This window comes from Chamaea fasciata, unplaced genomic scaffold (assembly GCF_029207755.1).
Source record: "Chamaea fasciata isolate MVZ Bird 193981 ecotype frontalis unplaced genomic scaffold, bChaFas1.0.hap1 SCAF_3, whole genome shotgun sequence".
NCBI classification, from domain to species: Eukaryota; Metazoa; Chordata; class Aves; order Passeriformes; family Sylviidae; genus Chamaea; species Chamaea fasciata.
In genome coordinates, this window is record NW_027094088.1 from 52,490,828 (window position 1) to 52,716,504 (window position 225,677).

The 225,677-nt window shown below is 41.3% G+C and overlaps 5 protein-coding genes across 8 annotated transcripts; 3 read left to right on the plus strand and 2 right to left on the minus strand.

Annotated features, from left to right (window-relative positions):
• Positions 1–30,410: 30,410 nt before the first annotated feature.
• Positions 30,411–39,729, minus strand: ADAT2 (adenosine deaminase tRNA specific 2). Its single transcript, XM_066179004.1, has 6 exons — positions 39,623–39,729; positions 39,363–39,467; positions 33,769–33,919; positions 33,119–33,225; positions 31,389–31,461; positions 30,411–31,273 (listed from the first exon to the last, which is right to left on the minus strand). Exons 1-6 carry the CDS (start codon positions 39,677–39,679, stop codon positions 31,233–31,235), a joined length of 534 nt encoding a protein of 177 aa, XP_066035101.1. The 5' UTR covers positions 39,680–39,729; the 3' UTR covers positions 30,411–31,232.
• On the plus strand, positions 39,729–60,847 carry PEX3 (peroxisomal biogenesis factor 3). The gene is made up of 12 exons (XM_066179003.1): positions 39,729–39,868; positions 48,112–48,243; positions 49,582–49,663; positions 53,210–53,253; positions 54,387–54,511; positions 55,841–55,907; positions 56,005–56,059; positions 56,326–56,482; positions 57,399–57,469; positions 58,267–58,389; positions 59,539–59,635; positions 60,012–60,847. The coding sequence occupies exons 1-12, from the start codon at positions 39,796–39,798 to the stop codon at positions 60,093–60,095; spliced, it is 1,110 nt and encodes a 369-aa protein (XP_066035100.1). The 5' UTR covers positions 39,729–39,795; the 3' UTR covers positions 60,096–60,847.
• Positions 60,848–61,901: 1,054 nt separating this feature from the next.
• On the minus strand, positions 61,902–71,123 carry FUCA2 (alpha-L-fucosidase 2). Its single transcript, XM_066179001.1, has 7 exons — positions 70,874–71,123; positions 69,115–69,302; positions 67,102–67,441; positions 66,273–66,483; positions 64,774–64,964; positions 63,510–63,618; positions 61,902–62,156 (listed from the first exon to the last, which is right to left on the minus strand). The coding sequence occupies exons 1-7, from the start codon at positions 71,086–71,088 to the stop codon at positions 62,016–62,018; spliced, it is 1,395 nt and encodes a 464-aa protein (XP_066035098.1). The 5' UTR covers positions 71,089–71,123; the 3' UTR covers positions 61,902–62,015.
• A 3,160-nt stretch (positions 71,124–74,283) lies between these two features.
• On the plus strand, positions 74,284–203,621 carry PHACTR2 (phosphatase and actin regulator 2). 4 transcript variants are annotated; one of them, XM_066179000.1, is made up of 13 exons: positions 74,284–74,443; positions 158,099–158,266; positions 165,154–165,234; positions 168,054–168,212; positions 178,752–178,985; positions 182,635–183,163; positions 184,355–184,554; positions 186,416–186,572; positions 188,668–188,723; positions 194,890–194,951; positions 195,955–196,092; positions 198,376–198,452; positions 202,053–203,621. In XM_066179000.1, the coding sequence occupies exons 1-13, from the start codon at positions 74,299–74,301 to the stop codon at positions 202,066–202,068; spliced, it is 2,022 nt and encodes a 673-aa protein (XP_066035097.1). In that variant the 5' UTR covers positions 74,284–74,298; the 3' UTR covers positions 202,069–203,621. The 4 variants fall into 4 exon arrangements, with proteins under 4 accessions (XP_066035097.1, XP_066035094.1, XP_066035095.1 ...); XM_066178997.1 differs by lacking the exon at positions 74,284–74,443 and adding an exon at positions 130,102–130,311; XM_066178998.1 differs by lacking the exons at positions 74,284–74,443; positions 178,752–178,985 and adding an exon at positions 130,102–130,311.
• An 8,560-nt stretch (positions 203,622–212,181) lies between these two features.
• LTV1 (LTV1 ribosome biogenesis factor) lies at positions 212,182–221,241 on the plus strand. Its single transcript, XM_066179005.1, has 11 exons — positions 212,182–212,339; positions 213,028–213,159; positions 213,668–213,856; positions 214,946–215,033; positions 215,908–216,028; positions 216,693–216,942; positions 217,627–217,754; positions 218,226–218,365; positions 218,564–218,616; positions 219,324–219,524; positions 220,130–221,241. The coding sequence occupies exons 1-11, from the start codon at positions 212,337–212,339 to the stop codon at positions 220,241–220,243; spliced, it is 1,419 nt and encodes a 472-aa protein (XP_066035102.1). The 5' UTR covers positions 212,182–212,336; the 3' UTR covers positions 220,244–221,241.
• Positions 221,242–225,677: the final 4,436 nt, after the last annotated feature.

Consider the following 225,677-nt stretch of genomic DNA (forward strand, 5'->3'; position numbering starts at 1 on the left):
AACGGCACAAGTTCAGCAATGTGCTTTTTGGTTTGTTTCCTTCAAAAGTAAGTCTCAGTAATGATATTGTCTTTGTCCATCTGCTAGATTATTTTTAACTTGCTGATCAAGAGTTGCAAAGATTTTGAAGCTAAGCAAATTACTAGAAATTTCATGGAAATAAGTGGCTGGCTAAAGAAGGAGCTCCTCTAATGATCCTACAGAGGGAGAGGACAGGACGCACAAAACCAGTAGAATTTGGAAGCAAGTAGCCATAGCCATGTGGCTTTGCATTAGGGATATTATATTCTGCTGTTCCTGAAGTCCCCATTAAATGTGCCCAATGTCATTTGCAACAGGCTTTTAAAACTCAGGAAGGAAAGAAGGCATGGATTCAGTCATGCTTAGTGAGCTAGGAACTGTTAAAGTCACTGCTTCTGAAAGCTGTAGTAGCACATGAAAGTAGTGGTGGACAATGAACATTCTGGGGGATCTGGCTGGATTTTCCAACAGCAGCACCTGTGGCTTAGGGCAGGAAGCCTGAAGCACAAATCCTGTTGACTTTTTGTCGTATGAAGAATTTGCAGAACCTATGCTCTGCTAAGTCGAGGACATTTTTTTTTTTAATTGTATTTCATGGGTATTGTTTCCTTCACAGAATTCAGTAACTCATTCTGATGGGAAGAATGTGTTAAATAAAAATAAGAAGTGCCAAAATGCCATATAGCTGTACCCATTCTGCTAGAGCACACTCAAATCATGTCTGCTGTATATATGGTACCACTGAGTACTGAATGTCTGTGATCTCAAAAATTGACATTAATGAAAAGACTCCTCCTTCTTGGCAAGTTTTGCACCTGCTCAAGACAGGTTTTTCTTCTAATACCATGTCATTATATGCAGTATAGGAAATGTAGTAAGAATAGAAAGAGAACAGAAATGTCAGATATCAAAATTGCACAGATGAATCCATAGGTAGGTGTCCAAGTGAAAGAAGGCTCCCTTTCAGAGGTATAGCATAGGCATACTTAAAGTTGTCATCCCTCTTATCTGTGAATTTGTGAATATTCAGCACCTCAAAAAAATAGACACCAAGCTTAGATCTCAGTTAAGCCCCTGAGGTTGGCAATGTTAGCCAAAGGCAATATATGTGATACAAAATGTGGTGGGTTCCTTTTGGTTTAAGAAAATTTATAGTATTTCAAGAAGGTTTGAACTCAATTTGTCTTCTCACATTTCAAAAAGTTCTCCACCTCCTGTGAGCTTTGAATCATCGTACTTAAAGTCAAAAACATTTTAGGGCATTAAATCCAGCCTCTGATGTATGAACCATGATATAAATAACTTGGGGGCCAGTGTACCCAGAGAGCACTCTCCTAGACTGTTCATTCCCTTTAGGATTACACAATCCATCATTCTTAAGAAAGATGATGGATGAATGATGACTAAAATAAAAGTCACTTGTAAACTTGCCAAATTTCAACCATCTTGGCTGAAATTGTCCCTGAAAGGTATTTCTCTTGGGGGAACTATTTTTTTGGTGGAAAGCTTTTGTCAGAACAAGTCATTTATTTCCAAGTGCAAGGCTATGAAAAAAAAGAAAAAAAAAAGTCTGGAAAACTTTCCTCTGCTTTTGCTGTGGAACTCAGTCTGAGGACAACATTTATGTTTGTAGCATTTCTGAGGAATTTATGGGGAATATCTATTTGTCTTTGTCCAAATTTTAGGGAAAAAATGAGCCTGCATTTCCTATATTTCCCTGTAGTGCACACATTATTCTCCAGGGTGTTTATCAACTTTGGGAATAATCCATCTTGTGGCTGAATAGGATTTTCCCTGCCATCCCTGATCTGTTGATCCTCTCCATGCCTTGGCTACCTACCCAAGACACAGACCAGAATGGGGAAACCACTTTGCTTCCTTGTATTGTCAATACCTCCCCAGTGCTGATGCAAATAAAGCTCCATAAAAGTTTGAGGGAAGCAAAGCTTTGATGACAACCTGAGCAATAAGAATGGGTTCTAGATGGATGAACTAAGTGAAAAAAACTCTAGCTCTTCCCTCGAGGACTGCAATAAAATGAAATTAGTAGTGTTTGTTATGTTGTAGCTGTAATGATAAACCACATAGAAAACTCTGCAAAGGAATCATTAGTTTTGTCGGAGAAGAGCACAGTGTGCAGTAAATAAGGCAGGCTGCCACACCTTGAGCCACGAGGAAAAAACAAAATACAGTTTCATCATTCAGTGAACATCATCCATCAAGTGTTACGAATGCGGCACAGGAAAAAATATTTTGTGATCATCTAATTAAAGGCAATGTCATAATTCATACTCACAAGGGCCAAATTAAGGTTGAACAGCCTAAATGCTGACATTACCTCACTATTCAATACTCAACTTTTCAAACTTTGTCATCTCTTTTTTTAGTAATAGAACACAAAAAAAGGGGGTTAGAAAAAAAGGCTGGTTAGAAAGTCTAGCCACCACATTGTCATGAATTTCATTGTGACTATGCCCCCTATTTGGGTTTAGAAAGCTCATCCTTACTTTCTGGCTGCATGTAACTTCCCCAAAACATGTATTCATAGCTCCCGTACCACTCTGTTAGAAAGGCTTTGCCATAATTTGCAAACTTTTGCTACAATTTCAACATTAAATTATTTCAGTCTATGATTCGGCTTGTGTGGGATAAAACTGTAATTTGCTGTCTTTGTGTAGCAACCGTTGCCTTATTTTAAAGGAAAATGACAAATATTTCCCCTAATTTTCTGTAGTCTTTGCTTCTCTGCCCATGGGAGTAATATTAGCAAAATTACCATCAGTGCACGTCAAAGCCACTTGGACACTGAGTAGACTGACAAATGGCTCACCATTCTGCAGGCTCCAGGGGGCAGTTTGTAATGGCAGTGTATAAGCCAGGCACTTCTCAGTTTATTTTTCCTATTGAACTTGCTTTCAAAGACTACTTCAGATCCTAACAACAATTTATTCTTTGCCTTTTGTTTTCTATAAGTATTGGTCAGTCTGCTGTGATTCACCCTTCAGTAGCCTTTGAAGATTCAGATACCATTAGACTTAACACTGAAAAGATTCATCATCTAAAAGGAGAGCTGATGTATAGTCCTGAAGAGACCATCAACCTGAGGCTAGCATCACCAAGGCAGGTTTGGTGTTCTTGCCCTGGGAGTAAAGGAGTGTGCAATAGGAGAGGTGTAGGTGAGGTCACCTCCGAATGCAGACTTGGAGAAGTGCTACTGATCCTATCTTTTAATGCTCCCTGTTGTCATGTGAGTAGGGTCAAACGTTGATGACAGGTGTCTTCTGTGTGCAGCAGTTTAAGAAAGCTCCCAATCAAAACTTGATGCATTCTAGTAGAGGAGGTCATCTCCACTAGGGCATCCCAGCTGCTCTGCTCCTGTAGTTCACCTGCTGCTGTGGCAGCTGGTTAAACGGGTCACAGGTGGTGCTGGAAAGGACAGAAGCCTGGGAGTTTGACTACGGCCAAAGTCAGAGGGAAGAAAAGAACAACTGGAGGTTTGGCTGGTCAGTTCTCAACAGTGGCAATGATCTCTCTCTCCTCTTTAAAGCAAGAACAAAGGGAGAATGAAACTAAACTGGAAAGTAAAAGGATGTAGCTGTTGAGATCTGTTTAGAAAAGTTCTTGGGTGCATTGTGAGCTCACAGCACACACTCAGGTCCTTTTGTTTGCAGGGGCCTTGCTGAATGAGGGGACAAGCGGGCTGGCAGGTGGGGCATTTTGTGTAGTGCTTCTAATGATGTAATGACAGGGGTTTGGGCTTAGAGTGAAAATGTGCATTTTGAGCATAGCTACTTCCTCTTGCTATTATTATTTAAGTAACTAGGAAGAACAGAACTGCCCGATTTGCAGACCTCAAACATGAAATATATTTAGCGTACATTCTCCAAAATGAGCAACTTTATTTTTATCAAAAATGCACTCCGTTTTGTTCAAGTAACAGATGGAAATCAATGGGTTTTAATGTAACCCAGAAGAGCAAGTTGTAGTCTTATTCCCTTAAGTGCCCCTTTGTTGTTCAGACCACAGCTGTAAAGGGATTTGAATCTCATCACAGTAAATGCCAGTACAGAAATTTGAAAGGTAGGCCACAGACTTTGTGGCCCACTGGAGAAGGTATCTTGCTGTTCCTTAGAGTTGTGTAAAATGAGACAGAAATGAAATAGCATCCTTTTCATGTTATTAATGTTGTAACTAGCCATGGTGTTCAAGTTCAGCATTTAATATATAGCTTGTGTATTAAAAAATAAGCATCTACCATTAGGCTGGAGAAGTATCTCCACAGTGTGCATTCTAAATGTAGAGATTACTGTAGTGCAGTCAGTTCTAGGACAGACTATCTCTTTGCTTTCTATTATGCAGATAGTCCCCTCTGTATGTGTGTTGTGTAGACAGAGGTTAAACACACACCTGGACACGTGTGTATACACACAGGATCTTGTGCAGAAGCCAATGATGACAGTTGGATGTTAAATGGCAGTTACTTACTTAGCATGGAAGGAAATCAGGCACTGTGGAAGGCATCATTCTTGACAGGGGCAGTAATGCTGCCGTAGCTCCAAACTGACAACCCCTTGTCCTCCTACTTTTCTCCTGGGAATAAGGCTGGTCAGCTGCTAGCCATCCTGCCTGTAACAACAGAGACAGTCTGCAGCTGCAGGACTCTGCAGTTCCTGCATTTCTGCAGGCAGAACAGTGCCTGGCTAGCTGTCTACATATAATTGTCTTAGCTTATGTACTATGTAAAATAAAATAAGTTGTTCCTGTACAATAATTGTTCTCAGTTTGGCTCTGAAGTTTACACCCGATAGATGTAATGGGATAAAAGAGAGGGAGATCACCCCTCTTCTGTGACTGGTATTAAGCTGCAAAACCATTCTCTCTAGAGGTGGTTTAACAGGACTGCTATTACTCATAGAGTAGGAAGAGGCAATTAGTCACACAGTACTTAGTGAGTCAGCAAAAATTACGATAATGGAGGACCTCAACTACCTGTGCATGTTCTGGCCAGAGTTACCGTGGAACAAGTTACGAAGAGGGAATTTCTTGAATCTTCATTTCTTGGAATGGGCAGGTGTGGAGTACACCAAGGCAAGGGAGGGCTTTCAAACATGGGTGAAGTTCAGGAGATGGTTCGTTGGAGATGTAATCCTAGCTGTACCACTAAGCAATACTGACAGCAACAAAATTACATTTACCCTGCCCGGGGTGTGATGAGGTCCTGATTTTCTTTGGTACCAGGTAAGGCACCAAAGCTTTGTACAGTAACATTGGAGAGGAGTGGTGGAGAGGACAGGAATGTGGGTGAGGGAAATGTAGAAGAAGCTGTTAGCATCCAAAGGTTGCCGGCCTCCAGCAGACAGTTGTACAAAGGAGCCTCCTTGGCACAAACAGTAGGAGCTTTTGCCATCCAATGGGAATATTTTACAGTCAATGCTTATTAGGCAGCTCTGGGGAGTTGTGCAAGAAGGCAGCCAAGAGAGGATAAAACAATTTGGTTATAAAAATTACCTCACTCAGGTGTAGCCCCCAGCTAGGTGCATACAGTCCAGAGAGAGCACTCAGTCAAAGTGGGTTTTGGTCTCTTTCTGCTGAGACCTTAGGGTTATGCAGGATTTTGAGCCCATTCCTTGGAGAAGGGGATTACTGAGGCCAACTTGTATGCAGAAATGGTGCAATAGGCCTCCTGCCATGGAGGGCACAGTGTGTAAAATCCCAGGTCTGAGAAGAAAGTATGTAGGCATGTGACAGTTTACTGTGGTACTTTTAATGTCAGAACCACTGGTGAGATAGCTGTAGTTAGAGACACATAAATACAGTGGTATAGTTATATTCCAACTCTATCTAACATTACAGAGATTTTGAAAGGAGACACAATACTGACTAGGCAGTAAGCTAAGAAAGAGGTCCACTGGGTGGACCTATCATACAATTAAACCAAGAGCACTCGTAACGTCAAGTACCTGGCTGTTGCTGCTGTCAGGGTTACAGACATGGGTGTCACTGCACAGTGTGGCAGCATCCCATTTGTAGTGGCCCACAGCTTAGCCCTCTGTGATGTGTAGTGCTTTTCCTACTGTGGGAAGTCCACACAGCCAAAGCCATCCCACAGATTAGCCAGACCCTGCCTGCAAAGAAGTATTCTGCTCTCCTTGTGAACTCAGCTCCCACACAGGGTAGCATATCTACTGGCATGTGCCATAGGAATGGATGATGTGTGTGTCTGGAGATTTCAGGCTAACTCAAAGCAAAAAATATAAAAATAAAAACCCCAAAGAAAAGAGATGTAAGGCTTTGCTTAATAGAGCATTAATTATGCAGGTACTGAAAGATTTCCAGTTCCTTTCAGCACTCAGAATTTAGATTCTGCTGGATATACTTAATTTTTTAAAGCCCTCTACATTTTGCAGTTTACACATTTGCATAGCGTAGGACTACTGTCAGGAACATATATCTAAGATCTGGGGCAGGAGCTGTTCTCATCATTTCAGTGGGATGGAAAAGAGAAAACAGTTCAAAGGATGAGGATGGGGGAAGGGAAGCATTTCCATATATTTTTTAAGGAATCATAAAGATACACAGGCAAGTGTGTCAATCATGAGACACAGTTCTCTCTTTAATATTGTCAGGAACACAAAAGTTCACAGAGCACATGTGTGAGAGGGTGCTGCGCTGCCTTGACTACATGATCTGCATGATACATGTCAGAAGATGGGAATGTTGCTATGGCAATTCTTCCCTCTCCTGAATACTAAGTTGTCGAAGAAGCCAGTTCACAGTCAGGAAGGCTCACTTCTGAACTTGCCTGCTTGAGGATGCTAAATACTATTTATAGCTTCTCTTGCAACGAGGCAACATTGTTTTCTGCCCTGGCCTCTTAAGGCCCTGTGCCCCAGCCCTCCAATATTCCTGATGTTTATGTGATTTGGAAGCTGCTGAGGGCAGAGATTTAATTGGATTTTGTGCTGGAGAGTATTGGGGTTTTCCCTCGGCTTATACAGTGTCCTTCAATTTTCATCTTGCTAAGAAGGCAACAGACGGATGGGTTTTTCTGCATTTCCAAAAGCCATCTTGCTGTTTTTATAAAGTTCTCAACTGAGTAATTCATTTATCTTTACTTTCAGTCTGCAGAGGAGTAGCCTGTTCTTGCTAATGCTTCCCCCTGGCAGGATAGCAGGAGAGGGACTGGCAGCCTGTTGGTGCCCCCTGCCAATTTTTTCCTTTAGACTCTTAAAGGTCCCCAATTTTGGACCCTTAAAGTCCATCCTGTCCTTGCTTCTGCTGTCGAGCCATTCCCACTGTGCTGTGATGGGAAAGGGATGCCTTTACTGACAGCTCTGCTATTGCTCTCCTATTGAGGTAATGCTCTGTTTTGCTTCCTTCCCTAAAAACCTGCACTGCTTTGTGGAAGCAAAGCAGCTTTGTTGTAGAGGTGGCAGGCTTCAGCAGATGCAGGGATTCCTGTATTACAGTGTCTAACAATGTCCACGTTGTATCATATTTTTTGGTAGCAGTCTCTGTTTTCAGCTATTTAACCTAGTTTTCATTTTGTAATAGGAATATTCCTCACTGAGAAATTCTACATGTCTGATTCAGGCTAAATTTTCTAAGATGGCTCAGGCACTCCAAAACCAAAAATGAGCAAAAGCAGACTGTATTCCCCGTATTTAAAAAAAAAAAAAAAAAAAGTTCCTTCAAATTAGTTGGTCATGCTGGTTTATACTTGGGCTTTTTTTTTTTTCCCCCATCAGGATGGATACTGCTGTAGGAAACTCAGCAGATAGGCAGAATGTAAAAGCCTGATCTGATGTGCTGTAAATTAATCAGGACAACATAGGAAGAGAAAAACAGTTGCTCTGCTTACCTGTGTGATGCTGGGTCTTTTACTTAACTTTACCACCCCACAGTTGGCCAGTAACTTTTTTTTATAGTTTGAAGTGTTTATTTAGAGCACATGGGCTCTAAAAGTACTAAAACAAATGAGTTCTGCAAGAGCAAATGAGCAAGGCAAAAGGTGCCATTGAAAACAATGACAGTCTGTATACCAAAGTCCTCCAGAGCCCTCCTCAAACAGAGAATGTATCCAGCATCTGGATTTGATCCTTCAGTGATCAATTAAAAAATATCAAAGCCAACAGGAAATACAATAATCTGTAACAGAGAGAAACGTGACCAAAAGAACAAAAAAAGGTAATTTTAATGTCCAATTCCAATAAGGCAACAAAACTCTCAGAAAAGTCACAGGTTCATGTACAAGAAGAGATATTCGCAAATACAGGACATCTTTGTAAACTTCAGGAGTATTTCTCTGCTCTCCAGAGAAATGTGTCTTCCTGATGTAGCATTCATTTGCACCTGTAAGAACAAAAAAGAAGTGGAAGAATTTTAAAATCAAGCCTTGACTCTGTAACGCATATGCAGGCGCAATTTAAATCCCCCCAAAATGTCATGACTTAATGATTTATTTTATGTCTTGTTTCTGCTGTGCTCATCAAGACAGCATTACTTAGTCCAGCTGGTCTGAGGATTTTGATACCCATGTGACTCAGAGGCAGGGATTCAAACCACACTGGCCAGTACAGAGATGTCAAAAAGTTTCCACAGTGCAAGGGACACAGAAGTAAAAAGTATTTGCTGGTTTGGAGGAATTAACACAGAGAGGTCGATTAGCAGCTTGCAGCCACTCAGACCTAGGATTCTTAAATTACACTTTTTCTTCTTTTCTTTCCATCTGAGCTCATTTTGTTTCCAGAGATTTAAGGGAAGAACTTGAGAAGCCACCCCTGCTGCAGGTACTTTCCGTGTTTCTGAGAGAGCAGGCCAAGAAAAACAGCAGACCGAGATAATTTTCCTACAGTGTTCCACACCAGCTAGAGAAGGATGATGAAGTGCGGAAGATTCGCTGACAGCGCAGCTCTCCCTGTTGAAGGGGATCAGCATATGCTGCTTTCTTACGGGCAGGATTGCCCTGCCCCCAGGCCACAGTCTTGTGCTGCTGCAGCTTACCCAGAGCAGCTGTAGATGTCATGTCTGAAAGACTGGAAAGCTTAAAATTCCCTGCTCAAAGAGCATCTTTTACTTTGTGCTGTCAGAAGCTGTCCATGACCACAAAGCCTCATCTGGGATGTGACCATGAGAGCCTCCTCCAACAGCCGTGCTGTTTGCAGGCTGCCTGCCTCTAGTGACCACAGTGTGATCCCTTTGCTTTCCTCACTGAAGCCGAGAATCACTTGCCCATCCCTGGTACAGCTCCACGGCACTCACAGCCATGAAAAACCACAGGAGCTGGAGTAAGCTGAGATTTATTCAGAAGGAGGGTCTGAATCCAATTAGAGCAAAATAAACAGTCAACATGACACATTTCCTTCTCACCTCTGCAGAAGCTAATCTAGCTGATCCCTTTGTGTTGTAACAGGAAAATCCCTGATACCTTACAGCTCCGCAGCCAGTACTGGAGGACACGGCACAGGCAGCAAACACCAGCTGGGCCTCCAGCCCACCCAGCTCTGCCTTTGGTACTGGAGCCAGCAGCTGCCTCTGGTGCCTCCTCAAACTTTCTGCTACGGAGCCTACAGGAAAGCGCTGACTTGGGGCCACATCTCATTTTCTTATTCCCAAATAAGCATTCTGCTTTGCTGCTGTGATGCAAGTTTCCTAAATAAGATATTCTGGGAAAGAGATCTTCCTGTGTGCTCTTGAGAGGAGACAGTCCTTTCTTTCAGGAGGCATGGCGTTCCCACAGGCTGCACTGACATCCTGTGGCACGACTTCCGCGCCCGGAAAGAGCAGGAAGGGACAGATTTGGGAAGAGACGGCTTTGTCCCTCCGCGTCACCTCTCTGCTCACTTGCAAGTCACTCCTGCCTCATCCAAACCCTTTAGGAGGGGAAGGGGTACCTGGCCCTTGCTGGATCCAGCACCAGCTCCTGCCCACTGTGGCTGGCAGGCACAGCTCCTGATGTCACCTCAGCTGCCACTCATCCAGCCACCACCAGCCTGGGAGTGAGGGACCAGCCGCCGCCCCTTTTTGGCGTCGTCTCAATCACTGCCCACAACATCGGGGCTGTGCGGGGATGAGCTGTAGTGACCCAGCACTGGGTGGGGTGTTGCTGGAAGGGTGGGAGCTTTTTTACGGGAAAAAAAATGCTGAAAATCCCTCACCCCCCCCCCCCCCACCCCCTACCTCTGCCCACAGGGCATTGAGCCCTGCCGTGGGGTGGCCAGGGTCTGCAGCCAGCTGCATCCCTCAGCCCAGGCTGAGGCACTGTGCAAAATAGCACCCAGCCCCTCAGAAGTTGAGTTTAATTTTACTTCCCCTTAGGGAATAGCGTTAATCCGTAACTTTTTAGGCATCACTCGATCAGCTGAATTACAGCTATTAGCTTTGGACTCTAGGCATTTTTATGAGATATTAGTTCCAGGGCTTGTGGTTTGGCGTAGAAAGCATATTATTCACACACAAAACAACTGCATTAAAATAACATTAGGAATCTGGCTTAAACTGACAAAACCTAGGAAACTCAGAATTAAGGCTGGAAGTATGTCCTTAACTCACCCACTGCGTGCCCCGTGTGGCCAGTGTGTTGGCCCCGCTGCCTCCAGCTGAGCCATGCTCCCCTTGCTGTTCCATGGAGGAAACAGGCTGCACCTCGACTGAGGTCCCACCACCCCTGGGAGCAACAACCCCTCTTTGTGCCTTGGAGTCCTTGTCCGGTCAGACAACTTTTAGGACTTATGTGTAATGCAACAATTTTTCTGTGCATCTCTACCTAGAGACAGATTTCCTCCCCTGTCACCAGCATCACTGTGGTCAGAGCAAGAGCTGCATGCAGCTGTGGAGGCTGGATGGAGGCAGCACCAGCCCTGAGGGAAGCAGATGGGCCTTTCTGCAACCTGCCGGGGTAAAGCCCTTGGCTCAGAAAATGCCCTCTAAAATGCCTTCACTTTGTGGATCACCTTACTGTGAGGGAGCTGAGGCCAAGAAGTAGTGTGAGGACACAGGTTGCTGTCACTGGAGCTGGGGAGGGGTGGGGGCAAACTTGTGCAGGAGTTGTCCCAAATGGCTCCTCTTTTGCAGGGCTTTTGGTCATGGGGAGCAACACTATACATACGGAAATTTGTGTCATAGCATCCAGTAGCTGAAAAACAAAGGTGTCCCTAAAAGGGTCACACAGTGGGTAAAAAAGGAGCAGTGTGGTGTTCGTTCCTGGTCTGAACATCTGCTGTGCTCCAGTTTTTCTCCCAAAGCCCTGCCCTTCATCTCGGGACACAAATATCAAAATACTCACCTGGGCCCTGAAGGTGCTTCTGAGCTTTGGGAAAGGTGATTTCATCTGCAGCATTTTCACTGCAAAAGAAAACAAACGAAAGCAGCAGCCTCAGTGGAATCACAGCTTACATCGTCCAAGAAATGAATTACCACAGGCTTCTAGGAAGGACTGATCTGCTCACTCCTGGAGCACAACTCATTTTAAGATGTTCTTCCTCCATGGCCAAATATTTGCCTCCCTCCACATGGCAGCAAAATCAGCTCTTCTAAAGCTATGTTTGAAATAAGCTTTACTTCTGCCCTACCCATTCCTTTTATTTAAGAGCTCTGCTGTGTTGTAGGAAACAATCCAAGATGCTCATGCATGAGACATCTCTCAATAATAAACCACATTAAAGAGAAAAAATCCAAAAGGCAGCAGCTGAAGAAAAAAAATTGTGTTCAAGTTGCAAGGTTGTCACATTGCTCTGTAAAAGGGGGTGCACCTTAACCATATTGGGTGTTATTTTTTTTTCCTCTCGGTGAGGTGAGAACTGCATTTACTATTCCCATCTTGGAAGCAAAATAAATAGAATAATTATTTCCTTTCCCAGCAAAGGAAAATGAAGCTGAACTTTTAAAAGCTGTGCTTTTTACTTGTGTTCCTTAAACCAACACATTCCCTTGCTGGCTGGCATTTGCAACAGACCACAAACACATTGCTACACGTGGCACCAAATTTGTGTTTCAGGTCAGAATTGAGATGTTCTGGTGATAAATGAGGGATGCTTGTTCCATGGACACCTTGTCCCAGAAACACTGTAGCTAAATTTACCATAGAGCACTACCAGTTTAATTCTTCCTTAGGAGGCCTTTTAATGAAAAAAAAAAATAAATGTTTTGACTGCTCTGGAACCATTCTCTGAACATAATTTGTGACCTCAGTATCAGGCCTCCTTGGTCTTCTTTTAAAGTTGCTGAGTGCCTCTGTGTCTCTCAGAGCACAGACAGTGCCAGGGATATTCATCACTTCTGAAAGATGTGTCTGAAATGAGCAGGTGTTGCACGACATAGGGGTTGTGTCACCCTCATCCTTTGGATCTCATGGGAGACACACTCAGAGCCAGTGTTTATATATGCAGAGCATTTCCAGAAAATGATGGAATATAGGCCAGGATGGGTTTTCCATTGTCACAGGGAAGGGTCTCTTATCTTGCCCATGCACATCTGCAATCCCCAGAAAAAAAATTTTACCAGAAAATAAAAAGAAGTTGATACTGCAGGTGTGTGCATTTTATTAAGCCTACTGTGTCCCTTGCAAAAAATGGTTGAAATGGCAGGTGATTGTTTCCATTTTAAGGAAGGCTTAGGAATGACTGACAAGATCTGCTTTTGCAGTTCTTATTTCTGCCAATCAAATCACTGAGGACAACAGTGAATAGTGCATATTTAGAAAATGTATTTTTAAAGTTGGGCTTTGACTGAACAGTCTCTACTTCGTGAGAAACTGAAGCCTTCCCTTCCCAACAAGCTGTGACTTAAATGCAGCAAGTGAGAGAGGAGAAAAAACCCCAAAGGTATAAGGAAGAAACAAAACTATTAAAAAGAAAGTAGTCTTGCCAAATGGACACCAGCACCCTACACCTTCTTCTCAGGCTTGGGAGCAAACTGGACTCTCATATATGAGGACACAGATCAGAATGAATAGGCAAGGAAGAAGAGACAGTGGGGTACCCCTGTATGTTACGGAGCGTTTTGATTTTCTGAAGCTACTGATGGTGACAATAAGGTTGACTGTTTATGGATAAAAATCAGTGTAAAGGCCAACAAGGCACTGGGTTTTTTGACAGGCAGACTTTGACCTGTCTAGGAGACTGGTTGATAGAGTCCCATGGTAGTTAGTCCTGAAGGGCAAAGGGGTCCAGGAAGGCTGGGCATTCTTCAAGAAGGGAATCCTAAAGGCATGGGGGTAGGCTGTCCCAACATGCTGAAAGATGAGTTGATGGAGAAGACCAGCTTGGCTGAACAGAGAGCTTTGGATAGAATTTGCGGATGAACAGAGCATTTATGACCTTTGGAAGAAGAGGCAGACAACTCAGGAGGACTGCAAAGATGTTGTGAGATTATGCAGGGAGAAAATTAGAAAGACCAAAGCCCAACTAGAATTTAATCTAGCTATTGCAGTAAAAGATAATAAAAAATGTTTTTATAAATACCTCATCAGCAACAGGAGAGCTAAGGAGTATCTCCATCCTTTATTAGATGTGGGGGAAGTGACAAAGGATGAGGAGAAGACTGAGGTACTTAATGCCTTCTTTGCCTTAGTCTTTAATACAACCAGTGGTTGTTGGGGTACCCAGTGCCTTGACCTGGAAGACAAGGATGGGGACAGATGGAAGCTCCCATGATCTAAGAGGAATTGGTCAGTGACCTGCGACACAATTTGGGTACACACAGGTTTATAGGGCTGGATGGGATCCACCCAAGGACACTGAGGGAGCTGGTAGAAGTGCTCACCAATCCACTTCCCATCATTCACCAGCATTCCTGGCTAACTTAGGAGGTCCCTGTTACCAAATGTGAAACCCTTGAACAAGAATGGAAGGAAGGAAGATCCGGGGAGCTACAGGCCTGAAAGTCTGAACTTGGTCCTAGAGAAGGTTATAGGGCAGATCACCATGAGTGCCATCACAGGGTACATACAGGACAACTGGGAAATCAGGCCCAGCCAGGATGGCTTTATGAAAGGTGGGTCCTGCTTGGCCAACCTGAATTAAGTTTACAGTAAGGTGACCCCACTTAGTGGATGAGGGGAAAGCTGTGAATATAGTCTACCCAGACTTTAGTAAATCTTTAGACACCATTTCCCACAGCATTCTCCTGGAGAAACTGGCTGCTCATGCCTTGAACTGGTCCACTGTTCACTGGATAAGAAGCTGGCTGGGTGGCAGGGCCCAGGCAGTGGTGGTGAATGGTGCTGCACCCAGCTGGCAACCTGTCACTTGTGGTGTTCTCCAGGGATCAGGGTTGGGGACAGTTTAGTGTGTACATTGATGATCTGGATAAGGGGATTGAGACATCAGGTTGGGTGGGACTGTTGATCTTCTGGAGGGCAGGAAGCCTCTGCAGAGGAATGCGGACAGGCTGAAACGGTGGGCCAAGGCCGGTGGTTTGGGGTTCAATAAGGCCAGGGGCCGGGTCCTGCCCTTGGGTCACAACAACCCCAGGCAGTGCCACAGGCTGGGGAACAGTTGCTGGGAAGTGGCCTGGCAGAAAAGGACCTGTGGTTGCTGGTCAGCAGCAGCTGAACATGAGCCAGCTGTGCCCAAGTGGCCAAGAAGGCCGATGGCATCCTGGCCTGGATCAGCAATGGTGTGGCCAGCAGAAGCAGGGCAGGGATTGTCCCCCTGTACTCGGCACTGGTGAGGCTGCACCTCGAGGGCTATGTCCAGTTCTGGGCCCCTCACTACAGGAAGGACATTGAGGGCCTGAAGCATGTCCAGGAAAGGGCAACAGGGCTGGTGAAGCACAAGTCCTATGAGGAGTTCCTGAGGGAGCTGGGAGTGTTTAGTCTGGAGAAAAGGAGGCTCAGGGGAGACCTTATCACTCCCTACAACTATGTGAGAGGAGGTTGCAGCCAGGCAGGGGTCAATCTCTTCTCCCATGTAACAAGAGATATGATGAGGGGAAATGGCTTCAAATAGCACTAGGAGAGGTTTAGATTAGATATTAGGGGAAAAAAAATCTTCACTAAAAGGTTTGTTAAGCATTGAAACAGGCTGTTCAGGGAAGAGATTGAGTCCCCATCTCTAGAGGTATTTAAAAGACATGTAGATGTGACACTTGGGGACCTGGTTAAGTGGTGGACTTGGCAGTGGACAGCTGAACTTGGTAATTTCAGACATCCTTTCTGATAAACAATTCTCTTATTCCAACCCTTTCCTCCAACCTGGCTACCACCCACATCTCAGCTTCATCAGTCCCCTCCCTTTTCATCTGCTCTTGCTGCCAGGTGGTCTGGCATTCCCTTATCACAGCCTCAAAGGACTCTGCAGTGCGGGGGATTGGAAAGACAAACCAGATTCTTCTCCTGAGAGAGGCAGGTAGGTCCCCAGGTGCCTGTCCTCATTACAGATTGTGCTTTGGGAGCTGGATCCAGCTGGCAGAAGTTTCTCATTAAGATGGCAAGGCTGAAAATGTGAACCTGGAGGGAAACTTTTAGTTGTGGAGCAGAGGTGGCCTTGAGGTTAGGGCTAAAGAGGAGGTGATAAGACTATTCTATTTTTAATTTAGCTTAGTATTGTGGGATTCTGCCAGTTATGGAAGTGGCAGCATGTTTTGGGTGTGTTCAGGCTTATTTGGATTTCCCACCCTTACGTCCTCTGCTCTAAAAATGTTACGCTCTTGCAAGTGTTAAATTTTGACTAGTTCTAGCATAGGCTTGGGACAGGAAAAAGCTTGTTTTAGGACTGCTAGAGTCTGGATCTTGAACAGTGTGTGGGAGTTGTGCTCCAGCTATTTTTCTGGTGCGTATTTGAGGAAAAGCAGGGAGAGTAGGCAGAGCTCAGGCTCTGCTTATTTTTGTGCTAGCAAACAGCATAGCTCTGGCAGAGGAAAAAGGATTTAAAGTGTTGATCTGACATCCTAAAGCCATGGGCAGCTCCTGACAGCATCTTCAGACATATGAGGTGGTCAAGGGCATGGTCTGCTACTGTCCTTTTTTTTTTTTTTTTTTACTGGAAAGAGTAAATGCCAACAGAATAGAAACAGGAGAAAAAAATCAGATGCATGGCAATTGTGGAAACTTTAAAAGTCTCAGGTCTCTGAGGTCTGCCAGCCCTGCAGACTCTCTGTCTCTTTTAGCCAGTCCCCTACATGACAACCCACCTGTGTGGCTTCTAAGGAGCTTTTCCAAAAAGCACTTTACGTGGCCAGCTCTAAGCTCTGCAGTGCTCTTCCAGCAGTGCAGCCTTTGCTGGCTGGAAGTGTTGGGCAGCAGGACCATGGGGTGTACAGCCACACACCTTCCCAGGAGTGGGTGAGGCGTGTGTTTGCACGTCCAAGGAAGCTTTACTTGGAGCACAACTCTGCTGTGATTACGTCAGTGGCTTTTCTCCCCCTTGATTTTGTGTACAGAAGGAGAGGTGTTCTAAATAACTGCCAAAATTCACCAAACTCTGCTCCACATATGTTTCAAAGGATCAGTGGGTCTAACAGCTGCACTTATTTAGTGATAAATGGTGATAAACACTAGCTGAGGTAGCTATCCTCTGTTAAGAAAGCATCCCTGTGTCTGTTGACTCCTGTTTTCTCTTCTGCTCTCTGCACTGATGGTATCTGCCACATGCAGTGTTGTCTGGGTGCCAGCTGACCGCACGATCCAGCCATCCGATTGCTTTTCAGTGATGAATGGCTACAGCTGCTGCTGGCTGCATGTGGCAGTTCAGTAGCACTGCCTGGTTACATGTGGTGAATCTGCCTTGCAGCTACTGCTTGCTGAAGAGTGTACCTGAGGAGAGTTAAGAAAAAAAGAGAGGGAGCACTGAAAAGCACATGAAATAACATTGGGGAAATCTAGAGAAGCCTTTCAGTCCTTAGCTCTGTAGCCTAGTTCAGTTGAGGGCATAGGAAAGCTGGGCAAACACAAATGAACTGCTAAACTTCAAAATTAGCCCGCCTCATCTGTCCCTATTTCCTTCCATTGCAAGGAGGTTCAAAATCTCCATGAAGAAAAATTACAATCATTGAGTCGCTCCAATAGCAGTGATCTGGCTGCCTGCCCCTGCCAGCCTGCTACACAACTTGTGTGCTAATGTTTGGATTTTAGTGGTGGGAAACTAATGTCAGGCTATACTCCCTTCATGCACTATTGGGCTGTGCTTATGGCCGCTCTTGGCAGCACCAAATGATTAAACAGATAAAACCATCAGTCTTGTTATTTCCAAACATTAACCTAAGTGCTAATAAAGCACAACCCATGTCTTCCTTATGGACTCTGCAGAGCTGAGTCACACTAAAAACAGGATCTGAATGCTGGAAAAAGCCTCATCCTTCTTTCCTGTGCCGAGAGGCAATACCTCTCTGTGAGCAGAGCTTTCCTTGGAGAGCTTTGCTGGAAGAAAGGTGGCAGAGCTGGGCTGCCAAGGAAAGCGAGGAGGCTGTGACCCCCACCCTTCAATGTGAGGACAGGGGTGTGCTGTGCTGGAGGGATGGACGGATGGATGGCCATGTCCCTGCCCCTTCTCCTCCTTTCCAATGCTTAATAATGATCTCTTCTCAGCCCCCAGGCTGGGTGGAGAATGTTTCTCAGGCCCCAAGGCAGAGGAAATGAAGTGATGCTCCCTCTCAGTGGACTTTGCCCTCGGTGGCTGAAGATATTTTTTTTCCCAAAACTTCCCCAGCAAAACCAGAGGGCTTTGTAAATTCATTATGTCACTGAGGAATCTGTTTAATCAGCTGCCTTTCCCTGGAGGGACTTTACACTTAATGAGAGACATGATGGATGGAATCAAAACTGGTTTACAAGAGTTTAGCCTCAAACCCCTCAGATGATGTGTCACTGACTGTGCTGTAATTTAGAGGAGCAAATGAAGACACTGAGTATCTCTCACCCTGTCTGAGAGGGATGGTGGCAGAGGCAACGCATGAAATCCTCAAGCTCTGTATTACATCATTCCTTTCTTAGGTGTCATCACAATGAATAGCCAAAGTCTCCGTGTTGCCAGGAGCCTGATCCATGCTCCTGGTACTACTTGGCAAGCATGCTTATTCTCCAGTTCACTGTGCCAGCTACATGATAAGGCATATCCTAATTTAGCTTATTTATATATGAAGATACTAATTCAAAATGCAGCCAAACGAGAAACATTGCAAATATGTGAGAAGGAGCTTTGTAAACTAGACAAACAGTGGGACCACAGAGATGGAATATGTAATAGTTTCAACTTCAGGTTCAAAATTCATTTTGCATGTAATCTTAACATGGAAACAAGAGGCACTTATTTGTTTTCTCTGCTTGTCTGCTTCCCCCAGATGCAGATGCTGTGTCTTGTCCTTTCTATTAACTTGTACCCTGCCTTCTTATTGTGATGGGATGCAATGATGGACCAGTATCTTCCTCACTATAAAGTTATGTGAACACATAGAAGGTCCTCAGGAAATTTTGCTGTGAAGGACTCTCTGTGGACCTGTGTATGATATTGTGCCCTTAGAAACATGGCAAGTATTTTATTCCTGTAAAATAATTCCCATACCAGTATTTCATTAGCCTTTATCTTCTAGCTTTTTAATTTTTTCTTCTGAGGAAATAAAGACTAAATTATTTGGAACAGGATTTTCCTGCAGTGCAATTGTGCTAGCAGGAGCCGAGCATATTCCATAGATAAAGGGAGCAACACTCTCTGCCAGGAGAGAACAGTGATTTCATAGGATTATAGAATGGTTTGGGTTGCAAGGCACCTTTAAAGATATTCTAGTTCTGACCTCCTGCCATGGGCAGGGACACCTTTCACTAGACCAGGTTGCTCAGAGGCCCATCCAGCCTGGGGTGGGATGTCCACAATTTCTCTGGACAACATGTTCCAGTACTTCACCAAACTCATAGTACAGAATTTCTTCCTAATATCTGACCTAAACCTACCCTGAGCTATTCTCTGTTGTCTTGTCACTACATGCCCTTGCAAAAAGTCACTCTCCAGCTGTTGTGTACCTCCCTTTAGATACTGGAAAGCTGCTGTAAACTCTCCCCAGAGCCTTTCTTTCTTCTCTAGGCTGAACAATTTCAGCTTCTCATCCTGTTTTCACAGGAGAGATGCCCAGCTCTCTGATGGCTCTCCTCTTTGTGACTCTCCTCGGGACTTGCTCCAAAAGGTGGCATGTCCTTCTTATGCTGGGAGGCCCAGGTGTCGTCTCACCAGAGCAGAGGGGCAGAATCCCTTCCCTCACCTTGCTGACCACGCTGGTTTTGGTGCAGCTCAGCTCAAGGCTGGCTTTCTGGGCTGCAAGTTCACACTGCTGGGTCATGTTGAACACCTCCAGCAACACCCCCAAGTCCTTCTCCTCAGGGCACCTCTCAATCCATTCTCTGCCCAATCTGTGTCTGTTGGGATTGCCCTGACCCAGGTGCAGGACCTTTCACTTGGCCTTGTTGAATTTCATGAGGTTCACGCAGTCCCACCTCTCAAGCCTGCCCAGGTCCCTGTGGATGCCATCCCTTCCCTCCATGTGTCAAGTGCACTGCAGAGCTTTGTGTCATTGGCAAACTCGCTGGGGGTGCACTCAACCTGTGTCACCCACAAAATGTCACACAGATGTTTGCTTGGTTCCATCAAGCAGTGGCTGCCAGAGCCAGTGCTTGCTGCAGAGTTGGGCTCCTTGTGGTGCCACCCTGGGAAGGACCAGCACCGTTTGACCCTCATGCACTTACTGAAAAGAGAGCCAAAAGTGAGAACCTTTGAACTGTCTGATTGTTTTTTACCCACTCTGGGTTCCAGTGGTCTTAATGTTGAGTTGCCCTAGATTATAAACATACCATCCAAAATCACACCCCAGAGACTCATTTTTATTGAAAGAAGTGCAATTTTGTGTGGAGGAATCTATTAATTTACTTGCCAAAACACAATAAATAGAATTACACTGAGAAAAGACCTAAAACAAATGGTTTTCATTAATTTATATATAGTTTATAGTACACTTTTTTGTAATTGTGCATGTTTTGGATGTAGGTATTTAGATTTTGATATTGCTGAAGTGTACAGTTTGTTTGTGATAACTTTATGAGGTATAGAGCATGGAATAACAATGCCATTTTCTCAAGATAAGATGTAATGCATAGTAAAGTAGATGTACAGTCATGACATTTATTTTACTTGCAGCTGTGAAAATTGATAGCCTCTATAATGTACACATATGAGGTTTTTTAATATGAATATGAGTTTGTGAGAGTGCCACTTACCATCAGTCTGTAACAAATTATTTAGAGGTTGTCTATGGGCTGTTGGTATCTTTCCCACTTTTTAAAATTTTTGTTCTAAGTTTAAAAGGACTGAAGGTGTAGGTAACTTCCCCTCCATTTTTTTCATTAGTTTAAAAGGATCAAAGAGGAAAACAAAATTTGGAATTGATTTTTGCATCAGCCAGTTTTGCATCAAATAATAATACAGTATTAAAAAATTGCATTGTCATCTCCTCCTGTGAAGTTGTATTATGTTCTGTACCCTTGGCTCACTTATTAATCCTTCAGTAGCACTCACTTAATTGTTCAGCAAATGACAGAACATGTGAAGAAATAATACCAACAATGTGATTTATATCTCTCCAGGCAAAACCACTGAGGACTGGATCATCTGCCTTCGCTTATTATACTGCAACACAGGAACAGCCTGATCTGAAAACTGTGGCCAGGTAGGACACACTGAAAATATGAACACTGGAAACAAAAGGTATGTGTGCTACATCAGACAAGCACAAGTCTGAATTGCTCTTTAAACACGTGTGTGGTGGTCAGAATCTTTGAGGCTCTGAGCCAGTGTGTGCAGAGCAGAGCAAACACAGTGGGACCACCAAAGCCCAGCCTGGCTGCTGGACACTCACTGGAGGGAGCTGGGGGATGCAACCAAAGAAATATGCCTAACTCCAGTGGGATACATTGACCCAGCAGGACTTCTAGGGAGAGAGAGAAGGGAAAGGTGGGTAGAGAGATTTTTATAGCTGGTGGGGTTTGCCACTATGCGTCCACCTGGAGTAGTGAAGCCACTTTCCCAACACAGGCATCAGCTCACCAGTTTCTAGATAGTGGCTGGAAGTGGTGGAGAGCAGAGCTTACTGGACAGTTTTGAACAGCTAGTTCTGCCACAGCAGAAATATTGCCTCCAGTCCAATCCCAAGCTTTGGCAAGCCAGGCTTCAAATCTTCCAAATGCAGCATGTTTTAAAGATCAAGTAAAAACCTTGGCACATGTAGATTGTGTGGATCATTATGTTTACATCTCCTTGTGTCTTGCTCTGTACTTTATAGGATAAAGGGTACAGATCTTCCGATGCAACCAGTTTGAAAGGGAAGAACCAGTTTAGCCCATTTATTCTCCTTCAGCCTGCAGAAAAATCCAAAGAGCAGAAACCATGGTATCCACCATGTTTCTGTAGGTGCACAGTTCATTTTTTCCAAATGGAATTAATTTTTCCTCCAAATCCACTGCTCCCATTTCTCTTGCCTTTTCCCAATGTAATTAATTAAAAAATATTACATTTTCAGCAAAAGGAAGTTAGAAAATCAATGTATTGAAAATAGAACTGTTTTCTTTCCTTGCGAGTAAAGCAGGCTCCCATGTGTGTCCTACACATTTCACAGGAACAAGGCTTCAGTGATGTTGCATATTAGCATTTTGCATTGTGGCACTCTGACTTGCCCTATCTCTTGCATTTATTTGAATTTTTCCATTCTGTCATTTTTTCCTATTCACTTCTATTTCTGATCTTTTTGTTTTGCCAGACAGAAGACAAATACACTCTACAGGCCAAAAAGAAGCATCAATTTGATATTTTGTGGGTTGCATGAAACTGAAGAGCAGTAACTAAAAAGGGTTTAGGCAGTGGTAGCCCAGTTCAGGCACGTTGCTGAGTCCTCATACACAGGTGTCTGTAGGGGGGGTCTGGAGTTGATTCCTATTCAAACTCCGTGTGCCACCTGCACTGCACTGCACAGCTGCAGGCAGTGCCCTGGAGAGCTTTGGAGGGAGAAGCCCAGGCACACCTTCCAGTTCAGCTCAGTGTGTCTGGGATTGTCTGGATCAGCCAGGCATGGTCAGAACATATCTCAGGAGAACATATCCCCCCCACCAAGAGGGGCAGCAAGGCCTGCTCTTCATCTGTAGAGTGTGGATGGCCCAAAGCACCCAGAAGATGCAGAGTGGAGTTGGAAGATGATGGTATAGAAGGAAGGTTGGAGGGGTGGGTCACAGAACTTGCTGTGCTTACCACCTCATGGTGCTTTTGGACTTAATAGCACTTCAAAACCTTTCCAGGCTTCTTATTTCAGATTGGGAGAGTATCTGAACCCTACTGAGAATCCCTTTAACTGCTGATTTTTTTTTTGTTTGTTATTAGGGTTTGTTTTGGTTTGGTTTGGGTTTTTTGGAGGTTTTTTTGTTGTTTTTTGTTTAATCTGCTCAGGTCCTAAATGTTTCTGTTCTAAATTTTCAAGCTACAAGGTTATGAAGAAGCAATAGAGTGAGGGTCTCTTGCTTATTTGGGCTCAGATCATAGTTCCAATTCTATAGGAATTAAAAGTGGTGAATCCTTTGCTGAGAGAATAGTGGAAAAACAGAAAATAAGAGCCATGAGGAAGGTCTGTGAACTGCTGGCTGTACAATTCAGGAAGGAAAGCAAGCACAGGTTGTTATATGATTGCTGTGATGGTCATCTGTTCTACAAGCTACAAACACTGTGGACCTTAAAGACATCTCTCTTGAGTTCTAAAATTCCTTAACAAGTCTGAGTCATTTGTACAGCTGAACAGACTCAAGGTCTCTGAAGTAAATTGGACATACCTGTAATTCTGCAGAAAATTAGGGAAGAGTTTTATAGTCCCAAAGCAGAGAAAGAAATAAAAAGGAGTCATAAAACCTCTGGTCTCTGGGAAAGCTCTAGGTGAAGAGGACTTTCTAATAGAATTTTCTGTACTCTCCCAGTCTCACTTGGCTTTTGTCATATGGAAAAATTTTTGAAAGGCCAAAAAAAAAGGGTTCCATTTCAGCATTAATTACAGTGTTGGGTTTTTTAACTCTCTCTCCTAGGAAATAACTCACCAATGCACCATTTGCAATAATTAAATAACCAATTCTTCTGACTAATATGACTCAGAAGACATAGGTTAAAACAGCATCTAGAAAATGTCTGAGCAGCATACCTTACGGACAAGAATTCAGCATATAACTTGAGGTTGACATTAATCAGAAAGCTGCTAGAGAGTCTTATAGGCCTGTTATTATAATTTGCTATTTTTAAAATTCTCTGAAGTAATCAGAAAATCAACCAGCTCAACACCCCTAAAGAGAGCTCTTTCCCACCCACCAGCAGTGGCTGACTTCACTGTTGACATAAAAACCATGAAGATCTCAGTCTAGTATTCTGCCATGTAATTGTATCCTTAATTTTGGCCTCGTTGAAAGTCTGCTGGAAAACTGATCTTGTGTGTCCTCATTAGAAGCAATTCATATGTAAATCATTTAAGATTTTTTTTTAACTTAAAGAAAGAAAACATTCCTGTGACTCAAATATTCTGCAGGCTCTGGCTCCTCTTGTGGCTCCTGTGTGGCTGTGACTCCTGGGAAATCTGTGCCTCCTGGCAAATCAGAGTGAGAAGGTTGCTGGCTAGGCTCTCATCTTCTCTTGCCTTAGCTGCTGGAGAAAGCACCTGTCAAGAGACTTTACCTTTACCCAGCCATGGGTCAGTTATTGGAAGTACGTGAGGTGAAGCTCTGCTATCTTCTACACTCTTCCGCCTGGCATACGCCCACGGAAGGTGCTTCGCTCCCTTCAGCCAACAGTAGCCACCTAATTACCAGCTTTTCTGCATATTGGAAGGCTTAATTTTTGCTCTTTTATGTGCAAAAATAAGTTGAAGTGGTAGTAGTGGAATGATATCCTTGTGTTAAAATGGAACGACATTGAAAAGACATTAAATAAGAAAGTCAGATGACTTCTCTGGGCCTTTATCAATAAAACTGATGAAGCAGCATATGAGGTAACAGCCAAGATCTTGTCTAAAAGTACAACTTTGATGAAGTTTGGGCACCTATTTCTTCTGAGTATTTCTGGAGTTGGAAATGGAAGTCATCATGAAAGTGTTGACAGCAATTTGAAGGTGTAAAGGAATACTGCATCTTTACCATGATTTCTATGTTTTTGAATTGGATGAGCTGAGTCCTTCACACTCTTTACTGTTCCTAAAATAAAATGTCTGAGGTATTTGTCTCTAAGAAAGCTGAGGTTTTGTTGCTTAAGAATAAATTTTGAACTACTGCTGAAGGTGTTTGGAACTTCTCTTTGGCACCTTGTTATAATAGGCACATAAAAATGTAGACGAGTGGGACTAGGTAGCAGATGATGAAATTTTAGTTGATAAAAATCTGTTTCTCAAAACCCTGTTTTTTCCCCTTGTATAAGGGATTCTACATGAAAAGGTAGGAAGGGAAAAATAAAGGTAGAGCTCGAGGTAATTTGGGGTATCCTGTTCATGAATTGTCCAGTTCAATGCAAAAAAAAATCTTACAGCGGCTAGGAATCTGACCTGGTGCCCAGAAATGTGTAAAAGCACAGCTGGCCCTGTCTGGGCTGCAAATCAGGTTTAACACTAATGGCAATGACTTTACTTCAAGAGAGTATTTAGCTTCAAAAAATGAATAGGGGCTGCATGTTCCAAATGTCATCTGTCAATTTAACAAATGGCAACTATATACACATCTTAATGCCAGATTGCTGTTTCATTAGGCTCCTTGTGGGTTATTCCTTCTTGGTAGCTGGCATTGTTCTAGCTGGAGCAGCAGAAAGGCAGGAGGGAAGAAGCTCCTCACCACTGCGATGCAGAGCAGCTCCTGGCTGCTTTTCAGGGGGCAGCAGGAGAGAGACATGGGCACAAAATGAAAATATACCAGAGGAGAACAACAGGGACACCTTCTCCGCGGTACAGCCGAGTTAAGCTCCTCACAGGACCAGGCACAGAGGTATCTTGGAGTTAGGTCTGGAACTGCAGCCTCGGCACACAGGCAAGTGCTGATGGCTGCTGAGCAGCACTGCCCGAGGGTGGTCTGAAAGCTGAAATGAGCAGGCAGGTGGCTCCAAATGGGAGCACTCTGTAGCTCTGTCGCAGAGTATAAAGGCAGATCAAAGGCTCGCAGGAACGAGCAGATAAACTCCCAGTACAATGTGCTGAAGTGAGTGAGTGCTGAGGAAACAGCCACGGCACAGGGTGAAGGTAAAGATGGGCGAGAGTCTGAGCGGTCCCACTTTGCCCAGCTCCATCCAACCCACTGCAATGTCATTTCCTACCTGTCCTCTGTGGCACAGCAGCACTGCAAGGACTCTCTGCATCTATAGGTCAATCCATAGGTTGACTCTCCCTGAGCTGCAGTTGCCCACACCAAAGTTGTCAGATTTCCCGTGCAGTGGAAATGCTTCCGAAGTGTTCTACTTTGTAAGTAATCAAGTTTTTGTGGCTACCATGGCTGAGAGCCTTCAGCCCTCCCCCTTATCACTGGTAGCTCAAGCATCCTTATGGACTACCCTGACACTGAAATATTTAAAAGTGCACTAAACAGGTACAGTTTTGTATGATTCATTCAGGCTGCTGCCAGTGCAAGGACTGCACAGAATGACTGGAAAGAGGTTGCAGAGGGCAAGAAAATCAGTTTCTTTAGAAAGGACTTATTTTCTGTCTGCAGGGCCAGGTAATAACAGGCTGGTCAATACAGGAACAGTGGGCTCGCTTGCCAAACAGCTCTGAATACACAGGTGAGGCAGATCACAGAAGGGCAGCCAGGTAACTTTGTTCACCGGATAAACTGAATTCATTTGCTTGTACCACAGCATCCAGGACAGTTAATACTGGGATTCATAAACCACAGGTAATGTGAACCACTCTCCCCCTGTCCCACAGCATTCCTGCTAGGAACTTGCTTCTCCTCAGAAGAGTCTGGCTCAGTGAATGAGCTGCTGCATTCAGCACCTTGCTGAATGAGAAAGGAAAAAATTTGAGAAGGGAAAATTGTGTTGGATCCTCACAGAGTGCTGGCACAAGTGCTGACACATCTGTGCAGAGGCAGTGGAGGGTTCTGCTGGAGAGTTAGAAATAGAGTTTACCATGAATCCAGTCTCCTAACAAAACTTTCCTGCTCAAACTAGCTAATAATCAAATTGTCCTATTTTTTTCTTTCAAGAAAAGCAGGTTTTGCAGGGAGATTGAACATAGTTACTTGTTTTCATTTTACTTAAAGTGTGTGGAAAAAGCTGGTAAGCTTTTGAACTCTGTGTCCCTATGGCTGGATGTTAAAAATCTTGCCTGTTTTCTTCTGACTGTCATTTGGCCTAATAAAATATGCTGCCCCTCCCTACAAACCTTGGTTCTCTTGTGTAATGTGGCTGCACAGATAATGGCTGTTTATATCCTCCCAAACTAATGCAGCTGTGATGGCTTCCTCTAAGGCTTGACAGGAGAAAGTAGGAATCAAAGTCACGGGAAGTGTTAATTCTTATTGAAGTGCCTCCTTGCATGCAGAGAAAGAGAAGTGGTTACAGAAGTGCCATGGCAAACCTTCCCCCACAGGTGGAATGTGAAATCCTGACACCAGTAAAATCTGTGTCCCTCCAGACCCCTACAATCTCAGTCATAATTTCAGAAGCTGTCCCTGCTTTATCCAGCAGGACAGCACACATCAGCACCACAGCAACTGAGCCTTGTGTGTGCCACTGCCGCTGAGGACAGTGCATCACTGCTCAGGCACAAATCAGAGATGAGCCCAAGTCTCTGCCCTGGCAGAGCCCTTCATTTTATTTTATCCCCCACCCCCCTCTACCTCCACGCCCCCTGTTTCTTTTTTTTAAAATCACTTAGATTTTTAAAAGACAAAAGGAAGGCACCATGTGAAAACATCACTATGGAAACATCACAGGCTCACTTGTACTTGCCTGCCAAGCAACTACCTAACTGAAGTTTTACATCCTATTGGATCACTGTTGGCCATCTGCTCTCCTTCAAACTTCTCTGAATTCCATGTTTTCCTGAAAAGTTCATTTTTAGAAAGGAGTGAGGAGGAGGCAAAGGGAGAATCCAGTATTCTTGGCTAGTGCAGAGCTATTGTGAAAAAGGAAGATAAACTCACTTCGGAGCAGCCTCTTAAAAAGACAAAGATCCATGTTTTGTGAAGTAGTTTCATAGAAAATACCTCATTTCTTGATGCACTTTAATGATAAGAGTATCTATAGGGAGCCACAAGGCAAAACACACAACCAGCTGCTTCTAGTACTCTTGCACTAATTGTCGTCCTCTCCCTTTCTCTCATTTAGCCTCAAATGTATTTTCTTCTAAAATGTAACAGTTACTGCCTACACTGGAGTTGTTGGCTGCAGGCTCCACAGCCTTGCTCCAAATAAAACACAGAAATAGATTTCCTGCCAAGCACCGAGGAAGTTTGAAGACTTTAGTTTTAAAAAATATAATCTCTTTATCAGTGCCCTAAGCCTGCCAAAGGTAATTATGGGCCATGGCGCATTTACATTAATGCATAGGACCTACAGACATTACAAATGCTTAATGGAGAAACTCCATAAATGCATGTATCAAAAAACAAATTAATTAAATTAAACTGTCATGTAAAGATATCACTTAATTTTGCAGAGCGGAAGGCGCTCTTAATGGGAATGGAATGGATCAGTGAGCATTTCAAAACCCAAAGCTATAATTTAAATTCAGGCTCTCCTCTAGTGTGCAAGTCACAAGACATATTTATTATAGCCTTGGATTGTCAATTGTAATCGGTTTAGCAGAGACAAAGCTGTGTTGTTTTGCTTCCTGCCCTCCTAGCTGGTTCAATATATTTTGATGTCAGACTATTGACAAGGAAACCAAAGGCTGAAATAAAATCATGTTTACCTGTGATGAACTGGCAAAAATGCAGTCCAAGGTAAATGTAACCCTGAAGCCCAAACGTTTATTTATCAAGCAGCAAGGGGAAAATGATGAAGCATTTAAACTTCTTTAAATAAACCAGCTGAATATATTTACTGCTGCCCTTGAGGCCTGCTATGTGGCAACCTAGAAACAAATAGATGAAAATAAGTAAAAGCACTGTGAAAATGAAAAGCACTATTTATAAGCTGCTGCTCGAGTTTTCCAGATGTCAGTAACAATTAAAGTTGCTGCTCTTGACACTCCTCCAAAGCTAGAGCCAAAGCCTGACACCAGGTCCCCAGCAAACAGACAGCAATATTTTTCCAGGATGTGCAACTCAGTTTGCTGCAGGATTTCACCTGGCAGCAGCAGTTACAAACCAAACCTATGGTTCTGTAGCCATGAGCAAGCATCTTCTCATTGAATAAGCTTCCAAGAACGCTTCAATTCTTTTCCTAACATTCTTTCTGCATTCTCTAATTCTCTTTCTTCCTAAGCTCGTTTTTTGAAGTAGAGCACTCAAACCAGCCAGCTCATCAGATTATAATTGTCATGGCTTCCTCTTGCCTTTTTCCAGCCCCTGCATTGAGCTTACTCATGGAGAGGTTTCTTTGAGTCTGAACTTGGAACCTTCTACCCAGGATCTCTGTAATTTCTTGTGGATATCTCAAGTTTGCAAACCTGACTCTAAAACATGCTGACAAGCTCAAAAGTCATGGTTAGGAAGAGCTGTGGCACAGCAGACTGGGACACCTGCTTGAGGCACACGTCTGAGGGCAATGGCACAGGACCAGCCTTCCGGGCTCATGCATGGTGGGATGGCCATTTGCAGGGAGGGAGGAGAGCACTGCCTGTGGGGGAGCAAGAAGTCAGCTGCATGGCTCTGAGGAGTGGCTTGTGTTCACATAGGAGTTGATTTGTATAATTTATAAAAATACCTGCATATCTGCATTTGTTCTTACTTGGGTACGCAGCAGGATTTTCAGGTGAATAGGTTGCATTTTTGCTTCCAGTGTAATCTTTCAGCAGTTTGTTCCCCAAGTGAATTATGCTAAAAAACCCCAACCCCAACCAACCAACCACGAGCCAAAACAAACCCCTCCCCCCATTGAAATTCGCCTGAATACGAGACCACTGTTCTTTTGCTTATACATTACAGTCAACTGAAGTATCTTTTATAACCTTTCCATAAAATGACAGTTTTTATCTTGCTACACTATTTTTCTTCCATGCCTCTGTTCCAAGATGCACCTTATTAGCCTTGATCACTCTCAACATAAATTTTTATTTTTCTCATCCACTTCAGTCTCTTTTGGTTTTGCACAAGATTTGAACTGTTTATTAAGTGACAGGTCACCACTGACAAAAAAATTCTGTTCCAATTTAAGGGTTGAAAAATTGGACAAAGCTTTTAAAATGTGTTTTGTCCTACTACCAGTAATCTTTCTACTTATTTACATGGCTCCTTCCATCACACGTGTTCCAATAACAACATCCTTCTTTAAAAGAAGGCAATGGGAAAGGAAATTGTTCATAGCTCCTCTGAAAAAGAAAAGATGTAGAAAGATTTAGGTCCTGGTTCAAAATAGTACGAAGGCCCAAATTTCTACTGCCACTGATATCAGTGACAAGCCAGATGTCTGATGTTTTTAATTTGGACTTCAGTGATTTCTTCAAGGTATAAGAAAATTATGGTCCATCTGAGATGTGAATGTATCTGCAGCGATAAATTGCCATCTTCTATCACCAGCCAAACACCATAACCACAGGCATGCCTGTTTCTTTCCAATAAAGCCATCCCAGTCATTAAAAATGGTCTTTTCCTAAACAGCTTTTCCAGCTTAGCTGTCTGGTTCACAAGCCCTTGGAGCTCTGAAGCAGATTAAATCTAATAACACAGTCATAACTTTTGTTTATGGAATAGGAAAAACTCAAAGAGGGCTTTAAGTAATGGTCAGGAGAGTAGGATAGGATAGGTTACTGACATCAGTTAAAGGGCTTAAGTCAAAGAAATATTATTTCTGAACTCTGAAAATAGCTATTATGGTAAGAATGCTTCTTTCCCATGTCACTTTGTAAACATTAAGTAAATACATAAAATACAAATTCTAAGTTATTAAGAGCAATGGTGACAAAGTAATGCTTTTAATGTTCTTTTTAAAAACATTTTTGAAAGTATTTTTTGAAATATCTAAAAAGTTTAATTTTATCCAGTTTTTTATAGTTATAAAATTCTGAACACTCTTCTGCATAAAACAAAAAAAGCTATGGCATTTCTCAAATCTCTGAACAACAGCCAAATAAACTACAAACAATTTCACCCTTCATGTAAGTATCCACTAAGAGGTATACAATCAAGATTGAACCATATTTGTATTCTTAATTCATTAGTGGAACTTGAAGGCCCTCTTCTGGATTATAAATTACTGCATGGCCAAGCAAAGTACATGGAAATGACAAAGCCAACCAACACTACGAAAAGATAAATATCTTAAATATATTTTATTCATGTTATTACCAACTTCACTTTCGAGTTTTCACTTGTATCTGCCCATCTTGGTTATTATAATTTAACTTCTTAGTGGATTATTAAAAATAAAGTATTTCTTACATTGATATTCACAAGAGGAGTAGACAGTCTAGAGTCATGGAGAGTTTCTCCACGACTTTTTAGGAAGGTGCTGTGCAACAAAGTGATATTTGCTTATCATCATTAAGCAACAGCACACACAAACAGACACATGATTGTGGGTAGGTCCCTGTCTACACAGGCATGTGACTTTCAGAAATTACCTCTGAAAATCTGGCTTGTGCTAAGGTAGAAAAAAAATGAGAAAACATTTGCAATGCTCCCAAGACTTCAAGGACTGTAAAATTCTTTTATATGCCTTTTGAATAAATATACACACACAGACTGTAAAGGACTTCCAAGAGTTACTTGCTTGCCTAAGCAAATATTTGCTATTGAAAAGCAAGATGCTTCTCCACACACAGAAGGAAAAAAAAATAATCTAGAATGTGCTGTACAAAAGCACCATTTTAATGGATCTGTCTGTAAACAAGTGGACTTGAAACACCAATTTTCCTCTTTCTAAAAACAGCCATTTATTCTTTTGCTTAGTCATGATAACAAGAAATCATAAATATAGAAACGCAGGAGCAGGTCCTAAGTATCCTATTAGTAAAAACTCTGTAGAGAAAATGAAACATAGTTTGATTGAACTGCACATTTTAAAAAAGCAGCATGCTGGAGAAACTTTCACATATCATTTTTCAGTAAGTTTCTGTGTCCCACCAGTGTAGGGCTACCGACGACGATCCTTTTTCCGCACTTTTGATTTTGGCGCTGCCAAGAAACAGGAAAGGAGAATCATCATCAGAAATGAATTACAGTAATTCTAGTGCCAACATTCTTTTAAATTAGGTTGGGATCAAAATGGATGCATTAATGTAAAACCTACCATTGGGATTTTCTTGTCTGTAGAAAGCTTTTAGCAATTCCACTGCTTCTTCAGCACGATAGCCAGAAGAGCACTGTCCAAATCAGAATGATGTTAGTGAGAACATCTGAGAATAACGTATTCCGTGCTTCACAATAATGCCTTGAGAATAACTTTAAACAACTGTACTGTCAACTTAGGGGTCAAAAAATCTCCTTTTCAGGTTTAATACCTAATACATTTGAAAAATACTATGTTGAGGCTTAGTAGAGTAAGTAACTTTCCTAATAATTTAATATTAGGCAGAACAAACCTTCTTAGTAAATTATGTAAAATTTTTATGCAAACTAGAATTTATTTCTTATTAACGTGTTTCCAACCTCCCATACTCCTCAAACACTTAGAAACATAACAGACATACACCTAAGTACTTGCAGATAAGATTCCTGACAGAAAACACTCATCCACATATCTATCCTTCATTCCTAACAGTCACCTTTCAGATCTTTTTGGTCCTTCCAAAATACTTTTCCAGGCCATGAATACTAGTAACAAAGCATCTAAATGTCACTCACACTAAATAACTCTCCACCCATGTTAGAAAGTAAGTAGCTACTCCTATATATTCCACCGCAGTTGCCTACAGAAACAAAGGATTCATATCAAGAATCTTCTCCTGTCTTCTCAGTGTATAAAAATAATAAATACCACATGCCAATGTTAGCAAATGAACATTCTTACAGTACTGACTACACCAATTAATTCAGGTGTTAGTCTCACTGACACACTGACAGAAAGATGCCTAATATGTTTACACTGGAGTGCCAAACAACATTGTCTTGCTGACTGAAATTCTTTGAGCCCTGAGCCTTTAGTGCTTATTTACTTATTTTTTACATCCATTAAATCATTAATGTGAAATGTGGGAAAGAACTCCAGGAATCAGTAACACTGTATAAGGCAAGACCACGTACAACTGTGAATAATGTAATAAATAAAATGTTATAAATACTCTCTACATGTATGTGTAGGTACATAGGTAGTATCATTCTGTAAAGCACCTAGATTTATCCCCTGTCTCCACTGAATGCTTGTCCAGCCTTTCTCACATGACAAAGATGCCTAAATTACCCCAGACACTGTTCAGTCTTTCAGAATCCCTACTGTCCAGAAAGTGTCTTGACAGCTAAACTGAATTTCCTCTGCTACTGTTGCAGTTCAGATTTATTTTGGGATTTGAACTACATGAAGTCAGTCTAAGCTAATACATTTTACCTCATAAACACACAGACTGAAAACAAAAATACAGTAATTTCCAGTGGCTCAACTAAAACCCAGTGATTTTGTAGGTTGCTGTTATTTGATCTTTATTGATTATGTGTTTGTACATTCTGCAGCTTAAAATAATTTTCCCTCAACTCTTCCTGCAGCATATACTTACCGTTCTAAGTATTACACATATTATAGATACATTTAATTCTTACCTTGTTCCACAAGCATAGTTCTTTCCCTTACCCTTTGATACATCCTTTTAAATAATTTAAGACTGTCATCAGGGTTTTCCTCAGTTTTCTTTTCTTTAAGGATCTAATTTTTTTTTACATTATTTTCTTATTAAGTCAAGTTTACTTGACTTTGATCATCTTTCATCTATGTCCTCCTAAAGTGATGTGTAACATTCACAAAGCTTGGTAATGATGCCAGGCACAGTACTCTAGCTGGAAAGCAAAGGGAAACATTTTACAGCCTACTTCAAATGGGTCTCCTGAGTCCACCATATCATCAGACGAGATGCTCAAAACGGAGCCACAGCCTCCAAATCGCTCATTTCGACAGCCATACACGACCCGTGGAATTTATGGGAGTGAGTCAAGGTATTAAGTGAAAAACAAGCAGGAAGTACAGAAGCCTGATGTAGGAAGTCAACAAATTTCCTAAAATGTGCTTGTACTCTTCAAACTAAATTAGTTTGAGCTACAATTCCTCCCTCATAAAATTGGAACTTACTTTTGAATGATGTGAGATATATTGCTGAAGATGCACATCCAGCCTTTCTCAGAAAAGGGAAAGCATGAATCCCCAAAGCAGGGGCATATAAAGATATGGTTTACTGATTGATACAAAATTCAAAACTGAACACCGAACTACACTTAGCTCATTTTACATGCTAACAGACATCTCTAAAATGTATTTTTAATCTCTAAGAGCATTTGTTTGTCATAACTGCACCACCTCTCTTTGACTCGAGTCTCTTGCTATTCATCCTGGAGGTGGGTGCAGACCCTCACACCACCCCTCATGGCTTTCTCTGACACTGTCAAGCCTTTGTTTGTGGGCTCATTGCCAAAGGAGTAATGGTTTGACACAGAGTTTCCCAGTGTGAGATGGCCTGAAAGGATACTCATCAAGCGCACAGCAGCTGCACACATGATACAGGGCTCTACAGTTACGTACAACACCAGCTGTGGAAACACTTCCCTGTAATCCCTCTTGTGTTGCTTGCACCAGTCAAGGACCTGGTCGATGGCCACCATTTCTGCATGTCGAGTAGCCTAGAAGATAAAAGTAAGTATTTTCTTAAAAGTTTGCATTTATTCACTTTTTTGAATAGAAGCAATGTAATGCTCTTTGCTGGTTCAAGTTGCAAAAGAAATTTCATACCATCCAGACTGCAGAAAAAAATATTCAACCCAAGATAGGAAATATTCAACCCCAACCTCTGGTGTGTAGCACACAAGATCTACAAGTGCCAGGTTTTTCTTCTCCTTTTCCTAGGCAGAGGAGCATGCTCAGAACTTCTCTCTCAGTCATGTCAGCACAGTGAGGCAAGACATGAAAACTCTGCTTGAGGCTTAAGGGACACACAAAGCCCACTGGCAAAATTGATGTAGCCCATAGCCCACTCTACTTCCAAACGCAAGAATACAAGCTGGATTACTCACTCTGGAAATGTTAACAAAGTGCTCCTTGCTGGTACCTTTTCCTCCCTCTGACAATATTATTGTGCTCACAAGGAATGAATACACTGTGAGACATGCTACAATTTCAGAATGTTCTGCAACTGCCTGGTGTGCTCTGTACAGACATTTTCAGTCTGCCTCAGGTTTAATGCTGCCTGGGGATACCTACATGTACAGTAAGTCCCTCAAGTAATAGGCAGGGATTTCAACATATGACTGATTACAAACAGACAAAGGAATATTAAGTTGTCTTTCTTCATCCAAGAAAACTGAGTGATTAGTAATCTCAATAGCTATGGCACCAAAACCTGAACAGAAGTGTTGACTTTAACTGCAGAGAGACCAAAACAATCAGCAATGTCCCAGTACCACTCTGAAATGTCTGCAGCACTGTGTTACGCCAATGAAATGTCACAGAAAAAAAATCACCTAGTACTAGTTTTGAAAGGACTCTTCAGTTAGAGCCTGATGCTTATTTAAATTAAGACCATTAATATTCTCCTTCTTTTTCTATCTATTTTGGAAAAAAAAAAAGATGTTTTTGACACAAGCATTAGAGTAAGACTTACTCTATCCAAATTATACTTGTACTTCTGTTTCGTATGTCCCTATATGACCCTTGATAGCTTCCTCTGAAAACATGAATTTGGGTTAATATTTTAGCACTGTGAAGAACAGTGGTGAAACCACTGAGATGCTCTACAATACATGGCAAAAGACTCATAACTTACTGCTATGTTTAATACTGTTCAAAAACATTTTAAAACTCATAGAAAGGCCATGCAGCTGCTGCAGGTCCTGCCAGCTTCTGCAGTAATGGAAGACAGCTACACAAATGAGATTACACTAATATAGAACATGACTACACACCAGTGTACCCAGATCTTTACAGTTTTGGTCATCTCACGTCTTGAAGACACAGGAACATCAGAACAAAGTCACCTCAGGGTGAGAAAGGATTATCCAAGTTACAGAACAGTCTCCATTTAGAGACTGATTAGACTGGCTCTTAAAAGATACAGTCATTAGTTTTCCAAGTAAAGAGGACTACAGTAGAGGTTTTTAAAATAAGAAAAATGTGGAAAAATCACAGTTATAACTATGATTTATTATTTCTCATAACAAGTGAGCACCCAATGAAATTATCAGGCAGCAGATATAAAACAAACGAAAGGAAGTACTCTTTCACAGATCACCTAATTATATTGTGAAACTCACTGCCACAGGATGCTATGGAAGCCAAAAACATAAATGAGTTCAAAAAAGGTTTAGACAAATCCATGGAGGATACATGCACCAAGAGCTATGAGAAACAATGATCCAGATATAGTCTTGGACTCTGGAGGCCCTTTAAGGTATTCCCTTTCAGAAGTGGACAGGATGTGCAAGGGGAAGGTTTATGCTACTCCTTTCTTGTTTCTTGAGCTCTTTCCTTACACACCTATTAAAGGTCCCTCTTAAAGACAAGATATAAGGGAAAAATTGACCTTCTGGGCCTGTCTTAAGATTTTGTTTTGTATTAAGCTATGACTAGATAGCCTTTTTTTGACTTGATGCGTATAAAATAACACAGAAGAGGGATTATTTTAATTTTGAATCACTGACTCAATTCATAAGCTTAATTTACCAAATATTACACACTATTTTAAAGTCAAGAAAGCAAAAGCAGATTCAGAGTAGCAGGGGAAAATGAGAATTGTTTACAGAGTGGCAAATGGTGTATGAAGAAAAAAAAGCTGACTCAGTGGGGTAAAAGCCTTGGCGGTGCCCAAAACTGTGGCAAATGTTTCACAGACAAATAAAGATATCACCACTGCCCTAAAAAGCTAACTTTTTAAATTTTAGACCATAATTAACAAGTGAAGGTAAAGGGGACCAAAGCTCAAAGTTCTGTGTTATCTTGTTGCTTCACTACACAAACAATACTTCATTTTCAATTATCCCATACTGTGCCTGCCAGACACTTGCACCAATGACCCAACAGGACAGAACAAAGAGGAGAGGTCTGTGTGTATCAACAAAGGACCTAAGGCAGAGAGCTTTTTACTGGGAAGTGAATGGCTGCATCACCTGTGGGAATAAAGATGTCATTTCTAGCTGGGAAAGGTCACATGCTGTAAGGGAGATATTTTCAGGTTGGTCTGAGGCAAGACTGTGAACAAGCAAGTGTGGGAGCTGCCAGAGGGAATACAGCACTTGCACAAGCTTGTGAATGAATCTCCAGGCTGTCTAAACCCCATATCTTACACAGATATTTGCTGCACTGTTGCCCAATGAAGACAAGTAGTGTCATGTCTAACAATTTTGAAATGCTGATGCTATAGCCATGCTCCTAAAAAAACTAAAATAAACCAAACACAGCTGTATACAAACTCCCTTCTCCCAAAAGCAACCTTTCCCAGAAGAATGCAATGATAAGTAATTTTGCAAATAACTTCCATGGAGTAAGCAGCAGTACTTCTGACATTAATGTGTTCTGCTGTGGACATGGCAGGCAAAAAAAAAAAAAAAAAAGGATGCAGGGTGACAGGACACAGCATGAAAACACTGGAGTTTTTGGCAACTAAATCTTTTTGCCAAAATGAGCAGTTTAGGAACATAATGAAAGAGGGCATGAAGAAGACACTACCTGCTCCTAACTTCAGCCCATTACATCAGAGGATGCAGGGACCTGCTGAAGGAGAAGGCAGAATTTATTTGACACAATGCTTGGAGGCAAGCTGATTCCTGACCAAAGGCAGAATTGCAGGGAAGGACTGACGTTCTAACTGGATAAATGATCACTTTTTCAAAGTAGGAACAAAATTTTCATGAAGTTAAAAAAGTCAGTATGTTAGAAAGCTGCATTTTGGAGGCCAGAAAGCTGCCAGTCTCACAGCAATGTTTTGATGCCTCAAGGCAGAGTACTGCATGAGTGAAACCTTCAGAGCAAACAGAGTCACTGTAATAAAACCCAGGAAGGACAGGTGTCATACAAGCCTGACACCTATTTGTCCAGGAGGGTCTCCATGGTAAAACAGGCAAGATTACAAACCTTTGAAAGTAGTGCTATAAAAACCAGTCCATATAAAACGTAAATTAAACATAAAACCAGTAAGATAGCTGGCACTAAATTAAACTAGTAACTGTCTTTGACAAACGTTTTTTCTAGGCAAGAGAAACATCAGTCTCTCTGGACATCTCCAGTGCATCTGGCACAGCACAATCTGTGAAATTATTGTGTGGGGAAAACAGCCTAATGCAAGAAATGTAAGGTGAGCAAGGAAAGAAGTGGCATTTCATTGTCGGGGGAAATCTTTGCCCAGAGGGAACTCATTACCATAGACACTCAAAAGATCCTTTGGCTTAAATGTTCTCAGTTGTATCATTGGCATTAACTGGAAAAACCCCCACAGAAAACTGCTGGTGATGTGATGTCTTCTGTATGATGAAAGACATCATGAAAAGTGACAGGGTGAGAGTGTCATTCAGGAGGTGGATGCCCTTCTACATGGTAGCAAAAAAAAAATCAAAATAATAAATGAAGAATAACAAAACAGCATAAAAGACCAAGGAAGCTCCAGAAAAGATGGGTGGGCTTTTTTTCCAGGGAGAATGCGAAGTATCATTGTTATCAAACAAAGCACAAGTCCATCTGGAATAAAATACAGAGTTCTGGTTAAGCGAATTCAAGAAAAAATGAATCAAAGCTGAAATGGCTATGTAAAAGAATTATTATAATGAACACAGACAGCAAGCTTGTCTTCTGAGAGGAAATTAAACAGTTGGCTTGGGAAAAACAAAAGCTGAAAAGGAATAAGACTATAAATACATCCAAGCTATGTAAAATAATGGATGATGCTGGCACAAGAAAAGGGAGATATAAACTGAACACAAAAAGTTTGAAACTGGAAATCAGACATTTTTTAGCCATCTGAGGAAGGATATTCTGGAGAAGTCAATATAATGCGAGACAAGAAAGTAGTTTGAAAATAGACCTTGACATTTATGATGTCTGCAACTGTCTCAATGGTTCAAGAGGATTGTTTTTTTACCCCAGGATGGTCCCTAAATAATGCCAGAAATCATTAGGAGAAAACTGAAAACAATTTCCTACATTCACATTTCATAATGAGTACTTCTTTCAAGCTTACATATTTTTTTAGACTACATGGAGCAATTATGTATCTGATAAAAAATTTAGAAGCACTAAGTACCCAGCATTTCCTATCACTATAATATTAACATTTATGAAAACTGAGCCACAAAAAAGAACTGAAACTTGAGCTAGGCAGCAATTCAAAAAAAGCTTGGCTTTCAGATATATTATCAGATTACTGTTTCCAAAATCCAGCTGATTTTTTTTTTATCAGGCTACTTGCATTTTAGTATGTACGTTCAGACAGCCCTGACATCAAAAAATGCCTGAAAGCTTCCCTGATATTTTTGATTTTGTTCTCAGTCTTTTCAGTTATGTTCTGTGTATTAACATGCGATTTTTACACAATATTAATATCTCTGGCATGATTTTCCCAAGTGTCTGCTTCCCCACAGTGTTTACAACGGTGTAACATGAGATACCTAACTTTTCTGTCATGTCTTTCTCAAAGCTATGTTAGAATCCTCTTAATACATTACAGATTGTCCTGCAGAATAAATTACTATAATGATTCATCTTAACTGTTACATTTTTGAGCTTAAAATACTCATTTTAACTTTTAACTATGTTTGCAGATTTGAGACATCTAATATAAACTACAGCCAGATCCTGCAGTCAGATTAAGTTATACAAAACTTCCAGTTGTACAAAATCCCTGTTGGCATTAATGGATCTCTCAGCGCCAGATCTTATAGCTAATTTGATGGTAAAGTTGCAACAGGTCTAAAATCGACAGGAAATGGCTTTTTGTTCTGGCCTGTGGACAGAACTTCATCAGGAAAGGCTGCACAGTCATTTCTCACTCTTAACCCCCGGGTGACTGTAGGAGAGCACGTTTGAGACCCAGCAACGGGACAAGCGCAGGGCAGGGGTGTCCCCGGGCCCACCTCAACTCACGTTCTTCGTCTCGTTGACCTCGTTCCTGCCCCTGCCTATGACCTCGCCCTCGTAGACTAGCAGGCAGCCCACGGGAACCTCTCCTTTCTCCAGCGCCTCTTTAGCCTGCGGGACAGACAGACAGACAGGCAGACAGACAGACTCGCGAGAGGCCCAGGACAGCGTTACAGCAGCGGGCCCCCCATCTGCCGCTGCCGTGAGGGGCCCTGGGGCTCCCCGAGGTTTCCCCCGCGGGACAGCGGAGCCCAGGCCGCACTGACCACGTCGAGCGCCTGGTCCATCCAGGCCAACACAGCCGCGTCCCCCGCTTCCGCCATGCCGGGCCCGGCCGCTGTTTCCGGGGCACCGCGGGCGGTGTCGCCGCCGCCTCCGCCCCTTCCGCCGTCGCGGGGACGCGAGGGGCGGCCGGGCCGGGCCGCGCCAGGCTCGCAGGATGCTCCGGTCGCTCTGGAGTTTCCTTAAGCGGCACAAGAAGAAATGCCTCGCCCTTGGCACCTTCCTTGGCGGTGAGTGCCCGGTCGAGGGGCGAGGGCGATGATACGGGGGGAAGGCGGCGCCGGCCGTGGGGCCTCCCGCGGAGCGCTCCCGGCTCCCTCCTCCGCCGGGGAGGCCCCCGAGGAGCTGGAGCCGGGCCCGAGGAGCCCCCGCGGCCGGGCGGGTCCTGCGCTGGCTGGAGAGGCTCCGTGCCCCCGGGCCGCGGGCCCTGTGCCCGCCCGGGGACACCGGAGGGTCCCGCCGTCCGCCGCCGGGAGAGCGCGGGTGCCAGCAGGAGTTTCCCCCGAGGCAGGGGGGAATCTGCGCGCCGTCCCTTAAACCCCAAAGGACAGGAATTTGGGTTGCCGGGTGCTCTTACGGCAGTTGGTCGCGTTACTTTGAAACAACGTTGAAGCGCGCAAAGTGTGGGTGACACGTGTGTTGTTTTGGGGATGGAGGCTGAAAACCTCCACTTTCATATGTGACTTGTGCGTTGAGGTGAATTGTCAAATACACAGAATCGATTATGTTGGAAAAAAGATCATGGAGTCCAGCCTATGACTGAACACCACCTTGTCAACTAGACCATGGCACTAAGTGCCACATCCAGGATTTCCTCAAACACCTCCAGGCGTGGCGACTCCACCACCTCCCTGGGCAGCCCATTCCAATGTCTAATCACCCGTTTTGTGGAGAAACTCCTCCTAATGTCATACCTGAAACCTCTCCTGGTGCACGTTAAGACTATGTACACTTTTTCTGTCACTTGTTACCTGGGAGAAGAGACCGACCCCACTTGGCTACAATCTCCTTTCAGGTATTTGTAAAGTGATAAGGCTCCCCCTGAGCCTCCTTTTCCCTAGGCTAAACACCCCCAGTTCCCTCAGCCAGCCACTCTTTATAGGACGTGTGCTCCAGACACTTCAGCAGCTTTGTTGCCCTTCTCTGGACAGATATAGATTAGTTGCAGACATAAAACTTTCACAGAGAGGATTTGCATTAATTATTCAAGCACTTTCTCCCTTAAGGCTCTTGTTGAACCTGTCGGGTTGTTATGGTCTAGTAAGCTCCACCTTCCCTTGAAGTTTTTGTTGGGTTTTTAGTTGGAAATGGATATAAAAGAGCCCATTGGTTCTGTCTCTCTGTTAATGATGAAATGCATAGCTGTGCAGCTGGAGATTAGATACTCCACAAAACAACCATGTCTTTGTGCACTCAGTCATCAAATGTACTTATATCCAATGTAAATGACACAGAACTGGAACTGGCCTGAGCATGTACTGAGGGCTGCAGGGCGTTTGTGGTATATTTTGTCTTATATTCAGGCAAAGTCCCGTGTGAAGGTGAATTGTATTTACTTCAGGCTTGCCTTGGTTCTCGTGTCGTCTGCATTCTTTCATCATTAATTCCTTCCGCGGTTTTCCAAAGGGTGCCAATTAATCCATGATAATAGGCTGGCTGATGGCTACTGCAGTACTGGTCAGACTGCTCCTCCAGTTCTCCCCCTCACCTGCAGGTTTTGTGGCTCTGCGAGTGCAGCACTGCCATGTTTACCACCACACTTTCAGCCCACCATGTTATTATTTGAGCAGAGGCACGGATCCACATCTTTTCCGGGTTGAGTGAAGGTGGCCCGTCCACCTAAGTCACAGAGGGTAATCTTGCACCACGTAAGATGGAGCTAAGACTCAGTCGTGAACATGCCACGCGTCATACCCCCGTGGGTATAGGGACTGGTGGCCCATGGCACATGACCCTGGCCCACAGTCACACGGGATTTGACACAAGCTTTTGCATCAGAAAGGTACTAGCGAGTGGGTGATGAAACCACTCGATTGGGCGGGAGTGCCACATGCTCCCCACACCCTGGGGCAGAGGTCGGCTCGGTCACCCTACACAGGGCACCCGGCGGGACCGCGGGGAGGCACTGAGCTCTGCAGCTGAGCCCAGGCAGCAACACATCATCCAGTCTTAGGAGAGTCATAGTTACTTTCACACACCAGACTGTCACCAGGAAGATGTTCTCTCTCCCCTTCAACTGTCTGTGTGAGAGTGGTGGGTGGACAAATAGGAACAGTAAAAAATCACTTCTCCCAGCTTCAATGCGTAAACATGGATCAATTCCCGAGCTGGGAAGCGGATATCTGGGAATCTGTGGCTCTCATAGCGTGAAATATTAAAATCCTCATCTATAAACAGCCTTCTGCCAGCCTGCAGACCAACCTAACATAACTGAGTTTGCAGTTTTTTCCTTGTGATTGGTGTTGTTTATATACAGCTCAGTGTCACTTTCACTAAAATGCAACTGACTGGATGAAGTGCGCTTAAAATAATAATTATAAATTAAAATAATGTCATTTAAAGAATTACAAAAAAACCCCAAAAAACCTAAAAACCAAGGCAACCCAAGATGCTCTTTTTCTAATAACCATTTCAACTTCTGACTGAAAATATTAAACTATGCTATCATTTTCTGCAGCATGGATCAATCATTCATTTCTTCAGGCCATGTAGTAATCGAGGACTGTAGAGAATTGCTTTTTATGTATTTGAGACTGAAGTAAACCTGGGCTTCCACAAGCAGGTGAACATCATTAGCTGCCACCAGCAGCAACTTTGCACCGTGGTGTTTTAAGGGGGGCAGGGAGATGGAATGAGTTACTGCAGAGTGCTGCTTTATAGCTGTTCAGCAGCTGAATCTTGAGTGCTTTGGCCATCTGTATAGTTATGGATCAGACCTTAAAAAAACTCCATGAGCTATGGTAATGCCACCACCAGTGAATCAGAGCTCTGAGATCCATGGTGGACTCTCCAGAAAATACTGCCAAATCTTGAAAGATGGAATGCAACTTTACACAGTGCTTTTAAATGAAGACAGAATATTTGGAAGTGGCTGAATGATTTAAGGAAAGCATCCAAATCTGCTGATCTACATTTCTGTGGTGTTTTTTTTTAAGAGCTGCAGGTGCATTTTCTGGGAAGGAGGGTATAACAGGGAAAATGGGACATCACAAGATTTAATGATTTTAAGTCCTTAACTGGCACATGGTCAGAGATTAATGTGAATATGTAATGATTCATTAGACAGTACAGAAGAGTTTCTACATTATTACTGGTACAGTATTGTATCAGTGTTGTGTTACTGAATTACTGCACCAAAATCAGGGTTGATTGGTAACTTTTCCTCTCTTTACTGAAGTGGATTTCATGTGTGTTATCAGTGGCTGTCATTCTTGGTGCAATTTCTCTCAATCCCAACACTACAACAGATTTTACTGCTTATGAAGATGCAAATATCACAAAATAAGAGCTCAAATTGAGGGAAAAAGCAACTGAAAAATATGTGTAACTTCCCCTTAACCACAGAGCGGGGTTGAGAAGGCCTCACCTTAGCAAAGACCCTGTACAAACCCTTTCTTTGGAAGTTGTTTCTTTAGCAATATAAAATACTCTGCATAACTAAAAGACTTAAATCTCTTCTAGCAAGCAAAATCTAGTGGTCTAGGATCAAACCCACTAGGAATATGGAAAGTAAAGAGGAGAGCATGATGGAGCTGCAGGGACACATCAGGCTCACATGTTTATTGGATAGTTTGATTAAAGTAGTTTTTATCTCGGTGCTCAGCATTCAAGGTAGATTTCAGTAGATATTACAGAATGATTCACCATTGAAATTCTGTTGCTGCAGTGGAGGAACAAGCCCAGGGTGTGTCTGCAAGGTATGGTTCTGATTTCAGTGGAGCATTAATTATGGCTGAATTTCATCTGTTGCAACCTTTGGCTTGCAGAAAAAGCATTTCAGTTCAGAAATCTCTCTGCTTAGCAGAGAAAGTTGGCCTGGCTTGTGAGTAAGCACAGAAGCATTAAATATGTTCTGGTGGGACTCAGTGTTACCAAGAGAGTAAGGCTTTAGTGCCTGCGTGTTTTAAAGACGGTTTTCAACCATAACAGGACAATTTTATGTCCCTTGATGCATGGCTTGCTTGAACATAAGCACAAACCACAACTTGTGGAGCTGTTTGTGTCCTGGAAGGATGCGGGCTTCTGTGTGTCAGTACAATTTCTACATAATAAAATTCTTAAAAATGAATTTTTCCCCTTTTTTTTTTCTGAGGTAAGTATGGCAATGAGGGCAAAGGTTACTGAGGGTTGTAAAAGAAGTTTCCTGAAAACTTGATGCCTCCTAATTACCGATCCCATTCTTCTGCTCAGCCCTCCATTCCACCTGTAGAGAAAGAAAAAGGGCTGAGGGAGAGGAAAGCCATAATTTATGTGATGTGAGAAATGCCCTACCTCTGAACATGTAAGTGAACATGTAAGAGTCTGCAGACTTAGTAAACTTCCTGATTACTTACATTTAGGTAGGAAGAGACTGTACAGTGCTACAGCAAAAGAAGGATATGGAGACAAATTAGAGCATATTTATCTCAAATCAAAGGGTTGCTTCCACAGGATATAGGTGCTGTAGACCCCAGGGTGCTTCCCTGCTGGCAACTAAAGCACCACAGAGCCGCTCACACACATACACACACACATACTCCTTCTCTCGTGGGATGAGGGAGAGAATCAGGCCTGGCCAGTGCCTGGCAGCCCTTGAACAGTGCTCCCTCCTCCCCCTGTATTCCCCCTTAATTTTACTGCTGTGATGACATCCTGTGATGTGGCATGTCCCTTTGATCTTCTGGGATCAGCTGTCCTGGCTGTGTGTCCTCCCAGCTCCTTGTGAGCCCCAGCCTCCTTGCTGGTGGGGTGGTGTGATAGGCAGAAAAGGCCTTGACTTTGTGTAAGCCCTGCTCAGCAATTACAAAAACACTTCTCTGTTACAACACTGTAATTCCCAGCTACTGTGAAGAAAATAAACTCTATCCCAGCCAAATCCAGCACAGACAGCCAGTACATATGTAAATATGTTTCACTTTCTAGACCAGTTGTAAAACAGTATGAGTTGTAGTTTGAGATCCTTACTGAGGTTCCTGTTCTTGAAGGATCTGACAACAGGTGATGTTGTTTTTATCACTCACCTGTTTCTCAACCCTCCAAATCAGATGTGTTGGGACTAAAGTATTTTGGATAGTTCACATTTTGATGAAGATAGAAAAAAAGGAATTATCTCCTTAGTTCTTGATTGTGTGAAACATATGGGAAGATTCAGCATGAAGTTCCATCTGTATAACAGTTTAGCTAATTAGGTGTGAGTAAATCTTGCTGCTGCAGCTTTTTGCAGACCTCCTATCCCACACTGAGCGGTAAAACTAAGTTATATTACTTATTATAAAAAGCTGATATTGGCTTTGCATGTTTATAACAGGAGACTTTCAAAATGTCAGCTTAGTTTTTTACAGGTTTGTTAGCTGACTTGACATCATGGCAGTTTTTGCATGTGGCTTTCTCTGGCCCGGCTTCCAACTCCACGTGATGATTTTGTGTGATGCATTCATTCTGGACTTCTAAGAAGTCTTATTGTCAAGTCCTCTGAATTAATGCAACATATCAATATAGATACACATGGTTGTGCTGAAGAAAAATGCAGACACCCCTGCAAGCCAAACCCCCCGCTGGCAGCTCCTTGGAATGTCTCATAAGCCAGACTTGCAGAGACTCCACTGCTGTTCTCAGGAAGGAGTGCAGTAGGCAGAAGTTCACTGTCACAGCTGAGACTTGAGTTTCACAAGTGAACTGCTGTGTCCTCCAGGCGACTTAGAGGCGCTTGCAAGCCCTGCAGTTGGTAACAGAGAGAGTCTGCTGCTGGCAACCAAACCTCAAGTTTACTGTTGTTTGCTGGATTTGCTTAAGGTGGGCAGGTGGGTGGTTCATCTTTTACTTTGGTTAGCTTCTAATGCATCGCATTCTAAAGAGGATAATCACGGATTAAGCAACATCTGTTAACAGTGGGTCAAAGTTACATCTTAGTTCAGGGAAGGGAGGGGGAAACTTAGTAGCTGGTGTTGCATTGTTTTAAACGAGTGTTTTTATCTGGAAACTCTTTGTTAAACCTGGATGACTGCTGCTGCAACTTTGTACCCTCAGAGGCCACAGCAGCTCTTAGTACAGGGTGGGCACACGGCTTTAACAAGCTGGTGTTAAGCAATTAGCTGTCTGAGTCTCAAAGCTGCTGCTCCTGTACATCACCCCAGGGCATGCACATGATTCTTCTTGAGCTGTTTGCATGTCTGCTAGGACCTGTCTACATTCAAGAAGGGTCTTTTTTTATACTTACGACTTTTCTGCTACAAAACCTGGAGTTAACAGGATTTATTTTGGGGTGCAGGGAAAGTAAACAAAAGTAGTAATTCGGACAAATGACTATATGTTAATGTAATATGAAAAAATGTAGTGGGTTAAAATGATTGGAAGAATCTTGTGTTCAGGAATTGCTCGCTAGTGCCAAATAATTGTTTCTGTTTCAGTATGTTAGCTGAAGAAAAATCAGTAACCTGACAGTTGTATTCTAAATAGATATTATTGGCAGGAATTGGTAACATTGTAGATTAACATTATCTTGATTGTGAAGTCTCATTTTTGTTAACAGTTTAATGGTGGAATCACATTTTTTGTGTATGGACCCGTAATACTAAAGTTTGCATCTAATGAAGTGAATATTCCACGTGGCAAATGGTAGTCTGCCTAAAGGCTGAAGTGAAATAGAAATAAAATAGAAATAAAATTTCTATTTTATGATGCTTTTGGGAAATGGAAGTGACTCTGGTTGTTCCAGACTGGTCTGGCTTGTAGTTGCCTATGAGCAAACATAACGCTGGTATGAATAGCCAGATTTTTTTTTGCAACTATAGACATTGGAGCACAAAGTTGACAAGGCTTTTCAAACACTTTTTTGGGGAATATTTTGAAGGTTTTAATAACCTAAAAATGTAGCTGAAGTCAAAATCTTGGGAAGTTTGTGTTTGTTCATGGGCTTTGTGTGTTTTTTTGGTTTTGGTTGGGTTTTTTTTGTTTGTTTGGGTGGGTTTTGTTGTTTTTGTGGATTTGGTTTATAAAATTAGTTTTGAAACTTTCAGCTTTCAGCAAATGTTGAATGCCTCATTTGCTCCAGTATTGACTTCTAAATATGAAAACTGAACTTTGAAGAAAACTTTGTGTTTACAACTTTAGAAAGTACTTTGAGGAAAAAAAATTAAAATACTTGATTTGTTATTCAGATTTCTTCTGTGTACTGTTATTGACCTGACAGATTTGGAGCTGGCTCTCTGTAGAGAAGCTTCAGTAATTATAATATTAGTCCACACAGACAGAAGATGATTAACTTGTACAATAGTCTTTTCTTGCATGGGTTTATTCCTCCCTAATCCCTGTTCCCCCTCCAAATATCTCATGAGAGAACACAGGAAGCCTGGTTGCACACCTGAGAAGGAAACTGCTGCTGCCACTGCATACAGAAGGCAGCAGATGAACCTGACACACTGGAGGTGCTATAAGAAGGCCTGGGTGGAGGGGGAGAAATTCATGGGAAGAGGGCTGTGGGCAGCCTGGATAAATTTCTGAACCTCTGGTGATGTGGGACAAGCAGCTGGGGGAAACTTCAGAGGGATATATGTTGGAAGAGGTGAAAATGCAAAGCAAAGATTTTTGGTGTGTCTTTATGGAGATGAAGATTCATAGTGAGAGTGATGGGGGATGGTCAGACCCTCAAGAGAGGAGTGTGGCTGTAAAGTAGGAACCAGGTGTGGTAAAAAAAGAAGAGCCCCATTGAAACTAAGTCAAGCCCCATTGAAACTAAGGTTCTTCCTACAGAAGTTGCAGGACCAAATGAAGGAAGTGTTGATCTATAACATTTTTTCTCATATGTGATCTTTAGTACTTGACTTCTGCTAATTTTAGAAATATATCTTTTAAAAAATTTAAATTTTCATCCATCTCTGGACCTATGCATTTCTCTATTTGTGTTCTCTGTTATTTATTTTTCTTATCCTGCATTGCTTCTCTTTTTTGTTTCAGTCTCTTCAGTACTAGTTGTTCACATTGCAGTATTACCAAAATTGTCTTCTGTGAATACCTCTTCTCAGGAAAGTTTCTTCTACTGTTTCAAGTCATAAACCTTGACATTTTAATTAATTTTGAAAACATTCTTTCCGAGTATTCCTTTGCCAGTAATTTTTAAAATACTCAAGACCCTCATATCAAAAAAAAAAAAAAAACAACAAAACCAACAACAACAAACACAACACTATGCCCCTTTATGCTTTAAAACCAAATATAGGGGTTAAGAGACCTTTCTCACTTTTTAAAAGCCCCTTCTAATATGGATATTTCTCTGTAGGAGTCTATTTACTGGGAAAATATGGGCAGAAGAAAATCAGAGAAATCCAGGAACGAGAGGCTGCTGAGTACATTGCCCAAGCACGAAGGCAGTACCATTTTGAGAGTAATCAGAGGACATGCAATATGACAGGTAAGATATGGAAATAGCTACTGTTTTAGATAAAGGGTAGGTATTTGGAGGTTTATGCTACATATTTTCAGGATTGGAAGAGGAATAAGAAATGTAGGTAAATTCAAAATCTTAATTAAATACTGGTGCATAAATAGAGTTGTTTTGCAAATAAAGAGGGTGTGAACAGTGGAGGATTAAAGGGATGTAGGGGACATCTGAACCCTTACCATCAATAAACATACAAGTATACATGCAGGTTACAATTTTTTGTCACTTCAGGACCCTTTTGCCTTAAACTGCATGTGGTATTGAGGTGTGAAACAGCATTTAGATCCAAACAATACTGAATTTACAGGAGGATTATTTTATTCATTATAGCACATTGTTAGTAAGGTGCATGGAGAGCTTGGTGGGTAATTTTTGATAAGAAGCACATCAGTCCATCAGTTTCCTACACAGTTAGAAGGTACCTGACTAGCTGGAGAGCAAAAAGTGAAAGTACTTTTTCTTACAGCACCAGTCTTAGGATTTTTGGAAAGGAGATGACAGAGAAGAATTTTAACAAATTCCTTGCCATTGTAAATACAGGCCATTCTAAACTATTTTTATTAAACAAATTGGGCAGTATTTTCTTTTTCTGTTAAAATTTGTAATGGCTTATTGTGTGGCTGTAAGTCCATCCTGTTTACCCTGACCAATTGGTATTTAATTTTCATCTTTTCCATTTTATACTGCTGGGAGTGGTCTTGCTGCAAGGACTAGGTTTTTCTTTGTCCTTCCTTGTACAAAGTATCTTATGTTTGGCAGCATGCATTGCTGACAAGATTTTTCATACTTTGTTCCTAGTATTTATCAAGTTTTCTATTTCTTGTTCCTGTCATATAGCAGCACATCAGACATTGTTCTGAGAGTGAAGGATTTTTTCCCGACTAGCTTTCTCTCATTTATAACATACCTTTCTCCAGTTCTCTTGCTGGAAAAAACAAACCCCAGATCTTTTTCTTCTCACTGAGAGAAAGGCAACAGTGTAGGTTTTTGCCAGGTTTTCTTCTGGGGAGTTGGAGGCATGTGATGTGAATACACATCTGCAGCTGGAGTCAGTAAAACCACACGGTCACATAAGGGCAGCATTGTGCCCCAGCTCCTGAGAGGCACACAGGTTACTGCCCTTCTGAGTGCCCCCTGGGCTTCCTATTTAGCTTATATTCCCAACTTTGCCTGTTGAGCAATGGGGTGTACATCCTATAGCAGCTATTGGATGTGAGCTGAGGATGGGTTTGTAATGGGGTTTGGTGTTTTTTTGTTGATGTTGACAGGATTTGTTTTTTGTTTTTTTTTTTTTTCTTTTAATAACAGTATTGTCAATGCTTCCAACATTGAGGGATGCCTTAATGCATCAGTTAAACTCTGAGAGTCTCACATCTCTTCTTAAAAATAGGTAAGACTGTCTTAAATGTGTTGAACTCCACTTGTTTTGATGACAGGTTTTTTTCAAATTATACAATGTAGCGAGAATGCAGAATTTTGGTTTAGAGTCCCATTGAATCATTAGTCTTAAGGTATTTTGAAATCATTATGTAAATATTTTGTCATGTTAGATGTATTTTGGTAGGCATGGCTGGCATTTTCCAAAAATTACAGGAAATAATACTTCCTTTAAAGTGCTGCAGTGAGAGCCATGTTTTTTGTTGAAATGGTTTATAAGATGGGTAGATAAAAGTACTTGGAGAATCTAGTCCTCTCTTAAACAGAACAGAATATTTTGACTGAGTTATTGATGTTGTGTTTGTAAGAGTGTTTATGTAATCTTACCAAGTTCAGACATGAGTAGTAGTGGAAAGTATCCAAGATGAGATTGCAAATGCATGTAAGTGATGAAAAATAATTTTTAAAATTTTATTTTTGAAGTAGAATGAATAGGGACATGTCATACATTAACAGAAATGCTTCCCTGTCAGAAAACACCTTGGAATTCCTTAAAACTGCAGGAACAAATAGCCTGGTTTTGAATGCATAAAGTGCATAATAGCATACCTCAAACGTAAATTGCTTGGCATATGGCACAGAGTAAAAATGCTATGTAGGCAATTAACATGGGATTTCTGACTCACTCTAGACTGTCTTTCTAGTTTACCTCCCACTGGTTTATTTATACAGCTATAAGTTCAGCTATCCAGCATTTAATAGGTTACCTATTCAGTCCACTGCTTTTTTCAGTCCAAAAACTTCCACAACAGAGCAGCCTGATTTAAAGGGGGAATTGCAGCCTGAATGATGTTTTTATAATAAACTCTCTGAGTATTTGCAACTGTTGTTGAATATTATTTACCCCAAACAATAAGAAATTGAGAAAGGTTAATTTTAATGGAATAAATTCATTTATCATAATAGAAGTCTTATACAATGAAAAAATTAAACTGAATGAATAAAGGAGCTTGTGAATCACCAGGTATGTCATCTGAGCTGTGCAGAAGATAGTCTGCAAGAGTATGTGATCCTTTGTTCAGTGGTGAAGACGTATAATACCTTAGTCTGTTCTCTGTAGCAAGCATTCTTTTATCAAGGTACACCTGCTGTCCCTAAATTGTTTGACCAGTTGATACACTGTAGGGGTACCTTGATGCACCTCTGAGTTCCAACAATCCTAGTGAAAATGGAGATGAGGCTTTTTTGTTGTTATTGGTATACACTTATGAAAACAAATTTTTTTTAGTGCTTGCTACATGCAACATTCTGTAAGCATAGATAGCCATTTAGGGTTTATCTTACGGTGGAATTTGTGTCTTAATTCTTCTTATTTTTCTTACACTGAGGAAGTTTTAACTGGATGCTTGAAAGTTTTGAACTGAAATGTAGGGAAGGGGTTGTGAAGGCACAGATAATGGAATCAGCCATCAAAGCTCGCTCCACTTTGAAGTGGTTCTTTGAAGAACCTCTGCTATGCATGGACATATAGATTTCTTTGCTTTCCACTTCCATTTGAGAAGATCAATCAAACGGCTTCAGACCTCTGAGTTGTTGTTGAATATACGAAAGAGCAGATGTGGAGATTTACCTTACTTTATGTCCCTGAAGATGTATTCTTTTTCTCGCATAATCTGTGTTGTGGCTTAACATGTTATGGATCTATGTTATCATATGTTACAGATCATATTGTGCCTTGGGTAATCTCCTTTAACTTAAAATCCACTCACTTCCTTAAATTTGGGGTGGCCAGTAGTACACTGGGGGTGTAAGGAGTCTGAAGTCTTCAGACCTCCAGAGAAATTTTTGAAAAGAGAACAGCACCCAAGACCACAGATGTTCTTGCTCAATCTGTCCTCCTCTTTTCAAAGCCTAGTGATTGGATAAGGTGAAGTCCCTGCTTCTGCAGCCTTGCAGATGTTGCACATCTCCCACCTCTTCAGCACTTAGCTTTATTCCAAGCCTCTGCTTTCTGTTTGCATTGCCCTTTGCTTCCAAAGCGAGAACAGCCTTCCAAATAAATAAATGTGAAGTAAAAGCTGAGTTCTGAGTAGCAGCTGAGTCTCAGTTAGTTGCAGGAGATGAAGACTGAAAAATTAATTTCCACTGTTAGGCTTAATACTTGCTGACTTTAATGTAATCTGGCTGCTGCCTTGCACTGTAAGGAGAAGCTCTGTAGGAATGAGCTCTAGAAAATGTTTTGCTGTAGTAGGTGCAAGTGTAGTTGGCCAATGATGTATTGGCTTCTCTCTCTCTTAATTCTGCATGAAGAACTTTCCCCTGATAAGTAATAACTATAACTTTGAGTCCCGTTATATGTTTTATGTAGATTTACTACAGTAGTTTTTTTACAAAGTCCTTCCTTTGTTTTGTTTTAGCAAAGCTTTAAAAACTTGCATACAGTAGCTTGCAAAAGGTGTGTGAATTGGTTATATGTTTGCCACGGTTCCATGTATCTCTTTCAGCTATTGTTAATCTATCTCATTAGTTTTCAGAGTTGTAGACTTAATAGTTTATTGTATCAGTTTTTTAGCATTATTCAATAGTGGTGAAAATAAAAATTCTTGTTTATGTAAGTGGTGCGATGTTCAAATTAATGCCAAAGTGCACATGTTGTGCCTGGCTCTAAATATGTAAGTGTTAATTCTGATCCTAAGAATTTGCCAAATGTTTCCCTAAGTGACGTTTACAATATCTGTCTTCCAAAGTAGACATACAGTAGCCATTCTTTACTGACACTGCTTAACAGGAGAGAATGGCTGCTGAAAATTTTGGATGGTTAGCTTGCTCATAGTCTTGCTGCTGCTCCTGTATTGCTAAGATTACCTCTGGATAGTAGTTATAAATATGCAATGTACTTCAGGCAGGTCAGGTGTATCTATGCTATGTACAGTCTTGCTTTGTTGACTGCAGAATATAAACTTCCAGGAATTGGTCAGGTCAAAAGAGTGAACACACCTCAACAAAAGAAAAAGGGTCAACATATATTGGTATGGATGGTGCAAGACTTCCTTTCCACAGATGGTTGTGATCTCTTTGGGTTTTGATGATAAAATATGAACTTTAAACACATCAGGCAATGGTAAATCCTACAAGAAAGTAGGACAATGAAAATCCCATCCTGCAATTATTACACACAAGAGGTCCTGCTGAACTGAGTCGACATTAAATATATAGAGAGTCAAGGCCCCAGAAACGACCGCTTTATACCATCAGAGGCTTTTTCTGACTGCATACTGTAGTAACTCAAAACTGATCATGTAAGTGTGTAATTGACATCACTAAATGCTACATTTATACATTAAAGTTTGAATATCTTTTCTATGCCTTTTTAGTGTGTTGTTTATATACTGCTTTCTTGAACAAGGCCTTTTTTGAATGAGATATAGACCTGGGTATGATTTGAATAATTATGGTAGCTAAATAAATTTGCCTTAGAGCACTGCTATGTCATTTAAAGTACTTGTTAATTTCCATTTAAAACTTAATTCTTAATATTGCCATTTATTTTTTCCCACAGGCCAGCAAACAAGTTAGAAATATGGGAGGATTTAAAGATTATAAGTAAGTGGAAATGAAAGATTACATCTGCATAATTAGTGTAGATTTAAAATGTCTTTCACGCCATTTAAAATGAACTTTACACTGGGTTGCTTCAGTAGATATGAAGACAGGGTAACACACATGGCAAACCTCCTCCCTGCCCCTGCACCCCCAAAACTTTTCATAAAGGAACTTCTCTTAGCCCCATGGGAAGTTGGAAGCTCGGAGACCAAGCTGAAGAATTTTATTTGCCTTCCTGCTACTCCACTCAATAAAATTTTGTGAGACCTTTCTGTGCCATCGCAATAAAATGAAACTAGTTTCAGAAATTCTATGCTGGATGTAATGGAAATTCAATCAGAAATGTAGGTCAGCCCCTTACATGGCCAGCAGTTCCCTCTTTTTGAGCCTGTTGGAAAGGATTACTGTAGCAGTGGTCATGAAGCCTTTGGATCATTTTATTATTTTGGCTGGAAGACAAAAAATTATTTTTTGATGGAAGTAGTGGAAGGGAAGAAAAAAGTAAACTCAGATAATTACACAGTGAAATTCTACCATTATGTCTTTGCTTCCTTTTGGTTTTTCCTCCCTTTCATAACACCTTTACAGATCCTACTTTTGATCTGACTCCTTTTTTCCCTTCTGTGTCTGTTAATGATGCTTCTTCTACACACCGTTGTTGCCTTGTTGCCTACTGGCTGGTAGCTGATGCTCATTTTAATTTTCCTTCTTTAGATCTTAGCTGCTTCTGTCTTAGGTAGCATTTTTAACGAGCTGCAGTTGTGTCTGAATTGGATGATGAGAGCTAACGTAGACTGTATTTCCTGGCATGATGAAGAAAGATGATATGACACTAAACATTTTCCTTCTGGAACAATTTGTATGATTTTTGTTTTCTCGAAATAACTTGTGTAATGTGTAAAATGTTATTAATATAGGACTTTACATGGGACACTTTAGATGTAGATCCAGCACATGACCATCTTGGGTATGTGTTGTGAAAACATGTTATGACAACCAGCAAGAGAAATGTGACTGCATATTTATTTAAAAGTAATCAGCACTTCTGAGTCTTGGAGAGCACTTCCCCCCCCCCCCCCTTGACTCCTCCTTATTCCCCTGATGTTGCAGTCACTGTGTTTTGTGTTCCCAAGGTTTCACACGCAGCATTGTCGCTGTGTACAGCACCTGTATGCTGGTGGTTCTCCTGCGCGTGCAGCTGAACATCATCGGTGGTTACATCTACCTGGACAACGCCGCGCTCAGCAAGAACGGCACGGTAAGGGTCTTGCTTTGTGCCAAAGGTAGGGCTTGGACTTCCTCGGAAGGGAAAGGATGGTTTGGTGAGATGAAAAGGGCATGGCTTAGGATTATTGGAATGAAACCAAGGGTCCTTGACAGAGTGGGGTACGTGAAAGCATTATATATTGATACATAGCACGATGCATTGATGTCCTTTATTGGCATCTTAATTTGGACTATGTGGTGATACTGTTGCTTACCTGAATACCAGCAATATTGGAGAATGCCTTTTGGCTGCATTTGTCTTGCTTAAAGGAGGCTGCTTTCTATCTAAACACCAACATGAAATTATTTCTTTGCTTTGATTTTTTGTGAAATGGTAATATCATGTGAATGATTCAAGATATGTAAGCAAAGGTATATATATTATTAGGTCTTCCTACTACATACATTAATTCCTCCAGTTAAATTTTTCTGAGATTAAAGAAGAAAAATGTTGTCTTTGAAATTTTGACTATTTGGTTTAACTCCAAAAAGCCATCTACCTAAATGTCTATTGGTGGGGACAAGGAAGGTAGAAGAGCTGTTTTTTGTTGAGTATCACTGCTCAATAAAAAGAGATCACTCTCACAGTAAGCAAGTACCCTTTGTAGAGAGTGAGACCAGCAAATTGCTGGATGGCTCATCTGAAAAAAATGGATACAAGCTGATTGGTTCTCATCTGCCCCCCTGTGATAGCTCCTGCTGAGAGTCAAAGAACAGCATGTCAAGGCAGGATGGAGAAAAGCTTTCAATAGGAAGGCCAGAGTTGACTGAGGTAGTAATTCATTTTGTAAAACCCAAGAAAGCTGTTTTAGAAGGGCAAGATGAGTTTGAACTAGAAACATGTTTCCTTTCTGTTAGTTTTGCAATAGAGAAGTGGGTTGACAGGGCCAACTGTGAGGCATTCCCTTGGGACAAACTGGAATCCTGTCTTGGTTTCTGAAAGCTTCATTTCTGTCAGATGAGCTTTTATTAGGTTTCAGCATAAATAACTTACTCCACTAGATTTAATTTCTGGGGTGGTGGGGGGGTCTAGTTTCACCTGCAGTGCATGTTTTTAAGAGATTTTCCTTTAAGTGAATGAAAAGTGAAAGATTTTTCTGTGCCACTGAAGACGTAAGAGAGATCTGTATAGGTTTGAAGAAGACTTATGACAGATCCAGGGGTTGTTGGACAGGAAGAGCTAGTACAAAGTTGAAAAGAGTGTGGTAATCTGTTCACTGAAGAGTATTACAGAGATTAAGGAAATGATTTTTGAAATTATTTTTGCATTGTTCTCTACTGTTGACATGTTACAGAACTGTTGGGTTTTTTCCCCCCACAGACACCACTAGCTCCCCCTGAAGTCCAGCAGCAATATTTATCAAGCATTCAGCACCTTTTAGGAGATGGTATGGTCGTTATTATGAGCTAATTACACTTATAAAATTCTACTGGTTTTGGGACTTGTACAATTCATTAGAATAATTTTTACTTTCTTCCTTTTAGGACTGACTGAGTTAATAACTATTGTTAAACAAGCTGTGCATAAAGTTTTTGGAAGGTAAGAGCCTGTATTTCTCTGTGGTTAGCTTTTAAGTTTTATTGGGATGGCTGTTCCCAAAATAAAGAGTTTTATAAGAATTGGGGGGGGAAAAAGCAGGCATATTGACTTTTTCAAAATGATGGTTTTATTATAGCAGGCTGTGTCTGCCAGTGCAAACCCACATAGCTGATTGGAGTCTTGTTACTTGTAAATATGTTATTGGTAGAAAGAGAAAGCAGCATTACTCATTTTGCAAACAACACTGTAGTCTTTTTCCTTTCTAGTATTTCCCTTAAGCAGACCCTGTCTCTTCTGGAGCTGGAACAGAAACTTAAAGATATCAGGGAAGTAGTGGAACATAAAGATTCAGATCAGATTGCATCTTACTCTCCACTATGTCACTATCTGATGCCAGATGAAGAAAACCCCTTGGCTAGCCAGGTACTTGATTCAGTTCCTTTCACCTACCTTTTTTCACTCTGCTTTTTTTGGGGGAGGTGGGGTTTGGAGAAGGAAGGGTGCATAACAGGCCTCTAGTGTACCGTGGTATCTGTGTCTTTAATAAGTGGTGAAGCCTCTTCAATCATAAAACAAGTGTCCTTATCCCTTCAATCCCTTCACAGTTGTATTTTCTTCAGATTTGATAGTATCACCCTCAGAATGTCAGCTTTGTGCTCAGAAATGCAGCTCAGTTACTGCCTTTAGTCTGTGAAAGAAGCTGTGACACAACACAGCTTAACTCAGCCCTACAATAAATTGTGTTGTCTGCACTTGTGTACTGGCAATGTTCATGGAATGCTGGAGCATCTTGGCTCATGCACAAGAGAATGGTGTGCTGAAGTCCTTTGATGCTTTGGGCTGAAAAATGAACAGGAGTCAAGAGAAATTAGATACAATTTATACAATTAGATACAATAATGTTGCAAATAATGTTGCAACATTAATTTCTCAATTTTTGTGAAGATGTTTGTCTCCATCCACACCACAGGCTGGAGAAAACTCATTCTTCACTTGGTGTTACACTGGTGTAATGAGGAAACCCGGGCTTCAGCATGTGGCTTCATGCTTATTGCTTTATCTGATACGCTGGGTTGATTTCAGTACTGAAGGTCAGACTTGGAAAAATGACTTCCTCAAATAGTCTGGTATTTCCTGCTAGTATTGTGTTTAGTTAAAAATCCTACAGTGACCATTTAAAACACAAATTATAAAGAATCTGTTTTACAACAATATTTTCTGTTATATTAGACTTGTACATCTTGACTTAATTCCATGATACTCAGCTTTTTTATTTCTGCTCTTACTCTTATGGTTGCTGATGGCACTTACTAATAGTGTGTGTCTTTGGTTTTTCTAGGCCTGTGGACTCACAGAAAGAGACATTGCTACAATTAAATTATTGAATGAAACTAGAGATATGCTAGAAAGGTATAGAGAAATATCCTGTATTCACATTAAACTCCTCCTCAAAACTATTGTTTATGTAGGACAATTACTTTCATATAAAAAGCTGACAACTTTTCATTTGAGAAATGTGACCATTCTGCATTAAATTTTTATATTTATCAAGTGTAGGCTGGGATTTTCAAAATTTGTAAGCCCTGAAGCTTTTAAAGAAATAATGCTGCCTTAACGAAATACCCAGGATGTCCTTGGCAATCAGACCTATTATCTCTTCCTCACCCATTCTGTAGTTATGTAGGAACAGAGGAGTACTTCTGCTAAAGCAGGGTAAATTGAGAATCATTTTATTGGATTTACTTGCTTTGATAAGGTGAACACCAGTTTTGGCTTATTGAAATTTATTTTTAATGCATGGTTGTGAGGGTGGTTGTATGTGTCCTTTAACCAGAAAGCTGGTTAAAATGAGGCTGCTATAATAAACATAGGATATGAGGGAATTGAGACAAATGTCAAACTATTCTTAGAGTTTAGCTGCTAGGAGTGTGGGGCACTTAAAGTCCCTTCAATGTTATTACTTATTAAGAAAGAGAAGTGAGGAATGCTTCAGGTTTATCTGGGTTTTAGTAATCTTAGGGTAGAGTTCAGGTTGTTGAGGGAGCTGGTGTTCCATGAGGTGGCAATGCTAGTGGCATTTGTCTGGCTCGCCCATCCCCCATGAGGGGAGGCACACCTGTAGCACTGAATATTTGCAGGGCTTTTTAGTTTGAAAAAAATTAAACCCAGGAATAAAAACTTTTTTTTTTTCTATTCTTTCTTTCCAGTCCAGACTTCAGTACAGTTTTGAGCACGTGTTTAAATAGGGGGTTCAGTCGACTGCTGGACAATATGGCAGAATTTTTTAGACCTACTGAAAAGGACCTTTCTCAAAACAGCTCTGTAAATAGGTAAATGTTTTCTTTTGTTGTGGTTCTCATGTCAGTAATGCTTTGGGTTCATAGTGAATTCCAAAAAGGCTCTTGATTTTCCTGCCTTCTTGGAGTTCTTGTGCTGGTAATATTATTCTGCTTCTTGCTCTTCAAGGATCACTGCGTCTTCCTCACTTTGGCCAAGTAGGCAGCAAGGAGGATTCATGTGTCCTCCCAACCATAAAAACACTAGAATTAGGTGAGGTTCTTTTCCACCGTGACTTGCAGACCCAGAAGCAGAGATCAGATGACCTGTACCTTCCACTCGCCTGGGTGCAGGCAGAGTGCCTTTTGGGCTGGGGAGGGTTTACCCTCTGCTGGTGACTCCTGGCAGAGGTGCTCAGTGAGGCTGGGAGAAGGTGAGCCCTCCCCTGCAGCCCATGAGCCCCAGCCTCCATCAGTTACTGTGCCTCTCAAGGAAGGGGGGTGGGCATTGCCCTGGTCCTCCAGTGACAGGGAGCCAAAGCAGCCCTTGGAGCTTTAGGTTTCACTGGTATGCAGATAAAATGCAGTAATATTCAGGATTTTCTACATCCTCCTAGAAGAATGTTTAAAAATAGCTTTTATTTTGAAGTTAACTTTGGTTTTAAGCAGTGTGAGAGCATTACAAATCCAATAGCCGGGTTCAAATCCATGAAGTATTATTTCTCAAATAATAAAATTAAAACCTGGAATGATAACTGGGTTTATGTATATTTTAGTAACTATTGGTTTTCAGAGAGTTATGTTTTAATTTAAATATGTACTATTTGCATCACTTAAAGTACTCCAAAGTCTGTAGTTTGGCTATCTGCCTAAGCCTTGTTTAGTTTGAAATAGCATGAAGCTGTAGACAGGCACTTCTATGACCTGTCTACTTATATACACATGTAAAGACTCTGACCAAATCATAATTCTCTTGCATGAGGAACAAGTGTGAAACTGTGCAGTAGGAACATGAACTGAAATTGAATTGGTACTTCTCTGTCTTAAAGGAAAGCCCTGATATGGAGAAAAAACCATCCATACATTTTAGTTTGCAGTCTTTAAATTCTTACTTTTTAAGTGGTAATTACTTAGAATTCTATAATCACAGTTTAGTGACTTCATCTGTGTCAGAACAGATCAATATTTTTTGTTCTTTCCTAGTCTTTCCAGTGTCAGTCTTCCTTTAGCCAAGATAATTCCAATAATAAATGGACAGATCCATTCAGTATGCAGTGAAACACCCAGTCACTTTGTTCAGGTAAGAATCTGCCTTATTTACAATATCCCAAGTAAAATCTTGAAATTAATGTTGTATATTTCTAATAATATAATTGTTTAATTTCAGTGGTTTAAATAATATTTTGAAAATAATTGCCATAGCAAACTTTTTATCAATTTGTATCTTCCAAAAATACAGTTTTTCCAGATCCTCTTTCTTCTGCTGAACCATGGAGAAGCACAAACTTCTTGTCTTGCCTTGGTTCTACTTGCAGGTCTGCTCCTAAACCTTTCTAAAGCAAGAAGTTTGAGTTGTGCCTGTGCCAGGTGCTTTTCTTAGGAATTCCATACTACAGCAGAGGCTGTATTGGGGAATGTGTTTGATTAAGGAAGTTTATTTTATACATTTCTTCCAGGACCTGCTGATGATGGAACAAGTGAAAGATTTTGCTGCTAATGTTTATGAAGCTTTTAGTACCCCTCAGCAACTAGAGAAATGACCTGCACATTTTTACAAATGGATGGTGTATTTATAACAAATCCCTGGTGACTACTGATGAGACTTGGGTTAATTTTATAATGGTGTAGGAGTGGCAGAGCAGCAGAAAGAGCACTCTGAGGAAAGTGGGAGTGAGCCCATATTTTCTTCTAACTGAATTATGTTTCACCCATTAAAAATATTCTTGCTGAAAGAAACATTCTAAGTGAAGACTTTTCTGTTAAAAAAGTGGTTAAACTCTCCTATAATTCCTTGGGTTGTTTTTATTGCATCTAAAAGGCATCTGGTGGCAGTATTACAGCACATTACCAAAACCCCCCCCCTTTTTTTTTTTGCCTGGGGTGTGTAAGTTCTTCTTTTGGGAAGAAGACCAAAAGTTCTTCTGTTGGGAAGACTAATGATAGTGATCTAAGAATAGCACAGAGCAGCAGAATGAAGTAATGCTTTTTTCTTCTTCTTCTTCCCCCAGATTTTTATTTCTATAAAGTAAATCTTTTTCCCCTTAACTTTGAAAATCTTGTTCCAAAGTCTCTCATTCTTCAGAAAGCCTTTGCCAATGGATGCATGTTCCCCTTGAACAAGCTGGGGTCTGCTCTCTGTTACTTAATGCTAAAGGAATGTGGTTTTTTAGACATTCTCTTGTTTATGCTGTTCAAGCAGCTACACTGTACACATTACCTTGTAAATATTTTATCTTAATTTGTATTAATTTTGAGCCCAATTGTCTGTATTGTAATAAAATAATTTAATGTACCATTTGTGTGTGTATTAACATTACAAGCAGGGAAGAGAATAGCCTGACCCTGGCCAATCACTCAAAATCCTGATGGAGTTGAAAGAACAGATTTAACTTATACAGTGCTAATTTTGCATTAACCAACACTACTCAGGAAAAATAAACCTTCAGTCTCCACACTAAAACAGAAATAATTCGTGCTTTTTGTTGTCCTATATCTCCCCTTCTTTGCAAGTTCCACCTCGTGTGTCTATCCCTACAAGTTATGACACATGATGAGTTTGGAAATTTTTCAAGTTGGCTGCAGTCTACTCTCTGCTTAAAATGTTGTCTCTTTGCCAAAGCTGAAGAATCCTAGCAACTCCTGATTATTCCTCTTTTTTCAATAGTTAGTCACTGAAGTATGTGTTTTGTTCAATAGTCCACAGAAGGCACCCTGGTAACTGTGCATAAACAAAGGCTATAAACAAGTGGTGAGTTTTACCCATGTAAAATTATAGAAAAAATATAAAAACCCAACCCTCTCCCAGTTTACCTGTGTCCCAGTAATGGATGGAGTTACTCAAGAATAGGAATGTAAATGTAAACTGAATTACTTCCATGAAGAGAAATTATGATGTACATATGCATTGCCTGTATGCATTTGTGATGAATTCCTAACTCCTACAGGCCTGTTCTTGCAGGCATTACCGTACTCAGCTGAAACTGCCAGCTGCCACTAGTTAAGCACACCTGGAAAAAGTATATTCTTCTCTCTAAAACTGACAGTTTTTACAGTGCAGTTTTGTGGAAGGTAAATTTCTTGCATTAAAGAGGGTGTAACTGACTTATATGCATTTGAACACAACCTTGAGCTTTATTCTTTTGTCTCTAAAATTCTAGTGCCTGTTTTTCCCCCACCTCACTCTTTACATAATTTGGCCAGAAACTGACTAAACCAAGCGTAGGGGTCAAGGTAGCTGCTCAATGTTTCACACAAGTTCAAAGAAACAAACTGTGCAGAGGATCACTTACCAAGTGCTAGACTTTGTGAGGTTTGTTCCATTCCATCCTTTTATAACAGCCCACCTCTCATAGAAAAAGTGAATTTATTGGTCATTTTCAGTCAAACAAGTAAGTTTAAAACAATAAGAAAGAGCAAAACATCAGCATTCCTTGCTAGCCAGGGCTCCAGCAGAGTATTCCTCAGTTTACATCAGTCAGTTGTAAAGTCCAGCCCCACTGACATGGCAATTGCTGAGGAGTCAGTTGAGGTAGAGCAATAACCATTCCCTTCTCTCCCAGGGCAACCCACTTCAGCAGTTCCTTGTACCCAGCCAGCTTCACCTAAAGTAGAAACACACACTATAGTTACAACAGCACCTTTTCAAACTACACACAAGTGCAATATTGACAAAATAAATACTAATCCATAGCTACCTTACTCACCAAGTATCCTTAAATGCCACTTACCAGCCAAATGAGTGATAATTATTAAAGGTAATGGGAAAACATTTTCAAGTAGGTATGCAAGTAAAAAAGCTACTCATGTTGGGTCTTGAGAAGTACTTAGGGCTGTAGAAGGTACATAAACACCTTTTGGAAGCATTTGGGGTGGGATTTAGGTCTAAGCAGGGATCTAGGAGTCACAGTACAGTGCTTTGCATCCCCTGTTTCCAAACTGTCTGCTTCCCTTGGTGAAGCTTGTAGTTTTGAATGAGCATGACTGTTTCTTACAGAGTGCAGCCAGGTATCTCAGAGAAAGCTGATCTGAAGAACTAAAAACCACAAACAGGTTGATGTTGTCACTTACACCAGCTGGTGACCTGCTGGAGCAGCTGCAGACCAGTCTCTGCTGCTGAGGAGCAGTACTATTCTGATGCACAAAGAGTCTAGCTGTGCCCCCAAAATTCCAGAGGCATCTTCATCATTGCTGAAATGACTGACTTTCTCCCCTATTATGGAGCTGTCTTAGCACCAGTCAGACTACTTTCATATGGAACTAGACCAGAAGGGGCAGTCCAGAAACACTCCTAATGCATTTCAGCAGCTGATGAACATGCAGTGCATGAGACCAGAGCAGGGCTAAGCCAAAGTGAATCTTCCCTTAAATGCACAGAGTTGACACTGACTTCTGCTTCTGTCAGGTTATTTGTTACTTGCCAGCATAGGTGTGGCATCATTGTCCCCAACTTCTGACCTCCACTTGGTTTAACATGCACATCTAGGGTCACACTGATTGCTCTTCAGCCTCTCTGGGCAACAAAAACCTCTGTGTACCTTCCCCTCCTGCAAGGCTTTGACTTCAAACAACTGCACCACTACAGCAATTCCAGTATCAAAGTCATGAGGACAGCTATTTCTAAAGAAAAGTCATGCTGAGTTAGGAGTCTACACAGGAAACAGGAGGGGTGGCACAGTTTTTTCCCCCTGCTCCTTGGCCTCTTTATGATTCTCAGTTTGCAAGCTAAAACATATCCCAGCAACATCTCAGCCTAACTTTGTTGGAGAAGAAACATCCCACTGGGAGCACTATGACCAGGGGGTCCCAGAAAGAAAACAAACATTTTGCTGGGTTTCTTCCAGAGTACTCTGTCCTAAGAGCTATCATTCCCAAAGATGCCAGAAACTTAAAACAAGATGGAACATGACACGTCCTAGAAGGAGGGGAAGGGTGGGTGTGTGTTCACTATCTTTTACCTGTGTTTCTCCAAGCTTAGCCTGTGGCTCACCAAGTTCCAGAATCCCAGAGACTGGCCAGTTGAGGAAGATAGCGTTGACTTTTCCTTCTTTAGGGCTGAAAGTGTACCTGGTTGGAAATGGAGACCAAAAAGGCATGTTAGCTTTTCCTTGTAAATTTTTAGAAGTGATACATAAGAGTGCTTTCAAGACTGGAAAAATAGGTTAGAAAAATCAGGATTAATTACATTTTCACACACATAACCATCTTGTCAGATGAATTATGCCTTTTAATAATGTACTGTGCCTTGAAAATTTGTTTCAACAAACTAGAGGTAATGAAAACTATTAACTAAATTTAGAGGTAAACATCTGTAGTAACTTTAGCACAATGTAACAAGTCAGCCCTATAGAAAGGAAATACTTGCAGGACAAGGAATCATTAACAGGTAAGTGTAGGTTATTTTCAGAAAAACATGGTAATTTCCATCTATACACTAACATGCAGACTAAAAGAATTTAAAAATAGTATGAGTGACAGAGTTTCCACCTTGCATAGCTAGTTTTAAAAAATACTATTTTTATCACTATGCCATTGGAAATCTTGTGGCATATACCTGAAACATTTCTCCCTCCTTCCTTCATCTTGTTACACTTTTTTATTGCTCTTGAAAGGGATTTTACCAAACGGTCTACAGTTCAGCCTTGCCAGGCTAAAGCCAGATGGCCTTACTGGGAATGGGAGTAAAAACATCCACTGAGACAAGCAGGTCAAGACCAAAACCCTGATGGAACAGGAATGTGTTAGAGAAGCTACAAGTAACAAGGACAGAAGGAAGGCCAGAGACTGGCTGTATTTAGCAACCAAATAATTGCTGTTATCTGCCCACTTTCTTTCTAAACATCAGGTGACGTTGAGTATTCCTTTGTTCAGATAAACACTTCATAGCAATCTTGTATTTCCAGATTTTCTTTTTCATTTCTGTTGCCCACTAGAAGCAAAGAGTATTACCTAACAGATTAGCCTACACCAAAAAGCAAAATATCACCAGAAAAATGCTTGCAGCTTTCCTTTTGGCCTCAGCATCATCCCAAAACTGGTCTCTACCTACAGTTTTATACACATTTTAGATACAGTTACTTACACTAACAAAGGCATTAATTCCTTCACCACATAACAAACTAAGATGAGGATTTCTGTAGCATGAAGTCATTAGGGATTTCAAAGCTTCACATACCATTGGTGCTGCTTTCCAGAGCCTGCATTTTGGTTCAGTAGACTTACCAGAGTGCAGGTGTGACCGTGTCATTCTGGGCTCTCCATGGCTTTGTTCCATAGATGGCCTCTCCATTGACCTTCAGCCAGGCGCCCACCTGCCTCAGGCGCTCCTCGAACACCACCGCGATGCGCCCATCGTGGGTGGGCCCAATGTTCATCAGGAGATTTCCTCCACAAGACACCGTTTCTGCAAGTTGCTGAAGTGGTTTTAAACACACAGAGCATACAGTTATGAGTCATGAAATCACATATTTGAAATACTAAAGTCTGCTGTACTGCTTCAGAATGATGAACCAAATGAGTTATGCTACTGCTACAGGCTGAGACTTTGGGGTTCCTCCCAAAAGTTAATACAAAATTTAAGCTCCCATAAAACAAAGATCTGCTGTCAATTTTTACATATAAAACCATCCTCAAATACCTTCTTTCACCAATATGTCTGCCTGAATCTACATTAGAATCAGATCCTCCAACTCTTTATCATTTCAACTTCTGCAAGAATGTCATGAGGGTTTTACCAGTAGGACAGATTATTTCTTTGCACCAGGGTAGAATAAGGCAAATAGTTGCTACTTCATCTTTACTGAATCTTAGAAAAGGAAATTCCTCCTGTTTGATGCTTTTCCTATTTTACAGAAACATCTGTAAAACACAAGGAAGCCTCCTATAAAGCCTATAAAATTTGTGTTCACATCCACACTGCCCTCCAGAGATCATGGACTGAGATGCATAACTCTGAGAAACAGACAGGTAGAGATCAGCTGAATTTGAATTAATTCAAACCTTCTGGCTCTGAAAAGAGGTTACTTCAATTTGAAATTGTCTTTTGCAAGGACAGCACTAGAAACAGATTTGGAATAAGCAACAATAACAATCAATCTTTCCCTCACTAAGTGAATTTTGCAATTAAAAGCATTATTCTGAAAGAGTGATCAGTCTTCCTTTCATTCAGGTTTCCTAAGCTTCAAATCTTTTTTAATACCTCAGACTAGCAATGGAATCAATGTTCTAACAACACCAGCTGTCTGCTTCTGGTAGCATTTACCTGTATGTCTGTAAGGAAAGTTTCTCACTACAAAGTAAAACTACTGCTGAGTCATAAACTGTTTCCATCTGTAAAGGGGAAAAGAGGTAGCCATCCAGCAGGAGTTCCTAAACAGGAATTGTTTGCTTCTCATCAGCTTGCACATGCAGTTACCAGAGAAACTTAGTCCAAAAGGTAATGACAAGACTTGCCAGATCAGTCCTTGGTCAGTTACTCACACGGAAAATGACTTCTAAGAAACTGACTAGAAATTCACTCTATAGAAACGACTAAGAGAAAGATTAGGAATTGCCAGCGTTAAGCTGGAAATTAACAAAATTATTTATTATTTCACGGGTTCACTATTGAATTAAAACGATCTTATTCATAAAAACAGATACATAATCCAACTGTTAAACAGAAGAGTATAACAATCAGGGGAGAGAACGGGGAGCGGCAGCAGCCCCTGTGGCCACGGTACCTTCACCAGGTCTTCGATGGCGAGGTAGTCGCGGAGCAGCGCATCCCTGCGGTAGCCCCAGGAGCGGCGGTCAATGGTCATGCAGTTCTCCCACTTGTGCGGCAGGAGGTGCCCGGGGTTGTAGCGGTCACTGCACGTGTAGAAGCCGCCGTGGGCGCAGATGCTGCCGGCTCCCCAGCGGTCATTGGTCACTACGGTGTCCCGGACTGGGCTGGGAACACAGGAGTTTTATTCAGTTTACTCTATAGAATGCAGTCACAGCCAGCATAATCCCTTCCCACACTTACCATTCCCAGGAACTAACATTTTGCATGACTTCTGTACTATTAATTTATTACAATAAGATTAAGTACAATGTCAGGAATTCTACTCTCATGCTTGGCTAATAAAAGGTCCAGATCAGAATTTCTTAGGGAAATAAGCTCCAGACTTTTACAGGAGCTCGGCCAAAAATCACTCCGCACTTCATAGCCACTGCCAGATGTTCAGTCTGCAATGACAACAACATATCCATATTCTCAAATTGTCCTGCTATCCTGTGTTTCTGTGCAACAGCAAATACTTAGGGAAGACTATGATTAGGCAGAATAGCCTATACCATTTTAAATTATTAACGTGCAAATGTGTTTAAAAAATACAAAACGGTCTTTTTCTAAAGCCAGCTTTGATAGTTCTAGGAAAGATCTGGATTCTGTGCTTCAGGAGAATTAATATTTTGTTAAGTCCTCTTAAGCAGAAGTAGCAGGTTCCACAAAACAAACAGAAAATGAAACAAATTAGACACAGAGCAGAATTTCAGATAAGGAGGTAAACCAGCATCATTATGTACCTGTCATTATACAGCCAAGCCAGGAAACCAGTGCTGTTCCAGTAAGTATCTGGAGCATTTCCATCCCCATCAGACCAAATTATTTCTGGCTGGTACTTGGTCACAATTTCATAGAGCTCTGGTAATGATTTGCTGGTTGGAAACTTCCTTGTTTTAAAGGCATTAGTGGCATCCTCAAGGAAGAGGGGATTGAACCATTCAAACAGGGAATGGTATAACCCAAAATGCAAGTCAGTCCTGTTCCTAACAGATGTTGCTAGTTCAGCAACAAGATCTCGTTTTGGTCCCACATCAACAGCATTCCAGTTCCAAGAGTATTTGGACCCCCACAAAGTAAAGCCTAAAAAGAGAAAAATCAGAGGATAAGAAGGAGAAGAGAGGAAGTTACAGTTCTTTCTGGAAAGTGGTTGGAAGTGTTGCAAAAAATAAAATCCTATAAATTATATATGCAATTACATTGTTGTCATGGTATAAAGTGTGCCTATAACCTGTTAAATGCACAATGATAGTAGTTTTAACATCAGATCACCATGTATTTTTTTATACATACACATTTATATTTTCCAGTTCTGTACTGCTTAGGATAATTATTCCTTCTCTTTAATTATTCAGTCTATTCATATGTCCCAATTAAATTAACTAGATTACTTTTCAGGCCCCTTCCAACACAAGGCATTCTCTAACTCTGTGACTCTGAAATTAACCAAAAATACAGCAGATTTTGAGGCATCTACATCAAATGTGAACTGTAAATACACAATCAGCAACTGAAAGATAGAATCCTTTCACAGCTGCAGAAAGCCCAAGCTATCATTTGCATTCAAAGACTGTTCTCCTCTCTTCTGTTTCCATCTCATGCAAATGTTCGCTTTTGTTTGCCTTGATATTTATAACAGCTCAACCAACTACTTTGTACATGTATAAGGAGAGGGCAAAACCTCCTGAAACAGCTTTTAAAACATCAGGATTAAATATCAGGAGGGATGTGACCTCTCAGACACCCACCAGTCCAGCACAAGCACTTACAAATACTACTGCACTGCGGACTCAAACCACTGCCAGAAGAGCTCCACTGTCACCTTCTAACCCCTTTATACTCACTGCCTAATAAATCTTGTGCTATTTTTATGAACCGGATACATGCTAATGTACTGACTGAACAACCTAAAAATTCATGCACAAGGCTATTGGACAAAGGCTAAATGAATCCTGGTTCTTTTGAAGTCACTGGGAATTTCACCACAAGCATCATCAACATCAAGATTTGTGTGTCAGAGCTGAGACTAAAATTGAAACATCACAAGCTGCCAGCCTTGAACCCACATCTCACAAAGACTAACAACATTCATTAGATGTATTGTAGTATATCTTAATATTTTATACTTTCTTTGCTACTGTATTTCCTTCCAGAAGCTTTTTCCTTACTTTTGTCCTGCAAAGCATCTTACAATTACAGTGCTAAAAAAAACCAATTGTGCCTGTAAAGCTACAGGTCTGATTCAAGGTTTTGGCTTCTGTGTACTACATCAGAAAGAGTTATACCTTCCTAAATCTGAAGCTGACTCCTAGAACATGCTCCTAAACTCCCTGGAGAAACCAAGGGATTTGGTTAACTGCCTGCACACAGCAGCTCTCCAAATGTTAAACAGTGCAGAATTCACTTTTATGGTTCCTTCAGCAATAAACTGCACAGAAATAAAAAATAAACTATGGCCACTGCAGGAAGCTCAGCTGCCGCCACCACCACTTCAGGCTGTCTTACCTATGGCAAGAGAACAGTGGCACAATCTATTGCTCCTCTATGCAAACCCCATGGCCACAGCTTTTGTGTAAGAGTCAGGAAAACACCTGCACACATTTCTTGGGTGGTTTTTGTTTTCTCTTTGGCTGTGGTGGGCCAGGTAAGCTTGCCTGGCTTTCTCTATGACTCTTAGAAGGCATGAAAGTCACCTGCTTTTTTCATCTGTTGACAGAAATACAACAATTACTAACATTCACAAAACTTCCACTTACCTTCATGATGTTTTGAAGTTAAGACAACATATTTTGCACCTGAAGCCTTCAGAATATCTGCCCACTGGTTGGCATCAAAGAATTCTGCTGTAAACAGAGGAGCAAAATCTTCATAGCTGAAGCCAGGTGGGTAATTTGTGTCCATAAATTTCACATAGGGCTCTCTCTTTTCCTTCTGCCAGTACCACCTACAAAGCACAGAACAAAACAAGTCTGCTGATGTACTTTCAGACAAAGAAAAGATAATTCAAATCATCAGCTCCTATGTGACACAGAGAGGTAGGGACATTGGAGGTATATGACACTGGCAGTAAGACAAAATTGCTCCAGAAGAGTATTGATTATCAAAGATTTCCTTTTCTCTGTCTTATGTTCTACATCTTTGAAGCACTCCACTTTGGAAAGGTCTCAGGATTTCATTTGAAGCAATGAAAAAAGCAGCTACGCTTTGGGAATGGAGAAGTGGCAGTCTTGGTCAATACCCAAATCTCAAAACTGTACTAGAGACCATAGATAGTCTGTGTAAGCAGCTCAGGTGGCATGAGAAATACTTTTTCCCTGGAGTTGCATGACTCACCTCTTCAAGTCTCACACCTCAGCATCTCTGCTCTGCCCCCCACATTGCAATCCCTGCGACCCACAAACATGGGGACCAGCAGCTTTACCTCCCTGACAGTCTTGAGTCCTCTATACCCAACTGCAGCTGAGTGACCCAATGTCCACAGCCCCAGGGCCCAGAGAGAGCTGTGACCAGGTCACTGCAGACTCTGCACACCTGAGGCTGGCAAGTAAAGGCCCCCTGCTAGAAGGCATGTCCTCTAACCAAAACCTGCCCCTGCAAGAACACCACACACTTCAGTTACCGTTCTATGAATGAAACCAAGCAGCAAAAATCCTTACGCCACAAAGCTACCCCTTTACTGTAAATAATAACGTGTCTCACTTGAAATCTCACAGGAAGCACTTGGTAGAGCACAGGAAGCTGACAGCAAAAACACGCTTACAGCCAAAGGGCCTGAACCAATGAACACTCACAGAACAAAGATTTCATTGAGCCTCTAAACTAAAATTATGTGAAGGATGCGAGCTTTAGGTTCTCTTAAGTGCAAAGCACTCTTGAACAATAGTAATAATGTTAAAAAAAAAAAAAAAAAAGATGAAAACTAACAGCAGCACAAAACGTGCACAAGTAAAGAGCAAGGCTGCTTGCCAACTAAGTGTAGTGACGAGCTCCTGCACTCCCCACAGTGCTCCAGCAGCTGTACAAGGCAGCTCCAGAGGCTGGGAGATGCCAAACGGCTGTTCCCAAAAAGAAGCCCTGCATCCATCTCTTCACGGTGGTCCTGGGGGCGTGTCTTTTGGCCACTCCACCAGCTACCTCTCTCACCAACACTGTTGTGCTCCAAAGCACTTCTCTCAGCTCTGCCAGCTCTCGGCGTAAATTAGTCACTCAGGAGTTTTGGGGCCGGGCAGACAGGTGCTCAGACACACCAGAAGTACTTTAAACTGCGCTTCCTCTGCAAACGGCGCCATGGAGTCCGCGGGTTCGGGTGGACACAGAGCTCTTCCCACACACCTGAGCTCCATGGCCAGCCTGCAGAGGGGCTCCACCCCAAACCAGCGCTGTTCGGGGGGACACCACGCCATCCCCGCCCGCCCCGAGAGCTGCTTTCCAAGCGGAGCCCTCGGGCCGCCGGCACGGCCCGCCCGCCGCAGCTGTTCCTGTGCGACCAGAACGCTCCGGCTGCAGCTCACCCACCAGAACCACTCGCTGCCGAAGCTGGGCACCGAGAACACGCCCCAGTGGATGAAGACGCCGAACTTGGCCTCGTCAAACCAGGCGGGCAGCGGCCGGGCGTCCAGCGAGCCCCAGGTGGGCAGGTAGCGGCGGCGGGCCTGCAGCAGCAGCAGCCCGGGCGGCCCCGGCAGCAGCAGCAGCAGCGCCAGGGCAGCGCGGCCGGCCGCGCCCGACATGGCGGCGGCGGCGGCGGGCCCGGACGCGGCTCCGCGGGCCGGGGCTGGCGGCACCGCTCGGCCGGGCCGGGCCGAGCTGGACCGCGAAAAGGAGAAGAACAGGGGCACGAGCGGGGCGGGCTCGGGCTGTCCCCGCCCCGCCGAGCCCGCCGCCAGCAGGCGGGCGCCGGGCTCCGGCCCAGCTCTCGGCAGCACTCAGCCGGCATCGCTGCCCCATTGCACCTCCCGCCACCCGGGGGCACATCCGCATCGCTGCCGCTCCATCTGGCTGCTTGACCACTAACTGCCCCCTGGCTTTTAAGGATTTTAAGATAATGAGGAAATTGGTTGATTGATGCCTCGGCCGACACCCCGCCCCGGGCCCCGCCGGCTCCTCCCTCGGACTCCCCGTCAGCCTCGCCCCAGTGCGGCCTGGCGGTGTCTGCTGGATGTGGCCGGGTCTGAGCCTTGGATCTGCTGGCGCTCCGCTCCTCGGCCGCCTGCTGGGTTTGCCCTTCCCGCCTGCTTCCGAGCGCAGGCTCAGCTTCCCTCGCCCTCGCAAGAAGGACAGGATATAACATCGCTCTGCAGCTCCTTCCAGCCGGCTTGTACCTTGCGGAGGCTTCCCGGGCAGAGAGGTGGCCCAAAGCCTGTCAAGGAAACATTTCTCTCTTCGAGCCTTAGAACGGCCTGTGCGGCAGCTGCCTCAATTCAGTAGATGGCACTTGGCGTTTGTGCTGCGGATCACGGGTGGCAGGCACATACTTTAAAAGATGTATCTTCCAGCTATTTGCTGCCCGAGTTGGTGCTTCTCCATTCTTTCCTGATGCCCGAATTTTGTGGTTTTGCTTCAGGCCCCAGCCGCCATGGGACAGCCTTTGTGACCCAAATTATAATTTTGTTTAACCAGCAAATACTAACTTTTCATAATCATCACCACAAGGGGAAATTTCTTTGGCAATCTCACCAGTTCAAAATGAATGAGCAGGCAACTGAATTAATCTCTCCAGCTGGGAAGGATGTATACTTTACTGCTGTTCTATGGAAATAGAGCTTCAGTTTCCAGAGCTATTAACCGCAGCTGTTACATCTAATCCAAAAGATATTTAAAGGGCTGTGAAAACAAGATGTACATGATTTTGTAATATTTTCATTTATATACCTCGATTTATATAATAAATTACAGGCAGATAAAAACATTGTGATTTCCAGTATATTATTCTTTCTGACTGACTGTTCACATTACTCTGATTTACCAAAGCACTTCAGTATTACAACAGGAGCCTCTTCATATCTCTTTTACATTCACCATTGACCTACTTTATGTCTTCTTTTTCCTTCACCCCTTTAGGTGTCACTTGGCTTCTCAAAAGGAATCTTTAGATGCCTTTGACCTCTTGCTATGGTATCCTTTCTAGTTTGTCTTTCGATTTCTTCATGTTCTTCTTTTTGATCACACCAAAGGATTGCAGACACTGTGTCCTTAATGTGGGAATTTTGAAGCATACATTCTGTACAGCACAGCAAAGTTACAATTGCTCTGTAGCTCAAAATGTTTGGAAGAAAAAATTGTTTTAAAAAAAGTCAGGATCTGACCCACAGCTTGCTGACCTGCCATAAACTTTGGTGAGGTTTGGAGCAGTGACTGAGTATTTCAATAACGAACTTGATCACACCTCTTCAATAAAATAAAATAAAATGGAAAGGAAAAGAAAAGAAAAGAAAAGTGGCAAACATTTCAGTAAATAGCAGTGATGAGTATACACTTCTGATTAAGGCATAAATAGGTCCAGAAAAATGTCACCAGCCCCCACTCACCCAGGTAGTGAAATCCCTGGTGGGTAAAAAGGCCCTTGGTGTACAATCACATTTGTAATGATGCAAGCTACAAAGGGTAAATAATAAAAATAGCACATTGTCAGATTTTGTGAATAACTCAGGACTGCTGTGTGCAGCTGCAAAAAGCTCTCTAAGCGTGGGTACAACGTTCCTGCCTGTGTGACCACGGAGCCTCTGGGCCCCGTGAGAAGGGCTGTAAGCATGGAGCTCGCTGCCGTGCCCTGCGGGAATCCCCTGCCTCTCCCTCACAGCACAGTCCCGCCGGGTGGGAGAGCTCTGCGGCTGGGGAAGGAGCAGACTGGTCTGTCAGCAGAGGAAAGAGGGAAGCTGAACAGAAAAGACCTTTTGACCTGGCTAATGGCTGACATACGAGGCTCCTGTACTGGATCAATCGCTTGGACAAATGGGGAGAGTGACTGCTGGGAAGATCACAAAACCCCTGCGCCTGGGGAGCTGCGCGGGCTGGGCATTGAGACGAAGGCACTTGCTTGCCTGGCTGGAAACAGAAACCAGAAACTGAATTTCGCATGGACAGATTTCAGAATTGATAAGTTTTGATTCCGACCTGGAGAGTGGCAGCTGTTAAAATGCAGCCTGAATGCAACTTTCACATTGGATAACTAGATAACGCAACTCCGGATGCATTAAAAATATATGGTGCAGTCTTTTCTGTCTTTGTCATTGTGGCTGCATAACAGAGAGGATTTTATTCATGGTAGAACGTAATATGACGTGCCTGTAAGAAGCAGAGTGAACTTTAAATTTCCTTTTAAAGGTGTGTCTTGTTGTAAAAGGGTTTCTTTAAAACACCAGGAAACGAAACCATGAAGTTTGATTTTGCTTCTGCCTAGGTCTGTGTGACTGATCTGAAAGGCAGGAGAGTACCTTCCTGCCCAAGTTAGTTACGTCTCTTACATGCAACCCAATCCTTAAGAAAGATGGGAGGGAGGTGATGGCGGGGGGAGGATATTTGACCCGTCTCCTTCGCAGGGATGCGGTGCCTTGTGCAACCTTCCGGCTTCGGCTTCGTGAGGGAGAGGACACCCTGTTACACAAAGCAGAAGTGGTGGTGTGGGTTGCTCGGCTCTTTTTAACTGATTCTCTTTTCTTTTTCTTTTTTCTTTTTCTCTGCTCCCCGAGAGATGGCAATGGCGGGAGCATGAAGACACCCCGGGGGATGGGTGCATCTGCGCACCCAAATCCCCACTTTGCTTTGCTCCTGTGCAAACACGAAATTTATGTTCCCAGGGACTCAAAATCGCCGCCGGCGTCCCGGCGGGGCGGTCGGAGGAGAGGGGCGGCTCTTCCTCTGCAAACTTTCCCTGTCCCCTCCCTCGCCGCCTCTCTCCCTCCTCTTCTCTCCTCCCTGCCCTTCTCGGCTCCCCGACGACGATGGCTGAGAGGCCGGGGAGCAGCGGGACAGCACCGCTGCCCGTCTGGTCCCTGCCCGGTCCCCGCGGCCGCTCCCAAAGTGACATCTCCTCCTTCTCCTCCTCCCGGAGGACCTGCCTGCTGCGGTCCAACGTGGGCGGCTCAGGTAAGAGGGAGGGAGGGAAGGGTCCTTGGGTCCGAGACCTAGGAGCCGAGCTGAATTTGGGAAAAGACATCCTCGCCGATACCCTGTCCTGCGTAGGACTTGTCTCGGTGGCCAGTGGTGTGAATTTCTGGGGTACGTGGTACTTGATCTCCTCCTTGATAAGCTGTTTGGAGAGTTCCAGGCTTTTTATACCCATGTTCACACAAATGAATGAATGAATCCTGGTAGCATCATGGCTACACACCCATTTGCCAAAGCATCTCTGACTGCAAGGGCAGAAAAGTCCCAGGAAAGCTTCAGGATGTATTGCCAGGACATCAAAACTCCTCATCTTGCTGGTTCACACATGACACTTCAACTGCATGTCAGAATTTTACCTCGTGCCCATGTTTCTGCTTCAGGATTTTAATAGGTGAAAAAAACCAATGTGTAAGTCAGAATCCCACCATCTTCCTTCAGGAGTCAATCCCTGGAAGTGCACACAGGATGATTGGGGGTGGAAGCTGGCCCTTTGGGACAGAGTAGGCTTCCTGCAGGATTTGGAGAAGATTTGCTGTATAAAATGAGAGTACATGAGGGTGCTAAATTACAGTGCAGATTCTTGAAAGTCACCAAAGTGGCTGGGCTGTGCTTTATTCAGTCTGTTTCCTGAGGTAGGGCACTAAGGAAAATGGAATTCTGGTCTCTGTAGGGCTGAGCACATTTTGAAAATGTGTGCTGCCCAGATGCAAATCAGCCCTGCTCTGTTTACTAGGAGTCTGTAGGCACATACACCCTGGCTGTGTCAGTATTTTGGATATACTCACACACCACTGCACAGAGGTACCCTTGAAACACCATCAGGGAAACTCCAGAGTGCACCGAGGGACCTCCTCTGCTGCAGCACCAGAGTGCAGTGCGTGGTTAGATCTGCAATGGACCACAATGTTCTCTTATGTTTGTTCCTCAGGGAATCTTAAGATGAAGCAAAACATTTGCTTGGGGAAGATACAGTATACAGCTACGCCTGCCTGATGAGGAGAGAGGGAATGAAAACTTGCTTAGTCACATAGGAGCAAGTAGATTCAGCTTATGGGGCCAGAGGCTGCTAGCTAAAACAAATATCATTTTCTGTTCTACCCTTTTCTGTGTCTACTTAAAAGTTATATTGAAGGACATTTGGGAAAGGGAGGAGGGAAGAGATTCTAGGGTTTCAGAAAGGACTACTTTTAGGTGCAAGGTGTATTTAAGCACCACCTGGGGAGCGCTGCATGAACAATGCCTTATGACTGGATGTGCACACCCCTGGATCCAGAGGGATCCCCACAGATGCTGACAAGATTGAGACCATGTCAATGTGTTGGTTGGTGGCTTAGGTACAAAGACTACTGATAATGAGCTGTGTTCATTATGAGAGACTGACAAATCTAGTGGAGGTAAAATGACATTTTTTTCAAAGATGTGTTGTTATTTGTAGTTTCTTACACACAACATTTTAACATCCCTGTTGCCTGACTTGATTACTTATTTTCATTTTGAGGCTATGCTTCCTGCCAGTAAGGAACAAGTGTCACTTTCTTTGTTGTTTTGGGGGGGGTTTTTGGTGTTTGTTTTTTTTTTTTTTTGGGGGGGGGGTGTCATATTTTCTTTAATTCTGTATGTTCTCCCTTGCCGCTTCCTGTATCTTTTTTCCAGCTGCGCATTGGTCACAACAAAAACACATATTGCCACATAACTGTTGATTCCATCTTCAAAAAGGAGAGTATGCATTAAAGATGCAAAGCTGTTTAATTTTTAATATGGTGGCTAGAGAATTGGTTTTATACTGAGGTGCCATTAAAATAACCTGCTTTTTCATTCCCCTACTAAACTGGAGAACAACTGTTATGGGGACAGAAATGTGAAGAAACAATATGAGTCATTATTTTTGCTTCTACCTTTTCTCTAGCCATACCATTTGATTAAAGTAGGTGACTCAATTACATCAGATGTTACCTGCGCTCCAACAGATGCGTGTACAGAAGAACAATTTGCATTTTAAATAACCTGCAAATGTTTGCTTTATGCCTGTTCAGAGACTGAGTCATTTGCAACTGTTGGCAGTTTCTGTTGCATGTTTGTTTCCATTTTCTAGAACCTGACATGAGTTGTGCTGAGATCTTGTCTCCTCACACTCCTTCAGTGATGGGTTGGTATCCTGTAGAGGTTCACACTGTCATTTATTTTACCACCTCCTGATCCACCATTCTCAATGCAGGATCTATTAAAAGGCAATATTTTTAGGGACCCTTCTAGCTAGGGGAAATATAATAGCTTTTTTAAAAGTAGCTTTGGCAGTGGTTCATAAAATGCATCTTTTTGTTATTCTAGGTCAGTACTGTATGTATCTTGATAGTGCAGTGGGGCTGGTCGGGTGGTCCCCATGTTTGTACTTGTGCTTTCTTACCCCCACTCCTGCTGTTCTTACACACTGACAGAAGCAACTTCCTGGTATCACTTTACAGCATCTCACTTCATTAGCTGCCATCCACTACGTGAGGATAATATATTTTTAGGATTTTCTTCTTAAAGCTGACCTTTTCTTTTAGTGCTAGTGGTAGAAGATAACTTCATTTCTCTTTCTGGGCTATCACCTCATCTGCTGTTCTGTCAGGCCTTTTTATTTGTGGTAAGCCCCTAGGAGGAATAAAGTGATACTCATCACGAGTATGGGTGGCATGATCTAGAATTTTGATTTAGACCCTGAAAACGTGTAATATTAGCAAAGTTCAAAGCCTCTGTGGCAGGCACAGCTCATGCCCCAGCTGTAAACTGGCAGGTTTGTCAGAGCATCTGAAGGAGATGGGTGAAGAAAAACATACTCTTCTAAAATTTCAGGCCAACACCAGAGCCACTTGCAGAAAGCTACTTGAATTACATACCTTTAAGCAGTCTTCCATGTTTAGTGACTAGATTTAAACTCACCTTAAAGGTGGATCAAGTTAGTCAAGTTTCTTAATGTGTCCAACAAAGATGGGGACTGCAATTGAAAAAAAAAGACCCTGTTCAAATGCTTTCCCAGAACTCATCCAAAACCTAGATTTGGTAGTTGTGGGGCTGAAGGTAGCTCTCAGCATGAGCTGTGGGTCCTGGGTTGCAGGGTGGAAGAGGTGCTGTTTCACATCACATCTGATGGTGAAGCAGTGGCTCTGTGTAAAGAGCAGGCACCAATCTCCGCCGCTGCGGTGCTCGCTCTTTATCTGCATGTCCGTGCAGACAGTTTTCAGTTCACTCTCTTTGTAGTGTTGTGGGTTTTGTTGTGCAGCCTTGCACTTTGTTCCGAAGGTGATGAGGTCTGTGGTGAGGTACATCTTGGTGAAAAGGGAACCTTACTGCTCAGATCAGAAGTCAGAAAACCACCCATCTCTCTGCTCTGGGATTGAAGCTCTCGTATTGTTGCCGTTCCTCTTGAGGTCTCGCTCTTTGGCAGCAAGAAGTTTCAGATAATTTGTTCCATTAGTAAGAAATGCACCTTTCAAGTGGATAGGTGAGCTTCTCACACATCTTTCCATTCCTTTCATTCTTTGAGCCCTTCTGACGACAGACAAAAAAACCCCTACCTAAGAAAACAGACAGCAATTCATCAGTATCTCAGACTATAGCCCAGATGTTGGGTTGCAGAGGAAAATGAAAGCCTGAGTGCAAATGGCAGTCCTGTCTCAAAACTTGCACATCCCAGGATGATTTTGGGTATTTTTGTGGGTTAATTTATTCAAAATGATAATGAGTGACATCTCTGATGCCATCTGCTGCTGACTCCAAGGTAGGGTGGGTGAAAAGATTGCTTAAAACCCCCCAGTTAAGTGAAGAGCTGGGAAAGCTTTCTTGTAGTGATCAGAGCATCAAAGTGGCTGATGCTATATGAAAAGAAAATGGATAATTTTTGGACTTATTTAAGCTTTTTATGATTAGAGTACCCCACTTTGCAAACTTAACAAATGTCAGATTCTCTTTTTATTGTACGAATTCTCTGGTTGATGCAAAGGACACATTTTTGACAGCTGAAGGTACTGGAGAATCTAGAAAGGGTGAAACCCCGAATATGCTCTAGACATTGACCTGATTGTCTGGGAGTGTGGAATCTAGAGGAAAAGGCAAATTTTGGGTGGGTAGATAGGTAGCTGCTAACATGTGCCTGTATTTCCTTCTGCACTTGTATTTCCCCAAATATTCCAGATTGCAGTTTCCATATACACAAAGCAAGAGTCCTACAAGGCTTTCTGGGAGTTAGAAAAATGTTGGTTTTCAGTCCTAAGATAGGGTTGATGAGGGAGAATATTCATGCTGTGGGGGAACACCATAAATAAAGCAGCCGGTTTTGGTACATATTATGAAAATATGGGAGTTATGGGAAAACATGATTCTCCATCATACTAAGCAGGACTTGTTTACAACATAAATTGAAGTATGGAATTTTGCAATAAGCCCAAGGCAGACAATTTTTGGTAGAAATCTATAGTAGAAGTTAAGACAAATAATAATTTGGGGGGGATTTAGAAACTCAACTCAGCATGACTAGGTAATTTCCAAGAGTTAGTGCATCCTCTCCCAAGCTCACATTAATATTTTCGCATCAGTTTTAAAATTTAACCTATCAGGAAGAGGCAGCGAGCATAATCAAATGAAATTTGACGTATGCTTATAGAATTGAAGCAGCTACTTTGTAATAATCTATTTAGGTCATCATCATCTCATAATGTTTAAGCCCATCCTGGTCAACCTTACATGTAACTTGTAGTTTCAAAATGATGCTGAGGAAAACTTTAGGAGTCATTTGTACTGCATACACTGACAATGTTTAAGTCTGCCTCAAAAACAGTTCAGTTTATAAAATAGATGAGTATATAGAGAAGAAGCATGTGCCAGAATATAGTTAGCCATTTCTAATGTGAGTTTATACCAAAATATACACAAAATAAGAACCTGCTTGTTTAATACTGGACTAAAATACATTATTCCCCACCAACTCTTGTAGAAAAACTGGAGTAGGTTCTTGTTATTAGCCCAGGTTGATTAAACATGAAAGAGCAATCCCTGGGAATACCATGGGTTACAGATATAAACCATATGTTCTACATGTCATTTACACATGACATAATTTCTGAGACAAAAGCTTTACAATAATATATTCAGACTTGGACTCAGGCTTAAAGAAAATTTACAAGTGATGGTAATCTTGGTGGTTGGCTAAGTAGAAATTTAACTCCAAACAACTGCAGCATAGTATTTGATGCATGTTTTGCAGCAGCTAGACCAGTAGCTGATGGTGAGATCTGCTCAGTGGTTTGCTGCTGAGTGTATTTTAGTTTCTCAAGGCCCTTTGGCATTCAGCACTTCCTGCTGCTCTGTGGCTCCCAGCAAGTAACCATTTAATATCAGACCACATATCAAGTATGAGGGCTGAAGAAGTGATTCAAAGAGTAGCTGAAGAAAAAATTTTCTTCTCTTACTGAATGTAAGCAATTTGTTCAAAAGAAGCTTTTGTTTTTGTTCTAAAACCCAAATGTCTCATTAGCCAAATCCATCATTAGCATAAATAATTTATCTTTCTTCCCCACCCCAATCCTGCATGTCCTTCTCCTTTTGCCATTGTTTCCTGAAAAAGCAGACACAACTTATGGTCAAACGGCTGGGGAAAATTAGCAGGTTTTTTTAAAGTTTCATGAAGAATTTACATTTATTTATTTATTTATTTAGGCTTTTAGAAATCAGGATCTTTTCAGTGCCAGAAATCCTGTAAGATTTCAGCTTTCAATAACACCAGTTTTAGTTATATTTCTGAATTTTTACTCTCATTGAATATGCTTTTTTATAAAGCAAATGTACTTTTAGTGATAATCTTTTCTTTTTCTTCCTTTTCCCCTAGCATTTTACCTAGCATGTTGGTACTTTTAACAAGTGCAGAAATTAGTTTTTCTCAGGTACAAACAGAGTGGCACAAAAGGAACAATATCCAGAAGAAAATAGAAAATACTGACTTCGGTGTTCTGAGTTCATTCACTTCTCACTTTATTTTTGAAAATGTCAGTCAAACCAACTCCACCACAAAAAGGGGTACCCTTGCTCTTCATTCATGTGGAAAGCACTGTGATTTTCCTGAAATGCAAGCAGAATTTGTAGGCAGTCAATACTCCCCTTGCTGGGGAGCTGAGAAAACTTGCTCCCCCTCATGAGGTTTTGATGCAGAACTGGACTTCTAAGATGGTGTGTTGTATAAATTATCTTAGTGCCTTTGATGTTGTCATGATTTTTGAGTTTTGAAACAGTGAAATATTAGTAAATTTTATGAGTATCAAGTATTTAGTACAGTGGGCACGGAAGTGTTTGCCCTGCTTTAACACAGCCTGAAGCTGCAGAGCCGCTGTGCTTTGCGTGTTGGCAGCGCTCTCAGGTGGAGGGAGCGCTCCAAAGAGGAGCTAAAGAGCAGCTTAAACCACTGCATCCTTTGGTGTTGAGACACTTTTCTACCCTCTCCCCTTTCTCTCAAGTTTCTTACATGTTTCTGACACATCCTACATTGCCTTTCACACTTTTCATGCTTGGCTCTATTCAGAGAAATACAGAACCTAACGGTGCGGGGCTGGGAGGGAAATGTGGAAGAGGAAGCGTTCAACCACAGGTGGCATTTTTTTTAAATCTTTTATCTGGTGTGACACTTCACACCAGATAAAAGATTTTAAAAAAATATTTTTTGAAATAATGATAATATTTTTACTATTTTTTTTTCGGGCAATGTAGCACTTAACAGTTATTTTGAATTCAATATGCGCTTTGTAGCTTGGCCCACATTTTCTAATGTTTGCACAATTTACAGTATCTAGAAGAAAATTTGTTTAGACAGAATGGACTCCCATTAAAAGCAGTTGTTTTAGTTTCCCTTCAATTTCAGGCATGGCTTCAGTCTCACACACAAATAGTGGTGGCTTCCACTTGGGGAATTTGCCCAGTTGCACAGCACCACACACTGTTTCCTCTAGATGGATGCATCAATCAGTAGGTCTGTTTTGGCACCTTTATCAGGTTGCTCCTATCCAAACTATGCTGGAAATAAGAGTCTTTCTTCCTTTCTTTCTTTTATCTTTCTTCCTTTCCCCTCTTTCTTCCTTTCACCTTCTGCCCATCTTTCACTCCCCTTCTCCTTACTAACTTCTTTTCTGCATTCTCCATAGCTTCCAGTTAATGTAATTTATATTGTGTTGATAGCCTACACAACACTTTTGGTGATCCTCTCTCGAGATCTCGTTAGGTGCATGTGAGGCTGTTATATCCTGTCCATTTTAGTTTAATGCACTGAGATGTGAAGGGACTAGGAACCTCCAATTAATGACATTAAATTTATAAAATAATAATGCAATCGTCTGCAATTAATAACATCAAGTAAATAAACAGTAAGTTTATTTTCTGTCTTTCAAAGAGAGATAAAGGTGAAAATTTGTACAGACCAAGCAGAGATTCCTTCAGTGTTAAGAATTCATTGGGAAATGGTAAAAGATTTCCTAAAAATTCTAACAGAGAGGGTTGCTGAGTATTAGGAATGAAGGAAAAGTGCTTCAGAGCCGTTCTAAGATAAAGCTTGGCACGGTGGCAAGGATCAGGAAACATGAACTCTGGCATCACACTTACTTTATTTAAAGTTATTAAGGTAGCTGAAGTTTCTTTGAATACATTTTTTCCTGATAAAATAAGAGTTTTGTGAAAATCAACTTTCTTTTTTTTCTGTAGAAATTATCCTGATCTCAGGCACATTTCTTAATTTTCAGGAGAAATAGCTGACAAAAACTTGAAAATGGTAAATTGTGACTTCAAAAAATTAACTGAGGTTTCTATAACTTCTCATCATACAGATATTTGGTGTAGGGCTTTTTTTTTTTTTTTTCCTTCTGGTTTGGGGATCAAGAAGAGGGACATAAAGCAGCAGAGAAGTGCCAGAATTTCTACAGAAATGTGATTATCCTTAGGGATCCTGTCCATCAAATGTTCACCCTTCCAAGGCAAGGGTAACCACATTCCTTTACAAATTATTGGATATCAAAAGGTGCAAATGCCTTCTTGACAGAATAAGGATGTTGAATGTATCATAGAACCAGACCGTAAAGAGCATGTTGAGCAAAGCTCTCCCTCTAGAGCATGTGTGTTTGCTTTAATTGTTTTTGGGGTAGAATTACAGCTTTTAAGATGTATCTGTGACTAATACACACATTACTGAAGAAAATTACAACCACTAAGTAGAATTGGTATTGAGGTATTGTTTTCCACCATCTACAAGCACAGTAAAGAAGGGTTGTGGTGCATTTGCAATTGAATGTGCCCTAATTGCAGGCTTTCTTTGTGTTCAAACACAGACAGCTATATTTGAACTTTATGAGTGAAAGGATAATTAGCAGTCATCTGCTTGCCACTTTTTAAATTTAATGCCTCTCTTGCCCAGTGTCAGGGCTGCCAGTAAATGTTAGTGGTTTAAACCACCAATGAAACTGTGACTTTTTTATCTGAAAAAAGGTGAGTCATACCAAGGCGTAGCACAAAAAGCAGAGTCTGCAAGACATAATTCTGATTTTTATTCTGATTTAAAGAAGTTTTGGCAAGCTCAGAAGGGTTGGATGTGAAATACGTTCTTGTGTTTCACAGCCAGAGCCAGGGTGATTGATCAGGGACAAGTGGACATCCCAAATCATGATAAGAACTGCTCCAGGCCCAAGTATGAACGTGGTAAAGCTGCCTTTGTTACTTAGGTTTATAGTAACCCCTCTGCCTGTGTTTCTGAGTAGACTCTCGACTCTATGTCCTTAGGAGGGAGCCAAGAGAGAAAATTACATCTCCCCAGAGGCATGGCATCTTTCTTCCAGCTGCCTGACTTTTGAGCCCTTAACATTTTTTATAAAACCATGGTGCCTTCCTGTTATGCCTTCCTGCAAACAAAACTGAATGGCAAATTCCACATGATGTTTATTTTAGTGAATAGCAAATAAAAAAAATGTCTGCCACCCAGCTATTTAAGTATTTGGAGACACATCTGCTATGAATTTTGCCTCTCTTTGGAAGTTGAGATAAACAATGGCTTTTGATCTACAAATAGCAAAAATCATTTTGGGGAAAGATTTCCAAAAAATTGATGCAGTAATTTTCAGAGCTTTCTCATATTTAGCTGATCATCTTGGGATTTGTCTAATGGGATCTTTCTAAGGCAAACTGGTGAATTGTGTGTAATTTTGTAGGCAATTTCAGCTCGCAAGCCATGACCTGCTCTGTCGTGCAGATATTTATCACTGGACACATGGTAAATGAGAGCATTGTACACAGCCTTGCATTTAGTGGTCTACCTGAAAGAAGCTCTGAAAGTTACACCCTTGCAGTGCAGGAGTTGCCAGACCTGGAGGGAATGAGCAGAGTGAATGACTTCCTTTCAGCTACAGGGGCGAAAGATTTCAGGACTTCAGATGTCCTGCCTGCCCCTTTTTTGGCTCTGTATCAAATAGGTGTCCTGATGATCACCAGGCCCTGGAAAAAATTTCCCTCCTTGCAATTTCCATGGAGAATTTTTTTTTTTTTTTTTTTTTGCCTTTCACTCAGCGTCTGCTGTGGAGGCAGTGCCAGGCAGCTCCACAGGTTTGCCTATCCTTGGGTGAGGGAAGATGGCACACTGTCTCAAACAGCAAGGTAATTGCCTTGCAGCTAAGGCATTACTTTGCAATCACTTTTAATTCAAGCTGGGTTAAGTAAAATGCAACCAAAGCACTTCTCTTTATAATTTTGAAAATAATTCAGTTGCTGGTCTCTTAAAAAGAGAAAGAAAACATCACAGAGTGAGTGCTGGCAAGATATCTGTAACCAGTCTACTGAGTTCAGGGGGAGAACAACCCACCAGACTTTACCTTTGTGTCAGAAGTTTAAAGATTTTCCATGCTTCTTTTCCTACGCCTTCTATGAAGTCTGTGATAATGTTGTCTGTTTCAGATGGCTTTGCATTTCAGTTGAAATCTTGTAATTTATTGATATTTGAAATTATGTCTTGCTGGCAACACTTGAAGTTGTTATCCCATAAATTTCTGCTGAGTGGAAATGACTAACTGGAGCACACAGCTTTTGCAGCTTTATTGCATTATTATATAAACTCTGTGGGGAAAAAGATATTTGTTCCACTCATGATAGGCCAAGATTGGAAAAGTGATGTAAGCACAGGAGGGGATGTGTAAAAGAGATTTCTTGGGAGTGAGATTTATTGGGCTGGGGAATGGCCTCCCAGGAGGAACAGTGAAAGTTGCTCTCCTTTAAGTGCTGGAATACTTAAAACCAGAGCTGGAAACACACTAAAAAGTAATTGAAAAGAGACTTTTTTCAGCAACAATGAGCAGGGTCTTTTGCAGTTGCGAGTGTTTTGTTTGGGGTTTTTTTGGTTTGGTTTTTTATTGCTGTGTTTAGGCCAAATCAGGAATGACAGCAGAGGGACAGAGGACTGAGTATACAAGTCATCCATCTGCCAGACTCACTGGGAAGGAAAAAAAGATGGATCTTGCTTTGTTAGTGGATGGAAGAGCCACATCCATGACCCACCCTCAGTGGCAGGGTGTCCTCCCTGCCCCCTTTAAAAGCCAACAGAAGCAAAAGAGATGGAAAGGGATTCTCCCAAGCAGCAAATAAATAACTGACAATTAGTTAAGAAAAATAAAACAGCAAAGCCAAGTTTGACCTTAGTATTTTGATGAGTTTTGTTACACACATTTTAATCCTAAACTTAAGATAAATATGTATTTAGATGATTTGGTGTGAATATTTAGAATATTTAAATGAATTTTAGGCAATGGGGTTTTGACAGTGAGAAGTACTTTAAATAGACAAGCTCAGTCTGCTTTCTAAGACAATCACCTTCTCTAAAGAAATGATATCAAAGAGATTTTAATTCAGGCATTAATTAATGAAGTGAATTCTAACATTTGTTAGAACTCCATACTTCTGCTTCAATGAACTCGTCTCAGTTATATATGCCTCATAGAGAAAATAAATCCCAGAAAACTAAACTTCATGCATATCATGTATAAAGTAAATTATATTTGATCCAAAATATTTTTACACAAATATTGATTATCGTAATAGGAGAGAGGGGGAAAAAATCCAGAAAGAACTCTGCAAATGGCAATATGCATCTCTCTCAAACCTGGAATGAGATGCTTATCAGAAGGACTGGATTTTTAAAAATACATTACAATTATTTCTGATTCTAATCATTTTACATGTCAATAAAAGATACCAAAATATGTGCTCTTAGCAGTAGTCCTAAACTCCATTTGTTAATGTGAGCTTAATCTATAGAAGCAGACTTGTGAGAGTGACTTTTTTGTGGCAATTTGGGATTCCTGTGAAAGTAATTTGGCCAGTCTAAAAATTATACCAAGGAAAAATCAGAAGCCAAGTTCAATGGCATTTGGTAGATGCCACATATCTGTGGGATTAAGATACCAACACTCTGATGTTGAAGACTTCTGTAGGATGAAGGCTGGTATGGTTCAAGGAACCAAATTCCTTGTCTGTCTTTTAATGAAATACTTCCCTCTGTGCTGGTCTGAGGGATGTAATGTCCCTAAGTGGATTTTTCTGAGCCCTGGAATTTCTATAATAGCACTGAACATTGGCTGAGTCATGTGAATAGCAGGCACTGAAATAAATGCTGCCACAGAACTGCAGGACAGTTTTTATTAGGGTTGCATTTTTTTTTTTTCTGTAAAATTGCAGTACAAATTCTTCTGCTGGGAATTCATGGCACATGAAGAAGAAGAGCATGTCAAGGGTGCCCTGTACATAAGCATTGAAGGGCTCTTGGGTATTGTAATGTGTGTATATATAAAAAATAGCTACCCAGCTTCAGTTCAGTCCAGTTCATTTACGTGACATTTTTCTAAACCACTGAAATATAAACATCAGACTGGTGGGGGCTTACTTTCTCTGCTAGAAAATACAGGTACACAGCCACAGGGAAGGAAGGAACTGCCTGGTAGCTATCGAGTGTCTCCAAGAGAAATGCTGAAGACTGGGCACATGGACCCTTGCTCTGAGCAGGGAAACAGGCTTCAGTCACTGCACTTGGAGATTTCCATGGAAGGAGAAGGGGCTGGGCACCCCTTTCCTTTCCCTCTCAAGTCTGCGCTGTCATTTTCTCCTCCCATTTCTATGATCTGAGGTAGTGTAAGTAGATAATACAGACATTGTGATCTCTCAGCAAATGCATTGGCTTTGAGAACAGGGAGAAGATGCAGCAATTCCAGCAGACCAAGCATCCTTCAGTGGAGGATGCCACTCGGGCTAAGCCAGAGAGGTCCAGCCAAGCTATCACTCTGACTGCATCCCTCTCAAGCTTCAACATCAGGGGCTGTGCAACTCCTTTGAAATGCAGGAGGGCACTGCCAGTGAAGGCTACTGCCATGCCTCTGGCTTTGTGACTTCATTGTGACTTTCCAGTGCTTAACATTGTTTTGGTTTGGCTCTTAGAGTCACGTTCTCAGTTGTGGGGTTTTTTTCCCTTCAGTGTCTGCTGGACTTCTTTGGTGTTGAAAATTTCTGAAAACACAATTCTCCCATGCCCAGGCATTCTGAGGTTAGGAGAAAGAGGCAGAAAAACTACTGTTCTTTTTTTTTTATTCCCAAAGAAGTTATAATATGCTTTCTATGGCATCCACATGTTCCTGGAGGCTTAATTCATGATATTGGAGCACTTGTGGTTGGAAGTGCTGCTATTGACTTCAAAGAGTCAAAGCAAAGGCTTGGGCTGGGATAGATTGCTGCAGCTTTTATCCCAGGAAGGATTCTTTACAACACTTTACAAAGATAAGGTGACCTGAAGTTAAATATCACAGTCTTATAAAAGACAAAAATCCCTTTGGGAGAAAATTGGCTTTTTTCAGTTCCAGTCTCTTAAGAAAGTCCTGATGTAAGCAGGGATGAAATGCATTAACAGGGATGAGATGCATTAACAGGTTTTGTGATTGGCCAGGGTCAATAAGGATCAAAATAAATGTGAGATTGTTTTCCAAAGGAAATGAAACAAAGAGCAAATACAATGCATCTACAGCAATTCCATAGTAGGTAAAAACACACAACTTCTACCTCTATTCTGTGAAAGCCCTATGAAGGTCCCCTTGATGATGTGGGAATCTGCAGGCAGCCAAGCTTCAGAGAGAGGATCTCCTCATGGGAGGAGAACCCTGCTTCAGCTCCTTGTTACACAGGTAAGGACAGAAAGAGGATGGGATTGTCCATGATTATCTGTGACTCACTTCCTCTGCTGCATGTGAGTGGGAGAGAGGAGTGTGCTAGCTCTTCTTCTCTGATGTGAGCAGTGTTATCTCCCTCCACACAGCTAGGCATTTTATTATAGTACCAAGAGGAGTAGGAAGGGCCAGGAGAAAAGACAAAAAAGTTCTGACTCAGATAGCAAAGGAAAATTGAAATGGCTTAAAATGTAAAAGATCCCCATCAGAAAAAAAAAAAATTACTTCATTGAAATTTTGATACCTTTTTTTTTATGTTAGTCTGCCATTCCACAAACAGAGCAAATGATTTCTTTAGAAAAATCCATTGAATCTGCTCTGCTTCTTTCACTTTATCTCCAACAAACTACCTTTTGGCTCAGCATCTCTGATTCCTGTTCAGTGGAAAATCTTTATTCTCCAAGTCTTTTGTACTGTGATGCCCACCAAGTGTGGGAAAAGTAGGGATGCTCTCCATCTAGCAAAAATTACTGTAGGACTCCCATCTGCCTGTAGTGGCCCGCAGAGACGACATGCTGGACCCTTACCAGCTCCAGCTCCAGCTCTGCTCTGCTCTAGATACGAGGAGAATTGTCCATTGACTGAAATTTTCCAACAGGTCTGTGGAGGAGTCTGAAAATATTGACAGAAAGCAGCAAATGACTAGGTTGGTGGCTTTAAACAATTTGTTTACATTATAGTAATTGCCTGAAGAAAGCCTCACTTACGTGAGCAAGTTTTTTCATTTTTTTCCCTGTGTCATGAAGGTGTAAGGTAATGGGGCTTTCTCCTGCTATTGTTTGTGTTACTCCTGTCCTATAAGGCCCAACAGCTTCAGTGACCTTCCTGCAGGAGGAGGGAAATGGGAAAAATTTGGAAAAGCCAGGCTTTTTGGGTTTTATGACTATGCTTATGTTCATCAATATATGGTGAAAACAGAATATATTGCCCAGAAATAAGGTAGAATTAACCCCCTTTATGCCTCCTGTTCTGTTACATCTTCCTTACTCTAGTTATTTTTGATAGGACTTCAGGGCTAAGAGCATCCTTCATGTAATTATTGCAGCATCTTGCCTTGTCACCACCCAAAGAGCTTCCCCTGAGCCCAGCCACACACGCTGAATGTCTCACACTGTGTGCTCCCAAATTCCCCCTCTGCCTTCAGACCCATGTGCTGTGCCTCCCATCATATCTCATCTCCACAGCTCGGTTAGGTGCCTTAACCTGGCTGCCCAGCTGGCTGCCAGGGGCTGCTGGGGAAAACTCTCCCGGGAAGAGGTTCTGGGTCTCAGGGAGATGCTGCTGTGTGAGGTTGATACACTAGATGGAGTGGTTGTGATGCTGATCTGCAAAACCCGCCTCTCTGCGCTGGACTTTTGCCTAGATCAGGCACCTGCCCACAGACAGGCTCTGAAATATAGGCTTGTTTACACGGAGTGATCAGCAGCAGATTGTCCTGAGCTGGTTTCGCCTGGTTTCTGCTCCTTCCCAAAGGAAGTCACAGCAGGGTTTTCGTTAGTTTCAGTGCCTTAAGTGTCTTCAAATGCACAAAGCTGGAGTGGGGTGGGATAGGACAGAGATGGTGTGTCAGCATTTTAAATTTCTTAATGCTCCCTTCTCCCCCTCTTTTTTTCTTTCTTTTTAATCCATAAAATGTATATTTAAACAACACAAAATGTTATTGTCAGCCATTGCTCTTCCCTCAGCTGAGATAAAGCTGCAAGCTTGGCATTACCAGTTGTGCTGGAGAAATTGGATCTCCTTGTTGTATTGATTCTGATGTACTTTGGTCAGGGCTTGTGGGTTCTGCATTGATCTGTCAAAGAAACTGCTGAGGAGTGAGGGGAAAAGGTCTGTTTGTCTGTGTTGTTTGGGAACTAACAGAAGCTCTTATTCTTTGCCAGCAGCCTGTTGCACACTTGGATATTGATCCATTATGAGGGAATCTGGCTTTAATCAGTACCAGGTTTTCCAGTATTTGTGCGGAGTGCTTTGACCCTAGTCCACAGGAAGTTTGCAAAGGTAGACTCTCAGGCTGAGTTGCACCTTTACTATGTAGTCTACTGAGAAATAAATCATTAAAATAATTGGACTAAAATTTTTGTGTGTGCTGGACCTGAAGTACTATTTTCTAAATCAAAATTCAGCTGTATCTATATAAAATATATTCAGAAATACATTTAGACCTTGATTAGCATTGTGCACTTAGGTACCCTGATGTCTTCTGTCCTGGTAGACATTTAGATTTAGTTTATGCAGCTCTAAGGGCAGATGCAGAAACCCTTGACTAGACTGAATGAGACTGAAAATAGTAACTCCTTCTCCCAGCCTGAAAACTCCAGCATCGGAAAGACTTTCCCCAGAAGCCTAAAAGAGAGACATCATTCATTCTTTCCAACCTCAAAATAGTTCTATGGAATGGAAAATCTTTTGTTTTCCTTTTTTTAAAAAATTTCTTTTAATTTATTATTGGAGGAGAAAGCCTGGTAGATTTTTGCTTTTAGACTGTATTTCATGAAAAATAACACCACAGTAATATTAAATGAGTCACATACAATTAATAAGTATCAAAGATATCATCAAAGTTTTCATGTATACCAGTCCATCTGCAACAGAATCTTTTTCTACATGAAATAATAAAAACTATAGATAGTAGATACATGACTAAAAGGGAGCTAAAGCAGTTTTCCCCTGACATATCACCAAATGAAACATGAAAAAGACACTCTTACTAACTTACCAAAAAATTTCTCAGTTATTTATTCAATACTGCCTGAAATGATCATAAAAAGTGACTCAGTGAAAAATGACTGTGTCATTTTATGGAATATAATCCATGTTGAGAAAATTACATCTGTAAGTCCTGGCCATCTCTCACATGTATGTGAGGATGAATAAGGAGAGAAAGGGAGAAACTTAAAAAACAAAACAAAACAAAACAAAACAAAACAAAACAAAACAAAACAAAACAAAACAAACCACCAAAAAACCCCCAAAAACCAAACCCAAACACCACAAGCCTTTAAATAGCTCTTCTTAGCCAGGTCCCAGGTGAGTAAAAGCCTTGAGCTGACACACTTTTCATGCCACACCTGAGTAACCATTGCAGCACCTGCAAGACTAAGGAGCCAAAGCTCCTTCACTCCTCAGCATCCACAAGAAATGCTTGGAGTGTTTCAGGCCCAGTGGCTCAAGAATATCTGGGATTGCTGCAGGTTTTCTGAAAGCTTTGGGGCAGGCTCTGTTGCTAGAGAAAGGTAGTAGAAATTCTTCATTCCTGGACTCGGGGGGATATAGCATGGTGTAATTCCATCCAGGTCTTGAACTGTGTAATTGATAGTATTCTGATGTCAGGATGAAAAACACAGTTGATGGGGTTCGTTTGTTTGTTTAGGTTTTTTCATTGGTTGGTTGTTTGGTCTGGGATTTTTTATGAATTTTAAAATTATGCACTAATCTGGTTTGGATTCTGATAAAACATTGACCTGAAGATACAATTAATAGGGTGGTCTACTACATCGCTTGTTGCAACCTTAGAACAACATGGTATCTGAATTCTTCCTTTTAGGTTAACTGTTTGGCCAACTTCCAAAGGGATTTCATTCCTTATTTGGACTTAAAAACCTGTGGGAGATATATAGCAGAGAATCTTTAGGTTCTGGCTCAGCACATTAAGGTTTATCTATTTCAATTGACTTTTCCTTTATAAAGTAGAAGTGTAATTGTTAAACTTGCCCTGTCTTTGCGGACAGGTCTAGTTCAGAAATCAATGTCATGGAAAGATGGCCTGGATGTTATCTTCATGAAGTGTACAACGGTTTGATAAATTGCTCTCAAAAATATGTATCTGTAGTTTTCTGTTAGTCTAAAAGTGCATCTCCTGCAGGATCTTTCATGGGGCAGTCCCTGGCCCAGCTTTTATTCAGTGCTTCAGTTCTGAGTTAAATGTAGGATTACAGAATATCCTTTCAAATTTTGCAGCTATGGCCAAGCTAGGAAAGTTGCAAGTACTGGAGAGGATAGCACTGGGAGTCAAAATACTCTTGACAAATTCAAGCAAGGAGGTAATACAGCTTTCTGTCAATTGACATACTCCTCCTTTGGTTTGGTTTTCATATAACTAGGGTGCACAAAGAAAGCATTATCAAAATCCAGGTGAAATTCCAAGCCACTTGAGAGGTTAATCACTGTCAAGTAATTTATGTCCAACACTAAGGTTTTGCAAGGATTTGAAGATATTTGAAAAACTACTTTAGAAAAATGCTGAACATACCACAAGAAATGTACCTTTTCAAGGCTTCATCAAAATACTTGTAGTTTGGGGGGCTTGACAGACTTGAAGGCTGCAGCCTGAGAAAACAAGTAGAGAACAGAAGAGTTGTGAGATTAAGGCTGCATATGATTGTGCCATTTACCCACACTGCTAAATTGAATGCAAATTGGAGGAAGGAAATTGTTGAAAGACAGCACACCTGTGCTTTAAAACCACAATGGAAAATGGGGAATCAAAGAGGAAACAATCTTCATTGTAATCCCATTGTCCAGGCTGACCTCAGTAACAAAAGAAAAATATAGCCCTAGTAAAATAATTAGCTACTTCATATTCATTATGTTTTAATAATCAAACCACTATAAATGATGCAAATAAAAATATTTCAAATACTTTTCTGTCAGCATCCTTCTGTAGCATTCTCTTTTTTATTGGAAGAAAGAAGCTTATACTTCTCACCACCCTACAATGCAAAGAGAAGGGCAACATACCTCTGAAATACCCAACCACCTTTTATAACAGCTTTAGTGAGCTTTTTCTTCTTGTTCTCCAGAGGGCACCTTTCCCTGCCTTATCTAAATATGGTCTCTAGGCAAATTCAAGCATCATGTTCTTGATGAAATGTTGTTATTTTTAGAAATAAATGAAGCAGGATACATAATTTCTCCTCCTACTCCTTTGTTGATGCTTTTACGGAAAGACCTGTGCTCAGAAGTTAATTGCAGCATCCCAGATTGTGCACAAAATAGGCACTGCAACGGCTAGTGGGTGCTATTGTAAGGGGAAAAGAAAAGGAACAATGCCATACAAATGTCACTTTGGAGTTTCTTTTTACATCTTATTACCACCCCAGGAAAAGAGCGCTGATTTGTTTGCCACAAAAGGGATTAAATGGCCTTGCATGACACCCTGGGAAGGGATGCCTGGGTGAAAAGCATGTTACAATAAACAGGGTGTTTTGGGTAACAGCTAAGGAAGGACAGAAATTGCAAAAACCAATTTGTCATGTGGATTTGACTCCTTTTTGAACTTTCACACAACTTTATGTGCTGTTTCACTTAGGATGACAAACTGATAATAGAAACAGAAATGTCTTCAATTTCTTCATCTGTCAATACATCAAGTCTGTTTCCAAAAAACAGCAGGAGTCAAACAGAAGAGCATCATTTCACTGTTAGCAGCACAGTCTTTTTCAGCTGGTATTTGGTCATAGGTTTTCCTTGGGGTCTATCTCCAGGGTTCCACGGGCTTTCTTGTTGCCTCTTTGGTCAAATTCTCTGGACTTTATGCCTTTCTTCCCCAGATACGCACACTTCTGTGCAAAGCAACCAAGCAGTCTGAACCAGATTTACAACATGTTGTTGATTTCACCTCTCAGCACTGGAAGTTTTTATGTTGTTGTATAAACAGTAGTTTATCCTCTGGCTCCATGCTACAGTGGAGTAGAGTTGGAGTTTTGACTAGGAATAAAAATGTTTGGGATGCTGCATTATCAGCATTATTACCTGAAATGACTCCAGGCTTTCACTTCTGCTATACTGGCTAGCTGTGGCCTAACAAAAGTACAGTCTATGGTGACACAGTAACATCCTGAAATGGAAAATATTTACCTTGTCTGTTCATTCAGCAGAAGCAAACTCTTTCTAATGCATGTTTTCCCAACACCTGCATGTGGCACATCTCCAGCTTGCCAATATTCCTGATGTACTTGGCTGATATCAGCTAGGCTCTGTGTTTGTCACACACATTTTACAGTAAGTTCTGGCTACCAAATAAGATTAAAATAACTGATGTTGTTAATGAGCTTCTGCTGGTAAAATATGTGGTTTATAATAATTGAAATATACCCATCCTTTCAGTACCTTTGAGGTGCGTTTGAACATCTGTTTTGTTACTGGTATTAGAATATCATCAAGCTGCACAAGTTAAAGTGATCCTCTATGTGGCACCTAAAGCAGTTCAGGACAGGAGCTTAGCAGAAGTCAAACTGATCAGACATTCCTGTAACTGACCAGGGTGCTGGGAGTTAAATTACACATACACCAGCAATCAATTCACCCCACTTTCTGCACTTGAATAGGTGGAGTCAATCTCTGACTATTAGTCATTAAAGAGAAAAATCCTTTGGTGTGAGTGTGAGGCATATTGTACAATATCTGGAGCTGTGATTCTAGTCCAGCTGGATGCCTTGAGCAGGTTGATCATGCAGACAAAGTTCTCAATCATAAATCTCTCCCTTCGAGTCAGGAAAGCGCAGAAGAAATAGATATGGGAAAAACCGTTTTGTGTCAGGGATCTCCACTGGCAGAACACAGACAGACTCCATCTAGGCATGCTGGCTACTCTTCACAGTTACACAGCCCATTCAGCTTGAGCTCCTGCCAATGAAAGAGGAAAGCACTCATTTCAACTCCATGGAAACCCAAGGACTGAAGTAAGAGTAACCCTGAGCTTGAAGAGATGAGACGTAATTCCATCAGACCTTGTGCAGATACCAATTGCTCATGTGGGTAACATAGCTTGGACTATGTGTATGTAAAGCAAGTCCCTTCTATGTGGAACAGAAGTTGTGATTAATTAAGTGAGAATGGAGTCCCAATATGGTAAAATACAGGGTAAATTAATAGATAAATATAGATAAATAGATATTTTTTAAAGTAATTTAGGAAAACATGCTCAAGCAGTGTTTTTCACTCTGCTTTAGTTTAGGCTCTCCTGCCATTCTCCCTTCCAACTATAGCAGAATATCTGGCAGCACCTAAGAGTGGTCACTCCTGGATGATGGATTTTACTTTAATAATGTGCACTATGGAGTTCAAAACCAATACAGGTTAGTGGCAAGATCTATATGATAACTAGCAGTACCAGGAGGGAAGAGAGAGCAAGGTAACAAGCTGAAGTTATACCTCTCTGTAGTGCATCCTGTCAGGTGTCTCCTCTGTTTTCAGTTATGTCTGCTCAGATTTGTGTCTCACAAATCAAGTCACAAAACAAAAACCTCCAAGAGAGGCAGTCAGGTTTGTCTGGCTGAATGTACAGTGCATCATGTACAGCACATGACTGCACACTAGCAGTGTTTTGTCAGCCTTTGGAGTTTGAAAAGCTTTTTCTTTCTTGGTATTTATTTGTCCATTTTCCTAAGAGTGGCATTTGACATTTAAGTGATCAATATCTAGCTCTTCCTTGCCTAAATTTTACTTCAGCTGGGAGACAGGGTTAAGACAAATGCTAGTAAATATCTTAAATGCAGTCTTGTATTCTATTGCCTAAGACCTTATTGATCTATTTTCACTCACACAACTTAAAACAAACTGAAACAACCAGAATTCCCCCTATCCTTAACATAAATATGGCCACATATTTTATGTCCAGACACAAAGTTCTGGCCTGACTGAAGGGAAGTTTTGCTGTTGGCTTTACTGTAAGTTGGTATCACTTCAGATCCTCAGACCAGGATATATTCTTTTCTTGTTTTTTCTTTACTGGATTATCTGTTAGCACATTTTATGGGGAAATAGAAATAGAGCTATATTTATGCCTCTCAGTGAGGTTAAATTTCCTCTCTTTTTATTGTACATAAGATAGCAGGAGAAAAATCTGCAGAAGACAAGAGGAAAAGTCGGGGGCAGAAGGTAAGATTAAGGTCCCGAGATAAGGAGTAGGGTAAAATGTTCTGTAAATCTATTGTATGCAGTCATTAATGCATGATAAAAGTCTGACATTTCACTTCAGCAAGGATAATGCCTTTTTACATAGATTCGTGGCACTAATGCCAGAGGGGTTATTAGGTCTGGCTTGTGTGATCCAAGCCCTTAAATTATGCCCATTAACACTTTTGCTGACCTCAATAACTTGTGCTTTACTGTTGTCATCCAGAAAGACATCTAGTTCTGATGTAATGACCTCCAGAGACAGAAAATCCACTGATAGCCTTGGTAGCTTAATCACATTAGCTGTTGCAACAGATACATGTTTTTATTTGAACATGCTTAGCCTCAGTTTCTCAACCATTGTTTTTTATTGTAACTTTCACTGACAGAGCAAAAGGCATTTTGTTTCTTCTTAGTGCCCTGGCCCCTATGACTCATAAAGTGTGTTCACTTTTCACATTGCAGTAGAACGCTGAAGTATTTTTGCTCATTTTACCATCCAGATGAAGTCAAATGCTGAGATGGAGGTGTTGCTGCACCAGCCTCAGTACAACTGAGACAGAGACAAACTGGGATCCAAAACTGGCTGTCCCTGTATTGCAGAGCTTCAGTTTGGCCTCTCTGTAGGAAATCTGTTCTAAGAAAAATACTCAATCTGGACAAATATTATAATGGCTTTAGAACATTTAAAGATGTTATCAGATTTCCAAAGTCAGAACATTTTGTAACAGGCTCTGTAACACTCTGGCTCAGGTGTGAAAAGCCCACAGCCCATAAAATGGAGTTTGAGTTTGGAACTTTATTTCAGTGGACATGTGGAAGCAAATTTTTTATTCCTTGTTATAATCATATAATACTGAGGATTATGGCAGCCTTATACCCTAAAATTACACTTTAAAAGTCTTATTTTGAACTGATTTTCCCTATTTTCTATACCTGATAGCACTCTGGGTAGCAAAGACCATGCCATGAGGTAAGGTTTTGGTTGGAGCTCATCTCTGTTTCCATAGGAATAGTAACTTGTTTCAAAGCATTTGTTTGTGATATTTAAAGAGAAAGGGAGAGAGGTTATTTCAGTTTGCTTGACAGAATTCATCTATGTGAGCAATATGTTGTATTAATGCACGAACACCCACGCCAGGCATTGTAAATGGCTGCCCAGGTCTTGTAGCCTTTCACCTGGAACACTTACCCAGTTTTCTGTGGCAGAGAGGAAAATACATCTTCTGGACCTTCCCAAATCATAGTCCTAATCCCTTTGGTAGCCATTTGCTTTTCGAAGTAATTTCCAATTTTGGGAGACTGTAAAAAGCAAACAGAAGGGCATGTTTTGATTCTGACAGCAAATGCTTGGCAGTTCAGTGGAAGACGTGTGGCAGTTTCAGATCTGTAGAACTTCCCTCTGTAGCAGCCACCCTTGGCTTTGTACAAGCTGGTGCATGGCACAGTCTGAGAGTCTGACTTACAGTAAGGACAGAACACAGAGGAATAACCACAGCCTAGGTTCTGTGTGAATGTGTGCTCATGAGAGGGCAAGACGGGGGCAGAAGGGCAAGTGGCTAAGAGAGAGGATGAAGCACAGACAAGTCTGTGACTTGAGGCATTTTTACCAGCATGTCAATTAGACCTGACTCTGAGTATATTTAACTGTTTTCTGAAGGCAGACAGCCTGCCAATGGTTCTAAGCTGGTTTAATAGTAGTAAAAATGCTTGAAGCCATTAGACATCTTGTTTGTGAGGCCTCCATCACCAGTCGTGCAGCTGTGATCATGGTGACACCAGCACATGGTTAATATATATTTACTTTTGGCCATGCCAGGCACAATTCATTCAAGCATATCCAAATCCAAGAAGTCCTCTTAAGATTTCCAGGTCTGGGAGGCAATTAGGCACATGCCGAGCCTCCATAAAGGAACTGGTGAGAAAGCTAAAGAGGAAAACCTTGTGTTTGTTTTTCCAGGTATTTCAAACTGAACACATACCATGCTGCTTTGCAGATATGAATTCACTAAAACCCAGGATCCAGAAAAAAAAAAGTTACTATTTTCGTAAATAGTCAAGTATTTAGAGATGTTTTTCTTGTCGATGCTTTTATCTCCTGCTGAGGTCTCCTCTTTACGATAAGCTGAAACCTCGTTCTTGACCTGTCTCCGTATCCCTGCTTTCCCCTCCCACTTCCTCTCTCCCTTCTCTCACTCAGCCCTGCCACCCTCTCTGCGCCGAGCTCAGCATACGCCCAGCCCCTTCCTGCTCCCTCTGAAAACCCATCTGTGCTGTGAAACTCGCCACCTACAACGACCCCGTATCGCTGTCTGGATCCCACTCTCTCCTTGCTTTCTCAGTTTAAATCTGTTGATTTCAGAGGTGTTGCTTTTCCCCTTGCAGCTTTCAGCAAGAGTCAGAACCACTGCATCTGCCCGGGCTGTTCAAGGATAAAGTCTTCCTGGGGAACAAGAGATTCCTGCTGTTTTCTCAGCAAAACGAAGCACTCTTTGCACTTACTGCTGTGTGTTAACAGTATTTCCAGGCTGAAATGGAGCTTCTTCCAAAGAAAAGAGCATCCTTGTAACTGTCCTGCTCTCAAACTCTTCTGCCCCTGTGAGGCGGGGGAAAGGCATTTGGCAAAATCTTTTCCCAACAATGCTGAGAATTGTTAGTGAGGCTTAGGGAGGGTTTCTGCTAGAGGTTGCTTCTGCCCTTTGCCAGATCCTCAGCCCTTACCCAGGGAAGCCTATTCCACGCATACTGCCCTGCACATCCTCAAAAGGTTTTCCCTTTTGCCTAGCAATTTTCAAGAATGTGCCAGAGACGATTTTCACGTACATAAAGCCTGAAGGATGTGTATCCAGCAACTTTGTATTTATAGATGTTACTAATTCTAGATTTTGGTGCAGTTCATGAGCACTTTGTACGACGCAGCAATCTTTGTAACTGACTGAAATACTGGGATATGTCTGTAGCAGAGTGCAGATCTTTTGCTGTCATTCCCATACCTTCTCACCTTCTCACCAATCCTTCCTTCCCTCCCAGTGAAACCATCTCACCATTGGTGGATGGAAAGGCACTTCAGAGGAGGAAATAGCTTCAGTAGGGCTACAGATCCCTTGTACTCAGCACAGGCATTGCCCTGGGAGTTGATGGATACTTACAAGAATTGCATGAAGTTGTCTATTTAGGGTATTGATGATGACTATTCAAACCCACAGCATCTAAAAACAAGTATAGCTTTCCCAGAGACACCTGCCTGATGATTTCTGTGTGGGAAGAAACAGACACAGTGAAAGGGAAGTGAAACATTTTGCCCGAAATGGCATCTTACAGAATCAGATCTTTGCAGTGACAAATGTGCTCTGAACAGAGCCAGATTTCACATTTTCTAAATGTGTTCTTAGGCATCTTTCTCATGATTGGAAACACCACAGCTGAAGCTGTCCATCGATTCTGCAGGTTTGTCAGCTCTAAGTGTTTTTGATGGCTGGGCCCTGAGGTTTCTGTTTACCCTGATTTCTCTATTTGCTGCTTACCTGGGCAGATTTCTGTGCCTCTGTGAATCCTCATTGATTTTCCTGGGAGTGAAATGTCATTGCTGCAGCAGGCTGTGTACATCAGGTATATTGGAGAGCAGGATCATTAGGGTTCTGTGTAATTAGCAGTGCTACTAATGTACCCTGTAATATTTTCTTCTCCAGGGCTTGGCCCTGATTATCTGGGTTAGTGACTTCATTGGCTCCTGGCTCTGCACTGGGGTCTCACACAACCTCCAGTGTGTTTATCCTCACACAACTGAGGTGTGGGAAGCGAGCATGGTACAAGCCATTCCTAAGTCAGATGTTGGAGGAGCCTGCAGAAAATCAGGATGAAGAAGGAACTGAGCCCAGGTCTTAAGTGCTACGGCTAAAATGGATTGTTAGACAGGACCACCTCGTCGGTGAAGAAAACCAGGATACAGTCTGAGGGAGTATGAGATTTTTGAAAGATGAACAGAGAGCTTTGCACCTGTGCAGATCTGACATTCTTAGCCCTTACCTAAAATTGTCCTTAAAAACACTGAGTTATTTTGGTGTCATGCAACTGTGTATTGTGATGGAGTTGCTCTATACTCACAAATTAAGTAAATGTATACCTGGAATATGTGTATATTTTACTTCTAAATAGCAATCACAGTCTCCTTGTTAAATTTCTATTACCTGTATCTTTCTTTTCCCCCATGTTCAGTCAGGCCAACGTTGCTTTAATCCTGTATCTGATCATACATGTCTCTTGATTTCTATGCAATAGTCTAATTACCTATAATTTTTAAAAATCCACCCTAATTTATGTATTTTGTAAAGCTTTCTCTTTTTTGAAGTTTCCTGGTGAGATACTTTCTGATCAAATGGAGGAGATTCACACCACATGTCATATGAAATTTCCATTTGTAGTCAGCTTTCAAGAGTTAATAAATTCCAATAACAGTTAATTTCACTAACAGTTCCTGTCACATGATGGAGCACCCAAACTCAATGCTTATCAAGCTGTTCCAACTGGGACTTCCCACACTCTAGTTAGCACCTTACAGGCCTGATCTTTAGCTGACTCGAAGCTGTGAATCTAAATTACATGTCAGGCAGGAACCTGGGTACACATTAGCCTCTTCCAGGCCATCCTTGGAAGGAAACCTGTGCATGTGGGCAGGCAGAGTTTGCTCCTGTAGGTCTTCTCATCTGTGTGACTGGGGACCAGCATCCTGAAGGACACCATGAAGCCCACCTGCCCTGCAGTTGAGGTTCAGCCATGAACCAGCACACACACCAGGACTGCTCTGCACATAGAAATAATCTCTGTCTGGAGCTCTTCACTTCCCTGAGGTCTGTGTAGGTGCAGTTTTGCACCTTCCCTTGGGGTCTCTGGCAGGGGGAGTTGCCTACCTGTATTCCCCAGCCACAAGGGTCAGGACTAGTTTCCTATAGCTGCACCATTGCCTGGTGCCTTCTCAAGTGCAGAGCTCCCCATTTCCAGCTTCCAGTGAAACTCAAAGCAAACAAGTTGGATTCAAAACCAATCTCTCTTAGTTTTAGTCAGCACAAGACATTTGCATACTTAGTGGGATTTAAGACATCTGTCCTTCTGCCCCGCAGCAGCTTTGTCACCATCCCACAGTGCTGTTTGAGCTTAGACACCTGTAGGATTTGCAGTTCTGCTGAGCCCCATCTCAAAACCAAGCCATCTCTTCTTTTCACACAGGCAGCCTGCTTTTCCCTTGGTTGGCTTCGTAGTAGAGCAGAAGCATCCTTGCACAAAGGCGCAATCCTCTGCCCTTCTCTCCTGAGCAGTCTGCCAGTGCTACAGCACATCCCCCAGCTCTGTCCAGGACATGTGGGGCTTTAAAGACACATCAAGAGCCTGAGTTTTTTCTCTTTTCTGCAGGAACTCAGCACTCTCCAGGCAGCTCTCTCCCACAGAGGAGCTGGAGAAAAGTGATTGCCTTTATCAGATGGTCATCGCACAGCCTCCAGTTTAGTGCTCCTCTGCAACTAGATTTCACCAAATGCACTTTAACCAATTACCTAAACTGGCACATTAATCAATTGTCATTAACGGATACAGGATCTAGCAAATGAATAAGCTCCTTATTGGTCATCTTTAACCCTTTATTATTATAGGTATTAGTGTGGTTGTAGCTATCTCTGACATGCACTAATGCAACATGCTTATGCTAACTTCTATTTTTTATAGGCTTTTCATAAGCCACTTATAAATAGAAGCTTAATATGAAGTGTGACAGATCTCTAATCTTTAGTCTCTCCTTAGCCCTCCAAGCGCTTCCTTTCTGGAAATACAAAATATATCCAAGTCTGCCCTAGATATTTTCCATTCTTGCTGATGACTTTAGCTCTCAGCCATTGATTCTTTCCACTTCTTAATCAGTGCAAATAGATCAGTGCTGCAACCATCTTTTTATTCAAAATTTCAAAAAGACAAATAAGATCAAAGGGACATTGAAGGAGTGATAAATTGAAAATATATTTTGTTGCTCATGTGATGCTGTGAGGCAGAGGGTCAATATAGTGGAGACATAAAAAACCCTGTATTCCTTCTCCATTGCAATAAAGAGGATTGGAGTGAATTATCTAATGGAAGGTACAAATACTGAGAAAATACTGTGCAGCATTTATGTAGTGTCATTCTGTGACATTCTCTTTCACCAAAGGCCACGTGTGTAATGGTCCCATTGAGCAAACACTGTGACACAAAATGCCTGGTTTAGGATTACATAGCAAATCAGTGCCAAAATGGGGGATGGAACCCTAATATCCTGGTACAAGGAAATTTTTATGAGTCTATATTGTGTTTGTTTTCTTACTTCTGTGGGGGAAATGCCTGCATCTCAGAGTCTCAGGTGATACAGAAAATTTAGAATTAATGCCTCTTGATTTCAGCATGTCATTCAGATTTTGTTGATCCCAATCCCTCCAGCATCCAGTGTTTTTTACTTTGACTTAAAAAGAAGTAAAGCCCCGTAGTTACTTTTCAACCTTTCCTTACATTCAGCTATGATCACTATAATGTATGCTTTCAGGCAATTAATATATTGACATGCCTTCACAGATAAGTACATCTACTGTGTTTCTCACAAAAAGGAGAACACCTGATGTAGAGAACATCAGGTGCAGAACTTGCAGGATTTAAAGCACAGCCAAAGCTAATGGCTGCAAAATGTACTCTAACCTAACACTTTCTCAGCCACAGATTCCTCCCCCTTTTTTTCCCCCCTAAAACTTTTGCTGTTGCGTCACTGATAAATAATAGCCCTTTGCTTGGTAATATATCCTTTTTGTATTTAAGGTGTTGCCTTCCTACCCATTAAACCTCTCCTCATCAGCACTACTTTTACTTTTCAGAAAGAAATACTCAGTATTATCGGCTAGGAGTTCTTTTGTTTTCCCCCCATAGATGTAAAACCCTGGGGGATTTAAGTATCTACTTGATAGGCTCACACAATCTTAATCAGCCTATAATGGAGCTAATGGCTGTTTGTCATCCTTGGAGATATAAATTTCCTGGTGATGTCTACTGCAGTCAGTACATGAAGTATGCTCTGACTGCCAGCAAGGTCTAATAACCAGGAGAAGGGCATCCAGCTTCATTAGCGAGCCTGAGACCGTTCCGGCTGCTTTTCTGGGGAACTGTGCTTTTTGAATACCGAGGGGGAATAATGGATAATTCCGGTAAGTGAAATAAAACAGATCTTCATTCTTAGTGGAGCTACGGGGTTCGTTTGTATCCTCTCTCACTTGCTGCAGGAGATGTGTTTCTTTAGCCTCTGTGGCTTCTTGCTTTTAAATGTCCTTTATTAAAGCAAATTTTTATGTCTAAAATGTGACACACTTAAGTTGTTAACCCCTTAACTGTCTGGTTTTTTCTGCTGTAAGTCTGTTTCCTGGAAATGTGAACCTCAACTGTAATGTAAGATCTGTCTTTTTAAGGTATTCAGTATTATTTTGGAAGCTATATGCAGGAAATGTGGCAGAAAGGGAAAATGCCTGTACTTCAGAGAGAAATACCTCTCACAGTTTGAAATAGGTGTAGATAGGTAACTAATAAAGCTAAAAAAGTAGATAATTGTTAGCTCCCATCTTATTTTAAGCTGGCTCTGTTTCCTCTGTATAATGCCTTAATCTCCTTCATATTTAGTACATAAAATACTGAATATATTTGCACTTTTTATTTTCTTTGATGTTCCAACTTTAGATCATGCATTTTCATCCCAAATAATGCACTTCACGGTTTCTAAGGAGGTGCACACATCATTACATCGGTGATGAAATGCATTATTTGCATTTCCCTTTTGCATTACCTTCTATCACAAGGCAGAGGAAAAAGAGAGCTTTTTGGGATAGGTATTTTGCATGCAGCTTTGACTGCTGTGAAACTTTAACATGTGAAGATCTGACAGATTTATTTGGACTAGTACAATACATCTTAGGAGACACAATCTGTAGCAGATTAAGTGCCCTTTGAAACCTTCTCAGATCATCAGATTTGTCTAATGTTGACCTTAAAAGTGACAATCACCTCGACAGTGTGTGGCAAAGATTATTCTATGGTAGGTTTCAATGATTTTCAGGGGGTTGTGGGTGTTTTCGTTTGATTTTTTTTTTAATAGTAGAAGCAAAACTCTTGCTTATGTCTGCTAAGTTGTCCAGGTCATTCTCATCTCACATGTGTCATTATCAACCTCTGTGACTAACAGATATAAAGGCCTTGCTGCCTTTATTTCTATAAAGTCCAAGACCCCCCTAGAAAAAAAAGTTTTTCTAGAATTTAAAATGTAATATAATGGAAAATTACATTGCCAGCATCTAAAAAACCTGACATGGTCCTAGTAAAATGTTCATTTTTGGAAATAAATAAGACTAGCAGTGCTCTTTGAACTTGGTGCTTTGGCTAGCTTTTAAGTAGCCTAAACATACTAAATGATAATGACTTGTGTTTGATATTGCATGACGAGGCAGAATTTTCTGCTGGAGAAGGATTCCTGCTCTCTGACACAGAATGCCTGTGGGCAAGAGATACCCTGGCAGGCAGAGCTGCTAATTCCTCCAGGTTTTTACACTCTTCAGCATCAACAACTAATACTATTGCAGACTTGATGGAGATACACTTTAATCCCGCTATAAGAATCTGTTCTGGAATGAGTCACATTTATTTTAAAGGCCAGTTTGGGGGAATGAAGAGGGAAGCTAGTGTCTGAAAACCATAGAAACAGATTTTCCTCTGTATGGTTTTTGTTTGTTTGTTTGTTTGTTTGGGGTTTGGTTTTGGTTTGCCTTTTTTTTTTTTTTTTTTTTTTTTTTTTTTGGCCTAAGGAAGAATCCAGTTTGGTTACTATCTGCAAAAAGTTAAAATAAGTAAGGCTTGATGTCTGCACAACTTACCAGCTATTCTCAAAGCTTCTTATAATATTAGTTTGCTGAATAACTCCAGATATTTTTTTTTTCTCATGTGGAAACAGTGACTGGTGCTTTCCATTTTTAGAAAACAACCTATATACCATTGAAATTGGTTAAAATAATAGCAAATAATAATTGGTTTCAAACAATAACTAAAATCTAGTTGTAAAAAAAAAAAATAAATAAAAGCCCCAAACCAACCCAAGAACAGATGAAACTAAGCCATGTTGAAGACATCATAGCAGAGGGTAAGGCTGTGATCCAGTTTCTTCCATGGTTACCGGTGATCTTCCTGCTGCCTGTGGTCAGCTTGCTCCAAACCCCCAGCAGGCTTCAGCCCCACGTGGGGTATGGACATGCTCCCTTCTCCAGGCAGCTGTTCTAACAGTCCAGCCACTGCCATACTTTGGTGGTTTAGGGAATACATCCATTTCCAAAGAGCCCACAGGGTGCTCAGGAAACACAGCCAGGTCTGTAGAGGAAGGTTTAGGGCTCATGATCCCTAATTGGGATGCCAGTGTGGGGACTGTGCAGCTGAATACCTCTGCCTATCTAGCCTATCCCTCTGATGTCTGTCCCTCCGATGTCTACGGGGATGGGAGAGCTCCTCCAAAAACTCTTGTGGTGTCATCTGGGCACTTATGAGATCAGAGAGCAGCAGGATTATTTGCATCCCTAAGCCAAACTGCCTGATTAATTTGTTCTTCAGCAGTCTGCCAACTAAAATGTAAACACATTGATGTATATAAACTGGATACCTGCCCAAATTCTTCCTGGAGAGATGCTATTTCTGGCAATACAGAACTGCAGAATATTTGCAAAGCTGCGTGTTTTAGCTACTGAGTGTTAGAAATAACAATTTGGTATCAGTGTCAGTGAATCAGGCCTCTGTTATTAAACTCATCATGCTGCTGAAGAGACTTTCAAAGTCAGACCATGGATAATTGCTGGGCAAAACTCCATCTTCTGCTCCGCATAACAGAAATATCTCTGTAATTCATCACTCTTCTCCTCTGCCATCATTAAAATTATTTTCTGGCCAAAACTGTCATTTAAAAGGATCAGTGTCGCTAATAAGTCACCTATGTACACTTTTAGCTGTTATGGTTGATGCCATTTTGTGGGGTTTAGAAACAATGTTTTCATTTAAAAATCCTTTCCTTTAGGTGTTAGATTGCTCTTATTTTTATTCCGTGTACCGAGACAGCTCCACATAATTGTTGTCTCGTGTGTTCCTTTAAAAGCCTTTCCTGGAATAACAATAAAATACTCATCCATCTGTGTAGGGCACAACAGGACAGTTCTAGTTGTATTTTTTGCCTATTTTGGCATCAGCTGTTTGTGACAGGCTGTCTGCAGGTACTCAGCTGCAAGGCTGCCTGCTGCTCTGGGCAGAGGAGGGCAGCCAGCAGCTTCCACTGGCACGTCCTGGGCTCCAGCTTTGTTGCACACATCTACTTTGGACCAAACACATCAAGCCTGGAAACAGCAGTGATGTAACAAAACTCATTTTTAAAAAATAGGAAGGCTTGGAAAGATCTTTTTTTTTTTTTTTTTTGTGGGGTGGAGGGGAAGCAAATATAAAAGCAGCAAGAAACTTGCAGTAGCAGGAAGAAAGAAGCTGTTGAAACAGAAATACTCCCAAGTGATGCATTTCCTTTAAGGGGTGAGATAAGCAACATCCCTTCCCTCAGAGCTCCTAGTCAGCTGTGTCCTTCTTGGACAGGCATCTCACCTTAAAACAGACAAGTCTTACACACCCATTCTTACCAAGAATAATAGCGATGTGATGTGCCAAGGGCTTGGAGGAAGAATCTCATGGGGGTGAATGGCACCATAGTGAGGTCCTGTGTCATGCCTTCCATACCAGTAGTGAACAGAACCAGGAGGCCTTATTTCATGTTTCTTGGGGATTTATATGACTTCTTTGCACTTGGAATATTTTTTTAGCAGTAATGAGGTAGCTGTGGTTAATTGTTACCCTGAATTATGTAGGTTCTGCAGCTGTGGCTGCAGGTTATGCCTTCAAGTAGAAAATGTGTTTTAAAGGGACTGGAGGGCTTGTCTGTTGTATAGCCCATCTCTGAGGAATACCCAGCAGCAACATCTATATTTGACCTATTGTGAAACTTAGAGCTTTCCACTGAGGTGAGACTTGAACCTGAAGCTTTAAATGCTGTGGGATGAGGAGGATAGCAAGTGGTCAATTTAGCCTTCCGCATGACATCATGTGTTCACAGGAAGGGTAAGAGACACAGGAAACTGTTTGCAGATGGAAATTCCCTTGCTTTTGAAGTAACTGGTCATTTTTGTCTTTCCCTAAGTCAATAGGACTTACTTAGCGTTCTTTAAATACAAGACGGCTGGGATTGAATGCTGGTTGAGGATTTGACATTACAGATACTTTGTTATGTCTTACCTGATTGCATCTTTCTTAAACACGGAGGAGAAAACAAAAGAACAAAAAAAAACAACAGGCAGAAGAACAAAACTGGGAGGAGGATTTCAGTTTATGATCCTGATTTCTCAGAAATTCCTAAGTTTTCAAAAACCTCTAATGTAGCTGAGCTGATCCGTGTGCAGAACTAGGCTAGATAACAATCTCAGCGAATTGTAAGGTTCATTTGTTGCCCATAAAGGGCTCTGAAATTCTTTGGCCGTCTAAGGCTTAAGCTCATCTGAATTGTCCCTATGAATTTGGAAACCCATTAACACAAAACCACTTGCAAGGGAGATGGTGGCAGTTGTCACCACAGGTTTGTGAGCCCTTGAGACAATTCCAACTCCAGCAGCAAAATCAGTCACATCTTTTGGCAGCTTCTGTTTGGATCTTTGATGGTACTTTGTCCATGTTCTCCCCAAGTGTGAAGGTGAAGGTGTTTTCAGAGGGGAAAACAGCACCTCCTTTCTCTGTCCCACTCTTATGTAAATGATGCCCCATGATGTTTCTTTTATTGGGTCCATTTGCCATGTTCTATAGATCACAAAATGGCTTGCTCATGAGCAATAAAATAAAAAGCAATAGCAACTCGTTTATACTACATTGTGTGTTCCAATTTGCCTCCTATTTTCACCCATTCCCCCAGCTGAAGTGAACACTCTAGTGTATCACAGGTCACTGTCTGCTAAAAAGTTGAATTTCTTCTTGCTGTAATTTTAGAATAATATTCATGGCTTATGCCCCTTTACCCAGAAGTTGGAACAGTCTGTTTATAAATCCATGACCTTGGAAAACATTTCTGTGAGGGTTAAACTTCCTTGTGATGCTGCTGCTCCCCCTGTTATTTTCGAGTCTCTATATACATAGCACATGGAATGACTATATAGGATCTTGCACTAGAGGTAGCCAAATACCATGTAGTACTAAAATGATGGAGCATCTCCTTATGTGGAGATAGTCCACCCACCCTGCTTCAAATGGCTTTCTTTCACCAGAAGTGCTGTGGTTCCACTGTGCTGACACACACTCATATTTTAAGCAATAATTCCAATTGCTGCAGTTGTTCTTATGGAGAAGCAGCATGAACTGCTGGCTGGTTTGGATAGATGGTGTAACACTGATTTTACCTATTAATAATTTCTGATTCTTTTTTCTGGTAAAAGCTGGCAAGCATCAAACCATCAGGTTCTGAGTTCATGCCTTATGTTTACATCTGCTGGTTGTGTGGTAATTTTGGCCAGCTGCCTTCAGACCCCTGTTCTGCACTTTGGATCATCACTGCCACCTATGGTGAAGAAGCAAGTGTTGTGTACAGAAGTGGTAATCCGAGTTTGAGAGGCAGCACTTCCCCATATGCTTCTAACAAGGATGAAAACAAAATTGCAGGAGCCAGTTATTTTGACAGTACAAGAAATCAGTCCAGAGAAGAAAAGGCTGTGTTAAGAGGCACTGGCACAAATCGTTCCAAGAAAACCAGCCTGTGTTCCAGGGGCTTCAAACACCCCAAACTGAGAGAGCTGGAAGTGAGGGGCAGGGGGGAAAACAAGAAAGCATGACCAAAGAGCTGGTGGCTGATAATAGGGATTTAGTCTGCTGCTGTTTCATCATCATTCATTGTCTCTAACAGTGAGTATTTTATGAAATGTGATGCTTAATTGTGGGGTGACTTGCAGGGGTATTTCTTTGGGCTCAAAAAGTATACTGGATGGAATTTTACCAAAATAATTCTCACTTTCCCTATTTTTCCCCTTCATCTCACTATTTAAGCATTTTTTATATTCTCACAGAAAACATTTACGAGATTTCTTCCCGAAGTATAATTGGAAAATATAAGTAGCTTAGGACTATAAGAATACCTAGCAACCTTCTCCCAGCAGACAGGAGTAAATCCTGAATAAAACTGCTGAGTATGTCTCTAATCACTCTTGCTGGCAGGTGGGAGCCGGCAGTCTCTGGGTGAATGGGAAGGCTCCAAGGCCAAAGTGAGTGTCCCCAGCCAGTGCCCTGTGGAGAGGCAGGGTGTTGGGGAAGACTGAGCAGCTGGATTTGTTCTCCTACACCCACAGAGCTCTGTGTGCCTGACCCTGGGCACAGCTCAACACCAGAAGGGATGTCCCATTCGCTGCTGGAGATGCAAGAAGGAGGAAATAGCTGTATCCATTTGAACAGATCTATCACCTTTACTGAAGATACTGGGAGACTGAGCCACCTGTGGTTTGTATTGATACCTGTACACAAGCATCCTCCCCAAGCACCCCGTGGGGGCAGTGGTACCAGCACAAGTTCTTTCTGCAAAGATGACAAGAAGGGGTGATTTGTCTGCTTTCCTCCCAGAGGAGAGAAACTTAACCCAGACTTGTCAGCTATGAGGTATTCAGTTATATATTGAGGAAATATATGGCTCAAATAGTGGACTTGAGTGAAGAATTAGGTCCCTCTTAACATCCAACTTTCAAATAACGCAGAAGGCTAGGAGAAAATTAATTGGTCGGGGCCAAATATTTGCTCAATCTTAGTTTTCTCTGCAGCACCTTTCCCATAATGTAACTATCAGAAATGGCTTATTTTACAACTTATTGTATGGGAAATTCCTTTTAAATGTACTTTTGAAATGCGACAGAATATTTCATTACAATGATAAAGGCAACCCTATGTCTCTGTAGAGAGTCAGGCACAGTGGGAGACAATCCCAGAAACAATTTTTTCACCCATGGCTTGACAATTGCTAGAAGGTATGCACAATGTAGTTCCAATACAAATATGACAGCAGGTGGTATTTCCACAGGAGACAAAGTTGTGATCAATTCATCCTAGCACCAGCTCCTGCTGACTCACAAGTCCCTTCTGTCTTTCTCACTGGGACTCGAGTCAGTCCAAAAAACAAGGGGTGTTTCATTATGGTGGTTTGCCTGGAAACCATGTGGAGAGATAAACTGAAAATATGGTGATCTCAGGCATAAAATTTGTGCTGCTGGGAGCTGTTTATTGACATTTAAATCATAGATCAGCAAGACTTTGCTATGGCCTTGCTCTCAGGGAAAATGGTTTGTTGATGGAAGAAGCCTGTGGAGTTCATGACTGTGATTTTATCACAGAAACAGGCTATATATTTTAGATGGGTTTTTTGTAGCTGCAGTTGTTGTAAGTCTCATTTTTCTTCTCTTTTCTGTTTCTGTTTTTATTGTTTAATATTATTAAAATAACTAACATGACACATTATTCTGGTTTAATTGCAAATGAAATTTGGCAACTTCTGCTGGTGAGATAAGGTTTAATTGCTCTTGGCGTTTTAAAAAGAAATGCAAACTACCAAGATATTAAACTGACAAATTATGACAGCTCACATAACACTTTTTACAATGGATTTTTTCCATGCATTTTTAATACCCAGAATAGTCAGCCTTAATACTACCATATTTACAATAAATCATTGTTCTAATGGAGACATTTTGCTTTGTCAGGCAATACACAATCAGCAGTTTTCAATAAAGAATCTGAAAACTGTTTGACATTAATTCTGTGACACAAACTCATAAAAGCCAGACAATTTATAAATGGGGCCAATATGCTGCCCTTAAATTGGGATATTAAGGAATAATTAGAGCACAGTAAGGGCAGGTTGCCAAACGTAACTTTTAAATTCCCCAGTTTGTATCACTTAGCATAGTGATTGTAAAATATTATATGCCTTCTGTAAGGCATAAACATGCATTTCCTACAAAACAGCTTCAGGCACCCGCAAGAGGTTGAAGTAGCTGTTTACTTTGGCATGAGTGGCTTCAAGAGTCATAAAGCACCACAGAATTTAGGAACAACGATGGCTTTGGGGTCAGAAAGGGAAATGGGAAGCCATGGTAGAGTCAGCTTTTCTCAGTTTTTCTACAAAACTCAGCAATGGGGTTTTTTGTTTGTTTGCCCTCTCCCTTGGTACTCCATGAAGGCCATGTTTGCTCTGGGTGACAGGAGATCCTTGAGGCAGCTCTGAGCACATTGATATGGTGTGGTGCCTTTTGCCCAGCAGACATTGATCTGAGCCCCTAAACAGCACAGTCACACCAGCACTGGGGCCTGGGCCAGTGGTGAACCAGCTGGGGTTAGACGGGATGCAGGCTCTTACACCTGCGCAGCATCCAGCTCAGGACACAACTGTTCTAGTTTGAGCTGATGGCTCTTTCAGCACTGTGCTGTTAATTGATGCAAACAGGCCTCATCTACCCTGATGAATTACCTGGCTTATTTAGAAGCTGGAGGTTAGACAGTGCCATGTGAGGGCATCTTGGCAGTTCCCAAGGTTAGGTAGTCTAGGTAGTGGGGAAAAAAAATGCTTCCTTTTTTTTTTTTTTTTGCCTACATGCAGGAGGTTTTAGGGCAAAAGTAAACATGATGAAAACTTGAGCAAGATTTTGAGGCCCCTGAAGATGAATTTTTGCAACATCTAAGGGTGACAAGCAGTGTATTATATTATTTTATTGTCCTCAAAATAATGTACTATCTATCAATGTTCCTTGTTTTAGCTGTGGGTGTTGTCACCCCAAGACAATTCTTTAACTCAAATACTAGAGGAGATGAAGTAGCTCTACACAAAGCTCTTCATTTTCACACAAGTTTCTGTCACGTTTGCAAACCCTCAAGTTCTCTAAGTCTTCTGTATATTCTCTTATACTGTATCTCAGGAAGCCTGACTGCAAAGAGCAGAAAGGCATAAAACTGCTGCTCAGCACCATTAGAGTCTTATTTTGAGCTGGAGGAGAAAGAGTAGAGCCAGTGTTATTTCCCAAGATGTTATCTTCTCCCAAGGAGGAATAAGAAGGATGATTATGGGGTCCCCTTCCTCTCTCAGGTAGTAGCCTGCATAGTGCTTTACTCTGCACTGCAGGTGAAGAAGCCAGTGATATGCCACTTAAGCCAAGGGGGCAGTTTCTGCAGCTATAGTTTAAGAACACTTTTCTGAGGGTAGTGTTTTTCCACTGCACTAGTAATGCTGTGTGCATCAGTGAAGTCTTGAAGTCTGCTTCTCCTTACAGTCCCACTGCCTGTTGTGACAGAGAAAGCTGTTAGCTGCTTTGTGGAATGGCTTGCAGATTTGGGGAAGAGATTACCTTAAGTTCCCTCATTGCTGCTTGCAATCACAGCTAGACTTCTTTGGGGTGCTTTTCAAGCAAAATTTGAATTTCTGAGAGCAATTTTAGCTTTTTTCCTCTTGTAGAGCAGATGGGCTCCCAAGTGTTTAAGTTTGTGTACATTTTTCAGATGCAGAGCGGTTGTGCATCCATTTCAAAGGAGTGCCCTCAGGATGAGCAAGGTGAGGGCAGGGGTCAAAATCCTTCCCAGATCAGCATTCAGCTACACTTTTGTGTCATTGTTGTCTCTCACTGTGATCTCCTTTTCCTCTGCTCTGCCTTTAAGCTTTCTCCCCAGGGCAATAAGTGCAACCTCATGCAGTTGATCAGACTGCTAATAGAGAAGAGGGTTGGCACCATGACAGCTGATATGTGCGTGCCTGAAAAGCACCACAAATAAACTTCTCAGCACATGGTAGATGGAGTTTTGTGACCTCAGGCTTTCCTCTTCTCTGCTTCTGGCATGCCACACTAGTCTTTTACACCTGTGCCTTTTGCAGCTTCTCAGGAAAGCACCTAAGTATCCACAGGATTCAAAAGTGGTGCTTCCCACAGCAAAATATCTATTTCCTGCTACCATGTTGGATTGCTACCATAGCTCCTGTGGTCCCCTTCACTTTCACATTCTCATGCTGATCTGCATGCTCTGTGTGAATCTGCATGACTGGGGTTTATTTTATTTTAATTTTTTTTAAAATTTTTAAAACTTTTTTTTCCTTCTGCCCATTTTCACAGTCACAGTGTATTATGGGCAGAATGAAAAAGGGAGAAAAGTATTTTGACGATATTAGTAGCTTGGCAACCATAAAGCTTTCCCGTGGCTTTGCAGAGGAATTTGGAGTGCTTACGTTCTGTACTTGCCTTTATCTCACCATGCACTGCACACCAGACCTCCAGTTCTGCAACTGATGCCATGAAAGTAGGTTGCCGTGCTCAAATCCAGGGTTTGTCAGAGTCTTCTGAGTCAGTTCAGTGTATGCACTGCTGATTTATATTGCTTCCAACAGCGATCACCCATTTCCTGTCTCATACTATTTGGAAGGGGGAGTAGGGGAGATATTAACAGTAGCTTGGTTTCTAGGAACAGAAACAAAATTGTAAGAAAATGCTTACCTGTATCAAACTTGGCTTCTTCTCGGCTAAGGGAAAAAGCAAAGAGAATTTTCACATGCTCCATGATTTGCCTGCTTGCCAACTCCCTGGTCACATCACCTGGACCCAAATGTGAGAAATTAGAGATTCTTTACACAGGTATGAAAGGATTTCCTATAGCTGGGAAGTGACCCCTAACCTATTTCAGCTTTTGCTCTGTCAAAGGTGACTAGTCCAAGATATTTACCATCCTTAAGCATATCAACATTTCCACTTTGCTCCCAATATTTTCCTCCTATTTCATTATACTAAATCAAATTCCATTATGTGTTTATTTATAGAACAAGCTGTGTTCTCATGATATTTATGGATGGCTGCATCACATGCTTTATGCAGGTCAAGAGATACTGCAAACACAAAGGAAAAAAGATGATTCCTAATACACTTCTCAGCATGTGGAGGGCTGACTTGCATGGGTGGTATTCAGCTGCTGCGTGGACCCTATAGAGAGTTTGCAGTGCTTAGAGACTCTCAGAGATGGAGTGCTGGGCTGGGTACATCTTTCCTGTATGTATAGGAGGGATTCAAGTATGGTAGGGAGGCAGGGAGGTCCTAGCCTGCTGCAATATGTATTAGTCTGTAGTAGTGGTGAGTAGGGAGAATACTGTAAAAGAGCTGCAAACAGTTGGCCACATGAAGGCACAGAGCTGACGTTTGTTTTGTAGCCCAGAGATGGAGCTGGCACAGCGTTCTGGCCTTCTGTTTGTGGTCTGGGAAGGCAGTGAGTTGCCTGGGCTCAGGAACATTCTGAAGTTAACCAGGTTAAGGTTCACATTGTATCCCCTTGGTCTCCCTTATGAGAGAACTGCATGCTCTTGGAGAAATTATTATTAATCTGCCTTGCAACAATTTTTAAAGTGAGTAAATGAGGTGGGCTCATAAGCTTTAGCTAGTGAGTTTGACACCAGTCCCAGGCAAAAATGTGAAACAGATGATACAGACACCGAGCCAGAAAGAATTAAGAGATTGAATACAAATAATTCCAATTAACATGTGTTGGAGGAAAAACAGGTTTTGGGGAAATATTTCATACATCTCTGATGCTTGGCTTGGTTCTGATTTGTAGAACCTAAAATGATGCAAAACCTATATGCTATGTATCAGATGCGTTCTTCTGTGCCCAGATGCCATGTTTCAAAATACAAGTGTATTTTGGGAATTGTTGTCACTCAGGTGTGATTCAGGAGGTATCCAGCAAGAACTGGTCCTCTGCTCCAGCTGTATGCTGCTACTGGCACTGACTAGCAAGAAAATACAAAATTATATTTAGGAAAGAAACAAATGCTTTCAGTATGGACAAAGGAAAGGCCATATAACTAGGGACAAGACTAATTGGATCATAGTTACATATTGGGAGGCTCTGTGTTGAGAGGCAGTGATTTTCAAAAATACTTGCATAATAGCATTATGCTGAAAGAACATGTGCAACTGATGAGCTCTGTCTCAGAGAGCTGAGACACTCCTTACATATATTTGCAACATTGGAAGGTGCTGTCTTGCTCTAGTTGGAGCACTGGAGTGACTGCTTCTGGGATGCTAAGTGATCTTTGGTGTCCCATGTCTTCCTTGAAACACAAAAATCTGAGGAGGGTTCAGGAAGCCTTGCAACAATGCAATCTGAGCTACTGTAAAAGAAAATTCTGTAATTCTGAATCTCCTTTGCACGTAACCCTAAAATCCCTTTGCAGTTTTCTAACGATAATAATCCTACATATTGTTTCATTGTTTCTTACTGGAAAACACTAATTTGGACCTCCTCATTCCCATTCATGAATAAATATCACCAAGGTCTCTCTGTAGAGGTATATTGTTGGCAACAACAATACAATACATGTCTACATTAACATCTCTGTGTGTATCTATATTAGATGAAAATATTGGCCGTTGGTGATGCTGAATCACTTTCAAATTTGAAAAAGGAAGGTGACTATTAAGTAGCACAAGTGAAAAACTATACTGCGCAACTTACATCAGACAAACTGCTAAGAAGGCTGGAAATGAGGGATCCCGGGTGTCAGAAAGCCTCCAGCAGGTTGCTTTCTAATCAACACTCAGAATTTCTCCTTCCAGTTTTAATAAAGGCTTTGTTTCCACTGGATGTTGCTGCTTCTGCCTTAATTGCCACCTGTTGGATGCAACAGAATGGCATCGCTGGCACACACAAGCCTTGGCTATCCTGCCTTCTCAGCACCAGAAAAGCTTGTTGAAATGATGCTCATTATACTGCTTTTCAGTGCACAGGTAGTTAAATGAAAGATGTTTAATTCTTTCTCATCACCCCAAGAGTTAGCACCAGCCAGAGATCCTGTACAAAGCATTAACTCATGTTCATTTCAGTGCTAAGTACTAGTCAGAGGGGCAGGTGGGGGTAAGCTAGAACCAATTAGATCATTTATATCCACTCACACCAATGGAGGGGCAGATTCTGGCATTATTCCAGCAGCTCTGAAATCGGGCACCATCCTCATTTCTCAGTGATGCTGTCAGCCTGGCAGTGTAGCTGGAACTCTTACACAGCTGTAGAGAAGACCATGATTAAACATTGCCTGGGTGTTATAACTAGCAGGAAGGTTTCACTGGCTAAACCTGACTTTTGGGTTACTGGTGCTGCTCTTCAAACTCCAAGGCAACACTTTTCAGTCTTACTACTATTGCTTAGTGCAGATGCTGTGGCTTTCTCCTATGTACTCCAGACAGACAGTTTCCTTTTTTTCTTTTTTCTTTTTTTTTTTTTTTTTTTTGTCATCAAGTCATTTAAATCATGCCCTTCAGTTTTTCGTGTCATTCTTTGTGTGGCAGCTAAAAATCCTACACCACAGGGCACCCCTGCCAGAAGAGACCTTCTGGGACAAAAGAGCTGGAAGCAGCAGAGTGGGTTGTGGTGAGGGTGAATGCTGTCGTTGGAGCACGCAGACACTGTCTGCAAACTCCACAGTGCCTAAAATAACAAGCAGTTCATTAGGCCTTAAATAGACTGTGTATATGATAATACAGCCTGCTGCTGAGGTCCCTCATCTGTCCTCTGCACCTACTTAAAATGCAGAAGTTGGTTGGGTTGTGTTTTTTGGGGGTTTTTTTAGTGGGGTTTTTTTTGTGTGTATGGTTAGGTTTGGTTTGTTTGTTTTGTTTGTGTTGGGTGTTTCTGTGTGGGTTTTTTTTTAATTGTTATTTTGGTTTTTGAGGGTTTTTTTGGAAGGAGAACTAGAAACAAGAGCCTAGCCCTATGCCACTATGCTAACAGTGCTTTGTTTTCCATGCAAAAACATGACCAGTATTTCCCCGTAATCCCAGCTGGCAGGATAAAAGTCCTCAAATACTGGTACTATACCAGCAAAAAGATCAGGTTATTTCTGTCACTGGAAAGTCAGAGAAGCAGGAATTAATTCCTTCAAGCAGAAAACAATATTGAGTCAAGGACCACCCCCTAAACTGTTCTGTGTCCTGCCCAAACTATTTCATGGATGGAAAGAAAGGGTCTTTCCATCTAAATGCTGGTGTGTGGGATTTAGTGTGGAAAAGGAGCCCCTGTGACCCAGATGACAGCCTCACTACCCAGCACTGTGATATCTAAGCTCATCTCTTAGGAATGGGGACCCTAGGAGAGAGGATAAGCTTTTTCCCCAAACTTGTCTTCTTTGGATAACCCCATGTTGCTTGAAAAGCACAGTCACCTGAACAATCACAGTCTTCAGGATTCTCTGGGACTCTTCAAAAGGGACTGGGCACAATTCCTCCACCAGTGTGAGTGCTAGCAGGGCATTGCTGTGATGCTAACAGCTGTGATGGTACTCCCAGGGGGACGTTTAGTTACCAAGGAGGAAAGCTCCAGTGTACAGGCCATTCTGGTACCTGTGTGGCTGGGCAGCAATGAAGGAGGGGGTTGAGGACTGTGGAACTGAGAGTTTGTGGATTCAAGCAAATTTCAGGTAAAGGAAATGATTTCTCACAAATCTATTACTATATTATGCCTGTTGCGGATCTGTTTGCTGGGTACTGTGGGGTACTCAAATACTGCAGTGAGGAGGAGCCTGAGCTTTGCTTTATGCCACAGCTGGTCACCTCCAGCTGAGCACACTGTTCCAGCTATTCTGTGTTTTCAGGATAAATGTACACTTACTGTACCTTCTTCTCTCCTGGGATGCAGAAGAAACTGACCATGATGGGAATAGCCACCACACACAACATGTGCATTCTTCATAGCAAAGGGAATGGCAGCCAAGGAGTCAGCTCTGGGTGCAGGACTCCTTTTAACCTTTTGCTTACATTCACAAACAATGGCCCATTGTGATGTTGTTTCCTGCAGATTATTCTAATAGCCACTGAGCAGTGAAGGATGAGAACGTGTTCAGGTTTCTTACATTGAATTCTAATGTGATAAAGCATGCCAGCTTTCTAAGGGTCAATAAAAACGCACAAGAAAGAGAATTGGATAAGATGGAGCACAAGGAACTTCGTTGTAACTCTCAAAACTTGGAAGCTTCCTGGAAGAAATGGATTTTATACCTAAGGACACACAATGTTTGCTTTCTTTTCTGCTGTTTTATAACTTGTCAATTATACTGACAAATCTCTGTAAGTGCATAGCCTGATGTAGGTAGTAGAGCTTTCATAAAGGCTTGATTGCAATTATAATGGGGGTAGGGTTTTTCAGGGGTGTGAAAAATACACGGCCCAGGTCCTTGCATGGTATTTGAGCCAGTACAGATGCTGATCAAGTGCCTTGCCAGGGGAAACCAGGAGCCCCAGAGCTCCTATGTGGCTGCTTCATTGCACATATGCTTGAGCATTAGAGGTCTTCACTGCACCAGCAAATTTGTAGTATATTAGGTGTAAAGCTTATTGTCAGTGAAATACATTATAGTGACCTGAGTGAAACAGCACCAAAGAGAAGCAGAATGATGACTCTTTTTGGCAGTTCAGCACCAGGCTGTTGGCAGCAGACTCGTGATGTGGGCACGGAAATGTTTTCTGTGGAGAAGGTCACCCTCCCTCCCACATATTCTGGGTTGTCTTTTGTCCTTTAGACTGACTCAGCTTTTTTGCAAGCAATGACCTGAGAGCTACCTACGAACTACGTCATATCATTTGGAACAGTTTGCAGTCTGACAAATTACTTCCAGTGTAAAAATTAACGCACAAGCCTAAGAAAACTTCAGAAAATAAATGGATTTTTCTTACTAAAATGTTATGGTCCATTAGTTAACCAATGTTGTTAGACAATTTATACAAACAAAAAATGCCTTGCATGAATTGTGGATCCTGTTGTCTTGTATTATTTAATTTGATGGGCCAAATTATTTATAAAACCACGTAATATTTATCATAGCATAAGGAAATGCCAGATTTGAATGGGTTACTAGCACCATACTAGTTTACTAACACTACTAGTTTTATTAAAGTGTTTCATCTCCAGTTTAATGATGAAATACCTTAAAAAGCAGATTTTCTTCTATTAGGCTGGTAAATAGACATCTTTAATATGTCTTCCTTTCTATACCTCTTCCAGTCCATAGATTTGAACCACAGGAAGTCTCACTGCTGGAACTCCTATTCAGACTTCTAACAATCTTGTAGGATTAATAGGATGGTTTAACACAAATGTCTGTGCACTGAGAAGGTTTTCAGTGATGCTGGCCACACAGGAAAATTTGTGGGTTTTTACCTGGGACAGCATGCAACTGTCTTGCATCTGTTTCGCATATCTATATATGGATGTATGCATAACTGTAAGTACACTCCCTTTACAAATTATTTTACTTAAACAAAACCTGCCTTGTGAGGCCAGGAGTTAGTACTGAGTGCTGAGCAAGGGTTAAGTCTCCAAACTTTTAAAAAAATTGACTTTTATTAGCTTGAGCTGCAAGGATCCAACCCCTGAAAATGTAATGTTATTTTAACCACACTTCGTCTGGAATTGAATGGAAGCCTGCCTGGATCCAGATGTCCCATGCTGAGACATTGAGCTTCTGTGAAATTCAGCTGCACAAAATGAAGGTGGCCCCATTTTGTCCCTTAACCAAAAGGTGATCTCTCTTAAGGGCTACTCTAGAAAGGAAGAGGGTTTTTTCTCTGCATGCATTATTAAAAAACCTAAAAAGTGCTCTGTGCTTTCCTCAAACGTTAATCTGCATACTCCACTCTGATTTATGTTCAGCACATCAGGATAATGGGGATGGAAAGCACAGGACAGACTTCTTGGTTGCATAAATACATTGTAAAATATTCTGAAAGGTCTGTCTCCAGCAATGGACCATTAAATAAGAGGAATAAACATAGAAAGGACCATTGACCTGACCTCTGCATAATTTACTTTATGACTGCCAGCTACATTCACAGATTTACAGGCACTGGGTTTTATCACCATGTGTGAGTCAAGGTTGTGGTTCATAATTACTGTGCAGTTCATGGGAAAACTGTAAAGACATCTTGTGTTGTATTTTGAGTGTAGTTTGAGTGAGTGGGATTTGTGCTTGAGAATACTTTGGAGTTCTCCTCATCCTGCTCCCTCACCTGTTTAGGTGAGACTTTATATAGACTTCTGCTTACTGATTTTGGGGGAAACAACTATTTACTGTGGCACACAGCTAACATACAAGGAAATGTCTCTGGTATTCTGGAAAGGGTAACTGTCTAAAAAGAGAAATGGAGTAGGTGTGGGTGTCTTCTGTAGGGTACCTTTTTTTTTTTTTTAATCACCCTCTAGCACAGTTCCCCAAGGGACTTTACAGAAAATAATGCCAAGCCAGATTTTGTGGGTCATACCCCACAACCAAAGGCATTTGTCTTCCATCCAGCACAGGCTATTTGCAGTGCACATGAAGGCACTGCTGCATGGCATGGGGCTGTGCCTTGCACCCACATGAGGCTTTAGAGGGAGTTTGGCATTGCCTCCTGGCTCCCAGAGCTAGCAGGGATGCTGGAAGGGGCCACGAGGGCTCCCCAAGTAGGTCGTGTTTTCAGAAACGTGTATTTTCTTCCTTTCTCAAGGGGTCTTCTTGGGTTAATGTTTTCTACTGTCAAAGACTTGCAAAATGCACTGTGAGATTAAGTCTTTTTTCTCCCTGTAGGTGACATACCAGTAAAGGTCTTATTGCTGGCTCTCGCACATCAGCTTTTCTCTTTCTATACTGGAATGTAATTCAGTGAGCCACAGAACCATGAAAACATCTGATGTACTATTTCTTTTAAATGGATTTTCCTCACGGAGAAGCTATCTTCCTGGCCATTTCTTCTGTCAGCCCAATTTAATTGGATTGTAGTTGAAAACAATAATATTACATTTACATTAGCTTCAAAAGTCTCTGCATTTTTGCCCCTATAGCCCATCTGGCTCTAATGCTGGTGAATTTTAATTTAATGATTTTTTTTTTTTATCTGAACTGACTAAATGTGCTCCATTAACAATCTGCTGCATTAAAAAAGCAGATTGAAAAAAATGTGTAATATTGATGTTTAGTCTTGGTAAAAGCACTTTTCCCAAGAACCACTCCTGCCTTATTTAATATAGTTGTTTTAGTTTCCTTATGTGTGGGTTTGCAACTGAATGAACTTGAAATAAATCAGGACAAAAAAGACCCCCAGGAGTAGCATGGTTAGAGCATGCTAGTTCCCCTGGCCACCAGCAAGTCAATGAATGACACATGAGAATTTAAATAGCAAAATGAGACTCACGGATTGACACTTGATTTATGCAATCACCATGTAAAGACCAAATGCCAGGCATACAGGAGGAGCTGGAGGCCAAGGTCACCAGGCTTTCTGCCTTGCTACAAGCAGCCCTCACCAGAGAGATGCTAGCAGGTTACCAGATCAGAATTCTGCTACAGCACACTGGCAAGGGTGCAAAACCCGACCCTTTTCAGCCCTCCCTATGCACAGCCATGCACACCTGGTCATATGGAAGTTAGAAAGGGATGATAGGTTTCCCAGCATCAAGGATGGCTTTAGAAATAAGTGGTGTGTAAAATCTACTGCAAAGACAGCTACCTCCAATTAGGAGAATGAAAGCCACTGGTTCTGAAGGTTCAAAACAAACCCCCAAATAAGTGCTTGGGAGGGGAGAGAGGTACATGCTGTGCATGTTAGCATGAAATTGGATCTTATGGTATCTTTGAACCAGTCACACCTTTCTGACATTGCCACTCAAAGCACAGGACCCAGCCACCAAGGCCAATGCCCACAGAACATATTCCCATTCCAGAGGAGTTATGAATCCCTGGAAGAGCAGGCTGTGAGCTTTGCCAGCCCCTCTTGCTTGCCTCTGGCTGCTCTTTGTGAACCCTGCGGATCCTCTTTGTGAGAGACTTGTGAGGAGCTGGGGCCAGACAAGCAGAGAAGAAGCAGCCTCAGTCAGTACTCTGCTAGTGCTGGTGTTTCTGCAGCCATCCAGACCATGACAGAGCCAGCAGGGAGGGAACATTGCTTTCCTGTTAAACCTCTGGGGAATACAGGTGGAAAGGGGGATGCTGCACCAGCCTTACTCCTGGGAAAAATGTCAGTTAGTGTTTGCATTTCATTGAGAGGCAAGAACTGCAAGCAAAAGCCTCAAATCTGCAGGAAAGACAGGAGATTCCTTTTATGCCTTTGTTTTGGACACTTGTAACTGGTTGTGGGCTTTCCTACAGATCAGCAAAGATGTAGGCCAAGCACTACAGCTGTAATCATGGCAGGTGCAAAAATAATCATGAAATACTTGGAATGGAAGGGACCTCTGAAAGGTTTTCTAGTCCAACCTCCCTGCAATGAGCAGGGACATCTTCAGCTACATCAGGTGGCTCAGAGCTCTGTCCAGCCTTAAATATTTCCAGGGATGGGACAAGTACCAGCTCTCCGGGCTACCTGTTCCAGTGTCTCACCACCCTTACAATGAAGGATTTTTTCCTGATATGGAATCGAAACCTACGTCCTTTCAGATTCAAGCCATTGTCCCCTTGTCCCATCTCCACATACTCCTGTGAAAAGTTCCCTCTCAGCTCTTTTGTAGGCCCCTTTTAAAATACTGGAAGGTGCTATAAGGTGTCCCTGAGCCTTCTCTTTTCCGGGTTGAACAACCCCAGCTCTCAGCCTGTATTCACAGGGACAGGGGCTCCATGCCTCCAATCATCTACATGGCCCTGCTCTGGACTTGTTCAAACAGGCCCATGTCATTCATGTGCTGAGTGAGTCATAGTAATCCAGTTGGGGTCTCACCAGAGCAGACAAAGGGGATTTTCCATGATAGAAAACTGTCCAGGGCCAGGACAACTGCTTTGTAGCATCTGAAAGAAGCAGACAAAAGATAGGAGAAAGAGTCTGCCAACAAGGAGTGCAGCTGAGCAGGATGCCCTCACACCTTTTGTAGCACGCTCCCTCCTCCCATCAGCCCAAATGAAATGTGGAAATGGTACCTTGGGGAAAACAACACTCCCCTAGGACCAGCAAGAGGTGCTCACATGCTATAATAATAGATGCTGTGTAAGTGCTGCAGATGGAAAGTGGATATTGGCTCAGTATTTGCAAAATGGGAATAATAAGCCTGGGTCTTCCAGAAGACTGTTCAGCCAGTGTGATGCAGGAAAGAACATCCACCAGCAGCTCTTTATTCTGTTACTCTGCAGCCACTGATGAATTAAGTGTACGGTGTCTTGCTGTGAAGAATAAGTGGAACAGACACGGGGAGATGTCTGACATATATTTTGAGGTGTATTTAATATTGTAATGTTTCCGGATTCCACTAGCATGCTAGGGGTTTTGGCTTCAAACCAATGTTTGCATCAGTACCATGTGTCTTTGGAACAGCAGTGCTTACTTTAGAGCTGGCTATGAAATAGTTTCCATTATTACCCCTTGTTTTCACATGCTTCTTTTATTTTATTTTGAAAATCCTCTTTTGAGTCAAAAATTTCCATCCGTATCTTTGCCAAAAGGTGAAGTTCTTCCCCCTTCTTTTTCTTCAGCTTGGAGGGAGAATCTTTCAGATGTTTTTGAGTCATGGGAGAGTGGAAAAAATGCATTTTCTCAGTAGGATAAAAAAGTCCACATTTTCACAGTAGTAGAAACATACGGTGAAAGGAAGCTGAAGGCTGAAACTTGCATTTTGGTCCAGATATTTCTGTAGTAAACCAGCTTCATAGGGGAGGACTTTGATTTGCCAAAGGCAGAGATGATTCTGATTTTTGGCAGTTAATCAGGCACGGGTCCAGGTTTGAAACTTTGGTGGCATTCAGGATATTGTTCAAGGTAGTGTCTTTACACCTGGCCATTTAAAGAGAATAGAGCCAGTCCCCAGTGGCCTTCTGTCCTTCAGAGCTAATTATAGTCCAGCAATACATTTGAATTCATTCTAAAATCTAATTGAATGGAGAGCAACTAGAAGAACACTGGTGCCAAACATTTTCGAAATCTTTTCTCAATTCTCACTCAAGTCAGCAAGAGCAAATGGATGTTGTTGAAGTCATGGGTAGGCTGATGCACTTCAAAAGGGCCAAAGTGCATGACAAGGTATGCACACACCACTGGCTTGGGCAGATGAGAAATTTCATTCAGTACGCCTGCCAAATTTTTTGTTGGATGTCTTTTCCCCTTTGCATAGGCTAGGAAGTACCAGTGCAAAACTCTGCTGTGCTATGTGTAGTTACACTGAATCGGTTAATGAGCAGAAACGAAAAATGGAAAGGGGAAGGGAAAAATGGAAAGAGGTAGGCATCTAACCATCATGCTGATGAGTGATCCTGCACCCTAGTGCTGCTTTCTATTACTGTTTTCTCCTGTTGAGGGCTGTAGTGGATACATTACTGGTAAGTCCCCTCCATGTGTTCCAGAAAATACACAAGATCTGAACCATTTGGGGGCTGTTGATACTGTTGTGACCCTCAGTTTCATATTTTCTGGCTCTTCTGAAACTTTTAACTCGGCAGCCTGCACATTTCATTAAACCTTTTGCTTTCTACTATTCAAAACCTGCTCCAAGTGTACATACATTTGGCAAAGGCATCCGAAATGATGTGTTTATTTTGCTTCAGTGCCAAAAAGCAATGATTCATTAAGGAGCTTGGAAACATAGAGGAAAAGCCACAGCCAGGAACCACCACACGTGCCCTGACTAGCAGAAAGCTGTGTTTTTCTAAGGGAAATGGTTAGTGCAGCTGGATCAGTATCATGGTTGCCTTCTCTGGACAGGCTGGGGAGCACAGAAGTTCTCCTGGATAGGTGGGCTTTGCTGCTGCAGCAGCAGCCAGAAGGCAGACAGAGGCTGCTATTAGGCCCAGATGGGAGAGAGAAAAAATGCCCGAGGGGAATTGGTCCAGCTGGTAGGTGCCTTTCCTTGAAATGATGAATTAGGGACCTCCAGTACCATGCCACTGCCATGGTGAACACAATGCAAGGTGCAACAGGCCTTGAGAGAAGAGGAGGAAGAGGAAAGGTGGTGATCTGCAACAATCTGTAAGAATAGGCCTCCAGCTGCCTTTAGCAGCACTACTTGATTTTCTCTGCTGGGGACATGCCAGCTTGTATCAGTAAAGGGGCCTGTTCATTCTGTTTATTGTAGCTACTGATACAAACTTTAGCAGCAGCTAAAGCCTTTGAAAACCTGGCAGAAACCCGACTATTGAGGAACTCTACACTCCAACGTGTCATTGTTACGCCACTGTTTTCTCCTTCCCCAGTGGCTTGAACTAGGACAGGCAGAATGCTATTTATAGTTTCTAATGTAGTCCTTTTTTTGTCTTTCATCATAAATCTGGAACCCTGGACAAAATTGAAATCTGGTGACAAACACGCTGTTGATTGGAAAATGTCTGATGGTTATTTTCTGCCTGGAAAGGAAATTCTTTCCTGGGTTTTCACTGTGCTGCCACACAACAGGAGGTGCTGGGATCCAGGAGTCATTGTGAGGCACAAAGGAAATGGTTATGTGTGAAGTATGTTAATATCAAGAGTTCTTGAAATGAACAGTCATAAACGTGCAGAAGAATTTTTGAAAATTCAGGGTTTAAAATTTAAACCAGGACTGTGATATTTACATAATTAAGCATTATGGTGTGACCTTAGTGGAGACTTTGGATAATATACCATGTCACCTCCTGGGGGGTTCTTCACCTGTTTGTCAGGAATATCTGATTTAGGCTTGGGGACATAATGTAATCCAGTATGCCAGCTCTCCTTGGTGCTTTAAACAAAAACAGAAAGAGCTTTTGCCAGCATCAAATGATCACTACTTAGACCTTCTTAAAAGAAGGCAAGAGTCTTATCCTGAAGAGCACACATTTCTTATAACATATTATCTTTAAATAAATTCAAATTTAAAAACTCCAACATTTGTGTAAGATAGGTCTGATTAATCTCTCATTTAACTTTCATAATATTACACAAGTAGGTCTCCAAAATCTGCACTACATCACTTCTACTACTTACATCAGAAGTTTTTAGGCAGCTGAAAAATTTGAAAACAATAGATGTGAAGGAAATAGTACTCCAAATAATTAGTGAAATACTCTTGAGTCTGTGAGAAAATGAAGGTTCCTGCATAGGCCAGACTTGATGAAGTGAAACAAGGGAACTGACCCCAGATCATCACAAGCAAAGTAAACAAACATTAGCAACAAGTGTGGGATGGAGAGAAAGGTCTAAAATCTCAGGGGGATTTAAAGTTTTAGAATTGGCCTTTAAGGAACATTAGGGAAAGAAAACACCTTTAAAAGATATTGTGGAACAGAACTGGCTGGGGATGAAGCACATAGAAATTGAAATGTAGGAAGAAAGCACAGTGGGGGTGTAGGGCAGTTTCTGAAGCTGAGGAATATGCACAGGAGAGGAGTAGATCTGCCCTTCATGACTCACTAATATTTGTGTTGGGACCATTTTCTATTTTCTGCCTTTCAACCACACACAGTATGGAAATTACTTTAAAAGTCCAATGTGTACAGTATCACAGAAACTGCAATCTGTTATTAAAACGACAATGGAGATTTTTCAACATACTTGCAAATGTTCAAGTCTGTAGAAGTAATTCCCAGAACAACTTTCTAAGAGTTACTTAATATAGGAAAGAACAATGTTAAGTTAAAGGGTATAACAAAAGAAAGCTACAGATCAGATGATAAAACCACACAAATAGATCCATAAGCATCCATTAATAACCATTTAAAACCATACTGATGTGTTTTTATGCAGTTTTCCTCCAGGCACAGGTAAAACCCCCAAGTCAGAGAGCACAAAGAGAGGCCCACAGCTGAGGGCACCTAGCACACAGCCTGGGTAATAAATTATTGAACTCCTGTTGCCATGAATTGTTTACCTGCTTTCCAGTGTTCAAAACTGGCTTGCAAACCGTTATGGTGAATAATTTAGAGTAGCAAACAGGTTTGCAAGTGCAGAATCTATTTGGAGATAATTTGTGAGCAGAAAGAAAACCTGTCTGTGCCGAATCACCAGGAACGGGTTTGCCCAGCAGTGCTGTTTTTCCTGCTTCTAATGGCAAAGATTTAGTAAGGATAAATAAGAATAGACATTGAAACAGGAATCAAGATCACCTGAATACTAAACAAGTCTGAGCCCTGGATAAAATGGTCATGAAACTTTTAATCCTGAAATTCTTACTTTAATCTTCCCCTACCTGTTTTTGCTTTGCTTGGAATTGTGGATTTCCAGAAACCCCAGAAGACTACAATACTGCAAAATGCTTGGAAGTCCATTTGTGTGTCTTATCCCCTTAGTTGTTTAGATGCAAAGTGGAATATACAGCCTAAGCTATCATAAGATCATCTACACCCTAAAAACAAGTATACCAAATAAAAGTGTTTTATCTACATAATTGTAATCTCAAATCTCTTCTAGAATCATTTGTTATATCCTTAAACTTTCAACTGTTCTACATGCCAACTATCAACATGGCAAGAAACTTAATGCACAGATGAGAGCACCTCTATTATACTGCAGAATAAAAGTCAACAGACAACCAAACATTAAATGTGTATACTTTGTGTGCATGCTCACATGTGAATGTCAGCAGGATGTTGAATCCCTTCTGTGTGGAGGCAATTACATATATATAGCTCTACATATGAGAAATGTAGTATCTCTTTCAACAGCCCTGTTTCCCTTACCATTCATGGAAAAGAAAGTTGCCACCATCAGTTAACTTAGGAAGAAAAGGACAGAAACAAACACAACAACTAAACAAAAAAAAAATTGGTAGCTACTTCAATTACATGAAGGATGTTGTAACTAAATTTCATTTATTTAGCTCACGAATTGACTTTGAGGACTTTATTACTTCACGTGAATCATTGCAGACAGATGGTATACACTTTTGCATTGTAAACTGGGCTTTTACGCGGGAGGGGAACACAATTTCCTTTGATAAAATTAATGAGATTCACCAGAGCAGACAGGAACACTTTTATGTTCCTGTTTACAAGTGACTCCAAAGAGGTAACTCGAGTTTCTCAAAACAAACCCTTCAGAAATAATTTCTCAAGGTAAGAAAAACGAATGTGCCAAATTGCATGCAAAAAAAGTCCTGAGAAAATAATGACAGAAGTTGTCTATACAACAAGACACCCTTCTGGAAGCCTTTCCTTGGGTTGACAAAGGGACCATTAGGTCATCTACCTTGCCCTTGCCTCCCACTGCACAATTCAGCCTGGTTCTCTGCATAAGCCCCACTTGGCTGTCTTCAACACCGTGCTTTGTATGGAACCTGGATTTGGGGGTGTCAGACAAAGAGTCTTTCCTTCAGTGCTTGAACATCCAGGAGTGTTGCAGTGCTGTTGTTTCCTTGCAAGGGCGCTGTTAAGTTAAAATGCAACATGTCTGTCTTTCCCAAGTGCAGTGGCTTTTTACACACCTTTTATTGGAGACTGGTTTCTGCGATTTCCATCTTATCGTGTGGATCTCTTTCCAGCTCTTTCACATCACACAGCATCTTTTTAAGGGACAGACAACACTGGATATGGGCAGCACTTTTTGTCTGATAAAAAAGCACAACAATGTAATGGAATTTCTGCCTACCCTTTTCTACTTGCACAGCTGTATGTACATATCAATCCCTTTTCTACCAGCACTAGCTCACTAGGAGCTCATGTTGAATTTCTCCAAGCTCCCAAATGGAGTGACTTTCAAAGATGCATTCCTTGGCCGTGTAGGTTCTGTTGTTCCATCCTGCAAGTCTGACTTTTTTTCTCTTTTTGATCCTATTAAAACTTACTTGTTTGAAGGACCAGAGTTTATTAAATAATCCAGATAACTCTGTGACTGCCTTGTTCTCATTATCACTCTGTTAAAATTTACTCTGTCTAAAATTGCTGCCAGTGGTGATTTATTTAGTCTTTTTAAAGCTGTTTGAAATAATACTTCTCTAGATTCCTGATGAAAACTCTGAAGAGCCTCTCTGCAGCTCACCAACAGAAACATCCTCATTAAATGCTAGTGCTGCTTGACAATTGATCTGCTTTTCATTTAGTTCTTCATCTGCTTGTGCTTTATTAATTTTGTGCTGTAGTCACTTTTTTTTCTCTTACTAAATCAAGTACCTAGCAGAAGTTTATTACACTCAAGCCTCTGGCAATTTAATGCATAATCATATAAAATGGGGAAATAAAAGAGCTATTGACTACAACATAATTTCTATTAAAAAACATGAAGACTAGCATTAGTTGTATTTTCCGTGTATTAGCCGACAATCACAGTTGTTCTGCCTACCATGCAGGCAGCAGCTACTTCTTGTGCTTTTTTTGTGTCCTTTGTATGGGCCCCACATTAACACACTTCTTCATCTCTTGAAACACCACCACAGTGCCAACACATACAAAGATCAGCTGGCCAGACATCACTTCAACCCCTCAAGGATTTTCCTCTGGGATTTCCAGACCACTGGGAAATTGTAATTTCACCATGTCTTGCTAATAGATGTTCTTTAGGTGAGCCTAAAGTGTCCAAGTGTCCTCCTGTGATATACATGCATCTCCCTGCTCATTTCTAGATACTGCATAGTAATAGCTATTAGATGCTCAAATTTGGGGGGGATTTTTTTTTTTACTTCTTTTTTTTTTTTTTTTTCCTCTCTGTTTTTTCACCAGTGGTAACAGTTACTTTGCTCTAGCATTAAGCTTGTATCACTGCTTGGATGATGCTTATGCTTTAAGGAAGACAAATTAATCTTTGGTTCGTTTTGCCCTAGTGCTGCATGCACAATATCTGTTTTCCCCCATCTCCCCCACAAGTTTGGATAATTGATTCTGTGCCTTCCTGTCACCTGTTAGGCAGAGTGCTGTCTGGATACCACTGTCTCTGACTATCTTCCTTCTTTCAAAACTAAAAGTAGTCTTATCTTCGATTATGTACCTGTGTCTGTGGCGAGGGTCGGGCACTTTTCCAGACCTCAGCCACAGCCAAACGAGCCTGGTCAGGATCCCGTGCCCTGCCCGGGCACTCCATTTCCACTCGTGAAAACTGCTCCCAACAGCAAAGCACCTCAAGCAGGGCGATGGGATCGCTCCCAAAGGCTGCCTCAAGTTTCCCCCGTACCTTCAGAGGGGATGAGAAGGGGTGGGAATAACTCCGTGTCTGGACTAACGCTTTGGAGCAGGGCGGGAGTAGGCAGGGACCGGGATGCCAGCAGGGCGGGAAGCCCCGCCAGCTGCGTACCGTCCTTCCCAAACTCCGTGTGGCTAAAGCGGGGGATTTCTTTCTTTGATTTTTTTTTTTTTTTAAATAAATCAAAGACCTCTGCGATCCCGGCGCTGCCCCGCGCGGAGCCGGTGCGGGAGCGGCGCGCAGCCCCGGCCGGGCGGGGCCGGGGCGGGGCCGGGGCGGAGCGGGGCGGGGGTGAGGGGCCGGGGCCCGGCGGTGTCCCGGCAGCTCGGCGGGATGACAGGCAGCAGCCGCCGGCCCGCAGCCGGAGCAGCCGCCCCCCGCCAGCCGGCGGGGAGCGCGGGCCCGGCCAGCACCGGGATGTCCCCTGGGGAGCAGCCGCGGCGGAGGCTGCGCGCCCCGCGGGCGGCGTGAGCGCCTCCCGGCCAAGCCATGGGCCAGACCTCGGTCTCCACGCTGCCCGAGCCGGCCGGCGGTGAGTACCGGGGGTGGCGCGGCCGGGGCGGCGCGGGGGAGCCGCGGTCCCGGGGCTGGCGGAGCGGTGCCCGCGGTGCCGGGTCCTTCGGAGCGCGGCGGAGCGGGAGGGGCGGCCGCTCTCCGCTCTCCGCTCTCCGCGCTGAACTGCCCGGCTCGGCGGGCCCCGGGGGGCGAGAGGCTCCGCCGTGCCTCCCACCTCCTCCGCGGCTCGGGGCTCCTTCTTTCCCCGTTATTAAAGAAAGAAGTACGAAGGCTTCCCCTTCGTACGGAAAGGAAAGGAGCTCTGGCACCCCGCCCAGGAGCGCGGCTAAGTAACCCGCCCAGCTGGTCGCTTTTAGCTCCAGGACATTTTATGTGTAAGCAGACTGTTGAAAATAAATAAATAGCGTGTGAGTGGAATTGTTTCGGATTCTCCTTCTCCCCCCCGCCCCCCAAATAAAGCAGTCCTGGCTGTTGGCAACTTTTTGAAGATAGTACGAGCTTCTTGGGAAAGTTGTTTGGAGACATGTTAGGATAACCCGGTGTGTTTTAGTTACTGAAAAACAGAGTGGGTCTCTTCTCACAATAATAGGATGTAGAATCTAAATTAACTTCAGCGAGGTTTGAAGTTTCCTGCGAAATTCCTGCGTGCCTGTTTTTCCTCAACGCCTGTTTCCTTTACATCCAAAAGGAAACCAAAAAAAACAAAACAAACAAACAACAACAACAACAAAACCCCCCAAAATCCTGTTGTGGACTTTATTGCTGAAGGCTGAACTTTATCCTTAATTTGCTTATTGCTGTTAATATGGGAATGTTTTGTCAAATAGGAGACAGTGCAACAAACTTTCTCTTTTCCGCTTTTATTTTTCTTTCATGGCCATTTCAGAGAAGAGTTTTAGTATTAACACACAATTTTCAGACAACTCTGTTATATTCCTAGTCACACCATCCCAGTCAAAACCTTGGAGCATTTTCTCACCTGTCAAACATTGCATGAAAGAGAAATTGGACTATTTCCAATGAATGTTACCATCCTGTTGAAGGTTTCACCCGGCAGCCAGTGTGTTAGGATTGTTTCAAGGTAGTCATCGGGAAGCAGATATAAGGAAACAGATGGACTGGTTAAAATTTTTTGTTAAACTTCCTGTACAAAAGAAGTGACCAAACTCTTAAGTGCAAAAGCCTGTTATGAGAGCATTTTGCCTTGCGGGGGGCTGTATCTTGACTAAGGATAACTGTGGTGCCTGTGTTCATTGGGCTGGATGATAATGGACAATAATTGGGCTGAATTTCTAGCTTTACCTCAAAGAAAAAAAGTCATTGTTGAATTCCTTCCTGATTGAAACCAAAATTTTCAATCAGGAGCAATAAGAGACAGGTATCTGAAGATGTAAGTTACAATGATGCTGCCTCAATATTGCCAAGTAAATTTTAGTTATCTTCATTTTAAGAGCACTGCAGTTTGTGATGGGACAGTGGTAGTGCCTCTGGGAGGTTTCATGGAAGAGTAATTCCACTCCGTTTTCATCGCGGTTGAAATTGTTGGGAGGGTATAGTCTCAACAAGAAATGGTAGGGGCAAGTGAGTTTCTGCGTGGCATGGATTCTTGGGGGTGCACTCATTTGTTTTTTCTAGTCTGTTTTACTGACATGGTCTGGACAGTTATCCATTGTGAAGTTTGGGAGGCCCTGTCCATCTGTGATCAGGGCAGGAGAATTCCTTCCACTGGTTCCTGTTCCATGGGTTGCCCTTTAGGCAAGCAGGCCTAAAATCTTCGTTGATTTTGGCGTGCCAGGCAGCTCCAAGCCATTTAAGTCTTTGACAGCTGCTAGAGATTAGAGTTGAAGGAGATATCTGTCTTGAACACGCAGGGGCTACAAATCTGTTTTAGCGCTACGGAATCAATAGTGCATTCAGATCCCCAGTGAGCCACACAAAAGCAGCTGTGAGGAGTTGCTTGCCTGTTTGCTTCCTTTTCCCCAGCCATGCCAGCCTGGAGGGCTCGGACCCTGCCCTGTGGGCCCTGCTGTGCCCCTGCAGGGCTCAGAGGGGCTGTTTGCTCTGTGCAGGGGAAGGCACCACTAGTAAAGCACCGTGGGGCCTTTGGGTAGGCTGGTAAAGTGAACATGGTTTGATGTAGCAAACTGAAGTAAAAGATTCTTCCTGAAAGTCACAGAGTGAGTTAGAAGAGATTAAATATATGCATAATGCAATACTCAGGATGGACCTCAGCCAGTGTCCTGAAGGGTTGAGTTCTTAAGATTTCCTTTAAATTAAACTCTTTTACTCTCGGAAATGTAAATATATGTTGAAGTACTTAAACAGATCAAGGTCCTAGTGTCACTTTCCCATTGGGTTAAGGGCAGGACTGAGGCCTAATTATAAAATTCAGAAGGCCTTCTTGACTCATACCAGATGGATTAGTGTGCCTATAAAGAGAGGAAGAATTTCAGATTTTCATACTCCATTGGAACTTTCTTTAGCAATACCGTTGTGCTAGAGTTTGCCATCAGCTGCATGTGAATGGGTGTTGAAGTGTTTTGGACAGGAGGATCTGGGCTTTAGTCATCTCTCATAACTATGAGTGGTAGATGGCAAAGGAGGTCTTGGATTGCCCGGTTGGTGTCCGTAGGCAGCTTTTGCTCTTTCTCCTAGGTTACAGCTTTCCAGTCATTTAGATAGTTTTTTTTTAAAAGCTTGTTATTTGCCATGGTTAGAAAATGTGAACAAACATCAATAACAACAGCAGCTTGGGAGGACAGTATAGACAGTATAGATACGTGCATAAGGAAAAGCGCATATTGTCCTTGTTCATTTTCCTTCCTCTTCTCTGATTTTCCCACGCCTGGCAGGACTTGATTAACGTGCTCTCTCCCAATTTACTGGCTGGAGTTGAGTGCTTTTGGGGGTTATCAGCCATTGTGTGCAACAGTTATCACTTCTACTTTCTGATCTACAGCTTATCAAAGGGCAGCAGAGCTGTGCACTTTTTTCAGTTTGTTTTTGTTTTTTTTTCCTTTTGGATTTGTTCTTTGGTAGTTCGGTACCAGCCATAGCACAGAGAAACAAACAGTGGAGACCTGATCAGCATATCAGGAAGGTAGCATTTCAAAGCAGAACTAGTTAGGTGGCAGAAGATTTTTGTTGTTTCTTGAGTAGTGATGCCTCATCAAGAGTGAAATTTCCAGTAAAAACAGACCTTGTTAGTGTTCCTAGTAGGAATAGGTCAGGCAGCTCAGCGTGGAGTGTGGAGCACGAGCAGACGATATGGGAAGGGGTAGGACAAGTTGCAAAGGGAAGGTCCTGGGAAACTCTTGCCCCGCTGCTCAGGGTGCTCAATGGGGCCAGCTGAAGATCGGGGTCAGACCCGTGCTCCGCTCCTGTGCCAGGGATGTGATCTGCAGGGCTGTTTACTCTCAGGTGGGGGGAGTTCCTCTCCTTGCATACGTTTTGCATAAACAGAGCACAAACTGTCTGGCTTGCATTTCATCCTTTTACAGACACACTTTTTTTTTTTCAAGGCCATGAAAAATGTACTTCAACAGCACAGGAAAACCATTTCCCACCCAGCTCCCCCTATGAGATAAAAGCAGTCACTGGTAGGATCTTGTTGTTTGTTGACCTTGGCACTCGGTGAAATGATTCTCATAGGTCAGAAGTGAACATGTTTCTCAGACTGCTGCTTTTCATCTCTCTTGGCTTTATGGGATTTCCTGTTCATGGACGAGGAAACAGCAGCTTCACCTGTGTCTGTGCAGAGGAATTGTAATTGTGTTAACTGGGCAAGCTCGTCATAATCCTGAAATGAAATGGAAACCTAATATTTGCTTCAGCACTTCTAGGTGTTGGTAAAAAAAACCTAAATGGTTATCCATGGAGAAATTCCAAGACTTGTCTAGTAGAAGAAGTTATTCCAGTAGTACTCTGCGTTAGTAGCTACTTGTGAGCCTTACTGAGGGCACTGTTGTGGAGCAAGCCCTCCTGTTCCTGAGGAGTTGGACATGGAGATACTTAGCCATAGACCTAAATTCTCATCCTGACTCAGTCCAGTATGACTCTGAATGTGCAGAAAAGCCCTCAGAGTAATAATTCTTAAAGGGTTAAAAAAGGAAATTGGTTTTCCTCCTCTGGCTGTTTTTCCTTTCTAAAGTGGAAGAACTTTGAAATTCTTTGCACTTTACAGGAAGGCATTTCAAAGCACTTACAGGTGCAGTGAACTACTCCCAACACACCTGTCAGCTGGGAATTTCATGTTTTGCTGCACTTGAAAGAGAGGAAAGCAGAGCTTTGAGATGAAATAGTAACTTCCATTTGGCATGAAGGTCCAAATGACTTGTCCACAGCCATGAAGGACATTCTTAGCAGAGAGCCTCATCTTCCTTATTTTATTTCCTGAGATTTAAATCGGCTGGGGACTTTGAGGCTGAACCCTCATAAGACTATGCTGGGAATCCTATTCATTTTTCCCTGCTTTTTTATGCTTCTGTAAGTTATGCAAGAGTTTTAAGTACAATGTAAAGGTGTATTGTTTTCATTTGCTGCTGAATTTCTATCCAAAGATTTTCAGCTTTTGGGGAAACTCTTTCTTCACCCTACCAGTGTTGTCAGATGGGACTACAGTTGTGACAGCTCTAGAATTTGGGTTAATTGAGTATGTAATCTGCCTTAGACTTCAGGCTGATTGAGTGGATATTTTGGGTGCCAAGTCAAAGGTATAAACCCCCATGTTTTCAGACAGAATGGTTAGCCATGAAGTTGTCTACTACTAATGCAAGAGCTCTTTTTAAAAGTTGGTGCTTGTGTTTCTTGAGCTGAAATAAGAAGAGCAATGGCAACTGCTGGAAGCGTAGGTCTCATCATGCTCCCAACACCATGGTTCTGATTTGTGCTGTCGGTGAGGGTCTGAATGTAAGCGTGTGGAATGAATCACTATTTATAGAGAAAAAATTGTGCACCCTTTTAAGTATAGCATGTTTATGGAATAGAAAGTGTACGTGCTGCCTCATGCTCTGTGATCCTGCAGAGCAGAGCGGTGCCCCCGCAGCCGCGGCTCCTCAGCTGCAGCAGTTCCTCGCTGCAGAGGAGGCTGCAACCTGAGCCTGCAGCCTGGGGCATGGCCGAGAACACGGGTCTCATAAGGACACAGGGCACAGCCGCACCAGAGGGACCACGAGTGTGTGAAAACAAAGGTGTAATGCTGAACAGGTTGGTGTCTCACCTCTTCTTCCTCCGAGGCTGCTTCACGGATGACCAGAAGTTCTCCTCGTTTAGCTGCCAGGGTACGTGACCTTTCATGTCCGGCATGCTGGCTGGGATATCTCCATGTGCCGATGTTGGGTGGCTGCTAATCACCTGTTCGCAGCGTTAATCATCAGCTTCCTCGTCGGCCACGAGGAGACCGAGCGCTCCCGGGCAGGGGGCAGAGCCCTGCTGGCTGCCTGTGTTTCTGTGGGGGTTGTCTTCTCAGATGACCGCCCCGATACTTCCCCCAGATGAAAAGCTCCTGGAGGATCTTGTTTCCTGCTGAGCCACTGTGCTAAGCCCCACTGACAACTGATCCCATGCCGCCGGATCCCAGCCACCCCTTGGATCAGTTGTCCTTCCTTCCTGGATCCTCTTCCTTGGCTTTCTTACTGCTCCTGAGTAATATGGCCTCGTCCTTAGGTGGTGCTTTCTGTTACAGACTTCAAAATGCTTTCCAGTCCTTTTTATTTCATTCCTTGGTTTAAACGGGAAAACTCACCACAAGGAAGCAGGACAGCACCTAAAATAGCCGGGAGGAAACCGAAGAGCTCTCAAATCCTCCTCAGTGTTTGCACCATATCACAGTCCAGCCTATTAAAAACAGAAACAAGTTACACATTTATATCTTTCTTTATATGTTTTTCCTTAAAGTTTTCCTTTATTCATTTTGGACACTGATTCTTTTTGAGATTTAAAAAAATGTAACATTGCAGAAAAATACTTCTGAATGGATGCTAGTATGAATTTGTTTTTCACTGAATTAATTGTTTTAAAACACAATGCTGGGTGCTCTTAATGCCTTGGGTCAATCACTGATGGATTTTTTTTTTAAATACTTCAGCAAACAGCCTGCTCCCAGAACTTATTTCTATCCTTTGTATTAAAATTGTAACAGCAGCTAGAAAAATATTTCTGATATGTGCAAATAACCCAACTAGCTACCATTCAGTCCCATATGGAGAAGTAATTTTTGAACTGCCCATGTGTTGTCTTCTCTAGCTGGCACAAGGCAGATTCCTGATCCTGGTTTTTTTCTGATACGAAAGGATTGATTTTTGAGTAGGGCCAGTGCTAGGCATAGGAATAAAGAAAGGAGGTGGTTAGCTGGTGATGATAAAATTACTCTAATAACAGGCAGTGGTAGCTCTGGTCTGTTTTGTGCCCAGCAGATCCCAGAGAGTGAGAGAGGGGCTGCTGGTACCCCTCCTGAGCTAGAAGAAATTGTGACTACAAACCATGGGCAGGGAAAGTAGGCAGATAAGGAGGGGCAGTTTTTGTTAATTTTTTTTGTGCTTTAAAGCAAAATCAGAGTGACACTGAGTAATTTATATCCCCCTCCCCCCAAATGTGAACTCTACAAGCCCTACACTGTCAAGTGTATATGAGGGCAAATGTAAAATTATGGTGGGGTCTGGAGTGTGCCATTTCCTGTGGAGTCTTATGAAATGGTTCAGTAGGAACTAGGTAGGAAGATCACCATGGATATCCAGCTGATGCAGGGTATGGAGATGGACTGTTTTTTCTTCTCACTGTGTTTGACCAGAATCACATCAGTAACAGGGCTGGGTGTTCTCTCTTCTGGGTTTGGAGGTTTTTCTCTGGGTTTAAATATTACTATATGTGAATCGATTTAACCTTGCCTTTTTGTAGTCCACACAGTGGTTTGGACTAGCAATCAGCAGAGACCATGAAATCACCTCTGTTAATCATCTGGCAACTCATTATTAGGAAATTTAAGCCTTGAGTTTCTTGCCAGGCTAGACACAAGGTCACTGAGAAGGAATATGAATTTCTTCTGTCCCTGACTTGGTTTATGGACACTGGGGAATAAAGTCTGTCCAAAGAGAATGTTTTATTTACCTTTTTGTTCTCTCACTGCTTTGTAAAACTGTGATAATCAGTGTAAGTGGGAAAAAGCTAGGGGGAAATGAAGATCTGTGGCTGCTCCATCACTGTATGGAAGTATAGGGTATGCTGTCAGGTTGCATGTAAGTAGAATGAGAATGACAGAGCATCAAGAGAGTTAATGCCAAATCTGTGTCAATGATAGCTTTGTGAAAATGAAGTTTCATATGAAAAGATGAGGGCTGTGTTGCCTTTTTCTTCTCTGATTACTGCATTGGTTTCATATGAATTAGAATGATGTTTTGCCTAGCAGAGTTAGGCTGTGATACAGCTGTCCTAACATTTGAAACCATATGAGCAAAGCCAGTACTATTCCCAAAGATCAGCCTGCATTCCTCACCCCTGAGAATGGTCTTTTTTTTTTCATGTTCTAAGATGTCTTCACTTTGGCCATCTGCCTAAACTGTCAGCAAATCCTCATCAGGTAGATGCACCATTGTCGTTTCAGTGTTATTTAATCCTTTTTGTATTTTGTGAATCTGAACATTTTAAGGTGTTGGCCAGTAAAAGCCCAAGAATGGTGCAGAGGCCTTGGATGCTGGCTGGGCTTTATTTAAAACCTAGGCTATTTCATGATCTGTGCAAACAGGTCGTGTAGTTTATGATCTAGAGATAATACACAAAAAATACAGACAGTCTCTGATATTTATTGATTTTAGCTAACTTAGTGATTTGCACAATTAGAATAACTGTGATATATGATGAAAGTTGAGGTTTTCACTGCTGTGTTAATTTACACTTTCAGCTTAAAACATTGCTGACAAGACTTAGAGACACACTGGGACTCTTTTTCAAGCTTAATACGGTTTTCTTTATCGCCGGAAGCTTCAACTCAGAAAGTGAACTCTTGACTGGGGATTTGTCACCCCTGGTTTTATTTCTGGGGTTTGCAACATTGTTGATGCACACTTAAATGATTGTTGTTTCACTGGACCCTTCCTGCTGAGGAGGAGGACAGGGCTGGCTCTTCATGCCTTCTGCCTGCATGGCTGTAGAGCAAGTGCAGGTAACAGAAGGAAAGTGATGTGGATCCCAACTTCTGTTTGGTAGTCAGATCAGGTGAGTAAAATAGCGTTTGTTATGAGTGAAATTTGGTCTGGATGCCCAGGAAACCTCATGGGAGGGCAGCCTGTCAGGGAAGAGAATGGTGTATTGAAGAAACATACTACTGGCAATGGGAGTCTGGAAGCCAGAATGTGGAAGATTCCCTGCCTGTGACAGAGGGGTTTGGACTAGGTAATCTCTAAAGTCTCTTCCAACCCCAAACATTCTGTGATTCTTAGAGCCAGGCTTTGCATTCAGCTCAGCCTGCTGCAGTCAGGTGCACCGGTGATCCTCCCTCTGAAACCAGGAGCTGGGAAGACAGCTATATGTGCCAGTGTCCACGTCTGCATCCTCAGCAGACTGCAGTCTCTGCTGCCGTATCCCAGTGTAAGTATTGTTGAGTGGATATCTGGAGCAATAGGAGTTCATGGAAGAGCCCCAGCTGTGGTTCCTGTAGGGAGTGAGATGCCCAGGATACATGTTCCTAGCCGGTGTTTGCCCCCGTGGCCATGGAAAGCCTCAGTGTGGCTTGTACATCTCTCACCTCTACTGTTGAAGGGATTTTAGTGCATGGGCACCTAACAAGTGAATTTTAGTCAGCAGCAGTTTCCTGAGTTAAAAACACGGTGTGATGTGAGTAGTAAGGGAGGGTGCAGTTTGTGACTCTTTTTGCAATTGCCCTCCTTGCTTATAAGCCCCAGAGATCAACTTACCTGAAGCATGTATGTCATAACATGCAATATAAAGTCACCCAGGCTGGAAGCTAATCTCTGTGGTTTGTTTTTTTTTTTTTTTTCCCTCGCTTTTTTTCCCCCCAAGATCCTGGATGAATCAACAAAGAAATGACACTTTCATTGTGTGCTTATGAAAGAGATTTAATGGGATACAGTCGAGTAATTTGAGTCACGTTACAACTTAAAGTCCCTCTTAGCTGGTGGGAAATGATTTTTAGATACTGGCTGTCTTTATGAAGAGAAAAAAACCCAAACAGTTAATTGCCAAGAAATTAGATGTGTTTAAATTATGCATTTATAATGTGTTATATTTTATTTCATTGTTAATAATTCAGAACTGGCTGTGCATTTCCTCCCCTGTAAATTCATTCAATGTGTCTGAAGGTTACTGGTTTGTTTCTTGGAGTTTTATAGATTTATTGCATTTCTGAGGGGAAGGAAGTGTTGGTTTTGGCACAGATACTAAGAATATTCTTGTTCTGAAAATGTGAAACAGTGTTCTAGTGCACTGAAAATCTGGCCTCTTTTATGTTGATACAGAGGAGGGTGTAGTGGTTTTCCAGCCTTACACATTTTACCACCATGCATGATTCTCCTACTCTCATGAATTTTTCAAGTGTTTGATAAAAAAGGGAGGATATTTGTATTAATAATTAGTACAAAAAATCCATATGAAGTTTAAAACAACTGCAGTAATTGCAGGGTAGTTCCTGTGCTTAAATTCTTGAAAGAAAGTTTTGGAAGGCTGGTCTGACTCTTTTGAGAGGATAGTAGTTTTGATTTCTTGGAAAAACCATGCTGTTGTTTCTTCTTGCTTGAATATTGCTGCTTTTGACACATGGAAATAGGGTATGGAAGAAATAAGTGAGACATAATAGAGACTCTGTCTGTGCAAGAGAATGAACAGTAAAGTAGACAACTAAGACTGTGGATAAAGCCAGTTTCTTTAGAGCTGGACAAAGACCAAGCAGAAATAGTATATACTTTAGTTGGAGGAGAAAGTAATAAGACTGTAGCAAAACAAGAGCCAGCAAGAAAGTGATATTAACTACAAAGCATTGCAGAAATTACCTGACTGTCACTCTGCTTGAAAAGCTTTTTGTTGGGCAGTACTGTCATGTAACTGTGTCATGTTTCAGAGAGAACATGATTCTGAAAAGAGGAAGAAAGTGTGTGTTGGAAAAGCCTAGGGGAATTCTCAGAAACCTGAGAAAAACAAGAATCTTGGACACTGACAGCAATACCTCTCTCTTAACTCCCCCCTGCACTTCTCCTCCTGCTGATTTAATTTTCCCATTTGCTATCAGGGGCAAGCAGGGGCGAAGAGGAGGAGAGCAGATTTTAGCCAGATCCAGAAAGATGAACAGTGTGTTTTGGAAATGATTAATGCACCTGGAAACTCTGTAGCTTAGTTTGAAGTGCATAGTAAAAAATGTGTTGAAGGAAAAAAAAAAGTATTTAATGTCACTATTGGATCTCTAGGATTAAGTATTTTTGAAGGAGAAAAAGAGGAAAAAAAGAATGTACTTTTCTAGCTGACATTCATGAATGATGAAAAAACATTGAGAAAACAGGTTTAGGCCACTAGAAAGTATACAAAAGCTAAGAATTATTTTCAATACATTTTAAACTTTAACAAAAGCTTGGGGCTTTGCAGGTTTCCCTAGTTAGTAGGAGAAGCTGGACACAAAATTTGATGCCTATCATTGCACGCTGTATCTATTGCATAGACCAGTTTTTAGTTTGGCAGTGGCTGCAGCTCAGCCCTGTTAAGGGGCAAGCCTTTCCCAGCTACTTCAGTGCAAAATCAGCGAAATCTGATAGCATGTAAGAAAAAAGGCCACAGATAATCACCTTGGTGTGGTCTGAAAGGGTTTGTGTTGCCCAGCTCTGAAGTCTTCCGTGAGTATTAATCAGTCCTGAAGATGGGTCTTGTGTGAAAATTAAATATTGTTTCCCTCCCCAATCCTTGCTACAGATGGAGCATGTCAGGCCTGAAAGTCATAGAGCATGGATGTAAGTGAGCACAAATGATTGAAGTCATGCCATGGATCTTTGTGGTTTTACCTTTCCACCAGCTGTCCTTAGGGATCTGTTTGTAGAGAAAACATCTCTCTCTCTCTTTCTGTAGCTCATCCTACATTGCATTCAGGGTTTCCTCAACCACAGAAGAGAAATATTGCAAGAAACATCACCGGAAAGTTGAGATGAACCAAAAAACCAAAATAGCACTGCTATATCGTATCCTTTATTAGGTGAGTTCACTGAGATGAAGGAATCAGCTGAAGACAGCTAGTGACTGCTGTGGTTAATTCTTTTTTTAGCTTTTGCTGGGGAGCAGGCTCCTCAGCCCCTTCCTGCCTGTGGTTTAGCAGATAATATCATTACACCCTTACAGTCCCTGGATGGGAATCCCACTGGTTAGCATTTTTGGCAATCTGTTTTTTATCCTGAGGGCCTGTATAGAGCAGCAGGGCAGAACTGAGACCAGTGTCCTTATGTCAGCAGGGAGGTGTCTGGTGTCACAGATGAGTTTTTCTTAACCCCCTAAGAATTGATACATCCTCTGTATATATGGGCCCAAAGGTTTCTTTCAGTTTAGATTTTTTCTTGTTTGTGCGCTAAATTCCACCTAAGACTGAGTGGAGGGAAAAGGAAGAACAAATGCAGAGCCGCTAATTAAATTAGCCATTTCCTAAAAGCAAATAGCAGGCACTTCAATCTCATTAAAAAATACCAGTATGGAGCCCATTCTTCCTGGTTTAAGTGATTACTTACATGTCCAGATGTCAATGCAGGGAAAACTTGCAAATGTAGAGAGGTTTATTTTGTCTTTCTGTGTATATTTCCTTATAATTCAGTCTTTGCACCTACCATTTTTGGTGCCCTTTTTTTTAAGAAAAATATTTTTTAACAAAAGGAGATGTTGTGGTTGAAAAAATTTTGAGACAAAAAATGTCTTTCTTTTGGGCTGAAAAAAAGACTGTGTTTGAGGTGAGAGAGAAGGGAGGGAAACTGGGATAGTGCTGATATGGTGGAAGAGGTGACGCTTCAAGGAGATGGGTAGTAAAATAGGAAGTCTTTTATGAGGACTTCCAGTAGTTCTCTTTAGTCTGGCATGTTACTGTAAGGTTAGGTGAGAAAGGCAACCATTGGTTTATCTCAATGCATTTATTGTTGATATCATATTGATAGCTCTTCTTCTGACACATTGACAGGAACATTTTTCTTCTAACCCAGGAATTAGGAGTGAAGTCCCACTGAGTGATGCACATTTTTGTGGTGTCACATATACTCACCGAAGTTTTTAGCATCAGACTAGGATTGATGTTATGTTTTGATGCAAATGTCCTTAGCACAATTTTCAAGATAACTGACAAGTTTTCAAAATATTTTTCATGTCCATTGAAACAGAGAAGCCAGAAGTCTGGTAGTAGCAATCATTTGCGGTTGTAGGAAGAGTGCATGGGAGAAGGTGAGAGATAGAGCAATGCTCCTCAGAGCTACCCAGTGGTAGAATAAAGCAGGTTTAGGACCTGTGGTAGGTTAAGAGTCCCTTCAATAGCAGGGATTTGCTCTGAGCCTCCCCAGTTCTGAGTAGGTACCATAAGAAGTAAATTGGATCCTTCCATTTTGTGGATATGCAAATATCCCTGCATCTCCTCCACTGTTTCTGTATTTGCCTGAAAAAAGAGCCCCTCACATTAAACTGCATGTCAGTGAAATTAGTGATGAGAACTTTTCCTTGCACAAGAACCTACATAATGGTTTTTAGTTATAGTCCTTGCAGTATTTTCACCGTTTACTCACCTGTTTCTACCAGCAGAGTTTCGTACTTATAAAAAGAACATCCAGAGAGACAAGTACTATGACTTCATATAAAATTTAAATTACATTATTTTCAACAGCTTGACCAAAGCACACCAAGGGCAGTATTCTGACACTGTACATTTAGCCCTGGCTTTATGCCCTGGCTTGTTTTAGTCATGAAATTGGTGGGTTTATTAAAATACTATATGGAGTCAAAGGTCCTTTCTAAAAGCCAGCATCCAGGGCCGTGGATTCCAGTGTGTTTAGTAAGGAGGCATTTCCCTCTACATGAATAACAAGAGCCACTTCATGTTTTGTGTTTGTGTTTTTCCTTGCTCAGTTGCCTCCCTGGTGGGCAGGTGCTGAGCCCAGAGTGCTGCCACTGCTGGGGAAGGGAACTGTATATCCCCATGAGCTCCACACTCCAGCCAGGGGGCATTCCCAGCCTGTATGCTGGCCCTTTTACTGCATAAAAGTGTGCAATATTAGTGATAAACCATGGTATTCCTAGCATATGAGCAAATTAGGCAAATACAGGGTTTTGAGTGTGAAGAAAATGTGTGTGCCATAGTAATCCTTCCTTTTTTCCCTCTTGTTATTCATTACTTTTTTCTCCTCAACTCTTCTCAAAGCTAAACTTCCCACAAAATTCAATTATACTCTAAAACTCTGTGTTGGCATGAAAGATAATTAAAAGTCCACTCAAACCTTTGATTCCCACATGGTTTAAAAGACAGAAGTTTAGAGTTAGCAGAGAGGCTGACTGAAGTAGGAAGGCGGTGTTGGTGATGGAGCAGTTTGGATTGGAAGCTTTGAGGACACATCTGAAGGATTTTCATCCTCCTCAGAACAGGCGTTACCTGAAATAGGATCCTGTTTTCCCTGGTACCTTGACACAATCTATGTACCCTTTCCTTTAGTTGGCTGCTCCACCATTGCTGAGCTGATTTGGCGAGGGCTGATTTACTGTGGGTCACCGGCTGAATGCTTGCCCAGGCTGCTCCTCCTCGTGCTGATATCTGTCCAAAAACTAATGGCAGCCTTTCAAGTGCAAGGCTGCTTACAAGCCCTCTTGTATGGGCCATGTCCATGTTCACAAATATGAAACTAAAGTGTTCTGGTTTAAGTGAAAATACTTATGGAACTGGTTCTCAGTGACCACTATTCATAAATGCATGAAATATCATAATGTTTGTCAAAAAGCTTCTGAGTGGGATACATCTTGCATGTCTGTACTTTTCAGTTTAGTATGTTATTCATGATCCTATAAAGGAATTAAAAAAAAATATATATATATATATAAAGCGCCAGTTAACACTTGATTTAGTTTTGTTTCCTTCTAGAACAAGAGAATATTCAGTGAAGGTTAGTGCTGCTTTTCTAGCACTTTTTAAAACTGAGTCAGACTGTGCTGCTGTGCTTACCTGTATTCCTTGCATTCTTCATTTGTATTGATATACAGAAAATTTCCTACTAAGTACAGAAATCTTCTGTTTTGCTTCTTGTGGCTTTTATATGTTTCATCACAATTCCAGGTTTTTCTGATCTACCATAGCTCTTGTGAGCACAGCATGTGAAAGACAATGCTTGCCCACGACAAGGAGTTGCGCTGTGTAATGCACCAGTCCCTTTTTGGGTCTCTCCTGGTGTTAAAATTACCACTCTTTCCCAAAGTTCAGCATCCAGCTAGGGTGAAAAGTGAGTACAGGGTCTAAAAATGTTGAATATGTGTGCCAAGTACTTGAATGTTAGCAAGAGTGGGAGGGAGGTTTAAGGGAAATTGTAAACCTTTTTCAAGGCAAGCAAAATGACTGAACTCTTTATCATTTCTTTTCATTTCCAGAATGTCACTGCTTCTTTCTAAGCTCAAAAATGTTGCCATCATTTATTTGTAAGCTGCTTGAAGGTGCTCTTTTAAAGAATAATTATTAACCTTTCTATTTCAAAACCTGTTCCTATACAAAGCATTTCTCACTGGAGGTGGAGTTACAAGGCAGTTTTTTTTAGTATGGCATAGAACTTTTCAGGAGGTGTTTTCTGAGGGAGGTAAATTGCCAGGGACTGCAGGAAGGCCCTCTGTTCCTTTAGTTGAGATTGGAGCTCAACAGGTTTCAAACCACACAGTCAAAGCACTGGGGAGTGGCTGTGAAGACATTGTGACTTGCAGAGGTGCTCAGGGGCTGTGTTTGACTCCTGCTTGCCTTTCCAGGGCTGCAGTGTTCCCTCTGTGCCCTTTGGGCATGGGGAAAAGATCATCCATCACCTGTAGGATCTCTGCTTTCCTTTCCCTCCTTGGATCCCTGCAGTGATGTTATTTTGGGGGCTGCTGGGTGGGAAGAGCAGAGGTCCAAGCGTGTCCTGCCTGCAGGATGGACTGCTCACCTCTGGGCAAGCCCTCAGAGAGAGACCCTGTGGAAGTACCACTAGTGGAAACAATGATTGCGCGTTCCTTTGTGGGACATTTTGTCCATGTATTAACTAGGTGTCCATTGTTAACTAAACAGATAAATAGCCCTTTCTCTCCCTTGTTTGGTGCATCAGCTGCTGGGTGAGTTGCAGAAAGCCCAGGATGAGAAACAGTCGGTTCAGGCAGAAATTGCAAGCAGGAATTTCTGATGTATTCCTGTGGGCTTTCCTAAGAAATGGCTCACTTTCCCAGGGACCGATGGAAACAGGCGAGCACTCTGTCACATAATGTTCCCTCTCTAGGAAAACATTTGGTAGTAGTTTAAAAAAGAAAGCTTTATAGAGCTTAAATAATGCCAATGATGAATTTGGTGAAGACTGATGCTGTACATACTTTATTTGCGAGGATTTGGAATTTCCAGTGCTGCTTGGAGTTGCTAGCAGTAGGTCCAGGGCTTGCCAGTCATATTCAGGTTTTTTTGCACCACATCTTTTATTTTAATCAAGTTCTTATTATGGCACTCTTAAGCATGGCTAAATAGTAAAGCTTTTGTGCTCAATTCATCTGCATCAACAAGGTCATGGCACTTGTAATCATTAAACTAAATCATAAAACTAAAGAAACCTGATAATTGCAAGAACAGCTTCTTTTTCACTCGTTTTTTAAAGTAATTCATGTCAGTGTTTCGTATTCTGGCTTGTAATTACTCAAGGGTCACGTAACCTGGTTTGTGTCTAAATAAATATGGAATAATAAAAATATTTTTTAATGAAAGCTGCATTTTTTAAAGGTTTAAAGACAGTCTTAAAGAAAATACAAAATACAGTGAAGCATGTCATTCCATACAGTTGGCGTGACCTCTGACCACATTAATCTGGCTAAAATGTCCTTTGTGTCTGTACTGGGTTTTGTACAAAGCAAATAAATCAAGATATTACCTGATTTACAATCAGCCTGAATGCATCTTAATGGTAATTGGAAGACTTAAAATGTTTCATTGGGCTATGGTGACTGCTAACTCCTAATTCCACTTAGAAAAATGAATGGTTTTCCTGCACTGCAATGTATTGATGTGTGCTGGAGTAACTGGGTGGGCTCAGGTGCCCCTGACAGGCAAACAGATATTTCCTCTGGTGCCCTTTGAAACTCTGTGTGCTGAAGCTAAGTACTGAATGAATATTGTTAGGCTATGTGGTAGTATAGTGCTGGAATGCACTGGTGGGGAGGAGATGGGATCTGGTATTTTTTTCTGCTGGTCCTTGAGCTTTCCAGCTCAAGGGATGCTCATCCAACTCCAGCTAAAGCAATTCAATTTAAACTGTCACATAAAATTTGAAGTTGGCATTTTGTTCTAGCCTACAGACAGCAAAGCTAATGTTTTATGATTGCTTAAAATGCCAGTGTCTGAATGAGAAAGTTAGAAAGGGACATGCTGCAAACAGACTCATAGGGGCTTGTGGATGGCTAATTTTATTTTTTTTTTAAATACAGTAACTGAACAGGAGTCAGTAAAACCAGAAATCTGGTGTTCAAGCTATTGTCTTTCATTTTGTACTTGGAGCTGAAACAAGAATGGTCTTTCTGGTGTTTGTCCATACCACTCTTTAGACAAAGAGGTTCTGATCTATGGCCAGCCCTCCTCAAGCACTGCGATAATGCTGTCATTCATTATTAACAGAGAGCAGAGGAGAAGTGGAGGCCTCAAATACATCAGGAACAAGAGAATGGGGAAATGAAGGTATCAATTATGTATCTGCCATGTTGATGATGCTCTTACAGAGTAGATGTTTTCCCCTAAGGGAAGGACCTGCTGGATGAGCAAAGCATATTCTCAGTGCCTTCTCTGACAGCAAGATGACGTCTCCCCAGCTGAAGCTTCAGCAAGCCCCTTTCTTTAGCCCTTTTACGTCCCAGGAGTGCTTGATGCTCTGGTTAGTCCTGGGCTGGTGCCTGGATCTGAAAGGAGAGTGCTGCTGGCTCTCCCACAGGGAAGTGTGATCCTGGTTTCCAGCCCTACCTCCACAAGGGCCAAACGCCTGCATGCGCTGTGAACAGGGCAGGCTCCAGCTCAGCATCCCAGTGCAATGAGCTGAAGGGCAGCAGCTTTCTCATCTGTAATTTGTTCCAACTGAAGGTTGTTTTGGTTTTTTTTTATTGCCAGCACCTCATTTCCCCAAACACTGATTCCATGGAAAGACTGAAGTAAAAAAAATATGTATGAATACAGCCTCAAACCTTCATGAAGATGATACTACAATTCCACTGGGTTTACAGTGATTTACAGTGCCATCACCTTGCTTGATGGAATTACTGTTTGTTAATAGTGTAGGAAAGGGACCATATTGATTTTTAAAGTAAAACTGAATCCCATCACAGTTGCACAGACTTTTCCTTTGACATGAACATGCCCCTGAGTGTCCAAGTTTAAGCTGCCAAAAGAAGGGCAGCTAGACTCACAAATACGTCAGCTTGTGCCTGATTTTCCCCACCTTGGTCCTAGTAAAGAACAAGTTACAGGGAATAAAACAGCTGTTTGCTGTGTGGCTGGGGATGAAGAGGGTAAGGAAACATGATGGAGAATAAAAGTCAGCTGCAACTTGGCAACTCTCTTTTCCTCATAGCAAAGAAGATGACTTAGACTGTATTAAGAATTATGATATTATACGTACAGAATATGAATGATTTTTACAGGCTGTGGTTTTAGAGTTGGCAAATTAGTATTTTGACTAAGGAGACTGTGTTTAATCATTATATAGGTTGTTCTGAGTATTTTGGAGTTTTACTATTACTGTTTATTCAAGCTGGTATCTAGCAACAAAGACAGGAATTCTAAGGGCGGCTGAAAACTAAACTTAAAAATAAACACAGTTCTCTCTACAAAGACGGCAGAGCTAAAAGCCTGTACAAATATTTGCAACGACAGCAACAATCAGAAATTTGCTGGTTGGGTTTAAAAGTGTTCTTGACCTCCCTGGCAGGGTTCTGAGGCCAGCAAGGTCACAGAAAGAGACTCTTTGCTTTGAGGTTGATTTGCACACATTTGGACAAGTGCAATATGCTGTTTCCTGTTCTAGAAAAAAAAGGTGTTGAAGTGGTGCCAGTATAAAAGAAATTGTTGCTCTTTAAAGGCAGCACAATGAGCTCTGGGCTGTCCTGTCCCAGGCATTTAATGACATGACTGATCCAATGGCTCCTAAGGTTTTAGGTATGTAAATGTTCTGTTATTCATAGATGAGGAACTCCTTGTCATAGTACTTAGGAGTGGGGAAGCATTGGGGTGGGAGCCCACAAAACCAAACCTGCTTTCAGATTATATAAACGTGTTAATTGTGAAAGATTTGGTTAAAGATAGTAACAATAAAGGTAAAAACATGTAATATTCTTACAGAATATGCCAGTGTGTTTGGCAAGGGCAGTGGCTGGTCTGGAATGAGTTGGAGTGGGTTCGCCACCTTTTTCATGCTGGAGAGGAAAACAGATGATGATGATGTTAGCACTTCAGAGGGTCAGTGCTTCAGCACTGGATGTGTTGAAGGCATCAGAGCCCCTCTCACACCTGTTGGCAGTGAGCTCAGGTGATCCCTTCCTGGCAGAAGTCTTCCCTCTCTTCACGGACTTCTCTCCCCTTCACTCCTGTTCTGTTCCTGCCCCAGCTCAATGTTACACTCTTCAGCTCAGTAGTAGGAGATGACTCAGTCTTAGAAGCCCAAGCAAAAGGCTATTTTTCTTTTGTCTCAGTGCAGTGATAACATGCAGCCTTACAAATGGTCACCAGCATGGCTGCTGGTTCATCTAAGGTTTCTGTTGTGGTGGTGCAAAAACACAGGCTGAGATGACTGGAAGCCCACTTGTGTGGGCAGCATCTCTGTAAAGCTCTACCTGCGTGCTGCCTTCGCCTGCAGTGGTGATGCTCTCTGGGGGCACAGCCAGAGATCTTCAGGGAAATGCCTCTGTCTTTCCAGGTTTGTCAGAGGCATGGCTGAAAGGCAGTGGAGAGGGATAGCAGCTGAGTCCTTTAGCCAGTGATGCAGAGTAGGTGAGTTAGGAGAATAATCTCCTGACATCCTACAGCATCTCCTTTGGGATGATGTCCTCCTCCAGAGGAGCCAGCCAGTTGAGTCCTGTGACAGCCTCAAGCTTGCTTAGGGATGGAGAGGAGAGGAGCTATAAACAGCCCAGAGGAACTTCAGCCATGCTTTTACTGTTTTGCTAGGTGGAGAGGATAGTGAGTAGCTATGATCACCTAAGGGTGTGGCATACCTACTGCCTCATCTTTCCTCTCAGTCAGCTGGCGCTGGGGATCCTTTCCCACCTTCCCTTGCCTCAGCAGGTGCTGCTGCTGCTAAAACCAGCCGTCCAGGGACTCCTGACCTGTTGGGGGCAGATGGAGAGTGAATTGCTGCTAGCTGGGGAAGTGGAAACCAGGGCCAAAAGCTTCCCAGTGACTTTCCTCACCCAGTTTTATCTCAGTGTTGGTATAACACACCTATTAACTACTGCAAAGGTGGTTGCTTTTAATTCCTCTTTATCACCACACAGGAGAAGGGCCACAGGTGCTTCAGTTTATTTTCACACTTCTAGCCAATATCTGCTGGGGAGAATTACCACTTGCCTGCAGCTAAAATGATTCATTGTAAATTTATTACAGGTATTTTTCTCCCTCATATTAAGGCTATGCCAAGAAAAGTCAGTAAAGAAGTATTTCCAGTTTTGCAGTTCTGGTTTTCAGATGTGATGTTTTAAAATATCAATACAGAATTTAATAAGATGTGTACATACAGCTTACTTTTGGGTGAAATTACAAAATCATCCAAAAAAAATGTAAACTGTAAATAGAAATATATACCACTGTACTCTAAGGAGATTTATCCCTTAATATTCAGACACAAGAAGCATTAATTTTCAATTAGCAGCTCAGTTGCTCAAAGTAGTTTGGTTGCTCTTTTATGTACACTGCTTTTAGTTGTTGTTTTTTCTGTCCTCCCACATCTGTTATTGTGCCTGGATTTTTTTTCCCCGTTTTTGTGGAGGAGTTGCTTTGACCTTTGCTATGATGTTTCATATATCTGGAAAATGTAACTGTCTGGAAACTTTCCTTTTGCTGATTTTTTCTGAAGTATTGGGGTTGAGGATAAAAGAATAAGCAGCCTGCATTAAACCTATGATCCCTTTCCTTCTGGTTGGAGCTGGCTGTGTCCAGGGTGAGAGAGGAGGTAGGCAAGAAGATTTTCTGCTAGATTGCTTTCAAACCTGTTTAAGAGGATGGCGGAGCATTTGCTTGTTCCTTCTTCAGGAAGCTGGAAGTGTGGAAGTTAAACATTTTATTGAAGAGGAGGAAGAAATTGTGTAGCTGTTCCAATAAGGACTGCATGTTGCCAAAATGTAAATAATGAATTTACAAACACATGTTTATGGGCATATTGCAAGCATAGGTCAGATCTTTATTTTTTTTTTCAGACCTCAAGAGAATCCCTGATGTGTTTTGACATAAGAAACAGTTGAGAAGTGGTGTGATTGTGGAGGTCTGACAGCAGTTCTCAATGTGCTGTAGAACACACCCAGCTCAGCTGCCAGTGTAGATGGAGCAGATGTGCTCTGAACCATGAGGTTCCTGTATGAGAAGTGTAATTTAGTGAGGCTGGGGAGCCCTGGCTTGGCTGTGTTGCCTCTGGTATTTCTAGTGTCTCTACAGAGTGTCCTACTGTCATAACTTTGCTCTTTTTTTCTGTAGAGTTAGCCCGTGGGAGTGAAAACTAAATTGTGAAGTAATGCTGAAGCTGGATGTTACAAGTGTGTTATCTGCATTTGGGATGCACTAGCAAGAGATAGTTTGTGGTAATGATGGCCTGTAACCTAACAAACCAACCAACAGCACTTAAGTTGAGGTGGTTATTGTGACCAGGAAAAGAAAAAAAGCAACATTATTGACGCTTTACCCCGGTGATGCAGCAAGCACATGTCAAGGCCTAAAGTTAGCCCTGCTTTTTGTCCTGTTTCTTTTGTAATTAGTAGGAAGCCCAGGTCAGGTCCCCTGCTTGCTTGCTGGGGATCAGTGTCTTGTAGGACTAGAGCATTCTACCTAAGAGACAGTGAGCTAAATAAGCTTTTCTAGGCCTTCAGCCAGTTAATCCCAGGTGTACAGCTAAGAAAGTGAGAAATAGAATAAATACATAATTGTTTGTAACTTTGGTCATATTCCTTTTCTGCATGCTGCAGAAGAGAACAGTGTGGCTGAGCATCCCTCTGAGTCACACGGTTCTTTGAAACGTGGAGCCCTTAGCATCCATGCCATCACTTTCAGGGAAGCACAGGCTTCCCTCTTTTCCTTTGAAGTACCTGTGCAGCAGTACCTGTGCTTTTTACAGAGCTTAGGTAGGGGCTCATCACTGGCAGAACAGGATGTGGTCTTTTGAGCTGAATTTTCCACTCTTGCCATGTTTGACTTTCTGCAGCAAGGTAACATTTTCTTGTGAAAGCAGTGGAAGTTGCAGGATTCAGACTGGAAGCCCTTTCTGGACTTTGGCACTGGATCCAAGTGTGATTCCAACAACCCCAAAAGCATTTGTGTGTATATCCTTGTAGAAACCTGGAGGTATTCGGGCTGTCATCTCCATCCCTGGTGTGGTTGTCCTAGGAGGACTCCCTCTGGCTCTTCCAGGGCAGCAGTCAGCATCTCTATAAAGTTGCCACTACCCAGCCTGTTTAGCTCATTGCCAGCGGGAGGTCCAATTAACATTTGGCAATATCGGCGGTTCCATATGGAAACTACCACTCTGCCGCCCACATTTGAACTTCAGTTTTTTCCTTTCACTTAATTAAAACACAATCAAGTCAATTAGCTCATGACAGTTTCTCCAAAGTTAAACTCCAGATGTATGGCAAGGCAAAAGCGTGCAGATGCCAATTCATTGTGCTGCCTGGAGGAAGATTATATCCCTCCCATTTACCGGTTTATCCACCATGGATTAGCTGTATTTTTTTCACTTCCATGTAGATTAAAGAAAATCCAACATAAACAAAAAGCTAAACTCAAACAAGAACACCCACAAAACAAAAACGTGAGAAAGAAAAAAAAAATTCCATCTGATTTGGGTCAGGAAAAGTAATAATTTGAGATACATCTTGAAAATTACATTTATAGGGTTCAGAATGACTTCTGATTTTTAATGACTACGTCAAACCTTTTATCATGCAGTGCATTGAAGTGTGCCAGTAAGCTCAAGGAATAAGCAGCTTATACTCTATAGCAACTTGATGACTTGCTGCTAATTGGGAATAATAGGCAGCTGCAAAAACTTGTTCATTTTGCTGGCATAAAAACCATGATTTCCAACTCTGTACCCTCTGGCAAGGCAGTATAGAAAATCGTATTGTTGTCAGAAGAGGTTTTGAGGTCTCAATAAACCAAGATGACTTTTGCAGCACATCCCTTCGAGGCAACAGGGTACAGTGAGAGGAAGAGAAAAAAATAACTGTACTAGGTAACTGGTAGTTAATAAACACAGAAATTGTATCCAAATCCACATGTAAAGTAACTCTGAACTGGGGCCAAGGCACCTTGTGCTGCATTTCTCAATTCTTTCATGGTTAGGCAATACCCTGAGTCTTCTGTATTCTGACAGGATGAAAAGGTTTTCCTCACATGCTTTAAGAGTGATGTGGTGATACCATGGTGTAGTAGTTTGAAGGCAAAACAAATGAGAGGCTCCAAGTCAGAGATACAATTTAATAGGAAAAAAGAAAAAAGGAAAGAAAGTAAAATAAAATCGATGCAATAATACAAAAGACCACTGACAGAGTCAGAATACAACTTGAGCGTAGTGATGGAAGCAGTCCAGATGAGGTGGTCTTCCTGAAGCAGTGATCCTGTAGAAAGGTCTGGTAGCTCGGGTCCTCTGGGAATCCAGTGGGTAAGCGCCCCTCTGGTGTTCAGAGTCTCAGCTTATATCTAGGCTGGAATGCTTGGTTTCTCCCTCTGGGCGGAGCATCCCACAATGGGATGGTGAGTCATGTGATAAGGCCTGATGGGCCCATTAACAGGAGGTAGTCCAGGAGGGGGTTATCTGTGAGCTGTGTAGCAAAGGTGCTGATGGCCCATTAACAGAAGATAAGCCAGAGTGGAGGAGGCAGGGAGCACTGCCTCACCTGGTTTCAACAGTTCATGAAGATGGTGATAGAATATACTTCAACCCAGGACACATGGCAATACTGCAAGAGAACTATTTCTTGTGCAAGTATTAGGCACCAGTGCTACCTTAGTGCCTTGATATCAGTGGGGCACTTGATTGTGTGCCTTTTTCCCTCTTGGTTATGTTGTCCAGCAATAGGCGGAGGACTTTTCCTTCATCTTGCCACTCTTAACCTTGCTGTATGACAAGGATCCAGAGCAGAGTTGCAGCACAGGTGGGTGAGCCTTGGTTGATGTGGGTGAGAGAAAGGATTGCAGCATGAAAGGTGCAGCATGCTGGGGAAAGAAGAGATCTTGATGTTCTGCTAGTACCATCTTGTACTTAACAGCCCTGAAGTGAGAAAGAATCCCTTAAAAATATACCAGTAGTCGAGCAGGATTGGATTAGATTAGTTGTGTAGAAAGGTGCTGGTGAGGCGAGTGCAGGTTAGGTTCGTCTGCTGACTTTTTGTTTTCACTGCTAAGAGAAAAAATACACAGAACTTTAAAAAAAAATGCAGAATATCTAATGTCATAAATACAGTGCTCTTTTCTTTTGGTCATGAATTTCTTTAAGTCAAAGCTTTTAAAAAATGGTCTTGCTGCATACCAGATCACAAGGCCTGGAACCAGCAGAAACACACTGTTTACTTCACAGGAATTGATATTAGACTTGCTTGAAATAATCTGGTGGATTGTTCTTCTGTTGCATTCTGCTCTTATAAAGTTAGTTGTAAGTTCTTATCTGAAGAAAGTCTTAGCATGTGCCAGTGCTGATGTCTTAGTATTGAAGTGTACCATGCCCTGGGACAACTGTGATGATTTCACATGCCTGCCTCAGCCACACAGCATCTCTGGAGATCCTTCACAGCAGTAAAGTGTTTCCTCAGCAGCGACAGAGATCAGTGCTGCTTATTTCAAGTAGCCTTCCTGGGCTAAGGAGAGTCAGGGTCATCCACAGACTGATCTAATCTTCTCTGGCTGCCCACAAGCTTGAAGAGAGACTGTCCTTTTTGTACATTTCATCTAATTGACAGTCCGTGTGACACGATTTGGCTTTGCAGTGTCTACTAGCTTTGTTGTTGGCCTCTTGCAGCAAGACCTCCTTGCTGTGTGACATCCACATGCAGCATTCATGTCCTCACTTCTTGTCCTTCTTATGCACCCAGCTGATCCTGCAGCTGGAAAATCTTTGCCCAGGGCAAAGGACTGGAATATGGTCATGTAAGCTATGCAGGTACTATAGCCAGAGGTCCTAGTGTCAAACTTATTAATAATGTTTATTGAAGGTAATGGAGTGACTCACTGGCTTTTTGAAGATGGTGGGAAGAAGGCAGGACTTCGAGACACTATACATACAAGGAAAACAGTCCTACAAGTCAGCAAGCTCCTCTAAACCTTGGAAAGCTAAGCTATATCTTTTCCCCTCAGTGAATATGTATGTTAATAATGATTAATAGAAGGTAGATACGTTCTCTGAGGTGAAAAACACACCGCTTTATTCTGAAGAAGTGTGCATCTGAAGCATCAGTTTCCTGTGGAGTGTTTCAAACAAGAGGATTAATAACTTTTGTAAAGATCTTTCCATAAATGCTTTAAAATGTCATTGCTGAAATTGTGGGTTTTTTTCTAAATAGTTTATAAATTGATTAAATGTGCTAGCTTTTGAATATATGTGTATACACATAATATATGTGCCTTTGAATATAAATAAGTTCTTTTTTTCTAGACATATTGCTTTATCTTAGATTATTTCTAAAGTTAGTTTGAGATATCTGGCTATGCTTATTCTTTCTTTTCAAATATGTATTTCAAATGAGGGGATTGGTACAAGGTCCATAGATTAGTAAATTCCCAATTTTGAACACTTGTTGAATTCACTAGATAAATCAACTCCTTGCCTTCTGTTGTCAGAAGGAATTAATGTTGACATCTGTTTTCAAAAGTTTCTATCTTCCTGAATAGAATTATTTGCCATGAATTTCATGTATTTGCTCAGTTTGAAGCAGACAGATTTCTGTAGCTAAGAGGAATATCATTGTTTTGGAGTTACCAGTTTTCAGCAAAGGGCAGAACAGGGATGATGCAAGTTTGTATTTCTCTGTGGGGAGCTATTGGAGCCCTAATCCTCCTCCATTTCTGCTGGTAGGCACAGGGTGAAAAAATCTAGATGAGGTTTTTGTGAAAGTGGTCTCCAGCAATAGGCTGTACTTCATGACTCAGGAGGATTTGGAAGGATCAGCATTCTAGTGCTTATAAGACCATGCTGTCTATCACCAGGATGTAGACTCTTCACATCAGTAGCCCAGCCTTTCTGAGCCACTGGAGAGAAGAGTGTAGGTTTTGCCCTGCTGCCTCAAGGGTGGGCAGCCTCTCACTCCACTGAGCTGGTATCTCACTGCTTCTGCCAGTGAGATAATGCCTGGCTCCTATCCCAGGACAAAACACCGCAGCCAACAGATCCCGGTCTCTTTTCTTCATGACTTCACTTCTGAGTATTTGGATTTACAGAGAAACCGTGTGTTTCCACAGCCCTTAGCACCATGGGAATCTTGACTGGGAGAGACTCAGAAGGTTACTTGGAGCAGGATGGTTCCTGACAGTTGGTGAGGTCAGCCCCAGAAGGAGCTTTTTCTGCCTGAGCCTTCAAATCCTCCCAGGATGTGTTCCAGTGCTGCATTACCCCACTCCTGGTGATGTTTTCCTTACCTCTTACCTGGCTTTTCCTGGCTGCAAACTGTGGCCCTCATCCCTTCTTATGTTAGCTGGAATTGCAAAGATAAATTTTGCTCTTGTCTTTGTACATACACTCCAAATAACTGTAATTTTCCCTTAGATCCACAGCTTCCATCAGGGGCTTCTGTATTCCATAAGGGACTGCATTCCATAGGCAGTGCCTGTAAGCCTGGAAAAGTGCAATCCCTAATTTCAGGCAAGGCACCCCTGCCGGGCTCCTTGTGCTGTCCTGTCCCTTTCTGCAGAGCTGCTCACTGCCTTTGGTGATTTTCACATCTTCCACCTCTCACCTGGCTTCTCAGAGTGTGTTGGGGGGGTAGCTGCTTCATTTTAAGGCAGTCTTATTTTAAATCTCTGTAGGCTTCACCTTGTTCTTCAGGGCACGCAGGTGAGGAAGTTCATCACTTGTTTTAACTTCATAGACTTCAGTAAAGTTATACAATGAATCTTTCTTCCCAGTACTTTATTTCAAAACATTGGAAATAAAGTTTCTTGGACTCTGTTTGCATTACATGAGCTTTCTTACAGAAAAGATTTCTTTTTTTAGCATCCTGGATCAATCTAAAGCCTAGGACAAATATAGGAGTCATTAAACATCATTTGTCTGAGAAACAGAATAATAAGATTGCACCATGATGTTATGTAGCTGAATATGTATCTTTTTAGCAGCTAGGATGCAGGACCAGGATTCAGGAAGCTATTTGGCAAACATAAAATTAAGCACTTAACAATTCTGTTCTTCATATTTTCCATCTGTAAAATGGGGACATTGATATTTCTTTCTTTGAATAGCATTTCTGATTCAATGATCTATGATTATCATTACTACTGTTCAGAGTGGCATCAGCTCTGTTCCGCATTGGTTATAATTAGAATGTTTAGATGAATGAAAGCAGTTACAGAGTCTATATGCCACAAACAGTTAAGCCCATGATTAATTCTGTGTCTCTAAGTAATGGCAGTTACTTCATTGCTCATAGGAGTAAAATTCAGCACATTGGAAGTGTTTGCAGGACAACAAATGAAAGGCTTTAAGAAATCTATTCTTAAATAGAATAAATAGTTGTAGGTTTCTCAGGGTAGTTTATTTTAACTGTACGCCACAGCATGTTGTGGGATGAGTCTTAATTTGGTTCACAAAACTCAAAGTGTGGCCATTGATGCTAAGTATTGGCTTTCATATCATTCAGTATGTTTTTGCAGTAAAGAAGTTCTTTAAGTTTTGGCTCCAGTTCAAAACCTTATTGTTAAATATGCTTTGTTAATAAGAAGCCTGACTCATGGCAGAGTGTGCTAGGAGGGACTGATTACCGGGGATATCAAACAGGCCTATTCCCATTCCACTGCCAGAACAGTTATCTTCAGAATTTAAGAAAGGATTCATTTTACCCAAAAGAAACAGTTTACGTTTTCACATTGCAAGGGTTTTGTTTTCTATATGATGATAGCTAGTTATTCAACTTTACCAAGGACTGGGAAAAAGTCACCCAAACATATGTTGAAAGAAATTCTCCTCTAGTGATAGAAAACCACAGGCCTGTGCAAATATGCCAGATGAGCATCATAAGAAGCAAGATCTGGACAGCTGCATTTGAGGTACTGAGAAGCAGTGAAGCCCAGGGCTGCCTTCTGGAGCAGGAAAAATCCATGCTGATGCACGCACAGCCTGTTGCAATCTGGTAGTGGAGGAGTTTAGCTGTTGGGTACTATTTTGTTTTCCATCCTTCAGTTATTTTTATTTCTTTTCTTTATACAGTTGATGGTTTGGACAAGGCTTCAATCACTAACTCAGATGGACCAGCCCCAGGATCCCAAACTCCCCCCTTCAAGAGGAAGGGCAAGCTCTCCAACATTGGCAAAATCTTTAAACCTTGGAAATGGCGGAAGAAGAAGACCAGTGAAAAATTCAGAGAAACATCAGCAGGTATGTCTGTGACCCTTTGGTGGCAAATAGTAGAAAACACTGTGATGGTTTTGTAGGGTAACATTGGAAAAGCTCTTTGAACTTGTTAGATGCCAGGGGTTATTTAAGCGTTGTTGACATACAGAAAAACAGTATGATCCTTGGCAAGGAAAAACCGAACCTTGTTCAGCTTCGGTCTTGAACCTAAAATACACAACTGATTTCTTTACTATACATACCCTCCGATATATTGGAAAATCTCCCTGTCCTCCTGGTAGTCAGTGACTTGAATTATGAAACAAACCTGGCCTTCTTGGGGCCAGAAGTTTGGGGGAGAAGCAGCTGTGGCCATGCCCAGCAGAAGAACGAGGATCAGTTCTGCAACCCCTGCCTTCATAGATGCTGCCCTGCCCCTTCACTTCCCCACTGACAAGGCTGGAAGGATGGTCTGAAATCAAATGCTGTGATTGAATTGTATTCTGTTTGAAAAAGGGGAATATTGAAGGCTGGGATTTAGTTAGCCAAACATAGTTGTTTGGGGCCACCTGAGATGCTCTGGGATGTCCTGGCTGCTCTCCCAGAAGGTTTCATATCATATTTGTCATCCTGTGCTGATGACAGCTCAAAACCCTGGGGCATCTGAAACGGCTGTAGACATCCATGTTTAGAAAACTGAATGCCACCCTGCATATGTGTGTGTGTGTCTTTGTGTCACTGCTCTAGCCAAACTTTCTCTACAAAAATCCCAAACTTCTGGTTTGGGATTCAAACATTTGATGTTGTGGTTTCCTAAACTTGAGTCAAATTAGAGTCCAGTGAGCTTCTGTAAACTCTTTAGATTCATTGCCACAGTGCAAACTCTCTGTCTACTGTCTTCCAAGGCTGTAGGCAACAAAACCAACTTAGTATCCTAAAGTGTTTTCCGTAGGCTCCCCTGAACTCTTGGAAGTACACTGCATGGCATTTTAAACCCATACCAACCCCTGACAGTTATAGCAAGGAGCTTCATGGCAGTGAAACTTCTAAAATAAACTTTATTTACACAAAAAGGAAAACGAAGCCATTTTCTCTGGTGTCTTCATCACTCCAGATGCCAGCTGAAGTTTTGAACAGATTTCTGAGATTTTCAAATCCTTCTTTCTCTCCCTTTTTTCCTTTACTTTTCTTTCATTTTCCCACATACCCTGTAACAACCCTCCACAATTTCTTCCACTACTGCAATAAAAAAAAAAAATCCCCTCAATCTGAAATCTCCTTTATTGATTCCCATTTCCTTCAGCTTTCCCAGTACTTTTATCATATTGCTAAAACAAAGCTAGCTAGTTAATGACTCCTGAATGTTCTGCAGCTTCTCCTGGACAGCTTTGTGATTTTATATGCAACGAGTTCTTCAGAGTAATGACCATTCATAAGCTGTGTATACAGAAATTCCCTAAACTTTCTCTATCTATTAGCATGTGTTAAATTGTTATGCCATTAAAAATAATGCATGTATCATTTTTCAACTATTTTTTAAAAAATGAATATCTGGTAAATGTGTGTTAATGATAGTATTTCTTATGTTATACTGTCTTCTTCCGAGGGCCTGAATCGAGTCTTGCCAGCATGACACATCAATTCTTATAGTACCAAGGCAAAGCATGTGCTCGTACCTTTTGCAAAAGCAGGAAATGAAGCACAAAGAAATTAAGGTCAACATTTTCAAAAGTGCCTCCTTAGATACTCACTTCTACTTAATTTGCTGGTCTTGTTCATGATGTTGTGGTCCCTCAAGACACTAATATGCTTTTAAACCGTGCATGGGATCACTTATGTTTGTGTATGTGCTTCATGTGAGGCTGGAACTTGAACTGAGAAGTAGTTTGAACTGCATTCATCCTGCCTTAGATGGTAATTTCAGGGATGAATAAAAATAGTATACCCCGTATTTCTTGAGGAAATAGACTCAGGACCAATGGAGACTGAAAAGATGCATTTACGTGGCAAGTTGCCCCTTGTTGGTTGCTTGGTGACATGGCAGAAGAAACTTGCTTCTCTAACTTGAGAAGGAAATGGGAAGACATCCATTCAAAATAAAAATCCTACAGGATATCCTCTTCCTCACACTACTCAATCAGAGGTGTATTTACATTACCAAGTGGGGGCTGTGTGTGTGCCTGCCTCTTACATGCAGGAAGCCCATTTCCTGGCCTGGGACCATGGGAGAGACCACGATGACCCTCATTTGCTGCCAGTTCTCTTAACAAGGCTTCAGCGTGGTAAATCCACATGCAGCTGAATAAAGGGTTTTTCTAAGACAGAATGCGGGCTATTGGAAGGAACTCGCACTACTTTCTCAGGGTTTTCAATAGGCTTTTTGAGATAGGTTCTTGCTATGGCCTTGCCAGGACATGTACCATGGAGCGCTTTTTGTCTTAGGAGCAACTGGAAGATGTTTATAAACGGCAAATACCACAAATATCAAAAAAGGAGGGATGTTTAGATGTTAGATGTTAATATCTGTGCCAATGTGGGAATGATGGTTGGAATTTTTCCCTTTAGCAACGTATTTTCCACGCTCTATCTCAGAAAGTCTGTTCTTTGGGCACTGGCTGTATGGTTTTTGCCTAGAGGGCTTTCAAAATCAAGTAAAAATAAACATAAAAAGTCATCATCTCAAGGGTTTCTCTCCTCTGCAATGTTTTGCTGCAAAGGAAAAGGCAGCAGTTTGTGTCTTGGCACAAAGTAGATGCCACTTCAAAGCTTCGCTGCAAAAGTATATACAGAGAGGGATCAGAAGGCAATTTTAGCTCTTACTAGGTCAGAGAAAAATTAATAATCTGAATTCTCTCAAGCTTCTCTTGGAAGAACAAAACTAAATACTGGAGAATATCCAGAATCTCACAGCACTTTGAGTCAAAGAATGGGTTTTAAGACTGCCTGAGATTTGCAGCTGCTGACCATCAGTAAGCAGTCTTTTCTGAGGGGATGAGGAAAGGGGGAGAGAGAGAAGCTTCTTTTTGAGGTAAACTCTTCCCAGTTGTGTTGTTACTATTATTTGCATTGGGCAAAAAGACCCCAAGTATTTTTGAGAGGGAGTAAGATGTACTGGAGTAAATGAGGGCTTCGTACAATACAATAAAATTGCATCCTTTTTGATGGTTACACCTGAAGTCAGGGCAAGCTCTGCTTCTGACTGCAGCAGGGGAAGGATTTTGACCTGGGGTTTTCTGATTCTTCTGGAACATGAGACTGGAGACTGCCTGCCTGCCTCACCTCAGCCTTCTCTAAGTAGGCAAGGACTCATAACCAGTTAACCTCACAGTAAGGACTGATCTCTTTGTAATCAATCTCAATACATACATGTATACACAGATAGAGAAATTGTTCTTTCCATTTTATTATTGCTTAAAGTTATAAACAGTATGTTGGTGTTCATGTTGAAATTTTACATATATTCTCACACCTTTGTATATACACTTATACATCTACGTATCATATATATGACAGAAATGTTGATATATATTCACGTAGATAGGTATATATACGTTCTTATGTACACATATTGCAAAAAGTATTTGTACTGTTAGCATCAGCTGGTCACTCAGCCTATTTGTACAGAGTTTTAAGAGTCTCAAATCAGTCTGCTGAGCTAATTACTTTTGACTACTGTTATGTTTCAGTAAGCTCTCCTAAAATGATGGAATTACAAAGTCAAGCATTCAGAAGTCAGGAAATGTTTGAATGATGGTGCTGGGTGACGAGATGGTACAAAATACTTGACTGTGCAAATGTGAAATATATTGCATAATCTAAAGTCTGCAATAAACCATAAATTATTATGATGAGTGCACATTGACTAAATAACACTCAGAATAAGTTCCTAGGTTGACAAGCTACTCATTCCTCTTTTACAAGGGGACATATTTTTGCCACTTTGATTCAAATTAAGATTCTGCCTTTTTCTTTGTAGGAATTAAAATTATGATACTAGCTTGATTTTTTAATGTTCTTTCCATGAGGCAAGTAATGTTTAAAATAAGTTACCTTTCAAGCTGAATTAATTGAGCTTAATCAGTTTAAATAAAAGCACCAATCATTTTAGAAGATGGAGGACTGGGACTTAAGCTTCTTATCTGTTCACAAATTTTCTAGTATGCGAAATCGAGATAGTTGTGTCTCAGGGTTGTTATGAAACCTGTGTAATTTATGAAATGCTTTGAGGTTTTTTAGATGAAGTGTAAGGGCTTCATGCCTTTTAATGAAAATTGGCATTTTCTATAATAATTCAGTGCAATTGTTAATTCAGTGTTGTAGAACTGAAAAAAATACATCATCCTGAAAAGTGGAGAAAGGCATTGATGGAGGAAGGTCTGATGCAATGGTCTTAAACTTAATGGAAAAAGCATTAATGTTTTCAAGTGGCATTGAATTGTCCCACAGATAAGTAAGAGATCATCTCATTTCACTGTCCCCAAGAAAACAGATGTAAAAAGGAAGCAGAGAGAAGAAAAAAAGGGTGGGAATTAATTAATATTTGTAATGCTGAAATAATGATAAAACAACATTTATAGTGCCAGCAACAAAACAAGTATAAAGTGCGTGCATAAGGGCTGTGTCAAAAGAGATTTCACCCTGACTGTGAATGCATCTGCCCTCTAGAAAGACCAAGACACTGTATCCATGCCTGCGCACGTAGTTCTCTGTCTTCACGACCCCCTATCACTTTTAAAACAGTCTTTGTGGGACTGCTTCCCTACATGAAAAACTCTTTGCAAGCCTAGGGTATGCTCCTGTGGCAGTGTGTGACACACAGTTGCAGGGCTCATGCTTTAAAAAATACAGGGGAGAAACTGGAAGAGCTTGTGAGTAATTTAGGTGTGGGACCTAAGGCAGCCTAACTTAACCAGAGTTTAGGCTACCACATTCTCCCCAGGAAGGCTGGCTGGTATTGAGAGTCTGCAGCCACACTCATGGGCTCCTTTGTGCTGTCAAATGTGACTTGAATGCTGCAGAGCTTTGACCTTTAATGGACAGATCCCTCAAAGTACCTGAGTATATAAACACAGACTTGATGCCAGCTTACCTGTTCTTGAGCCAATAATGCTCGATTTGTGACTCTTGATCTCACAGGCATGAGTAGCTGGAACTGAACTGGTCAAAACACTTACTCCCTCCAGCTCTTCTGCCAGGAGTTGGTGCTATTTTTATGGGGAAATGTATCCTGTGTTGAGGAGTTGCTGAATCCCTGCACTTTGCAGTGTGAGAAATAAAACTGGACTGTAAATTCGGGAAGCGCAGAATCTGAGGGACTTTTAACAAGAGCATGTAACAATAGAACAGGGGGGAATGGCTTTAAACTGGAAGAGTGCTGCTTTGGATAAGATGTTAGGAAGAAATTCTTTACTTTAAGAGTGGTAAGGCACTGAACAGGTGGCCCAGAGTTGTTGTGGATACCCCATTGCTGTAGGCGTTCAAGACCAGGTTGGATGGGTGTTTGAGAAACCTGGATTAGTAGGTGTCCCTGGCTTTGGCAGAGGGGTTGGAATGAGATGGTTTAAGGTTCCTTCCAGCTGAACCCCAAATTCTGTCATTCTGTTCAACCATCCCCTTCCCTGATGGAGAAGGGGAGTGGGAAGCTGTAAGCAGTGATGCCTTCAGGCACCTGAGATCAGCCGGTCTGGTTATGTCAGCAGCTGAGTACCTGCTGCTGGGAAAGGTGTTTTGCTCTGCATGAAGGGTGCCTTTCTCAGAAGAATCAAACTGCCTCTCTCCTGCCTTCACAGGACCCTGTCACTTCACTGTATGGCTGAGTCACTCCAACTGGGCTGGCATAAGTAAGATTGAACACTGCAAGAGGCATTATCACTCTGCATATAGCAATTAGACTGACCCTAGGGAGTGTTTGAATTAGTTGATAAGACAAGTAGCCCTATCCCATAGCATTAGTAGGATGAAGTCCAGCACAGCTGAAGCTTCACCACATGCCCTCATCTTGAGGTCCAAACGTCATGTGGATTTTGGTGTCTGTATGTAAACAGAATCAGGGTGGGAGACTGCCTTTTCCTAAAAGGGGAGACAGGATTTTACAAGTGATGCTCACATTTTGTGAACATTATGCATCATGGTCCCATGGACCATTACAATAGTCTTCCAGATCACTGCATTGGTTTGGGGATGGGATGCAGTGTGGAGCTATTCTATTTTGACATCTGTAAATGCTTTTTCCTATAAAATGAGTCCCATTTTTCCCATGAGAAATAATAATTAGAATCCTTCATGCCACAGTCATGGTGTTTTTGTGTATGCTACTTTTTTTTAAACCTAAAAACATGATGCTGCATTTTTTTTCCATGAAAGTCAACCAGCATTGATCATTGAGGATGATAGTTCCTTTTAGAACACAACTTTCTGACTTCTGTTAAAGATTTTTGTTGTTGTTGTTGTTGTTTTTCAGGTTTTTTTCTTCTTCCTTTAAACAGTTTGCATGTCACAAGGGCTACTCTGTGAGTTACTCTGAACAGCATTTGTGTCTTGCTACACAAAACCTGTACGAAGCAGATGGAGGTATCTCCAGCTGAGCTACTCAATCTAGTCAGTGGGAAAAAGGTATTTTTACATGTTAAATGCCCATGCTAGGATGAGTTCAATTTCACCCTGAAAGTACCTTTTTCCATTTCCCATAAAAGAAGCCTCAAGGAGACTTGCTGAGCTGAAGATACTGGATCATATGAGTCCCCACTTTTTGTGCCTGAAATTGCAGGGCAATATTTTCAGAGACTGTCCATGAAAAACCCAGACCACTTCTCCTGCAGAATCAGAGGAAACAAGAGTTCTCTTTCTATAAAATAAAAATAGTTCTCTACATTTTGTTCACAAGCATCAGCAGTATGAGAATAAATCTATTTTTAACTGTGCTTTTTCTTTAGTGTTGGAAAGGAAGATTTCGACAAGACAAAGCAGAGAGGAGCTGATAAGAAGGGGAGTGCTGAAGGAAATGCCTGAGCAAGGTGATAACGCATTAACCAGAATTTAGCTACTGAGCACTAAATATGTATGATAAAGCCACTGATGCATTGTTTCCATGTAGTATAAATAGGTGTGAGGAGACAAACTGAGAAGTGTGAGAGGTAATTTGGGCCAGCTGACAACTGAAGTTAAGTCAAGGGATTTGTGCTCTGAAACTGCTTCTGCCATAAGTGCCCCAGCTGACTTCTGGTCATATCCTGAAGTATTTTCATGCTCCCTGTAAATAAAGTGGCTTCTGTGGCTTCTGCTTATTGTTTGCCAGAATTTTTTTCTAATTAGTGGTAAATCTATTTTCGAGTCAAGGTCTGCTGTCTAAAGCCACTAAAGTTTAAAATGAGAAATTTTGGCTGAAAAATTAGGGGCTTTGGAACCCAGAAAAAATTAATATAATGCATTTCAGGTATCAAAAGTACCAGTGCTGGAATCATATGGATCCCACTCCTATCACACAGACCACAATCACAAATGGCACCAGCATAAAACTCTGGGGAAGAAATCACTTGTTTCAAAATGCTCTAAGGTTTAGTAAATGGCATTAGCCAGAATTTGCATTTTGAAAAGCATGAGTAAGCCAAGGAAGATAGCTCTATGCTACATCCAGTTATGTTTCTAGTAGTATTCTCTCTAATATTCTTCATCTTTTATAAATCTAGATCAATTAAACTGTCAAGTGATTAAAATAATTTTCTGTAGCTTAAAATTAAACCGTTTTGTCATTTTATCAAGGAGTCTTAGAACTCTGCATTTTCCAAAAATAATTTTCTCCTAGAAATTGTATTTTTCTGTGCAATCTGAAAAATCAGTAGAGTATCAGTGTGTATGGGTTGTATCATACCCATAGATATTTAGAAGAAAAGGGCTTGTTTGTTGATGTGTGACATCACTTGTCCATACAGAGTTTGGCTAATTATCAGACTGTGACATTCAGCATAGCTGGCTTCTGCACTTGTCTCTGCCACTGTCATTGTCCTAAAACAAGACTTGCAAACTCTCCGTACCTCAGTTTGTCCATCTGTGAATTTGTTGTGGGTTTTGCCACATGCATTACTGGGGACCTGTGTGACTTTGTCCTTTGAAGGTTGTAAATTGTATTTACAGTTGGGGCAGTGGTAACTTCTCTGGTTGGTTACAGTCTGAACATAAATACTATAATTTGTGATAAAAGTATGAATACTTTGGTCATCAGTGTCCTTGACCCTCTCTTCCATCCTTAAAAGAGGATGGGACTTCGGATTCCTTACAGGGATTGAGCAAAGTAAGAGAAAATTATATAAATATGAATGATTTTCTTCCTCCCATATCAATCAGGTCTGTGTTATTGTCATCCCACTGTGCTTCATGTTTGATGAAAATTGTAATTTTTAAGGACATTTTGAAAGAATGTGGGGTTGGTTTGAAGGTGCTAAAAATGGAGAGGTCAAAAGACAGTTGAGGAGCGTGAAGGTAGTTAGAAGGAATGACTATGGGGATGAAAGCTAAAAGAGGAAATTACACAGAGATTTGAAATGTGAGAGGTAAGAAATGAGAAGAAGTAACAGCGTTTCACATGGAGTGAAGAAGAATGAAGTGGAAAGTGGCAAGTGCCACTTGGAGACAGGAGGTGTTTGCAGAAGCAAGATGTGAAGAAGAGGTGGCAGTGTCATATGTGGAGGCGGAGAGGAGAGAGTGGATTTACAAAGCCCTGGAAGAGAGAAGCTGAAGAAACTGAATGTTGCAGTTAAGGTAAGTGCAAGTGTCAGCTGTAGTAAATTAGACAAAATTAGGAAGGCAGAACTCATTTTTTAGAAATCTAGTTGATGTTAGTGTGCGGAAGATAATAAAACAGTCCCCTTAGTGGGAGCACCCAAGGTGATAGGACAGAGGCTGCATAATTGTGTTGAAACCAGGGAAGTGCCAAACATCCAGGTTGGATAATGCACAGCAAAGAAGAGAAGTGGAATTGCCACAGTTAGTGAAGAAACAATGGGAGAAATCAGAAGAGATGCCATGTAGATTTGCTTATTTTTTGGATCGACAGCAAGAGAATCCTGCAGCAAGAAATTACCAGAGGAGAAAATCAGCAGCAACTTTAAAGTGCATGGAACAGAAAAAGCTGTAAGCCAGCAAGAGTAGCACTTTTCAGCAATATAGAGACAAATAGGGAAAGAAAGAAGTTTTTTTCAGGATCAAAAAAACTCTCAAGCTGAGCTAGTCTGGGTAAGTGAGTAAAGTCCTGAGACCTGAGAAGGAATTTGACTTGCAGAATTTATTTATTGTATGATATGTGACACAGGAAGACTTCACATTGGTTATTAAGACTGGATGATGTCTTTGTGACGTTATTTTTATTAAGTAAATGGGCACATACATTTGAGAACTTCTGTCAGAATTCCTGGCTCACTTACGTGCTGGGAGTGCACCACAGTAGTTCTGCAACTCTGCCCCCACGATGTCCATTTTTGGAGAATGCTGGAACATGTTACAGCTTTGTTGTAGTCCATGCACACATTTCTTTGCCTGTGTAGACCAGGATACAGGGATAAGAGGACAGGATGCTGATGAACAGACATGAAGAAGGAAACCAGCATGGACTTTCAAGCCTACTACTGCAGAGGTGTCCACCCAAAGGACATGAAAGCCTATAGAGTTTCTTTCCAGAGTTCCTTTCCAGAGCAGATCTACATCCTGATGTTTCACATTTCAGTAAGTCTTTCTGCTTTTCTTCCACAGAAGCTTGAAAGCAGAGGAGGAATGCTGTGTGTTGTGAGTAGGTGCTAATAAGTCGTTAAACTAGGCAATAACTTTTAAATTTTCATTTCAGATGGTGATGTAACAGTAAATTTTGAAACTTCAAATGGACACACCGTAGCCATTGGTGAAGAAACCATACAGGAAGAAAATGTGGTAAAAGCCAGTGGAAATAATGGCACTTTATCAGAGAAAGCATCAGAATCAGAAGGAAAAAAAGATGATCAGAAAGGTACATCAACATATTCTTCACAGATTTTTTTTTTGCCTATTTTAAATATTAACGAATTCTTCCACTAGCACCTATACATGCTGTGAGTTCTGTTCTGCCACAAGGATGCCAGCAGAACCTGCTGAGAAGATAAGACTTGTGAAACACCAGTATTCCATTGCTGGTATGCACATATTCCTGTGCATATGGTAAGGTCGTAAAGAGAAGCGTGATCTGAACATCACAACGTAGCATTGGGCAACAAAGCAACACGGATCCCCTTATGCATCCAAAGGAGATACCTTTATTGTAGAAATCTCACCCTTTATATACCTTTCTTCTCTACCTGACATAACTGAAACCAAACTGAGACCTAACAGAACTCAACAGAAGGAAGGCACCCATTGGCTGGCCCAGCTGCAGTGCTGCTGTCCACGTGTTCTACCATCCAATCACCTTTCTGCTCATATGCTGTCCATGGGTCCCTTCACCCAGTCACCTTTCTGCTCATACGCTGTCCATGGGTCCCTTCACCCAGTCACCTTTCTGCTCATACGCTGTCCATGGGTCCCTCCAGCCAATCACCTTTCTGCTCATACGCTGTCCACGCATCCCTCCAGCCTCACTCCCAGCTGACTCTCTTCTCACTCCTAACTGCCTCTCACCCCTCAACCAACTTCCGACCCTCCGGCCTGCAGCTGTGCCTTTCCCATAGGGCCTCCCGGTGAGAACAAACCTTAAACACATTTACAATTATAAACCAAACCCTACATCACAATGTGTGCAGGGAAGCTCAGTTTCTAAATTCACTGTGAGCCTTTCCTCATAGCCATGGCCAAGCTTTGGTGTCAGGTTTTCCTTTCATGAAAGAACACACTGAGTACATATGTATCATCTTGCGGTATCATTGTAGAAGTGGCTCATGGGTTGAATGTTCAAAAGTGTTTAAGTTGCCTGAAAACCATCCATCATTTTGAAAGTAACGTCAGCAACTCATTCTAATTGGTTTTCATGGAATTTTAAACACTTGCAGTCCGGCTCTCCACAAACATTCAGGGGGCTGTGTCACTACTGCAAACAGAAGCTAGGTCGTTTATGGAAAATGTACTTTATGAGTGTAGGGTTTTCTATAGGTTAATTGTAGTAAATACTGGTAAATATTTAGCAGTCCCAGGGTCCATCTTAATTTTGTAGCCTTTACTGAGATCTACTCGAGTTTGATTCATAAAGGAAATGTAAAGATCAGTGTGGAATCACAGAATTTTAACCAATTTTATTTTCTTTCTCTACCGTCTTGAATAATGCACCACTTTTTTCCCCTGTCTAAAAGTGTTCTTAAATGCTATTTCATTTATTGGATTTTCCAAGCAGAAAGAGCAAAGATACAAAAGGACTTTCATGGCTGGCTGAAGCCATGGAGGCAGGACTGAACAGCCTTTCGAATGTCTCCTATTAAATTCTACCTAGTGATGAATGAGCCTCTGGAGGTTGAGAGGGTCAGTTCAGCTAAAACAAAAATTTGAATTCTTCTCAGAGCTACGTAAACCACTTGACTATGTAAAAAGTGGATAGATGTCCAAGGAGAATCTTACAAGATTTCTAGTACTTCCTGTCTCCCAACAAGGCAGAAATACAAGATTAGCCTTTGTCATGACATTTAAATATGTCTATCTTTTGGTGCCAACTAGAACCAGATGTGTATTGGGTCAGGGGAAAAGAGTTATAAAAGCCATGGAAAACTGCTTTAAAATCGTTCACTTTAACTCTGGGGTTAGATCAGACCACTTATTATTTTGCGCATCACTAAATACACCGTTTTGGAACTGTCAGGCCTTGGAAGTTTTCCTAAGGTGGAGTTTATTATTTTAGAAATACACATTTCAAACCATGTTGAAATCCCCTCTAGCTGACTTTGCAGAATGTAGAATTCCAGGGAAGCTGGAGAGGTTCAATATCTATTTCAAACATTTTATAGACTCTGCACTCCCTATATATTGTTTTGACCTTATAGGGAGAAATTAAAAATGATTGCTATACAGGAGTAGACTCAATACAGAAGAAAGTATAGTTATCACTCCAGTCCCTCTCAGAAAATTAATAATATATGGAGGAAGGAGAAGAAAAACAAAAAATGAGCAGAACTGGTGTTCTAGGCTTCATTGAATCTCAATATGAGCATCCAGAAGATGCAAACCCATTAAAGTATGCTTTCCTCTTGCACATAAACATGAAGTTCTCCTATGAGTTAACATCTTGAGTCCCCTGAAACAAAAGGAGATAGATTTATTTGCAAAGAATATTCTCCCCACAAAAAGTGATAAGGATCGATTCCACACATCAGAAACAGTGTTACACTGTGTAAACCCAGTACGAGCAACCCCACAATCATTGTGAATACACTTCAGTTATTCTTTATTTGTAGCACACTAAGCAAGAAGGTGAGCCAGCCTGTTGAACTCAGTGGCAGAATAAGGCCCACAGCATCTCACCTGACAGATTAATCCTGGGTGAGTTCTTTTTGACAGATACAGCAGGTTTGCATTACACTCACACCCACTGGCAGAGCGAGGAATCCACAGCAAGCATCAAAATCAGAGCTGAAGCAGGAATACTTAGCTCACTGTCTTCTGCTAAGACCATAAAATGTGCTGGTGCTTCAGATCACAACCCTCCGTCACGAGAACTGAGACAAGTGGATTGAATACCAGCTGACAGTCAGGAGTAATGGCTGCAAGAAGCTCATCTTTAGTGAGGCTAATGAGAGGCTTCTAAAATCATGAACTCTTAGGTGTAAATCTTGAAGGAAGATGTATACACCTTCTGTGTTTGTAAGACCCAAAGACAGGATTAATTCCTGCTGCTTAGTAGCACAGTGTGCTGCATTTCCAATTTCACTGAATCAAAATTGGCCAAAAAATGCACCTCAGCCCCGTGGAGTTATAAGGTAAAGTACTCTAATGAAATGGTCTTCATTTGCCCTCTTGTTCAACTAAGTCTTGAAAATGGCCTTCTCCTATAAATGTGACGACTGCAGGAGCCAGAAGGTTAAAAAGAGCACATGATACAGGCCCGTTGTGATAGAATGGTGAGAGTCAGCAGCAACAGGTTGTAGAATGTGGAATATATTAGGAGTTAAAACAAGTTAAAGGAAAAAAAAAAATTTCAGCAGTAGAGAGTTATGGAAATAGAGTATCCACAGGGCAAACAAGAGGCTCAGCCATGTGTATAAAAATGAGTAAAGCAGGAGCAAGTGAAGAAGACAACCCCTGAAAGCTGTTCCCCTTGCTGTCAGGCAGTTCCATAAGCTGTGTACCCATCTGCTGCCTATCAGCTCACAGGTGCCTTTTATATGTGGTGAAAAATTCTCTTGGGCAATTTAATAGTATAACTGTTACTATTTGTAGTAGTGATGACAGTCATACAAGCAGGGTGTTTAAAAGAAAATTTCTCATTTATGGCAGGATGATAAGAAACGAGTGACAGTTTAACGTAAAGCAAGTAATTGATGGATAAAACCTTACTGTTGAAAAATCAGATAAATCTTTTTCTGAGATCACTTATTCATGATGTGTTTGTGCTGGGTTGACTTCTGAATTCTTTTGTTTTGACTAAGGAAAGTCACTAGCATCTTTTGCAGAAAATAAAGAGCTAAACTGTAGCTGTTTTATCAGTGAGCCTTGCAAGGGATACAGAGCAGCAAGTAGAACAAGCAGCAATATCAAAGAACACCGTGGGTGTCTGGGCAGCAGACTGAAATCTCCTTCTCTGCCTGGTCTCCTGAGCCATGGCATTGCTCTGCAGGATCCCCAGCAGTGCCCAGAGCTCCAGGCTCCAGGTGGGGTGTGAGCATTGCAAAGGGGATCCAAGGAATCTCTTTGCCTCCTGTCCCCTATAGCAGTGTTGGACAAGATCAAAAGCCACATCTATAGAAGAGATGTCAAAATTGTCTCTGTTTGCCTCCCTGGATATCAGGACATAGCATAGTGATGCAGCATGCATGCTGCACATGGTAAAGCCTCCAGGTACTGTGTCAAATGCTTTTCTCCTTTCAAGCCTCCCAAGATGTCCCTGGAACACAGATGCATGAGAGAACCCCTTATTTGTATCTGAGTTCCGTTTGTAAACTTCTGTCTTACTAATTTTTGTCAAAGCAAACGAAATCTTCTAGTGATTCTTGCAGATGGTTCCAGATTTCATAGTTAGCTTGGTCTTGAAGAAGTGAAAGGCTCAGTAACCATCAGCAAGATATTTCTTGGAAAAAAACAGTAAGAAGTTCTGTTTTGCATACCATTAGTCAGGTGTGTTAGGTGCTGCTTTGCTGAATAATTGGATTGCAGAAAGCCAGAGCTCTGTTACAGGTGCTGTGGGTGATATGGAGCATAAGCTTCTGGAATGTTCCTGGGCCATTTATAGGAGCTTGATCTTCTCAGGTTTCCTCATGTCTGAAGTTAGCATGAGTATAAGGAAACTGTTTTTAGTCCTGTTTCCAAATGAATTGTTGGGCTACATGTGCGTATTTTCTTCCCCAAGAGGCTAGCCGTCATATGAGAGCTGGAAAAGGTTCCAGGCCTTAGTATGTTGGGTTTATGGGTTCTTTCTTCTGTATTTTGTCTGCTCTCCTCAAATCTGCCATTAAATTTAATCTTTCCTTTTGCATATGGGTAACCAAAGAAAAGAAGGTTGGAGGCACAAACTCCAGTCTTATGCCCATGCATCATTGCTCTCTAATGCTTTAGTTTGTCTCCCAAGGAATGTGCCTCAAAGTATAATTTTCTGGGTTCCTTTTCTCAGAGGTCTTTTCTTTATTTCCCCAAAGCAGAACAAAACGTGTTTGAATATAAGGTAGTAACCCTCACCTTCCAGGGTTTCAGACAAGAGACTGCTTTGTCTCAGAAGATTAAACCTGCAAACCAGTCGCAGTGAGAAACCAGGTAGACTTTCGTCCCTCTTGTGTGCTTAGCTGGCTCCCTACACTCCTGAGCTCTGTAGATCATTGATATGAGCAGCATACATAAAAGGTTGTGGGCTTTTTTGCCTGACTCCCTAAGAATCTCTCACTCCAGCTGAGTTATTTGCTGACTAAAACCAGTTCTTCTAAGAATAGAATATCTTTGATTCATCACCTGAACTATGTAAATGAGGCTGAATCCAAGTATTCTTAAAAGGAAAGCTACTCAATAAAGCTGTATTTGGCCAGAGCCTGTCCACTCAGTCAGCAGGGCTGGCTCATGCTGGTAGGGTGACGTGAGAGGCACAGGCTTTCACCCACAAAAACTGAGTACCTGAAAAAAGCTCCTGACTTGTAAAGCTGATTTTGGTTTTTTCTTTTATAGGAAAGATATCCTAATGTGGCTCCAGAATTAATATTGTGTACATTATTTTCGCGAACTAACTATTCAATTATTTGAGTATATCTTTACAGAAAGTATGAGAATGTAGAAGCCTACATGCCTTCCACCTTCCAAGATTCTCAAAGATCAGCTGACAGTGAATATGTCTTGAGCATTTTCTTTTTTTAGCAGTTTATTTCTTACCCAAAGATTGAGCAGTTACAAATGTAAAATGAGAGTCAGGGTATTTTTACCTTTTTAATCTTGAAACTAATGCAAAATACCTGAATGTGGTTGCTTTAGTTGAGATGTTACACCTGTTCCTTTCTCCCCTCTCCTATTTTCTACACTGTCTCTGTTATAAGGCCTCTTGCATTTGGTGCTGTTGAAATTACAGTCAGTAAGATCTAGAAGTCTGCAGACGTGCAGATCTGCTTTTCCATCTTCAAGAAAGATGACTTCAAAACTGCAGAGAGAGCTGCAGACAGCATTGTGAGACAGCTGTCCTGGTTCAGTGTGGCAAAACAGAGCCCAAAAGAGCCTGAGTGCATTAGATGAATGTTGCAAGTTGGTAAACAGCCAGGAGAGAGCATGGCTAAAAGACAATGCTGGCACAAGTAGAAAGGAATAAACAGTGGCTTGAAATACAGTTAGAGTGGAAATTAAAGGATGCTTTCTGGCAATTAGAATGGGTCTTTTCTTGAACAGAATTGTATTAGCAATAGCAGGAACAAAAAATGGAGCTGGTGAATCTGAAGTTTATGAAAAGGATTTGTCTGAGTTGACCACCTGCATCAGCACAATTAATGAGTCCAAAAAAGTGACAAAAGACACCTTGTCTTGTCCTATGTCCCATATTCCTGACTGACAGCTTCCTGGATTTTGATTAATCAAAACACAGCTCTCTGCATAGTCTGCAAAGGAAACTCATGATCTGCAAAGCTCTTACAGGGTTTCATTGTGCAGAGCAGTCATCCTGCAGAAAACAACAAACATACATTATTTCCAACTTTCATTTTACATAATGTTTCTCCAGTGTGTTGTGTTCACCCGCTGGCAGGAGAGTGCTTTGCAGTTGATGGAGATCATACACTTGTGCTACAGCACTGCTGGTTTTCTGTCAGGTAGCTCCATGACCCTGCTCGAGCTGTACAAACGGAAGTACGAGTGCTGTAGGACAAAATCCTTGGGTAGAAAAGCTCTGGCCTTCTGTTCCTTAGAAGTTCACAGAAGTAAAGAAGAAATCATTGTATTTTACAGCTTATCTTCTGAAAGTATGCCCAGGATTTTCATAGGTCCATTTGCTTCAGAATTTGCCAGAGGTCCCACTTTTATTTGAAAATAAGTAATCTGATTTTCTAGTGCATGTGGCACACTGGCATCTCTCTGAAAGTCTTTCAGATTTGATTATTCCCCCCACCCCTCCAAGAGCTGTTGTATACAGAATACTTCGTAAATATGACCATCGTTTAGGTGTTTACATGAGAACAGTTTTGTTTAGAGTCTGGCCCCAATCATAATTTCTGGAAACAAGAAAATCTGGTTTGAAAGTGAGATTTCTTGAAAATCTGACCTTTGGAAATTTTATTCTAAACATAAACATATTATTGATCCAAATGCTTAATGAGATGTTAACATTTGCTTTCCTGTTGAAGAAGTAATTTATAGGCAAGTTGCATTTACAGCAGATATTTCTATTAAGGCAGCAGTGGATAAAAGATATTCCTATCTATGTGTTTTGGAGATCTTTTGTTAAAAGGTCAGTTCATGATGAACAGATGTTTAATTTAAGAAAAACAGCAGCAATAAAAGTGTGCTGCAGCTGCTCCTGAGGTACCTGCGGGATTGATTTGATCAAATAGATGGGTCTGAACTGATTCAGATGCCTCCTTTTTTGGTAAAAGAAAGAGCAGGAATTAAGACCAAGGGTCCATATTCAAGCAGAATCATGTTAGAGAGGTACAATTACAACATAATTGTCTCTGTGGCCATTTACAGACACCAGACCATCTCTGTCACTGTTCAAGATCAAGCCCCTGTTGCAGTTACTAGTTATTTGTATTGTAACGGTGTTACTGTATGTTCCAGGCATTTATTATGGCATCTTACATAGAGGCAGAAAACCACAAAAATTTTCCAATGGACTTGCAGTGAAAGAAAGGACATTATGATTAGGCACTAGAAAACAAGAGGACACCAGACCAGGATAAAAAACACAGTACTGGAAGCCTAAATATTGTCAGTTTTGGCATCACAGCAGAGGGGAGCTTGAGGGAGGACAGTCAGTGAATGTTCACAAAGCCAGATGGTCAACAGAGGAAAAACAACGAAAAGCATCTGCTTCAAACTTGGCTTGTCACTGTCAAAAGCTGATATAATGGACTGGCCAGGAAGGAACTGGAAATCTCTGTCTCAGGTAAATAAGAAACCATACTATGGGCAAAATTAGACTGGCAGTGAGATAAAGAAATGAAGCTAACAAAGGTAAAAGCAACAAAGCTGATAAGATGCCAGGAGGAACAATATGGTCAAAGACAATAATCTTCACCACGGATTTCCTCCTGGCCGTCAGTAAAAAGGAGGTTCCCTGGCAATCAAGGGGCAGTCAAAACTGGATGAGAGGTGTAATTATCTGAGCAAGTAGGATGCAGCTGTGCAGGAGTCTACCAGTCTTTGGAATGAGGTACATAACAGTATGAAAAGAAATGTCTTAGAAAAATATAGTATTCCAGCAATTTCTATTAAGCAGGGCATTTCTATTAAAATAAATGCTAAATAAATTGCTATTGCTAGTTTTAGTAACAGTTGAAGTCTGTAAGAAAGAACTTTGATGTGAATGAACTGCTCCAGTTTTGGTTTTCATTTATAGTTTTTAGTTATTTGTCTATAAAAATATTAAAAATTATCGGTTGTCACTAGGATGCATTTATTTGCAACTAAATAAAGCTTTAGCCTTATCTTTTGTACCTTTTTTCCTGATTCAGAAGATAAATTCTGATATATATTATTTAATCAGTTGTATAGTTTAGTGTAGATTGACTGTATTACTTTAGAATATGGTGAATGGTGTATTACTTTTTCTAGGTTGTCATTCTGTTTCTAACATTTTCTCTACTAATGACCTGAAACAAAACACTGTAATCGTATACAAGTAAACAAGTTTTAAATTCTTTCTTAGTAATAAATAAAATTTTAGCATTATGGATCTTTAGTTAATACATGTAACAAAGAATTGTTTGCACTTATTTCTGATCATCATGTCCTTCAGGATCTTCAAAATACAAAATCATATCTTCTCTTGCCATGTTTGTTATTAATGGACTTCAAATTTTAAAATGTCCTGCTTTTTCAGAATTATATCAGCATTTCAACTTTGAATGAAGGTAGGTAGAATTTCACAAGGAGACCCTTTTGCTGTAAAAGAGGAGGTCAAAATGTAACAAATAATCATGTTTCTTTCTCCATCCAAAGTCTTTCTATGGAAAACAGAGGCATGGTACAAGAATCTGTTCTCAAAATAATCTGTTTGAAAGTTGTAAAAGGTTTCTATGAGATGGTTCTTTCAAAGCCTTAGCAAAAGCATATTAGTCTATAATAGGCTGGACATAAAGGAGGAAGATGCTGGACAGTTAACATTGATTCCTTAAGTTTGTGAAGACACACGTGTGCATGTTGCTTTTAATAACTGCAGGTGATGCATTAGGTTCATGTTAACAAGCCTTAAGCTAGAAGTTGGAAAGGCTTTGTTTCTGAGAGGAAGAATGTCTTCATTGTCTAGCATATTATTTGTTTTTCATCTACTAATCTTAAAATTGAAATGTCTTGCTTATCTCTTGGGAATCTTTAACATGGGAAAGAAGAGAGATGAGAATGTCCATTTAATGTGTGTTAAGAGTGAGGCTCTAATAGGAACATACTGCAAGAAGTGAAATGGTTTTCTCTTGAGTGATAGAAGAGACTGTTAAAAGTCTTCACAGTATTAGCTTGTCTTCTTTCTTCCTGGTCACTGTTTTCAGTAACATGCAAACAAAGCCTATATGATTCTGATGGAATGCTCTTGCTTCTATAATATCCTTCTTCAGAAAGGTTTTGGAAGGCTATCTTGAGACAAAATGGGCATAGAATTGGTTTAATTGAATAGATAAAGATTCCCATCTGGGAACTTTAGCTCTTCCTACCTGGGAACACCAAGTTTTACAGCTGTAGTGATTATGTTGCAAAATTGTATGTTGACTGTAAATGGCTCACCTACACTAACATTACAGCTGTCATAAGAGCACTTTTGAAATTAATTTTCTCATCATCCCCACTTGCTCTTCTTTGATTTGCGGGCTGCAAAAAACCCCCAGATTTCTTTTGGATAAAACTAAGCCAAAAGATACACTCAGGAACTTGTACTCCTTCCATCAATCTACAGAACTAGCCTGAAGAAAGTCCAAAGTCGTCTTCTGAAATTCAGATTGTGGATATTGGGTCCTCAGTGCTACCTCTTTCACTCTGGAGAGCCATTCTTATTGCACAGCACAATGTAGATAATGACCAAATTCCTGCTCACTAATGAACTCTAGACTCTTGAAAGTCCAGTTGTGTAAGAGTACCCAAAGAACCTGCAGGAGGGGAGGGCATTTCCATGCCAAATGATAACCTATCTTATTTAGCTTCATTTGTTTCTGAAGAGTAGAAATACCCTGAGGAAGTTACCCAAAATTAAGCTGCTAAGAATAAGCAATGTGCAGCTCAGAAGAACGGATTGCTTCAGGGGAAAATTGGGAAAATTTCCACCACATAGCCGTGTTTGAGCATGTGGCTGGGAGAATGACCCTGTTCACATTCAGGTTCACATGAATCTTGAGTTTTACAGCCTGTTGATCTTAGGGTGGGTAGGGTTGAAAAGAAGCTGAGATTTGTTAGAGAAGTAAGTTGCATTCCCTTGTTTAGTTTGAAGCCAGCACTCTAGTTTGGGATACTGAATGTAAAGGCTGATCCTTGGGGGTCTAAAATAGATGTGTCTGAGAGAAGTTCCAGGTAAATACTTTCCATGAGAAAATCCTCAGTTGAGGTGAACAGTAGTTTTCTTCTGAGGTAATACTTCATTAAGGGGCAGAAGGTGAAGTCTCTCCTGATTCCCAAGAGCTCAAGCAGCAGAAGTAGTCACTGTTGTGAGCTTGCTGTTGAATTTACGTGGTGTATGTCTGTGTCAGTTGGCTTCTGTTCACTTTCTTATCCATAGAGAGCACTGGTCACTGCCCAGAAATACCGACATCCCATGCTCCACCACTACCTAAGCCTAAGCCTAAACCTAAAAAAGCTCCGCTACCACCAAAAAATGCCATTCCTGCTTCCACCACCACCAGCCATAAGGGTAACGAAGCACCTCATGCTAAAAAAAAGGGAAAGGCTCCTGCTAAGCAGCCTCCTCTCCCGCCGCCCAAGCCAACAGGTGCCAGTGCAAACCGGGAAGCTGGTGAGTACTGCCCATGCAGTGCAGCTGCAGTGGGTGCATGTGCATGGGGCTGCTTGGCTTGGTTCTGTGGTAACTTGTGCCTTGGTGCGTAGCAGTGTCAGTGAAGAGCATGCCGTGGATGTTTGTAGAGAGCTTCCTGCCGGGCTCTGGTTCTGCTGGCCACAAACACCCCAGACAACACACAGACACCCCTCACTGTTTGATGAACCTGTATACAACACCGAGCACATCAGAGACAACACTGAATTCCCAATTTCAAGTGTGAAAGCTGGCAAAAAAATGACCCAGAGAATCAGCAATCAAGAGTCAGCAGGGAAGAAGGTGACTTCTGAAACCAAGCAGGAGTTACCCCTAATTAAAAGTAATTTGGTATTACTGTAACTTTCTACTCGAAATATCAGCTATTCCAATTAATTTGACAATATTACAAGATCACAAAGAAGTTAAGAATAAAACCATGAAGACATCTTCAAAGACTGTTGAACAGCAGTTTGTTTAACTGACAAAAAAAAAAAAAAAAAAAAAAATTGCAACCATTAGAAATGGCCAGGCTGCCCTCAGGTGCTGTGATTCTAAGTACATACTGGAAATGGAAAATATCAGTCATCAGGCACATAGCACATGTGCTTATCGCCACACTATTAAACCAAAATTCAGCAGCAATGCAAGATTAAAGATTATAGATGAATGCTCTTAAGTTACTGATCATGAGTTTGAATGGTTGCAGTGTAGACAATGACCAAATTAAAACATCCACACATAATTTTAATACAAGCAGTATTGTGATAAATGGGCTCCATATATGTTTTGGCACGTTTATACAAGCCTTGTGTTTTCAATCTCTATCTGTCTTTGAAAGTCCTCCAGTCCCTCCAGTTTTCTCTGCAAGTATTTCTCTTCACAGCTTGTACATTTTGGCACGTCTTATATTTGAAGCATACAGAAGAAGACTGTTTAAAAACATTGCAAGACTTCTAGAGTTACCATAATAACTTTGCCATAAAATATCCATTAACTTGGTATTAACTGTCCTACTACATCAGAAGACTACAAGAAAAAACATTTTGAAAATCCAGAATTTGCTGCTTGCATTTCACATGCAGCTGAAAAACTCAGCTCTTCCTAGGTGAAGCAGCCTTGTAACAGCAGACCTTTCAGAAATAAAACAATCCATTGCATAAAGAAGTGTTTATCCCAGTGGTTGGTAACAAGCTGTCAGGTATCTGACTTTTTAGAATAAAATATTTTCAGGTTTCAGATTTGTCTTCTATTAGCTTTGCTGAAATGTCAGGCAATGCTTGGAGACCATACGGATGTAAAATATATCCACGTATATCCCTAATTCTACTGGTAATTTCTTCCAACATTAAAAATACATTGTGTTCACCCAAAGTGGGGCAGTACTTAATAAGTAGAGTGGGTTTGGAACAGTATTAATACAAGAAGCTTGTCAGATCCCCATGAAAGTGAACACATGGTGCAGCCAATGATCAAATCCCATGGAGGAGGAGAGGAATGTGAGTAACAATTGAGCCATGGCTCTCCTGAGGGCAGCACAGCAGGTTTTCATACTGAACTAGTGGAACTGGGAGAATGGGACTGAAATGTAGGCATGGATGTACGCCAGAAGGCAAACAGCAGTCATTAAATTTTTCATTTAATCAGAATTCAAATCTCCTACTGGAAAAGAGGCATGATAGAAAATTGTCAGCCAGCCCAGTCAAAAACAACAACAGAAATAGCACTTTTGACCTATGTGGACGCGTAGGGGGTTTTCTGTGGGATAAGTCTATTTAGTTTCTCTAATTGCAGGTCTTAGAACAATGTAAGGATTTTTACAATGGAAAGATGTTTTGACATTTTCCTAGCCACAATTGTGTGGCCATATATTTGTATTATGCTGTAGTTCCTAACTGTAAGCATGTAACTGGTTCTGTTGACCTCCAGCCTGCACTGAAGTGGATCAGAACCAGAGCCTTTTCTTTCTACCATCCACCTACTCAGTGAGATTTCTGTTAAATAATATGCAGGTTGGAACCACCAACTTCTACTGTAGTTATGAACTTCTGCCCATGCCATTTTTTCTGCTTCATTTTGTTTTGCATGTAAATTGAGTGATTTGTACCTGATGTGGGAAGATGAGTGCAGTATCAGTAGATTCAAGACAGTGCCCTTTAGAGTCACCTGTGAGCACAGAGAGGAACAGTGATTTGCCTGAAGTTTCTATGAATCTTTTCAGATGTACTGAAAGCTTTCACAGCACACTAAATGTTTATAAACCATAGCAGCTACAGAAGAGAACAGTAGAATGTGTCTTTTGAATTAGTTTCCATCTCCTTTGAGAACAGTCTCACTGTGAAAACTGTTTCTATATCTTGAACTTATTATGGCCAGTATCTGCACTTTGATTCTTTGCCAGTCTGCTGGGGGGTTGTTTTTATTTAAATGCTTGTAAGTAAAGTAGGCCTTTCAGCAGATTTCTATTACAGCTTTCTGTTTTACTCAGTAAGCTTAGCCAGAAGGCTGCTATGTAACTTTATAATGCTTTCATTTGTTCTGTGGAAGTTAATGAATTTTTCCTCCGTCAGAAGTGTTTGAGTCAGGTGTATTTTGATGAAAAGGACTAAACTATTAGATGGTTGTCATTTTTATTGCTTTTTAAATGAAAGTAGTTTGAAAATCCCATCTCAGGTGATGGGTGCATTACCACAGCAGTCAGAAATGTGGCTGGAATGCACATGGAAATGCAGGCTAGCTGACATCTCTAGTGAGATTCATTATACATATATGCTTCAGGATGGTGAGTATCACAGGATTAAACAGCCAGCTTGTACAGCTGCTGTCAAAACTTTGCTTCACTACATTTTCAAGCCTGCCCACATTGGCCACTGGTAAGATGAAGACCTCCAGTACATACAGGAGGCCTCCTCCCTTCTGAACGTCATTTTTGCAGAGTGACAGCAGTGGTTTCTGCCTCTCTTTTATGGACAGACTCAACTGGACTTGAAAGTACACCTTATTTTGTTGCTCCTCTGCTATTTGTCATTAAGTAGGAGGGCACCAGTTGCAATAACATTGTGAAAAGTAATTGACTGATTAACAGTAATTGACTCAATAACAGTCCTCAAATGTTCATTGGAAAATGTAAGGAAAATCACAGGGTTTTCCCAGTGATCAGACCGAAAATTTGTGTAGTAGGAAAGGTCAGGCAGTTGGTTTTTTGTTTGTTTTTTTGGTTTTTGTTTTGGTTTTTTTTGTTTTGGTTTGGGTTTTTTTGGTTTTTTTCCCAGCTGGTACTCTACATATATTTTTTTAGAATAAGTAGTGGACTTTTTAGATTATGTCTAGGCCAGGTGTAATGGGCCAATGCAGAATGCTCAAAACAAATTCTTACCCATTTGTAATGTTGGTCCTCTCTGCTGTTCTTGGGCAAGTATTCATCATTTCAGTATGTCCCACACAAAGGTGAAATTGGAACTGCAACATTTAATCATCTCAAGCATTTACATGAAGTATTGTAGAAGTATTAAGTTGGTTGGGTTTTTTTTGGTTTTTTTAAAGACCAGCACAAGTCGATCCATGCAAGAAATACAGTGCAAAAATCATATAATTGCAAGACTGTAAAATGCCTTTTCTTTTCTTGTTTTAGCTGGTTCCTCTCATGCAAAAAAACTGCCAGTCTCCAAGTCTTCTTCATCACCATCTCCTTCATCCACATCATCTCATCCCAAAGCCTCTAAAGAGACTTCGAGCAAATCTGGCACATCAGGGACTCCCAGGGGCAAGAAAAAAACTGGGAAACAGTCAGCCCCACGAACAGCACCAGATGGGGCTGATTTTTCCCCCTCAGCTGACAGTTTGGAAGCGAAGGCAGAAAAACCCAAACCTGAGCAAACTTCCATAGTAATTTTTGAAATGGAGAATGCAGACCAGTCGAGCAAGCTTGTTGTGCCCCCTCCTCCCACCGCTGCTCCTCCTCCACCTCCACTTCCACCTCCTTTTCCTGCTGCAGCTAGTCACCCTGCTGGCTCCTCGGATGCCCAAAATGTGTCAGACAGCTGTGTGGCAGGGCCACGCAGCCCTGGGTCAGACACAAAGCCTCTTCTCCAGACTGACAGGAGTCTGAGCAGTGCAGCCCTAGGCAGTGCTCCAGAGGCCGGAGGAGAAGACATGGAAAGGTGAGACAGTATGGATGTCCTGGGGGAGCGGTAAGACCACAGCTGAGACCACCACATTTCTTTTCACTGTAGGCACGTGGGGATCTCTTCTGTTTCTTTTGCTGACTGGGAACAGTTTGTGTTGCAGCCCGGCACAGCTGGTTCCTTCCCAGTGCCTTTGAACCTTTCACCTGCAGTACCTCATGTGTCCCCAGGTCATTGCTCATGACCTGTCTCTTACTTCATTCTGTGCCTGGCACTGGGGTCAGCAGTTCAGCTCAAAGCTGATTGCACTTGCATTTGTCTCTCATAAAGGTAAACAAAAAATGATGCTGAATTATCAGGGAATTCTTTTCTGTAGATGTCTTTTTTTTTTCTATAGATGTCAATAAATATCTCATTGCTGAATTTCTCAACTCAATAGCTGAATTTACTTGAACACTTAGTAGGTGTTTGTTTTTTTACTGCCAAATAACTTGTCTAAATCTCAGGTACTGTAAAAACTGGCCAAGAGAAAAGTCATAATTATGTTTTTTTAGGCAAAATAGTTGGCAGAGAAATGAGACTGGCTTATTAATTTGTCTTTTCCCTGCCACAAAAATCAGCATGTTTTATATAAAACCAAGAGGGTTTAGTCTAGATGCCAGTAGCCTAGAGACCTTTTAAATTCTTGCGGGTACATCTACTGCCAGCTCTACATTCCAGTGCTGCATCTCCCACGTGCTTTACCCTTCCTGTACGTAAAGGTTTTCCCAAGGCCTGTTGGTCCCCATGTTCATCAGTGATGAGCATGAACATTTTGAACTCAACTGCAGTGAAACTGTATTTACAATTATTAGAGTTAGGCTTCCAGAATAGGAATATTTGCATTTCCATCTGTTCTCCAACTTGCTCCTCTTATCCCCAGCTTTATGAACTGTTTTCTTTCTTGGTCCCACCCCACAAGAAATAAAAAACAATTAGGATTTGTCTTAATACAGTCTTTACAGCACATCATTCCAGATTGTTGGTGTCCTTTTTCTTAACACACATACACAGATACTTATACCTATTTGCGTATGTTAAAAATGTCTTGTATATGTATGCTTTTTAGAAAGGAATTACTTTGTTTAACAGAACTTTTATTTTCATCCTTGCTTATTCAATTGCTTCTCATTTGTGTTTTGTTCTGCTTGCATTAATGTGTCACCCCGTCTGCTCATGAATAAACAGCTTGGCTACCAAAGAAGACCAAGAAGGGGAGGCTCCAGATCAAGCATTGTCTGAACTAGTAGAGGAGACTTCTGATGCTGCTGCTCCTCCTGAGAGTGAAAGTAGCAGAGAGAGCCATGGCAGTGACTCAGACTCGGACGGGCCAATCCTGTACACAGATGACGACGATGATGATGATGATGAGAATGCAAGTACTGAGAGTAAGCATCCTGCCCAGAAGCTGCAGGCTGCCTTTTGCAAATTGCACTTTCTCAGCATGCCTGACCCATGCTAGTGGGAGGCAGAGAGAGTAATGGCTGCAGGAAATGCTGTTAGGGGATTTAGTATTTTGTCACTACTAGGAAATGAGTGTCCTGCTTCTCCCAGGCAGTCACAATCAGAAACCTGCAGGGGCCTGTGCATGGGTGAGAGCAGATCAATCATTGCATGGAGGAGAGTGGAGGAGGGAGGAACAGGCTCAGCAGGACACGAGGGTGGAGCAAGGCCTCCACCTTAGGGCATTGCAAGCCATTCATTTGGCATGCCCACATTATGAGTTCCTTGTGGGAGTTACAGGTGTGGTGGATGACAGCAGAAGCCCATCAGTCAGCAGCTTCACTGTCTGAAAGTCACTTGTTCCTCTTTGATCAGGATGTTTTAAGCATTGGAGCAACCTTAGCAGACACAGCAGGTCACAGTAGATTACATCTAAGTTTTTACAGCTTCGAAATTTCATCTGGGGTCATGACTCCATCATCACCCTAACTGGGCAGAAGCCCTGCTGTGCTGAAGGGGTTGTCCTGCCCTCATTCTGCCTAAGCCCTGCTCCCAGCTGTTCTTTCCTTAGGCTAGAGTTCATGTTTATTTTCACAGGAGCAGCTGTTGTTAAGCTGATTTTAAATAGAATCTGTGGTTCCCTGATCCAGCTCACCTAAAGGCTTCTCCTTTGCTTGGGCAAAGAAGGTGGCAGCAGCAGGCTGTCAGGAGCAGGAAGGAGGGCAACCCTCCCTCTACGTCCTCCAGGGTGGCCTCATGTCAGTATGAAATCACCATCAAACCGTGGTTTGAGAGCTCACAGCTTTTTTGGAGGAGATGCTTTGCTGTGCTTAGCAAAGAAAGCCTGAACAACAAGGTCCAATGTACCAAAGTGGCAAGAGGCATAATGAACTTTTTTTTAATCTTTACCACTGGTGCAGGAGAAGGTGAAGTGCCCGGTAGCTTGAGAGGCTGAAGTCTCCCGCAGTTCTGTGTTGGGTTTGAATACAACCCAAAGTGATAGAAACCAAAAGTTCATGTGTTCACACAGCAGCACAGTGTCTTATGAGAAGTGAGCTGGGAGCCTGTGGTCTTACCAAACTGCCTTACACAGTGAAAATCTGCCAACCTGGGACACATGTAGCCCATCTCAGTCAGAATGTCAGGACATAAGGGAAATACTATAAAGGCTGTGAAAAATTCCCTTCCTTTCACAGGTGGCTGAAGCTAATGCTGGCCAAGCTGCAAAGCCCTTGTCCCAACAGTATCCGTTTTATGGAGAACAGATTGCTTCAGTGTCTGGGGGTTCCTGCCTAGGTTACTTTACAAGCACTCAGAGATGTTTTCAAAGCTGTATTTTTTGTTTTAATTTACAAGTAACTTATAAACACCATAAAAGAACTAAGTGGTAATTGATTGAAAAAAAATTGAAAGAATGAGGGAAATTATGATAGAATGAGACTAAACCATTTAGGGCTGAAGAAAAAGAGCAGCAGGTTGCTAAGTATACTAAGTAGATAAATAAGCCAACCTGTAAGGTATTAGACTTCAAAGACATTTTAGTGTAGATTGGTCATTTTTATCCTATCACTTCACAGATGACAAGTGATGTTTGTATCAATTTAGCTGGTAGCTTTTTCCTCCAAGCCTTTTAGCTTTTTATTTTCAGGAACTGAGCTAAATTTTTTCTTTTGAAGTTAATTAAAATTCTTCTCCTGCATGTGGGAACAAGGTTGCTTTGGGGAGGTATTAAAGTTCTTACTCAGAGTTTGTGTCTGTAACCTGAGCATGAATGAACTAAATCTACCCTACTCCTCCTTTCCTCAGGCTCTTTGGCAAGTAAAATTCGTCGCAGGGATACTCTTGCTATCAAACTTGGCAACAGACCATCTAAGAAAGAGTTAGAAGACAAAAACATCTTGCAGCGAACATCCGAAGAGGAGAGGCAGGAAATCAGACATCAGATTGGAACGAAGCTAGTGAGGTATCAGTCGCAGGGTAAATGTGGTTTCACTGGGTGGAAGTGGAGGAAGAGAATTGAGAACACTGGGTTCATGTTTTAAATGCAGCCCAGTGTGCACTGCAGGATCTTTGTGGTACAACTATCTGGAAAATGGGGGGTTTATTTCTCACAAAACTTGAAACTGTTAATAATAGATTTGTTTTTTGTCCTGCAAGAAACAAAATCTGAATGCTTTTGGGGTTTTGAGTACTTTGGTTAAAAAGGGAAAGAAGAAGAAGAGGGTAAGAATGAGTCCACAGTAATCAATGCCATGGTTCAGGTTCTTTCTCAAATTTGTTAATAGAACTTCACTTGTATACCCATCTCAGACAAAGTAGAAGTTCCTGACACATAGAGCATGCCTGTGCATACTGTCCTTTCTGACCCTACCCCTCCTCCACTGGCTCTCCAGTTCCTTCATTCCTTCATATCATATGCTGATTCCAGCAAAAGAAGTTGAGACAGTCAGTGTTTAGTGTTTTACTATGCCCACCTCTGATGTATGTCTTTCTCAAGCTGTTTAACTGCTTTGGGATGTATGTTACTTTCTCCTTCTGGACTTGAGAACATTGCATTAAAAATTTCACTTGCTTTTTAGAGACTTTTTTAAAAACAATCTTCACGCTTATTTTGGCTTTATTTTGGTCTCTGAGAATAGACTATAGCACGCCTATATTTTGCTAGACCTGTCCTTGTTTCTGTTTGGCTCAGGAATGTTGTCCAGATTTGGTGGATGTCTTGTGTTTGTTGGAGATTCCCAGAAATGAGGGTACTACACTCGGTACAGCTCCGGTACAGAGTACACAGCCCTGCATCAACACCCAGAAGATGAGCTGTGTTGCCCTGTGAACTGGGTGTCTGGCCAAGGCAGCTATCTCATTACTGAACTGTAAGAGTGATACATCTACTGTGTAGAGCCCAAGGGTCGTTTTTCTTCTGCTGATAAAGAGGCGTGGTTGTTATCACCGCTTTCCGGAAGAAATGCCAGCGCTGGTGATCACATCCTGCTTGTCAGTCCTCCCTTGGGGGCTGGAACTGCAGAAGCTGCTTTGTGGGTTCTGCTGGAGAGCTGAAAGGCACTGCACACAGCTCTGCTTTGATGGCAGGATACAGTATCTGTGTTCATTCAGGGCTGTGCTCATACCCAAAATCACATCCAAGTTTGATGCCAGTTTCTTAAAAATTCCTGACATGGTCGTCAGCACCTGGCAGCATCGAGGTCTGGTGGAAAATCTGTTCCCACAGCTCAGTCTGGATTGAGTCAGATCCCCACCTGGGACTTCCTACAGCTGGGACTGGTCAGCTGTGGTAAACCTGCCAGTTCTCTGGGACAAATCTTTAAGTCCAAAAGTGATTTGAATTGGATAAGTGTGAACTTTGTGAGTGTTGATAAACAGAGAGACATCCATCTTGAACACACCTGCAAAATAAGTTTTACTGCTGAAGTTTCTCTTGCTCCTTTCCTCAAGTGAACAAGTAGACTTGTTTAGTAAACACAGAGACAATATCAACCATGTTCTCCCCATTACAAATCAGAAAATTATTATCTCATTTTGGGTTTTTTTTGTAATGGCAGTTGTTATATATAAGTAGCTAAATAAAATTAGGTTTCAGGTAAAGCTCCCAATTGTATTGTACATACAAATTAACGAGGAATGAACAGCTTATGGGTTTTGTTGTTTTTGGCTTTTTAAAAAAAACTTTAGTAAGACTTCAAAATATCAAAATATTAAAGTTCATTGAAAATATCTGACAGTAATCTAACAATTGCACAACTCATTATAATGATGGGGCTTGGGAACAAAAAAGGTTTATGAATTCGTTCATGAAATTATACCTGTGAGTACTTTAAATTTGCTGATACAAATGCTGTAATATTATTCAAGTGTCAGTTATTCATGTGTTCAAATGGCAACACTACATCTTTTAAAACAAATAGCCACTCTGGTTACATGAGTAGTTATTGTAACTGCCTGGAAATTACTCCCAGAAATGACATCTTTTAAACTGTATTACAAATCCAAAGCTGTGTCATTTAGATCTGGTTTTAAATCAGTCACTTACTTTGTTCTCACAGGAGACTCAGTCAGAGGCCCACAACTGAAGAGCTGGAGCAAAGAAATATCCTGAAGCGTAAGTATTTCATTCAGGTTTCATACAGTGTTTACTTAGAAAGGGAGCATATGTTGGATTCATACGGAAGTCCATCATTGTTGTTCTGGTATTAGAGCCATAGCTAGAGAGAAATTATGTTCTAGAAGATAATGTGTCAACACTTGATTTATACACTAACCTGTAACTGTAGCTTTGAAAATTCCATATATCCAATATGTCAAATTTTGCTTGTCACAATCTCACTTCTTGAAGCTGGTCCCAAAGACCAGAAATGACTTGGATACCCATTAGAAATAGTTTTAGGCTGGTTAACTTTCCACCTGATTTTTATGAGGAGGAGGAGGAGAAAGGAATATCAGTTGGAGGTGAGGGTGGCAGGTAAGGGCAGAGGTTGGAAGGAGGAGTAGAAAAAGGAAAGGCAAAGTGTTCAGCAGAAAGTTAACAGGTATATGCCAACTACTTCAGCATGCTGGCTTTCATATTCATTTCTGACATAAATGTCTTCTGTACTGAAACCTGCATGAGATTCTCACTGAATATCTTCCCATTGATTAAATCCTCATATTCCTGCTGAAAAAGAAGTCTCTAATTCAAACAGTCAGGGGCAGAGGAAGTACACTGGATGTTTACCCTTCATATCTATTCTGCCATTTACTTATGTTGCTTCTGTTCTTCGGCTGGCAAACTCTTCAGAACAAGCATTGTTTTGTCTTCCTTTACGAACTTTTACATAATAAAGATGTTACCTAAACATACAGTGCAACAGTTGCTATGCCCAGCTCCACCTAGTCCTGTGTTCATCTTGCAGAGGTAGCTAGAACTTGATGGTTAAGTAGAAGAAATAAATGAAGAAAAGGCACTTTATAGCAAATCAAAAATCAGAGAAATAACAAACAAAAAAAACCTCTTAAGGTGTGAGAACTTCTCACACCTGATCAAAGAGTTGGTATAATGCTGTTATTTCCAGCAATTGTTCAGTAAAGTTGGAGCTCATCTGTGCAACCCTGGTGTCAGCCCTGATGTGTAGCATGCTGATGGGAAGGGAAGAAAAGAAAATGGGATGTTTATCTGACAGCATCCATGGACTGATGACTCTATCACTTGCTCAGGCTAGCAAATCAGGGAGAGGGCAATTATTGGCTTTCAGGCAAACCATCCTGATAGTAAAATGCTAATAAAACCTTACTGCTGTTGTCTGAGCTCTCAGATGCCAAATAGTGCCATGTCGTACTGAAAAGGGAAGCTACAGTTCAGGCTTGCACAGGAGAGGAATCAGGGGACTCCTGTCCGGCACGTAATGTGAATAGACTTTCAAAAACTGTAATTTCCAAACCTATAAATTTCATAGATAAATAAAGATAAAATTGGAAATTAGAACTTTTTTTCTATATGACAAAGTGCTCATGCTGGACTGTGTGAGAAAGGTAAATCCAAAACATCTTTGATGGGCCAGGATATGGCCACTGAGCTGGGAGCACCAGCTGGGCTCCCTTATTGCCCTTTCTTGCTTATCTCGAGGTAACCAACCCAGCAGTGAACCTGTGATGTATTTCATATCCCTTTTGTCAGTGTTTATTCCATTCACTGGTTTTGCAATAAGTAGCTCAAGACTGGAAAGCAGTTAATAGATTTCCTTTCCTGTTTCAGCTTGTTTACTTTAAGCTTTTGGCAGCGCACCAGGCTTTGCACTCAGTGCCTCCTGCCATCCTCCCCTGCTGCTGCTGGGGGGTGTCTTAAAGAGGCCAGGGAGAGCGAAAAATAAAGGCTGAGAAGCAGAACTGTAAATCCCAGAAAAATCACAGAGACCCTGGCGAGGACATGGAGTAACTGCTTTTTGCTCATCACTGAGATATAAAATATTTCAAGTTGAAAGTGAAATGTAAAAACCAAAGCAAACCAAAAGCAAGACAGGGTTTGTGATGACAGTCTGACTGAGTCAGTCCTTTCAGGGTGCAAGTTCTCTCTAAGCCATAAGGCTCCTGTATTTTACATCAAAACTATTGCAGTTCCTTCCTGTGGATCATTTGAAAGTGTGTACACATCTTAAATGCCTTTGTTGGTGTAGTCAACTTTTGTTAGTTGGAATTCCTTTCATAAAGTTTCCTTCCTCATATTTTTTAAGCAGTGGATGGGGAGAAGGAGTTATATTATTGTGTGTGTGTAAACTGCAGCTAAGGGGCTGTATTGTTTTGAGTAATACTTTGAGGTTACATTAAGTGGTAAAGGTCCAAATGTTTATTTCAGGATAAAGTTCAGCCCAAATCTTCTGAGAGGTTCAGAAAAAAATCCCTATTTTTTTTTCTTTTTTTTGTATTTCCAGTTAGTGAGGAAGTCTGTTTTGCAAGAAACTTTGTTTTGATAATATTTCCAGATAAACCAGTTACTGAAAATCCTGTATCCAAGTACGATAGCAAGACATTGCAGGCGGATTTGTATAAAAACTGTTTGGATAAAACTATCCAGATTTCTGAGACTTCCCACACTAAAACAAAGTTACGATAACTCAAGAGTCCACTTGAAGGAATACATAAAGCCCTGTGTTTTTTATAAAGGCAGGCTTCTTGTGTACTGGCTTTGAACCAACAGTATTTATAGTATTGCATTATTGCAAAGAAACTTTTTAGTCTTTTTCAAATTAAGATAACTATTTTTTCCCTGTATTTGTAAGGGACAGTGAACTTCTTGTACAGTGCACCTGCATGCCTGCCAGTAATGGCTTTGTAAAAAATGGGGTTTAGCTCTCGATGCTTGTTAAGGAATATTAATGCTTATCTTTGCCTGTAAAACCAGGAAAGAGAAACCGCTTTGTGCATTTCAGAGCACTGCAAGAAGCAAGTGCTTTGTTTGTCTTTTCTTTCTCTTTCCTTAGCAAGCCCGCAGAGAAGTCTAAACATAGCTAATCCCACAGGGACACAATGGAAAGTTTGGTTTTATGCTCCAGGAGTACTCTTTGGTAAAAAGCAGAGCAGTCCTCGGGCAGGACTATTTGTTTCTTCTCTTTTCCCCTTCTGCTACAAAACAAATGTCCCACAGAACAGAAGATGACAAGATTTACTGTGGTAAAAGTTACAGGAGCAATAATATATGGATGACAGGGAAGCCGCTTATTTGGCTTTGACTGGTGGATTATTTAACTTGATGGCCACAATAACTGATGCTAAACAAAATTGTTTCAATTAGGAGTCAAATCCCAGGTTTACCCCCTAGGAATTGCAGGCAGGGAAGGAGGGAAGCCAGTTTTGCTGGGAATCTAATCTGAGACTTCTGCAAGCAAAAGGCGCTCGCTGGGCTGGGTCTTTGCCAGTAGGGCAGCAGCAGGACATCTGAGGAGGGGACTTGCAGCTGAAAATGCTGTGTTTATTTTTTCTCTCTCCACATCACACAGATTAGATCTGCTTTTAAGGTGGAAAGCAGTCATAAGTGTGTTCCTGTGCATTGTGTTCCTGTTTGGCCAAGTGAGTCAGTTCATACCTGCAGCCAAATCTTGGCCCTCTGGCTGGAATTTTCCACAACACCTACAGGAACCAGGAGCACCCATTATTTTTAGCACCACACATCTTAACTCCCCAAAGCAACTTTCAAAAATTTTACCTTAAAAGACCAAAAAGACTGTATAGACTATGACAAAATAGACTGTAGTTTTTACTGTTCCTAGGAATTTATATCCAGGCAGTGTTTCTGTAGCACCAGGCTTAAAGCAAGACTGCCCTGCAGGCTGGAGGTGGGAAATTGGTGCTTTAGGTACAAGTCAGTTTGGCCCATGTGCCAAACAGAGATTTCAATCCATTTCCTTTAGCTCTTGAGTTTTATTCCTAGAAGTAAACCAACTTGAATGTATAAAACACATCCTGTCCTGACCTCTCATGCAGGAGACTGTGTGTTCCCCATGGGTTTGATCCCCTCCTGCTTTGCCCAGGATTTAAGGAAGCTCCTGGTGCCTCCTGTTGGTATTCTCCTCCAGAAGATGGCCTGCTCCAAGGGGTGCCCAGATCCTCTGCCCAGTCACTAAGGTGCTTGCCCTTTTTGAGGGGTTTTCCCTTGTCCAGCCATCCCAGTGTGCAGCCATCTGCTCTCCACAGGGATGTGGCTTCACAGCTCGTGATAGGCACCTAACCTTCAACCTTCCTAAATGTCTAGAGCAAGTTTTTTAAGGTATTTTATCCTCCACCAAAATACAGAGAAACAGTATTTCAGGTGGCCATGCTGTTAGTAGTTTCTCCTTGAGGTATGCATTAAGCAGCATGAGCCTCTGTGTCTCACATGAAGCATCTTATTGCTGCTTCTTCGGAGACACTGTGGTTTAGATAGCAAAGAAATGCCAAGTTATGCATAATGGACAGCATATTTTACAAACTAAAGTTAGAAGAGGGTAGTACAGTGGTGTGTACATTCAGTTGCATTTTTTCCTGCTATGGCTGCTACTGGAGATTGTCTGAGGTAGGACTTAAGTAATTCCATTCTGAGGGGACAAAATTTTTATGTCAGATGATTCCCAAGTGAATGGAACCCCAAAGTAATAGTTTGTGTTTAATTACCTCAGCCGCTGTGTCTATTGATTGCAAAGACAGGATGTTTAAGCAAAAGCCTACAGATAATTTGTCTGTCCTAAAACAGCTAGAGACCTTTTGATTTTTTTACGTGAGGCTATTATGAGTTATCCTTTAAAGTTATAAGTTTTTAAATTAAAATGTAGATAAATCTGTAACTCTCCAGTTATAGTTATTCTTCAGTTTGAGTCCATTTACAGTTCCTCTATGGAAACAGGCTCTCCATTTCTTTTCCATTTAAGAGAAAAGCAATTAATAAACCATAAATTACATCTGTATTTCAGTATCTCAGTAACTTCACCATCAACCTGAGATCCAGCCTAATCCTGGCAGCAAGCCTGTGCTATTGCACCTTGCTCTTGGAAACCTAATGTTGGTGTTGGAGTCTTCTCACAGAGCAGATTTTGGGCAGGCATTGCCTTTTTCCTACTTTCTCATTTTTATAATTTGTCGTCTCCTCCTTTCCCTGATATTCTTACATGAAAGCATTTGAGTAAGCAAAGGATACCTGCAAGTACCATGAAGTGTCCTGTGGTAGTGTTTTCTCCAGTGTAAAAGTCATTACACAAATTCTTCTGTGGGCAGGTCACCTCTACTAACACAGCAGGCTGGCTGTAGAAAACAGGGCAAATACAACTATACCAGGATTTAAAACTCCCTTTTCATCTATACAAGTTGGCTGTATCGAGAACAAATGAATTTCTTTAAATTTATAGTTAGCCTTGAACTGTAATGTGGAGTCTGTAATCCCCCAACCATAAATTAAACAGGATCAGAATTTTATGTATTTTTCTAGGTGGGATATTTCAGCCACAGAACCTTGCATATAACCATCAGAGTTGGACTGAAAGGGCAAATACTATCCTTCAAACCATACATCAATTTACAAACATGCTGAGCCCAGATGAAAATGTCTTTCTAAGTGTGCTTTTCACTGGCAGTCAAGAAATCAAATTTGGTTAGAACAGAAATTTGTTAAAAGGAAATTGTTTCATTCATATGCCAAATACATTCTTAAAATGGACATCATTTTCTGCTGTACTGGTTCTTTTGTTCCAGTCAGTGCCCCTTAACAAAGAGGGCTTGAGTGTTGGATCATATGTCCAGATACTATAAAACCAGAAAAAAATTTAAATAATAAAACAAACTTGCTAACAAATGACAGTGAAACAAAAGTCATTGATTCATATCCTGTAGCAGTAGAAGAAACTTGGATAATTCAAATACTCAGAGCAAACTTTTCACTTGGCATTTATAAATTAGACTCATTTTAAAATCAATGTTGGAAGTAAAAGCAACAGTGATTGCAATGTTAGAATAAGTAATTGAAACATCAGGCAACTCTTTCAGGGTACTTGCTTGCTGGTACATGGAAAGAAAATAACAGGCACCTTCTCTTTGCTGTGCTCATGACCCACAGTTGACTTGAGATGTCTACAGAATCAGGGGAATTGCGGATAGGGAAAAGAATGAGAGCATACAAAAGCCAAAAAGCAGACAACACATGCGGCATCATCCAGAAATATGAGGAAACATGAGTCAGGACTTGGAGTTCTGAAGCTTTCAACCAAGAGAAATACAGTATGTGCAGTTATAATACTTAAATATTCACTCCTTTTTATCTCTTCTGAAAACAGAGAAGAATGAAGAAGAGGAACAGGAAGCCAAAAGAGAAATAAAACGTAGACTCAGTAGAAAGGTGATGATGTGCTTTTTTTGTATTGTGTATTTCTGTACATAGAAGTATGTTTCATAGAATCTAAAAATCAGTGTATAGACATTGCTGCAAATGTCCATCAGTCATTTTCCCAGATCAGAAATCTGCTTAAAAGTCAGTACAAGCTAAGTCCGTGCTGGGGGAACCCCACGCTGTCCAGTTCCCCACACCTGGAGAAGCATACTGAGTCTGGCCATATTGATGTTTCTAAGCAGGGGACATAAGTGACATATTTACTCTGTAGCATGACCACCTCTGTCATGTATGATCAAGAGCAGCCACACGTGTAGATCCACTCTTCCCTAGAGCAGTGGAGAGGGCAGCAAAACAATGTGATCCCTGTGAAATCTCTTTAGTGCTCTTCTAACCACATCTGTGTGGTCTTAGCTTCTGCAGATGGGATCATGCTCATTGTCCCTGGAAATGGCGCAGTTACAGATCTGTTCTGGGAGAAGATGGGAGTTTTCATAAGTATCCCTGGTCTGCCCATCTCTGCAAAAATCCAGTTTCCTTAATATGATCGTCCTTAGTTAACTAAAGTGAATATTGTTTAAGGTGACTGAAACAATTTGGCATCATATGACATCATCAATGACCCCTAGATGGTCAAAACCAGGGTTTTTGTTAGGCGGATACTTCCATATCTCACGTATTTTTGGTATTACAGTTTTAACACAGTATAAGCGTTAATGCAAATGGCCTAGCGGGGTAGTGATGGTTGCAAAGTCACAATTAATATTCCAGGGATAACTGTCATGATTCTCTGTGACCTGCCCGACAAAAGAGTATTTTTATAATTGAAGAAATCAGGTTAGACTGCCTCCCCATTCCTGCACAGCACTCCCAGGATGGTGCCTTTTTTTAGACACCTGAAAGTGACCCTATTTAGAAATACCATTAAAGTTCTCTTGAGATTACATCATACCCTCCTCTTTTATTTTATTTCATCTTATTAAGCATACTATTTTCTTCCTCCTGCTTACAGCTCAGTCTGAGGCCTACAGTGGCTGAACTTCAAGCAAGAAGAATCCTTCGATTTAATGAGTATGTGGAGGTCACGGAATCTCCGGATTACGACCGTCGTGCTGACAAGCCTTGGGCCAGGTTAACTCCTGCAGACAAGGCAAGGGACAAATGTAGATTATGAGAAAATGCTTTCATCTGTCACTTTTGGGGAGCTTTCCTGTGGTTTACATTCTCTTGATGCCAGCATCACAAATGACATCTGCTGGTGACAGCAAGATTGTCATGGTACTACTGCGCATCTACTGCTTGCAGCTAAGAAAACCCACTCAGGTGCCTATTAAGAGCATATTTTCCACCTCCATTATGACAGTTCAGGCCAGAATTTCTAGATTTTTTTCTAAATTTGAAATCCTTGCTAAGACAGATAAATGCTTACCATGGGTGGCCCTGATCTGTGGGAATTCAGGCAGGGGTTTGCAGGCAGAAGTCTGTGTCGCTGCTACCAAGAGTTGCTTCTGCCGCTCAGTTGAGTTAAAGAAGGTGGAAGCTGCTCAATCCTCCTCAAGGTTCTTGGCCACAAACCCGAGTGCAGGAACTGACCACATGCATGCAGCACACCTTCTTGGGAAGTTTGCCCCTAACACCCTACAGTTAATATAACTCTGCTGTCTGACTTCAAAGGATGAGACAAATGATCCTGTGATTCTCATTTTAAAAAAATATCAGTCAAGGATTACCATAAGTACTCTTCCATTTCACTCCCATACTAGTTAATGAAAGGAGAGCTGTAAGATTCAGGTAGCCAGAAGTGCTGGCACTTAAAGCACTGGGTCTGAACCAAGACCTGTGGACTTTTTGCAACTCCTGTGAGATGTGCTTGACGTGAAAAGTGATGTGTGCAAGAACCCACTCTCTTTTAGCTAAGAGTAGTGAAGCACTGATTTTATTTCAGATTTTATTTTAATATAAATATTAAAAAATTGCCAGCTCATCTGACAATCATATCAGGTCAAGGTGAAGTAGTTAAAAATGTAGTCAGAAGTGCTTGTAGATGTTGGTTATGGGGGATGCTGAGCGCTGTCTAGTCCTCCCATAGTCTGTGAGAAGGTAGAGGACCCAGCCCCTCCACTTTGACAGAGATCCAACCAGGGTAAACTGCACTAGAAAAAACAGTGGATTCCTACCTACTTCAGGATAGCAGTTTTTAGTCTCAATTCCTTTTGTAATTAACAGGTACCCAAGGCTGATTCCTGTGAGCCCCAAGTTTGTTTGCCTTAGCAGAAAGGCAGACTTGCGGTTGCCTGGAAACTTCCTTGTCCTTTTATTTCCCAGAGAAATCATTCTTCTAATTCCAGTGGGAGCAGAAAATTGTGCTGCAACTATATTACAGAGCTGGAGCTCTGCTGTCTTTGTTGCTGATTTGGTGCTCAGAAATCACTTACTCTTTACTAGCAGCCTCATGTAATCATGCTGCTGTGGCTAAACACACCTGCTTAAAACAGTTTCTCCCTTATAAGACTGCAGCCTGGTGATGCTATAATTTTATCATGCTGCTTGTCTGTTCTGCACTGAAAGGTACACACACCAGATGACATTTCTTTAGGGATTAATGAAATGATACTGTCTTTATTTACAATGGTGAAAGAAAAGAATGAGTAAGAATAAACGGTCATTTCCTTTAACAGTGAAGGTAGGAAGTTGTGTGGCATAGAAACAAAACTCTTTGTAGTATATATTAGAATATTTCAGAAATTGTATTTATGACTTGATGAAGTAAATTGCTTATCAATCTCTTCATGTAAGCAACAAGGCATTTACAAACTGTACTGAATTTTTGCTGTTCTTTAGTATCTGCCATCTGAAAACCCAAGCCTGAAATGTCAAAATAATTAATGTCATTTTACATATAACTAATCAAACCAGGTGACTAATTCCAATAAAAAAAAAAAATGCTGTTCGTCCTGCATTCCTGAAGTCCTGTCTCCCGAGGGGAGATATAAGGGCCCTGCTGTGTGCACAGTGCCTGTGCAGGCAGACTGACTCACCAGCTCCTCAGGGCTGTGCCTGGAGATAGAATCCCCTGCTGTCTGCCTATTCAGCAAGTGCTTGTCACGGTAATCCAACCCCTTGCCCATTTTTGTTGGTCAGAGTGCTCTGTTTCAGAGTGGGCTTTGTTCACCCATTGCAGTTGATTTGGTGTTTCTTGGTTTACTTTTGGGGCTTGATGCTTTGCATTTCTTTGTAGTGGATGAGTGCTTTGAACAGCTGTAGTTGAAAAGTCATTCTTGCTAATGATCAGAAGTATGTGAGAGCTGTGGATTACAGTAAGAGAGAATGAAAATGTAAGGCACCTGCAAGAGTAGGGACACATTTCTTGCAGACTCTGTTTTCCTGAAAATTCATATTTCTTATGGTTGCATATATCATTATTGTTTATTAGGCAGCAATACGGAAAGAACTGAATGAATTTAAAAGCACAGAAATGGAAGTACATGAGGAAAGTCGGCAGTTTACCAGGTGGGTGAATCCCTCTTCTTGTGTAAGTGTGAGAAATTAGTATGACAGCAACCCTCTGCTTTTCTGCAAGTTCTCTGCAGTTGTGTCACAATTTGTGTGGACTCCTATCATGAGTCCACTTGAATCCCACCACTGATTCTGTTGGAATTCCCAGTATTGCTGATGCCATCTCTAGCTGATACAGCAGTGCAGGTGACTGCAATGGACTGGTCACTATGTATGAGGAATCTAAAAAATAATCCTTTGAAAGAACCTGTCAGTTCTTACAGCTCAAGTTAGTAATCCTCAAGCACACAAAACAAAAAGGATTTCTTTCTCTGGCAGTACTCCCTTGCTCATGAAAGTATACATTTGTGTAGATGCATTTCCTAAGTGAAAACTAGATGATGTTTTGAACTTCAGAAAAGCTCGCCAGTGTCTTGGCAAGCTTTCTAAGGGTCACTTAGGCTCCTAGCAGCAGTTTCTGGGGGACAAGATAGATTCCCTTGTTGCCACTTCTAATGTGTTAATGTGGATTTGTTTTGTGCTCTGCTTTGGATAACACCAAGATGTTGTCTGAAGCATTATTATTTTAAGGAGGTCAGAAGTGTCCACAGTTTTTTAGCAGGCTTTCAAATTTGGCAGAATTATTTCTAGGGGGAGGGACACACTGTCTATAATCTCCTTGGCATGTGTTCATTTTTCTTGGGAGGTATAAAGGCTGAAAATTGCCACCAGCAATCAAAATTTGATATTAGGGTTGGCCAACATTGTGTACATAGTGTTAATGTCTTTGCTTCCGCAGAAAATTAAGTCAAATAAAAACAGTTGTCTAAGACTGGGTCCCTTCTGTTTCCTGCTACTGCTTCAACCAAACTCAGGATCTGAGATAGTGAGTGTGAATCACCTAATTAAAAAATGCGTCACGGGGAAAATTCATAATGGGCGATGGGTGTTTCATGTATCTGCTACTTCACTGCTTGACTTCACAACTTCAGTGATTTCTTTCTCACCAAAACATGGAGTTTTTAAAAATAATACATTTAAATCACTTCTGTGTAGATACAACATAAACAAATTCATTTTTAAAAATTCAAACCAGTTTCACAGACAGCAAACCTAAACCAGAAGATGAACCGGGATGCAGGGTTTTAATTGAGTGTTGCATTCTGACCAGTAGAAAATGTCCTTTTCAAACATGGAGATGTATCTTTTCATTTGGCTTCTGATGTCATTTTCTCTTTACGTAGCAGGTAGTATATCTTTTTCAGATTATATAATAATACTGTTTTTAAAAAAAGAGCATCCCAAGGGAGAGAATAAAAATAGCAGGTACAGAAACCAACCCCCTGCTTATATTGTTGTGTTTCTTGAGTTGCATTGCAATATTGAAGCCTAAGTACAGACAGGCATGATTCATACAAAAGGAACTGGATATTTTTTCATGAGCTTTGAGAACAGTTGAGACTGATTACAACTGGATTCTTGAAAGCTGAACCAGGGATCTAGTGGAGTGACAAACCAGTAAAAAAGTGAATTGTTTTTTTCAAGGAAGGCCTTTCAAAATTGAGTAAAAAATAGGCACAGCCAAATTTTGATAAATATAGGCAATGATTCTATAGGGTCCTGGAAGAATTTCAGCCTGAAAGAAATCAGGTATTTTTTTATTCCTTCCCCATGCTCTTTTGTTTCACTGGTCATGTTGTGAAGTTACTACACAGAAGTCAGAAGAGTTACACCAGAAAAACCTAATTAAGAGCAGAATAACATGCAGATGTTTTAAGTCAATTGCAATTTTGAAAATAAAAAGAGATCCCATTTTCTCTGGGAAATCTCATTAAAAATTATGTACTTTCTGCTATGTAATATTGGATTGATACAACAAATGTGATTTAAGAAAACCATATCCAGAAGTCTCTAGCCAGAGAATTAATTTCTCATACTTTAATTATTTTCAAGATCATTGAGATAATGCAAACCAAAAGGCACTTGCATTGGCCTGATTAGCGAAGGCTATTCAGTGATACGCTGAGATAACAAGGAAGCTGCTTACTAAACATAAATAGTTTATAGTGTATAGTTTCCTATATTATTGCAGATTAAATATAGATGATTTAATGTTATAATCAGTACTTACAATATATTTGAAATGTTAAAATTTTATATTAAACTTGGAAAAGAAAGAATAATGGGTTTCATTGTTCATCATTTACTGTAATGACTGTCAATTGACTGGTTTTATATTCCTAGTAATTTAGACTGATTCTTTCTGTTATTTCATAACAAAATCCAAGAAAATTAGTTTCTAAAAATAGAGAAATCAATACAAGTTTGGGAGGAGCATATTAGCAGGTGTTCATGAAACGTTTTTAATGAAAATGCTATATTTAGACCAGTGTATTGTTTTTCTACAAAAACACAAAACCCCTGTGTCTTTTTAGCAATCCTCTGTGCCCTCATTTAGCAGATGAGCTGCATAGTTGTGAATGTCAGGCTCTGTACACACCTCCTTCATTTGAGAAATGCAACCCTGTATTGTCCTGAATTAACTTACAGGGACAATGTGTGGAGCTGTTAAGAGAAAATGTGTCAAACAAAAACTTAGGTAAATCTATTGTATAGATGCATCATTATCTATGCCTTTTTCAAGCTGCTGCATCTATTACTACTTCATGGACAGATACATTTTTAAAGCCATTTAAATAGAGATTTATGTCTGATGATAGAGAACCTGATACTGGTACCCTCCTTACCCTTTTGCTTGGATTCATTACATTTAACATGATTTAGAATTTCAATTGCTGTAGGTTCCCAACTTATTATAGAAAGGGTTAGTGACACCTTTTGGAGCAACCCACTTCTCTAGCCATCATACAGGCAATCTGGAGTGATGTACATGCCCTACCTAAAAGCCTAAAAAAAGTGAGGTATATTTGGGCCTTCACATACCTCAGTTCACTGCTGTTAATAAGAAGAAAGCATCTGAAGTGCCATAAAATTTGTTGCTTACTTAAAAGGAAATACAGAATTTTTGTTAACCTCATTTTGCACAAGGATTAAAACCCTAGAAATTTATTTTTTATGGTTTAGCAAAGCTTTTCTGATAACAGTTACTAACAGCATCTGCAAATAATGGATGCAATTATGGCTAAATCTGTATTGGCAAACAAAACAAACTGGAGACTGTTCTCTGGTCCTGAGGCCAGCAGGCTTGGCACAGCTTGAATCCTTGCAGTTAACCTCTTCCTCTCACCTCAAAAGAGGGTGATGTCCCACCCTACCCAGCCTGCCTGCTGTCCTGTGCTAACCCCAACCGTACCCAGGCGATACCTGAAAACACTGGCTGAGCCAAGCAAAACTATGCCAGGGACCACACTGGCAGGTTAATGGCATGAACAGACAGTGACACACCAGTGCTTGAGCCACACCAAGTCTCTGTTTGGTTTTCTGAGTAGAGAGAGATGAACAGTGGGAAATAACAGGTCTGACTCTAAAGCAACACATGAGGAAAATCAGGAATAATTGGCCCACAAAAGGAAACAGCTATGAGAGCAGGATAAGGATTGGTGTCATTGTCAGTTGAAATAAGATAATTCTAAGTTTTTTAATTTATCTTTTCAGGTTTCATCGTCCATAACTGTGTGACCACATCCCATAATTCAAGTAACAATTTTCTTTGGGGAAATCATTATGTCCTGAAGACCTGAAATTGCACTGGAACTTGATTATGAGTGTGTGCTACAGCTTACCCTGAGGCTAATGAAGAAAGTGGCCCTCGTCTTTGTCAATGGACAAATGATTAGTCTAGGAGGAGAACCCACAAGAAGCGTTTGTCCATGTCCAGACAGACCACGGTTCTGTGGCCAGCCCACACAGACAAGCCAGTGGAATCGTCAGAGCTCAACAAGTCAGGAAGTGCTGAAGACAATCGCTGGAGAGCCTGCTGCCAGGATCTCATCGGGCTTCATGGGGTTGGGACTGAGGGTAACAAAGAGGGGGGGAGGTGACGAACTGAGAGCTGGGAGAAAAGAGACTGACTTTGTCAGTCCACAGAGAAAAGTGGAATGGATGGGACTGCTCAACAACGCACTTGGCCAGTGGGAAGAATTATTTTTTAAAAAAAACAGAGTGTAAGCCACTGTGCATGTAGGTTTTTTTAGTGGCTGCAGCCTGTCTTGAAAAGATAGCAAGCCATAAGTCCTCGTGTCATCAGTACTTAAGAAGAACTATCATTTTCTTTGGTGCCAGTAAATACAGTTGCCAGAAATTAGTCCTAGTATAACTCAACTGTCTTTTTTTTTAAATCCCAGTGCGCATGCTTCAGGAAAACACATGGAACATTCATACAGAACAAGTAATATATTTTTTTGGTTTTTAATGTTGACATACTCTGGATCCTCAGAAATACATAAACAGGATTTGAAGGACAAATAATGTGACACTATGAATGCAATGAAATGCTTTGTGTTTAGAAACACCCCTTGCTGTCTGTCGCTTGCCATTCAAACCAGAGGGATCATTATCTTTGTCATCCACGGCAGGCAGTGGTGACACCTTTGACATCATGCTAGTGTGAATCCAAAGTCAGAATTGAAATTAAGCACAGAAGTCTTTATTAATAGGCCTGAGCAGTGATTACTGATGTAACTTTTTACATTTAAGGACTCTTGCACTGCTTTGAGGAAGAACTTCCAGATGAATCAATATGTCTTCAGCTAGTGGTTCTTCAAAAGTGAAACAAAAATCCTCGGAGTGTCTCCAGTCTGTTTTTGTTGAGAGTGAAGAATGCTTCTTAGATTCGTAATTTTTTATACTATCTTGAAATTGTACATGTGAATGCAGTACTATTAAAATTAAGTGGTATGAAGTGTGAAAGGCAATACATGGTTTTTCTAAGTTGGCCCAAAGGCCTATTAAAAAGCCTGTGGCATTGTTTACACTAAGAAATTCTCTGTCTTATATTAGCACTTATTTATCCTTTGAATTAGTGTACACGACATTGAGGGGGGCGGGGTCTGGAATTCACATATGCATACATTTAATGCAGTATTACAATATATTTGCTATTTATCCTTTCTAACGTGTGTACATATTACAATTTATTTTTGTCTTTTATGTGTCCTGTTCAGTTTTTAATTATGAAGTGTAAGTATTTCTTTTTCTGGCAATAAAAGATCTGTGTAGATGTGATTTTTACCTCAGAACCTGTGATAGATTGTTGTGGAATGTGTTTAGTATATAAAATTGAAGGTGGTTGTTAAAGATGTCAGCCTAAAGGCAGGAAGGCAATGGCAATTTGGTGGCTAAAATTAGATATCCCTCTTTAGAGCTATTTAAAACAGGACCAGGTTTGCATAAATGAGGTGGATTATTTTAATGAAGAGCACTTCTAGTAACAGGAGAGTGCTTTCCAACAGCTGTCACTCTTCACCACTCCATGATTTTTAAAGACATTGGCAAACTTTTTTTAAGAAAGGTAAGACTTAAATGACCGTAAGGATCCATTACACTTTGGTAAAAATCCAATGATGCACAAGCTACAAAATATCAATAACTGAATAAAAAAAGCCATCTACATGCTTGTAGCAAAGAATAGGAAGCAGCACCTTCCTTTTTTAATGGAATCAATAAGAGCCATTACGATTCCATTTGCAGAAAATAAGCTTCTGGAAAGCCCATCACTTTATAAATATAGAAATGCCACTTTGACATCAAGGAAGCAGTGAAAATGTATTCTTTGGCACTAAATCATACAGGAATTAGCAGGGCACTAGAGCTAAGATTTGTCAGCAATTCTGGTAGAATGCTAATTTTTATTTTTAGAATTTGAAGAGTAAACTTAAAAGTTACACTAGAATAGTTCTGCTTAAACTTTTTGCTGATGTTGATGTTGCCATATTTAGGAATGTGTGTCCAAAGTCATATAAAGGTCAACTATGTTGACTTTGAAGTATAAAACAGTATTTCACTTCAAAGGAAATGAGTGGAGCAATTAAAAAGATCTCAGTGTTGCCTTAATCTCATTGAAACATTTGAAAGAAGCCAAAATACTAAAGGCACAAAGACAGCTGTTGCACAAGCAGAATAACTCGGACAAAGGTAAGGTCAGACCTTATCAATATTTTATATAAGACTGTAGCCCCACCACCATGCCAAGGTACACACAGGTTCCACAAGCAAACCAAAACTTGTTGAACTCTTAGGATGAAGTGAAAAAATTGTCTTTGCAAGAAGACATTCCTCTATACTAGGCCTGGACCATGGATGGGAAGTCATGTGCCAACCTTTTTGTTTTAAGAGTAGTAACACAAAGATGAGGATACAACTTCTGGCTCAGACTTGTTCAAGCTGAAGTTATGTCATAAGAAATAAGGATGCATAGGTGACGTATCACTTAGGCTTTCCCTATCCTCCTTCTGGGGTTGGAGGGGTTTTTGTGAAGTATTCCCTCCAAGCCATTGCAAGATGCCGGACACTAGTCTTGGTAGAGATGCGGAGTTAATTTTTAATTTCTTACTATTCTGTTAATCAGATGCATTGTTTGGCCCAGAGTTCAATGAACTAATTAAGCACATTTATGTAACTGGACAAAAAGAATTGCCTTTATTGGAACTTATGTAAAATATTATGTAGTATACTTGCAGAATTAGAACTACAAACTATCCATAGTGTATTGTATGCAGAGACAAACAGAGAATTGTATATACTATTTTTATATTCTAAATATCACCTGGCAGAAAAACAACATGTAAAGTGTTGTCCATGCAAGAAAAAAATAATGAGAATTTGGTATGTCACCATGTGCAGTGAAGCAAGTTTGCTTTGAGAAGCCTGAAGTCAATTTCTGCTATCTCTCCTCTGTATTGATAATTTCAAATGTTTTCCAGTTGCATCAACAACCCTTTGGAAATACTACACCATATACCTGTTACGGTGCTACATGCCTGCTAGAAGGGAAAAATCGGGATAAGGCCTGAGTGAATAATCCTAGAGTTAAAAATAAAAATATGTTAAACAGGCAAAGAAAAAATAGCACTTTTCATGCAAAGTATAGTACAGTCCAGTTGGCTAAGAGGGATCAGTATGATAATTTTTATCAAGCTGGACAAAGAATTTAAATGTCATCCACAGTATATGACAAACCTTACACATATGATACCTATGTTCCACAGAGTCAAGTATGTCTATATCCACAGAGAAAAAAAATGAGCTTGGACTAGTGATTTCTGAAATTATCTCATATTTATTACTGATTATATTTATCAGTATAATCACACATCACAGTATGTTGCTGTGGGTGCAAAAGAATGGATTCTTAATCAAATACGAATTTTTTCTTCACATAAAAAATCGAAATGCTTCTAGAGTGTCTCATCTCTCTCTTCTTTCAGGTAATATATATTAGTCTTTTTAACTCAAATACAGTCTATCTGATTTTTTTTTTGAATTGTGCTATATATCTTGACTCAATAATTTCAAAAAAAAAAAAAAATTAAACTAAATGCTAATGATTATTTAAGCTAAATACCATTTTGGCTGGTGATTTGAAACATGGTAGGACCAGAAGCAACATCTCTTCAAAATTATCGTAAGTATTCATGGCCATTTATAGTCCTACAAGACTGCATTTATTTGTTGGGTTTATCATTTACCTACAGTTGTGCGTGTCCCTTGTTGTGATGGACTTTACCAACCTCTGATGTAGTGTGGGGCAGGACAGCCCCACCATCTGCTTTGGCCACCCTGAGCATCTCTTAGAGAGGCAACACAGCCTCCGTGTTGACATGGAAAAACCACATCAGATGAGCACACATTTTTTAACTTGAAAGCCAAATGAAAGCTGTGAAACAAAGGGATGAAGTATCCCTGATATTATAGAAATTAGACCCCTCCTTCCAGGTGAAATTAGTGCTTGGTTTCCTGCAGAGATGCTTCAAACTCAGATCTGTACCTAATAATGCTACAGCTACATAAGAGAATTTGTTTCAAATTAACAGTCGCTTAACCTGACTATAAACTCCAACTGAGCCCAAATTTTGTATCATCATAAAGTGCAAGAAGATCCAGCCAGCAACAGACTAAAAATATCTCATCCAGTCTGGCAGCCTGGGAATCAACCAAAACTCCCTGACTGTCTGCAGCTGGCAAGGCTTTGAGTCCAGGCAGGGAGAGGCACACTATCACCTGGGTACCTGGCAGGACAGGCCTGTGTGAGCACTGCTGATATCCTAAGCAGAGACCAGAATACTGACCCATGTCTTAATTAATGTCTGTTAATGCTTTCATAATAAAGAAAACCAAGCTAAAAGCTTACATTTGCATGAGACTGTCAGGTACACATGAACCGTGTGTTTAACACTTTCACATCCTCTGGTTTTTAATGATCTTCAGGAGTTAAGACCTGTCCCATTGCCACAAACAAAACTGAAAACATACTCAGGGTGAAAAAAAAAAGTATGGATAAACCTGCCTCCTGCCTTTAGGATCTTCCACATTTAGTTCCATTATTGTTGCTATCTGTATTCTTATTATACCAAGATCAGTGCAATGCTAACTGATGGGACATGGATTCTGATGAAAAGAAAAAATATATATTCTGAAAGATTTTATAAGGTTGATACAAAAATACAAAATTTGAAGGTCAAATTTAAAAAAAAAAAAAAAACAACAAAAAAAGTCCCCAGAATAGCGTAAAACTGTTATTTAACAGAAATCTGAAAAAAAACCCACCAAAACTTATGAAACTGTATCTATAGAGAGAAAAGGAGAAATGAAGTGAAATTAACATATATTTGCTGAAATGTTTGAGCAAGTTTCTATTTATTAACTTTAATAATTAATAAGGTCTTGTTTCACTTTGTGTTCCCATTTCGTTTAGGGATTTTAAGGGAAATAAAGCTCATATGAACAAGATACAGCATTTCACCAGTATTTTCTAGAAGCTGCATATTGCATTGGATAGAAACAAAGAAAGCAATGGTATTGTCAGTATCTTCTTGTTCAAGCATAAATTCTTCATACTAAAAAAAAAAAAAATCTTGCAAGACTATGTCAAATTTAACAATATTTGAACATTGTTATGATATAGTAAAACATTAAAACCTTGCTAAATATATCTTCTCTTCCTTTCACTACTTTGTGTGGTGGTATATTGATTTGTAAGCTTGTATAAATTTTGGAATTAAAGAAATACTGTGTTTTGGATTATTATTATTTTAGCTGGTGTGATTTGAAACAAAAATACCAATGGCTTGTTTGAACGGGCATCGACAGTATCAGCAGTGGGGCAAGGGTGTGGAGATGGCACATGCTTAATTGCCTGCAACTGTTTAAATGGCTCTTAAGTTTTGTGGGGGAGGAAGGTTTCTTTAAAAAAAAATAGAATTCCATTTACAACTGAACTGCAAATCTGCAAAAAGGCACAAGCAGACTGCAGAGCACAGACACTGTTGTACACACAGGAGGTGATAAAGCTGATAAGTTTGTGTCCCTTCCTGGCCTTCTGCAGCACAATAGCTCAAACCAGTAAATCATGGCAACGTTTGTGTGCTGTGCTTCGGACCCAGCTGTACCTTAAACCCTCGAGATCACGAGCCTGTATTTCTTTGGCAGAGCTGCTGTACACCAGGACAGGTTCAGCAGTAGGAATCATTGCACACCTGCCTCTTGCAAGCAAGTCCGCAGGGACACTGCAGAGCGATGACTCCAGTAAGGGACACTGCAGAGCGATGACTCCAGTAAGGAGGGCTTAGCGATGACTCCAGTAAGGAGGGCTTGATCACACGTCCACACCAGTGCGGGTCGCTAAGCTCCATCCACTAGGGAATCCCAAGGGTCCAGGACAGCCAGAAGATTCTTACTTCCTGAGTAGACTCTAAGGCAGCCACAATCACCAGAAATGGAATTTTCACATGAATTCATTGGAATTATAATTTTGCATACAGAGTGTCACCTATTCATACACACTGGGCCAGTTCTTAGACTATATTATTTCTATTAATTTGACGAAATATAGTGGGAAATTACCCTCTGAGGAACTTCCTTTGATTTCATTAAATGTTCCCATTTACAAGTCAAGTAAGGCAAACAAAACTAAAGCCTTGGTTCCCCACTGCCCGTCATGCTAAATAGTTCCTGGTAACTACAAAAAATTTATCAGAAGCATTATTAGCTTAGAATGGCTGTCTCTTTAAAATGTACTTTCCACATGTTTCCTTACTTTCAAAAGATGGAAGGCTGTGGAGAATCAATACTGATAACTTTTCAGCTTACACAGGGTGGATTTTATGTAACAATTATAAAATGAATGCATCTGCTTGGCTCAGTGTGATTGAATATGGTAACTAAAGAAGTGGCAGATCTGATACTGCATTTACACAGGTGTGTGGTATCTGTGAATGCAAGTAACTGTAATTGTTACAAAGTAATGATACTGCTTCTTGAGGTTTTATCTGAAATGTAGTATATATATATATATATATATATACACACACACACATATGCACACGAATATAGTCCAGTATCATCACCTGAAAAACATAAATAATGTACTGGGGGGGTTATACAGTACATATCTTATGCTTGTTTTACGGTGTTTTTATTAAACAAGGAAACTGAAATTGTGGTGCCTAGTTGTACAGGACTGTTGGATACTCTGCTGTGCACAGTTCCAAGTGCCTTAGAAGATTGTTTAGCTCTTTGAATTATAGAGATTTACGAATGAATATATTTAAATGACCTCAATAAAACTGTTCAGAAAATCTTTATTGAAAATATTTTGTTCTTGAATCCCTAGCATGTACGTGGGCACACACAGTAAATTTGGAGAGCCTCCAGAGGCCAAATTAAACCCCCTCCTCATGAAAATGAGATGAAAAAAAGATTCCTGAAACCTTCCTTTGAATTCTGGCAGTCCTTCAAACACATCTAGTGAATTCCCTGTGTGTGGTGTATTCATGCAGAGGTGTGTTCAAAGAGGTGATACTCAATTTAAAAACACAAAATTAGGGTTGTAGCTCAATGGTTTGGAGACCTAAATTATGCTACCAGTTTCCCCTTTCTTTATCAGCAAGAAGTGTATTTTTACCTGTTTCATTGACAGCAGATTTGCAGTGGAAATACGTCCTCTGCACATGAACAAACTTGATCTGCACAGCTGAGGGTTCAGCCTAGTCAGCAGTGTATCTGCCAATCTTTTAACTTTCAAAGTGACTGACAATAACCTTTGTTTTCAATTACTTTGCAATAATTTCCTCTTTGGAAGAACTAAGAGAAAAAAATGAGCACAAATTTCCTCACACAGAAGGCAAGTTGATGATTATGTTAAGGACATGCTTCCAGCATATCATCTTTTAAGTGGTTGCCTTGAAAGTGGGACTGTTTCAATACTGACCATTTTTCTTCTGCAAGAATAAAAGAAGTGCTTAGTGACCTGAGCACTTACTCCCTCAGTCTCTGTAGATGCTCTTTGCTGCGTTCTGTTAGTAGTCCCTGCAAAGAACCCAGTGAGAGAGTACACTGGGATGCATGGTCTTGTAAGGCTTGGATGAAATGAGAAGCTTAAGCAGAGTCTCCAAGACACTCTCTCACACACAGTTCACGTACAAGTAATCATAAATACTGAATATTGACATGAATCAGGAGATGACTCACCCTCAGGTGTCAGCCAAGGAGGAAATGTGGCGCCTATTGTTGCTAATCCTCTATTCAAACTCATCCCCAGATGTATTACTGTTAGTATACATCAGCAGTCTTCCCTGATATGGGAAGGAACCTGTTTTAATCTCTGTGTGAACATATAATACATATCCTTCCACCTAAATACTTAGAATCTAACCAGGAAATTCTGGGAAAGGATGTAAATTAAGGAAAGACAGAAAACACAGCGACTTAACTGAATAGGTAAACTTATCTTACACTTAGGAAATAGCTGAGTTACAACAGAGCTGAGAGTAAAAGTTAAATTTTTCCCACATCCAAAGTGATACAATGCTTCTAGACTAGATTTGAGGCATGCGGAATGACAGTACTGCCACCACCAGACACGGAGGTCACCAGGTTTAGGGGTTTGTGAAGTGTAATCCTATCACCAAGTCTATGTACATGCATTTCTGTGGGTGCCAGAGAGGCATGTCAGGAACTTGGACGCAACAAGGAGTAATCTAATCTACATCACTGCACCACAAATAAATGTTAAGTACTGTGTTTTCAACAGCTGGGTGATTCTGCTCTTCATTACCTTGTGAAAATCCAGCTCTGCTACTCCAGCTGTCGCTGGGTTGGCAGCAGACACATACTGTAGGGAAGGAGTTGTTGCTATTGGGCGCAGCCATGAAAACTCCATTCGGAGCCTGCGGTCCCGGAGGGGTCGTTGCTGATCTCCTTGTGCCGCGGGCTGTGTATCACACCCGCACACGGCTGACAGCGACAAGACACTCACCGGGCACCTTTTGCAAGAAAGAGGGAAGTCCAGCCTCTGCACAGATATATGCAGAGATAATCTGAATCCTCTGAGTACAGGAGTTATTTCAGCTGATAGAGTGGATCGGATTAGATTGTGCATTTCTGAAAGAGTGGTGTGATGAAACTTGGTAAAGATTCAAGACTTCAGAAAACAGCCAGAAGAGTGAAAATCTGGGTTCGTTTGGAGCTTTAGTGACACCTACTGAAAACCAATGAAATCCACCCAAATACGACTAAAGCTAATACCTTAAGGTATATCCATGCATATATATTTAGCTGCATCCATACACACATAATGCGGATAACCTTTCTGAATGTTCAGTGAAAACCTCTTCTTAGTTGTTACTGTTTTATTTGCCTGAAAGCACATGGAAAAACAAACCCAAACTGCGCCCCTCCGTGTTCTACACTTTCACTTGAAAAGTAACAAAGCAGGTTTTAAAATACCAAGCATACTTCTCTTTTCCTTAGCAAGGAGACTGCACGTGACTGCCTGTTTGTGCACAGCCCCGCTACATGATGTAGGTAAAATCTGTACAACTACAGTGTAATACTGCAGAATGGTTTAGGTTGGAAAGGACCACAGCGTGGTACCACATGTGGTACAACCCCCCTGCTCAAGCAGGGCTGTCCTAATGCACATGGCACTCGATTGTGTCCAGATGGTTCTTGAATTCACCTCGAGCGAGGGAAACTCCACCGCCTCTCTGGACAATCTATTCCACTGCGTGATCAGCCGCACAGTAAAGAGATTCGTCCTCACACTAAGGTGGAACTTCCCGCGCATCACTGTCTGTTGCCTCTTGTCCTATTGCTGGGCACCAAGAAGCAGAGCCTGGATCCAAACCTAGACACCCTCCCTGCAGATATTCATAGCTATTGATGAGGTCCCCCCTTAGTCGTCTGTCCTCTGAACAGGCCCAGTTCCCCCAGCCATTCCTTGTCAGAAATAAGAGCTCAAACATGGCAAAACACTGTTGAGAGCCAAGCCTGTTATTTACTCCCAGCCCTTCAGGCTCAGCCCCACAAGCCGCCCGCCCCCTCAGCGAGCCCGGCCCGGCTGCTGCGCACGCGCGCTGCCCCTTGGCCGCCTGCGCCGCGTTCTGCCATTGGGAGCGCTGGCGGCCTGAACCATTCCTCACGATTTTGAGGGGAGAAGGGGGAAAATGTGTCTCCGACGAGCATCCTTCTTGCGCCCACTGAGCCTCTCTTTTATCAAAATACTATTTCAGTTTGAGAAAAGATAATTGTTTGGTGGTTTGTTGGTTTTTTTAACTGGGAAACGAAAACTTACAAACCGGTCCGGACTGGCCACTTATTTCCTTTCCCTCGTTGGTTTCTGGTCTATCCCAAGATGGAGGGCAGAGCGCGGGGGCGCTGACGCCTGGCCCGCGTGGGAGCGAGTGGGGATCGGGGCACCGGGAGCGGCCGGGGGACAGCGCCATGGTAAGTGTGCCGTGTTCTGTGCTCGGAATTGCCCGGGAACAAGGCAGGCTAGGGCAATAGAGTCGTCCCCGGGTTGCCTGTGTCGGTTGTAACGCCTTTTGTTGGGTGAGTAAAGCCGGCAACCTTGCTGGAAGTGTTTTTCCAGGTCACATGTGGTAACTGGCAGGAAGGGCTTTCAGCCAGTTGAGAATACTTGGCGGGTCTGCTGATCCGGAGCCCATGTGTGTTTCGATGTTAGAGCTGTGGCTGGGTGGTGGTGCTGCTCGTGACTGATGTTGAATTGCTGCTGTAGGAGCAGCCGTCTAAAGAACTGTCACGAAGCAAGATGTGTCTAGATGAATTTCCTTATGTCAGTTTCCCGTGTGTCTTGGACGAAGTGTGTTTCAGAATTCCTTTCTAGGGCTGTATGTTAAATTGTATGTGCTATTATCAGATGTTTACCTTTCGATGTATTGCCATTTTGCAGCTGAATAAGCCGCGTTTGCTGTTAGAACATATGAAATGTTCACTGTGCACGTGGGGAGATGAGTTAAGCTCCCACGGGTCCTTTTCTGCTTTGTCTCCAAGCATATGTTTATATGGCATTGCCTTAAAACTAATACAGCAGCACACTACAGAGAAAAGGTTCTCTTTAGGTGCATATAATATTTAAATTTTTGTTAATGGTTAACCAAATTATCTTTTGCAGCCTCACAAGAAGAAAAAGCCCTTCATAGAGAAGAAGAAAGCAGTAACATTTCATTTAGTGCACCGAAGTCAGAGGGATCCTCTTGCTGCTGATGATACTGCACCCCAGAGAGTTCTGCTGCCCACGCAGAAAGTAAATACTCACTTTTAATATTGAGGTTCATTCAGATAAGAAACACCATGGAGGAGAAAAGTTAGTATGCAATTATACAATTAAAAAACAGCCTGAGAAAAGGTAGGTTTTAGTTCAGCTTAGTAAAAAAAAGGGATGTTGCAGGGAATTTCATAGTTGTGAGTTACTGCCTGATGGTTGAAGGATGACTGGCATTAGAGGTGTAAATGTATTTAAAAAACAACAACAAAACAAAGCTTAGCTGACTCACTGTGATAAAACAAGCATTGTTGGTTATGTTGCTGATGGAAAGGTTCTACTCAGAAAGCACGCAGACATAGAGGCAGATGATTAAAACATTCTGATTAGCTGTGAATTAGGGTAAGGAATGGAGAGAGGACTATAAGGACTTCAACATTTGGACAATCTCAGTAGATGTGTTGCTTTTCTTTTTGCTAGTAAGTTTTAAATGTACTTAAGTAACTGAATGTATTTCTTTTGATTATTTTCTTCTCCCCCTGCTTCCTAGGGGCATGAGGAGCAAAGAAGGGAAGAGCAGCGCAAGTATGGTGTCTTCTTTGATGATGACTATGACTATTTGCAACACCTCAAAGAAGCCTCTGGTCCCTCTGAGCTTGTCCCATCTGTGCGTGGACAGCAAAGCAGAATTGTGATCACAAGTGAGGGGCACATAGAAGATGAAATTCAGAGAATTTCAGTAAGTACTGTTTTTGCTAATGGTAATGCTGTTCTTTGGAGCATTAACATCCTCTAGACACATTAATTGTGTGTGTATATATACGGATCCTTTTGACCCACAACCAGGCTTTCCTGCAAGTAAACCCAGAAGCTGACGAGCCAGAGTTCACTGATGAACATTGTTTTGCTAGCACAGTGTTAAAACACTTCAGGTACCCATGACAAACTTTTCTCTACGGAGATGGCTTGCTAAGGTGGTTGTTTGAACAAGGCGTGTGTTTTTCTGGGGTGAGCGTTTGTTTTTAAGGTTTTTTTAGAACTTTTGAATGCTCTGGGATTTATGAATATACCAGATTATATTATCAGCGCACCATGTTTTTAAAGGGGAATGTAATGGAAACCAGGTGGAATAAAAACAAACTTTTCAATCGCTGGCATAACTTGTAGACATTAATACTGCTGGATCACACTGGAATGGAAAAGCAGTAAATGCTTTGAAGCAGTGAAGTATGCCACTGCCAGTCACTTACAGCTGAGGGTGTTTGATTTAACCGAATACTGTAATTTTAGTCAAAACCAATAGTCTTAGTCAGAAGTACCTTTCAGGTACAGCTTGGTGATACTAGCTAAGATGTAAACTTGGGGTAGGTACACATGTTGTGAAGCTTTTAACAGGCCTTTCAGTAAAGGGCTTATTTCAAATGTGTGTTAGTGTTCTCCAAAATAAACAAAAAAAAAATTAAATTTCAGTGTGCCTGCTGTACAGCCATTCTCTAAAAAGCATCAGAGGTGCAAAAAATACTATCTCTGTACTTGGAGAATATTGACATGAGAATTGATGCTGCTAGCACTTCACATAGGTATCATTGTATAACTCTGAAAATTTGCAAACATATAAGGTTATTCATAATAGATATATCTATTATAAGTATATATAGTATAGAGAATTATATAGTTATAATAGGTAACACAGTGCTTGTTGTAACATTTAAGTAGCACTCACAGAGTTTCTTTTGGTCACAGGAGTGTCTGCATGATTTTGTTAATGTGAGCTCAAATACTGAGAACAAATACATTGTGATCATGTTTTTCTGTTTCTTTTTCTAAGGCTCCATCCATTAAGTTGCCTTCCTCGGTATTTGCCACAGAGTTTGAAGAGGATGTGGGCTTGTTAAATAAAGCTGCTCCTGTTTCAGGTATTTTTCAACTTTCTGTGGTGTGAGTTGCCATCTAGGAAGTAGATGGTAATAAGTCTTCTATTGTGGTGTCATGTGGGGTTTTTTTGCATAGAACAGACTCAGTAGCAGACATAAGAAGTGATGTGTGAGAGACCCATGTTTCAATTTGAGACTTATTCTGTGATTCACTAGTAAGAATTCTTTTGCTTTGCTTGGAGAGGGTGAATTCATGAGCTCTTACTATTGTGTAGCAAATACAAACTAATAACAAGGGAAGACTGTAGATAATACTATTAATTTAGTATTCGGTCAGTTTGAATTTGAGTCTGAAACTGGGTTTTCACTCAATTTCTTTTCAAATGCTGCCTAGTGTTATTTCAGTGTTATAGGCTGTAAGTTTTTGTTATGTATTCATGTTTACACTGGACATTGACTCCACAGCTATCTCCATATTTCATAATAGTAAGGACTTGTAGCAATTCTCTCTGTCTTGACAGAAGGATGCCAAGAGAATTTTGTTAATTGCAGCAGAGAAACACTTTCTAACCTTTTGGAATGTAGAGAATTTTAGGGTTGGAGCTAATGCTGGTAGTTGATCATGTGGTGCTTTAACCTGGTTGTTTTTTCTTTTACAATATTCTATATTAAAATACATTTATGGGAGCATAAGACCTCTGGGAAATGTGTGATAAAAAATTGACAAGAGGTTGGTGATATGCCCAGGCTTGTATCAAATCTGCAAATATTCTTGAGGAAATTTGTAATTCTTTGTTTTAAGCTTTCCTTACTGCAAATTAACAGTCCAGCTGGATTGTTTTTTATCCAGGAAAGTAGCTTTGTAATGTCAGAGAAATGTAAATATTTATGATTTGGTTTTCTTTCCATTTTCTAGGACCACGGCTAGATTTTGACCCAGATATTGTTGCAGCTCTTGATGATGATTTTGACTTTGACAATCCAGAAAATATCCTGGAAGATGATTTTGTTCTACAAGCAAATAAACCACAGAAGCGGTAGATAGAGCTTTGTTGATGTATTTGTCATATGTAAATAGGAGAAATGCTATTTGCTATTGCATGTGGTGGTGTAGGAGGCCACAATGGTTTGGATTTCAAACTGAATACTTTGGTGTGTTGAAAAAAGTAATTTGGATGGTAGCTTGCAAAATCAAATTTCTGATGTTATCCAAGAGATGGGTTTCATTTTTTACTTCGAGCTCATGGATTATATGCAATGTTTGGAATAATAGTGTTCTTGAACTGTTTAAAACATTGTCATGTATTACATGTAAAAATAACCAGTAATAGTATTGATTAAGGATAATGGGTGTTTCTGAAACCTTTGAAAATGCTTTGTGTAATACCCCACTGCATTTTATCTACTTAGGTTTTGGTATCATTCTCATAATTTCATGAACAATAAGAAACTTTGCTTGTTTTAATAGTCAAGAATGCAGCTGTTATTTTTCTGCTTTGACATGTATAGCTGAATATAAAAATAACTTCAGTCTCAGTGCACAGATGCATGGTCCAGCCAGCAATGTTTTCAGCTCTCAGACAAAAGTCTCACTCAGGATTTAAATCTGTTATTGCCAGATTGTTTCAGATAACCCAGCATAGGTTGGGGCTATGTAAAGGTCCAAGTATCATTCTGAAACTATTTTATACTTCTGTTCAGGGGACCGCATGCTGAGGATGAAGATGAATGGGAAGATATGGAAGATGATAGTGATGAAAAGGATAGCTGCAGTACTGACAAAGACTGTGATTCAGAAGGTCTTTTGTCAGATGATGAGGCTAATGGACGGACAAAAGAATTCCTCTTTATGCAAGAAGAAACCAGGAGTCGTTTCACGGAATATTCTATGACATCTTCAGTAATAAGACGGAATGAGCAGTTAACCCTGTTGGATGACAGATTTGAGAAGGTGAGGCAGCTCAGGAGTGTAACTGTGAAGGGTGTTAAATGCTTCTTTCTCTGTTGATTCATTTCATCAGGCAGTGTCCTGTATATCTGTGCAGATTTTACTGCTTTTAGCAGTCAGTGCATCAAGCCACTGTTCCTTACATGTATTTTGTGTTTGATGCTGGGTACATTTAGAGGCTTGAGTCACCTAGGTTATAGTGTTAATTGCTATTGAAAGGCCTAGCACTGATAGAGGTAAACAAAACTACTCCAATGACTATGTGAGCATTCATAATTAATGTTACACTTTTGTCTGAGAGGCTCAGTTCAACACAGCAAACCATTTACAGGTCCCTGGTAAAGCATACATTCATGAACTGATGTCAGAGCAGTGGAAATAGGGTGTAACTTTTGTTCTGAGCAGTGACAGGCTTCTTAAGGCATAGATTGAAATAAGGCATCAGAATAAAAAACATTTTCTAGAAGCTGATACATATATTTTTATAAGATAACTTTGTGAGTCCCATACAGAAAGAATACTGGCAGTAAGGAGGAAATCCTACTTCAGATGTGTTTGGCAGTTGTTCAGCAAATGAAAGGGGCGAGGAAAAAGAGGCAAATAAAAAGAAATGTGTGGCTCTTTAAGCTGTCAAGAAGTTGCATGACAAATGTGGTCTAATTACAGATAACCACTTCTTTATTTTAGTTTTATGAACAATTTGATGAAGATGAGATTGGAGCCTTAGATAACGTGGAGTTAGAGGGCTACATTAACACAGACAATGCTCGGCTGCAGGAAGTCCTGGATGATTACTACAAAGAGAAAGCAAAAAAGTGTGTATTCCCAGAAGTACTGCTTCACATAAGTAGTTCTGTAATCCTCTGTTTATATTGAAATTTTGGGTGTGTTGTTTCAAGTTCACATACTCAAAGATTGCATCCCACAATAAGAGCAGCTGCATATGAGTATTATCCATTTGTATGGTAAAATTAAGTGGAGGAATTTTGTGGGTTTGAGTAGGTTATGCTCCTTTTATATAATTGTGTTGAACTAAATGTAAACAGTGTCTGTTAGAGGCATTCATCCTCTTAAAAAGCAGAAATACTTCTTTTGTTGACTCTGTCGTAATGTTTTTAGTTTATTTTGAGGAGGCTTACTTAAGGAAACTTCATTTTTGCTGCAAATTTCATTGGAAATAGCTTTCTTGGGTCTGGGGCTTTACTTAACGGAGTCTGGGCTTACATAATTATACATTTTCAGGAAGAGATGAATCATATTTTTTTCTCCTCTGAACTTCTTCAAAGTTGTGTGAAATTGGATGCTCTTGAACCCGATGAAGATTTGGACTCTCCTGCAAATGAAGAAAGTGAGGAAGAAAAGGAAGAAATAATAACTGTAGTTATTGAGGAGCCGAAAGAAAAGTGGGATTGTGAATCCATTTTGAGTAAGTATTTTGGAGTTTGCTTCTTTGTTCTTAGGATTTCAAAGTAAATAATAGGTGATTTCAGAACTTTCTTGACAGTGCTTCTGGTCTATTCTCTGAGCACGACTGGAGGAATTTCCAAAACCTAAGTAGCAGTGCAATTCATAATTTCTATTTGCAAGCCTTTCTTGACTGCTTTCTTTTTTCTTTGTGACTTAGGTACCTATTCAAACTTATATAATCACCCAACACTTATTAAGGAACCGTCAAAGGTAAAATTATTAAACTTATTCTGATGAATAACACTGGAGAAACTTGACATAAATGTATTTGTTTTCTCAAAAGTTATCTGTTTTAAAAGGGAGCAGGAATGAGGGTTGGGGAGGGTTTTGGTATTATTTCTTCACTAAAGAAGAGTTTGGATATATTTTTTCTTTTTAGAAGGAAAACTAAGTCAGTTCAAAATTTCTGTAATAGCTAGGCAGAAACAGAGCAAGGAATTTCCTTTGTTGTTGTCTATGAGACACCTTTGTGTAATCTCTGTCTCACAGCCACATATTTGTACAGGTTTATTTTCCTATGGTCTGAAACAATTTATTCTAGTTCTTTGGTTTCCATATGTTTCCCATCATCAGAGCACAGCTTGATATCCCCAAATTTGAAACGAAACCTTTTTCTTGCAAGCTTATAAAGGAATATTAAGTGACTACTTAAGTTCTTTATTTTTTCAGTAATATTTAAACAAAAGGGAAAAATGTTTTTCTTGTTCTGGAAGGACAGATTTTGTCACAGATGTTTTGATTTCTTTCTTCAGGATTAATGTGTGTTTTTGTGAGGGAGTTAAATATAGTATGAGGAGAGTTAACATTTATTACTGTTAAATCTGGATCTGAATTTTTTACACTGGTAAGGCAGTGCCATCTGCACTTCTAGGAGAGAAAGCTAGGGGCCACTAATTCATATGCACTCTCTGTTTTAGCCCAAGCCAATAAAAATTTCTCAGAAGACTGGAATTCCCCTACACGTCTTGCCTCAGAAAGGTCTCACTGCTAAGCAGGTGGAACGCATGCAGATGATAAATGGTAGTGACCTGCCAAGAGCATCAACACAGCCTCGTTCCAAAGCTGAGAGCAGAGAGGATCGCAAAGCCAGGAAACAGGCAATTAAAGAGGAGCGAAAGGTACGCCTGCCTGCAAAGAAAACCTTGCCAAGCATTTTATGTTACCTGAGTACTGTCTTAGGAACTTCGTTTAAAACTCACTTCTCGTATCTGAGGGTCGTGGGAAAAACTTGAAGGTCTCAAAGGACTAATTATTGCTTCTTAACTTTCTTCCCAGTAGATTTTTTTTTTAACATCGTACTTGTGTCTTACTGGTTTCCAGTACCAAAACTTGGGGTCTGTTACTATGGCCACTACTGCAGATACAACTTCTGAAGGAACATCAGATTTCCTTGCAATCTAGAGTAGCAAAGGAAGTAGTTACAATATCTCAGATCACACAGAGTGAAAAGTGTCTGAAAGAAATGTGGAAAATCCTAATTGGCCTATTGAAATCCTAGCTGTCTTATTTAGGAGCAGAAATTGTCAGCGTATTAGAAGCTTCAACTAACCAAAGTGTTTATCCTCTTGGTACACATACTAATTTGACTACTAATGATTGGTGCTATAAATAATACTATTGTTCAGATTGCTCTTGTTTTCATGATTTAGAAGAGTTAATTAGAATGGTTTGATTTTGCATGTTAATTCCTATTTTGTAAATTTCTCATTATTGCTACATGCAGGAACGCAGAATGGAGAAGAAAGCCAACAAGCTGGCCTTCAAACAGGAGAAAACAAGACAAGAGAAAGAGCTGCTCAATCTGAAACAAAACGTGCAAGGTCTGAAGCTGTCCTGATGAAACTGAGAAACTTCCTGTGGAAACTTCCCTAGGTTTTCATTTGTATTGAGAAGGGAACTGCCAACTCACACCTTTGCCAGTCCTGCTCAAAGGGAGTTGTTCAAATCCCACTGTAACAAGACCCAGCAACTTGTCATTTTTTCTGAAACAGAATTCTGTATAAATAATGTATTGGTGATGTCTATACTGTCATGAGTGACATGGCAATTGCTGCCAAGTTTCATTACAATAGAAATGTATTAAAATTACAAATATTTTTCTTACAAGTTATCACTGAACAGTTATATATATATTTGTTGAATGTATTCAACAAATCGACAGAATCCTACAGATTTGATCTGATTAGATTCTTCTATTAAATTATTTCAGTTTAAAAACCAGCATTTTCATTTATGTCTTTTCTCTTTTATACTGATGGTTGAATATATTTCCTTGCTATGATACAGTTTTTTTAGTCAAGGCGTTTACACCCACTCCTCCTTGGTTCTTTTTTTGGGTAGGTTATTTATTGTTTTGGTACTATGATGGAAGCCTTTTGTAAACAAAGGTGTCTGAAAAGCTGTTGTGTAGCTAGACGTCCCTGTTATCTAATGTGAATTTTACATTTCCTGGCAAATGAAATCTGTCACAAGGAGTGTTGCAGTTACAGTACTCAGCGACCCTTAGTGTTGCCATTGGAGTTGGCTTTGCTGAAGTCAGTCTAAGTAGGATGGCAAACAAACAGCAGATACTTGGATAAATAGTGTGTGTTGCACTTAGTCACTGTCCTGGTGTTTCTGGAATACTCTTCCTCAGGTCTTGTGTAAAATTTGGTTTAATTGGAATACAAAATTTTTACCCACTACTATTGTTGTAAAAACTTCCTAAAGATTAGCTGAGGGCCAAAATCTCTAGGTTTGGGGTGAACTTAAATGTTTATACTGTGAACATGAATTATTTTGATAGTGACCAGTCTATAACATGAATTAAATGAATAGGATTTGTAGTCAGTCCTGAATCCTTCTGTATTCATAAAAACCCCTCAAGTTTCCTTCTGTATGTTACAGACAGAGCAATCTTCTGCCTTTATGTGAAAAGTTAACCTTTTTACTGGAAGGGACGTGGTAACCAACACATCCGTGAAGTGGCTTGACTGCTGGTGGATTCAAAGCATCTTCAACATTCCCTCAATAGTTTTGTGAAAACTAGATGGAGACAAGATAACAGGGACAGACAAAGTCTTTTAATGTACAGAAACAATTCAGAATACTTGTTTTTGTTGGAAGAAGGCTTTTATAATATATTTTAATTGGTAAAGTAACATCATTTTGGAGATGGGAATCGAGACATTTGAATCTCCAAGTCTTGATCACTTTTCAGAAAGCTAAAGTATCAATACAGTATACACATCTAGATTAAACTTTCTCTTCTAGAATTGTCTGTTAACTGAATCAATAGAAATAATCTGTAAGGCTAGAAAAAGTTTCAGTGTTTTCCTTTAGCTGATACCTGTACTAGTTTCCTTGTGTTTAACAAGCTTAAGCAGGGTCTGCCCGTGTCATAATTGCTAATTGTGTAGTCACTGATTCCATGGTAACTGGAGTACTGACCATCCAGTACTCATGACTCCTGACTACAAAACAGAAAAGGAAATCTGAGAAGCAATTCTGTTGAGATGAGTCAGATACCAGGAAATAAGTTCAATGGAACAAGTAAGTAACATGCTGTTCAGTGCTTTGGGATGGAATATGATTTAGTGGTTTACCAAAAAGGACAATCTTTTACTAAAGCCAGTGCACATGTTCTTTTCTAGATTTCTCATTATTGATTCAGTGGTACTGTGCTTATACCTAAAGTCCTTTAAAGGAAAAACAAAAACAAAAGAAAAAAAAATCGTGAGGGGATGAGAACAGAGTAAAGAGGTGAGGAGGCAGAGGAAGGCACTTGGAAGGAAGAGTGTAGTCTGGACCAAGGACAGACACAGCTGTTGCTTGGAAACAAAAGAGGAAAGACATTTAAACAGAGGCAATAGGAAAGGAGTCAAAGATGACAGAATTGCTTTGTTCCTCTGTACTTGTAATCAGTGAAACACTGCAGTAACCTTTACTGTGTTTTGGAGTGTGGTAAAATCTCAAGGAAAAGGTAAGAAACAAAAGCAGTCATTCATCTGCTTAGCAAAACAAGGATTTCTTTTGTTTTAGCAAGCGAAGGTAAGGAACACTTAAATGAGAAATCCTTACCAAAGTTAATTTCATGAAGTACCTCTGTAGGTTACAAATCAAATGGAAAGGACTCCCTTTTTCCTGAAGTTTTCTAAAGGCCGTTTTTGTTTAATAGAAGTCATGTCCCTGCTCTAAAATGAGAGTGTGATTGTCTTTGGAGTTAAAAGAGCCTGAAACTTTTTCCATGTAACTTAAACACCCATTTTTTCCAAGAGAAAAAAGGTGATTTAAATGCAAATCTCAACAAATTTAACATCTACAAAGTAAGATCATCTTGGAATGCTGTTTGGCCTATCATGGAAACTTTCCACTGTAATAATGAAGATCATGCCCTACTTTGCTTGACACTTTCTACCTAAGCCATTACTGGGTATCACTAGCTCCTGCTGACATCCAAACCATAAATCTGGGTGGGTGCAGGTCACCTGCCCTGAATTGAGGCAGTGATGAACTTCAGTATTGTTCCACCATCTCCTCAGCCAACTGTGATGTCACTGTGAAAGCACATACCTAGGCGGTCATGTGGAAAACAGAATGCTGCCTGTCACAGCAAAGGAGAGCCTGTGCTTTGTTGGAACAGGATAAATCAGGAGGGAGTTCTGCTAAAGGGAACCCTGGTATGCAACGGGAGAGTTGGATTTGATAATTCTTGGGTCCTTTCCAGTTTGGGATATTCGGTAATTCTATGGAGATGTCCCTTTCTGACAATGAAGTACTGTTCCAGGAAGAGGCCTGTCCAAGTGCCACAGCCATGACATCCTGTGCTGTGTAACCGAGACTTGCATGCTTTGCATTTTGCACAGCTGCCTGAAGTCAAGGTCTGGCTCTTTCTACAGCCCGTGGAAAACACTTTGCATCTTTTGTGGGAAAACCCCCTTCTTTTTAATGGGAATTTGAGTGCATTTAGCTGAAATGGGTAATGAGCACTGGGGAAGGAGGAGGTGACTGCTGGTAGAGGAGTGGGTTGAACAAGTTTAAAACAGCAAGTAACTGCTTTCATTAGTGAACTCAGTGAACTTGATTAGAGAATTTATTGTGCACAGACACACTGTGAATTCATCTTCAGTCTTGCACTGTCTTAATTTACCTGCTTGTCCAAACCCATGTTTACTTTACGCTGAATTTAAAATAATGTATTTTCTCTTGGTGAGGCATAGATTACTAACTCACAGCTCCCTTTTTTGTTCCAGGTTTTTAGGCTGAATTTGTTATTTGTGTCTTCTTGGAAAAAATAGACTAATAAACCATCTGATAAGTAGTCCTTTTGACAGCATAATGTGGGCACCAGGCTCTGTTCCAAAGCCTGCTGAAGTGAATGAATAGATTCCCCTTGACCTTCCTGATCCCTGGATTACAAACTGAATGCATGGCTGCACAGTTTGCCTGGCACAACTCAAATGCAAGGTTCTTCTGCAAGGGATGGGGTTCTACATGTGCCCCTCTGCTCCTTAGTTTGTTACTGATCCTGTGTCTCTGTGGTCGATCAGATCAGCCCTGCAATAGTGCTAAAACCTGATTTGGCAAGGAAAAAACCCAAACAAAACAAAACAAAAATACTCTGAAATCAGAGTGACTGCAAGAACCAAGACAAAAGTACAATTACTTTGCATTAGTAGTTCCATGTTTGGTATCTCAAGATTCAATGGTTTTATCTAGCAAAATAGTTTGAAAAGAGAGAGCTCTGTGCTATGAGAGAGGTGAGAAGTTTTGTGTCACTGTGACTAGCATGAGATCCAAGTCCTACAATGGCTCTCTGTGCCCTGGTGGTGCAGGACTAGTTTGCTCCTCAGCGAGCAAGGCGCAAGGTATCTGCTGCTCTTCCGGTACTGCAGAGGAGTATTCCTCTCAAGTTTGCTGTTAAGAATGTCTAGAAACAGGAGGTAAGGACCTGAATCATGTAAGCAGAAGGTTCAAAGGGAAATGAGGATTTAGAAGTGTGTGTTTTAGTAGAATGAGCTGCATTTTAGTCCAGCTGAGCTGTAACCAAAATGCCTTGCTTAGGTATCTGCTTAATCCCAATGGAAAGAGAGTGGACAGCATAGAGAAATTATTAAGAAGATCAAGAGAAAAACTGAGAACTAGAAAAGGGGAGTAAGCAAAATAAGATAGGAACAGGGTCTTTAATTTACCAGCTGTGGATACACTCATGTAATTCACAGTGCAGGAAAGAGGCTTTAGTTTGATCCTTGCTTCCATGCTGTTCCTCACAAAGGGCATTGCCCATCCCGTTGCAGAAGAGTGAGACTGATGGTAAAATATGAGACACTTCTGAACTTTACAACCTCTTTTATTGTGAGGCATGGCTCTTCCACAAATTTGGCACCTGTGCTTCCAGCTGCAGGTGCTATCCCTAGTTTTCCCTCTGTGTTGTCAGGTTATGGATGCTGGTAAGCAGCTGCTCCCATTCAACCTGGGGCTGTGGCTCTTCCAATGGTGTTGGTGGGATGGGCAGGACTGCTGTTCGTCAGGGGAGACCCCAATCTAAATACATCTGAACTCAGAGAACTAATAATGAAAATGTTGACCCCTTGAACAGGATCAGACTGTTGTCCCTTTCAACTAAGAAAGAAAGAGAACCAGGTGTGTGTGGGGGGGAGCCCAATGGGACAGCTCCTGTTCACAGACCCAATCTGTTCTTCTCTGCATGTCATTATTTGGACTGCTCTCCAGCCCATCCCTGAGCAGAACAAACTGGAAATGGCTTCTATTTCTTATTTGTGTTGAACCCCAGTTGGACTTAGACAGCTTTTTAAAGTTTTGATGAAGTCCTTCAGGAGTTAAACTGAACCCAAAATAAATACTGCTGCAGCTCCCTGCTCCTGAATATAATTTTAAAGCCTGGGTAAGAAAGCATCATTAAACAAGCATCATTCCAACCCATAAATGGTTTTTCTTTGCATCCCAGCTGATCCAGTCTTCCAAGAAAGCCTTCAACAGGGAGCGCAAGCCCTTCAGCATCTTGAGACAGAGACTATGCGGGCAAGACAAATCACCACTGTGAATGAGCAGCCCCTGCAAATGGTATAGTTAAAACTGAAAGTGTGCGTGTTATCTCCATATGAAGTCTTTCATCCAGTAACACTATTGTTTCCTCCAAGGACAAAGCCTGGATGTTGTGGATGAGTCTTACATATGTGCTTGACTGGGTGCCAAATTCTTTCTTCCCCCTCCCTGTGCTGCTAGTGTTTGAGAATATTTCTCTGTTGAGAAGCCGAATCAGTAGATGTCAT

What these genes read in the sequence shown, in the direction of transcription:
- LTV1 (XM_066179005.1), top strand. An exon ending in TACAAAGAGAAAGCAAAAAA is followed by an intron (nt 217,755 to 218,225) that starts GTGTGTATTCCC and finishes ACTTCTTCAAAG; the next exon opens with TTGTGTGAAATTGGATGCTC. An exon ending in TTATTAAGGAACCGTCAAAG is followed by an intron (nt 218,617 to 219,323) that starts GTAAAATTATTA and finishes TCTCTGTTTTAG; the next exon opens with CCCAAGCCAATAAAAATTTC.
- FUCA2 (XM_066179001.1), bottom strand. Translation starts at nt 71,088, where the DNA reads ATGTCGGGCGCGGCCGGCCGCGCTGCCCTGGCGCTGCTGCTGCTGCTG. An exon ending in TTCGGCAGCGAGTGGTTCTG is followed by an intron (nt 69,303 to 70,873) that starts GTGGGTGAGCTG and finishes TGTGCTTTGTAG; the next exon opens with GTGGTACTGGCAGAAGGAAA. An exon ending in CTAAGCTTGGAGAAACACAG is followed by an intron (nt 62,157 to 63,509) that starts GTAAAAGATAGT and finishes TTTCTACTTTAG; the next exon opens with GTGAAGCTGGCTGGGTACAA.
- PEX3 (XM_066179003.1), top strand. Translation starts at nt 39,796, where the DNA reads ATGCTCCGGTCGCTCTGGAGTTTCCTTAAGCGGCACAAGAAGAAATGC. An exon ending in TCAGCACCTTTTAGGAGATG is followed by an intron (nt 55,908 to 56,004) that starts GTATGGTCGTTA and finishes TCTTCCTTTTAG; the next exon opens with GACTGACTGAGTTAATAACT. An exon ending in AAAACCCCTTGGCTAGCCAG is followed by an intron (nt 56,483 to 57,398) that starts GTACTTGATTCA and finishes TGGTTTTTCTAG; the next exon opens with GCCTGTGGACTCACAGAAAG.
- ADAT2 (XM_066179004.1), bottom strand. Translation starts at nt 39,679, where the DNA reads ATGGCGGAAGCGGGGGACGCGGCTGTGTTGGCCTGGATGGACCAGGCG. An exon ending in TGGACCAGGCGCTCGACGTG is followed by an intron (nt 39,468 to 39,622) that starts GTCAGTGCGGCC and finishes TCTGTCCCGCAG; the next exon opens with GCTAAAGAGGCGCTGGAGAA. An exon ending in ACTCAGGAGACCCATTTGAA is followed by an intron (nt 31,462 to 33,118) that starts GTAGGCTGTAAA and finishes TGATTTGGACAG; the next exon opens with TGCTCTTCTGGCTATCGTGC.
- PHACTR2 (XM_066179000.1), top strand. Translation starts at nt 74,299, where the DNA reads ATGGCTGAGAGGCCGGGGAGCAGCGGGACAGCACCGCTGCCCGTCTGG. An exon ending in GTCCAACGTGGGCGGCTCAG is followed by an intron (nt 74,444 to 158,098) that starts GTAAGAGGGAGG and finishes TTCTTTATACAG; the next exon opens with TTGATGGTTTGGACAAGGCT. An exon ending in ATTCAGAGAAACATCAGCAG is followed by an intron (nt 158,267 to 165,153) that starts GTATGTCTGTGA and finishes CTTTTTCTTTAG; the next exon opens with TGTTGGAAAGGAAGATTTCG.